The following is a 288358-nucleotide window of genomic DNA, read 5'->3' as shown; positions in this document are numbered from 1 at the left end:
TTTTATTATTGGTTAAGTCTGTACACTGCTAAGTGTGTTTTTAAATGTTACTGCTGTAACGAAAGAATTCCCCGGGGGGATCAATGAAGTACTTATTATTGTCTGTAGCAGAAAGTGACAATGACTAGATGCTTTTCTTTGGATTGAGGGGTGCTATTGCAGAGTTGCATACAATCATCAGGGTCAGAGATAAGGTAGGTGATGGTCATAGTCTTTTTCAAGGCTAGGGAGCCTAAAACTAGAATTCAAAAGTTTAAGGTGAAAGGGGAGGGTGCTGAGTTTCCCTTTTGTACTTGATGGTGATTTATTCTCACTCCACTGCAGCGAAACAACAAATGTCAGGACACACGCCGGCGATATTAAACCCGACTGCGCTCTCCCAGCAGCTCGGGTCGACGCCGGCTTCGGCTGCCAGTCAGCCAACGACAGCCAATGGGAAGGGCAGGAGGCGGGGCGGGGCGGAAGGCGGGAATCCTTATGGGGCGCGCGCTCGATAGCTCTGCATCCGGTGACGAGGTGGCCGAGTGGTTAAGGCGATGGACTGCTAATCCATTGTGCTCTGCACGCGTGGGTTCGAATCCCATCCTCGTCGTGGCCCCGCTGGGGCCTCCTTTTGGCGCCGGTCGCTCTCTTGCGGCTCGGGAAGAAATTCCTTCATTTTTTAAAAAGCAGCCGGCCTCCTTTGCATCTCCGCTCGCCTTGAGTTCCAGGGGACGCCACGCTCCCTGATGCAGGCCAGTGGTCAGTGTTGGACCGGTGTGTGAGGGTCAATGTGGGGTCATCAGTCTCAGTGTGAGGTGACCGTAGTCACTACGGTCAGTGTGGGCCGACTGGGGTCACAATGGTCAGTCTGGGGAGACCAAGGTGAATGTGCAAATCAAAGTCTAATGCAACAAAAAACCTTACTTGCCGCAACACCACATGCACATTGCGCCGTATAAGAAGCATTCACAAGCAAAATATAATTATACGCAATTTTTACAAGCAGACAAGCAGAACAAAAATGAGTCAATTTTAATAATAATAATAATTTATTTATAGAGTTTATACACGATGTGGTTCAAAGTGCTCTACCATGGGATAAAATGCAATCATGAAAATAAAAACAAAAACAAAAAGGCATTAGTTAAGAGCAAGATTTCAGTGCAAAGTGATTATTTTGTTGCTATATTCTAGTGATTAGGGTTTTGCCCCTTGAGTCAAGACCCAAATAGTTGCAGGGAAGTAGCTGTTCTCGAACCTGCAAGGAGTTTGCTGGGACCTAAAGACCTGAGGTACAGGGAAGGGTTAAATAGGTTAGGACTTTATCCCTAGAGTGAGGGGAGATTTGATAGAGGTACACACAATTATGAAGAGTGATTACAGGATAAATGCAAACAGACATTTTCCATAGAGGTTGGGTGAGACTACAACTAGAGGTCATAGTCTCTGTGGATGGAAGTTAGGAACAGGAAGGGGTCAATAACTCTACAGGGTGTTTTTTATAGACCACCCAATAGTAACAGAGACATCGGAGAGCAGATAGGGAAGCAGATTCTGGAAAGATGTAATAATAACAGAGCTGTTGTGGTGGGAGATTTTAATTTCCTCAATCTTGATTAGCATCTCCCTAGAGTGAGGGGTTTAGATGAGGTGGAGTTTGTTAGGTGTCTTCAGGAAGGTTTCTTGACACAATACGTAGATAGGCCTCCAAGAAGAGAGACTGCACTTGATCTGGTACAGTACTGGGAAATGAACCTGGTCAGGTGTCAGATCTCTCAGTGGGAGAGCAATTTTGGAGATAGTGATCACAATTCTATCTCCTTCACCATAGCATTGGAGAGGGATAGGAACAGACAAGTTAGGGAAACATTTAATTGGAGTAAGGGAACATATGAGGCTATCAGGCAGGAACTTGGAAGCGTAAATTGGAAACCGATGTTCTCAGGGAAAGGTACGGAAGAAATGTGGCAAATGTTCAGGGGATATTCGTGTGGGGTTCTGCATGGGTACATTCCAATGAGACAGGGAAAGGATGGTAGGGTACAGGAACCGTGGTGTACAAAGGCTGTTGGAAATCTAGTCAAAAAGAAAAGAAGAGCTTATGAAAGGTTTGAAAAAACTAGGTAATGATAGAGATCTAGAAGATTATAAGGCTAGCAGGAAGGAGCTTAAGAATGAAATTAGGAGAGCCAGAAGGGGCCATGAGAAGGCCTTGGCAGACAGGATTAAGGAAAACACCAAGGCATTCTACAAGTATGTGAAGAGCAAGAGGATAAGATGTGAGAGAATAGGACCAATCAAGTGTGACAGTGGAAAAGTGTGTATGGAACCGGGGAACCGGAGGAGATAGCAGAGGTACTTAATGAATACTTTACTTCAATATTCACTATGGAAAAGGATCTTGGCGATTGTATGGATGACTTGCAGCGGACTGAAAAGCTTGAGCATGTGGATGTTAAGGAAGAGGATGTGCTCGATCTTTTGGAAAGCATCAAGTTGGGGCTGTCATCAGGACTGGATGGGATGTACCCCAGGCTACTGTGAGAGGTGAGGAAGGAGATTGCTGAGCCTCTGGCGATGATCTTTGCATCATCAATGAGGATGGGAGAGGTTTCAGAGGATTGGAGGGTTGCGGATGTTATTCCTTTATTCAAGAAAGGGAGTAGAGATAGCCCAGGAAATTATAGACCAGTGGGTCTTATTTCAGTGGTTGGTAAGTTGATGGAAAAGATCCTGAGAGGCAGGATTTATGAACATTTGGAGAGGCATAATATGATTAAAATTAGTCAGCATGGCTTTGTCAAAGGCAGGTCATGCCTTACGAGCCTGATTGAATTTTTTGAGGATGTGACTAAACACATTGATGAAGGAAGAGCTGTAGATGTAGTGTATATGGATTTCAGCAAGGCATTTGATAAGGTACCCCATGCAAGGCTTATTGAGAAAGTAAGGAGGCATGGGATCCAAGGGGACATTGCTTTGTGGATCCAGAACTGGCTTGCCCACAGAAGGCAAAGAGTGGTTGTAGGCAGGTCATATTCTGCATGGAGGCTGGTGACCAGTGGTGTGCCTCAGGGATCTGTTCTGGGACCCCTACTCTTTGTGATTTTTACAAATGACCTGGTTGAGGAAGTGGAGGGATGGGTTAGTAAATTTGCTGATGACGCAAATGTAGGACGTGTTGTGGATAGTGTGGAAGGCTGTCAAAGGTTACAGCGGGACATTAATAGGATGCAAAACAGGACTGAGAAGTGGCAGATGGAGTTCAACCCAGATAAGTGTGAGGTGGTTCATTTTGGTAGGTCAAATATGATGGCAGAATATAGAATTAATGGCAAGATTCTTGGCAGTGTGGAGGATCAGAGGGATCTTGGGGTCTGTGTCCATAGGACACTCAAAGCTGCTCTGCAGGTTGACTCTGTGGTTAAGAAGGCATATGGTGCATTGGCCTTCATCAATCATGGGATTGAGTTTAAGAGCTGAGAGGTAATGTTGCAGCTATATAGGACCCCGGTCAGACCCCAGTTGGAGTATTGTGCTCAGTTCTGGTCACCTCACTACAGGAAGGATGTGGAAACGATAGAAAGGGTGCAGAGAAGATTTACAAGGGTGTTGCCTGGATTGGGGAGCATGCCTTATGAGAATAGGTTGAGTGAACTCGGCCTTTTCTCCTTGGAGTGACGGGGGACGAGAGGTGACCTGATAGAGGTGTACAAGATAATGAGAGGCATTGATCATGTGGATAGCCAGAGGCTTTTTCCCAGGGCTGAAATGCCCAGCACGAGAGGGCACAGTTTTAAGGTGCTTGAAAGTAGGTACAGAGAAGATGTTAGAGGTAAGTTTTTATACACAGAGAGTGGTGAGTGCGTAGAATGGGCTGCTGGCAGTTGTGGTGGAGGCGGATATGATAGGGTCTTTTAAGAGACTCCTGGAGACATGGAGCTCAGAAAAATAGAGGGCTATGGGTAACCCGAGGTAATTTCTAAGGTAAGTACATGTTCGGCACAACTTTGTGGGTTGAAGGGCCTGTATTGTGCTGTAGGTTTTCTATGTTTCTATGTAAAGGGTGAAAGGTGAAATATTTAAGATGCACATAAGGGTGAGCTTCAGTCAGAGGCTGGTGCGTGTGGAAGGAGCTGCCAGTGTGAACCTCAGTCAGAGGCTGGTGTGTGTGGAAGGAGCTGCCAGTGTGAACCTCAGTCAGAGGCTGGTGTGTGTGGAAGGAGCTGCCAGTGTGAACCTCAGTCAGAGGCTGGTGTGTGTGGAAGGAGCTGCCAGTGTGAACCTCAGTCAGAGGCTGGTGTGTGTGGAAGGAGCTGCCAGTGTGAACCTCAGTCAGAGGCTGGTGTGTGTGGAAGGAGCTGCCAGTGTGAACCTCAGTCAGAGGCTGGTGTGTGTGGAAGGAGCTGCCAGTGTGAACCTCAGTCAGAGGCTGGTGTGTGTGGAAGGAGCTGCCAGTGTGAACCTCAGTCAGAGGCTGGTGTGTGTGGAAGGAGCTGCCAGTGTGAACCTCAGTCAGAGGCTGGTGTGTGTGGAAGGAGCTGCCAGTGTGAACCTCAGTCAGAGGCTGGTGTGTGTGGAAGGAGCTGCCAGTGTGAACCTCAATCAGAGGCTGGTGTGTGTGGAAGGAGCTGCCAGTGTGAACCTCAATCAGAGGCTGGTGTGTGTGGAAGGAGCTGCCAGTGGAACTGCTGGATGCAGGTTCTGTTTCAACATTGAAGGAAAATTTGGGGAGGTACTTGGATGAGAGGGGTATGGAAGGCTAGGGTCTGGGTGCAGGTGGATGGGACTGGACAGAATAATAGTTGGCATTGAGTTGATGGGCCAAAGGAGGGATATTTGTGCTGTAGTGTTCCATTACTCTGTGAATCCACAAATGTGGATTCAGGCTTTTGTACCTGTTGCTGGATGGTAGCTACAGAAAAATGCAGGACCATGCTTAAAATGGTCAGCATCATTGATGATAGATTTTGCCTTTGTGAGGCATCACCTCCTGTGGGGGAGGGTGTACCTGTGTTTACTATCAAAGGGTTGTGTACCTGTAGTTTCTATCAATGTCAGGGGCTGCACCTGTGGGTTGTATCAATGGTGGTGTGTACCTGTGGACACTATCTATGGAGGGTGTGTACCTGTGGATATTATTAATGGGGGAGGTGTGTACCTGTGCATACTGTCAATGGGGCGGGGTGTACCTGTGGATACTATCAATAGTTGTGTGTACCTGTGGATACTATCAATGGGGAGGGGGTGTGTACCTGTGGATACAATCAATGGGGGTGTACCTGTGGATACTATCAATGAGGGTGTACCTGTTGATACTATCAATGGGGGGGGGTGTACATGTGGATACTATCAATGGGGGATGTACCTGTTGATACTATCAATGGGGAGGGGGTGTACCTGTGGATACTATCAATGGGGGGGGGTGTACATGTGGATACTATCAATGGGGGATGTACCTGTTGATACTATCAATGGGGAGGGGGTGTACCTGTGGATACTATCAATGGGGGGGGTGTACATGTGGATATTATCAATGGGGGTGTACCTGTGGATACTATCAATGGGTGGTGTGTACCTGTGGATACTATCAATGGGTGTGTATGTGTGGAAATTATCAATGGGGGTGTGTACCTGTGGATACTATTAATGGGGGTGTGTACCTGTGGATACTATCAATGGGGGGTGTGTACCTGTGGATACTATTAATGGTGGGGGATAACTGTCGATATTATTAATGAGGGGGTGTACCTGTGGATACTATCAATGGTGGGGGTAACTGCGGATATTATCAATGGTGGGTGTGTGTAACTTTGGATACTATCATTGGGGGAGGAGCGTGTACCTGTGGTGTATGGGCTGGGCCCTCTATTCTCCGCCGCTTCTAATGTTCCTGCACAATTAACTTTCTGTTCCCGACTGTGCAGCAACCAGTCAGGATACTTTGAATGGTGTGTCTGTCGAAGTTTGTTGGAGTGTTCCATGACATGCCAGAACTCCTGAGAGAGTTAGGATGCATACTTTACTTGCGACGTCATTTACATGCTGGGTGTTGGACAATGAATTTAAAAGTGCTCACTCCCCAATGTAGGCAAGCGCATATTTGCCATTCTTCCCATTCCGGATGACAACTATCAGCTCTTTTGTTTCTCTGATGCTGAGCAAGAGGTTGTTTCTGTTGCACCACCCAACCAGGTGATCTGTCTCAATCTGGTAAGGTGACTGATCACCCTCCGTGATTCTTCCCACAACCGTAGTGTCATTGGTGATCTTGAAGGTGGCATTGGAGCTGTGTTCAGCCATGCCATCTTGTGCACTTAAGATGTAGATCAGGGAACTAAGCACATAGCCTCGAGGTAGACCTGTGTTAGTGATCATTGAGGAGGAGATGTTGTTTCCAATCCTCACTGCTTGAGGTGTGTGGATGAGGAAGTCGAGTTTCAAGTTGCAGAGGGAGGTACAAAGACCCACATTTTGAAGTTTGATGTTGTGTTTAGATGGGATATTTGTGCTGAATGCCAAGCTGCAGTTGATGAACAGTAGTCTGATGCATCAGTTCTTGTTGTCCAGATGGCCTAGAGCTCAGTGAAGAGAGACAGATCTTTTGTTCACCCGTTGTGGTGGTAGGCAAACTGGAACAGTTGCAGGCTATCTCTGAGGCAGGGGTTGATTCATGCTATAACCAACCTTTCAAAGCACTTCACTGAGGTAGATGTGAGCTGCCACTGGACAGTAGTCATTGAGGCAGGTCATCACACTAGCCTAGGGAAATGGTATACTAGACACCTTTGTGAAACATGTGAGAACCTCATACCACAGAAGCGAGAGAGATTGAATATGTCCACAAATACTCCAGCTAGTGGGTCCGCACAGATCTTCAGTATTCAGCCATGGTCAAAGTTCAAACAAAATTTATTATCAAAGTATATATATGTCACTATATACAATCCTGAAATTTGTTTTCTTGTGGGCATACTCAGTAAATCTAATCACCATATTAACTATTGCTGAGCTACATTTACATCTACAGTGATGAAGTGTTTTGAGAGGTTGGTGTCGAAAACATCGGCTCCCATTTGAGAGACAACTTGGATCTGCTCCAGTTTGCATATCGGAGCAACAGGCAGGTCCACAGCAGGTGCCATCTCACTGGCTCGTCACAAAACCTCGGAACATCTGTATAGCAAAGGTGCATACATCAGGATGCTCTTTATCGATTACACCTCGGCATTCAATACCATCATCCCCTCAAAACTAATCTATAAGCTCCAAGACCTTGGCCTCGATATCTCATTGTCCAATTGGATCCTGGATTTTCTCACTTGTAGACCCAATCAGTTCAGATTGGCAACAGCATCTCCACAGTCTCCATCAGCACAGTGCACCACAAGGCTGTATGCTTAACCCCTTGTTTTACACTTATGACTCTGTGGCTAAGCACAGTTCCAATGCCATATACAAGTTTGTTGTAGGACAAACCAAAGATAGTGATGAATCAGCACGTAGGAGGGAGAATTTAAATCTGGCTGAGTGGTGCCATAACAACAGCCTTTTACTCAATGTTGGCAAGACCAAGGAACTGATTATAGAGTTTAGGAAGGGAAACTGGAGGTCCATGAGCTAGTCCTCATCAGAGGATCAGAGGTCAAGAGGGTCAGCAACTTTAAATTCCTAGGTGTTATTATTTCGGAGTAATTGCCCTGGGTCCAGCACGTAAGTGCATTTACGAAGAAAGCATGGCAGTGCCTCTACCTCCTTACGAGTTGGCGGAGATTCAGCATGACATCTAAAACTGTGGCAAACTTCTATAGATGTGTAGTGGTAAGTACATTGACTGGCTGCATCAAAATCTGGTATGGAAACACCAGTGCCCTTGAACGTAAAATTCTACAAAAGTAGTGGGCTCAGCCCAGACTATCATGTGTAAAGTTTTTCCAACCATTTTCCTCCTTTACTCCCTGTATACCCATGATTTTGTTGCCACCCACAGCTCCAATCTGCTAACTAAATTTGCTGACAACACTACACTGATTGGCCTAATCTCAAATAATAATGAGGCAGCCTACAGAGCAGAAGTCATCACCCTGACACAGTGGTGTTAAGAAAATAACCTCTCCCTCAATGTTGCAAAAACAAAGGAGCTGGTTGTGGGCTATAGGAGGAATGGAGACGGGCTAACCCCTATTGACATCAGTGGATCTGGGGTTGAGAGGGTGAACAGCTTTAAGTTCCTTGGCATAAACATCAGCGAGGATCTCACATGGTTTGAACATACCAGCTGTGTGGTGAAAAAGGCACAACAGTGCCTCTTTCACAAACAGTTGAAGTTTGGTGTGAGCCCCCAAATCCTAAGAATTGTCTACAGGGGCACAACTGAGAGCATCCTGACTGGCTGCATCACTGCCTGGTATGGGAACTGTACCTCCCTTAATCGCAGTACTCTGCAGAGAGTGGTGCGGACAGCCCAGTGCATCTGTAGATTCAGGACATTTACAATGACAGGTGTGAAAAATGGACCTGAAGGATCACTGGGGACCCAAGTCACCCCAACCACAAACTGTTCCAGCTGCTTCCATTCGGGAAACAGTACTGCAGCATAAAAGCCAGGACCAACAGGCTCGGGGACAGCGTCTTCCACCAGGCCACCAGACTGATTAACTCATGCTGACACAACTGTATTTCTATGTTATATTGACTGTCCTGTTGTACATACTATTTATTATAAATTACTATAAACTGCACATTGCACATTCAGACAGAGAGGTAACGTAAAGATTTTTACCCCTCATGAATATGAAGGATGTAAGTAATAAAGTCAATTCAAATTCATCTACATCAAATGTGGTAGGAGAGCAGCATCCATCATCAAGGTTCCCCACCACCCAGGTCTTCTCACTTCTGCCATCAAGAAAAAGGTACAGGAGCCTCAGGATTCGCACCACCAGGTTCAGGAAGAGTTACTACCCCTCAACTATTAGGTTGCTGAGCAAAGGGGATAACTTCCCTCAACTTCACCATCATTGAAATGTTCCTACAACCTATGGACTCACTTTCAAGGTATGACAGGGTCCTTGATTACCCCTATGAACTGTGCTTTTGCAAAGAGAGAAAAAGAGATATTTAACACTGACATCTTGTTTTTAAAAGAGAGAGAGGCAAAGACTGCTCACAGTATGTTTACATTTCCTAAGGACATTGCCTTCTTGTACATTCTTACACAGACAGAGAAGGGAGGAGATATTTGAGAGACAGTTGGTACTCAGTACGGTGAGATAAATAGGAGGTCAGATGACCTGACACACATGATTTTGGACACTGAATGAGCTTTGTTGTGCCCACAGAAAAAGTGGGTTTTGGAGGATCGACCAGGTGGATCAATCAGTGGTTCTTGCAGTGTGAACAGGACGTGACCGGTGGGGAATTATTCATGTGTGCGAACCCTCGCCTGGGTTGATAGTTCCACCACAGAAGAATGGTCCCCTTTGTTGTGGTCACAGTTGGTGATTTTTAAAGGATTTCAGAGGACAACGGGAAGATCGACGGCATCAGCTCACCTGAAGACTCAAATCTCTCCCTCTCTCTCTATCCATTACTACTCAACTCAATACCACGAACTGAACTGAACTTAACTCATCATCGTAAGACTGTATCTATTTACCCCTAGGCTTGATGAAGCTTGATTTTCATATATTTCCACACTTACTGATATACTTACTTATATATAATCATTGCTAATCTGTTTGATTTATCTGCATTTATATTACTGTATTGCGTAGTTACTAATAAATACCATTAGTTAATACCAATACTGGACTCCAAGGTGTTTTCTATCTCTGCTGATTCCTTAACCCATCACGGGGTATGTGACAAAGGATTCTCCTCATCTCATGTTCTCGTTATTTATTGCTATTTATTTCTACTTGTATTTAGAACATAGAACATAGAATAGTACAGCACAGTACAGGCCCTTCGGCCCACAATGTTGTGCCGACACTCAAACCCTGCCTCCCATATAATCCCCCACCTTAAATTCCTCCATATACCTGTCTAGTAGTCTCTTAAACTTCACTAGTGTATCTGCCTCCACCATTGACTCAGGCAGTGCATTCCATGCACCAACCACTCTCTGAGTAAAAAACCTCCCCCTAATATCCCCCTTGAACTTCCCACCCCTTACCTTAAAGCCATGTCCTCTTGTATTGAGCAGTGGTGCCCTGGAGAAGAGGCGCTGGCTATCCACTCTATCTATTCCTCTTATTATCTTGTACACCTCTATCATGTCTCATCTCATCCTCCTTCTCTCCAAAGAGTGAAAACCTAGCTCCCTTAATCTCTGATCATAATCCATACTCTCTAAACCAGGCAACATCCTGCTAAATCTCCTCTGTATCCTTTCCAATGGTTCCATATCCTTCCTATAGTGAGGTGACCAGAACTGGGCACAGTACTCCAAGTGTGGCCTAACCAGAGTTTTATAGAGCTGCATCATTACAAAGCGACTCTTAAACTCTATCCCTCAACTTATGAAAGCTAACACCCCATAAACTTTCTTAACTAACCCTATCCACCTGTGAGGCAACTTTCAGGGATCTGTGGACATGTACCCCCAGATCCCTCTGATCCTCCACACTATCAAGTATCCTGCCATTTACTTTGTACTCTGCCTTGGAGTTTGTCCTTCCAAAGTGTACCACCTCACACTTCTCTGGGTTGAACTCCATCTGCCACTTCTCAGCCCACTTCTGCATCCTATCAATGTCTCTCTGCAATCTTTGACAATCCTCTACACTATCTACAATACCACCAACCTTTGTGTCATCTGCAAACTTGCCAACCCACACTTCTACACCCACATCCAGGTCATTAATAAAAATCACGAAAAGTAGAGGTCCCAGAACAGATCCTTGTGGGATACCACTAGTCACAATCCTCCAATCTGAATGTACTCCCTCCACCATGACCCTCTGCCTTCTGCAGGCAAGCCAATTCTGAATCCACCTGGCCAAACTTCCCCAGATCCCACGCCTTCTGACTTTCTGAATAAGCCTATCATGTGGAACCTTGTCAAACGCCTTACTAAAATCCACTGCACTACCCTCATCTATATGCCTGGTCACCTCCTCAAAGAACTCTATCAGGCTTGTTAGACACGATCTGCCCTTCACAAAGCCATGCTGACTGTCCCTGATCAGACCATGATTCTCTAAATACCCAGAGATCCTATCTCTAAGAACCTTTTCCAACAGCTTTCCCACCACAGACATAAGGCTCACTGGTCTATAATTAACGGGACTATCCCTACTACCTTTTTTGAACAAGGGGACAACATTCGCCTCCCTCCAATCCTCCGGTACCATTCCCGTGGACAACGAGGACATAAAGATCCTAGCCAGAGGCTCAGTAATCTCTTCCCTCGCCTAGTGGAATATTTCGTCAGGCCCTGGGGACTTATCCGTCCTAATGTATTTTAACAACTCCAACACCTCCTCTCCCTTAATATCAACATGCTCCAGAACATCAACCTCACTCATATTGTCCTCACCATCATCAAGTTCCCTCTCAATGGTGAATACCGAAGAGAAGTATTCAGTGAGGACCTCGCTCACTTCCACAGCCTCCAGGCACATCTTCCCACCTTTATCTCTAATCGGTCCTACCTTCACTCCTGTCATCCTTTTTTTCTTCACATAATTGAAGAATGCCTTGGGGTTTTCCTTTACCCTACTTGCCAAGGCCTTCTCATGCCCCCTTTTGCTCTTCTCAGCCCCTTCTTAAGCTCCTTTCTTGCTTCCCTATATCCTCTATAGACCCATCTGATCCTTGCTTCCTAAACCTCATGTATGATGCCTTCTTCCATCTGATTAGATTTTCCACCTCACTTGTCACCCATGGTTCCTTCACCTTACCATTCTTTATCTTCCTCACCGGGACAAATTTATCCCTAACATCCTGCAAGAGATCTCTAAACATCGACCACATGTCCATAGTACATTTCCCTGCAAAAACATCATCCCAATTCACACCCGCAAGTTCTAGCCTTATAGCCTCATAATTTGCCCTTCCCCAATTAAAAATTTTCCTGTCCTCTCTGATTCTGTCCTTTTCCATGATAATGCTAAAGGCCAGGGAGCGGTGGTCACTGTCCCCCAGATGCTCACCCACTGAGAGATCTGTGACCTGACCCGGTTCATTACCTAGTAGTAGATCTAGTATGGCATTCCCCCTAGTCGGCCTGTCCACATACTGTGACAGGAATCCGTCCTGGACACACTTAACAAACTCTGCCCCATCTAAACCCTTGGAACTAATCAGGTGCCAATCAATATTAAGGAAGTTAAAGTCACCCAGGATAACAACCCTGTTATTTTTGCACTTTTCCAAAACTGCCTCCCAATCTGCTCCTCTGTATCTCTGCTGCTACCAGGGGGCCTATAGAATACCCCAGTAGGGTAACTGCTCCCTTCCTGTTCCTGACCTCCACCCATACTGACTCAAAAGAGGATCCTGCTACATTACTCACCCTTTCTGTAGCTGTAATAGTATCCCTGACCAGTAATGCCACCCCTCCTCCCCTTTTTCCGCCCTTTTAAAATATTTGCGTAGTTTCGTTGTCTTCTGCACTCTGGTTGGCCAGCCTTTCATTGATTCTGTTGTAAGACCATAAGTCATAGACTTTACTCTTTGGAGAGAAGGAGGATGAGAGGAGACATGATAGAGGTATACAAGATATTAAGAGGAATAGATGGAGTGGATAGCCAGCGCCTCTTCCCCAGGGCACCATTGCTCAATACAAGGGGACATGGCTTTAATGTAAGGGGTGGAAAGTTCAAGGGGGATATTAGAGGAAGGTTTTTTACTCAGAGAGTGGTTGGTGTGTGGAATACACTGCCTGAGTCAGTGGTGGAGGCAGATACACTGGTGAAGTTTAAGAGACTACTAGATAGGAATACGGAGAAATTTAAGGTGGGGGCTTATATGGGAGGCAGGGTTTGAGGGTCAGCACAACAATGTGGGCTGAAGGGCCTGTACTGTGCTGTAGTATTCTATGCTCTATGTTCTATGAACAGAATTAGTCCATTCAGCCCATCAAGTCTGCTCCGCCATTCCACCACGGCTGATCCTATTCAACTCCAAACACCTGCCTTTTCGCCATGTCCTTTGATGCCCTGACCATGGTTATTATTCTATAGATTTATTGAGTATGCCCACAAGAAAATTAATCTCCGAGTTGTATATCGTGACATATATGTATTTTGATAATAAAATTTACTTTGAACTTTGAACTTTAGAATCAATGAAAAACTTCACCCAATAGGGAAGACAACCAGTGTGCAAAAACAAAAGAAGAAAATAATAATAAATAAATTAGCAATAAACATTGAGAATATGAGATGAAAAGGCCTTGAAAGTGAGTCCATAGGTTGTGGGGACAGTTCTGTGATAGGGCAGTTATTCCCTCTGGTTTAAGATCCTGATGGTTGATGGGTTATTACTGTTCCTGAACCTGGTGGTTTGAGCCCTGAGGCTCTTGTACCTTCTTCCTGATGGCAGCAGTGAGAGGAGAGTGTGTTCTGGGTGGTAGTTGTTCCTGGTGGTATTTGCTGCTTTCATGTGACATTGCTCCATGTAAATGTACTCAATGGCGGAAAGGGCTTTACCTGTGATGGACTGGGCCACATCCACGAATTTTTGTAAGATCTCCATTCAAGCATATTGGTGTTTCTATATCAGGCTGTAATGTAGCCAGCCAATAAACTCTCCACCACACATCTACTGAAGTTTGTCTATAGGTCCACACTGATCTTTAGTACTCAACCATGTAAACCATCTGGACCAAATGTCTTTTGTGGATTCATTCTCTTGAAGGTTGCTTGGATGACATCTGCAGGGACTGAGATTATTGGAATTGGTTTATTATTGTTGTATGTACTGAGCTTGTTTTGATCACAGTGGATTGAGGTGGTGTAAGGTAAAACAGTAACAGAATTCGCAATAAAGTGTAATAGCTGCAGAGTAAATGCAATGCAAGCAGACAGTAAAGTGCAAGATTGTGAGGTCAAGAGTCCATCTTATTGTACCGGGGAACCATTGCCAGCTCATCTGGAGAAACAGGAGCTCATGTGGCTGTGTCATAGTTCTCCCTATCAAAGCTTGCTTTAAATGCACTGAGCTCATCTGGGAAGGATGGGTTGTTGCCAGTTATGCTGACCGATCAAGCCTGTGGGAAGTCATATTGTGCAAAATCTGCCACTGCTGACCAGTGTTTATCTGTGATTCCAACTTTAGTCCGGAATTACCTCTTCATTCTTGCAGTGGCCTTTCATCAGGGTTTTTGGTTGGGGAAGGCTCAGAATGTTTTTGTGGGTACACACTCATGCACACATGAAGTCGGTGATAAGACCATAAGATCACAAGATATAGGGGCAGAATTAAGCAATTTGGCCCATTGAGTCTGCTCCACCATTCAATCATGGCTGATCCAATTTTCCTCTCAGCCCCAAAACTCCTGCCTCTCCCTCCCACCCCGTATCCCGTCATGCCCTGACTAATCAAGAATCTATCAACCTCTGTCTTAAATATACATAAAAACTTGGCCTCTACAGCTGCCTGTGGCAAAGAATTCCACAGATTCACCACTCTTTGGCTGAAGAAATTCCTCTTCACCTCCGTTCTAGAAGGACACCCCTCTATGTTGAGGCTGTGTCCTCTGGTCTTGGACACTCCCACCAGGGGATGACTGTGGCATAGTCATGGTCAGTGTGGAGTGACTGTCGAGGGTCAATCTGAGGTGACCACAGTCTCTGTAAGGTGACGAATATCACTGTGGGTTTCAGGTGAGTTAACCAAGGTCACTGTGGGGTGACTAGGAACTGCGATTAAGCTGTCTGTGGGTCAGTGTGACATTAAAGGGGTTAAGCCCAGGCTGATTATGGTAGAGATTGTATGGTGACCGAAAACAGGCCCAGCCTTCTCCCTTTCCCAGACTGACCATGGGAGTTACTGGTTATTGTTTACAAATCAGGAACAATGGGCTTTGTAGCTGAACTACCACTGAAACAGACACTGATACTTTTTAATGTGCCCTGAAAACATTTATGAAGTCAGCTTGACATTAGCAGTCAACAAACAATGAGAAGAATTGGAATCAAATTGTTGTCTGAATGCAGGAAATGTTTATAATTTTCTGCTTTCCTTCCTGCATTTTATTTTTGGTATAGAGCTCTCCTCTATTACTGCATGTTGCCCTGTTTCCAGAGTTACAAGGCAGTGAGCAGCAGATGAAACAATGCCTGGGAATGTCCTACTGCAAATCTTTAAAATTAAACCCTTGCAAATCAGCTTTACAATATACCTGTCTTGTAGTGGCTTGAATCCGTGAAGTGACCCGAGTTTCATTTCTTGGAACACTCTGTTGGGCTCAGTACCTCTTTGTCTAAGGTTGCAATGTCATCCACTGGAATGATGAAGCATGCAGGCATTAATTAAAGAAGGTTTTAGTTCAGGTGTGGCACCCCTTGTTGTTGAATATCCTGGCTGTATACCTTTACAAATGCCAAATAGCCTTGGGGGAACGGGCTCTGGCATGCTGAAGTGAAGAGTGAGCAGATCTGACAGGAGAGATTCTGACCAACTCATTCACAAGTACGACAGCTCCAGCTGACTCACTGCATGGTTGAAGAAAAGGTAATACAGCTTGCAAAGAAACTCCTACTCATGGGCGAATCCGTTGCCAAGCCATCGCACCTGAGAGTAAGCTCCACTTGCTGAGTGTTTGAACAAGCAGAGACATGCTGCAAGCCAGCAAAGTGGGCCTTCCACACACACCCAGAGCACACTCTTATAACCTACTGTCAGGTGGTAAGTACACTTTCTCTTTCCTCTGAATTCCGTTGCAAATGAGAGAAAAATATTAGTGCTTGATTCCAAAGTTATGTGAGTGCAGTTTGGGGTTGTGGGAGGCTGGGCTTTAAGTTCCGGCCAAACTAAATACCTGTGCTGCAGTCTGCAGGAGATTTGCAAAACTCTGCTTGACTTGTTTGCTAAGGGTAAGACAATGCAGACAGAGGGAAAACCTCTGTAGCTGTTTCATGAGAGACTGCAGGGTTAGAACATGGCTGTGGGGAACGTCAGCAGTGAGGATGAGGCATGGGTTGTGGGGAGAATGTGGGAGTAACAAAGGGCAGGTTGGCAGGGGTTTTGCAGGGAACAAAGCCAGTAATACTGCAACTCTAGTCATCCATCAATTGTATTTTGAATTCAGCTATCAGCACATAGCTTTCTGGCATAGTACAGCACATTCACAGGCCCCTTGGCCCATGGTGCTGTTCCAGACTAGTTAAACTAGTAATTAGATACGTAACTGAACTAACCCATTCTGCTTGTGCAATGTCCATATCCCTCCATTGTCTGTACATCCGTGTGCTATCTAAGAGCCTTTTGAATGCCTCTATCATATTTACCCCCGCAACCACCCCAGGAGGCGAATTCCAGGCACCCACCAATCTCTGTGTAAAAAAACTTTCTTGCACATCTCCTTTGAACTTGTCCCACTCATCTTAAATGTATGTCCTCCAGTATTAGACATTTCAATCTTGGGTAAAAGGTACCAGTTGTCTGTCTATGCCTCTTGTAATTTTACATACTTCCTTCAAGTGTCCCCTCAGCCTCTACCACTTCAAAGAAAACAGCCCAAGTTTGTCGAGCATCTCCTTATAGCACATGCCCTCTAATCCAGGCAGCATCTTGGTAAACCTCTTCTGCACCCTCTCCAAAGCCCCTACATCCTTCGATAAAGAGGCGACCAGTTAACCATTCCTATAATGGGATGGTGTCTGTTTGTATAAGGGGTCCCTTGGATTGTGTCGGTGTCCAGGATGGACTCCTGGGTGTGTGTCTGTGTTAGAGGGGTGGAGGGCTCCCTAAGGGAGTGCCGGAATATTTGAGACTGGCAGATTTTATATAGTCATAGACCAGTGCAGCATGAATGCTGATTCTTCAGCTCAATCAGCCCATGCAAACCCAGCTAGTCCAAATTTCCTGCATTTGTCTCATTTCCCTCCACCCCTCAATGCACCAAACCTTCTTAAAGCCTACTATTGTACCCACCTCAGACACTTTCTCTGGCAGGTCATTCATCACACTCTGCGTGAAAAAATTGCCCTCAGGTCCCTTTTAAACCTATACCCCCTCATCTTGGACTTCTCTACCCTAGGTACCCTGCCTGTTAGTCCTGGCAACATCCTCATAAATCTTTACTGCATTCTTTCCAGCTTAACCACATCTTTTCCATAACAGGGTGACCAAAACTGTACGGTGAAACATAATGTCCATGACGTTGTGCTGAACCAATTAGTAATCAAATGGCCAAATAGACTAATCCCTCCTGCCTAATAATTATCATCTATAGTAATGACTCGGATGAGAATGTGGGGTGCATAGTTAGTAATTTTGTGGATGGCATTAAAATTTGTGGTATAGTGGACCGTGAATTAGATTACAATGGGATCTGTATCAACTTGGCAAATGGGCCAAGGAACGGCAGATGGAGTTTAATTCAGATAAATGCCAGGAGCTGCATTTTGGTAAGGCAAAGCAGGGTAGGAGATACACAGCAAATCACAGAGTGTGGGGCATGTGGAAGAACAGAGACACAAGGGTGCAGGTGCATAGTAGCTTGAAAGTGGCAATCCAGGTAGACAGGATGGTGAATAAGCCATTTGGCATGCTGGCCTACGTCAATCTGGACACTGAGTACAGGAGTCGGGATGCCATGTTACAATCACACAAACCTTGTAGCCACGTTTGAACTATTGTGTTCTGGTCACCCTGCTTCAGGAAGATGTCATTAAACTGGAAAGGATGCAGAAATGATTGATGAGGATGTTACTGGCACTGGAGGGTTCAAGTTATGAGAAGAGGCTGAAGGAGCTGGGACTTTTTCTCCTCTGGAGTATTGGAGACTGAAGTGCAACGTTATGGAGGTTTATAAAAACATTTGGGGGTGCGGATAAGGTGAATGGCCACAGTCTTTTCCCCCAGGGTAGTGGAGTCCAAACCTGGAGGGCATAGCTTAAAAATGAGAGGGGAAAGATTTAAAAGGGATTTGAGGGAAAACTTTTTCAGACAGTGAGTGGCGATTATATGGAGCGAGTTGCCAGAGGAAGTGATTGGTGGTGGGTACGATTATAATATTTAAAAGACGTTTGGACAGGGGATGTCATTGGAAAGGTTTTGAGGGAGTGGACTTGCTCAAGTAGGCAACTTAGTCAACGTGGATGGGTCAAGCCAGAGGGTTTGTTTTCCATGCTGTGTAACTGAATAATTATATCTGTCAATGCCTCTAGTGTGTCAGTATTTCTAGGATGGTGTTGTATTTATGGGGTTTTCCTGAGAGTTTACCAGCAGATTCAGGAGGTCCCTTGTAGTGTGTCACCTCTTCGGTCTAGCCCATTTGCAGCTTTGCAGTTTCTTCAGTTCAGAGCCTGAGTGCTGCTTGTCTGATTATTTGCGCTCTGACAGCCACCATTTGTTACAGAAAAGCAGCAGGTCCCTACAAGATCTTACCCTGTGCTCGTGTTTCCCATTGGCTGCAGTCAGATGTGAGGAATGTGATCACCTGAGCTTTCTGTCACGCTTCCCAGCCCCAGCTTGTCTCTGCCTCCAGACACATGGTTTTCTTTGCTTTCTTTCTCTCTGTCTCTCGTGGCAGGTGTGTTTCCCGAAGCTCTGCTTCATCAGCTCGAAATGTGGAAGAAACGGAAAGCCCGTCAACTGGAAATTTCAGCTCCCGTCAACTTCCAGCACAGGGTCCACACTTCCTTTGACCCACAATGCCACAAATTTATTGGGCTTCCCAAGCAGTGGCAGGGGCTTCTGGCAGATGGTGTGAAGCAGCCAAAACCTCTGGAAGATCGCTCCACAGTTATACCTGAGGATGTGGCACCATTAAAGGTAATCTTTGCTTGCAGTGTGTAGGGGGGAATTGGTCTCTGGGGACTATGGGTGAAAGGTATTGAGGCCGATGTCCATGGGTACTGAAGGTGAGAGCAGCCCATGCTGAAGGCAAGAACAACGAGATTCTTTGGATGTGGATGGAGCATTGTCTGGTTGAGTGGTATTGCAACAACATCCTTGCATTTAGTGATAGCAAGAGCAGGGAATTGATTGTGGACTTCAGGTGGGGGAGGTCGGGAGAACTAACACTGATCCACATTGAGGGGTCAACAGAGGAAAGGGTGAGCAGCTTCAAGTTTCTTGGGTCAACACCTCACAGGATCTCTCCTGGGCCCAGCAGTCATGAAGAAGGCACACCAGCAGCTCCATCAGAAGTTTGAGGAGAATTGGTTTGTCACCAGTGTAAGACCCTTACATATTTCTACAGATATACAGTGGAGAGTATTTTGAGTATTTGCATCTCAACCTGGTGTGGAGGCTCCAATGTATAGGATTGCAAGAGCAGCAGAGGGCTGTAGAATCAGCCACTGCTATTGTGGGCACAGCCTTTCCATCACCAAGGGCACCTTCAAAAAGTGCTGCCTGAAGTGGGATGGCATCCGTCACCAACGACCCTCACCAGCCGGGACATGCCCTGTTCTCATTACTACCATCACCAATGAGGTACTGTACTGCAGCTTAAAAACACTCACTCAATGATTCAAGAACACCTTCTTCCCTTTCACCTTTAGATTCATGAATAGTACATAAACACTTGCTTGTTATTCATAAACACAAGAAATTCTGCAGGTGCTGGAAGTCCAAAGCAACACAAGAAATTTGTTATTTATCAACAGCAGTGCAGGGCAAATCATAAAAATTACTGTAAGTTACAAGAAAGTAAACAGTGCTCAAGAGGGATAATGAGGGTCGTTCATGGACCATTCAGAAATCCGATGGCGGAGGGGAAGAAAGTGTCCCTAAGTCATGAGTGTTGGTCTTCAGCTCCTGTACCTCCTCCCTGATGGTAGTAATGAGAAGAGAGCATGTTCCAGATGGTGAGAGTCCTTAATGATGGATGCCACCTTCCTGAGGTAGTGCCTCGGGAAATTGCCCTCGATGGCGGGAGGATTGTGTCAGTGATGGATCTGGCTGACTCCACTCCCGCCTGCAGCTTCTTGTGACCCTGGGCACTGGAGTCTCCGTACCGGGCTGTGGTGTAGCTGTCAGAGTGCTCTCCATTGTACATCTGTTGTAGCTTGCATGAGTCTTTGGGGACGTATCAAATCTCCTCAAACTACTAATGAAAAACACAATCAGGTTCCTGGCATGCCTCCTTCATGTATCAATGTGTTGGGCCCAGGACAAATCCTCTCAGATGTTGGTGCCCAGGAACCTGAAGCTGCTCACCCTTTCTACTGCTAACCCCACAATGAGGACAGGTGTGACTTCTCCTAACTTCCCTTTTCTGAAGTCCACAATTAATTCCTTGGTCTTGCTGACATTGAGTATGAGGTTGTTACTGTGAAACCACTGAGCCAGCTGATCTGTCTGTCTCCTATATGCCTCCTCATTGCCATCTGACCAGGAAATTCAAGAGCTAGTTAACTGCAAATATACAACATCTCTGGACTAGAACTTCCCCATCTATCAGTGAATAGTAGCAGCTCTACAGCCACCTGAAGACTGAGCCTACTCAGACACACGCTCATATGGCAATCCAATGGTCATTGGTACTTATTACTTTGGATGGTAGGTAGAACGAGTGCAGAAGGTTCAACAACATGTTGTGCATTGTCAAAGCCACCTACAGCCTAAACATCCATGGCTCCACCCAACTGAGGGCCTAGAATGGAGGTGAACATCCAGGATTAAGGTCCAGTGAGTATTGGCTAGAAGGAACATGGACATCTTCAACTAAGACTCTGTCTTTGACATGAGCACCCTCGACTTCATCCCACAGCAGCCTAGGTACGTTTGTGTACAGGTTCCAAAGACCCCTGAAGGTGATAGCACAGACAAGACGGTGAAGTAGATGTAGGGGATGCTTGCCTTTATTAGCTGGGACGCAGAGCAGAATGTCCTGGTACAGCTATAGGAAACCTTGGTCAGAATGCAGCTAGAATATTGTGGTTACAATACTATAGGAAAGATGTTGATCGCCCTGGTGAGAGTACAGAAGAGATTCTCCGGGATGCTGCCTGGGATGGAGTGTTTCAGCTGTCAGTTTTCACTGGAGCAAACTAGACCGATGTGTGACCTAATAGGGATGTACAAAAATGATGAGAGGCATGGATAGGGTAGGTCATAAAAAGCCTTTCTGCATGGCAGGGGGTGGGGGATAGGTTTAAGATGTAACAGGTTTGAAGGAGATCTGAGGAAGGACTTTCTTTTTTCCTATTTAGAGTAAGGCTACAATCTGAAACACGCTGCCTGAGGAGATGATGAGAAGGAAGGTAAACTCACAGCATTTACGAAACATCTGGATTAGCACTTGGATTTTCAAGGCATTGAAGGCTATGGACTAAGTGCTGGTAAATGCTGGATGAGTCGATGAGCTGATGGTTTCCCCACTGTTGTTCTGAAATTCAGTGTTTGAGTGTGTTGCTTGTGTTGATTGTGTTAATAAGAGTTCTCCTTCCTTGGAAAAGTTTTTTTTCCCTTATTTGGAGCATCCTAAAAGTCTGCAGTGATTCATTTGGTTTCTTTTCCCTGTTTCATGCCTGTGGTGTGAAGATTAGGCAAGGACTGGAGAGATAGTGAAGTGCTGACACCTCATTACTCAGTGTGGATTATTAGTGTGTCCTGAGCTCGGTAATATAGCATTTACCGTAGTCCAGGAGGCAGACTGTGATTAAGGAGCATTGGTGAAGTAAGTGTCTCATTTTTATTCTGAAAGCAGTGTGTGACTGGGGGAGTGAGTGCAGAGCGGTCAGTGTTGGAGAATAGGTCACTAACAAGAGAAAATCTGCAGATGCTGGAAATCCGAGCAATGCTGGAGGAACTCAGCATCTATGGAAAATAAACTACAGTCGACATTTTGGGCCGAAACCCTCCGGCAGGACTCCTGAGTAAAGTTATAAGTTTGAAGAATGTGAATCAGGTATTAGAAGGTGTAGGTAAGTGTCAGTGCATGGAGAGCAGGTCTGATCTATTCTCGTCTGAAATCCTGTGTGCTTCTGCAATAAAAGCAGGAAGTGTTGGAATAACTCAGCAGGTCTGTGGGCTGAAGACCTTTCATTGGAATGGGGAAAGAGAGAAAACAAGTTAGTCTAGGTGGTAGCGGAGTGCTAAGAGTGAAACAGGTTATGTTTGTAAAATGATAATATAACGTAGCCATTAAATGAACAGTCTGTGTAATGTGTTGCTAATATTGTGAAGTCCATGCTGCGCCCCTCTGTAGGCTGCATAATCTCATTGATAGTCACCTGAATTCATCCAGACAAGTAAATGTAAAGCACAAGAAATAATATGCCAACTCAACATGTTCCTTTGCTGGACTACTGTACAGAGGCCACTCACTCTTGCTTGCTAATTAGCTATGGTCTTTAACTGTAAGTGGAATGCCTGTGTTTTGTCCAGACCCCGGTTGGTTATACTTGACAGGTAAATTAGATTGGTGTAGCTGTGCTTCCTCCTTCCAGCTCCAGTGATCCAGGTTTGAGCCTAACCTCTGGTGAACGTTCTGACTCTGCAGTAAGCAGTAGTGAGCAAACGGCCTGATGTAAGAAAATGTGTGAAATGCAAACTATATCATGCCCTTCGATCATACAGTGTATATTTCTATCCTTGTATTACTTGAATTGTCTGTTTTGTTGCACAGCCTATTGTCCGTGGAAGTGTACCTGGAATGAATAATTACCTCACAGGGCTGCTGTCCGATCTGAAGGAACTCTCGTTTACAGGATCCAGCTCTTTACGAAGAAATACCATTTGCTTTTCCCAAAGGAAAGAGTGGCCACTGAGGGGAATCAAGGAAGGTGGCACCCAAGAAATGCTGCAAAAGCATGCAAGTTATACGGGACGTTGGAGCAGTAATCTCTCCAGCGATCAGGAAAGACTTTGTAAAGGGGAGAATGGAAGTTTCATGGCTAGGCTCCATCTGCCAAAGACTTCACATTTGCAACAGAATGATGGTGGGATTCACAGGACCAAATTAACCCAGAACCTGACCATTCCCTCACTGGAATATGAACGACAGAGAACAGAGTCTTTCAATAATGTACAAAGCCTTGCACCACAACCAGGGAACTCTGTCAACCCACCAGACAGAAGTGCCTTTGGACCAGACTCTCCCCGGGGAACAAGACCAAGGAGAAAAAACAGTATTGGCTGGAGACCCATTACCTGCTTCTTCATTCAGTCCAGCCCAAAGCAGACAAGAGATCGGGCTTCATGCTCGGGTACCTCCCCTTGGGCTAATGGAACTAGAGGGAACCAGCTCAGTGCCTCTCCATCAGCAGACCTCTCACTGGATACTTCAGCAAGAGTCACATCAGCTAGCAAGAACCAGGTATGGGACTGCAAAATCCTTAGTACTTTGTATTTTGAGTCTCAGTGCAGCAATTTGCACTGTGGGGGCAATCCTTCTATTTGAGACAGGGATGTTCACACGCTGAAGTCTCTTACTTTCTATTTATTGGCCATTAACACAGGAATTGATTGTGATAGTTTAGTGGACGGAATCCTGGATAAGTAGTTAAGTAACTGTGAGTTTTAATCTGTTCCACAGCAAACTGAATACGAAGTATCTGCTAATCTTCAGAAAATTGAAGCATTATTTGAATCCTGAAAGGTTTATCAACCTGTTTGCTAAAGGACATTGTAGAGTTGCAGCACTGTACAGCACAAACGCAGACTCTTTAGCCCATGTTAATCATGATAGCTAGCGAGACTAATTCCATTTGCTCAAGTATCCTTCTACTTTTCTATCCACATGCCTTTCGAAACAGCTTTTAAACATTGTAATTGGCAGGGTGGAGATACGTCTCTACCAAAGGAGGTGTAAGGTGCTGCTTCCCTCTACTAACCTGCAAGGTCACCCTTGGACAAGGTGTAGCACTTGCTTAGCCCCTCAATCAGGGTCACGTGAAACCATGGGATCAGGTGGTGGATGTTTGTATGAGCTGTTGGACAGGCTCTTCAGCTGTAACCAATTGCTGCAGAGTGAAAAATACCTTCACCTTCAGAGATGCTGGCTAATGTGGGGTTGGCCACATTTGCAATTATTGCCAAATGAAGAGGGTGTGGCAACTTGTAGAATTCTGCCAGAGGGGATAGGTTTGTCAAGTCGGTAGTGAATGAGAGATTAAGTTGAATGCAGGGAATTATACTCTGTGGCATGAAATGTAACAAATACATTAAAAATGGTTAAAGATGTATGTAGGAAGCAGCGACTAGAAAAATATATCTCAGAGAGATATACTCCTAGTTGCTGTTTGCTCGATCCATCTTTGCCCATTTTTTATGTATTTGTTACATTTCTCTGAGATGAGTAGGGAAATAACCTAGCCTAGAAAAACTGAAGAGAATGTAGGCAAGTCGATGATGCTTGAAGCTGAAATGCGGAAACAGGAAATGATCAGGGCAACGGAGGGACAAGTTGCTGCAGGAAGTGACATACATGTTGGCAACAGGATGCTGTTGCAGCACATCTAATGCAGGAAATACGTCAAGGCATTTCTCGACAATGTAGTCACAAGGATGTTAGTACTAAGCAAAGGAATTTAATTTGGTACAGTACTGCGCAAAAGTCTCTATTGTGCACTGAGAGTGGGAAGGGGTCAGGGAGAGGGGAATCATGGTTGGGAAAAGGGAAAAGGAGAGGGGACAGAATGGAAAGCACAGAAAGACATTCTGTAATGATTAATACATCAAATGTTTGGAATCATATGACATTGCCTGGTGTCTCAGGGCTGGGTGTGTCTCTATCTATACCATCCACTGCCCCTGACTCCTTCTCTGCCACCCATCCCACACCCCTCCCATGGCACTCCACCCTCGCCATTCTCAGCATCCTTTGCTCCTGCTAGATTTACAAACTCGTGCTCTGCTCTACATTGACAAGTACAGTACTATGCAAAAGTCTTAGGCCCCCCCTAGCTACAGTATATACATGTGCCTAGGACTTTTGCACAGTACTGTAGGTTATGGAGTCATACAACCTCCCGAACAACTCATCCATGCTGACTAAGTGTCTGTCTGAGCTAATGCCATGTGCATGTGTTTGACCTATATCCCCCAAACCATGTCCCTGTCCAATTAGATGTTGTAATTGTACCTGTGTCCGCTGGCAACTCAATCCACATACCCCTAGCCATCTGTGTGGAAAAACTTGCCTCTCAGCCCCCCTTTAAAACTGCTTCTTCTTACCTTAAACTTGTGCATTCTAGTTTTAGACTCCTCTAACTTGGGAAAAAGTCTGTGACTGTTCACCTTGTCTATCCCCCTCATGATTTTGTAAAGCTTACAATGATGGGTACTTACAGTATTTAATAAACATTTTAAAATATATACTTCTTATTCTAATTCAGAGTTGCTATTATTATATATTACAATGTGCTGCTGCAAAACAACAAGTTTCCCGGCATTCTATATGCCAGTGATATTAAAACAGATTCTGGCAAACTTTCAATAAAGTGATGAACTTTATGAAATGAATAAAAAGGGGAGAGCGGCACAGGTTAAGGTTTAGGAAGGAAGTTCTGAGGTTTGCTGTCATTTTTGACATTGGGGTGGGGAATAAAAGTTGCACAGGAGATAGAAATTAAAGCAATGCAAAGGAATGTGAGAGGGTTGCAGGGCTGGAGGAGGCTGCAGAGACAGGGTGGGGCAAAGCTGGTGAGCACAATGATAAATCATTTTAAGCTTAAAGTGCCAGATGATTGGAAGCCAGTGCAGGGCAAGGAGTGAGTTAGGCCATGGAGAAAAGTGAGAGTGGACTGGTGAGAGGGAAAAAGGGTTGTAGAGGTGGTAGAAGAAGACGGGGCTGGACTAGAAATGGGATTGGTTGTTCAAACATTTACAATCACATATTGAATGGAATATTTAGGCTGGGAATTGGTCAGCACACTAAGGTCATGGCCAGGGTTTGGCACAGAATTGACAGCGAGGGAACAAATTGTTGTTCATCCAAAACTTTGTTCGAGAGATAATATGACTGAACGTTTGGGAGAGTTGACAGGAAGGTTGACCTGGATGTCTCTTCAGATGTTACTATTCCAGATAATCTGTTCACCAGCTGAGTGATGGAGGGATGTTGCAGGAGGATGGTATAATCAGCATTCAAAGGATAAGGATGGTTAGTTTTATGCAGTTGCAAGTACAAAGGATGCAAGACAACTTCAGTGGTGTTCCAGAGACAGAAATCTGATTGGATGGATCTTAGATACGAAAAAGGGAGGCAACAGCATCTTTGTGGAAGGGAAAGCAAAGTTGTAGATGGGGTGGGGGAATCTTTGAGCAGCGTTCGTATTGGTTTGAATGTGCCAAAACAATGGCTTTAGTGCTTGGAATTCTTCCCCATGGAAATCAGGCAGACAAAATGCTGACACGAGGAATTCTGCAGATGCTGGAAATTCAAGCAACACACATCAAAGTTGCTGGTGAACGCAGCAGGCCAGGCAGCATCTCTAGGAAGAGGTACAGTCGACGTTTCCGGCCGATACCCTTCGTCAGGACTAACTGAAGGAAGAGCTAGTAAGAGATTTGAAAGTGGAAGGGGGAGGGGGAGATCCAAAATGATAGGAGAAGACAGGAGGGGGAGGGATGGAGCCAAGAGCTGGACAGGTGATTGGCAAAGGGGATACGAGAGGATCATGGGACAGGAGGTCCGGGGAGAAGGAAAAGGGAGGGGGGGGAAAACCCAGAGGATGGGCAAGGGGTATAGTGAGAGGGACAGAGGGAGAAAAAGAATATGTGTATATAAATAAATAACGGATGGGGTACGAAGGGGAGGTGGGGCATTAGTGGAAGTTTGAGACGTCAATGTTCATGCCATCAGGTTGGAGGCTACCCAGACGGAATATAAGGTGTTGTTCCTCCAACCTGAGTGTGGCTTCATCAAAATGCTGATAGACTTCAGCAGATTTAGGTTAGATTAGATTAGATTCAACTTTATTGTCATTGTGCCGAGTACAGATACAAAGCCAATGAAATGCAGTTAGCACCTGACCAGAAATGCAAAGAATAGTGTTATTTACAAAATAACTGCAGATAAAAAGTCAGTGCTACAGCACACAAATATAAAAGTACTGAGACAGTACAATATGGGTGCAATACTGCTTAGCGCTGTGATGTGAGGTTCAGCAGGGAAGAAGCTCTTCCTGTGCCTGCTGGTGCAGGAGTGGAGGATCCTGTAGCGCCTACCGGATGGAAGGAGAGTAAAAAGTCCATGGTTAAGGTGAGATGCATCCTTGATAATGCTTTTTGCCCTGCCCGGGCAGCGTTTATGGTAGATGTTCTCAATGGTGGGCAATTGGGTGCCGATAATCCGCTGGGCAGTTTTCACCACACGCTGGAGTGCTTTGCGGTCTGATATGGGGCAATTGCCATAGCACACTGAGATGCAGTTAGTGAGTATGCTCTCAATGGTACAGTGGTAAAGGTCCGTCAGTATCCTGGGACAGAGGTGAGCTTTCTTGATGCTCTGCAGGAAATAAAGGCGCTTTTTGATCAGGATGGAGGAGTTCAGGGACCAGGTGAGATCCTCGGAAATGTGGACACCAAGGAATTTGAAGCTTGATACATGCTCCCTACAGCTCCGTTGATGTAGATGGGGATGTGAGTGTGGCTCCTAGCATGCCTGAAGTCCACAATGATCTCCTTGGTCTTCTAGGTGTTAAGGGCCAAGTTGTTGTTGGCACACCATGTGGTCAGGTGCTGGACCTCGTCCCTGTAGGCCATCTCGTCATCCCCTCTGATCAGACCAACCACTGTGGTGTCGTCTGCGAACTTGATTATGGAGTTAGATCCATGTACAGGAACGCAGTCATAGGTGAAAAGGGAGTACAGAAGAGGGCTCAGCACACAGCCTTGAGGCACACTAGTGTTCAGGGTGAGAGTGGAGGAGGAGAGGTTGTCTAACTTAACGATTGGGGTCTGTTAGTCAGAAAGTCCAAGGTTCAATTGCAGAGTGTAGAATTCAGCAGATACGAAGCTGGCGAAGTTTGATGATCAGCTTGGAGGGGATCACAGTATTGAATGCCGAACTAAAGTCAATGAACAGCATTCTGACGTAAGAGTTGGGGCTGTCCAGGTGGGTCAGGGCAGAGTGAAGTGCCGTGGAGATGGCGTCCTCTGTTGACCTGTTGGTGCGATAGGCAAATTGATGGGGGTCCAGCGTAATGGGCAGACAGGATGGTGCTTGGGATGGGAAACCATTTCAAAAGTTCAATGTACATATATGTCACCATATACAACCCTGAGATTCATTTTCTTGTTGGCATACTCAATAAATCCATAATAGAATAGTCACCATAATAGAATCAATGGAAGACCGCACCAACTTGGGTGTTCAACCAATGTGAAAAAGACAACAAACTGTGTAAACACAAAAAGAAGGAAATAATAATAATAAATAAATAGGCAATAAATATCAAGAACATGAGATGAAGTCTTTGAAAGTGAGTCCATAGGTTGTGGGAACATTTCAGTGACGGGTCAAGTGAAGTAGAGTGAAGCTGTCCACTTAACTATAACATTGCAGCTATGTTTAACCTCACAGTCCTAAATATGAAGTGAGTAGAGCAGGGAGCTAGGCGCATAGCCATGTGGTGCACTTGAGCTGATGGAGATGGTTCAGGCGATTTTGTTGCTAATCCAGACTGATTGGGGTCTGCAAGTGAGGAAATCAAGGATCATAACTGCTTTAGGGACTGGAAGGAACGAGCAAAAGATCATAAAATATAGGAGCAGAATTAGGTCATTTTGCCCATTAAGTCAGCTCTGCCATTCAAACATGGCTGCATTAGTTTTTAAACCCCCATTCTCCTGCCTTCTTCCCGTGGCCCTGACTGAGACTGTAAAGAGGTGTGAGGATGAGGTAAGGCAGAATCTAGCAACTGGTACATGGATTCAGGTGAGAATAGATGGATTGATTGGCCAGTGGCATCAGGTGAGGGTTGATTGATTGGCTGGTGGCATCAGGTGAGGGTGGGTTGATTGGTTGGTAGCATCAAGTGATGGTGGGTTGATTGGTTGGTGGCATCAGGTGAGGGTTGGTTGATTGGCCGGTGGCATCAGGTGAGGGTTGATTGATTGGCCGATGGCATCAGATGTGGGTGGGTTGATTGGCCGGTGGCATCAGGTGAGGGTGGATTGATTGGCCGGTGGCATCAGGTGAGGGTGGATTGATTGGCTGGTGGCATCAGGTGAGAATGCATTGATTGGCTGGTGGCATCAGCTGAGGGTGGATTGATTGGCCGGTGGCCTCAGGTGAGGATGGATTGATTGGCCAGTGGCATCTGGTGAGGATGGATTGATTGGCTGGTGGCATCAGGTGAGGGTTGATTGATTGATTGGCTGGTAGCATCAGGTGAGGGTGGATTGATTGGCCGGTGGCATCAGGTGAGGATGAATTGATTGGCTAGTAGCATCAGGTGAGAATGAATGGATTGATTGGCTGGTGGCATCAGGTGAGGATGGATTGATTGATTGGCCGGTGGCATCTGGTGAGGGTGGATTGATTGGCCGGTGGCATCAGCTGAGGGTGAATTGATTGATTGGCTGGTGGCATCAGGTGAGGGTGGATTGATTGGCTGGTGGCATCAGGTGAGGATGGATTGATTGATTGGCTGGTGGCATCTGGTGGGGGTGGATTGATTGGCCGGTGGCATCAGGTGAGGATGAATTGATTGGCTGGTAGCATCAGGTGAGAATGAATGGATTGATTGGCTGGTGGCATCAGGTGAGGATGGATTGATTGATTGGCCAGTGGCATCTGGTGAGGGTGGATTGATTGGCTGGTGGCATCAGGTGAGGGTTGATTGATTGGCCGGTGTCATCAGCTGAGGGTGGATTGATTCGCTGGTGGCATCAGGTGAGGGTGGATTGATTGATTGGCCGGTGGCATCAGGTGAGGGTGGATTGATTGGCCGGTGGCATCAGGTGAGGGTGGATTGATTGGCTGGTGGCATCAGGTGAGAATGCATTGATTGGCTGGTGGCATCAAGTGAGGGTTGATTGATTGGCCGGTGGCATCAGCTGAGGGTGGATTGATTGGCTGGTGGCATCAGCTGAGGGTGGATTGATTGGCCGGTGGCCTCAGGTGAGGATGGATTGATTGGCCAGTGGCATCTGGTGAGGATGGATTGATTGGCTGGTGGCATCAGGTGAGGGTTGATTGATTGATTGGCTGGTAGCATCAGGTGAGGGTGGATTTATTGGCCGGTGGCATCAGGTGAGGATGAATTGATTGGCTGGTAGCATCAGGTGAGAATGAATGGATTGATTGGCTGGTGGCATCAGGTGAGGATGGATTGATTGATTGGCCGGTGGCATCTGGTGAGGGTGGATTGATTGGCCGGTGGCATCAGGTGAGGGTTGATTGATTGGCCGGTGGCATCAGGTGAGGGTGGATTGATTGGCTGGTGGCATCAGGTGAGGGTTGATTGATTGGCCGGTGGCATCAGGTGAGGGTGGATTGATTGGCCGGTGGCATCAGGTGAGGATGGATTGATTAGCCAGTGGCATCTGGTGAGGATGGATTGATTGGCTGGTGGCATCAGGTGAGGGTGGATTGATTGATTGGCTGGTGGCATCAGGTGAGGGTGGATTGATTGGCTGGTGGCATCAGGTGAGGGTGGATTGATTGGCCGGTGGCATCTGGTGAGGATGGATTGATTGGCTGGTGGCATCAGGTGAGGGTGGATTGATTGGCCGGTGGCATCAGGTGAGGGTGGATTGATTGATTGGCTGGTGGTATCAGGTGAGGGTGGATTGATTGGCCGGTGGCATCAGGTGAGGGTTGATTGATTGGCCGGTGGCATCAGATGAGAATGGATGGATTGATTAGACGGTGGCATCAGGTGAGGATGGATTGATTGATTGGCTGGTGGCATCTGGTGAGGATGAATTGATTGGCTGGTAGCATCAGGTGAGAATGAATGGATTGATTGGCTGGTGGCATCAGGTGAGGATGGATTGATTGATTGGCCAGTGGCATCTTGTGAGGGTGGATTGATTGGCCGGTGGCATCAGGTGAGGGTTGATTGATTGGCCGGTGGCATCAGGTGGGGATGGATTGATTGGCCAGTGGCATCTGGTGAGGATGGATTGATTGGCTGGTGGCATCAGGTGAGGGTGGATTGATTGATTGGCTGGTGGCATCAGGTGAGGGTGGATTGATTGGCTGGTGGCATCAGGTGAGGGTGGATTGATTGGCCGGTGGCATCAGGTGAGGGTGGATTGATTGGCTGGTGGCATCAGATGAGAATGGATGGATTGATTGGACGGTTGCATCAGGTGAGGGTGGATTGATTGATTGGCTGGTAGCATCAGGTGAGGGTGGATTGATTGATTGGCTGGTGGCATCAGGTGAGGGTGGATTGATTGATTGGCCGGTGGCATCAGGTGAGGATGAATTGATTGGCTGGTAGCATCAGGTGGGAATGAATGGATTGATTGGCCGGTGGCATCAGGTGAGGGTTGATTGATTGGCCGGTGGCATCAGCTGAGGGTGGATTGATTGGCTGGTGGCATCAGGTGAGGGTGGATTGATTGATTGGCTGGTGGCATCAGGTGAGGGTGGATTGATTGATTGGCCGGTGGCATCAGGTGAGGATGAATTGATTGGCTGGTAGCATCAGGTGGGAATGAATGGATTGATTGGCTGGTGGCATCAGGTGAGGGTGGATTGATTGATTGGCTGGTGGCATCAGGTGAGGGTGGATTGATTGGCTGGTGGCATCAGGTGAGGGTGGATTGATTGATTGGCTGGTGGCATCAGGTGAGGGTGGATTGATTGGCTGGTGGCATCAGGTGAGGGTGAATTGATTGGCCGGTGGTATCAGGTGAGGGTGGATTGATTGATTGGCTGGTGGCATCAGGTGAGGGTGGATTGATTGGCCGGTGGCATCAGGTGAGGGTTGATTGATTGGCCGGTGGCATCAGATGAAAATGGATGGATTGATTGGACGGTGGCATCAGGTGAGGGTGGATTGATTGATTGGCTGGTGGCATCAGGTGAGGGTTGATTGATTGGCCAGTGGCATCAGATGAGAATGGATGGATTGATTGGCCAGTGGCATCAGGTGAGGGTTGATTGACTGGCTGGTGGCATCAGGTGAGGATGAAAATAGTGAAAGAGGCTAGGAGGCATCAAATGGCTGCAGATGAGGGAACCTGATGAGTGTAACTCGATAAGAGAGGGATGGTGGACAAATAGGAGAAAATATAGGGCACTCAGTGGGCTGGTTACGTGATAGAAATTTATCATAATATTTGCAATGTTGTTTGAAATGAGGATAAGTTGAGGGATGGAGGAAGTTAGATAGCCTGCTGGAGAGTCATGTATCAAAACCAAGGTGCCAGTGGCAGCTATTAACCCAGATTTTGAGTGGGACATATGGAGGAAGGTAGAGGCAAAAGAGGAGACATTCTGTAAAGGGGTAGGTGACATCTCTACACCCTTTAGCCACAATTTGTTTGTTCATTACGTGCCGTGTTGTATGACGTGGGCAATCATGGTCTTTCCATGACCATGGTTGTTCTTGGCAAAATTTTCTACTGAAGTGGTTTGCCATTGCCTTCTTCTGGTCAGTATCTTTACAAGACGGGTGGCCCTAGCCTTTGTTAATACTCTGCCTGTCGTCAGTGGTCGCAATACCAGGACTTGTGATATGCACCTGCTGCTCATATGGCCATCCCCCACCTGTTCCCAGGGCTTCACGGGACTCTGATTGGTGGGGGCTGATCAGGTGCTACACCTTGCCCAAGAGTGGCCAATAGGCTGGTGGAAGGAAGGAGCACCTTACATTTCCCTTGGTAGAGACGTATCTTCACCCCATCACCCAATTAGCCACAATATTGATGCTAAAACTCAAGCAAGTTGGGACCGTTAAGAACTTCATTCACAATGAAGAACTGCACGGAGAGGTGGAAGTAGACATTCAGTGGTATATATCACCAGAGTGTGTGCGATTGGAAAGTGGTTGGAAAGATTAACATGGGGACAGCACTGGCTGAGAAGATTGACATAAGAGGAGGACAAGGCAGTTAGGTATGCTAGCTTTGAAGCGACAACAACGGATGTTGAATAGGATCTTGAGAATGATTAAACAGTTAGCTCATCTAAGAGGGAGATGAGCCTAAGACTTCAGCCAGAGTGGTAGGGTTGAGAAGCACTGTAGGGCTGGAGAATGCTTGATAGAGTCTAGGTATTCAGGAGAGAAATGAGAAGAAGCATGATAAGGGCAAGAAGAAGAGGTGTATCCAACAGAAAGAAAATGTATTAAGGGGAAAAATAGTGGACTTGAATCAAGCACAGTAACAAAAATGCACTTTAATTACACAGGTTAGCAAACTATGCTCTGGCTACAGACCAAAGCTAGTGAGGGGAAGTTGAAGTTGTCACAGGTTTGTTTGTGGAATGAATTTGAAGGCTGTAGCAGATTCAGTGATGGATCCTGTATCCTAAGCAGACAAGATATACTGGCAGATAATGATGCACCGAGTACACAAGGTTACAGTAGCAAATCCAGCATCCTAAGGGAGCTCATGCACCTGCAGAGTCTGATGTGAGCTGCCAAGGAGGATCAGTGCAAGGACAATAGCTGCCATAAGAGGCAGTGAAGAGGGCAGGGGGCTGCAGAAATAGATGGGAGCAAACCTGGAAATAAGTAGGCTGAAGCCATAGTTCTGCAGGCATATTTGTGAAGCTGCAGTTGTGAAGGTGTATTTGTGAGAGTGTATTTGTGAAGGTGTTGTTGTGAAGGTATAGTTGTGAAGATGTAGTTGTGAAGGTATATTTGTGAATGTGCAGTTATGAAGGTGTGATTGTGAAGGTGTGTTTGTGAAGGTGTGTTTGTGAAGGTGAGTTGTGAAGGTGAGTTGTGAAGTTGAGTTTGTGAAGGTGAGTTTGTGAAGGTGAGGTTGTTAAGGCATTGTTGTGAAAGTGCAGTTGCGAAGGTGAGGTTGTGAATGTGTGAAGGTGGTTGTGAAGTTGTAGTTGTGAATACATATGTGTGAAGGAGAGGCTGTGAAGATGAGGTTGTGAAGGAGTGGTTGTGAAAGAGAGGCTGTGAAGATGAGGTTGTGAAGTTGTAACTGTGAAGGAGAGGCTGTGAAGATGAGGTTGTGAAGGAGAGGTTGTGAAGATGAAGTTGTGAAGTTGTAGTTGTGAATACATATGTGTGAAGGAGAGGCTGTGAAGATGAGGTTGTGAAGTTGTAACTGTGAAGGAGAGGCTGTGAAGGAGAGGCTGTGAAGTTTTGGTTGTGAAGGAGAGGCTGTGAAGGAGAGGCTGTGAAGATGAGGTTGTGAAGGAGAGGTTGTGAAGATGAAGTTGTGAAGTTGTAGTTGTGAATACATATGTGTGAAGGAGAGGCTGTGAAGATGAGGTTGTGAAGTTGTAACTGTGAAGGAGAGGCTGTGAAGATGAGGTTGTGAAGGAGAGGCTGTGAAGATGAAGTTGTGAAGTTGTAGTTGTGAATACATATGTGTGAAGGAGAGGCTGTGAAGATGAGGTTGTGAAGTTGTAACTGTGAAGGAGAGGCTGTGAAGTTTTGGTTGTGAAGGAGAGGTTGTGAAGGAGAGGCTGTGAAGATGAAGTTGTGAAGGAGAGGTTGTGAAGATGAAGTTGTGAAGTTGTAGTTGTGAATACATATGTGTGAAGGAGAGGCTGTGAAGATGAGGTTGTGAAGGAGTGGTTGTGAAGGTGAGTTGTGAAGTTGAGTTTGTGAAGGTGAGATTGTTAAGGCATTGTTGTGAAAGTGCAGTTGTGAAGGTGAGGTTGTGAATGTGTGAAGATGAAGTTGGGAAAATGAGGTTGTGAAGGAGTGGTTGTGAAGGTGTAGCACTGCTGTGGATGTGCTTGGGGTGAATGAATGGCACAGTACTGGTGGATGGTTTGCTGACATTCACATTCGTCAGTGTGGTCCTTACTAAGGAATGGAGCTGCTGGAACACTGATCGGGTTGGAGGCTTTTTCCAGGTCATCTGGTGGGTGTTATTTGCCTTCGGAGTGGAGCTGAGTGTCCTGACATTGTCTCTTCTGTGAAAGGCAAGCAACCAGCCCAGGAGCAATGGAGGAGTAATCCTGACCAGTGCTGGAAGTCCGGGGGAATCCGTAAAGAAGGGGAGCAGAACGAAGAATCCTGGAACTGTTTCAGCACCAAGTCGAGGCTCTCACCAGATGAGGGGGAGCGTATCCCAGGGGCAGGTGAGCCTAAGGGGGAGTGGCTCACACACACACTGCTCACCTCAGAACAGCCCCACTCTCCGAGAACATCCTCCAGCCACGGGAGCTGGCAGAGTTACCCATGAGCAGTTCAAGGCCGCCATAGCAACTGTGGTTGACCAGACTGATCCCAGGAAGCACCTGGAGTCCTTCAGTAAAATTGGGGAAGGGTCCACATGCATTGTGTGCGCAGCCACAGAGAAGCAAACGGGCCGCAGATTGGCGGTGAAGATGATGGACCTGCGGATGCAGCAGCGACGGGAGCTCCTGTTCAATGAGGTGAGGATGGGACTGCTTCCACTGAGGGAGGGTCAGTGGGTTCAGGGGTCCTGAGGGGATGGTCAGTGGATTCAGGGGTCCTGAGGAGAGGTTTGGTCGGTTCAGGGGTCACTGAGGTAAAATTCAATGAGTCCAGCAGCTGCTGGGTTCAGGGTTCACCGAGGGGAAGGACATTCGGTTCAGGAGTCACTGAAGGAAGGTCAGTGGGTTCAGAGCTCAGTGTTGATAGTGTCAATGGAGTCAGGGGTCATGAGGGGAGATTCAGAGAGTTCAAGGGTCAGTGATAGGTCAAGTAAGTTCAGGGGTCACTGAGCAGAACGTTGGCTGGTAGAGGGTCTATGATGGATGAATCAATGGGATTCAGGGGTCAGGGGTGGGAGGATTTGTATGTTTCAGGGAGTATGTACATTTTGGCATACAATGAGTTGGGGATCTGGGGGTTTGTGCAGTGCTAGAGGACTAGTAATCATTTCAGGGTACAGTCATCCTCCCTGGATAGAGTCAGTGAGGCAGCTGTGTGTCTTGCTTTGTCAGGTGGTGATTATGAAGGACTATCAGCACGAGCACATTGTGGAGATGTACAGCAGCCATCTGGTGGGTGACCAGCTGTGGGTTGTGATGGAGCTACTGCAGGGTGGAGCCCTCACCGACATCATTTTACAGACCAGGTAATCCCACACCATCATTTTACAGACTAGGTAATCCCCCACCATGATTTTACAGACCAGGTAATTCCACACCATCATTTTACAGACCAGGTAATCCCACACCATCGTTTTACAGACCAGGTAATCCCACACCATCATTTTACAGACCAGGTAATCCCACACAATCGTTTTACAGACCAAGTAATCCCCCACCATCATTCTACAGACTAGGTAATCCCCCACCATGATTTTACAGACCAGGTAATTCCACACCATCATCCTACAGACCAGGTAATTCCACACCATCGTTTTACAGACCAGGTAATCCCACACCATCATTTTACAGACCAGGTAATCCCCCACCATCATTTTACAGACCAGGTAATCCCACACCATCATTTTACAGACCAGGTAATCCCACACAATCGTTTTACAGACCAAGTAATCCCCCACCATCATTCTACAGACCAGGTAATTCCACACCATCGTTTTACAGACCAGGTAATCCCCTACCATCATCTTACAGACCAGGTAATTCCACACCATCATTTTACAGACCAGGTAATTCCACGCCATCGTCTTACAGACCAGGTAATCCCCCACCATCGTTTTACAGACCAGATAATCCCCCACCATCATTTTACAGACCAGGTAATTCCACACCATCATTTTACAGACCAGTTAATCTCCCACCATCATTTTACAGACCAGGTAATTCCACACCATCATTTTACAGAGCAGGTAATCCCCTACCATCATCTTACAGACCAGGTAATCCCCTACCATCATCTTACAGACCAGGTAATCCCCACCATCATCCTACAGACCAAGTAACCCCCCACCATCATTTTACAGACCAGGTAATTCCACACCATCATTTTACAGACCAGGTAATTCCCCCATCATCATTTTACAGACCAAGTAATTCCCCCACCATCATCCTACAGACGAGGTAATCCCCCACATTCATCCTACAGACCAGGTAATCCTGCACCATCATTTTACAAAACAAGTAATCCTGCACCATCATCTTTCAAACCAGGTAATCTCCCACCATCATTTTACAGACCAGGTAACCCCACACCATCATTTTACAGACCAGGTAATTCCGCACCATCATCTTACAGACCAGGTAATTCCGCACCATCATTTTACAGACCAGGTAATTCCACACCATCGTTTTACAAATCCAGTAATCCCGCACCATCATTTTACAGACCAGGTAATCCCAAACAATTCATCTTCTGAATGAAATGGGAGAGGTGTTTTGTCAGTCATGTGCAGAGATTATTTTCCCTTGTGGAGGAATCTAGAACCAGTAATTATGGTTTACAATTATATTGGTATTGGTATTAGTTTACTGTTTTATTATTGTGACATGTACTCAGATACAGTGAAGAGCTTGTCTTGCATACAGTTTATATATATCAAATCATTACACAGAGCATGAGCTAGAATATGGTAAAACAATAACAAGGCAGATATGGAAAAGGTGCAGTGCAGGTCAATGATAAGGTGCATGGCCATAACAAGGTATATTGTTGTTATGCTTTGTAACTCTGAAACATAAAACTAATTGAAAGGAAAACACAGAGCCAAGGATATGTGTGTATAATTCGTTTTTACCATAAGTGATAAGTGCACTTATGAAATGGGGGCGTAATGACGTATGCCACTTATGTTCTTCGAGCATATAACCCACAATGCATTATGTAAACACGAAAGCATGCTCAAACAATATATTTACAATGTTACTCAAATATCACTGAAATGTTAAATACATAACACTCCTCCCTATTTAGCTATAAAGTCCAACTCGATATGGAATGTGGAGGATTTCTTGCTCTTGTGGGATAATGCCTTTCCTGACAAGGGAGTCACTCTGCTTGGCAGGTGAGACTTGTGGCTGTGAAACAATCTCAGGTTCTGGGGCTTCCTCTGTGGAGGTTGTAGGAGTTGACTCTGGGACTACAGGAAGTGGTTCTGACAGTTTAGGACAACTGAGTGTGTTGGGATCCCGCACAGTGCATGACAAGTTGCTCAATCTCCTGATCCCTCCCAGGCCACCAGACAAAGCTTTGGGCCAACACTTCCATTTTGATCATGCTTAGATAACCGGCATGTAGCTCCTCCATCACTTTAGCCCTCAGCTTGGATGGTACAACAACTCTCTATCCCCACATAAGCAACCTTCATCAAGGGCAGGTTTATCCCAATGCTGGTAAAAATGGGGGAACTGGAATTTCTGCCGCACATTCCAGCCATTTTGAGTTGCCATGTAAGCCTGAGACAGCGTGAGGCCTTTTCTGGTTTCCCTTTGGATCACTTCTGCCGTAATAGGAAGAGTTTTGGTTTGCATTAGGGAGAATATGTAAAGAGGAGTATCCTTATTTGTAAATATTTCAAGAGTTTCCCTTTCCAAGGGTAAACAGAACACTCCATCTGCATTTCCATGATTAGCTGTTCTCTTGAATTCGACCTTGTAATTGTGTCTTCCAAGAAACAGAGCCCATCTCTGCATCTGTGCTGCCGCTGTTAGTGGAAGACCCTTCCATGGATTGAAAATGGACACCAGTGATTGACAATCAGTAATGAGGGTAAACCTCTCTTATACGAGTACTGGTTGATACGTTTTACACTCTAAAACATACTCAAGGCCTCTCTGTCAATCTGTGCATAATTTTTCTTTGCAGTGATAAAGGAATATGATGCAAAGGTTATGGGGTGTTCACTTCCATCACTCATAACATGTCACATCACTGCATCCATACCAGAAAGTGAAGCATCACAGGCAAGCTTCACTGGCCAATGTGGGTCATAATGTATGAGTACATCGCCATTTTCATTACCTTTTGGAAAGCCACGTCACACTGCTCTGTCCACGATCTGTAGTAATGAGTTCAAGGCATGGAGCACAGCAGCCAAGTTTGGCAGGTACATGTTATAGTAATTGACAAATCCTAAAAAGGACTGCAACTGTGAAAAGTCTTTTGTTCTTGGGGCATTCACCACTGCTTGAATTTTCTCAGCACAGTTTTGTAATTCTTGTGTGCCAATGGTATGACCACAGCAAGTGATGTTTGGTTTAAAAAATTCACACTTGTTGCATTGCACTCTGAATCATAATTCTTTAATCATTTTAACATTTTTGAGATGTTGTTCATCCTTACTGGTAACAATGATTTCATCCAGGGATCACTGAGAGCTTGGGCAGCCTTGCAGCTCCTGGTCCATAGATCTCTGCCAGAGCGCAGATGCAGATTCTACTCCAGAAACAAGCCTATGATATCAATAAAGCCCTTTGTGAGTGTTCATGGTGAGAAACACTTTGGACTCTTCTTCTATCTCCATCTGTATGTGGTTAAGTCCGCTATGCTGAAGTGTTTTCATCTAGAAAGATATTGTGAAGATATCCTCTATTCTGGGCAGAGGATATTGACCTACTTTCGGAGCTGGTTTGATGGTGACCTTAAAATCACCACAAGTATTGAGAGATCCATTCTTCATGGCTACTGGGACCACTGGCATTGCCCACTTAACCTTTCATGATGTCGGCAAAGCTCTTTTCGGACGGTGTCATGAAAACACTAACTAAGAACACCAGAGTGACTTCCAGTTTCACTTTTAGAGTTTATTAACATGATATCATGGAGAGTCTGCAGCAGTCTCCACCGCCACCAGAACTCTGAATTCTAGGTTATACAGCAAGACAAACAACTTCACATAACTTTGTTTGTCATCCCACGGTCAGTACAATATCAATTGCTTAAAAGACATGTCAATTATTCTCTCAGTGCGAGTCTAACAGTCCTCTTTGTTCCCTGTTATCGGGGCCCATAATTTACCCCCAGACGCATCCTCCCTCCTGGTTCCAGGGGCCTAGTATCTTATTAATTGGAGTTCCTGGTACTGTGCTTATCATCCAAGGTTATTCTCGACATGCATCAGCAGTCTTAAGCTCAGCTGTTCCAGAATGGTCAAGTATCCCATCATACACTAGTTTTAACCATTTTGACCACAGCTGGTTTGGTTGAAGCTGTCAAACTTCTAAGCAAACAGTATGCACTTCTTCCTATTACACTCAGCAAAACTGGTATTCGTTTCTCATTGGCTATATCATTTACTTCAAAATACTGTTAAATTTGTTCAGTATACATCAGTTAGTTATCCATTGTGCAATTGAAGCATCTATTTTTCCAATGTAGCCAGACATTTCTGAACTTTAAAAAAATTATTATTAGTATCACCCAGTTCTTAGTGGTTATGAACCCGTGAATTGTTACTTCTTTCCAATAGAATGTGGGGAAGGGAGGAGAATGTCCAGGGTGGATGGGGGCCTTTGATTATGTTGGCTGATTTACTGAGGAAGTGAGAAGTCTAGACAGAGACAACAGAGGAGAGTTCCAGCAGCATTTTGTGTGTTGCTGTGGGTTTCCAGCATCTGCAGAGTTTGTTGTGTTCACAGAGAGAAGGGCGGTTACTGTAATGGGTTGAGCTGGGTCCACAAGTCTCTGCATTTTCCTATGGTCATGTTATACCATTATACATCCAAACAAATGTTTTCTATGGTGCATCAATAAAAAGGCAAGAGTGGACAGAGATATGCCTAATTTCTTTAGCATCCTGAGGAAGTAAAGGCATTGGTATACTTTCTTTGCCATGACATCAATGTAGGACAGGCTATTAGTGATGTTCACACCTAGGAACCTGAAGCTCTCAAGCTCAGTACCATTGACGTAGACAGGAGCATGTGCACTGTCCCCCTTCCTGAAGCTGATGACCAGCTCTTTTGTTTTCTTGACATTGAAGGAAAGATTGTTGTCATTACATTATGTCACTAAGCTCTCTATCTCCTTGTCAGGACACTAGAGCAGGGATCCAATTGCAGACCCAGTACTGTACACACAGTGATAGTAATTGAATAACAAATCCCAAGGTGCAAACAAAGTTGGTGTCAAAGTTCAGGCAGAGATCAAAACATCTAGAGAAATCCAAAAACTGGAATCAGGAAACAGGCAGAGTCGATATTCAGATGGACAGACTACAGATACAAATGATGGAAAGGCTCAGGAAAATTCACTGGCACAATCTGGCAACAAATAGGTGAAAACACAGGACTGAAATACACTGAGCAATAAACAGAGAGGCAGATGATAGGTGGAGCACAATGAGACACAAGTGGCAGCAAAACAGGTAATAATGAGAAATGGATGAGAGATGGAGTACTAAGTAATACAGGGGCCGGAGTAGAGCAGGAGCGGGGACAGGAGCACGTGGCAATCCAAAACCACAGACTGACAGCTAGGGGGAAATACACAAGAAGACAGAGTTCAACTGGAGGTACTGACACTCCTTCCTGTACAATTAATGGGCTGTTACTTTAATGCAGAGTGGGAATTTTTTTTTTACCTCAGAGGGCAGTGAGGCTTTGAGACTGTTCTCAAAGGTTTGTGGAAATGGTCCAAATTGTTGAGCAAGAGGGGTAGATGGAACAGAGAGTTGAAGTTACAGTCAAATCAGCTGTGATCTTATTGGATGGTAGAGAACACATGAGCAACAGTGCTCTAAATGCTGCTCTAGTTTTATTTGTAATGAAGACTGTGTGAAAAACATGAGCTATAAGGAGAGACTGAACAGATGTGGGTTGTTTACTCTGCAGCAGTGGAGGTAAGGGGAAGCCGGTAGAAGTTTGTAAGATTATGAGAGGCCATAGATAGACAGCTGGCACCTTTCTCCTAGGAGCAAAATGTATAATACCGGAGGGAATGCATTTAAGGTGAGAGGGAGTAAATTCAAAGGAGATGTGTGCGGCAGGTTCTTTACATAGAATGGTAGGTGCCAATGATGCAGAGTCAGAGGTGGTAGTGAAGTGGAGGCAAATACGATAGAAAGGATTAAGATTAGTTAGGCATAAAATCATCGATCAAAGGACCAGTTTCTTTGCTGTAATTTTTTATCTATGTTTTAATGTGTCTAACATAGACAATAGTCTTAACCACTTGTGACCCAAAATTGCAACGTCTAAACAGAAACCAAACTTGACCAAACAAATAGTGTGTGTGTGTGTGTGTGTGTCTTGCTAGCAAATTGTGCCAACCATCTGTGGTAGAGGCAATAGGGAGCTGGAGAACTTTGGTTACAGGAAACTTCTTAGGATTGACTCCGATCTCCAAACAATAGCCTTGACAACATATGACCCAGACTCGTAATGAGTGATAATGTTGACCATTGTCTGAAATCACTGCTGAAACAATGTCCAGAGAACAGTCCAGTAACACGCGAGAATGATTTAATTGGAGAACCATTATGGAATGTCTTTCCTCACCTCAGCACAGATTCAATATTATAAATAGAAGAAGCTATTTTCCCAATCCATAATCAAGTCCTCATTCATTCCCACAGGTTTGCCCTGTGAGGTGAGATTGAATAGACAAGGCGAGGTTAGTGTATTGTCATTATACACCAGGCTGCAATGGAATTCCTTGCTCGCGAGAAGCTGATAATGTAAACCGTATACATGGTAATAATAATGCAACAGTAGATTTGTCAATGAGGGCAAAATGATGGTATGATGCGGAGTACAGTAGTACAAACCAGTGGAAAAAGAAACCCTAAGGTGACAATAATGGAAGAGGTAGAATGAAAGGTTCGAGAATGTGGCAGCAGCAGTGGGAAGGGGATGTGAAAGGAGGCTCGAAGTTTGACAGCAGTGAGGAAGGAACTGTTCAAGCCAACTCACCTGGGCTCTGAAATTCCTGTATCTTAAAGCAAAGATAGATCAATCTCTGGGTATTAAAGGAATCAAGAGACATAGGAGATGGTGCAGAAAAGTAAGGCTGAGATAAATTAGTCATAATCGTGAAGAAAGACCTCAAGGAGCCTGTTCCAAATTTGGAGTATTGGGTGCAGTTCTGGTCATTTACCTATAGGAAAGATACCAATAAGGTTGAAATAGTGTGGAGAAAATTTACAAGGTGTTGCCAGGACTTGAGGACCTGAGTTCTAGAGTAAGGTTGAAGAGGTTAAGTCTTTAATTCCCTGTAGTGTAGGAGAATGAGGGGAGATTTGACAGAGGTATACAAAGCTATGCGAGGTATAGATAGGGTTAATGCAAACAGGCTTTTTCCACTGAGGCTGGGTGAGACTAGAACTAGAGGTCATAGGTTATGGGTGAAAGGTGAAATACTTAAGGGGAGACTGAGGGAGAATTTCTTCCCTCAGAGGGTGGATTCAATTTCAACATTTAAGAGAAGTTTGGGTAAGATTGTTGATGGGAATGGTATGGAGCGCAATGGTCCAGGTGTGGGTTGATGGTATTAGGTAGAATAATAGTTCAGCACAGATTAGATTGTTTCTGTGCTGTGGACTCTATAACACTATAACTGCTCATCTCCCTATTTGTCAGTCAAATTAAAAATATCTTACTACAGGCCATAGACAAACTTTTTACTGCCTGGTTCTGGCCGATCCACTCCTGACTCTGATCTCTGTGGGCATTTTTGCAGCAGGTGCCCTGGGCGAAGAGTGCATTGACTCAGAGAATAGTAACAGTACTGAAGGAGGCCATTTGGCCCTTTGAGGCCTTGCTGGTTTTCTCAAAGGACAATGTACTTTCTTTTTACCCGCTTGTACTGATCCCAAACAGCTGAAAACAGTGATTGAATCTGCTTCCTCCAGTGTATGAGCAGGGTGTAAAGAACCACTGTACAAAACAGCATTGTCTCATGCTGCCTTTTGCTGGTTGCATCAAATCCAAATCACTTCGGGCCATATTATCCTTATATTTCAATGTTTTAACCACAAATTTATTCAGTTCCCTTTTGAATTTGCATCCATCATGTTTCTGCCGTTGTGTCCAGGTTTAAATTTTACCTGTTGTGTGAGCACAGAACAAAGCTCCTTTCCATCCTCTCCGACTCCACACCCAACAGGCAGTTGCCCCTCCCTCCACCTCCTCCTCTGACAGTGACTAGCTGACCTTTAAGGACAGGTTCACCTCCTCACTGTAAGCTTAGTGCTACTGTTTGTTATTTCCAAGTCTGCACATTTAACTTTTCTTTCTTTCTTTTTAAATCTTTTTATTGAATTAGTACACAAAAGGTAAACCGTATAGGCACTGATACACAGTTGCAATATAACTTTACAAGAGATATTAATACACAAAAAAAGTTAATACAAACAGTGCAGTTTAGATATAAAATAGCCAGGTAATATAATAGTATACTAATTTTCAAACATGTCAATAAGGAAAAGGAAAAAAAAACCAAAGAAAACCCAAAAAAAAACCCACTGTGCAACTAAACTAAAAAGCAAAGCAAAGCAATGGGCTAACTAGGTATCAAGTAGAGTTAAACAACTTAAAACAATCATGTCCTCAAACCCGACCTCCATTAAAAACAGTTAAAAAGCAAGAAGGGAATGTAGATAAGGCCAGAGAAAGAAAAAAAGTTACATTAAATGAAAATGTTGAATAAAAGATCTCCAAGTCTGTTCAAATTTAACTGAAGAATCATAAAGATTACTTCTAATTTTCTCCAGATTTAAACACAGTATCATCTGGGAAAACCAAAAGAATGTAGTTGGAGCATTAATCTCCTTCCAATGTTGTAAAATACATCTTTTCGCCATTAAAGTAAGAAATGCAATCAATCTACGGGCTGAAGGGGAAAGATTACTGGAAATTTTAGGTAATCCAAAGATAGCAGTAATAGGATGGGGAGAAATATCTATATTCAATACCTTTGAAATAATATTAAAAATATCTTTCCAAAAAGTTTCCAAAGAAGGACAGGCCCAAAACATATGAGTTAAGGAAGCTATCTCCCCATGACATCTGTCACACAAAGGGTTAATATGAGAATAAAAACAAGCTAGTTTATCTTTAGACATATGTGCTCTATGGACAACTTTAAATTGAATTAGGGAGTGTTTAGAACAGATGGAGGAAGTATTGACTAGTTGTAAAATATGCGCCCAGTCATCCACCGGAATAATAAGACCCAATTCCTTTTCCCAATCTGACCTAATCTTATCAAATGGAGCTTTCCTAAGTTTCATAATACTATTATAAATAATAGCCGTTACACCTTTCTGACATGGATTAAGGTTAATTATAGTGTCTAAAATATATGTAGGAGGTAGTGTCGGAAAGGAAGAGAGTGTAGTACTTAGGAAATTTCTAACTTGGAGATATCTAAAAAAATGTATTCTTGGTAAGTTATATTTGTTAGATAATTGCTCAAAAGACATAAGGGAACCATCTAAAAATAAATCCAAAAACCATGAAATACCATTAGTCTTCCAAATTTGAAAGGCACGGTCCATGGAAGAGGGAGGGAAGAATATGTTACCTAAAATAGGAATCGCAAGCCCAAATTGATTAAGATCGAAAAATTTTCGGAATTGAAACCAAATATGTAAGGTATATTTATCTATCAGGTTACAAACCAGTTTACAGCGTTTCAAATCAAAAGGAAGAGAAGAACCTAAAATGGAGCCAAGTGCATAACCTTGAGCAGATTGTAATTCCAATACTACCCATTTAGGAATGGATAGTGTATTTTGATCAAGTAACCAAAATTTCATATGTCGAATATTAATTGCCCAATAATAGAATCTAAAGTTAGGTAATGTGAAACCTCCATCTCTCTTTGCTTTCTGTAGATGTATTTTACCCAATCTCGGGTTTTTATTTTGCCAAATAAATGAAGAAAATTTAGAGTCAACTTTATCAAAAAAGGATTTGGGAACAAAAATCGGTAGTGCCTGAAATACATATAAAAATTTTGGAAGAATAAACATCTTAACAGCATTAATACGACCAATCAAAGTTAAATAAAATGGAGACCATTTAAATGAGAGTTGAGTAATGTGATCGATTAAGGGTAGGAAATTAGTTTTAAATAAATCTTTATATTTACAGGTAATTTTAATCCCAAGATATGAAAAATGATTATTAACCAATTTAAACGGAAGATTCTGATATAAGGGAACTTGCTTATTAATCGGAAAAAATTCACTCTTACCGAGATTTAACTTATAACCTGAAAAAAGACTAAATTGTGCTAATAAATCTAAAACAGCAGGGATAGATTTTTGAGGATTAGAAATATATAAAAGTAAGTCATCAGCATAGAGTGATACTTTATGGGACTTTAAACCCCGAGTTATCCCAATAATATTTGGAGATTCTCGAATGGCAATTGCAAGAGGTTCTAATGCAATATCAAATAATAAAGGACTAAGAGGACAACCTTGTCTGGTATCTCGAAAAAGAGGGAAAAAAGGTGAGCTTAAAGAGTTAGTATGAATGGAGGCCATAGGAGAATGATATAACAATTTGATCCAGGATATGAATTTCGGGCTGAAATTAAACATTTCAAGCACCTTAAATAAGTAAGGTCATTCAACTCTGTCAAAGGCTTTTTCAGCATCTTAGGAAATGACACACTCAGGATCATTTTGTAAGGAAATATAAACAATGTTTAACAGTGTGTGAATGTTATAAAAATTTTAGAGTAACGACCTTTAATAAAACCCGTTTGGTCTTCTGAAATAATATAAGGAAGTGCTTGCACATTTAACTTAATAGCTGGATCAGTTCATTAATCCAAGTGCTGAACAAGCAGCCAGAGTCTGTTCCTGTATTATAGGACATGGAACCCCACAGCAGAGTACAGGCTCTTTCACCCACAGTGTTGTGCTGGCCTCTTAACCAACTCTAAGATCAATCCAACCCATCCCTCCTAAATATCCCTCCATTTTCCATCATCCATGAGCCTACCTAAGAGTTTTTTAACTGTTTCTAATATATCTGCCTCTATCACCACCCCCAACAGGGCGCTCCATGAACCTTCCACCCTCTGTGTATAAAACTTCCTTCTGACATCTCCCACCTTATATTTTCCTCAAATCACCTTACAATTATTCTCCCTTGTATTAGCTATTTCTGCCTGAGGGGATTAATTTTGGTATTTATAAGTGCAAATGAAATAACCACACTTTGTGTGATGGAGAGGAGCAGATGGATTAAGCAACTCACATCAAAGTTGCTGGTGAACGCAGCAGGCCAGGCAGCATCTCTAGGAAGAGGTACAGTCGACGTTTTGGGCCGAGACCCTTCGTCAGGACTAACTGAAAGAAGAGCTAGTAAGAGATTTGAAAGTGGGAGGGGGAGGGGGAGATCCGAAATGATAGGAGAAGACAGGAGTGGGAGGGATGGAGCCAAGAGCTGGAAAGTTGATTGGCATTGGGATCCTAAGGCACCTGAAAGCTTGAGCTCAAATGGACAGGGACAAAAGCAATTGGATTGCAGTACTAGGCTTTCAGTAAGCATGATTGGATATACCATTTTATACTGATGAACATAAAAACCTGTAAGTGATCATAATGGCAATATTGTATGGTTTTGAATACTTCACTATATTCCACAGAACTGATAGAGTTTTGGACTATTGATAGTTTTCTAATGCAATTTAAGCTGATGAGTTGAGAGAGAGAGAGAGCAAGTTGGTGAGTAAACTTTATAAATTAATTGGAAACTAAGAATGGCACCGTAGCATAGCAGTTAGTGCAATGCTATTATAGCTCGGGTTCAGTCAGAGTTCGGAATTCAATCCTGGGGTCCCCTCTGAGGAGTTTGTATGTCCCCCCGCTGTGGAATGCGTGGGTTTTCTCTTGTTGTTCTGATTTATCCAAAGACGTACCAGTTACTAGGTTAATTGGTCTTTGAAAATTGTCCTGTGAGTAGGCTAGGTGATTTATCCAAAGACGTACCAGTTACTAGCTTAATTGGTCATTGAAAATTGTCTAGTGTTAAATCGGGGGGTGGGGGGGGGGTGTGCTGGAGGCGTGGCCTGAAGGACCGGAAGGGCCAATTCTGCACAGTTCCTCCAGATCAGGAGTTCCCAACCTGGGGTTCACAAACTCCTTGCTTAATAGTGTTGGTCCACAGCGTTAAAAAGATTGGGAACCCGGCTCTAAATACGTAACTAAAATGCAGATGCGACTGGCAGCTCGATATTCAGGAACTGAGAACCTCTGACTTCTTAGAAACTGAAATCCCTCCTGGTTTCTTTCAACCCTGTCTTTATTCAATAGAGAATGTAAAGATACAGTACTATGAATGATTGCCAGGGCTGACATGCACAATTTGCTTGCTGTGGCTTGAGCTGCTGCTGTGCTCCAGAAATGTTGCATCCTCAGCAGCTGAGCATGTTATTCTGCCAGCATTTCTTTGCCTTCTAGACATTTCTATAATCATCTCCGTGTCCCTAAGTTATCAGTACCTGAACAAGGCTGTTGTTCACCTGCACTTTCCACCCTTACAATAGCACAAAAAGTCAACCCTATCATTACAGCTAATGCTTTTCCACCATGTCATTCCCAGTGGTTAGGGTGCAGACTACAATGACGTAATGCAAATACTATAAAAACTAAGAAAAATCCAAACAACAGGAATTCTGCAGATGCTGGAAATTCAAGCAACACACATAAAAGTTGCTGGTGAACGCAGCAGGCCAGGCAGCATCTGTAGGAAGAGGCGCAGTTGACGTTTCAGGCCGAGACCCTTCGTCAGGACTAACTGAAGGAAGAGTGAGTAAGGGATTTGAAAGTTGGAGGGGGAGGGGGAGATCCAAAATGATAGGAGAAGACAGGAGGGGGAGGGATGGAGCCAAGAGCTGGACGGGTGATAGGCAAAAGAGGATACGAGAGGATCATGGGACAGGAGGTCCGGGAAGAAAGACAGGGGGGGAGGTGACCCAGAGGATGGGCAAGAGGTATATTCAGAGGGACAGAGGGAGAAAAAGGAGAGTGAGAGAAAGAATGTGTGTATAAAAATAAATAACAGGTGGGGCTCGAGGGGGAGGCGGGGCACCAGCGGAAGCCAGAGAAGTCGATGTTCATGCCATCAGGCCGGAGGCTACCCAGACGGAATACAAGGTGTTTTTCCTCCAACCTGAGTGTGGCCCCATCTTCACAGCAGAGGAGGCCGTGGATAGACACGTCAGAATGGGAATGGGATGCGGAATCAAAATGTGTGGCCACTGGGAGATCCTGCTTTCTCTGGCGGACAGAGCGCAGGTGTTCAGCAAAGCGGTCTCCCAGTCTGCGTCGGGTCTCGCCAATATATAAAAGGCCACATCGGGAGCACCGGACGCAGTATATCACCCCAGCCGACTTACAGGTGAAGTGTTGCCTCACCTGGAAGGACTGTTTGGGGCCCTGAATGGTGGTAAGGGAGGAAGTGTAAGGGCATGTGTAGCACTTGTTCCGCTTACACGGATAAGTGCCAGGAGGGAGATCAGTGGGGAGGGATGGGGGGGACGAATGGACAAGGGAGTCGCGTAGGGAGCGATCCCTGTGGCATGCAGAGAGAGGGGGGAGGGAAAGATGTGCTTAGTGGTGGGATCTCGTTGGAGGTGGCGGGAGTTACGGAGAATAATATGTTGGACCCGGAGGCTAGTGGGATGGTAGGTGAGGACCAGGGGAACCCTATTCCTAGTGGGGTGGTGGGAGGATGGAGTGAGAGCAGCTGTACGTGAAATGGGGGAGATGCGTTTAAGAGCAGAGTTGATAGTGGAGGAAGGGAAGCCCCTTTCTTTAAAAAAGGAAGACATCTCCCTCGTCCTAGAATGAAAAGCCTCATCCTGAGAGCAGATGCGGCGGAGACGGAGGAATTGCGAGAAGGGGATGGCGTTTTTCCAAGAGACAGGGTGAGAAGAGGAATAGTCCAGATAGCTGTGAGAGTCAGTAGGCTTATAGTAGACATCAGTGGATAAGCTGTCTCCAGAGACAGAGACAGAAAGATCTGGAAAGGGGAGGGAGGTGTCAGAAATGGACCAGGTAAACTTGATTGCAGGGTGAAAGTTGGAGGCAAAGTTAATAAAGTCAACGAGCTCTGCATGTGTGCAGGAAGCAGCGCCAATGCAGTCGTCGATGTAGCGAAGGAAAAGTGGGGGACATATACCAGAATAGACCCGGAACATAGATTGTTCCACAAAGCCAACAAAAAGGCAGGCATAGCTGGGACCCATACGGGTGCCCATAGCTACACCTTTAGTTTGGAGGAAGTGGGAGGAGCCAAAGGAGAAATTATTAAGAGTAAGGACTAATTCCGCTAGACGGAGCAGAGTGGTGGTAGAGGGGAACTGATTAGGTCTGGAATCCAAAAAGAAGCGTAGAGCTTTGAGACCTTCCTGAAGGGGGATGGAAGTATATAGGGACAGGACATCCATGGTGAAAATAAAGCGGTGGGGGCCAGGGAACTTCAAATCATCGAAAAGTTTAAGAGCGTGAGAAGTGTCACGAACATAGGTAGGAAGGGATTGAACAAGGGGGGATAAAACCGTGTCGAGGTATGCAGAAACGAGTTCGGTGGGGCAGGAGCAAGCTGAGACAATACAGGACAGGACAGGACAGGCCAGGACAGGCAGGTTTGTGGATCTTGGGTAGGAGGTAGAAACGGGAAGTGCGAGGTGTGGGAACTATAAGGTTGGTAGCAGTGGATGGGAGATCCCCTGAGCGGATAAAGTCGGTGATGGTGTGGGAGACAATGGCCTGGTGCTCCTTAGTGGGGTCACGATCGAGGGGTAAATAAGAGGAGGTATCCGCGAGAGGAGTCCCATGATCCTCTCGTATCCCTTTTGCCTATCACCCATCCAGCTCTTGGCTCCATCCCTCCCCCTCCTGTCTTCTCCTATCATTTTGGATCTCCCCCTCCCCCTCCAACTTTCAAATCCCTTACTCACTCTTCCTTCAGTTAGTCCTGACGAAGGGTCTCGGCCTGAAACGTCGACTGCACCTCTTCCTAGAGATGCTGCCTGGCCTGCTGCGTTCACCAGCAACTTTTATGTGTGTTGTAAGAAAAATCCAGTCTGTTTTCTTGGTTAAGAAGTGGTTTTGCAGATGTTTAAATTTATCAAGATGAAATTACTGGGGTGAAGTATAGAGTTTCCAGTAATTAAGGGCCAGGTCTGTAGGATTATGATGTTTGCTCATGTCAACACAAATATATTGAACATCTACGTAACTGGATGACACAACTATATCTCTGACCCAGGTGCACTCTCCCCTACAGACATCACTGCAACCCTGACACTAGTTAGGTACTGGTCTCACACTGGTTAGGTACTGGTCTCACACTAGTTAGGTACTGGTCTCACACTGGTTAGGTACCGGTCTCACACTAGTTAGGTACTGGTCTCACACTGGTTAGGTACTGGTCTCACACTGGTTATGTTCTGGTCTCACACTGTAACCTAATCACCTCGTTCATCCAAGAGTGTTACTGCAGTCCTCTCACTCTGACTCTGATGAGAGGTCATCAGTCTGAAACATTAACTGTGTACCTCTCTTCACAGATACTGTCTGACCTTCTGTTTTCACTCCAGGCTCACTGTCCCATGTAGATCTCTCTCTCTAGCGCTGACACTGCAAACCCATCACATTCCCCCTCTCACTGATCAGTAACTTTTCTGTATTAATTTGCTGGTGCAGGATGGATGAGCAGCAGATCGCCACTGTTTGCCTGTCAATCTTGAAGGCGCTGGCTTTCCTACACTCCCAGGGTGTGATCCACAGGGACATCAAGAGTGACTCTATTCTGCTGACACTTGATGGAAGGGTAAGGACCAGCTCTGGACAAAGCTTACCTGTAGTCGTTACTGCTTTAGTTGTAAGGTAAGGTGCAGAGTAGGAGCCCAGAAGCTCTAGCCTTAGTCTTTTGCATATTTAATGCCAGCAGGTAGAGGATGGTAATACTGTACAGTCTCCATTTTAACCAAATTCTCTTCATACTGCCTCATGAGGTGTCTCTCTCTAGCAGGGAGTTAATGAGCATCAAGCAGCAGCAGATTTGCAGTTCTTGCTGCCTGTGCAGTGTGGGTGCGATGCAATATAGTGGTCTCAGGTTCCATTCCTTTCCCCGTGATCATGCTGGTAACCTATCACAGGGAAAGGACCAGGTACACCTCATCCACACTACCGAGACCAGCTACACCTCATCCACACTGCCCAGACCAGCTACACCTCATCCACACTGCCCCAGACCAGTTACAACTCATCCACACTACCGAGACCAGTTACACCTCATCCACACTGCCCAGACCAGTTACAACTCATCCACACTACCGAGACCAGTTACACCTCATCCACACTGCCCAGACCAGCTACACCTCATCCACACTGCCCCAGACCAGTTACAACTCATCCACACTGCCCCAGACCAGTTACAACTCATCCACACTGCCCAGACCAGCTACACCTCATCCACACTGCCCCAGACCAGTTACAACTCATCCACACTACCGAGACCAGTTACAACTCATCCACACTGTCCAGACCAGCTACAACTCATACACACTGCCCAGACCAGTTACAACTCATCCACACTGCCCCAGACCAGTTACAACTCATCCACACTGTCCAGACCAGCTACAACTCATCCACACTGTCCAGACCAGCTACAACTCATCCACACTGCCCAGACCAGCTACAACTCATCCACACTGCCCAGACCAGGTACACCTCATCCACACTGCCCCAGACCAGTTACAACTCATCCACACTGCCCCAGACCAGTTACAACTCATCCACACTGCCCAGACCAGCTACACCTCATCCACACTGCCCCAGACCAGTTACAACTCATCCACACTGCCCCAGACCAGTTACAACTCATCCACACTGCCCAGACCAGCTACACCTCATCCACACTGCCCCAGACCAGTTACAACTCATCCACACTGCCCCAGACCAGTTACAACTCATCCACACTGCCCAGACCAGCTACACCTCATCCACACTGCCCCAGACCAGTTACAACTCATCCACACTGCCCAGACCAGCTACACCTCATCCACACTGCCCCAGACCAGTTACAACTCATCCACACTACCGAGACCAGTTACACCTCATCCACACTGCCCAGACCAGCTACACCTCATTCACACTGCCCCAGACCAGTTACAACTCATCCACACTGCCCCAGACCAGTTACAACTCATCCACACTGCCCAGACCAGCTACACCTCATCCACACTGCCCCAGACCAGTTACAACTCATCCACACTACCGAGACCAGTTGCACCTCATCCACACTGCCCCAGACCAGTTACACCTCATCCACACTGTCCTGACCAGCTACAACTCATCTGCACTGCCCAGACCAGCAACACCGCATCCACACTGCCCAGACCAGTTACACCTCATCCACACTGCCCAGACCAGTTGTTACACCTCATCCACACTGGATCCCAATGTGAAAACTTGCTATAAAGAGCCCTGAAAATGCAGTACAAGTTAAATTTTATCATTTTTGCAAACTTTGCATTTGTTAAAAGTTCATTTTCTGTATAATCTTGTCCTGGGTCAACTGAATCCTTTATGTTGCTTCAAGATGAAGAAAGAACATTGTTCTTCTATTCTTCATTAGACGTTGAATTATGTAGAGATGATGGGACTGAAACTATCCACTCAGCACATCTGGACTGTGCAAATGGCCATGCCACATGAGAGCCTATTGGCATCACTCTCCATGTGAGACTTCCATTGTAGTCTTCTTTCCCCTTTCCCTTCGCAGACTATTCAGACTACTCCATTCAATCTATCGATGCTAATTTCTGCTACTCCCTCAGGAAACAAAAAAAAATGAACTGCTGGAGGAACTTGGCTGGTCAGACAGCATCTGTGGAAGGAATTGGTGAAAAGGACGGCACGTAGAGTAGTTGGTAGCGTAGCAATTTACAAAGCTGGCTGTAAAATTGGGGTTCAGTTCTTCTTGCTGTCTGTAAGGAGTTTTGAAGTTCTACTCATGTCTGAGTTGTTTTCCTCCAGGTGTTTTGGTTTCCTTGGGCATTCCAGAGACAGGCAGTTAGAGTTAATAAGTTGTGGGCATGCAGTTGGAACTGGGACAGTAATTTTAACCCTGACTGGTTTGGAATTCAGTGTTTCAGGAAACCCCCTGAGTGATGAGAGGCAAGGTCCACTAATTTCCATAGGCTGCTCTCCGCAGAGGAGCAGGGATGCCTCTCCACTTTGACCAAGCTAATCTGCTTTCTACCATGATACCACCTTGATGCAAAGCATAATCGCTCTGCCAACCCACCCTTCACTGCACCCCCTCCCTCCCCTGCCAGATTCCCTGTCATTGGGGCTTGGGAATCTGATTTTGGTGGAGCTATGGGTGGAATGGCATGCTTTTCCACCAAGAGTGACCCAATGTTTCAGATATAATTAGTGACTCCAAATCGCATCTGAAGAGATCTGAGCTAAGCTGCTCTCTTTCTGCCAGCCTGTGAATCTGTTAGATTCAGCAGGTCCTCAGGGACCCAAGCAGGCCTCTCCTGCTTCCTCTTAGGCTCCCTGCGGGTCTGGGCTCACTTGTAAATTTGGCAAAGCAGGCAGCCCAGTGCGCACCTATGCAACATCGGTCTGGGTTTCGGCAAAGGGCATTCGAAGAGCCTCATGAGGGTAATGGGATAGGATTTCTGCTAACACATTAATTGCAGATTGACCTGTTTTTGTATAAACCCCTTTCTCTCTCCACCCCCTCTCTGTTACTGTCCCTGTCGTTTTTCTTTCTTGAATTCTCGATGAGTCCTTCTATTTCTGAATGTAAGTGTGTGTGTGTTGTGTTTGACTGTGAGAGACTGTGTGTGTGTGTGTGTGTGTGTGTGTGTGTGTGTGTGTGTGAGTGTGTGAGGGTGTGTCTCAATCTCCTAACTGTTTTCCTCTCACACCATCATCTCCACACAGTTTCTCACATTCTCTCTCTGCCTTGTTCTTGTTCAGGTTAAGCTGTCGGATTTTGGATTTTGTGCACAAGTGAACAGGGAGATTCCCAGGAGGAAATCCTTGGTCGGCACGCCCTATTGGATGGCTCCAGAAGTGATTGCCCGATTGCCTTATGGACCGGAGGTAAACCTTGTTGTGGGCAGCCTGTGGTTGGAGAGAGTTTGTGAGGTTGACAATTATGGCTGCTGATCCTGGACACGGGGTGGAGGGTGTATTTTGTGAGGGACAACTATTCTCTGGCCAAACAGCCAAATTTCAGGATCATAATCGGCTTGTCTGTGACAATGTAATGGATATCAGATTCCCATTTGAGAGGGGTGGGACTTTTTGTCGGAAAGTGCAGAGGGATTGAGGATTGCTGATCTGCATGGGGTGGGAGAGTTGAACGTGAAGGATTATGGTGAGGCTAAACCACCTGCCTATGTGTTTGGCAGGAAGCCAAAGGAGAGGGTGACTGCTTGAAGGGGAGGATTGAGAATACAAAGGGATACTCCACAATTCAAAGTGGAATTCAGGAGGGCCATATGGAGTGTCGATTGGCTGCAGAGGTGACATAACCATCGTGAAAGGCAATTGGACTGGGGGGCAGGAAGGAGGTGGGACATTGAGATCGCTCCACACTGGATGGAATAAATGGTTTCCGCTCTCCACTGGAAGTCAGCATGAAAACCTGGGCAAAGAGAGGCTTAAGGTTCTTCAAGCACAACAGAGGCTTGTTCTGGTCATAAGCAGAGAGCAGGGTGGTGACAATCTCACGTTTGTGGTGGGATGAAGCTGACGTGTAAACTGTATGGGATCAGCTTGATTGTCCTTGAAGCAGGCCTGGGAGCAGGGAGATGTGTATCACGGCAGCATGTCCGAGAGACCAGGAAAGGTCAGGGCTGGCAGCAGAGGCTGAATCCACTCTATCGTGTCACAGGTGGATATCTGGTCCCTCGGGATCATGGTCATGGAGATGGTGGATGGAGAACCTCCCTATTTCAACGAGAATCCTGTGGAAGCCATGAAAATGCTCCGAGACAATCCTGCTCCCGGACTGAAGCGGGAACACATGGTCAGTGCTTCATACCAACCAGCAGCGGGAGGGTCACAGAGACAGGTGGAGGTTCTTGTCTGTGCGTTCCAACCCAAAGGCCTTAGAACACAAAACAACACGGCTCAGGAAAATGCACCTCGGCCACTGTGATGTGCTGAATTAATTAAATTAGTAGTCAAATGCCCAACCAATCTAATTCCTTCTTAGTAATGTAAAACTCAACTTAACAAATCCCTTCTTCCTACATAATGTCACTTCTTATTTCCTGCACATTGGTTTTCCTGTCTAAGTGCCCCTTAAATGCATTCATTGTATTTGCCTCTACCCCTACCCCTGACAGCATACTTCAGGGTACCCACCACCCTCTGTGTAAAAAAAAAAAAAAAATTGCCCTACACATTCCCTTCACCTTACCCCCTTTTCCAGGGCTTTGGTGCACTGCAGGCCGCGGTCTCTGACTTGTACTGGGAAACCCCTGTAAATGTCAGGGCAGGCCAGGGGAGAGTACAGTTGCTGCCCTTCTCCATGCCCGAGGAATGATAGAACTTCAGGAAGGGCAAGTGTGCACTTCCGTCTTTAGCCCAGAGGTAACTCCCGAGCAGGTCCTGGGGTTGAAGATGTTCTGTGGAGAGCTACTTTCTCTAGCGGCTCGCTCTGTGTACCCACCACCCTTTGTGTGAGAGTGACCCTCAGGTCCTCTTTTGAAACTTTCCTCTCTCACCTCTATAAATTCCAGGCAAGGTGACCAGAAATGCACACGGTATTCTCGGTGTGGTCTCTCCAATATCTTGTACTCAGTGTCCCAATGATGAAGGCCAATGTGCCAAATGCATTCTTCAACACTCTATCTCTGTGAGAACACTATGTTCCTGTAGCCCTCAGACTCTCTGTCTTACAACATTCTCCAGGGTTTTTCACTGTGTGTCTCCTGCCCTGGTCTAACTTCTCAAAATGCAACACTTCACACTCGTCCCCTTGCCTCCTTTCTCAGTTGATCGAGCAGCAGTTTCCAGTAATTTCACTTCTTATACATGTCCTTGTAGAAATGAGCAGTTTTCTCTTCATTGTTGGAATTAGCATGATGAATGGAACAAGGGGTGACAGAACAAATCTCGAGTGTTCAGCACAGAATGATTTGGGACTGACCGTATGGAGTATTGACTGCTGTTTATCCTGCTGCAGGTATCCCCGATCCTTCGAGACTTCCTGAGCCGGATACTAATCCATGAAGTGCAGCAAAGAGCTAAGGCCGCTGAGCTCCTGGACCACCTCTTCCTTCTGCAGGCCGGGCTGCCCGACTGCATGGTGCCTTTGATCCAGCAGTGTAACCAGGGATGAGGTTACAGGAGAGTACATTTTTCCAAAATGCTGTGAGTAACACAGGGCAGAGAGTGATAGCATAGCTACCAATTCTGGGTTGGATTTCTGTCTGTCCAGGGTTCCTCATTCAGGTTGACTGAGCAGTAGAAGCTTGGCCCACAGGCCACCAGGGCTAGGGCAGATCTCCTAGTCCTTGCAGAGCTTAGTCTAGAAACAACAGATTAGTGTACAGCTTCTCCGCAGACACACAGTGCAAGAGGACGGAGCTTACAAGGTGACGGACTCCTACTGGGGGACACTTCCACACACCGCCTCTTGGAGCTGTGCCGACATTCACCCGAGAGCAGTTGCATAGCAGGCTACCTAGTCGCAAACAATGGCACAGATGTTCCCGGGCACAAAGTCCACAGGGACTGACTTTCACCATAGTTTAGTATAGTTACTGTCTTATTTTGGGGTAGAGATCAGCATCTTCATTTTCCTGAGACAGCATCCACTTGGACTTGTGCTTGCTGGCACAGGGATCTGCTGGCACCAATGCTCACTGGGCAAGATTCCACTGGCACCAATGCTCACTGGGCAGGGGTCCTCTGGCATGAATGCTCACTGGCACAGGGATCCACTGGCACCAATGCTCACTGGGCAGGGGTCCTCTGGCATCAATGCTCACTGGCACAGGGATCCACTGGCACCAATGCTCACTGGGCAAGATTCCACTGGCACCAATGCTGACTGGGCAGGGCTCCTCTGGCACCAGTGTTGGCTTGGGCAGGAGTCTATTGTCACCTCCTTTCCCTGAGTTCTGCAGACTTTCATTCACTGCTGAGTGGCTGTAAGTGAATTTTGTTCAAGTACCCGATGCCTTTCCTTTCAACTGCGGTCTGATAGCCGCACAGTAAAAGGTTAAGGATAATTGTTGCAACACACATAAAAGTTGCTGGTGAACGCAGCAGGCCAGGCAGCATCTCTAGGAAGAGGTGCAGTCGACGTTTCAGGCCGAGACCCTTCATCAAGACTAACTGAAGGAAGAGTGAGTAAGGGATTTGAAAGTTGGAGGGGGAAGGAGAGATCCAAAATGATAGGAGAAGACAGGAGGGGGAGGGATGGAGCCAAGAGCTGGACGGGTGATAGGCAAAAGAGGATACGAGAGGATCATGGGACAGGAGGTCCGGGAAGAAAGACAGGGGGGGAGGTGACCCAGAGGATGGGCAAGAGGTATATTCAGAGGGACAGAGGGAGAAAAAGGAGAGTGAGAGAAAGAATGTGTGTATAAAAATAAATAACAGGTGGGGCTCGAGGGGGAGGCGGGGCACCAGCGGAAGCCAGAGAAGTCGATGTTCATGCCATCAGGCCGGAGGCTACCCAGACGGAATACAAGGTGTTTTTCCTCCAACCTGAGTGTGGCCCCATCTTCACAGCAGAGGAGGCCGTGGATAGACACGTCAGAATGGGAATGGGATGCGGAATCAAAATGTGTGGCCACTGGGAGATCCTGCTTTCTCTGGTGGACAGAGCGTAGGTGTTCAGCAAAGCGGTCTCCCAGTCTGCGTCAGGTCTCACCAATATATAAAAGGCCACATCGGGAGCACCGGATGCAGTATATCACCCCAGCCGACTCACAGGTGAAGTGTTGCCTCACCTGGAAGGACTGTTTGGGGCCCTGAATGGTGGTAAGGGAGGAAATGTAAGGGCATGTGTAGCACTTGTTCCACTTACACGGATAAGTGCCAGGAGGGAGATCAGTGGGGAGGGATGGGGGGGACGAATGGACAAGGGAGTTGCGTAGGGAGCGATCCCTGCGGCATGCAGAGAGAGGGGGGAGGGAAAGATGTGTTTAGTGGTGGGATCCCGTTGGAGGTGGCGGAAGTTACGGAGAATAATATGTTGGACCCAGAGGCTGGTGGGGTGGTAAGTGAGGACTAGGGGAACCCTATTCCTAGTGGGGTGGCGGGAGGATGGAGTGAGAGCAGATGTACGTGAAATGGGGGAGATGCGTTTAAGAGCAGAGTTGATAGTGGAGGAAGGGAAGCCCCTTTCTTTAAAAAAGGAAGACATCTCCCTCGTCCTAGAATGAAAAGCCTCATCCTGAGAGCAGATGCGGCGGAGACGGAGGAATTGCGAGAAGGGGATGGCGTTTTTGCAAGAGACAGGGTGAGAAGAGGAATAGTCCAGATAGCTGTGAGAGTCAGTAGGCTTATAGTAGACATCAGTGGATAAGCTGTCTCCAGAGACAGAGACAGAAAGATCTAGAAAGGGGAGGAAGGTGTCAGAAATGGACCAGGTAAACTTGAGGGCAGGGTGAAAGTTGGAGGCAAAGTTAATAAAGTCAACGAGCTCTGCATGTGTGCAGGAAGCAGCGCCAATGCAGTCGTCGATGTAGCGAAGGAAAAGTGGGGGACATATACCAGAATAGACCCGGAACATAGATTGTTCCACAAAGCCAACAAAAAGGCAGGCATAGCTGGGACCCATACGGGTGCCCATAGCTACACCTTTAGTTTGGAGGAAGTGGGAGGAGCCAAAGGAGAAATTATTAAGAGTAAGGACTAATTCCGCTAGACGGAGCAGAGTGGTGGTAGAGGGGAACTGATTAGGTCTGGAATCCAAAAAGAAGCGTAGAGCTTTGAGACCTTCCTGATGGGGGATGGAAGTATATAGGGACAGGACATCTATGGTGAAAATAAAGCGGTGGGGGCCAGGGAACTTCAAATCATCGAAAAGTTTAAGAGCGTGAGAAGTGTCACGAACATAGGTAGGAAGGGATTGAACAAGGGGGGATAAAACCGTGTCGAGGTGTGCAGAAATAAGTTCGGTGGGGCAGGAGCAAGCTGAGACAATAGGTCGGCCAGGACAGGCAGGTTTGTGGATCTTGGGTAGGAGGTAGAAACGGGAAGTGTGGGGTGTGGGAACTATAAGGTTGGTAGCAGTGGATGGGAGATCCCCTGAGCGGATATAGTCGGTGATGGTGTGGGAGACAATGGCCTGGTGCTCCTTAGTGGGGTCACAGTCGAGGGGTAAATAAGAGGAGGTATCCGCGAGTTGTTGCTGTGCCTCGGCAAGGTAGAGGTCAGTACGCCAGACTACAACAGCACCCCCCTTATCGGCGGGTTTAATAGTAAGGTTAGGATTAGTGCGGAGGGAGTGGAGAGCAGAGCGTAAGAGGATAATTGTTGTGCCATTTCATCTCCACCAATGGAAGCAGTCACTCAGAGTCAAATTGTACTGCAGCAATAAATGACTCATTGTGTGGCACCTTGGAGTGCTCTCTGAGTGAAACCTGGCTCTAGCCCCTGAGCTGTGTGTAGTTCCTGCCCGATGAATTGGCACTCATACCAGCAGCTTAGTGGATTCTGACTTGTATTTGAGGACAGCCATCTCCCAATCTGCAGCCCCATGATATTCAAGAGAAAGGATGAATGGGAGCAACTCAAGCTTGGGAGGATGGTGGTTGGGCCTGGAGATGCTCAAGGACCATTGTCCTATAGGCTGTGCTAGTCAGTGTGTAAATCATAGGTGTAGTGTTCATCTGGTCAGCAAACTTGTGCTCCTGGATATTATTTGAGATATTTGCCTCAGATTTAATCTATTACTAATACCGAGTCATGTTTTAAGCCTCATGCATTTATAGAGGCTCTCACATAGGCACTGTGGACACTGTGTAGGCAGAAAGGATTAATTTAGTTAGGCATTTAATTACTGGTTTAATTAGTTTGGAAAAACATCCTGGCTGAAAAGGCCCGTTCCTGTGGTGATCTGTTCCATGTCCTATGTATTGATTAAAGAGCAGAAATAGCCTTTGGCTGCTGTTTTAATTTGCTGCCATTTCAAAGAGATAGATGTTGGTTTACCACAAATTTCTTGTTATACAATGGTACGGCTAGTAAGATCCGCTGCCTCACATTCAACCTCGCCAGTTACAACCCTGAGCTTGGGTGCTGTCTGTGTAGAGTTTGTAGGATCTCCTGTGTGGCTTTCCCCACAGTGCTCCGATTTCCTCCCACATCCCAAAGACCAGTGGGTTTGTAGATGTATTAGCCACTGTAAATTGCCCCTAGTGTGTGTAGAATCAGGAGGCTGACGGGAATGTGGGGAGAATGAAAATGAGATTTGTGTAAATGGGTGGAAAAAGTTGCCTCTTAGTCCCCCTTTAGATTTTTCCCTTCTCACCTTAAAGGCATGCCCTCTAGTTGTGGATTTCTCTGTCCTGGGAAAAAACAGTGACCCCCACCTTACTGAATAAGTCTGTAAGAAACAATCGATGAAAAGCTTCTTTGTTGGTAGAGGGGCCTGAATTAAAGTGTTTAGAAAGGAGGTAACTCAGCACGTTTGCAGTGTGCACCTGGTGTAAACACAGGGTCACTGCACTCCCTACCTAGTGGAGACGAGCACATTTCTAGTTCTGTACTTCTGCTGTGTGTCTTTCATGTCTGATACGTTTCCTAGCCTAAAGCATGATATGAGTGAAGTAACAAGATTTGGAAAAGACGTTGGGATAGACATTTTGAAGTATTTAGGACTATTTTCAAAACTTGATGCTTTTCTCACTAAATTTCAACGTGTGTGCATCTCAGGTAATGCAAATGGAGCAATAGGATGGCACAGTTGTGTAGTGGTTAGCACAACACACTACAGTACCAGTGACCCAGGTTCAATTCCCACCACCGTCTATAAGGAGTTTGTATATTCTCTTTGTGACCATATAGATTTCCTCTGGGTGTTCCGGTTTCCTCCCACAGTCCAAAGGTGCACCTGCTAGTAGGTTATTGTAAATTGTCTTGTGATTAGGCTCGGGTTGAACTGGGGATTGCTGGGTGGCACAACTTGAAGGACCAGAAGGGCCAATTCCACACTGTATCCCAATCAATCAATAAATAAATAAAAACAGCATTCCTTCCTGATGTTGACCAGCTGTCTCTCTCTCTCTCTCTGTCTCACTCTCTGTCTCACTCTCTGTATCTGTCTCTGCCTTGCTCTCTCTGTCTCTCTCTCTCAGTCTCTGTCCGTCTCTCTCTGACTCTCTCTGTCTCTCTCTGACTCTCTCGTCTCTGTCTGTCTCTCTCGTCTCTGTCTGTCTGTCTCTCTCTCTGACTCTCTCTGTCTGTCTCCCCCGTCTCTGTCTGTCTGTCTCCCTCTCTGACTCTCTCTGTCTGTCTCCCTGGTCTCTCTCTGTCTCTGTCTCGCTCTCTGTCTCACTCTCTGTCTGTCTCTGTCTTGCTCTCTCTGTCTCTCTCTCAGTCTCTGTCTGTCTCTCTCTCTCTCTCTCTCTCTGACTCTCTCTGTCTGTCTCCCTGGTCTCTCTCTGTCTCTGTCTGTCTGTCTCTCTCTCTGACTCTCTCTGTCTGTCTCCCTGGTCTCTCTCTGTCTCTGTCTCGCTCTCTGTCTCACTCTCTGTCTCTGTCTCTGTCTTGCTCTCTCTTTCTCTCTCAGTCTCTGTCTGTCTGTCTCTCTCTGACTCTCTCTGTCTGTCTCCCTGGTCTCTCTCTGTCTGTCTGTCTCTCTCTCTCTGACTCTCTCTGTCTATCTCCCTCGTCTCTGTCTGTCTCCCTCTCTCTCTGACTCTCTCTGTCTGTCTCCCTGGTCTCTCTCTGTCTGTCTGTCTCTCTCTCTGACTCTCTCTGTCTATCTCCCTCGTCTCTGTCTGTCTCCCTCTCTCTCTGACTCTCTCTGTCTGTCTCCCTGGTCTCTCTCTGTCTCTGTCTGTCTGTCTCTCTCTCTGACTCTCTCTCTCTGTCTCCCTGGTCTCTCTCTGTCTCTGTCTCGCTCTCTGTCTCACTCTCTGTCTCTGTCTCTGTCTTGCTCTCTCTGTCTCTCAGTCTCTGTCTGTCTATCTCTCTCTCTCTCTGACCTCTGTCTGTCTATCTCTCTCTCTCTCTCTGACTCTCTCGTCTCTGTCTGTCTCTGTCTGTCTCTCTCTCTCTGACTCTCTCTGTCTGTCTCTCTCGTCTCTGTCTCTGTCTGTCTCTCTCTTCCTGACTCTCTCTGTCTGTCTCCCTGGTCTCTGTCTGTCTCTGTCTGTGTCTCTCTCTCTCTCTCTCTCTCTCTCACTCTCTCTGTCTGTCTCTCTCGTCTCTGTCTGTCTGTCTCTCTCTCTGACTCTCTCTGTCTGTCTCCCTGGTCTCTCTCTGTCTCTGTCTCGCTCTCTGTCTCTGTCTGTCTATCTCTCTCTCTCTCTCTCTGTCTTTCTGACTCTCTCATCTCTGTCTGTCTCCCTGGTCTCTCTCTGTCTCTGTCTTGCTCTCTGTCTCACTCTCTGTCTCTGTCTTGCTCTCTGTGTCTCTCTCTCAGTCTCTGTCTGTCTATCTCTCTCTCTCTCTCTCTCTCTCTCTCTCTATCTCTGTCTCTCTGACTCTCTCATCTCTGTCTGTCTCTGTCTGTCTCTCTCTCTCTGACTCTCTCTGTCTGTCTCCCTCGTCTCTGTCTGTCTCTCTCTCTCTCTGACTCTCTCTGTCTGTCTCTCTCGTCTCTCTCTGACTCTCTCATCTCTGTCTGTCTCCCTGGTCTCTCTCTGTCTCTGTCTTGCTCTCTGTCTCACTCTCTGTCTCTGTCTTGCTCTCTCTGTCTCTCAGTCTCTGTCTGTCTATCTCTCTCTCTCTCTCTCGCTCTCTCTCTCGCTCTCTCTCTCTGTCTCTCTGACTCTCTCATCTCGGTCTGTCTCTGTCTGTCTCGCTCTCTCTGACTCTCTCTGTCTGTCTCTCTCGTCTCTGTCTGTCTGTCTCTCTCTCTCTCTGACTCTCTCTGTCTGTCTCTCTCGTCTCTCTCTGACTCTCTCGTCTCTCTATCTCAGGACCTGCAGGTACACACAATGGAGCCTCTGTTCTCAGTGCACCTCATATGCAAATGACTTTGAGTGTTTGCTGAGCTGTGATGTTTGTATTTCAATAGCAAATAGATTTATTCTGGAGGCACTGACAGGGTGTCAAAGCTGGAAACACGAGCAAGAACACTGAGTTAGCTAAGTCAGAGCAGAAGAGAGAGCAGCCCAAATCAATGATCCCATGGGTACTTACCTCATCAGCGATAGGGCACTTCAAAGACAAAACAAAAAAACTAAAAAAAATAATAGGACAGATAAATAAACAGCCAAGAGAGGGTGCTGAAAAGATTCTCAAGACTGTTGCCTGGACTGGAGGGCTTGGGTTATAAGGTGAGGCTATATAAACTGGTGAAAGGAGATTGAAGAGTTATATATTATATTATAAAGGTTTATAATATAAATAGTTTCAATATCAAATGTGCTGAGTAAGCTTCGAAACCTCCTTCCTAAACGCTTTAAGTCTGGCCTCTCTCCTCTTTTAATTCATCTTGTAAAATCTGTACAAGAGGCCTTTCAGAGCAGAGGTCTCAACAATTTTTATGCATGGACCAGTTTTTGCTGGGAATCCCTGTTTTAGGGTTTATAAAATTATGAAATCATCAAGGTGAATGGTTATGGGAGTAGGGGAGCACAGGTTTAAAGTGAGAGGGGAAAGGTTCAAAGGGGACCTGAGGAGCAGGTTTCCACACAGCAGGTGGAGGGCATATGGAACAGCTTGCCAGAGGAAGGGGTAGGGACAGGTACATTTAGAGACTTTAAAAGACAGTTTAGACAAGTATGGAGACAGAAAAAGTTTAGCAGGATATGGATCAAGCATCTTTGTCAACATGGAAGGGGGGGGGAGGTTGAAGGACCTGTTTTCATACTGTATAGCTCTATGAATGTAAGACAGAGGAGTAGTACAGAATGTGGACGGGGTGGTCACAGAGAGCAAACAGAATGGAAATTCACAGCAGGGTTCTTTCCAAGCAGTCTCTTATTTTACTTGTGTCAGTTGCTGCTGATTCAGATTTTTTCAAAGCAAACAGTGAAATGTTTGTAAACCCTGTGTATGCTGATCATAAAAGTTCATCCTGACTTGATGAGGTGGGCTGCAAAATTAATATTCCTACCACACATGGCCGCAGTCAGTATGTGGACTCGGGAAGGACTTGCTTCCCGGGTTGACTGCTTGACCAAGAGATGAGATGGCCAGGCCAGAGATGCTGGTGGTGAAACTTCAAGCTGCTCTGCAAACACTAAGAAAACTTTCAACCTCAAACCCTGTCTGGAGGCAGCTGAAGAAACAGACACGTGTGGAAAACTATATATATCCCATCCTGTGCCTGCATCGTCACTCGATGGCTGACTCGTTGAGTTCTCTCCTGGTGCTCGATTTGCAAGGTGGGCATTATGGTGATATGTACAGAAAGGCGGTGAGCAATCACAGAGGGATGTGATGTTGTGCCCTGTGGGCTGAGGCAGACAACACTCAGCTCCAACAGGGACCAAAGTGCTGGAGGAGCTGAGGCTCTGTAGCCGAGTATTTCAAATAAAACCTTCTGTTTAAAGTTTTAATATTCTGAAATAGTGTGGATTATCCCAGGAAGCCTCTGCACTAGTTACTTCATGGGGTGAATTTTATGCGTGTATGGCAGGCCATCTATGAATTTTTGGCAAGAGGATGATAATTGATGGTGGAAACCATCCAAAATGGGGTACACCTTCTCAGTTTCCAAGATTATGGTAGGAGATGTAGAAATTATCAGACCAACAGATCTCAAGCAATGCCAGAGAACATCTCTGATCAATTGCAATGCCACGGAGCATGGGAAGGGGGACCACAGGAGCACGATCTTTGGCCCACTGTGCCTGTGCTGACCATGGTGTCAGTTTAGAGTTGTGCCTGTCTGCACCTGGTCTACAATATGCAATCTACAATACAATTACTGATAAGCGCATCCATAGATCTCACAATCCCACTTTGTGGGGTTCATCAAGAGAATGATCACATTATAAACCAGGAATGAAGGCAACAATGTCTACAACTTCTAATTTCATCCAGTCTGGCAGTGTATATCTGATTAGCAGAATCAGAGGTGATCTCACTTGATGTATGAAATTCTAAGAGGCATTGACTGGGTAATTTACAAGAACTTATCAAGTTTCAGCATGGACTGTTGTCTGGATGAGGATCAGCTGTTGAGGACACAGATGAGGATACGTTATTTTTTGCAAAACATTGTGAATCCAAAGTTTTCTCCACCAGTGAATTGGGTAGCAGGCTTCTGTACAATCCTTATCTGTTTAAGGCTGAGATCAATTTATGGGTACTCTCACCGTGTTCACTGGCAACATTGGAACCCAAGTGCAGAGGAAAGACAGACTCTGATGCAGGGAGTTTATTCATAAAAATTCCAAAAAGAACATTGCTGGCTTGGCTGAGCGACACCGCAAGTAACATTCTCAGAACTAGGACCCTGCGATTAATGCTAATCAGGCATCCGCTTAAATAACACAAGCAACACGGAACCCCTGAGCCAATCAAAATAAGTTTAACAACTTAGACAGAAGGTACCAGGAGACCACATTACAAAATGCAAGTTGCTTGAGAAAAACACAAAGAACTCTCATTAAGTAACAATTAACCAATTCAGGTGATTTAAAAACCTCGGAACTCAATGCTCTCTGGTGCCCTACACAGGCCGGAAGAACTCATTACAGGTACGGATAGAACTGAGGGAATTAGGATCAGGTATGAGAGCGAATGAGCATACGAAAGGGTTACAGATGCTGGAAACTGAAGCAAAATACAAACTGCTGGATGAACTTTGGGGATGCATTTGTAGAACATGCAAATTCCTCACAGACACCAGCTGAAGTTGTGATAAGAAACAGCAGCAGCCCTTGAGCCTGCTCTGCTATTTATTAAGACCATTGCAGATCCTTATAATCCACCTGGGCAGTCTACAACAATGAACAATGAACTCTCCAGTTTCAGGTAATTGCCCCTTTTTCTCTCCTGCTGATCTACCGTGCTCCTCTTGCACAAACCCAAATACAACAACCGCGCCCCCCCCCCACTCCCCCACTCCCCCTCACACCCTGCTGTAATTCAGCCAACAGTTTGGGTCTAGATCCCTCATCTGGACTGAAGGAGTAGAAGGGAGATAGAAGTGACGGAAAGGGGTAAGGTAAGAGCTAGCAAGCAATAGGCGGATCCAAGTGAGGAGTGGGTTACTGAGAGGTGGGGGAAGGGAAGGGTGGAAATAGTGACAGAGGCTGGGATATGTGGAGGTGACAAAAGGCTCTGAAGACACAAGAGACTCAAGGAAATCTTGAGCAACACCCACAAAATGCTGGAGGAATTCAACAGACTTTTGGAACCATTCTAGAATCTAATGATTCTTCAAAGATCATTACTAATGACTCCACAATCTATTTGACCACCTTTTTCACAACCCTGGGGTGTACACCATCTGGTCCAGGTGACTTATCTACCTTCAGACCTTTCAGTTTTCCAAGAACCTTCTCCCTAGTAATGGCAACTTCACATACTTTTGCCACTTATACTCTTTCCACCATACTGCTCGTGTCTTCCACAGTGAAAAATACTTATTCAGTTTGTCTGCCATTTCATTGTCCCTTATTGCTAGCTCCCCAGCATTGAATTCCAGTGGTCCAATAGCCACTGGAATTTTTGGTATCCTCTTTAAAACTTTTGGTATCTTTTTTAATATAATTAGGAGGCCTACTTTCATATTCCATCTTTACCTTCTTAGTGGCTTTTTTAGTTGCCTTCTGTTGGTTTTTAAAAGCTTCCCAATCCCCTAACTTCCCACTGACTTTTGCTTTCTTATATGCTCTCTCTTTGGCTTTTTGTTGGCTTTAACTTCTCTTGCTGGTCACAATCACATAATCTTGCCTTTAGAGTACTTCTTCCTCTTTGGGATGTATCTATCCTGCACCTTCCCAATTGCTTCCAGAAATTCCAGCCATTGCTGCTCTGCTGTCATCCCTGCTAGTGTCCTTTTACAATCAGTTTTGGCCAGCTCCTCTCTCATGCCTCTGTAATTCCCTTTACTCCACTGTAATACTGATACATCTGACTTTAGTTTCCCTTTCTCAAACTGCAGGGTGAATTCTATTACATCATGATCACTTTCCCTTAAGGGTTTCTTTACCTTAAGCTCTCTAATCAATTCCAGTACATTGTTCAACACCCAAACCAGAATAGCTGATCCCCAGTGGACTCAACCACGAGCTGCTCTAAAAAGCTATCTTGTAGGCACTCTAGAAATTCTCCTTCTTGGGATCAAGCACCAACCTCTTTTCCCAATCTACCTGCATATTGAATTCCCCCATGACTATTGTAACATTGCCCTTTGGCATGCATTTTCTATCTCCTGTTGCAGTTTATAGACCACATCCTTACTACTGTTCGGAGGTCTGTATACAACTGCCATCAAGGTTTTTTTTCACCCATGCAGTTCCTTAGCTCTATCTGAAATGATTCACAAGATCAAAATCACAAGATCACAAGACAAAGGAGCAGAACTAGGCCATTCGGCCCATCGAGTCTGCTCCGCAGCTCCCCCATGAGCTAAACTATTCACCCATCTAATTCCAATTTCCGGCTTTTTCCCCATATCCCTTGATACCCTGACTAATTAGATACCTGTCAATCTCCTCCTTAAACACCCTCAATGATCGGGCCTCCACAACCATATGTGGCAACGAATTCCATAAATCCACGACCCTCTGGCTAAAAAAATTTCTCCTCATCTCTGTTTTAACTGGGTACCCTCTAATTCTAAGACTATGGCCTCTTGTCCTGGACTCACCCACCAAGGGAAACAACCTTTCCACATCTACTCTGTCCAACCCTTTCAACATCCGAAATGTTTCTATGAGATCCCCTCTCATTCTTCTATACTCTAATGAATACAATCCAAGAGCCGACAGACGCTCCTCATATGTTAGCCCCTGCATTCCAGGAATCATCCTCGTAAATCTTCTCTGAACTCTCTCCAACATCAGTATATCCTTTCTAAGATAGGGGGCCCAAAACTGCACACAGTATTCCAAAATTCAACACCTTCGGACCCTATATAACCTCTTTCTAATGACTTGATTTCATATTTTACCAACAGAGCCACACCACCCCCTCTTCCTACCTGCCTGTTCTTTGATTTAATGTGTATCCTTGGACATTAAGCTCCCAGCTATAATCTTCTTTCAGACGTGATTTAGTGGTGCCTACAACATTATGTATGCCAATCTGTAACTGTGCTACAAGTTTATCTACCTTATTCCGTATACTGCACACATTCAAATATAACACCGTCTGTCCTGTATTCACCCTTTTCAATTTTGTCTGCCTTTTACGTTGCAACTCATCCTGTTGACTGATATTTTGCCCCATCAACAGCCTCTCCTTGCTAGCAGTCGCACTACACACTGCCTCTGTTTGTAAACCAATTACTTCATTTTCAGCCCTAACACTCTGGTTCCAATCCCTCTGCTAAATTAGTTAAAGCCCTCCGGAACAAATCCAGCAAACCTGCCCACAAGGATATTGGTCCCCCCCGGACTCAGGTGTAATCCTTCCCTTTTGTCCAGGTCGTACCCCAAAGAGATGCCAATGATCCATAAATCTGAACCTGAGGGAGACCAATTTGTCACATATACAAACACTGAAACATCAAAACATGCAATAAACTGCATGGCTTTGAGCCAATGACCACATCGTCTAAGGACTGTGTTGAGGACAGCCCACAAGTGTCTCCATGCTTCTGGTGCCAACATAGAATGCCCACATCTCACCAACCCTAACTGTACATCTTTGTAATGTGGGAGGAAATTGGAGCCAGGGGAGGAAACCCAAGCAGTCATTGAGAGAACGCACAAACTCCTTATGAACAGTGGCGGAAATCAAACCCCGATCGGTGATTGGTGGCTCTGTAAAACAATTGTGCTAACTGCTACACTACCATGCAGCCCATTGTGCATTCCCCTCCATAGATGCTGCTTGTCTTGTTGAATTCCTCCAGCATTTTCCCACTCCACCCTTCAAAAAGGGAGAGAGGCAGAAGAAAGGAAATTTTAGGCCAATTAGCCTGACCTCAGTGATTGGGAAGATACTGGAGTCAATTGTTAAGGATGTGGTTTCAGCACATGATAAAATAGGCCAAAGTCAGCATGGTTACTCCAGGGAAAATCTTGCTTGACAAACCTGTTGGAATTCTTTGAAGAAATAACAAGCAGGATAGACAAGGGAGAATCGGTGGATGTTGTGTACTTGGATTTTCAGAAGGCCTTTGACAAGGTGCCACACATGAGGCTGCTTAATAGGTTAAGAGCCCATGGTAATACAGGAAAGATACTAGCATGGATAAAGCAGTGGCTGATTGGCAGGAGACAAAGAATGGGAATAAAGGGAACCTTTTTTGATTGGCTGCCAGTGAGTAACAGTGTTCCATAGGGATCTGCGATGGAACCACTCCTTTTTATGTTACTTGTCAATGTAACTTAATGTTATTTGGATGATAGAATTGATAGCTTTGTTGCAAAGTTTGCTGACAATACAAAGAGTGGTGGAGGGGCAGGTAGTTTTGAAGAAGTAGAGAGGCTACAGAAGGATTTAGACAGATTAGGAGACCGGACAAAGAAGTGGCAGATGGAATGCAGTGTCATAAGTGTATGGTCATGCACTTCGGTAGAAGAAATAGAAGGGCAAACTATCTTCTAAGTTGAGAAAATTCAAAATCTGAGGCACAAAAGGACTTGGGAGTCCTTGTGCAGGATACCCTAAAGGTTAATTTGCAGGTTGAATCTGGTGAGAAACGATTTCTCATGCGATTTTAGCATTCATCTCAAGAGGAATATAATATATAAAAGCAAGGATGTAATGTTTGGACGTTATAAAGCACTGGTGAGGCCACACTTGGAGTATTTGAGCAGTTTTGCGTCCCCTATCTAAGAAAGGTTGTGCTGAAACTGAAGAGGGTTCAAAGGAAGATCACGAAAATGATTCAGGGATTTAAAGGCTTGTCATTTGAAGAGTGTTTGATGGCTCTGGGCCTGCACTCTCTGGAATTCAGAAGAATGAGGAGTGACCTATTTGAAAGCTATCGAATATTGAAAGGCCCTGATAGAATGGGTGTGGAGAGGGTATTTCTTTGGTTGATCAAGATGGCACTGGTGCACATTGGCCTCAAACTGCAGGCTGCAGAAAATTATACCAGTTTTCCTCGTAAATATACTCCTTAGAACCATAGAACCTACAGCACAGAAACAGGCCTTTTGGCCCTTCTTGGCTGTGCCAAACCATTTTCTGCCTAGTCCCACTGACCTGCACACGGACCATATCCCTCCATACACCTCCCATCCATGTATCTGTCCAATTTATTCTTAAATGTTAAAAAAAGAACCCGCATTTACCACCTCGTCTGGCAGCTCATTCTACACTCCCACCACTCTCTGTATGAAGAAGCCCCCGCTAATGTTCCCTTTAAACTTTTCCCCCCTCACCCTAAACCCATGTCCTCTGGTTTTTTTCTCCCCTTGCCTCAGTGGAAAAAGCCTGCTTGCATTCACTCTATCTATACCCATCATAATTTTATATACCTCTATCAAATCTCCCCTCATTCTTCTACGCTCCAGGGAATAAAGTCCTAACCTATTCAACCTTTCTCTGTAACTGAGTTTCTCAAGTCCCGGCAACATCCTTGTAAACTTTCTCTGCACTCTTTCAACCTTATTTATATCGTTCCTGTAATTTGGTGACCAAAACTGAACACAATACTCCAGATTCGGCCTCACCAATGCCTAATACAACCTCATCATAACATTCCAACAACCTCATCATAATAATCCTTTTGAATTAATTTTGCAGCAATCTGCAGCATGTAAGTTTCCTCTTAATAACGGGCTACGAAATTACACCAATGATCTTAAGATCTCACGTTTGACGGTTAAATGCAGAGCAGAATCCTGAACTACTGCGGAGCAGTCAAGGGCGTCGCCTTTATAGGTCAATGATAATGATGTGCCGAGAATGGTGTGGGAGAGGCGGTATTCTAACCAGGTTGAAGAGACAAAGGGACGAGGCCTCCTCTCCCCAGCGTTTTATTGGTGAATGTGCAGTCACTTGAAAATAAGACTGACGATCTCAGGGCAAGGTTGCTGTATCAGAATCAGATCTCAATCATTTGTTGCATTGAGACTTGGTTAACAGCGAACACTCCGGATGTAGCTATGTGTCCGGAAGCTTTCACGATTTTCAGAATGGATCGAACTATGAACCAGTAAGGAAAAATATGGTGGCCTGTGCTTTTAGTTAATTCTCGTTGTGTCAGGGCGCTGGAGCAGGGATTCAATCACAGACCCAGTACTGTGCACACAGTGATATTTATTGAGTAACGAATCCTGAGGTGCAAACAAAGTCGGTGTCAAAGTTCAGGCAGAGATCAAAACATCCAGAGAAATCAAAAAACCAGAATCAGGAAACAGGCAGAGTCGATAGTTAGACGGACAGAGTACAGATACGAATGCTGGAAAGGCTCAGGAAAATTCACTGGCACAATCTGGCAACAAACAGGTGAAAACACAGGACTGAAATACACTGAGCAATAAACAGAGAGACAAAATGGGCACAGAATAGAGTACAATGAGACAGAAGTGGCAGCAGTACAGGTAATAATGAGGAACAGGAGATGAGAGGTAGAGTACTCAGTAATACAGGGGCCGGAGTAGAGCAGGAGCGGGGACAGGAGCACATGGGGCATGAAAACAAACAAGAGCACATGGTAATACAAAACCACAGACTGATGGCTAGGGGGAAAACAAAAAAAACCAAGTCTGCAGGTACTGACATGTTGGTGCATGGTCGTTGGGTTTATGTCAACTTCTAGTTCCTCTGATTTAGAACAACTAACAATTAAATGTAAACAATTCTATTTGCCTTAGGAGTTCTCATCTGTATTCCTGACCACAGTTACATACCACCAGTGGCTGATTATAAACAAGCACTCACGAAACTGCACAATGTCGTCTGTAAGCAAGAAACAACTCGTCCCGACGCATTTCAGATTGCAGTCAGTGACTTTAATCAGGCGTTTGTGAAGAAAACCCTTCCCCATTAACACCAGCACGTAACCTGTTGCACAAAAGGTCCCAACACACTAGACCACTGCTTTACTGCAATAATGAATACCTATTGTTACTTTTCAAGACTGCATTTTGGCAAGGCAGATCATTTGACTGTACTCCGGCTGCCTGAGACTGCATTTTAGCAAGTCGGACCATTTGACTGTACTCCTGCTACCTCCATACAGACAGAGCCTAAAGAACAAGGCTCCAGAGATCAAGACAGCCAAGAGGTGGACGCGGGAGGCTGAGGAACGGTTACACAGGACTGCCTTGAGTCAGTGGACTGGGCCGTGTTCAAGAACCCATCTGAGTGCTTCAGTGACTACACCAGGGTCATTACAGACTTTACTTAAACAGCTGTGGATGAGCATGTCCCCACAGAATCATTCAGGGTTTTCCCCAGTCAGTAGCCCTGATGAACAATGAAATCTGGAATCTGCTGACAGCCAGATCAGAGGCATTCAAAACTGGAGATCAAGAATGCTACAAGAGGTTCAGTTATGATCTCCAGAAAGCCATCTCATGGGTGAGGTGGAGATTCCAGACTAGACTGGAATCAATAAGGGATTCTCAACAGCTGTGGCAGGATTTGAATGCCATAAGCTCCTACAAAGTTAAATCGTGCGACATAGGGGACAGCAGAGCTTCGCTTCCAGATGAGCCTTCTCTGCTCACTTTGACCACCAGATCAGGGAAGAATTATTGCGCACCCCCACGTCTCCCGATGACCCTTTTGTCTCAGTAGCTGAAGATGACGTGGGGACTGCTTTTGACGGAGTGAATTCAAGGAAAGCATCTGGTCTAGAAGGAGTACCTGGCCGAGTACTGAAGAATCGTGCAAACTAACTGGCTGGTGAAGATCTTCAACTCTCACTCCGGCAGCATGTGGTACCCACCTGCTTCAAGCAGGCTTCAATCATACCTGTGCCCAAGAAGAGCGTGGTAATCTACCTCAATGACTATTGCCCAGTAGCACTTACATCCACAGTGATGAAGCATTTTGAGAGGCTGGTGTTAAAGGAGATCAACTCCTGCTGAAAGTAACAAGTCTACAGCAGATGCTATCTCCTTGGCTCTTCACACAACCCTGGAACACCTGGACAGCAAAGATGCATACACCAGGATGCTCTTTATTGATTACAGCTCAGCATTTAACACCATTATCTCATCAAAACTCCAAGACCTGGGCCTCAATACCCCTTGTGCAATTGGATCTTCGATTTTCTCACTTGTAGACTCCATTCAGTTCGGATTGGGAAAAACTCCATAATCTCCATCAGCCCAGGAGCACCCCAGGAATGTGAGCAACCCCTGCTCTACGTGCTTTACATCCATGACTGTGTGGCTAAGTACAGCTCCAACACCATATACAAATTTGCTGATGACACCACTGTTGAGGGCCATATGAAAGATGGTGATGAATCAGCATACAGGAGGATGGAGATTGAAAACTTGGATTAAGAGTAACATTAGCAAATTTGCAGATGACACAAAGCTGGGTGGCAGTGTGAAATGCGAGGAGGATGTTATGAGAATGCAGGGTGACTTGGACAGGCTGGGTGAGTGGGCAGATGCATGGCAGATGCAGTTTAATGTGGATAAATGTGAGGTTATCCACTTTGGTGGCAAGAACAGGAAGGCAGATGACTATCTGAATGGTGCCAAGTTAGGAAAAGGGGAAGTACAACGAGATCTAGGTGTCCTTGTTCATCAGTCACTGAAAATAAGCATGCAAGTACAGCAGGCAGTGAAGAAAGCTAATGTCATGTTGGCCTTCATAACAAAGGGAGTTGAGTATAGGAGCAAAGAGGTCCTTCTGCAGTTGTACAGGGCCCTGGTGAGACCACACTTGGAGTATTGTGTACAGCTTTGGTCTCCAGATTTGAGGAAGGACATTCTAACTACTGAGGGAGTGCAGCATAGGTTCACAAGGTCAATTCCTGGGATGGCAGAACTGTCATATGTTGAAAGTTTGGAGCGACTGGGGTTGTATACACTGGAATTTAGAAGGATGAGAGGGGATCTGATTGAAACATATAAGATTATTAAGGGATTGGACACACTAGAGGCAGGAAACATGTTCCTGATGTTGGGGGAGTCCAGAACCAGAGGCCACAGTTTAATAATAAGGGGTAGACAATTTAGAATGGAGTTGAGGAAAAACTTTTTCACACAGAGAGTTGTGGTTCTGTGGAATGCTCTGCCTCAGAAGGCAGTGGAGGCCAATTCTCTGGATTCTTTCAAGAAAGAGTTGGATAGAGCTCTTAAAGATAGCGGAGTGAAGGGATATGGGGAGAAGGCAGGAAAAGGGTACTGATTGTGGATGATCAGCCGTGATCATAGTGAATGGCGGTGCTGGCTCGAAGGGCTGAATAGCCTACTCCTCCATCTATTGTCTATTGACTGGTGTAATAACAATAACCTCTCACTCAGTGACCAAGGAATTGATTGTAGATGTAAGGAGAGGGAAACCAGAGGTTCATGAACCAGTAATCATCGGAGGACCAGAGGTGGAGAGGGTCAATAACTTTAAATTCCTGTGTGTCCTGGCCCCATCGTATAAATATTGTTGCGAAGAAAGCACGACAGCGCCTTTACTTCCTCAGGAGTCTGCGGAGGTTTGGCATGTCATCGAAAACCTTGGCAAACTTATATAGATGCGTCGTGGAAAGTGTGGTGACTGGCTGCATTACGGCCTGGTATGGGAACACCAATGCCTTTGAATGTAAAATCCGACAAAAGATAGTGGAGTTGACCCAGTACATCACGGGTAAAACCCTCCCAATCACTGAGCACACCTACATGAAACATTGCCGTAGAAAAGCAGCATCCATCATCCAAGGTCCTTACCACCCAGGCCATGCCCCTTTCTCACCGCTGTCATAAGGAAGAAGGTACAAGAGCCTCCGGACTCACACCACCAGGTTCAAGAACAGTTATTACCCCTCAACCATCAGGCTCTTGAACAAAAGGGGATAACTACACTCATTTAAGGACCCTTTTAGCTTGTTGTTTCATACTTGTTATTTATTGCTATTTATTTATATTTACATTTGCATAGTATTTCTGTCCATTGATCCTGTTTAGAGTTTCTGTTCTGTGATTTGCTAAGTATGCCTGCAGAAAAAGAATCTCAAGGTTACATGTATGTACTCTGATAATAAATTTTACTTTGAACTTTGAGCTTTAAGACCACAGGACAGAGCCTTTTAATAGAGGGACATCCTTTTAGAATACAAATGAGGAGGAATTTCTTGAGTCAGAGAATGGTGCCCTGTGGAATTCATTGCTACAGATGGCAGTGGAGGCCAAGTCCTTAGCTATATTCAAGACAGAGGTCGATAGTTTCTTGATTAGTCAGGGCATTAAGGAGTACAGGGAGAAGGCAGGAGATTGGGGCTGAGAGGGAAAATACATCAGTCAAGGTGAAATGGCAGAGCAGATTCGATTAGTCAAATAGCTTAATTCTGCTCCTATATCCTATGGTCTTGTAGTCTAAATAAAGCTGATCTTTAAGATCTTCAAGCAGTCAATGTGTCAGGCTGAGACCCTTTATCAGGACTGGAATCTGTTAGGAGAGGAAGGTGGAACATGGAACCAAGTAAGGGATAGGGGAATGCTGATGGGAACAGTAGGAAGTGTGTGTTGAGGGTGACCAGAATGAGTGGGGGAGAGGGGAACGAAACTGGGTTTCTGTCGGAGGAGTTGAGTAAATCAGGAGGAGTGAGGGAAGGAGGGGGAGCAGGTTACCACAAGATGGAGAATTCAGTGTTCATGCTGTTGGGTTGTAGTCCAGCCAGGTGGATTACAAGGTGATGTAGGATCTGCAATGGACTTATTCAATGGTAGAGAGTGCTCAGGCAGCAGTACTTCGCAATACCTAATGATAATTAATTTTATGTATTGCATTGTGCTGCTGCCGCATAACAACAAATTTCACGACATATGCCAGTGCTATTAAACCTGATTCTGATTCTGAGGGGCTGAACTACCCATTCCTGCCATTTCTTATCACAGCTCCAGCAGCTCAGGTTCAATCCTGGTCTTGGTTGATGCCTCTGTGGAGTTTGCACATCCTCCCTGTGATGGTTTGGTTTCCCCAGGTGCTCTGGTTTCCTCCCACATCCCAAAAATATGCTGATTATCTCCTGTATATGGGCCCTAATGCTGGGCTGGTGGGCATGTGTGAGGAAACGGGTAATGTGGGAATACGTGAGGGACTGGCACTGGTAGAGCTGTACTGAGAGCTGGCACAGACTCAGTTGGCTGAATAGACTCCCGTGAGATGTTCTTAAACCAACATTAAAGAGAAAGGCTACTTTTATCATTGTTACTATTGGTTCTAAATGATCAATCAATCCTCAACAACTTGGGTAACCTTTGGGAGAGATTGGATGGCGTAACCTCCAGTTTGCTGACTTATCAACATCACGATATCAACACCTTATCCAGTTAGGCAGTTAACAGATCAATCAGTTCATTGAAGTCAATGCTATAACCACCTTATAAACAAGATCAATGCTGAAATTCATTTATCAATATTCCAGTGAGATCAGCCCTTCTGAGCTGCTTTTCAAGGGCCTCTTTTATGGTCAATATTCCTTATTCTGCACTGTGAGGACACATCCTGTAAGGAGAAACAATTCCATGTTAATCATCATTGAAATGTTCCTCATATTTTTGATATTTATTACTTATTTATTAATTATTATTATTTCTTTCTTTTCATATTTGCACAGTTTGTTGTCTTTTGCACACTGAATGCCCAAGTTGGTGTGGTCTTTAATTGATTCGATTATGGTTATTATGGGTTGGCGGAATGGAGATGCGTCTCTACCAAAGGAGGTGTGAGGTGCTTCTTCCCTCCGCTAGCCTGCAGGTCACCCTTGGGCAAGGTGTAGCAGGGTCATGTGAAGCCGTGGGAGCGGGTGGTGGATGATGGTATGAGCAGCTGGTGCATATCACAAGTCCTGGTTATGTGACCACCGACGACAGGCAGACAATCCCTGAAGAATATTGATAATGGTCTTGCAAAGACACTGACCAGAAGAAGGCAATGACAAACCACTTCAGCAGAAACATTTGCCAAGAACAATCATGGTCATGGATAGAGAAAAGAATAAGCAGATCAAAGACAGGTGGAAGACCATAGTCACCCACATCATACAACACGACATGTAATGATGATTGTGGTTATTGTTCTATTATGGATTTATTGAGCATGCCAACAAGAAAATGAATCTCAGGGTTGTACATGGTGACATATATGTACTTAGATAATAAATTTACTTTGAACTTTGAACTGGGTTTTGTCGTACGTGTTCCCAGAGATAGGGATCAGGTGAACCAAGCACACCCACTGGGGTTGGTTGGAGTCATCTTCCATTCTGTTGGGTTGATCTTAAATTGTGAACACCATTGTTAAGGGCATCCTTGTGTTGAAACCCTGGAGCTTGGCTAGTTTCTCCTACCCAGGGTTACACAGACAGAAGGATTAATCCGAGACATCCCATGCTGCCAGGTAAGCTAGAGACAGAATCAAAATGATTGAATTGTTAAGTAGATGCTGTTTGAGGATATAATGCCTTCATTCTTCCCTTCATGTCTTCATGCTTATAGAGTAGATACTAAGGCAGTTGCTGGTGTAACTCGTGTACACTCACTGACTGGTCACCCATAATGTTAGTGCAGCACTGAGATAGGTTACAACTATGCTCCTGTTTAAGATGACCTAGTTTAATACAGTTCTCATTTTGATGATTTCATACAGTGAAGTGAATTTGCAAGGGTGTTTCAAAAACATACTTTAATATAAATCAGAGTTTATTTTCTTTAAAATATAAAAATGTGCCAAATTTTATAATTGGCATAGGTTGTATTTGCAAGTGCATATTAATTATTGTCATCACACTTCAATGGTTCAACTTAATATCAGAGAATGTATACAGTATACAACCTGAAATTCTTACTCTTCACAGACATCCACGAAACAGAAAGAAAAAACCCAAAGAATGAATGACAGAAAACATTAAAACCCCAAACCCCTCTCCCCTCTCCCCACTTGCTCCAGCAAAAGCCTCAACCCCACCATGCAAGCAGTAGCAAAGCGCCCAGAGACCACGATCTAGAGTCCATTAGAAACCACTATCCATCCCAACACTTTGACATCTCGGACAGGCTCTCTCTCTCACTAGCAAGGGAGAGAGAGAGATATCACTCCTGCCACACTGAGAGGGAAGGGCAACAGCTCACTGTTTCTGTTACAATCTTATGTGTCGCTCTCTGAGCTCCCCAGACTCTGGGACCAATAGACTCACTCACTCTCTCTCTCTCTCTCTCTCTCTCTCTCTCTCCAAATCGCTTGAGTGCAGGGGCCTTCCTTTCGACAGCAGTGTACACCGCCTGCCAGCTGTCTTGATATATTTTTTGCAGGATATTGAGGAATATAGAAGATATAGTCAACTCCACTTTGCTTCAGAATGAAGCAAGCTCTCTGGGTAGGTTGTAAGATCCTATACAATGCTTTAAAGATTTCACAGTCTTGTCAGTGGTTGTCACTTGTGAGGGAGGTGCTTCCAGCATTTTCAGTGGATGTCTATTCCATGAAAATGTGCACAGAAAATTCAACACCAGTGTCTTCCATGCAAGCGCCTTCTATGAGTGTATGTTCCATATATCTACATGAGGTGTTCCATGTCACCTGAAGTTCACAAAACCGTGCTTGACATATGTGTGATCGAAAGCTGTAGTCTCAGGACATTGGGCGTACAGATATGCTGATATCAAACAGACCCTCAGAGTTCTCTGTGGTCTTGTGCCTGTCACTCGGTCTACAGCTTTCAGGGATGCAGTGCCAGGTTGTCACTGGTAGATCATCCAGTAACTTTTTTCTGAACTTTGGGTGGCATGTGGAATTATGACCTTGATCTCCACAGTATATGGCCTTGGTTTCTGGGAATCTGGTCACTCTTATCAAAGAAAGGACTCTGTCACATGTCACACAAAGTTGGATCAGGAATAAGTTAAAGATACTTGAAAAGCCATGAGCCGTCTTTGTGTCTCTCATTGTCACTTGATGACACAGTTGAGTCCCCCATACACGGAAATGAGAAAAACTGCTACATCACCTTCACTTCCTGTGAGATTCCTGCACAGGGAAGATGAGTTAGTACACTGGCATCTGCATTGTAATAAAAGCATCTGTACTCAATTCTAAAATCATAGGCTGACATGCTGATTCTTGATACTGCAAGAGTTGACGTGCTGATTTTGGCCAAGGTATGGCCAAGAGAGCCTCGGGATCTGAGAGGAAGCTGAGATTTTCTGAATATTTGTGATCCCCAAAGATTATGCTGAATTTTATTTTTTTTATATACTGTACATAATCTCATGCACCTGGTGTCAGGGTTCTGGAAGTGCAAACGAGTAAATGTGCTATATCTGGAGAGCACACACCATCCCTCTGAGGGATCAGCTGTTGAAAGGATGAGCAGCTTCAAGTTCCTGGGCATCAACATCTCAGAGGATCTGTCCCAGGCCAACACATTAGTGATGAAGAAGGCCCACCAGCGTTTGAGGAATTTTAGTATTTGTCACCAAAGACTCTTGCAAATTTCTACTGATGTTCAATGGAGAATATTCTGATTGGCTGCACCACAGCCTGGTATGGAGACTTCAGTGCCCAGGGTCACAAGAGGCTGCAGAGGGTTGTGGAGTCAGCCAGCCCCATCACTGACACAATCCTCCTGCCATAGAGGGCATCTTCAAGAAATGGTGCCTCGAGAAGGTGACATCCATCATTAAAGATGCTCACCATCTGGGACATGCCCTCTTCATGTTACTGCCATCAGGAAGACTAAAGACCCACGCTCAACAATTTAGGAACAGCTTCTTCCCTGGATTTCTGAATAGTCCATTAACTCGTGAACACCACCCCATTACTTGTATTTGTACTATTTATTTAATTTGTGACTTGTAAGTTTTACGTCTGTGTCTACAAATTTCATGACAGTTTAGTACCAGTGTGAACTACAACCTCTGGGTGTATACCCTTGCACCTTAGACACTTGTGACATTCTTGACCCTGACACCCCATCCTGGAATCGTGTCTTTGTCCGCAGAAGTGTTTGTCCATTTTCTCTCTGCTGAGTCTCCCGTCCCTTAGATTCTTGCCCCCCCCCACCCTCCCACCACGTGACCTGGATAACCACTGGCACTGGGAACCACGCTCTGACTGCCCTTCCAGAGAAACATTCATCATCACCTTTTCCCACTATGGAAGAGCAGTTCAGCAAATGCAGTTTCAGGTTTCCCTCACCATCTCTTTGCCAGCCCTCCTCTGTGTGATGTTCATTCCTTCCCACCCCTGAATGTATTTAGAGCATCGAATTCTGAGTGCAGCATGGGAACAGGTCCTTCAGCTCACTGAACTAATTAAACCAGTAATTAAATGCCTAACTAAACTAATCCTTTCTACCTACATAATGTCCATATGCCTCCATTCTGTGCACCTTCATGTGCCCATTGGATAGCCTAGTAAATCCCATCAGGTAGCCTGGTAAATCCCATCAGGTAGCCTGTTAAATCCCATCGGATAGTCTGGAAAATCCCATTGGATAGCCTGGTAAATCCCAATGGATAGCCTAGTAAATCCCATCAGGTAGCCTGGTAAATCCCATCAGGTAGCCTGTTAAATCCCATCGGATAGTCTGGAAAATCCCATTGGATAGCCTGGTAAATCCCAATGGATAGCCTGGTAAATCCCATTGGATATCCCGGTAAATTCCATCAGATAGTCTGGTAAATCTCATCGGATAGCCTGGTAAATCCCATCGGATAGTCTGATAAATCTCATTGGATAGCCCGGTAAATTCCATCGGATACCATCGAATAGCCTGGTAAATCCCATCGGATAGCCTGGCCGCTGTTGCTTCCCCCCAGCAGTACTCAAAATGGAGTACTTATTATTGAGGGGGATGGCCACAGGGGTGCTTTCCACTATCTTATGTTTCCCCTTCCCTTGACAATTTATCTGTCTCCTGTAGCCTTGGGGTGACTACCTCCCTGTATCTCATCTATCACCTCCTCACTTTCCCTAACAAACCAAAGGTCATCGAGCTGGAGCTCCAATTCCCTAACATGGTCTCTAAGGAGCTGCTTCTGGATGCCCCTGGAGTAGATGTGGCCACTGGGGAGGCTGGAAGTCTCCTGGAAATCCCACACCTGAAAACCAGAACAGAACACTGGCCCTGCAGACATACCCCCTCTTTTCAAAGGTTTCAAAGGTACATTTAATGTCAGAGAAATGTATACAGTATACTATACATCCTGAAATGCTTTTTCTTCGCAACCATTCGCCAAAATAGAGCAGTGCCCCAAAGAATGAACGACAGTTGAATGTTAGAACCCCGAAGTCCCTCCCAGCCTCTCCCTCCTGCACGTAAGCGGCAGCGAGCAACAATCCCCCCTCCCCTCACCGGCAAAAAAGGCATCGTCACCTGCCACCGAGCACTCAAGTGTGGGCAAGGCAACAGTAAAGACACAGACTTGCAGTTACCCCAAAGACTACATTGTTCACCCGGCATTCGACATACCACAGTCTCTCTCTATCCCTAATAAGGGAGAAGGAGATGTCTCCGTTTCACAGCGAGAGGGGAGACATAACAAACAACTTGCTGGTTTATGATGTTGCGTCGCCTTTTCCGAACTCTGTGCCCAAAAATCTCGGGTCTCTGGGCACACAGCTAGGGATCTTCCGTTTCTAACGACACACCGATCTCCTGCAGAGGCACCGACTTCCAATTCCCTGTCTCCAGAGCCACGAGTTCCCAGGCCTCCGAAGGTCAGCGGAACCCTTAGGACAAGCCAGTTGTGAAACCCTGAGAACCGGTCCCATTCCCGCAAAGAACCAAAGTCAGCATATAACTCCAGGTCAGGGTCTTCAGAAGAATCCTGAAAGGGGAAAATAGAGATATTAAAGATGGAAATAGAGCTGTTTCCGAAGATGCATGCAAAGGAGTTGCTGTTAGGTGCCATTAACCCTCCTAAACTCTGGCTTTCCTCTACCTCCTTTCAAGAGTTAAATATGAAAAAGAAACAAGAAATAAACTTACCTACTTACCTCACCTCCACCTGTTCTCGTGAAGACTGTTTATACATCAGAGATTATACACAAGGGGTTATACGTGAGGGATTTTAGATGAGCAATGATAAATGAGGAATTATAGATGAGGAATTATACATCTGGGATTACATATGAGGGATTATGTATGAGGGGTATAATATGGAAGATTTTACATGAGGAGTTATACATGAGGAGTTTTAGATGAATATTCCTATATGAGGGTTTACACATGATGGGTTATACATGAGGGATACATGAGGGGTTTTAGATGAGTATTCCTAAATGAGGGTTTGCACATGAGGGATTATACACGAGGAATACATGAGGGATTATACATGAGGGGTTACACATGAGGGAACAGAAAGTTAGGAAAGCGTTTAATTGGAGTAAGGGGAAATATGAAACTATCAGGCAGGAACTTGGAAGCATAAATTGGGAACAGATGTTCTCAGGAAAATGTACAGCAGAAATGTGGCAAATGTTCAGGGGATATTTATGTGCTGTTCTGCATAGGTACGTTCAAATGAGACAGGGAAAGGATGGTAGGGGACAGGAACCGTGGTGTACAAAGGCTGTTGAAAACCTAGTCAAGAAGAAAAGAAAAGCTTATGAAAGGTTCAAAAACTAGGTAATGACAGAGATCTAGAAGATTATAAGTCTAGCAGGAAGGAGTTTAAGAATGAAATTAAGAGAGCCAGAAGGGGCCATGAGAAGGCCTTGGCGAGCAGGATTAAAGAAAATCCCAAGGCATTCTACAAGTGTGTGAAGAGCAAGTGGATAAGATGTGAGAGAATAGGACCAATCAAATGTGACAGTGGAAAAGTGTGTATGGAACCGGAGGAGATGGCAGAGGTACTGAATGAATACTCTGCTTCAATATTCACTGTGGAAAAGGATCTTGGTGATTGTTGGGATGACTTGCAGGGGACTGAAAAGCTTGAGCATGTAGACATTAAGAAAGAGGATGTGCTGGAGCTTTTGGAAAGCATCAAATTTGATAAGTCACCAGAACCAGACGGGAAGTACCCCAGGCTACTGTGGGAGGCAAGGGAGAAGATTGCTGAGCCTCTGGAGATGAACTTTGCATCATCAATGGGGTCAGGGGAGGTTCCGGAGGATTGGAGGGTTGCAGGAGTTGTTTAAGAAAGGGAGTAGAGATAGCCCAGGAACTTATAGACCAGTGAGTCTTACTTCAGTGGTCGGTAAGTTGATGGAGAAGATCCTGAGAGACAGGATTTATGAACATTTGGAGAGGCATAATATGATTAGGAATAGTCAGCATGGCTTTGTCAAAGGCAGGTCATGCCTTACGAGCCTGATTGAATATTTTGACGGTGTGATTAAACACAATGATGATGGTAGAGCCATAGATGTAGTGTATATGGATTTCAGCAAGGCATTTGATAAGGTACCCCATGCAAGGTTTATTGAGAAAGTAAGGAGGCATGGGATCCAAGGGGACATTGCTTTGTGGATCCAGAATTAGCTTGCTCACAGAAGGCAAAGAGTGGTTGTAGATGGGTCATATTCTGCATGGAGGCCGGTGACCAGTGGTGTGCCTCAGGGATCTGTTCTGGGACCCCTTCTCTTTGTGATTTTTATAAATGACCTGGATGAGGATGTGGAGGAATGGGTTAGTAAATTTGCTGATGACACAAAGGTTGGGGGTGTTGTGGATAGTGTGGAGGGCTGTCAGAGGTTACAGCGGGACATTGATGGGATGCAAAACTGGGCTGAGAAGTGGCAGAGTTCAACCCAGATAAGTTTGAGGTGGTACATTTTGGTAGGTCAAATATGATGGCAGAATCATATGGAGCTCAGAAAAATAGAGGGCTATGGGTAACCCTAGGTAATTTCTAAAGTAAATACATGTTCGGCACAGCATTGTGGACTGAAAGGGCCTGTATTATGCTGTAGTTTTTCTATGTTTCTCTGTTTCTATGAGGGATTACATATGAGGGATTACATATGAGGGGTTATGTATGATGTGTTATACATGAGGGGTTACACATGGGTGAATTTGCGTGGTTTATGGATGAGTGATTATATATGAGGGATTATACATGAACGATTATACAGAGGCATTATAAGACCATTAAACCATAAGACATAGGAGCAGAATTAGGCCATCTGGCCATCAGGTTTGCACCGCCATTCAATCATGGTTGATCCTTTTTTCCCCTCCTCAACCCACTCTTCGGCCTTCTCCCAGTAACCTTTTTTGCCATGTCCAGTCAAGAACTTATCAATTTCTGCCTGGCAGCCGATAGCCTGGCCTCCACAGCTTCCTGTGCTAACAAATTCCACAAATTCACCACCCTCTGGCTAATAACATTTCCCTGTATCTTTGTTTTAAATGAATGCCCCTCTATCCTGAGGCTATGGCCCCTTGTCCTAGACTCCCCCACCATTGGAAATATGCTTCCCAGATCTACTTTGTCTGGGTCTTTGAACTTTTGAAAGGTTTCAATAAGATCTCCCCTCATCCTTCTAAATTCTAGGGTGTACAGACCCAAAGTCATCAAACATTCTTTGTATAACCCTTTCACTCCTAGAATCATCCTTGTGAACCTCCTCTGAACCCTCTCCAATGCCACACATCTTTTCTTAGATGGGGAGCCCCAAACTGTCCACAATACTCAAGGTGAGGCCTCACCGGGGCCCTGTAAAGCTTCAGCATCACAGCCCTGCTCTTGAATTCAAGGCCTCTTGAAGCAGATGCTAACGGGGGTTCCGGTGACATCATCATCCAGAATGGCAGCTTAAATCAATAGCTCCTCTGGAAAAATGCATACATTGCCCCATTAATCCATCAAATATAAGATCTTTTGAAAATAACTGAATTGATAAGGGGGGCAAGAATGGGGAAAAATAATGGAGATAAAAAAGCATCACTGCGGAGCCTATGGACGAGAGAGGTGCAGCGCGAGGCTCTCCTACGCGTGCGTGTGCTAGCGAGGCTGACGATGGGCCTCGTTCAGGCGAAGCGGCAAATATGATAAAAATTCTGGAAGAGATAAGGGAAGTCCAAAAAGATATAAAACAGCAACTCAATGATATAAAGTCAGAGCTCGCCAACATCAATCAGAAAATAGATGTGGCAAAGACTCGAATTGAGAAGGTGGAAGATCGTGTGCAAAACATGGAACAGATATTAAAGATCACTCTGCAGTAAAGTGAATATTAAAGGAAGAAAAGATTAGATTCCAAACTCTGTACCCTGCTAAACTGCGGGTGTTTTATGAAGATGGTCTTTTTACCAGCCACCAGCAGTACATTCATTAAATATTTATATTTATCTCTTTTCAACCATTCTTGAGGTATATACCAAAAATATATGGTCTTACTCTCTAAGTGTATTTATCTGTTAGTATATCATTGAAATTTGCAGAATATAACTTAATCGATCTACTCCCTGAACAAATAAGAACCAAGAAAAGTGAATTAAAAAGAAAGGTAAGGAAGGTGTGGTTCCAAGGCTGGGGTCTCTAGATGACCAAGGGTTGAGCTAGAAGAAACATCTAGCTGTGGGGGATAGCCCCTCCTACCTGTGGGTTGAGGGCCCTGCTGCAGGACCTAAAGAAGTAAGTAAAGAAAAACTATGTCCATTACACAGAAATGATTTCCCTGTGTATTCCTCCCATGTATATATTCTCATTTAGGTGGGGAAAAAGGAATGAATAAATGAATTTTAAAAAGTTGAGTAATATAAAATCCACATTATAACACATATTTCTCGAGATAGGTATATCACCATCTATTTTTGCTTCCGTTTAGTTTATCAGCACTTTTAAAGTTAGCCATATCTTATGGCTCTTCTGGAGGAGGAGAGGGCTGTCTTCGGAGAGCTGACAGTCTCTTCCTAAATGAAAGAAGGAACACTGTTCAGTTTTGAAATGCTTAAAGAGAAACACTTATTAGAAAAACAGGACTTTTACCGGTATTTACAGATGTGACAGTATGTTAATAGGACAGTTAAAAATGTAATCAAGGCAAGTATATGTCTGATAGAGCTATTTAGAAAAGCATATAATTCAGATAACAGTAGTAGAATCATTCAAGCATGTATAAGGGTTTGTCAAATCTTAAGACACATTCGACTTCATACATTAAAACAAAAAGGGAGAAGGAAGGAGGGATAATAATATCTGAGGAAGACTGGACAATAATATGGAGGTATCAATGGAACTGTACCAGTTCACAGAAATGGAGGGAGTCGGGTGGAAAAACTTGATAAGATGTTTTATTACACCCTCTCAGAAATCCCGTTATGATAGTAACCTCCCTGTTTACTGGAGAAATTGTGGAAATCAAAATGCAAACTATTATCATATTTTCTGGGATTGTCCCATTATCAAGGACTGTTGGAGTGGGATACACAATGCCCTACAAGACATTTTTAAATGTGAAATACCCTTAGAAAGTAAGCCCAGATATTTTGGGTATATACCTCAAGAATGGTTGAAAAGAGATAAATATTTAATGAATATACTGCTGGTGGCTGGTAAAAAGACCCTTACTAGGAAATGGTTATCACAGGAGAGCCCAACTTTAAATGTATGGATGGAAATCACAATGGACATTTACAAAATGGAGAAGATAACAGCATCTGTTAATCATAAATTGGAACAATTTGATTCATACTGGGAAGAATGGTTCAACTACATAACACCTCATAGGCCTGATTTTATTCTCACAAATTAATGAATATGTTGTAAAAAAAAATCACTCCCTACTTGTACATAGTTTTCTCCTTTTGCTTGTTCTTTCTTTCCTCTCCTTTCTATAAGTGTATACATCAGATAAATATTATGTGGAGATTTGTGGCAAATATGATTATATGATATATATGTACAATATCTGAAATACATCTTATGGAAATGTTTGTTTGATGATGAACTTCAATAAAAAATAAATTACCAAAAAAAATGGATGCTAACATGGCAATTGCCTTCTTCACCACGGACTCAACCTGCAAGTTAACCTTTAAGGTGTTCTGCACAAGGACTCCAAGTCCCTTTGCTTCTCAGATTTTGGGATTTTTCCCCGTTTAGAAGATAGTCTGCACATTTATTTCTACTACCAAAGTGCGTGACCATGCATTTTCCAACATCTTATTTCACTTGCCACTTTCTTGTCTATTATCCTAATCTATCTAGTTCCTTCTGCAACCTACCTATTTCCTCAACACTACCTGCCCTCCACCAATCTTTGTATCATCTACAAACTTGGCATGGATGAGGTGTTATTTATGAGGTATTACACACGAGGGATAATCCATGAGGAATTGTACACTAGGGATTATACATGAGGGGATATATATGAGGGATTATACATGAAGAACTTTACATGAGATGTTATACAAGAGGGATTATGCTAGAGTGATTATAGATAAAGGATATATATGAGAGATTACACATGAGGGGTTACACATGAGGAATTATACATGAAGTGGTGTACATGAAGGACAAATGAGGAATTAAACATGAGGGGCTATCAATGAGGGATTATACATAATGGATTATGCATGAGGAATTGTGCATGCCAGTTATACATGAGAGATTGGACATTTGAGAATACACATGAAGAATTATACATGAAGTGTTATATGTGAGGGATTATTCATGAGCGTTGTAGACGAGGGGTTAGACGTGAGCGATTATACATGGCTGAGTGTACATGAATGGTAATTCATGAGGTATTGTACAAGGCATTTTACATGATAGATTCTATATGAGTGATTATACATGAGGGAATATATTTGAGGGGTTACAAACGAGACCTACACTTGAATGAATATACCTGAGCGATTACACACGAGGCACTAGATATGAGGGTTAATACATGAGTGTTATATATCAGCCATTATGCATGAGGGGTTAACATGGGGGATTATACAGGGGGAATTATACATGGGGGTTTATACTTGGAGAGTTATACATGAAGGATTATACATGAGGGATTATACATGGGGATTCATACATGGGGAATGATACATGAGGGATGATAGATGAGGGATTATACATGAGGGATTATACATGGGGGATTATACATGGGGATTATATGTGAGGGATTATACTTTGGGGATTTAATATGGGGGATAATACTTGGGGAATTATACATAAGGGATTATACATGAGAGATTATACTTGGGGGATTATAGATGGGGGATTATATGTGAGGGATTAAACATGGGGGATTAGATGGGAGGGATTATACATGGGGGATTATATGTGAGGGGTTATATTTGGTGGATTATACATGGGGAATTATACGTGAGGGATTATACCTGGGGGATTATATGGGAGGGGTTATATTTGGTAGATTATACATGAGGGATTATATGTGAAGGATTATACTTGGGGGATTAGACATGGCAATTATACATGGGGGATTATATGGGAGGGGTTATATTTGGTAGATTATACATGAGGGATTATATGTGAGGGATTATACTTGGGGGATTATACATGGCAGATTATATTTGGGGGATAATGCATGGGAGATTATACATGATGGATTATACATGGGGAATTATATTTGGGTGATTATACATGAGGGATTATACATGGGGATTGTATATGAGGGACTGTATGGGTGGGATTATACATGAGGGATTATACTTGGGGGATTATATTTGGGAGATTATACGTGGGGGGTTATACATGGGGATTATACATGGGGAATTATATGTGAGGTATTATACATGGGGTATTATACATGAGGGACTATACTTGGGGGATTATATGGGAGGGATTATGTTTGGGGGATTATATATGAGGGATGATATGTAAGGGATTATACTTGGGAATTATGCATGGGGATTATACATGAGGGATTATATTTGGGCAGTATACATGAGGGATCATATGTGCAGGATTATGCATGAGAGATTTTACATGAGGGATTATACATGAGGGTTTATATGTGAGGGATTATACATGAGGGATTTTACATGAGGGATTATAAATGAGGGATTATATGTGAGGGATTATGAGGGATTATATGTGAGGGATTATACATGAGGTATTATAAATGAGGAATTATACATGAGGGATTATATTGGGGGATTATACATGGAGGATTATACATGAGGAATTATACATGAGGGATTATATTTGGGGGATTATACATGAGGGATCGTATAGGATTATACATGAGGGTTATACATGGGCAGTTATACGGTGGATTATACATGCGGGATTATATGTGGATTATATGTGTAGGATTATGCAAGCGGGATTATACAAGAGGGATTATATATGAGGGATTTACTTGGGGATTATACATGGGGGATTATACATGGAGGATTATACATGTGAGATTATATTTGGGGTATTATAGAGGATTATATGTGAGGGATTATACATGGGGTGTTATATTTCGGGGATTATACATGAGGGATTATATTTGGGGGATTATATTTGGGAGATTATACATGGGAGATTATACATGAGGGATTATACATGAGTGACTCTACATGAGGGTTTGTACATGAGTTGTTATACATGAGTGATTATACATGAGGAATTATGCATAATGGATTATTCATGAGGGATTATACATGAGGGATTATACATGGATTGTACATGAGGGATTGTACATGTTATTATACATGAGTGATTATACATGAGGGATAATGCATAAGGGATTATTCATGAGGGATTATACATGACAGATTATACATGAGAGATTGTACATGAGGGATTATACATGACGGATTATACATGAGGGGTATAACGAGTACAGTGGATAGAGGGGAACAGATGGACTGTATCTATTTAGATTTCCAGAAGTCTTTCAACAAGGTGTCACAGAAAAGACTTTTCCATAAGATAAGGATGTATAGAGTTGTGGGTGATGTGTTAGCACTGATAGAGGATTGGTTAACCAATAGATAGCAGAGAGTTGGGATACATGGGTGTTTCTCTGGTTGGCGATCAGTAGTGAGTGGTGTGCTGCAGGGGTCAGTGCTGTTCACAATATACATTAGCGATCTGGAAGTGCGACCGAGTGTCCTGTATCTAAATTTCCTGATGACACTAAATTGACCGGAATAGCAAATTATGCAGAGAATACGGAGAGTCTGCAGAGAGATATAGATAGGTTAAGTGAGTGAGCAAATGTCTGGCAGATGGATTACAATGTTGGTAAATGCGAGGTCATCCACTTTGGAAGGAAAAATGGAAGAGCAGATTATTATTTAAATGGTAAAAGATTGCAGCATGCTGCTGTGCGGAGGGACTTGGGAGTGCTTGTGCATGAATCACAAAAGGTTAGTTTGCAGGTGCAGCAGGCTATCGAGAAGGCAAATGGAAGGTTAGCCTTCATTGCTAAAGAGATTAAAATTAAAAGCAGGGAGGTATTGCTGCAACTGTACAGGTGAGGCCACACCTGGAGTACTGTGTGCAGGTCTGTTTTCCTTACTTGAGGAAGGATATACTGGTTTTGGAGGTGGTGCAGAGGAGGTTCACCAGGTTGATTCCAGAGATGAGGAGGTTAGACTATGAGGAGAGATTGAGTAACCTGGGACTATACGTGCTGGAATTCAGAAGGATGAGAGGAGATCTTATAGAAACATATAACATTATGAAAGGGATAGATAAGTTAGAGGCTGGAAAGTTTTTTCACTGATAGGTGAGACTAGAACTAGGGGACATAGTCTCAAGATTTGAGGCAGTAAATTTAGGATGGAGATGAGGAGGAACTGCTTTTCCCAAAGAGTGGTGAATCTGTGGAATTCTGTGCCTAGTGAAGCAGTGGAGGCTACCTCAGTAAATATACAAACGTTTGTATTTAAGACAAGGTTGGATAGATTTTTGCATAGTAGGGGAATTAAGGATTATGGGGAAAAGACAGGTAGATGGAGATGAGTCCATAGTCTAATCAACCATGATCTTATTGAATGGTGGAGCAGGCTCAATGGGACAGATGGTCTACTCCTGCTCCTATTCCTTATGTTCTTCTGTTTTTATTGCAGATGAGGGAATATATATGAGGGATTTTACATAAGGGAATATAATGTACAGGTATATGTGTGCATGAGGCATTATACATCAGGGGTGTAACATGAAGGGTTATACATGAAGAATATTACATGAGGGGTTATACACGAGGCATCATCTATGAGATAATATACATGAGGGATTATAGATGATGCATTCTACATGAGGGATTATACTTGAGGGATTATAACTGAGGGATTATACACGAAGGGTTCTACATGTGCGGTTATACAATAGGGGTTATACACGACACGTTATACATGAGGGATTATAGCTGAGGGATTTTTTTATGTAGGCATCTGTTAGTCTCATGAGACCATGGATTTGTGCCTTGGTAAATTTCCAGGGAGCAGGCCTGGGCAAGATTGTATGGAAGACCAGCAGTTGCCCATGCTGCAAGTCTCCCCTCTCCACGCCACTGATGTTGTCCAAGGGAAGGGCATTAGGACCCACACAGCTTGGCACTGGTGTCGTCGCAGAGCAATGTGTGATTAAGTACCTTGCTCAAGGACACACACTGCCTCAGCCAAGGCTCGAATTTGCGACATTTACATCACTAGATGAATGCCTTGACCACTTGGCCACGCGCCAACACTGAGGGATTATACATGTGCAGTTACACATAAGGGGTTACACAAACAACAGGAATTCTGCAGATGCTGGAAATTCAAGCAACACACATAAAAGTTGCTGGTGAACGCAGCAGGCCAGGCAGCATCTCTAGGAAGAGGTTAACCATTTGGGATTATACATAAGGGGTTACACATTTGGGATTATACATAAGGGATGATACATTAGGTGTTAGGCATGAGTTATACAAGACAGTGAAGAGAGAGAAATGATGTAGAGAATGAGACCTGAGCAAGAAAGAAAAGGCAGTCAAAGACATGCACAAGAGTGTAAGATGTTTTCTGTTACTGAGGTATCACATCCAACAGACCGACTAAAGTGCAAAACAACGTAACAGTGGACCATAAACTGAGGAGGAACACTCAAAACACAGGAGGAACTCATCAGGTCAGGCAGCAACTATGGAGGAAAGTTTGGTCAACCAGAATGTGGACTGTCCACTTCCCTCCATGGATGCTGCCTGACCTGCTGGTCCTCCAGCACCCTTCTGTGATGTTTGAATTCATGTTTGTCTGTATGTCTTTTGTCCTTCAGTTTCTGTTTGCTTTCATTTGCATCCCACTTTACATGTTGCCAACTTTCATTTGACTCGGAGGTGTAACTTACATCTGTTTTTGTAAATTATTTTTCTGGTGTGATTGGCTGAGAGAGCCTCTCATCCCTTTCCAACACACTGTGAGGGGAAACTCAATCCACTTTGCTTGCTGGGAATGGCAAGAGCTGTAATCCCTGAGATTGAGGTGAAATCCTTTCTGGTCCATGGAGAGAAGTTCATTAAATGGGATGATGTAAGTGATTGACAGATGGTTAATGTTGTCTTCTATTGTTGTTGTGGTCTCGGTTAATGTTAAACAGAGTAAGATTTATGAGGTTACTGTCAGGACTTGAAGGACTGAGCTATGGAATGAGACTGAGCAGGTTGGAACTTTGTTTATTGGCGCATAGGGGAATGAGGGGTGAGATTATAGAGGTGTACGGAATTGGCAGGGTAATTATACACAGTCTTTTCCCTGGGATTGGAGAACTAAGAATAGAGGACATGTGCGGAAGGAAAGATGTAGTTGTTTTTTAGGTTTGTAGGGATGGCTTTGGGACACAGAGGGCAGTTAGAGCTCAGGTTAGGCTGGTGTTCTGGTTGGAGCACTCTGGGGTCAAAGGCCAATAATTACCATAGACGGAATTCGGGTCTGCAAGTGCCGTGGACAAAGACCAGTGAGGATGAGGTCTGGTAAACTGCCCTCCTCCTCCCCAGGTCAGTTGGTACCGGGATTGGAGGTCAGTGCAGGCAGGAGGCATAAGGGTCGGTGATCTGGCAAGTCTGGAGTTTGGGCTCTCATCATCAGTGGGTCCTGGAGTTGACAAAAGGCAGAGTCAGGAGTTCTCGGCTCCTTGGCTGAAGCCGTAAGTCTACGAGTCTGCTGGGAGAGTCGCAAATCCGATGACTGCGAATCCACAAGTTCACTAGAGGCTGGAGGTGCAGAGGCACCCTGCCCTGTTGTGAGTGGGAGGAAAGGGGCTTGTTGTGTTGTTGTTTAGACATTAAAATAACTCAACAGAAAACAAGAGAGCTGAGAGATGAGAGTCTTAACTTGTGTGTACTTCAAGCGAGGCGTGCATATATATCGTGGTAGTTTTATGATGTACATAATTCACTGACTTTCACATATAATCTGCGATTGGTTATTTAAATGAACAAGAATGCTTAATCAAACTATATATATTTACTGCAATACACACAGAATGCTGGAGGAACTCAGCAGGCCAGGCAGCATCTATGGAGAAGAGCACAGTTGACATTTCGTGCCAAAACCTGCATCTGCAGAGTTTCTCTTGTTTGTGATTGAATATATTTATTGCTTGTGTTGTTTTGCTGAACATGGTGGGCATGCGATGCTGGTGCTCGAATGAGTGACGACACCTGTGGACTGCGTCCAGCACAGTCTTAGGTTGTGTTGTATGTTTCGACGTATGTGTGATAATATCTAATAGGGACCCAAGGGACAACTTTCTTCCCCAGATGATGGAATGAGCTATCTGAACAAATGGTTGGGGCAGGTACATTAATGACATTTAAGAGGCACTTGTGCAGGTACCTGAATGGGAAAGGTATGAGTGATATGCGGGCAAACGGGTCTAGCTCGGAAGGGGATCTTGAGTTTATAAGCTGGGTACACTCTGCAGTATTGTGTCAGGAGATGAAGTGCAGGATAGTTAGATAGGGTGAAGAATGGCCAGAATAAGGAGCAGATAAAGAAGGTACAATACATTCAGATACACTGTAAGTAAAGAAGGGTGAGTCTCATGGTTAAGGGTGTGGACGATGAAGAAATGGTGAGGTAGAGGAAGGAACAGTGCTGTCAGCTGTTGCTGAGATAATAAGGATGGGTGAAGAAGGATATCGTTGATATCCAATCAGGCATGGTAGGATACGGTGCATGATGAGACCTTCATTAAACGTACTGATGCACAAAATGGTGTAGCCACATATGGTAAAATGCATTGATGTGGTGAAAGATAACATGAATGTTAAGATGCTTTGATGTGCACTGCGATAGAGATAGTGTGGCTTTTGATGGGACCATTTGCATGTCTCTAAATGCTCCTTGAGACGGTGGTAGTGAGTGACCTTTCTGATTCTCCAGTGTTTCGGGTGTTGGAGATACTCTCACAGTGGTGTTGGTAGTGAGTTCTGGGTTTTAGACCCAGCACCAACAAAGGAACAGTGATGCATTTTCAAGTCGAGGCGGTGAACTATAGGAGATGAAGCAATTCAGTTGGTTATGCTGCATGCTAAGGTACGGTAAGGAAAAATATCAGTGGATGTTATTTGTAAAGTTACAATAAGACAAGTTGCTGCATGGTGAATTTGAATTAAGGGAGGATCCAGTGTTACAATACGGTGATTATGATGTGGTGAATGAACCTATACTGATGTAATCTACACAGTGTAATGTTACATTGAGGTACAATGAAACGGGATGGGGAGGAGCATGGTCAAATTCAATCAGGTGATGGATTGTAAAATGCAGGGAGGTCTGGGAAAATGCCATGACGCAGGTGGGATATAGAGAAGACCAGTGATATGAGGGAAGATGCATTGGGATGGGCGTGCTTACTGGTGTGCGGTAAGATGCAAGACATGGTGGGATATGCAGCGAGGTATGGTGTGGTAACGTAATGGTGATAAACAGTCCTGGATAATGATTTTGGATGAAGCAAAACAGGCTGCTGTGAAGAATGGGTAACTTAGTCACGTTTTTTTTTCTGCCACTCAATCCTTCTCTTGGACAGGCTGTCTCTCGGCCTCAGTTCAATGAGGAGGTATTTTACTTGGATCTTATATGCTCTCTAGAGTGGATTTAAAAATCCCATGATGAACAGGAGAACTATTGCTGGTATCATAACCCCTCAATCAACATCACTTGAACTGAATTTTCTCTCTTGGTCTCACCTTGCACTTTTTGGCATCTTGCCTGTATACACAGCTTTGTTCATCAAAGCAGAAACTTCAAAGGTTCAAAGGTACAATTTAATGTCAGAGAGATGTATAAAATATACATCCTGAAATGCTTTTTCTTCTCAACCATCCATGAAAACAGAGGAGTGCCCCAAAGAATGAATGACAGTTAAATGTTAGAACCCCAAAGTCCCTCCCAGCTCCCTCCCTCCCACGTGTAAGCGGCAGCAAGCAACAACCCCACCTCCCCCCACCGCCAAAAAATAACGTGCACCCACTGCCAGCACTCAAGTGTGAGCTAAGCAATAGCAAAGACACAGACTTGCAGGTACCCCAAAGACTACATTGTTCACCCGATAATTCAACATGCTGCAGGCTCTCTCTCTCATTGAAACATAGAAAACCTACAGCACAATACAGGCCCTTTGGCCCACAATGCTGTGCCGAACATGTCCCTACCTGAGAAATTACTAGGCTTACCTATAGCCCTCTACTTTTCTAAGCTCCATGTACCTATCCAAAAGTCTCTTAAAAGACCCTATCGTATCCACCTCCACCACCGTTGCCGGCAACCCATTCCACGCACTCACCACTCTCTGAGTGAAAAACTTAACGTCTCCTCTGTACCTACTCCCCAGCACCTTAAACCTGTGTCCTCTTGTGGCAACCATTTCAACCCTGGGAAAAAGCCTCTGACTATCCACATGATCAATGCCTCTCATCATCTTGTACACCTCTATCAGGTCACCTCTCATCCTCCGTCGCTCCAAGGAGAAAAGGCCGAGTTCACTCAACCTATTCTCATAAGGCATGCTCCCCAATCCAGGCAACATCCTTGTAAATCTCCTCTACACCCTTTCTATGGTTTCCACATCCTTCCTGTAGTGAGGTGACCAGAACTGAACACAGTACTCCAAGTGTGGTCTGACTAGGGTCCTATTTAGCTGCAACATTACCTCTCGGCTCCTAAATTCAATTCCACGATTGATGAAGGCCAAAACACCATATGCCTTCTTAACCACAGAGTCAACTTGCACAGCTGCTTTGAGCGTCCTATGGACTCGGACCCCAAGATCCCTCTGATCCTCCACACTGCCAAGAGTCTTACCATTAATACGATATTCTGCCATCATATTTGACCTACCAAAATGAACCATTTCACTCTTATCTGGTTTGAACTCCATCTGCCACTTCTCAGCCCAGTTTTGTATCCTATCTATGTCCCGCTGTTACCTCTGACAGCCCTCCACACTATCCACAACACACCCAACATTTGTGTCATCAGCAAACTTACTAACCCATCCCTCCACTTCCTCATCCAGGTCATTTATAAAAATCACAAAGAGCAGGGGTCCCAGAACAGATCCCCGAGGCACACCACTGGTCACTGACATCCATGCAGAATATGACCCGTTTACAACCACTCTTTGCTTTCTGTGGGCAAGCCAGTTCTGGATCCACAAAGCAAGGTCCCCTTGAATGCCAAGCCTCCTTACTTTCTCAATAAGCCTTGCATGGGGTACCTTATCAAACGCCTTGCTGAAATCCATATACACTACATCTATGGCTCTACCTTCATCAATGTGTTTAGTCACATCCTCAAAAAATTCAATCAGGCTCGTAAGGCATGACCTACACTTGACAAAGCCATGCTGACTACTTCTAATCATATTATGCCTATCCAAATGTTCATAAATACTGCCACTCAGGATCTTTTCCATCAACTTACTAACCAATGAGGTAAGACTCACTGGTCTATAATTTCCTGGGTTATCTCTACTCCCTTTCTTGAATAAGGGAACAACATCTGTAACCCTGCAATCCTCTGGAACCTCTCCCGTCCCCATTGATGATGCAAAGATCATCGCCAGAGGCTCAGCAATCTCCTCCCTTGCCTCCCACAGTAGCCTGGGGTACATCTCATCTGGTCCCGGCGACTTATCCAACTTGATGCTTTCCAAAAGCTCCAGCATATCCTCTTTCTTAATATCTACATGCTCAAACTTTTCAGTCCGCTGTCAGTCAGTACTATAATCACCAAGATCCTTTTCCATAGTGAATACTGAAGTAAAGTATTCATTAAGTACCTCTGCTATTTCCTCCAGTTCCATACATACTTTCCCACTGTCACACTTGATAGGTCCTATTCTTTCACGTCTTATCCTCTTGCTCTTCAGATACTTGTAGAATGCCTTGGAGTTTTCCTTAATCCTGCCCATCAAGACCTTCTCATGGCCCCTTCTGGCTCTCCTAATTTCCTCTTTAAGCTCCTTCCTATTAGCTTTATAATCTTCTAGATCTCTCAGATTATCTAGCTCTCTGAACCTTTTGTAAGCTTTTATTTTCTTCTTGACTAGACTTATTACAGCCTTTGTACACCATGGGTCCTGTACCTTACCATAAATTCCCTATCTCATTGGAATGTACCTATGCAGAACTCCACACAAATATCACAAGATCACAAGATCACAAGACAAAGGAGCAGAAGTAGGCCATTCGGCCCATCGAGTCTGCTTCGCAGCTCCCACATGAGCTAAACTATTCACCCATCTAGTTCCAATTTCCGGCTTTTCCCCCATATCCCTTGATACCCTGACTAATTAGATACCTGTCAATCTCCTCCTTAAACACCCTCAATGATCGGGCCTCCACAGCCATATGTAGCAACGAATTCCACAAATCCACGATCCTCTGGCTAAAAAAATTTCTCCTCATCTCTGTTTTAACTGGGTACCCTCTAATTCTAAGACTATGGCCTCTTGTCCTGGACTCACCCACCAAAGGAAACAACCTTTCCACATCTACTCTGTCCAACCCTTTCAACATTCGAAACGTTTCTATGAGATCCCCTCTCATTCTTCTATACTCTAATGAATACAATCCAAGAGCCGACAGACGCTCCTCATATGTTCGCCCCTGCATTCCAGGAATCATCCTCGTAATCTTCTCTGAACTCTCTCCAACATCAGTATATCCTTTCTAAGATAGGGGGCCCAAAACTGCACACAGTATTCCAAATGAGGTCTCACTAATGCCCCATAGAGCCTCATCAACACCTCCTTACTCTTATACACTATTCCTCTTGAAATGAATGCCAACATAGCATTCGCTTTCCTTACTGCCAATCTAACTTGGTGGTTAACCTTTAGGGTATCTTGCACGAGGACCCCCAAATCCCTTTGCACTTCCGATTTTTGAATTTTCTCCCCATCTAAATAATAATCGACCCGATTATTTCTTCTTCCGAAATGTACAACCGTACATTTGTCAATGTTGTATCTCATCTGCCATTTCTTTGCCCACTCTCCTAAACTGACTAAGTCTCTCTGCAACCTTTCCGTTTCTTCAATATTTCCTGCTCCTCCACCTATCTTGGTGTCATCCGCAAACTTGGCCATAAAACCATTTAATCCATAATCCAAATCATCGATATACATCGTAAAAAGAAGCGGCCCCAACACCGACCCCTGCGGAACAACACTAGTAACCGGCAACCAATCAGAATAGGAGCCCTTTATTCCCACCCTTTGCTTTCTGCCTATCAGCCAATGCTCCACCCATTCCAATATCTTTCCTATAATTCCATGGGCTCTCATCTTATTAAGCAGCCTCATATGCGGCACCTTATCGAAGGCCTTTTGAAAATCCAAATACACAACATCCATAGCCTCTCCCTTGTCAATCTTATTTGAGATTACCTCAAAAAATTCCAATAAGTTGGTAAGGCAGGATCTTCCCTTCATGAAACCATGCTGGCTTCGGCCTATCTTGTCATGCACCTCGAGGTATTTCATAACTTCGTCCTTGAGGATTGACTCCAATAACTTTCCAACCACCGATGTCAGACTAATAGGTCTGTAATTTTCTTTTTGCTGCCTCCTTCCTTTCTTAAATAGCGGAACTACATTTGCGACCTTCCAGTCCTCCGGAACCATGCCAGAGTCTATTGATTCCTGAAAGATCATTTCCAATGCTTCCACAATCTCCAAAGCTACTTCCTTCAGAACCCTTGGGTGCACCTCATCCGGGCCGAGAGACTTATCTATTCTTAGTCCACTTAGCTTCCCAAGCACTTTCTCTCTAGTTATCTTGACTGTACCTAATTCTATTCCCTGATACCTCTGGCTATCAGGTATATTGCTCATGTCTTCCACTGTGAAGACTGATGCAAAATACTCATTCAGTTCCTCCGCCATCTCTTTGTTATCCATTATAATTACTCCAGCATCATTTTCAATCGGTCCCATATCTACCCTTGTCACTCTTTTACTCTTCATATATTTTAAAAAACTCTTAGTATCCTTTTTTATGTTAATCGCCAACTTCCTTTCATAATTCATCTTTTCTTTCCTAATGACTTTCTTAGTTTCTTTCTGTAAGTTTTTAAAGGTCTTCCAGTCCTCATTTTTCCCACTAATTTTTGCTTCCTTGTACGCCGTTTCTTTTGCTTTTATTTTTGCCTTAACCTCTCTTGTTAGCCACATTTGTGCCATTTTTCCATTCATGATTTTCTTTTTTCTTGGAATATATTTTTCCTGCATTTTCCTTATTTCTTGTAGGAATTTCATCCAATTCTGCTCTGCCGTCCCTCCATTTAGTTTACTTTTCCAATTGACTTGGGCCAGTTCCTCTCTCATACCACTGTAATTTCCCCTGTTCCACTGAAATATCGATACACCTGATACCAGCTTCTCCTTTTCAAATTTGAAACTGAACTCAATCATATTATGATCACTACTTCCAAGAGGTTCCTTTACCTCCAGCTCCCTAATCGCCTCAGGTTCATTACACAGCACCCAATCCAAAACAGCCGGTCCCCTGGTGGGCTTCTGGACAAGTTGCTCCAAAAAGCCATCCTATAGGCATTCTACAAACTCCCTCTCCTGAGATCCATTACCTTCCCGACTTTCCCAATCCACTTTCATATTAAAATCCCCCATAATTATCTTGACATTGTCCTTCTGACACGCTTTTTCTATTTCCAGCTGCAACTTGTAGTTATCCCCTGAATATTTGCACATTTCTTTTGTACTTTTCCCTGAGAACATCTGTTTCCAATTTAAGCTTCCAATTTCCTGCCGGATAGCCTCATAATTCCCCTTAATCCAATTAAATGCTTTTCTAACTTGTCTGTTCCTATCTCTCTCCAATGCTATTGTAAAGGAGATAGAATTATGATCACTATCTCCAAAATGCTCTCCCACTGAGAGAAATGACACCTGACCAGGTTCATTTCCCAATACCAGATCAAGTACAGCCTCTTCTCTTGGAGGTTTATCTACATATTGTGTCGAGAAACCTTCCTGAATACACCTAACAAACTCCACCCCATCTAAACCCCTTGCTCTAGGGAGATGCCAATTGATATTTTGGAAATTAAAATCTCCCATCACAACAATTCTGTTATTATTACACTTTTCCAGGATCTGTTTCCCTATCTGCTCCTCAATATCCCTGTTACTATTGGGCGGCCTATAAAAAACACCCAGTAAAGTTATTGACCCCCTTCCTGTTCCTAACCTCCACCCACAGAGACTTCGTAGAAAATCCCTCTATGGCGTCCACCTTTTCTGCAGCCGTGATACTATCTCTGATCAACAGTGCCACGCCCCCACCTCTTCTGCCTCCCTCCCTGTTCTTCCTGAAACATATAAAACCCGGCACCTGAAGTAACCATTCCTGTCCCTGAGCCACCCAAGTCTCTGTAATGGCCACCACATTATATCTCCAAGTACTGATCCACGCTCTAAGCTCATCTGCTTTGTTCACAACAGTCATTGCATTAAAATAGAAACATCTCAAACCGTCTGTCTGAGCGCGTCCCTTCTCTATCACCCGCCTATCCTCCCTCACACACTGTCTCCAAGCTTTCCCTATTTGTGAGCCAACCACCTCTTCCCCAGTCTCTTCAGTTCGGTTCCCACCCCCCAACAATTCTAGTTTAAACTCTCTCCGGTAGCCTTAGCAAACCTCCCCGCCAGGATATTATTTCCCCTGGGATTCAAGTGCAACCTGTTCTTTTTGTACAGGTCACACCTGCCCCAAAAGAGGTCCCAATGATCCAGAAATCTGAATCCCTGCCCCCTGCTCCAATCCCTCAGCCACACATTTATCCTCCACCTCATTCTATTCCTATTCTCACTGTCGCATGGCACAGGCAGTAATCCTGAGATTACTACCTTTGTGGTCTTGCTTCTCAACTTCCTTCCCAACTGCCTGTAGTCTTTTTTCAGGACTTCTTCCCTTTTCCTACCCATGTCATTGGTACCAATATGTACCACAACCTCTGGCTGTTCTTCCTCCCACTGCAGGATATCTTGGATGTGATCTGAAACATCCCGGACCCTGGCACCTGGGAGGCAAACTACCATCTGAGTTTCTTTCCTGCATCCACAGAATCGCCTGTCTGACCCCCTAATATAGAGTCCCCTATCACTGCTGCCATCCTCTTCCTTTCCCTACTGTTCTGAGCCACAGGGCCAGACTCTGTGCCAGAGACACGGCCACTGTCGCTTCCCCCAGGTAGGCTGTCTCCCCCAACAGTACTCAAACAGGAGTACTTATTGTCAAGGGGCACAGCCACTGGGGTACTCTCTCATACCTGACTCTTCCCCTTCCGTCTCCTGACTGTGACCCATTTGTCTGTCTCCCGTGGCCCCGGTGTGATTACCGGCCTATAACTCCTTTCTATCACCTCCTCGCTCTCCCTGATCATTGAGCTGCATCTCCAGTTCCCTAACTCAGTCTCTCAGGAGCTGCAGCTCGACACACCTGGTGCAGATATGGCCGTCCGGGAGGCTGGGAGACTCCAGGACCTCCCACATCTGACACCGAGCACAGAAAACTGGCCTCACACATATACTTCCTCCTTTCCGCAAATAACACTGGTAAACCTACTTCGCCTCGTCCCGTTACCGCCTAAGCTCGTTGAGCCAAAGCCCTATCACTCTGCTGCCTCTCACTCAGCTGGTCGCTGGATATGGCGGTCTTCTTTTTAAACCTTTCGCGCTCTACTGGCTGACGTCACGCGCCTGCGCAGTCTCACCTCTCTTTTACTCCGAGTAGTAAAAAACTCCCTTCGATCCGAAAAATCAGCCGTTCACTTGCAGCCTTCTTTCTCCAATTAAGGGAGAAAGAGGTGACTCCATTCTATTTTCCAGCAAGCGGGGAGACATAACAAATAAATCGCTGGATTACAATGTTGAAAGTCCGTTACGTCACTTTTTCCGAGCTCTGTGCCTGGAGATCACAAGGATCCTGGTTCCCCAGGCATGCAGTAGATGTTCCGACTCACCCAACGACACACGGTGTCTCCTGTGGTGACACCGACCTTTGATCCGCCTGTCTCCAGTTGCTCGAGATCCTAGGCTTCTGAAACCATGCCAAAATTTTAGGCCAAGACATTGGCATGCCGAATAACGGCCGATTGTGAAAACTTGAGAGTGGGTCCCATTCCCGCAAAGAACTGTAGTCAGCGTGTAACTCCAGGTCAGGGTCTTCAAAGGAACCCTGAAAGGGAAAAATAGAGATATTAAAGGTGGAAATAGAACTGTTTTCGAATATGGAAGCAAAGGAGTCGCCTTTGGGTGCCACTTCTGGAAGCACTCTTTAGGGCAGGCAGCATCTGTGAAGACAGCGTTTGTAATGTATGGATCTATCTGCTTTAAATTTAATTGACATATAGCACAGAGTAGGCCTTCCAGACAGCAATCACCCAGCCTAATCATGGACAATTTACAGTGACCATTTAACCTATCAGCCTTTGGAGTGTGGGAGGAAAGCAGAGCACCCAGGGGAAACCCTCACGGTCACAGAATGAACTTACACTCCTTACAGATAATGGTAGGAGTTGAACCCGGGTTGCTGGTACTGTTCAGCATTGTGCTAACCACTGTGCTTCTTTTAGAAAAATGATGCCCCCCCCCCAGCACTACGTATTGATTTGTTGTTTACGCATGTGCATTGTTCCCGTCTCTCTCGCTGCAATGTGAATACTCCAGTTAAAGCCATCTCCCGTGTGTGTGCTGTTATTTAATTGATACGTAGTTATGTACCGACACAATAAACCGGCGATGAGTACAAACCTGAATGTTAGAATTATCACAACCTGCACAGACAGTTAACGGCACGATTACAGGATGAAATGGCGAGAATTAAACAGTATGGAGAAGGCCATGACAGACACTGACGAAGGGATGCGTGTGTAACTGCCTGTATTGTACGCAGTGAAAAACGTGCCGAATTTAAAGTGAAAATATTGTGGTGATGGCATAAGTTGGGGAAGTTGACAAATTTGATAGTGCTAATGAAGGCTGGAGGTTGTATATCGAGAGGTTTGAACTGTATTGTAACGTGAACAATGTGGATGAGACAAAGAAAACCCCATGCTTCTTAGCTTAATGGGTTCTAGAACATACAGTCTCTTATACAACTTAGTAACGCCTGAAAAGCCACCAAGCAAGACATTCGGTGAAATTGTTACAATTTTACAAAATTGCTTGAGCCCTGAACCACTGGTAGTAGCTGAGAGATGTAGATTTTACAAAAGGAACCAGTCAAAGGATGAAAACCTTTCTGAATATATTGCAGAACTGCACAAACTCCTAGTACTGTGACTTTGGAGATGGACTTTCTGATGCGTTAAGGGGCAGGCTTGTATATGACGTGCATAGCCAAAGCAATTAAAAGTAGCTATTATCTGAAAGAGATCTAATCTTAGAATGGGCATTGACCTTTGCAATAACGTTAGAGACTGCAGCAAAGGATGTAGCAGAACTACAGAAAAGGAGGTTAGAATGTGAAAAGCACAAAATGTCCTGAATGATGGAAAAGGCCAAAAAATTATCATTGAGCCAAATGAGTGTTGGTTCAAAGAAAAAGTCCGCAGACAGGGTCATATAGAGAGACGGAAAACACAACTGAGTGAGAAGTTTCAAACACAACAGTTAAAACTTCATGTATTTAAAAGTGGAAGGCCAGCCCTTTTTGGATGTCTTCTTCTTTGGCTGTCCATCGATTTCGATGTTGACCGTGCTGAGAGTTTAGTCCCTGCAGGCACGTTTATGGGCCACAGACCAGCATTGGATCAGCACTGTATCCCACATCGGTTGCATTTGTGATTTGACTGGTCTAGCACCGAATGTCTGCGTTCATGACCTGCTTCATATTTCTTCTGCCTTTTCTCCTCGATAGCTGGGATTGACTTCTTGACAATGCAGTGCCAACTTCTTCTGTCCAAAGCATCTTTCTCCCGGGTGTTGACATTCATGTCAGTGTTCTTCATATGGCGCTTGAGCACATCTTTGTAGGGCAGCTTCTGACCACCGTGCTTCCTCTTTCCTGCATGTAGCTCGTCATAGAAAACAGCTTTGGGTAAACGATCATCGCTCATTCTTGTGACATGACCAGTCCAATGCAGCTGAGAAGCTGTAATGAGCGTTTCTACGCTGACTGTCCCAGCACGTTTTCCACATCTGCTACCCTCTCTTGCCACTTGATGTGTAATAGTCAGTGTAAATGCCTGTGTTGTATCTTGGTCAATTTCTTGATGTGCTTCTGATACAACATCATCGTTTCAGTTGAATAAAGCAGAGATGGCAAAACAGCTGTGTTATGTACTTTGACCTTGGTTGCCATTTTAATGTCGTGGCGAGACCAAAGTCGCTTCTGCAAAACACCAAAGACTTTTGTAACTGAATGAATTCTCCTCCTGATGAGTTGGTGTTGGTCACAGCGCTTCCTAAGTATATGAAAGAGTCAGGACATTTCAGCGCTACCCAATTGACTGATATGACCGATGGTTGGGTCTCACTGGGACTACACAGAGGAGGAGGCTGGTACAGAAGTTCGGTTTTGGGGACATAAATTCTTAGGCCTAAAAGAGTGGCAGCAAACGAGAAGCAGTCTACAATTTCTTGAATCATATTAACATCAGTAACAACCAGGGCTGAGTCGTCTGCATACAGAAGCTCTCTGACACATATCTCTCTTGATTTGGTTGAGGCTTTGAGTCTTGACAGGTTGAACAATTTTCCATCTGAATGAGTCCTAATGTACGCACCTTTGTCCAAATTATGGTCCATTATTCCCAAAACTGCAGCAAGAGATAGTGTGAACAAAGTTGGAGCAAGAACACATCCCTGTTTTACCCCGTGGTTGATGGTGAAGGTTTCGCTGATGTCTCCTCCAATAGATACTTTGCCAGACACTATTTAAAAGTGGAGGACCAGCATTTTTTGGACATAAATGGTTGAGAAAAATCTAATTAGACTGGCATTCACTCAAATCTCATATTGTGGATATGTCATTGACAAGCAGGGCTTACATAAGTCACAGGAGAAGACTGAAGCAGTGCTACAGGCACCCAAACCAGAAAATGTGTCACAACTCAAGTGTAAACCACTATCACCGGTTTCTCCCAAACATTGTTACAATGCTGCACCCATTGAACACACTGTTACAGACTGGAGCAAAGTGGGAATGGTCAGAAAGATGTGAAAGAGCATTCAAGGAAACAAAGAGACTAATAATAAGAGATGCACTGCTCACCCATTATGACCCATTCCTGCTCATCAGAGTCACATGCGATACGTCCCCTTGTGGCATTCGAACTGTTTTGTCACATATTTTGCAAGATGGATCTGAATGCCTGATTGTGTTTGCTTCAAGATCACTGATGAGCCCAGACACAACTACGCACAGATCAACCGAGAGGCCCTTAGTCTATTATGGGGAATAAAGAAATTCCACCACTACCTCTACGGACAAAAGTTTATGCTAGTGACAGATCACCAGCCCCTTGTGTCCATTTTCAATCCCAGGAAGGGAATTCCAGTGATGACTGCGACCCAGTTACAACATTGGGCACTATTCCTAGGAGCCCTCTCTTAGACATAGAGTTCAAGGGTACCAAACAACACAGCAACACTGATGACTTGTCATGTCTTCCACTGTTGGCAACTGAAGAAGAAAAGTCTTCATACTGTGACCCAGCAGAAGTGTTCCACACTGCATTCACGGACCAGTTGCCGGTAACAAATTGTGAAATACAAAAGGAAACAAGGAATGATCTGACATCGTCAAAAGTCTATGACATCACCATGCAGTCATGGTAACCCTATGTTTCCAGAGTTCTCGGTGAGACCAGACCAACAGTCAGTATGTCAAAGAATGCTGATATGTGGATCTCATGTTGTGGTTCCCTCTAATCTGTACACCGGAGTGTTAGAGAATCTGCATGAAGGACACCTGGGTACAGTCAAGATGCAGTCTCATCCAGAGCAACGTGTGGTGGCCAGGAATAGATAAACAGATTGGAGACTTGGCAAAAACCTCTTTGGGATGCCAAAAAGTTCAAAATGCACCCCCACTGGTACTGTTACACCCATGGGAGTGGCTGTTCCCATGGCAAAGAGTACATATTGACTTTGCTGGCTCATTCATGGACTCCATGTTCCTGATTGCTGTGGATGCTCTTTTGAAGTGGCCAGAGGTCATACCAATGAAGTCAACCACCTCAGCAAAGACTGTTTCTGCTCTGAGACCTACCTTCGCCAGAAATGACTTACCAGAACAAATTGTGAGTGACAACAGACCACAATGCACATCGGAAGAATTCCAACTGTTCATGCAGAAAAATGGCATCAAGCATTTCAAGTCAGCTCCTCACCACCCAGCAATGAATGGGTTTGCAGAAAGGTTTATCCAAACCTTCAAGAAGTCCATTAAAGTGGTGGACAAGGATGACATTTCTCAACAGCACAAGGTGGACAACTTCCTATTTGTGTATCAGAACTCTGTCCATGTGACAACAAATCAAACACCTGCAATGCTGCTCATGAGCAGAAGTCTGAGATCTCGCATAGACCTCCTGAATCCAGACCTCTGGAGGGAAGTGCAGGATAAACAGTTCAGTCAGTTGCCACATGAAGCAGCAAAAAGCTTTGAAATTGGACAGGAATTCCTAGCCCGTGATTACCGAGAAGACAAGTGGACACTGGGTAGGATAGCTACAAGAAATGGACCACTGACGTACACAGTGGATATTGGAGATCAGACATGGAGATGTCATGGGGACCAGATACTGGATGCTCAACCAAGGAACACACCTGAGTTGACTGCATCCAACAAGACGGACACATTACAGTCACGAACATATCTCTCAGTAATGATGTCACTTTCAGCAAAGTGACATGGGAAACTGAGAATGTTGTCTCAGACAAGACACCTACCAAATCTGATGCGACTCCACAGGTCCAGAGGCGCTATCCTGAAAGAAACAGAGCTTCACCCAAAAGACTGAACCTTTAGAAATGTGAAGTTAGTTATGGACTGCTATTGTGAAAGCATGTTTATTTGGATTTATATATGGGTTTATATGGGTTTATGAAAGGGAAATTGAATGTTTTGTACATATACAGTTTTATGGTGCATTAATGTAAAGGGGGAGGAAGTCTATGGATGGATCTATTTATTTTCGATCAATGACCCCCCCCACCCTTTGGCACTACGTATTGATCTGTTGTCTGTGCTTGTGCCGTTATCTATGCATGTGCATTGTTCTCTCTCTCTCGTTGCAATGTGAATACACCAGTTAAAACCATCTCCGGCATGCTTGCTTTATTTAATTGATACGTAGTTGTGCACAGACACAACAGAGTTAACATAAGATGAAATTGCATTGGAGAGTTTCTGATGGGAGGAAATCGCTCTGACACATTAACTTGGTTTCTCTCCCCACAGACACTACCTGATCTGCTGACTATTTCCAGCAATTTATGTTTTTAATTCAGGATTCTGGCATCTGCAGCTATTTTGGCCTTTGGTTGTGTGTTTCCAATGTTGTTACAACACTGTCTCCTCTTCAGCAGAACACTTCACAGCCTTTCAATCCAAATGAAGGGTCTCAAATGAAAATGCTGACTGTTTTTCTGCAGAGACGGCCTGACCTATTGCATTCCTCCAACAGCTGTTCTCACAGGTTGTAAAGTGCTTTGTAATGTTTTGGGAAGTTTAAGGGAGTTTTATGAATACAAGTATTTGGTCAGACATCTACATTATAATTTTTCTTATTGCATCTCTAACCCTCATCTTCACTGATAGATTCAACTAAAGCCAAAGAGAATGAAAAACCTTAACCATAGCATCAAGGGGCTTCAGCTTCAGACTGAAATGGTTAACACTGAAGCCAATGTTGTGTCATTTCCACCCTCAGGAAACTGGAGCTGGATTACCGGTAGTTATGCGCTTAGATTTGCAAGGGCACTATCTATACTGGACCTATCAAAATAAGGTAAGATGTTTCTGTACTTCCCTTCCATGTCTGTCCATTCTGGGGATAAAAGGGAAACTGTTCAAACCTTTGAACAAGTTAATGATTATGCTCTTCTATCTCCATCTTCCTGACCTCAGCATGCTTTACTCAGTCTTACACTTGAAAACTCAAACTTAGAGACACAAGTGACTTCAAATGCTGGAATTTAGGGTATAGCAATCAGCTGGAGGAACTCAGCAGGTCAGGCAGCATCTGTGGGAGGAAAGGAATTGATGGCAGTTTGGGTAGAAAGTCTGCATCAGGACCTATCTACATCTGTGTGGCTGTGTTTCCAAATTTTGTTCTAATCGCATGGTGATTTACACAGCTTCTCACTGAAGCAAATAGTTTCTACTGCATCATTTCTAACAATCTGATTTGATCACCTCTCCATCCCCTTATAAGCCATGGAGTTCCTGAGCCTCCTTGGGTCAAGGGTTTCAAAACTGCTGACTTTTGACTGTGTTAACCAGTGAGTTGATTGAGCAGAGATACAGTGATCTGATTAAATTGGGCAGCGTTAATGAGGAGGAATTGAGGGACATGGTAGGCGAGTGAATCTGAGGAATACAGCTGGGTGATCCGAGGGATTCTGTACGCTGCTGAGAGTCTCTGCCTTGTTCTTTCCTCATCACACATACACAATTGCTTTCTCCGAGTTTCTAATATTCACCGTGAACCATCCAGTGTAGCTATCTGGTAAGGAAGAAAACCCAGGAGAGGTAGGGCTTACTTATCCTTGATCTCGTTGGATCTCTCTGAGTATCGTTGCTAACTGCTCTGCCTGTCTCAGATCTTGTTATTTCTGGTCCTTGGTCTCCCTGCCCATCAACAGTGATGCCCGAGTTGATAAACATCTTTGCCATTGAAATGGTGGTTGTCCCACCTGCTGCCTTTCAGCATCGCTTCCCATTCAGCTGCTCCCATCAGCTCTCTGCAAACTCATCTTGTCCTTCAAAACCCAACTCCTGCTCCCTCTCTGAGCCTTGCTTTCACTTATACTTGCTCTTCAGATCTGCTGTCCTCACCCTCCACCTCAAATAAACTCCAATCCTTTAAGCTTGCAAACAGCCCCGTTTCTCTAACCACACTATAATTTAAAACCAATTTGTTTTCTTACTTTCCCAGTTCTCCACAGATGCTGCCTGGCCTGTTGAGTGTTTATACCATTTTCTTTTTTAACAATGAAGGAGGCAATTAAAGCAAATGGTAAAAGGCATGCCATGATGAGTTAGTGCAGAAAAAATAATTACAATGATAATGACATCTTTCATTGTATGAGATCTTTGGCAACATTGTATGAATAATAGGAGTAGAGATAGCCACTTGGCCCTTCACATCTCTCCTCCATTCTATATGATCTTGGCTGATCATTCACTTCAGCATCCTGTTCCCTCCTTTTCCCACTATCTCTTGAGGAATATATTGAATGACTTGACCTCCATTATTTCCTGTTGTAGAGAATACCACAGTTTCACCAATCTTTGGTGAAGAAATCACTCCAGGTCTCGTTTATATCATATACACTGAACTGCAGTTCTTGGTTTTGGAATCTCCTGCCAATGGGAACATCCTCTCTGTAGCTTGTTCATTTAGTTCCTGTAAGAATGTTCTCGGTTCCTGTGAGATCCATTCTCATTCTTTTAAACTATATGCCAAAACAAGCCAGACTGAAAGCAGGGAAAGACATACGCAGCGAAGAGCAGGGCCTGGGGAGTGTTGTTGAGTAGACACCTTGGAGTACATGTGTTTCATTCTCTGAAAGTGGAAACACAGATAGGATACTGGAGAAGGCGTTTGAAATGTTCGCCAAAAACTTTTGAGTGTAAGAGTTGGGTGGTCATGGTTCATCTGTACAAAATATTGTCCAGAGCACACAGCATACTTGTGCATTTCTGGTTACCACATTCGAGGATAGAAATGGTACAGAAAGGATTCACAAGGATTTTCCCTGGATTGGAATGCTCGAGTTATCGGGGAAATTGGATTGGCTGGGTCTCTTTTCCCTGGAGTTCCCCGGAGGCTGAGAGATTACACAAGTATAAATACATAATAAGAGACATAAATGGGAGCCTGTGTCTGTTTCCCAAGGTAGACGTGTCTAAAACTAGAGTGCATAGTTTTGAGATGAGAAGGAGGAGGTTTAAAGGGGATCTGAGGGGTTAATATTTCACACAAAGAGTAGCTAGTATCTGGAATGAGGTTATAGAAACATAGAAACATAGAAAGTAGGTGCAGGAGTAGGCCATTCGGCCCTTCGAGCCTGCACCGCTATTCAGTATGATCATGGCCGATCATCCAACTCAGAACCCCGCCCCAGCCTTCCCTCCATACCCCCTGATCCCTTTAGTCACAAAGGCCATATTTAACTCCCTCTTAAATATAGCCAATGAACTGGCCTCAACTGTTTCCTGTGACAGAGAATTCCACAGATTCACCACTCTCTGTGTGAAGAAGTTTTTCCTAATCTCGGTCCTAAAAGTCTTCCCCTTTATCCTCAAACTGTGACCCCTCGTTCTGGACTTCCCCAACATCGGGAACAATCTTCCTGAAAGAGGCAGGAAGAGTAATGACATCTGGACAGGTACTTGAACGAGAATGCAGGGATAGGCCAGTGGGATTGGTGTAGATTGGCATGATAGTCAGCATTAACAGAGTGGGCTGAAGGGCCTGGTTCTGTCCTATCCAGATCTGTGACTTGTGCACCAGTCATGTCTCTCCAGGAATTAGGTGAGCAAACATTGTTTGCACTCTCTCTATGCTACGAACATACTCTGAAAGATAGACACCATAATAGAAAAACCTCCAGTGTGGGCTCTCACAAGGCCTTGGAGAGCTGTGGCATGCCATCATCACTCCTCTTTACAAGGAAGGTCATTATATAATTTGTTTTCTTCATTGAAGCAATCTATGATCTTCAGCGTTTACAGCGTTTGATCACATAGATCAAACTGCTCTGGTGTACAATTTCCCACTGAACCAACTTGTCCAAATCACATCTGAGGCTCTTTCCATCCTCCTCAATGATCACAGTCCATCCCGATCCTACCCTAATGGCACGTCATCTTTAATTCCCTGATCCAAACTACCATGGCGATAAGGGGGCTCAGCTTGTCACTGGAAATAGATCTGCTTGGTCCTTCACGTACTGCTAATAAGAGATGGCTATGCTTTAGGATTGGGGTCATTGCCTGGAACTCTGCCTTCCACCTCCCACACTGAACTTCTCTGTGTATATGGTTAAACACAATGAAATAATGTACCTTGTCTTCTACAAAATTGATCGGTGCTTCATGTTGTTTCTTTCTGTAGCAAATCGAGAGCCTGGCATTAACAGATATCCGTGACACAAGAGTTGGCAAGTATGCCAGAGCCCCCAAGGTAAGATCTGAGATTTTGACCCAGGGCACTACAGATGTAGAAAGTCACAGCTAGATAGACTGATGAACAAAATGGCATCTACACGGAGTGGTTTACATGGAGGACAGATGGCAGGAAAGGTACTTCAGACTGGAAACTAGAAGGGCTTTGGTATCGTAGTCTTCTTCTGAGGACCTGACGCCTTCCAGCTATAACCTGGAATCTAATGAAGAGCATCAGATAATTTATATATCGAACAACAATGACCATGTACGGAAATGAAGATAATCAGGAATGAAATACAAGCTCCAGTCTAATCACAAGTTTTTTTTTGGGGTGGTGGGGGGGAAGTGTTTGGGAGGGAGTTTATATTCAGAACCGTTGCTGTCAAACACTTCGTCCCAGGTGACATTCAAGTGAAGTTCGGCACTCTCTCCAGATTGGAATCCAGCTGATAGGTTTGGGTGCTTCACATAGAGTGGCCTAAACCCACAGGAGAAATGTAACTGGTTGAGTTGCAGTCTGCAGACTAAGTAATTGGGTTGGAGACTTATTAAATACCAAACAGATCTATGCAAGCTATTGCTGAGATGAAAATTATTGAGGGTTTCAAAGGTTTCTATATATAATCATGGAGGAGTGGAAAGAGACAGATTAAGATGTTTGAGGTTAGGGACATACATATTTATTTAGTAGCACTTATCCAGAAGTGAGTTCCAACCTGCAACTGAATTGTCCAATTCTGAGTTGGTAATGGGTAGCCAAGTATAACAATAGTTTGGTGATACGACACTGCAGATGCTGGAATCTGGAGTAACATGCAAAGCACTGAAAGTATTGAACGGGTCAGGCAGTATCAATGTTGGGAAGTAGACAGCCAACGTTTCAGGTCGAGATATGCTATTGCTATAGTACTTTGGAGGTATTTGATGGTTATGGGGAGTTTATATTCAGAGCAGATATCAGGGAGGGTTTCATGTTTTATGAGACGTAATTAAAGAGTTCTGGGTGTGATTAAGCTAGGAAAAGTGCAGCAAAGATTCAAAAGGATGTTACCAGGACATTGAATAATGAGGAAGGACAGGATAGGCTGGAGCTGTTTTCGACCGAGCTGAAGACATAAGACCATTAGACATATGAGCAGAATTAGGCCATTCAGCCCATTGAGTCTGCTCCACCATTCCATCATGGCTGATCCCGGATCCCACTCAACCCCATACACCTACCTTCTCACCATATCCTTTGATGCCCTGACTGATCAGGAAACGATCAACTTCCACTTTAAATATACACTTGGCCTCCACCGCAGTCTGTAGCAGAGCATTCCACAGATTTGCTACTCTCTGGCTGAAAACAATCCCTCCTTACCTCTGTTCTAAAGGGTTGCCCCTCAGATTTGAGGCTGTGCTCTCTTGGTCTGGATATCCCCACCATAGGAAACATCCTCTCCACATCCACCTAGTCTACATCTAGTCCTTTCAACATTTGGGAAGTTTCAATGAGATCCCCCCACATTATTCTAAATTCCAGTGAATACAGACTCAAAGCTACCAAATGCTCCTCATATGTTAACCCCTTCATTCTCGGAATCATCCTCGTGAACCTCCTCTGGACTCTCTCCAATGATAACACATCCTTTTTGAGAAATGGGGCCCAGAACTGTTGACAATACTCCCAGTGCGGCCTGACTAGTGTCTTAGAAAGGCTCAGCATTATCTCCTTGCTCTTATATTCTATTCCCCTTGAAACAAATGCCAGCACTGCGTTTGCCTTCTTTACCACAGACTCAACTGGTGGATTAACCTTCTAGGAGCCTTGCACAAGGACTCCTAAGTCCCTCTGCACTCTGATGTTTGAACCTTCTCCCCATTTAGATAATGCAGGTAAATAGGGCTATTTCAAGAAGGAACCTTGGTCAGCTTGTTTGACTTGGGCTGAAGGGCCTGTTCCTGTGCTGTGTACAGCAACTCTTGGAGTTCACACAGCAGCTTGCAAGTTGGAAAGTAATTGAGCAGTTTATGTAGGTTATGGGTCATCCTGGACAGATTTGGGTGACGTTATGTGTATATGTCATTATCTCAGTTTGATAGTGGAAATCTGTAGAGGGGGAGGAGGAGTAGGGGAGAGAGAGAGAGAAAGGGAGACACTGTTATATCTGTTCCATCATTCCATATGTTAATTTTTAATCCCAACAGCACTTTCTTGCACTAACCCTATAGACAAGTTAACATGATGGTATTACAGCCCAGGCGTTGCAATTCAGATTTCAATTCCAACGTTCTCTGTAAGAAAGTTTGTATGTTCTTCCTGTGAGGACGTGGGTCTTCACTAGGAGCTCCAGTTCCTCCCACGGTCCAAAGACATACCGGTTATTGGGTTAATCGGTCTTTGTAAGTTGTCTGGTGATTAGGCCAGGGTTAAATAGATAGGATGCTGGGTGGTGCAGCTCATTGGCTGGAAAGGCCAGTTCCATGCAGAATCTCTAAATAAAGAAATAAATAAATGCATTTAGTATGTAAAAAGTGATGGGCGTGCTTTGATTGCACTCAGTGAATGAACCTCAATGATCTGCTTAAGTAGGGAATTCTAAAGATTTGCCATTTCTTCTCATCTCTGTCTAGAATGCCTTACCCTTAGAGTCACTCAGCACAGAAACAAGGCCCTTGGCCCACCAAGTCTATGCAATCCGTTAATTTACCATCTACACCAACTCCACTTACCAGCACTCACTCTGTAGCCTTCGATGTTTAGGTGATTCAAGTGTTCATCTTGATGCGTTTCAAACATTGAGTACCTGCCTCGATCAGTTCTTAGATAGAGTGTATGAGATTAAAACCTCTCTCAGATCTATTTTGAACCTCTTATCACTGACCCTAAACCAATGCTGTCAATGCTTTTGTTATGATGAAAAGTTTCCTGTTATCTGCTCTATCTTTACTTCTCATATGTTTTGTACACCTCTCTCAGGCCGTTCCACTCCAGCAAAAACAAACCTTACTCATAAAACAACACACATAAAAAGTTGCTGGTGAATGCAGCAGGCCAGGCAGCATCTATAGAAAGAGGTACAGTCGACGTTTCGGGCCAAGACCCTTCGTCAGGACTGTCTTTGGAGGTCTCTGGCCCTTGGAGCCACACCTCCTCACAACCCTGATTTCACCCTAACCCAGTCAGTTTAAAATGATCCCTTAGGCTTTGGGCTTTGGGAGGAAACCAGAGGAGCTGGAGAAAACCCACGCGTTCCATGGGGAGGACACTGGGATTGAACTCCAAACTCCGAACTCTGTGATAGTGTCACACTAACAGCCCAATGTTCACTCTTGGACTTGTATACTGAGGGCTCTCTGTTTCCTGGGGCTTCACTATTCACACTGCATGCCCTCATTCATTCTCCCAAAGTGTATCCCCCTCACACTTATCGGGACGAAACCCCATCTGCCAGCAGTGTCTCCATTTTACCAGTCGATCACTATAATCCCATAGCCTACAATTATTCTCCTCACTACCAGTAATGCTACCAGTTTTTGTGTCATCTATAAACCTCCTCCCCGCACATCCAAATCGTTACAGTATATAACAAATGGTAAGGACCCCGGCATCAATCCTTGTGGTAAATTGCTGGTCACAAACTACCAGTTACAAAAACAACCCTTCACTAGCGCAATCTGCCTCCCTATTACCAAGCCAACTCTGTATCCAATTTTCCAGCTTGCCCTGGTCTCCAACCTTTTGGATCCACTTTTCCATGTGGGAACTTGACAAAGGTGACACCAGCTCACTAACTCACCAGTACATTTTATTTCTGAACTCCTTTTGAGACCGTGACCGATGGATCTAGATACCCTAGTCACGGGAAATGTTAATTCCGCATCTACCCTCCTAACCCGAGAAGAATTTTGTACATTTCATCTAGGTCACCCCTCATTCTAGGCTCAGTCTGCGTAACCTCTCCTCACACGACAAACCCCCCCACCCAGGTGTCAGCCTGGGAGACCTCATGTCTGCGAGTAGTTTCTTCCTCAGGGAGAGAGCAGACTCAGATGTTGGTGTGTGACCAGGCTTCAGGTAAAATTTAGCTCATGTCAGACACCTGAGTGTTTCTGCACTGCCTCCGAGCTCCTGGCCTCCAGTCCTGTCTCTGAGAGTTTGTGTGTTCTCCCTCTGGCAGTCTCACTCCTCCCAGGGATTCTAGTCTTCTCTGACATCCCAAGCAAGTACCGGGGGGTTGCTGTAGGTTATCCTGAGTGTGCCAGTGACTGGTAGAGTCTGAGGAGAATTGATGGCAATGTGAGGAGAGTAAAATGTGACTAGTGTTGATGATCAGTGTGAACTCGATTTCCAGCATCTGAGGTCTTTAATTTATTTTCAACTCTCTATATTTGTTTGAATCTATGAAATTATCTTTGAGGGTTTTGGAGGCTTAGTTATTGAATATATTCAAGAGAATGGTGGATTAACACTAAGGGAAGTGGTGCTCGGGTAAAAGGTCAGCCGTGGAGTGACTGTTAGCGGCATGAGTTGTCGGGGGTGAATGGCCTGCTCCCGCTTCTCGTTCCATTAGGTGCACAAAATGGCTGGAGCCTTCAACCATAGGATCTTCAGATCAGCGGAAGAATTGAAGGCATTTATAATGGGAAACATGTGAACTTTCTCCACACAAGTTAACGACTGAGATATTAACTATGACAGACATTTGAGATTGAATTGGATGTATGTTCTAAGAAACATTGAGTTATAGCAAACATTATGGAAAAAAATTTTGTCACTGGGAGGAAAAGGGAGTTAGGAGCTATGACATTTTAAACTTACAATAGCAATTATTTCTCCTGCAAAAAATTTCAGCAATAAAGGTGCTTTGTTTTGTTACCACAAGCTAATAATACTTAGGGCTGTGCATGACATTTGTATCATTGAATAATTGTCAATAGGAGCAATTGCCTTGTCAGTTTCCAAAGCAATGTTCTTAAGTAGACTCTCGTGGTGAAATTGTTAGCTGGTGTCTGTTACAGTGGGGCTAATTCTTGATCCAAATCACATTATTACTAATTCAGTCAGGGTCAGGTATTCTTTAATTAATCAAACCCACTATATGCATTACAACAGAACAACCTGTAAGATACTTAATGTACGTGCGATCATTTGCCTTCCTCAGTGAGGACTATTTCACATAACAGGGGGTGTGTTGCCCTGTAGACATTTCTATATTTTGTGCTCATTAGAATTGGCCATCCTCGTAAAAGCATTGAGGCTCCCCAGGAACACAATGTTAAGCACAATACCATAACAGAGGGTGGCACGGTAGTGTAGTGGTTAGCTACCCGCAACCCAGGTTCAACTCCCTCTGCTGCCTGCTAGGAGTTTGCACGTTCTCCCCATGACCGCATGGGTTTCCTCCGGGTACTCTGGTTTCCTCTCACAGTCCAAAGGCAGCTCATTGTAAATTGTCCACAGGGTTAAGTTGGGGGATGCTGGGTGGCTGGGAGGCTGGGTGGCTGGGAGGCTGGGAGGCTGGGAGGCATGACTTGAAGCCCCAGAAGGGCCTATTCTGCACTGTATTTCTATACACAAATAAACAGGAAATGTGAGCTTTCCTCTCTCTGACACTCAACATCACATCAGTCAGCACCATCTTGCTTGAACACAATGCAAGGCAGCATCACCCTAAAGATGTGAACTGCTTCACTAGTGGATGGAGAAGATCCTGAGAGGCAGGATTTACGAACATTTGGAGAGGTATAATATGATTAGGAATAGTCAGCATGGCTTTCTGAAAGGCAGGTCGTGCTTTACGAGCCTGATTGAATTTTTTGAGAATGTGACTAAACACATTAATGAAGGTAGAGCAGTAGATGTAGTGTATATGGATTTCAGCAAGGCATTTGATAAGGTACCCCATGCAAGGCTTATTGAGAAAGTAAGGAAGCATGGGATCCAGGGGGACATTGCTTTGTGGATCCAGAACTGGCTTGCTCACAGAAGGCAAAGAGTGGTTGTAGACAGGTCTTATTCTGCATGGAGGTTGGTGACCAGTGGTGTGCCTCAGGGATCTGTTCTGGGACCCCTACTCTCTGTGATTTTTATAAATGACCTGGATGAGGAAGTGGAGGGATGGGTTAGTAAATTTGCTGATGACACAAAGGTTGGGGGTGTTGTGGATAGTGTGGAGGGCTGTCAGAGGTTACAACAGGACATTGATAGGATGCAAAACTGGGCTGAGAAGTGGCAGATGGAGTTCAACCCAGATAAGTGTGAAGTGGTTCATTTTGGTAGGTCAAATATGATGGTGTAGCGGTGTGCTACACACAGCGCTAGAATAACCACATGGAGTCGGTGAGTTGGAGTTGCGATAAACAGATTTATTCAAACTTCGCGGCCTGCTTTAAAGCCTTCCCATTCCCGCCCTCCCTGGGGCGGGACTGCTGTGGGGAATGCATATTCCCAGACCCTTTCCGCGCGTGGGATTTTCCCCTGCTGGTGAAGATGGCCTGGCGCCCTTTTTGGGGCCGGCCCTCTGCCTGCGCGTGCTGTTTCGTGAGCCGGGTTGTGGGTGCTAGAAAGTGGGTCGCCACATAACCCCTCCCTCAGAACCGGCGATACCTCCCCCAATGTCCACAGTCTGGATCGGCCTCTGTTTGGGGGTCTGCCCCTGTGCCGCGGTGCCTGAGCCCAGACCGGCTGCGCCAAAACACATGGGCCGGTTTGAGTCGGTCCACCGTGAAAACCTCCTCTCTCCCCCCAATGTCCAGCACGAACGTGGACCCATTGTTCCTGATCACCTTAAACGGCCCCTCGTAGGGCCGCTGTAGCGGTGCCCGGTGTCCGCCCCGTCATACAAAAAGAAACTTACAGTTCTGCAGGTCTTTGGGTACGCAGGACGGGCTTTGTCCGTGCTGTGAAATGGGTATGGGGGCCAGGTTACCGAGCCTCTCCCGTAGTCTGTCCAGGACTGCTGTGGGTTCTTCCTCTTGCCCCCTTGGGGCTGGTATGAACTCTCCTGGGACGACCAGGGGTGCGCTGTACACCAACTCGGCCGACGAGGTGTGCAGATCTTCCTTGGGCGCCGTGCGGATTCCGAGCAGGACCCAGGGAAGCTCGTCAACCCAGTTAGGCCCCTCCAGGCGGGCCATGAGAGCCGACTTCAGGTGATGGTGGAAACGCTCCACTAGTCTGTTCGACTGTGGGTGGTAGGCAGTTGTGTGGTGTAGCTGCGATCCTAAAAGGCTGGCCATAGCTGACCACAGGCTGGAGGTGAACTGGGCGCCCCTGTCAGAGGTAATGTGGGCCGGTACCCCAAAGCGTGCTACCCAGGTTGCGATCAGTGCTCGGGCGCAGGAATCGGAGGTGGTGTCGGTGAGCGGGACTGCCTCTGGCCATCTGGTGAACCGGTCTATCATAGTTAGGAAGTACTGCGCTCCTCGCGACACTGGCAGGGGCCCCACAATATCCACATGGATGTGGTCGAACCTCCGGCGGGTGGGTTCGAACCGCTGCGGTGGAGCCTTGGTGTGCCACTGCACCTTGGCCGTTTGGCACTGCATGCACGTTTTGGCCCATTCACTGACCTGTTTACGAAGTCCATGCCACACGAACCTGTTGGAGACCAGCCGGACGGTTGTCCTGATGGAGGGGTGCGCTAAGTTGTGAATGGATTCGAACACCCGCCGGCGCCAGGCTGCTGGGACGATGGGGCGGGGTTGGCCAGTAGCTACGTCACATAGTAGGGTCCTCTCACCTGGGCCTACGGGGAGGTCTTGGAACTGCAAACCGGAGACTGCAGTCCTGTAACTGGGGATCTCCGCGTCTGCCTGCTGTGCCTCTGCCAGCGCTGCATAGTCCACCCCCTGGGACAGGGCCTGTATGGTGGGTCTGGAAAGTGCGTCTGCCATGACATTGTTCTTTCCAGAGACATGCCGGATGTCCGTCGTGTACTCGGAGATGTAGGACAGATGTCGCTGCTGGCGGGACGACCAGGGGTCGGACACCTTAGTGAACGCAAAGGGAAGCGGTTTGTGGTCTGTGAACGCGGTGAAGGGCCTACCTTCTAAGAAGTACCTGAAATGCCGGATTGCCAGGTATAGTGCCAATAGCTCCCGGTCGAAAGCACTGTATTTGAGTTCGGGTGGTCGTAGGTGTTTGCTGAAGAACGCCAGGGGTTGCCAGCGACCCTTGATGAGTTGTTCCAGCACTCCACCGACTGCTGTGTTGGATGCGTCCACCGTGAGGGCAGTAGGAACGCCCGCTCTGGGGTGCACTAGCATCGCGGCGTTTGCCAAGGCTTCTTTGGTTTTAACGAAAGCGGTTGCGGCCTCTTCGTTCCAGGTAATGTCCTTGCCCTTACCCGACATTAGAGTGAACAAGGGGCGCATGGTTCGGGCTGCTGAGGGGAGGAAACGGAGGTAGAAATTCACCATACCCACGAATTCCTGCAGGCCTTTGATTGTGTTGGGTCGGGGGAAGTGGCGGACCGCGTCTACCTTGGCGGGCAGCGGGGTTGCCCCGTCTTTAGTAATCCTGTGGCCCAGGAAGTCGATGGTGTCGAGTCCGAACTGGCATTTGGCTGGGTTGATTGTAAGGCCGAATTCACCCAGGCGGGAGTAGAGCTGGCGGAGGTGGGACAGATGCTCCTGCCGACTACTGCTGGCTATGAGGATGTCATCCAAATAGATGAATGCAAAGTCCAGGTCGCGTCCCACCGCGTCCATTAGCCGCTGGAAAGTCTGTGCGGCATTCTTTAGACCAAACGGTATTCGGAGGAATTCAAAAAGTCCAAACAGGGTGATGAGTGCTGTTTTGGGGAATCTTCCGGATGTACCGGGATTTGATGGTATCCCCGGACGAGGTCTATCTTGGAAAAGATCCTTGCGCCGTGTAGGTTTGCTGTGAAGTCTCGAATGTGCGGCACAGGGTAGCGGTGTGGCGTTGTAGCCTCGTTCAGTCTGCGGTAGTCACCGCATGGTCTCCAGCCCCCCGTTGCCTTGGGCACCATGTGAAGGGGGGAGGCCCATGGGCTGTCGGACCGTCGTATGATCCCCAATTCCTCCATCTTCTTGAACTCCTCCTTCGCCAGTCGGAGCTTGTCCGGGGGAAGCCTTCGAGCACGGGCCTGGAGGGGTGGTCCCTGGGTCGGGATGTGGTGCTGTACTCCGTGACTGGGCATGGCTGCCGTGAACTGCGGTGTCAGTACTGATGGGAAATCCACCAGGACCCTGGTGAATTCATCGTCGGACAGCGTGATGGAGTCCAGGTGTGGCGCTGGCAACTGTGCTTCACCCAGGGAGAACGTTTGAAAAGTCTTGGTGTGGACTAATCGCTTCCCTGCAAGTCGACCAGCAGGCTGTGGGCTCACAGAAAATCCGGCCCCAGGAGTGGTTGGGCCACGGCGGCCAGTGTGAAGTCCCACGTGAACCGGCTGGAGCTGAACTGTAGCCGCACCGTGCGGGTGCCGTAGGTTCGTATTGTGTTGCCATTAGCGGCCCTCAGGATGGGTCCCGGTTCTCTGTTGCGGGTGTCGTAACTCGTTGGAGGTAAGACGCTGATCTCCGCTCCGGTATCGACCAAAAAGCGGCGTCCCGACTGCTTGTCCCAGACGTACAGGAGGCTGTCCTGATGGCCAGCCGCCGTAGCCATCAGCGGCAGCTGGCTCTGGCATTTCCCAGGAAATTTGCAGGGTGGTCTGCAGTGGCGGGCCTCTGTGCCCCACCGCTGGTGGTAGAAACACCATTGTTCGTTGGGCTCCTCACTCCCGTCGCCGGGTTTTGTAGGCTCTGCTGCCGGGCCTGGTCTGGTCTGTCGTTGGGCACGCGGCTTGGTGATCTGTGCAACGGATGCCCCTCTCTCTTTCCTGGCATTCCACAGCACATCTGCTCGGGCCGCCACCTCCCGGGGGTTGCTGAAATCTGCGTCGGACAGCAGCAGGCATATGTCCTCGGGCAGTTGCTCTAGGAACGCCTGCTCAAACATGAGGCAGGGTTTGTGTCCTTCAGCCAGGGCCAGCATCTCGTTCATTAATGCTGACGGCGGCCTGTCTCCCAAACCATCCAGGTGCATTAAGCGGCGTGCTCGTTCGCACCGTGAGAGTCCGAAAGTCCTTATGAGCAGGGCTTTGAATGCTGTGTATTTGCCGTCCTCCGGGGGCGACTGAATAAACTCCTCAACTTGTGCAGCTGTCTCCTGGTCGAGGGAGCTCAGCACGTAATAGTAGCGAGTGGACTCCGAGGTTATCTGCCGAATGTGGAATTGAGCTTCTGCTTGTTCGAACCAGAAATGGGGTCGCAGCGTCCAGAAGCTTGGCAATTTTAACGAAACTGCGTGAACAGATGCAGCGTCGGTCATCTCTGGTCCAAATATCGTTTGGGTCGTCGGGGTCAACAATTGTAGCGGTGTGCTACACACAGCGCTAAAATAACCACACGTAGTCGGTGAGTTAGAGTTGCGATAATGAGATTTATTCAAACTTCGCGGCCTGCTTTAAAGCCTTTCCGTTCCCGCCCTCCCTGGGGCGGGACTGCTGTGGGGAATGCATATTCCCAGACCCTTTCCACGAGCGGGATTTTCCCCCTGCTGGTGAAGATGGCCTGGCGCCCTTTTTGGGGCCAGCCCTCTGCCTGCGCACGCTGTTTCATGAGCCGGTTCGTGGGTGCTAGAAAATGGGTCGCCACAATGGCAGAATATAGCATTAATAGTAAGACTCTTGGCAGTGTGGAGGATCAGAGGGATCTTGGGGTCCGAGTCCATGGGACACTCAAAGCTGCTGCGCAGGTTGACTCTGTGGTTAAGAAGGCATACGGTGCATTGGCCTTCATCAATCATGGGATTGAGTTTAAGAGCTGAGAGGTAATGTTACAGCTATATAGGACCCTGGTCAGACCCCACTTGGAGTACTGTTCTCAATTCTGGTCGCCTCACTACAGGAAGGACGTGGAAACCACAGAAAGGGTGCAGAGGAGATTTACAAGGATGTTGCCTGGATTGGGGAGCATGCCTTATAAGAATAGGTTGAGTGAACTCGGCCTTTTCTCCTTGGAGTGACAGAGGATGAGAGGTGACCTGATAGGGGTGTATAAGATGATGAGAGGCATTGATTGTGTGGATAGTCAGAGGCTTTTTCCCAAGGTTGAAATGGCTTGCATGAGAGGGCATAGTTTTAAGGTGCTTGGAAGTAGGTACAGAGGCGATGTCAGGGGTAAGTTTTTTACACAGAGAGTGGTGTGTGTATGCAATGGGCTGCTGGAGGTGATGGTAGATGCGGAAACGACAGGGTCTTTTAAGAGACTCCTGGATGGCTACATGGAGCTTGGAAAAATAGAGGGCTATGGGTAAAGCCTAGGTAGTTCTAAGGCAAGGACATGTTTGGCACAGCTTTGTGGGCAAAAGGCCTGTATTGTGCTGCATAGAACATAGTACAGCACAGTACAGGCCCTTCAGCCCACAATGTTGTTCCAACTCTTAAACCCTACCTCCTATATATCCCCCCACCTTAAATTCCTCCATATACCTGTCTAGCAGTCTCTTAAGACTGCTAGCAGTCTAGCAGTATGTTTTCTATGTAAGAACAACAAGCAATTACTGTACCTCAAATTGCCTCACTGGCCTGGCCAACAGTGAGAGAGGATAGGGGAGTTAACACCCTCTACACCACCCATCTGACTCAGAAGTTCAATTTCGAGCATCGGGAGAAGTAGCCATTCAAGAGAAAGGGTTTCTGGTGAGATCTTGCAGGATATTGGCATAAAAAGGGATGAGGTCCTGCAGAGTGAATAAAGAGAGCTAGGAGAGAAGTTAAAAGCAGGAGGTCAAAAGTATCGATCTCTGGATTACTCCCAATGCCGTGTGCGTGGGGACAGAAGTAGACGGAAAGTCAGACAGGCAGCTGGTGCTGGGGGCACAGAGTCACCTTTGTGGGTCATTGGGATCTCTTGTGTGGTGGAGGTGAACTGTACACCCGAACTGGAGGGAGACCAGTATCCTGGCGAGGGAGGGGTGGACATGAGGGTAATGACTAGTGAATAATCAATGAGAAACTGACTGGACACTTGATTGGTTATGATCCGCAGGGCGGTTGGGGTGGGGTGGCACTCTGCACACAGTGGGCATTCCCTCTGTCTGTGTGCGGGGAGAGGGCAGGGTGGGGGATGTGTCTGTGTACGGGGAGGCTGCTCTCCCCATGGTGAGTCTTTCCCAGTATATGGGCCGGTTAATTCTTCGCGTCCATCGACATCGAGCCGCAAATCACTTGTGATGGAGCTGAACGGAGAATCTGGTGGGTAGCCCCTGGGCAGGCAGGGCGAGGTGATGCCTGAATGAGCATGATTGACACGGTTTGCATTTGCATAAGTAAGTGGATGTTCCCAGTGTGTGGACACAGCTGGAGCTTGCAGGAAAATAAGTTTCCTCAGCTAGCTGGCCCTGGGTGGGGATGTTGTGTCCCTGCTCTGCACGTATGTTATCTCTTCCTGCCTGTTGCCAGTTCGCCTCTGCTACCACCTGAGCAGAGACTGGCACGTTCCTCATCCAGCCAATGCCCAGCCCACACCTGCTTCAGGACGTACAACCCCAGGGCCCATTCTAGTTTGAATGACCCATCCTTATCCCATTTTTGTTTCTTCTCCACCGCCCCCCCACCACTCACAGAATCCTAAAATCCGTGAACTTTTCGACGTGGATAATCCCAACTCGAACTTCTACACTAAGTGCCTGACCGTGGTGTCTGGCCAGGATTTTCAGAGCTTGGTTTTTGAAAATTTTGTTGCTTTCAAGGCGAACGTGGTGAAGGTAAGTGTCTGCAGATTCACTGGGTGGGTGCTGGTTGGGCAGAGATCGCCCGCCACCTGCTCGACCCTGCACCCTCACTCTACTGGGGAAGGCGGTGGGAGCCAAGGTCAGAGCAACGGCCTTTGTTGGGGCGGGGGAGCGATGGAGGGGGCGAGGGGTAATGGAGGTGAGGGTACGGTGATGGAGAGGCTGGGGTTAATAGAGTGACAGGAAGGTGTGTGGGTGTTGGTGGGTGGGGTTGTGACAGTGCGGCTGGGGCTGAGGGAGGGCTTGACTGAGAGATGGATGGATGGATGAGGGGTGATGGAGGCAGGTGAGGGGGAGAGGGCTGTGAGTGAGTGAGGGTGACGGAGGAGGTAGGTTGATAAGGGTGTGACCGTGAGTGGGGTGGGGCTCTGACGGTAGGACAAGGGGTGACAGTGGAGTAGTGAGAGTGAGGGGGTGGGGATGATGGAGTGATGGAGGCAGGGTGACTGAGAGGGGTGGGGATTGTGAATGAAGGGGTGTGCTGATGGAGTCGAATTGATGAGCTGCCATTTCAGTTCCCACTCCCCAAGGGGAGGGTATTTTGATAAACTGTGCCTACAACTGGGAAGCAAACACAATGGCTACTTCACATCTCCTGGCTTGTGTCTGATTATGGACGACCGGGGTTAGTGTGTAGAGGGGTGTAGCACTGGCTACCGGCTCTCCAGAGCTCCACCTGATCTTTCTTGTCCTGTTTAGGACTGGGCAGCGGAAATCCTGAAAATCGCTATCCATCCTCTGACCCACAATGCCTCGAGATTATCCACAATCAACAAAATGTGAGTGTGACTCCAGAGCTGGTGCAGAGGTTGGATTCCTTCTGTTCCTAGTCAGTACGGTGTGGGTCATGGAGGGGAGCCTGCGGGTAGTGGCATTGCCCTGCCTTCTCGGAGGTGGTGGTCAGAGGTTTGGGAGGGTCTGTTGGTGTAGCCTGGGTGAGTAGCTGTAGTGTAGCCAGTTCTCACCGCAGACATTGTGCACCAGCGGTAGACGGGGTGCCAGTTGAACTCCTGCTTTGTGCTGAATGGTGTCGTTTGTTGAGAGTTGCTGGAACTGCAACTCCAAGTGGACCCTGAGACCTACAGACTCACTTTCAAGGACTCTACAATCCTTGTTCTCAGTATTATTATTTTTTATTTGGACAGTTTGTCTTCTTTTGCACATTTGTTGTTTGTCAATCTTTGTCTGTTTACGTGTATTTTTGTGAAATTCTGTTGTCTTCCTCTTCTGTAAATGCCTACAAGAAAATGAATCTCAAAGTTGTATTTCAAGCCATCAGAGCATGAGACACAGGAGCAGAACTAAGCCATCTGGCTCATTCAATCTGCTCTGTCATTTCATCATGGCTGATTTATTTTCTCTCAATCCCATAAGCTTTGACACCCTTACCTATCAACCTCCACTGTAAACATACCCAGTGACTTAACCTCCACAGCCGTATGTGGCAATGAATTTCACAGATTCACCACCCTCTGGCTAAAGCAAATTCCTCTGTTCTAAAGGGACATCCTTCTATTCTGAGATTGTCCCGCCCGAGAATAGGCACTCCTACCACTGGGAGCATCCTCTGCGCATCGACTTTGTCCAGCCCTTCCAATATTCGGTACATTTCAATGAGATCTCTCTTCATTCTTCTAAACTCCAGCAAGTACTGGCCCAGATCCATCAAATGCTCCTCATATGTTAACCCTTTTATTTTCAGAATCATTCTCATAAACTTACTTTGGAGCCTGTCCAATGCTAGCACATTCCTTCTTGGGCAAGGGACCCAAAATTGCTCACAATGTGGTCTGACCAATGCTTTACAAAGCCTCATCATTACATTCTTGCTTTTATATTCTAGTCCTCTCAAAATAAATGCTAAAATTGCATCTGCCTCTCTTACTACTGTCTCAATGGGCAAGTTAACCTTTAGGGAATCCTGCAGTTGGACTCCCAAGTCCCTTTGCAACTCTGATCGCTGAATTTTCTCCCCATTTAGAAAACAGTTTGCTCCTTTATTCCTTCAGCCAAAGTGCACAACCACACACTTCCCTACACTGTATTCCATCTGCCCTTTCTTTGCCCATTCTCCAAAGCTGTCCAAGTCCTTCTGCAGACTCCCTGTTTCCTCAGCACTTCCTGCCCCTCCATCTCTGTATTATCTGCAAACTTGGCTACAAAGTCAACAATTCCAATATCTGGATCATTTTCATTCCATGTGAAAAGCGCAGGAGCAAAGAACGACCACGGTGGGAGACCACCTGTTACTGGCAGCCAATGGGAGAATGTGGTTATATATATATGTACTTTGGTGATAAATTTAATTTTAACTGTTAAGCTTTGAAATGGAGAGTGTTCAGTCACACTCCTAACTTGTGCCTTGAGGATGGAAGAGCCTTGGGATGTCAGGAGCTGATAAACTCCCACAGGAGAGCCAGCCTCTGATGTGCTCTCACATCCCCAACACCTGCGTGGCAGGTCCGCTCAGCTTCAGGTTAGTGGCAACCCAGAATGTTGAGTCTGACGTGGAATGATAAGCGTTTGTGAGGTTCAGTGACGGTACCTATTGCAAGCTCCTAACTCTCAATCAACATTTGCGGCCAGCTAGCACAACCATCCAACTCAACCCAGGCTCCAACTCTGCGTTCTGTGTCCAGTCATCAACTTCCAGTCCATTTCCTTCGTGCACCAGGGAAAGGGTGTAATCGCATTACAGTCAAGGTGGACTTTACTCAATAAAACCAATCACACCAACTTGGGTGCACCACAGTTCCTAACTTTTGAAACTACTCTTTCAAACCCTTTCACCAATGCTTTTGTAGGAAATGCATTGCAGTTTGTGACCTTCATAAAGGGTGTGAGATGCAAATGAAATGCCTGATGTGATTTGTATGCGATCCAGTCCCAGATAAATGGATGATTTGCTTATATCAATCTACTCTGCAGGTACACAAGGATAAAAATATTTGTCAATGAAGAGAGAAGAATCCCAGTTAAAAAGTACGGTAACAAAACAAAAAGAAAACATTATGGGCTGGCACAGCTGCAAACAGTGGTGTAGGATTAGGGGACAGGACAGTGGTGTAGAGTTAGGGGACAGTACAATGGTGTAGGGTTAGGGGACAGTACAATGGTGTAGGATTAGGGGACAGGACAGTGGTGTAGAGTTAGGGGACAGTACAATGGTGTAGGGTTAGGGGATGCTGATGATACAAAGATTGGAGGTGTAGTGGACAGTGAGGAAGGTTTTCAGAGTCTGCAGAGGGACTTGGACCAGCTGGAAAAATGGGCTGAAAAATGGCAGATGGAGTTTAATACAGACAAGTGTGAGGTATTGCACGTTGGAAGGACACACCAAGGTAGAACATACAGGGTAAATGGTAAGGCACTGAGCAGTGCAGTAGAACAGAGGTATCTGGGAATACAGATACAAAATTCCCTAAAAGTGTCATCACAGGTAGATAGGGTCGTAAAGAGAGCTTTTGGTACATTGGCCTTTATTAATCAAAGTATTGAGTATAAGAGCTGGAATGTTATGATGAGGTTGTATAAGGCATTGGTGAGGCCGAATCTGGAGTATTGTGTGCAGTTTTGGTCACCAAATTACAGGAAGGATATTAATAAGGTTGAAAGAGTGCAGAGAAGGTTTACAAGGATGTTGCCGGGACTTGAGAAACTGAGTTACAGAGAAAGGTTGAATAGGTTAGGACTTTATTCCCTGGAGCGTAGAAGAATGAGGGGTGATTTGATAGAGGTATATAAAATTATGATGGGTATAGATAGAGTGAATGCAAGCAGGCTTTTTCCACTGAGGCAAGGGGAGAAAAAAACCAGAGGACATGGGTTAAGGGTGAGGGGGGAGAAGTTTAAAGGGAACATTGGGGGGGCTTCGTCACACAGAGCGTGGTGGGAGTATGGAATGAGCCGCCAGACGAGGTGGTAAATGCGGGTTCTTTTTAACATTTAAGAATAAATTGGACAGATACATGGATGGGAGGTGTATGGAGGGATATGGTCCGTGTGCAGGTCAGTGGGACGAGGCAGAAAAAGGTTCAGCACAGCCAAGAAGGGCCAAAAGGCCTGTTTCTGTGCTGTAGTTTTTCTATGGTTTCTATGGACAATACAGTGGCGTAGGGTTAGGGGACAGGACAGTGGTGTAGAGTTAGGGGACAGTACAATGGTGTAGGGTTGGGGACAATATAGTGGTGTAGGGTTAGGGGACAGTACATTCGTGTCGGGTTAGGGGACAGGACTGTGGTGTATATTTCGGGGAATACACGGAGGTGTAGCTGTTTGGGGGACACGACAGTAGCCTCGTCGATGTTATAATGCTATTTTAGTGCCAGAAACTCAGGTTTAATTCCACTGGGGTTTGTATGTTATCCCTGTCAGAGCACAGGTTTTCTGTGTGTGCTCTGGTTTCTTGCGAGATTTTAAGATGTATGGGTTAGTCACATTGTGTAATTGGGTGGTGTGGGGTCATTGGGCCATACTGTGCCTCTAAAATACAAAAAAAGATATAAATATGCATGCATCTCTGTAAAGGTGTAAAAGAGTGCATTACCCATCTCGTAAGATGCCATTTTCCAGAAACAATGCACTCACTGTCCCAACTACTTCAGCTGATGCTCGTATCACACATGATATCTGAATATTTCAACTTACCCAATTTCCCTCGGGATCAATAAAGTATATCTATCTATCTATTTAACATTGATTCACTGCAACACCGACGTTAAATAATTCTGCAGAACTCTGATGCCCCTGTAATACAGCACAATACTGTACTTTTAACAGAATCTTCATGGGTGAACAACTGAGCAGTTGTAAGTTTCCTCTGCGTATGTATTTGCTGTAGCTGGAGTTAGCACATTCAGAAAATGCACCAAAACAGAAAATGCTGGAAATTCATGGCAAGTGGGGCCAGGGGTCGCCTGCCGCAGCCGCCTGGGGAAGGAGATGCCGGAGCCGGTGTGGGAGAGAGCTTTAGGTCTGTGCTGAGTTGGGGGACTGCCCTCCAGTATTCACTCAGCTGAACACAAGTTGGATTGTGTTTGTCTGTGGCTGCATTAGAGTGTGATGAAGTGTATTTGCCCCAGGATAACAGCCCATGCACCCTCACACTGCAGGCCATGACACTCAGGGGCTTGGGCTATTTTGTTTGTGACTGCATAGATTTCTGCTATTGTAACAAAGTGTGCTGTGTACTGTGTGCTGTTTACTGTGTAGTGTGTACTCTGTACGGTGTGCTGTGTACTCTGTACGGTGTGCTGTGTGTGGTGTGCTGTGTGCTGTGTGCTGTGTGCTGTGTGCTGTGAGCTGTGTGCTGTGTGCTGTGTACTGTGTACGCTGTACTCTGTACGGTGTGCTGTGTGCTGTGTACTGTGTAATGTGTACTCTGTACGGTGTACTGTGTGCATTATGCTGTGAGCTGTGTACTGTGTGCGTTGCGCTGTGTGGTGTGTTGTGTGCTGTGTGCTGTGTGCGGTGTGCTGTGTGCTGTGTACTGTGTACTGTGTGTGGTGTGCTGTGTACTGTGTACTATGTGTGGTGTGCTGTGTGCTGTGTGATGTGCGGTGTGCTGTGTACTGTGCACTGTCTGCTGTGTACTGTGTGGTGTGGTGTGCGGTGTGCTGTGTAATGTGTGCTGTGTGTTGTGTACTGTGTACTGTGTGCTGTGTGCTGTGTACTGTGTACTGTGTGCTGTGTGTTGTGTGCTGTGTGCTGTGAGCTGTGTGCTGTGTGCTGTGTACTGTGTACTGTGTACTCTGTACTCTGTACGGTGCGCTGTGTGCTGTGTACTGTGTACTGTTTACGGTGTACTGTGTACTGTGTACTGTGTACTGTGTGCGTTGCTCTGTGTGCTGTGTGCTGTGTACGGTGTGTGGTGTGCGGTGTGCAGTGTACTGTGTGCTGTGTGCTGTGTGCTGTGTACTGTGTGCTGTGTACTGTGTACTGTGTGTGGTGTGCTGTGTGCTGTGTGGTGTGCGGTGTGCTGTGTACTGTGTACTGTGTACTGTGTGGTGTGGTGTGCGGTGTGCTGTGTAATGTGTACTGTGTGCTGTGTACTGTGTGCTGTGTGGTGTGTGCTGTGTACTGTGTACTGTGTGCTGTGTACTGTGTGCTGTGTACTGTGTGCTGTGTGCTGTGTGCTGTGTACAGTGTACTGTGTGCTGTGGGCTGTGTGCTGTGTACTGTGTGCTGTGTGGTGTGTGCTGTGTACTGTGTACTGTGTGCTGTGTCCTGTGAGCTGTGTGCAGTGTGCTGTGGGCTGTGTGCTGTGTACTGTGTACTCTGTGCTGGGTACTGTGTACTGTGTGCTGTGTACTGTGTACTGTGTACTGCGTGCTGTGTGCGGTGTACTGTGTACTGTGTGCTGTGTACTGTGTGCGGTGTACTGTGTGCTGTGTACTGTTTACTGTGTATTGTGTGTGTTGTGCTGTGTACTGTGTACTGTGTGCTGTGTGCTGTGTACTGTGTAGTGGGTGATGTGTGCTGTGTGCTGTGCACTGTGTACTGTGTACTCTGCACGGTGTACTATGTGCATTATGCTGTGAGCTGTGTACTGTGTGCTGTGTACTGTGTGCGTTGCGCTGTGTGGTGTGTTGTGTGCTGTGTGCTGTGTGCGGTGTGCTGTGTGCTGTGTACTGTGTGCTGTGTGCTGTGTGATGTGTGCTGTGTGCTGTGTACTGTGTACTGTGTACTGTGTGCTGTGTGTGGTGTACTGTGTACTGTGTGCTGTGTACTGTATACTGTGTACTGTGTGCTGTGTGCAGTGTACTATGTGCTGTGTGCGGTGTGCTGTGTACTGTGTGCTGAGTGCTTTGTACTGTGTACTGTGTGCTGTGTACTGTGTGCTGTGTACTGTGTACTGTGTGCTGTGTACTGTGTAATGTGCACTGTGTACTGTGTGCTGTGTGTGTTGCGCTGTGTGCTGTGTGGTGTGGTGTGTACTGTGTGCTGTGTGTGTTGCGCTGTTTGGTGTGTACTGTGTACTGTGTGCTGTGTGCTGTGTGCTGTGTACTGTGTGCTGTGTGTGTTGCGCTGTGTGGTGTGTACTGTGTACTGTGTGCGTTGCGCTGTGTACTGTGTACTGTGTACTGTGTGCTGTGTACTGTGTAATGTGCACTGTGTACTGTGTGCTGTGTGTGGTGCGCTGTGTGGTGTGTACTGTGTACTGTGTGCATTGCGCTGTGTAATGTGCACTGTGTACTGTGTGCTGTGTGTTGTGTACTGTGTACTGTGTGCTGTGTACTGTGTACTGTGTACTGTGTGCGGTGTACTGTGTACTGGGTGCTGTGTGCTGTGTACTGTGTACTGTGTGCTGTGTGGTGTGCTGTGTACTGTGTACTGTGTACTGTGTGCGTTGCGCTGTGTGCTGTGTACTGTGTACTATGTGCTGTGTGCGTTGCGCTGTGTGGTGTGTACTGTGTACTGTGTGCTGTGTACTGTGTACTGTGTGCGTTGCGCTGTGTGCTGTGTACTGTGTACTGTGTGCTGTGTGGTGTGCTGTGTGCTGTGTATTGTGTACTGTGTGCTGTGTGCTGTGTGATGTGTACTGTGTGCTGTGTGCGGTGTACTGTGTGCTGTGTACTGTGTACTGTAAACTGTGTGCTGTGTGCGGTGTACTGTGTACTGTGAACTGTGTGCTGTGCACTGTGTACTGTGTACTGTGTGCTGTGTGCTGTGTACTGTGTGCTGTGTACTGTGTGCTGTGTGCTGTGTGGTGTGCTGTGTGCTGTGTGCTGTGTACTGTGTATTGTGTACTGTGTGCTGTGTACTGTGTGCTGTGTACTGTGTGCTGTGTGCGGTGTACTGTGTGCTGTGTACTGTGTACTGTGTACTGTGTGCTGTGCGCGGTGTACTGTGTACTGTGAACTGTGTGCTGTGTACTGTGTGCTGTGTACTGTGTACTGTGTGCTGTGTGCGGTGTACTGTGTGCTGTGTGCTGTGTACTGTGTGCTGTGTACTGTGTGCTGTGTACTGTGTACTGTGTACTGTGTGCTGTGTACTGTGTGCTGTGTGCTGTGTACTTTTTGTAACAAAATTCTTTATTACAAATGTCGGTGCTATGTATTACTCTGTACGGTGTACTGTGTGCATTATGCTGTGAGCTGTGTACTGTGTGCTGTGTACTGTGTGCGTTGCGCTGTGTGGTGTGTTGTGTGCTGTGTACTGTGTACTATGTGTGGTGTGCTGTGTGCTGTGTGGTGTGTGGTGTGCTGTGTACTGTGTGCTGTGTACTGTGTGGTGTGGTGTGCGGTGTGCTGTGTAATGTGTGCTGTGTACTGTGTACTGTGTGCTGTGTGCTGTGTACTGTGTGCTGTGTACTGTGTGCTGTGTGCTGTGTACTGTGTGCTGTGTACTGTGTGCTGTGTGCTGTGTGCTGTGTGCTGTGTACTGTGTACTGTGTGCTGTGTGCGGTGTACTGCGCACTGTGTGCTGTGTACTGTGTGCTGTTTACTGTATACTGTGTACTGTGTGCTGTGTGCGGTGTACTGTGTGCGGTGTGCTGTGTACCGTGTGCTGTGTACTGTGTGCTGAGTGCTTTGTACTGTGTACTGTGTGCTGTGTACTGTGTACTGTGTGCTGTGTACTGTGTAATGTGCACTGTGTACTGTGTGCTGTGTGTGTTGCGCTGTGTGCTGTGTGGTGTGGTGTGTACTGTGTACTGTGTGTGGTGTGCTGTGTACTGTGTACTATGTGTGGTGTGCTGTGTGCTGTGTGGTGTGTGGTGTGCTGTGTACTGTGTGCTGTGGTGTGCGGTGTGCTGTGTAATGTGTGCTGTGTACTGTGTACTGTGTGCTGTGTGCTGTGTACTGTGTACTGTGTGCTGTGTACTGTGTGCTGTGTACTGTGTGCTGTGTGCTGTGTACTGTGTGCTGTGTACTGTGTGCTGTGTGCTGTGTGCTGTGTACTGTGTGCTGTGTGCGGTGTACTGCGTACTGTGTGCTGTGTACTGTGTGCTGTGTACTGTATACTGTGTACTGTGTGCTGTGTGCGGTGTACTGTGCGCGGTGTGCTGTGTACCGTGTGCTGTGTACTGTGTGCTGAGTGCTTTGTACTGTGTGCTGTGTGCTGTGTACTGTGTACTGTGTGCTGTGTGCTGTGTACTGTGTACTGTGTGCTGTGTACTGTGTAATGTGCACTGTGTACTGTGTGCTGTGTGTGTTGCACTGTGTGCTGTGTGGTGTGGTGTGTACTGTGTGCTGTGTACTGTGTGCTGTGTGTGTTGCGCTGTGTGGTGTGTACTGTGTACTGTGTGCTGTGTGCTGTGTACTGTGTACTGTGTGCTGTGTGTGTTGCGCTGTGTGGTGTGTACTGTGTACTGTGTGCGTTGCGCTGTGTACTGTGTACTGTGTGCGGTGTGCGGTGTGCTGTGTGCTGTGTGGTGTGCTGCGCGCTGTGTACTGTGTACTGTGTACTGTGTGCTGTGTACTGTGTAATGTGCACTGTGTACTGTGTGCTGTGTGGTGTGTACTGTGTACTGTGTGCTGTGTACTGGGTACTGTGTGCATTGCGCTGTGTACTGTGTGCGGTGTGCGGTGTGCTGTGTGCTGTGTAGTGTGCTGCGTGCTGTGTACTGTGTACTGTGTACTGTGTGCTGTGTGGTGTGGTGTGTACTGTGTGCTGTGTATTGTGTGCTGTGTACTGTGTACTGTGTAATGTGTGCGTTGTGCTGTGTGCCGTGTACTGTGTACTGTGTACTGTGTGCTGTGTGCTGTGTACTGTGTGCTGTGTACTGTGTGCTGTGTGATGTGTACAGTGTGCTGTGTACAGTGTACTGCGTACTGTGTGCTGTGTACAGTGTACTGCGTACTGTGTGCTGTGTACTGTGTACTGTGTGGTGTGTACTTTGTGCTGTGTGCTGTGTACTGCGTACTGTGTGCTGTGTGCTGTGTACTGTGTGCTGTGTACTGTGTGCTGTGTACTGTGTACTGTGTGCTGTGTGCGGTGTACTGTGTGCTGTGTACTGTGTACTGTGTACTGTGTGCTGTGTGCGGTGTACTGTGTACTGTGTACTGTGTGCTGTGTACTGTGTGCTGTGTGCTGTGTACTGTGTGCTGTGTACTGTGTGCTGTGTGCTGTGTGCTGTGTGCTGTGTACTGTGTACTGTGTGCTGTGTGCGGTGTACTGCGTACTGTGTGCTGTGTACTGTATACTGTGTACTGTGTGCTGTGTGCGGTGTACTGTGTGCGGTGTGCTGTGTACTGTGTGCTGAGTGCTTTGTACTGTGTACTTTTTTTTTACAAAATTCTTTATTACAAATGTCGGTGCTATACAATATTTACAAACCCAGTGACTAACATATTTACTACACTACAAACAGACAATACATCTTAAACCAATATATTGCCATCCTCATCAATGATGGCATTTACACCCCGCGGAGCCCAACGGTCCCGGAACACCTCTACGGTCGCCGTGGACTGTGCGTATTCCTTTTCAATGTTCACCCGGGCACGAACATACCCCCTAAACATAGCCAGGCAGTCCGCCCGGGGAGAACCTCCTGCCACCCTTTTCCAGGAGCCACGGATGGCAATTTTCGCCAGCCCCAGGAGCAAGTTGACAAGGACATCCTCATCCCTCTGTGCCCCCCTCCTTACTGGATGACCATATATGAATAGGGTGGGACTGAAATGCAACCAGAAGGCGAGAAGCAGCCCACGCAAATACGCGAAAAGAGGCTGCAACCTCACACACTCCACGTACATATGGTACACAGTCTCCTCCAACCCGCAGAAGTGACACGCGGCTGGGAGATCCGTGTACAGACTAAAGAACTTATTGCAGGGCACCACTTTATGCAGCACCCTCCAGCCGAGATCCCCGAGGTGCATGGGAAGGACTCCCTTGTAAAGGGACTTCCATTGGGGACCCCCCTCACCTCCAGGTGGGAAGACCGACCGCCATGGCGTGTCGGGACGGTGGACAAGGGCTAGGAAGTGGAGGGTGTGGAGCAATAGCCCATAAAGGTACCTCCTGCCTGCATCCCTGAATGAGAGACGGCTCAAGTTGTGTGGATTCGTCTCTCGGGTAAGGCTGCGGGGCCTGGGCCCGACGAGCAGTTCAGCTTGAGTCGATCCACACACCTGAGCCGCACCGACATCCGCTGAGGCAGGGCAAGGGTCGGCCAGGACCCCGCCCTCTGCCAGAGGAGGGGATTCCCGGCCTGAGGCAACCATGTTCCAGACTCTCAGTAGGTCCTGATAGAAGCCTGGCAGCCTCTGCAAAGCAGCACGGCTGACACCCGCCGGCGGTAGCTGAATATCTTCGGCAAGACAGCAGCCCCTCCGGAGGAAGAAAGTCGCCAACACGTGCCACCTGGGAGGGTGCTCGGCATACAGGAATCTCTGCAGAGTCCTGAGGCGGAGAGCCGCCAGTCGTGTGCGTACACACACCAGCGACTGTCCGCCCTCTCCTACTGGGAGACTCAGAACCGCTGCAGAGACCCAGTGTTTCCTGTTTCCCCAGAAGAAGTCCACTAGCTTCCTCTGCATTCTCGCAACAAAAGGGGCGGGGGGGGGGGTGCCAAGGTGACCATCCGGTACCACAACATGGAGGCCACCAGCTGGTTTATGACCACCACCCTGCCTCGATAGGAAAGCACCCTGAGAAGGCCTGACCAGCGCCCTAGCCGGGCCATGACCTTTGTCTCCAGGTTCTGCCAGTTCGCCAGCCAGGTCTCCCCAGAAGGATTCAGGCAGACTCCCAGATAGAGAAGACGTCTGGTGCTCCACTCAAAAGCTCTCATCTCCTCCGGCAGGGAGTCTACCTGCCACTGGCCTACTAAGAGTCCGGAACATTTCGCCCAGTTGATCCTGGCGGAGGATGCCGCCGAGAAAACATCTTGGCACTCGCGCATCCTCCACAGGTCACAGGGGTCTGTCATCATGAGGAGTACATCATCGGCGTAGGCCGAGAGGACGACCCCCATGTCCGGTTCGCGCAGAACCAGACCTGTCAGCCTTCACCGAAGAAGGCTGAGGAATGGCTCGACACAGATCGCATACAGTTGACTGGACATGGGGCACCCTTGACGCACTCCTCTTCGGAAGTGGATAGGTCCTGTCAATGATCCGTTAATCTTAACTAGGCACTCTGCAGCAGAGTACAGAGGAGCCGAACTCGGGCCACAAAGTGTGGTCCGAGCCCAAAAGCCTGCAGGGTGCCCAGCAGGAAACTGTGGTCCACCCGGTCAAACGCCTTCTCCTGGTCAAGAGAAAGAAACGCTGCCGGGGTCCCAGTCTCCTGGAGTAAGTGGATCAGGTCCCGTACTAGGTGGACATTGTCCTGGATGGAGCGGCCCGGGACTGTGTAAGATTGGTCAGGATGGACCACCTGTCCAATTACCGAACCCAGACGGTTGGCCATTGCCCGGGCGAAGATCTTGTAGTCCTTGTTGATCTTGTAGGTCTTGTGCTGTGTACTGTGTGCTGTGTACGGTGTGCTGTGTGTTGTGTACTGTGTACTGTGTGCTGTGTACTGTGTGTTGTGTGATGTGTACAGTGTGCTGTGTACTGTGTACTGTGTAATGTGTGCGTTGTGCTGTGTGCCGTGTACTGTGTACTGTGTACTGTGTGCTGTGTGCTGTGTACTGTGTACTGTGTGCTGTGTACTGTGTGTTGTGTGATGTGTACAGTGTGCTGTGTACTGTGTACTGTGTGGTGTGTACTTTGTGCTGTGTGCTGTGTACTGTGTACTGTGTGCTGTGTACTGTGTGCTGTGTGCTGTGTGCTGTGTACTGTGTGCTGTGTACTGTGTACTGTGTGCTGTGTACTGTGTGCTGTGTACTGTGTACTGTGTGCTGTGTGCGGTGTACTGTGTGCTGTGTACTGTGTACTGTGTACTGTGTGCTGTGCGCGGTGTACTGTGTACTGTGAACTGTGTGCTGTGTACTTTGTGCTGTGTACTGTGTACTGTGTGCTGTGTGCGGTGTACTGTGTGCTGTGTGCTGTGTACTGTGTACTGTGTGCTGTGTACTGTGTGCTGTGTACTGTGTACTGTGTACTGTGTGCTGTGTACTGTGTGCTGTGTGCTGTGTACTTTTTGTAACAAAATTCTTTATTACAAATGTCGGTGCTATGTATTACTCTGTACGGTGTACTGTGTGCATTATGCTGTGAGCTGTGTACTGTGTGCTGTGTACTGTGTGCGTTGCGCTGTGTGGTGTGTTGTGTGCTGTGTACTGTGTACTATGTGTGGTGTGCTGTGTGCTGTGTGGTGTGTGGTGTGCTGTGTACTGTGTGCTGTGTACTGTGTGGTGTGGTGTGCGGTGTGCTGTGTAATGTGTGCTGTGTACTGTGTACTGTGTGCTGTGTGCTGTGTACTGTGTGCTGTGTACTGTGTGCTGTGTGCTGTGTACTGTGTGCTGTGTACTGTGTGCTGTGTGCTGTGTGCTGTGTGCTGTGTACTGTGTACTGTGTGCTGTGTGCGGTGTACTGCGCACTGTGTGCTGTGTACTGTGTGCTGTTTACTGTATACTGTGTACTGTGTGCTGTGTGCGGTGTACTGTGTGCGGTGTGCTGTGTACCGTGTGCTGTGTACTGTGTGCTGAGTGCTTTGTACTGTGTACTGTGTGCTGTGTACTGTGTACTGTGTGCTGTGTACTGTGTAATGTGCACTGTGTACTGTGTGCTGTGTGTGTTGCGCTGTGTGCTGTGTGGTGTGGTGTGTACTGTGTACTGTGTGTGGTGTGCTGTGTACTGTGTACTATGTGTGGTGTGCTGTGTGCTGTGTGGTGTGTGGTGTGCTGTGTACTGTGTGCTGTGGTGTGCGGTGTGCTGTGTAATGTGTGCTGTGTACTGTGTACTGTGTGCTGTATGCTGTGTACTGTGTACTGTGTGCTGTGTACTGTGTGCTGTGTGCTGTGTACTGTGTGCTGTGTACTGTGTGCTGTGTGCTGTGTGCTGTGTACTGTGTGCTGTGTGCGGTGTACTGCGTACTGTGTGCTGTGTACTGTGTGCTGTGTACTGTATACTGTGTACTGTGTGCTGTGTGCGGTGTACTGTGCGCGGTGTGCTGTGTACCGTGTGCTGTGTACTGTGTGCTGAGTGCTTTGTACTGTGTGCTGTGTGCTGTGTACTGTGTACTGTGTGCTGTGTGCTGTGTACTGTGTACTGTGTGCTGTGTACTGTGTAATGTGCACTGTGTACTGTGTGCTGTGTGTGTTGCACTGTGTGCTGTGTGGTGTGGTGTGTACTGTGTGCTGTGTACTGTGTGCTGTGTGTGTTGCGCTGTGTGGTGTGTACTGTGTACTGTGTGCTGTGTGCTGTGTGCTGTGTACTGTGTACTGTGTGCTGTGTGTGTTGCGCTGTGTGGTGTGTACTGTGTACTGTGTGCGTTGCGCTGTGTACTGTGTACTGTGTGCGGTGTGCGGTGTGCTGTGTGCTGTGTGGTGTGCTGCGCGCTGTGTACTGTGTACTGTGTACTGTGTGCTGTGTACTGTGTAATGTGCACTGTGTACTGTGTGCTGTGTGGTGTGTACTGTGTACTGTGTGCTGTGTACTGGGTACTGTGTGCATTGCGCTGTGTACTGTGTGCGGTGTGCGGTGTGCTGTGTGCTGTGTGGTGTGCTGCGTGCTGTGTACTGTGTACTGTGTGCTGTGTGGTGTGGTGTGTACTGTGTGCTGTGTATTGTGTGCTGTGTACTGTGTACTGTGTAATGTGTGCGTTGTGCTGTGTGCCGTGTACTGTGTACTGTGTACTGTGTGCTGTGTGCTGTGTACTGTGTACTGTGTGCTGTGTACTGTGTGCTGTGTGATGTGTACAGTGTGCTGTGTACAGTGTACTGCGTACTGTGTGCTGTGTACAGTGTACTGCGTACTGTGTGCTGTGTACTGTGTACTGTGTGGTGTGTACTTTGTGCTGTGTGCTGTGTACTGCGTACTGTGTGCTGTGTGCTGTGTACTGTGTGCTGTGTACTGTGTGCTGTGTACTGTGTACTGTGTGCTGTGTGCGGTGTACTGTGTGCTGTGTACTGTGTACTGTGTACTGTGTGCTGTGTGCGGTGTACTGTGTACTGTGTACTGTGTGCTGTGTACTGTGTGCTGTGTGCTGTGTACTGTGTGCTGTGTACTGTGTGCTGTGTGCTGTGTGCTGTGTGCTGTGTACTGTGTACTGTGTGCTGTGTGCGGTGTACTGCGTACTGTGTGCTGTGTACTGTATACTGTGTACTGTGTGCTGTGTGCGGTGTACTGTGTGCGGTGTGCTGTGTACTGTGTGCTGAGTGCTTTGTACTGTGTACTTTTTTTTTACAAAATTCTTTATTACAAATGTCGGTGCTATACAATATTTACAAACCCAGTGACTAACATATTTACTACACTACAAACAGACAATACATCTTAAACCAATATATTGCCATCCTCATCAATGATGGCATTTACACCCCGCGGAGCCCAACGGTCCCGGAACACCTCTACGGTCGCCGTGGACTGTGCGTATTCCTTTTCAATGTTCACCCGGGCACGAACATACCCCCTAAACATAGCCAGGCAGTCCGCCCGGGGAGAACCTCCTGCCACCCTTTTCCAGGAGCCACGGATGGCAATTTTCGCCAGCCCCAGGAGCAAGTTGACAAGGACATCCTCATCCCTCTGTGCCCCCCTCCTTACTGGATGACCATATATGAATAGGGTGGGACTGAAATGCAACCAGAAGGCGAGAAGCAGCCCACGCAAATACGCGAAAAGAGGCTGCAACCTCACACACTCCACGTACATATGGTACACAGTCTCCTCCAACCCGCAGAAGTGACACGCGGCTGGGAGATCCGTGTACAGACTAAAGAACTTATTGCAGGGCACCGCTTTATGCAGCACCCTCCAGCCGAGATCCCCGAGGTGCATGGGGAGGACTCCCTTGTAAAGGGACTTCCACTGGGGACCCCCCTCACCTCCAGGTGGAAAGACCGACCGCCATGGCGTGTCGGGACGGTGGACAAGGGCTAGGAAGTGGAGGGTGTGGAGCAGCAGCCCATAAAGGTACCTCCTGCCTGCATCCCTGAATGGGATTGTGGGTGTCGATGAAAGACGGCTCAAGTTGTGTGGATTCGTCTCTCGGGTAAGGCTGCAGGGCCTGGGCCCGACGAGCAGCTTAGCTTGAGTCGATCCACACACCTGAGCCGCACCGACATCCGTTGAGGCAGGGCAAGGGTCGGCCAGGACCCCGCCCTCTGTCAGAGGAGGGGATTCCCGGCCTGAGGCAACCATGTTCCAGACATGTGTCTGGACATACTGTGTGCTGAGTGCTTTGTATTGTGTACTGTGTGCTGTGTGCTGTGTACTGTGTACTGTGTGCTGTGTGTGTTGCGCTGTGTGGTGTGTACTGTGTACTGTGTGCGTTGCGCTGTGTACTGTGTGCGTTGTGCGGTGTGCTGTGTGCTGTGTGGTGTGCTGCGCGCTGTGTACTGTGTACTGTGTACTGTGTACTGTGTGCTGTGTACTGTGTACTGTGTGCATTGCGCTGTGTACTGTGTGCGGTGTGCGGTGTGCTGTGTGCTGTGTGGTGTGCTGCGTGCTGTGTACTGTGTACTGTGTACTGTGTGCTGTGTGGTGTGGTGTGTACTGTGTGCTGTGTGCTGTGTATTGTGTGCTGTGTACTGTGTAATGTGTGCGTTGTGCTGTGTGCCGTGTACTGTGTACTGTGTACTGTGTGCTGTGTGCTGTGTACTGTGTACTGTGTGCTGTGTACTGTGTGTTGTGTGATGTGTACAGTGTGCTGTGTACTGTGTACTGTGTGGTGTGTACTTTGTGCTGTGTGCTGTGTACTGTGTACTGTGTGCTGTGTACTGTGTGCTGTGTGCTGTGTGCTGTGTACTGTGTGCTGTGTACTGTGTGCTGTGTGCTGTGTACTGTGTGCTGTGTACTGTGTACTGTGTGCTGTGTGCTGTGTACTGTGTGCTGTGTGCTGTGTACTGTGTGGTGTGGTGTGCGGTGTGCTGTGTACTGTGTACTGTGTGCGTTGCGCTCTGTGCTGTGTACTGTGTACTGTGTGCTGTGTACTGTGTGCTGTGTGCTGTGTACTGTGTGGTGTGGTGTGCGGTGTGCTGTGTACTGAGTACTGTGTACTGTGTACTGTGTACTGTGTACTGTGTGCTGTGTGCTGTGTACTTTTTTTTTAAACAAAATTCTTTATTACAAATGTCGGTGCTATACAATATTTACAAAACCAGTGACTAACATATTTACTACACTACAAACAGACAATACATCTTAAACCAATATATTGCCATCCTCATCAATGATGGCATTTACACCCCGCGGAGCCCAACGGTCCGGGAACACCTCTACGGTCGCCGTGGACTGTGCGTATTCCTTTTCAATGTTCACCCGGGCACGAACATACCCCCTAAACATAGCCAGGCAGTCCGCCCTGAGAGAACCTCCTGCCACCCTTTTCCAGGAGCCACGGATGGCAATTTTCGCCAGCCCCAGGAGCAAGTTGACAAGGACATCCTCATCCCTCTGTGCCCCCCTCCTTACTGGATGACCATATATGAATAGGGTGGGACTGAAATGCAACCAGAAGGCGAGAAGCAGCCCACGCAAATACGCGAAAAGAGGCTGCAACCTCACACACTCCACGTACATATGGTACACAGTCTCCTCCAACCCGCAGAAGTGACACGCGGCTGGGAGATCCGTGTACAGACTAAAGAACTTATTGCAGGGCACCACTTTATGCAGCACCCTCCAGCCGAGATCCCCGAGGTGCATGGGAAGGACTCCCTTGTAAAGGGACTTCCATTGGGGACCCCCCTCACCTCCAGGTGGGAAGACCGACCGCCATGGCGTGTCGGGACGGTGGACAAGGGCTAGGAAGTGGAGGGTGTGGAGCAATAGCCCATAAAGGTACCTCCTGCCTGCATCCCTGAATGAGAGACGGCTCAAGTTGTGTGGATTCGTCTCTCGGGTAAGGCTGCGGGGCCTGGGCCCGACGAGCAGTTCAGCTTGAGTCGATCCACACACCTGAGCCGCACCGACATCCGCTGAGGCAGGGCAAGGGTCGGCCAGGACCCCGCCCTCTGCCAGAGGAGGGGATTCCCGGCCTGAGGCAACCATGTTCCAGACTCTCAGTAGGTCCTGATAGAAGCCTGGCAGCCTCTGCAAAGCAGCACGGCTGACACCCGCCGGCGGTAGCTGAATATCTTCGGCAAGACAGCAGCCCCTCCGGAGGAAGAAAGTCGCCAACACGTGCCACCTGGGAGGGTGCTCGGCATACAGGAATCTCTGCAGAGTCCTGAGGCGGAGAGCCGCCAGTCGTGTGCGTACACACACCAGCGACTGTCCGCCCTCTCCTACTGGGAGACTCAGAACCGCTGCAGAGACCCAGTGTTTCCTGTTTCCCCAGAAGAAGTCCACTAGCTTCCTCTGCATTCTCGCAACAAAAGGGGCGGGGGGGGGGTGCCAAGGTGACCATCCGGTACCACAACATGGAGGCCACCAGCTGGTTTATGACCACCACCCTGCCTCGATAGGAAAGCACCCTGAGAAGGCCTGACCAGCGCCCTAGCCGGGCCATGACCTTTGTCTCCAGGTTCTGCCAGTTCGCCAGCCAGGTCTCCCCAGAAGGATTCAGGCAGACTCCCAGATAGAGAAGACGTCTGGTGCTCCACTCAAAAGCTCTCATCTCCTCCGGCAGGGAGTCTACCTGCCACTGGCCTACTAAGAGTCCGGAACATTTCGCCCAGTTGATCCTGGCGGAGGATGCCGCCGAGAAAACATCTTGGCACTCGCGCATCCTCCACAGGTCACAGGGGTCTGTCATCATGAGGAGTACATCATCGGCGTAGGCCGAGAGGACGACCCCCATGTCCGGTTCGCGCAGAACCAGACCTGTCAGCCTTCGCCGAAGAAGGCTGAGGAATGGCTCGACACAGATCGCATACAGTTGACTGGACATGGGGCACCCTTGACGCACTCCTCTTCGGAAGTGGATAGGTCCTGTCAATGATCCGTTAATCTTAACTAGGCACTCTGCAGCAGAGTACAGGAGCCGAACTCGGGCCACAAAGTGTGGTCCGAGCCCAAAAGCCTGCAGGGTGCCCAGCAGGAAACTGTGGTCCACCCGGTCAAACGCCTTCTCCTGGTCAAGAGAAAGAAACGCTGCCGGGGTCCCAGTCTCCTGGAGTAAGTGGATCAGGTCCCGTACTAGGTGGACATTGTCCTGGATGGAGCGGCCCGGGACTGTGTAAGATTGGTCAGGATGGACCACCTGTCCAATTACCGAACCCAGACGGTTGGCCATTGCCCGGGCGAAGATCTTGTAGTCCTTGTTGATCTTGTAGGTCTTGTGCTGTGTACTGTGTGCTGTGTACGGTGTGCTGTGTGTTGTGTACTGTGTGCTGTGTGCTGTGTGCTGTGTACGGTGTGTCGTGTGTGGTGTGCTGTGTGCTGTGTGCTGTGTGCTGTGTACTGTGTACTGTGTGCGTTGCTCTGTGTGCTGTGTGCTGTGTACGGTGTGTGGTGTGCGGTGTGCTGTGTAATGTGTACTGTGTGCTGTGTACTGTGTGCTGTGTGCTGTGTACTGTGTGCTGTGTGCTGTGTACTGTGTGCTGTGTGCTGTGTGCAGTTTGGCCCTGGAGGAATGTTTGGCTTTATTCACAGTTAGGGTTTAGATTATGAGAACACTCAGTCCTCTTTTATTGTCATTTAGAAATGCAGACATGCATTAGGAAATGATACAATGTTTCTCCGGTGTGATATCCGCAGAAAACAAGACAGACCAAAGACTAACACTGACAAAACCACATAATTATACCATATAGTTACAGCAGTGCAAAGCAATACCAGAATTTGAAGAAGAACAGACCATGGGCACAGTAAAAAAAAATAGTCTCAAAGTCCCCGAGTTGATCAACTCCGAGTCCCCGATAGCAGGCGGCAAAAGGGAGAAACTCCCTGCCATATACCTCCAGGCACCGTCAACTTGCCGATGCCTTGGAAGCAGCCGACCACAGCCGACACTGAGTCCATCCGTCTGAAAACTTCGAGCTTCCGACCAGCCCTCCGATACAGCCACCCGAGCGCCTTTGACCTCTTCCCGTCCGCTGAAACACGCAAGGCCGAGGATTTTGAGGCCTACAGCACCAGAGATTCTGGTTACCACACAGTAGCAGTGGTAGCAAAGCAGACGTTTCAGAAGTTTTCCAGATGTTCCACTATGCACTCACGTCTGTCTCCATCAAATCAGGAATTGTGCACAGTCCCGTACTTGACAGATAACAGATATTCATCACCGGAGAGGCCGCGCGCGCTGCCGTCGCGCCGCCATCTTCTCCCCCAATTGTTGAATGACAATTAGACTTCAAGTTGAACTTGAACATATCTATGGGAAGAGGGTCAGAGTCAATATTTCAGGTTAAAGCCTTTCATCAGGGCCTCCTTTTTTCACGAATTCCCTTCTATATCTGCAGTATTTACCAGATGTTCGCAGCTGACAGGAAGCGGGTAGAGGCTGCATTGAGTGCCTGTAATCTTCCAACTCAGAAGGTGAGCAATTGACTTGTCGTCTACTCCTGATATGGGTCTGTTTCTGGGTCTGATGGGGACCGACATTTGAGTGCAAAGTGGTGTGATCAGACTGATAGAAATCTCCCTTGGAGCAAAGACTCAGAATGATAGATAGATAAATAAATACTTCATTGATCCCAAAGGAAATTGCAGTCTCACAGTAGTGCTACAAGTGGACAGATACACAAATATACAAATATTAGAAGAGTAGAAGGAATTAAAAATAAGTTGCCACAAATAGTCTTACAGGAGAGGGTCATCACTTCTCCAGTTATAGGTTTACTCGTTATGGAGTCTAATGGCCGAGGGCAAGAATAACCTCATTTAGAGCTCTTAGCAGCACAGATGTCTTAGTCTGTTACTAAAAGTGCTTTTCTGTTCAGCCAAGGTGGCATGCAGAGGGTGAGAAACATTGTTTGGAATTGCCAGGATTTTCCGGAGGGTCCTTTGTTCTGCCACAGCCTCCACTGTGTCCAATTTTACTCCTATAACAGAGCCAGCCTTTCTAATCAGTTTATTGAGCCTGTTGGTATTACCCATGTTGATGCCATTGCCCCAGCACACCACAACATAGAAATTGTACTGGTGACAACAGACTGGTAGAACATGTCAAGGAGAGGCCTGCATCCTCCAAAGGACCTTGGTCTCCTCAGGAATTAGAGGGGTCTCTGGCCAGGGTCCTGTATTCATCCCCCTGTCCTCCCTTTGCACACCCAACTGTTGCTGAGTCATCAGATTTCTGCAGATGACATGACTCAGTGTTATATCTAAAGTCCAACGTATACAGGGTAAACAAGAAGGGAACCAATACAGTTCCCTGTGGGGCCGCAGTGCTGCTTATAGCCATGTTTGACACACACCTCTGAGGCTGCACAAACTGTGGTCCGTCATCAGGTAGTCCTTCCAGGATACAATGGAAGTGTCAACCTCCATTGAACAAAGCTTTTCCCCCAGCAATGAGGGGTGTGTGGTATTGAAGATACTCGAGAAATCGAAAAACATGACCCTCACAGTGCTGCCCTGCTTATCCAAACGTGAGTAGACTTTGTTCAGCAGGTAGATGTTCAGTTCTGAGGAGAATGACTCTGATAGTGATAGAAAAAATGTCAGATATACAAATGGGTGTTTGCCAGCGATCCCAGCACTGTGCTTAATCAAGATCTTCTGTTGTCATCTTATCTGTTGGGAAGGAAGTAACACGTTCATTAACAAAAACAGAAAATTTGCCAAGTCACTGCACATGAGTGGGAACCAGTTGGGATGATGTTTGCTGCCGCAGAGCCATTGACAGCAACATCCATGATGTGTAACTGGGCCAGCTGGACTTCCAAAGGCCCGACAGGTGGCTGGGCGGTGCATGTGAGTGGCCTCTGGTCAATTCCTAGGCAGACTTTGGAAGAGATGGTGTTGATGTCAGACGGTTCAAGTACTCAAAAGTATTAATAAACCCCCTTGATGTGGTTTGGAAGGGCACCTGATTGGAGGAGGGAGAAGAGGAAAGATTCAGCAATCTACGTGAGAGTGAGAAAGATAACATCACACCCACTCCTATGTCTGAGGATAGGTGTCCTCTGACTACAGTCAGCACAGGGGGAGACACAGACACCGGACTGAGATGAGGGGGATGATGAGTACAGACACACAGGACGGAGATGAGGGGTAGAACTGCTGATGTCAGGAGGACATCTGGATTGAACGAGCTTCGATGAGGATGAGGAGTGGGTGTGGTTTTGTTCCTGGTCCTGATTAAAAGTTACAGGAACAGACGGCTTACATTTTCCAAGTAATGCTATTACAGGTCAGGGTGAGCGGCTAGTAAGATGCTATTACAGGCCAGGGTGTGCAGCTAGTGAGATGCTATTACAGGCCAGGGTGAGCGGCTGGTGAGATGTTATTACAGGTCAGGGTGAGCGGCTGGTGAGATGCTATTACAGGTCGGGTGAGCGGCTAGTAAGATGCTATTACAGGTCGAGTGTGCGGCTAGTGAGGTGCTATTACAGGCCAGGGTGAGCAGCTAGTGAGATGCTATTACAGGTCAGGGCGAGCAGCTAATGCCATGCTATTACAGGTCAGGGTGTCAGAGTTCGGAGTTGAAATCCAGTGTCCTCTGTAAGGAGTTTGTTCCTTCTCCCCGTGACTGCCAGTTAGTAGGCTAATTGGTCTTTGTAAGTTGTCCCCTGGTTAGGCTGGGGTTAAATAGGTGGGTTGCTGGGTGGTGCGGCTGCTCTGTTCTGTATCTCTAAATAAATAAAATTTAAAAATAAATATATTAATTACCTTCGAGGCTGGACAAACTTAGATTGTTTTCTCTAGAGTTTCAGAGGCGAGGGGAGACCTTTTAGATATTTATAACATTATGAGCAGTACAGATCACATAAGTAGGCAGAAATACCAACTCCTAGAATGCATATTTTTAAGGTGAGAGGGGGAATGTTAACAAGGGATTTGCAAGGTAAGTTTTATTTTACACAGGGGTAAGTTCCTGGAAAATCCTGCCAGGCGAGGCAATGGAAGCAGATACGAACATGGACGTTTAAGTATATATACAGCTTTATGAATAGTCAGGGGATGACAGATTGTGGATCAGGAGCAGGTAGATGGAATTAGGGTTAAACTGGTGTCATGGTTGACACAGGCATTGCAGGTCACAGGACCTGTTTCTGTGCTTTACTGTTCTGGTTCAAGTTTGACATCTCCTCTTTACCATCACGCACACTTCTTCAATTTCCAGTTTAATTCTTAATGTTTGGCTTATTTTCTGCTTTAACTGTTAGATTGGCTCACACCTCTCTGTGTGTCTCAATTAAGACTGGGGAAAAGGTCCTGTTTCAGACTTTTTATTACACCTTGACAGCTAGGTTTTGTATTAAATGTTTTAGATCTATTCTTTTATCATCAGCATTTCATTCTTTGTTCATTTTCTGTTTCATTAGCATTTAATAATTTTATACACTTCCAAATGTACAAAAACTACTGATCACCTTATGCCCCGCGGACTATTACTCTCTCTGCCCTGGAGGAGAAAAGTGACCCGATGAAAACCAAGGATAATTTGGGAAAGTTCTCTTCTATGTCCAGACATGATCAAAATTACAGCAGGAGAATTTACTGACTCCTGACAGTTGAACGCAGCAGATTCCTTTAGTAGCAGATGTTACCTAAAAGCCGAAACTAGTGCTTCCGCTGTGCTCTGTGACTGCAATGTTCCATCACCAAGTTTGCCTTTGTGCCTGTAGCCAGCTTTACTTTCTCTCATGCCCTGATACTGTGCACTGTACCCCAGCCCAGGTATGACTTAGCACATTTCACAAACCTTTCATCAGGAGATATCCTGGGCAGGAAAGACTCCTGACTGGGTGAAGTGTAGATAGTCAGAACAAAGATCGGGCTTGATGAGTGGGCAAGCAGACTTCCAGCTCAGGCAAGGCTGCTGGGGACAGGATGGGATGACACCAAAGAGGAGGCCTCACTCTGAAATTATGACACTGAGTTGCAGACCCTTTCCAGCCTCCTGTGCTTTCTGCAAGTTTTTTTAGAAAGAGGAGGCTGTGCATAGCTATGAATGAATGGATCATTACTGAAAGATGTGCTTTTTCCCCCCACCTGCTCCCTTGCAGAATGACACAATCAATCCTGAAGATTTCACAGAATCGGTCTTCAAGCAATTTATAACACAGCTGTGTCCTCGGCCCGAGATTGACCAGATCTTTGAATTAATGTGAGACACTTTAGTAAACTGTCCCCTTCTGATTCTGCATGAACGAAGAAGCAGTACATGTACTGGTGTGTCTATCTGTGATAAGGGTTGCTTACAGACCTCCCACTATTACACTGGCTCTATAAGGACAGGCTGAACAGAGTAGGGTTGTTTTCTCTGGGTAGTGGAGGCTGAGGATTGACTTGATAGAGGTTTATAAGATTGTGAGAGGCACTGATAGGGTAGGCAGGGTGGAAATGTCTACAACTAGAGGGCATGCATTTGTTGAGAAGGGGGTAGGTGCAATGGAGGTGTGTGGAGCAAGTTTCTTTACACAGAGAGCGGTGGGTGCCTGGGATGAGCTCACAGGGGTGGTGGTGGGGGCAAATACAATAGAGGCATTTAACAGGCTGTTAAGTAGGCACATGAATGTGCCCGGAATGGAGGGATATAGACATTGTAAACACAACATACTCTGCTGATGCTGGGGTCAAAGCAACACTCACAACACACTGGAGAAACTCAGCAGGTCAGGCAGCATCCGTGGAAACGATCAGTCAATGTTTCAGGCCGGAACCCTTCATCAGGACTGAAGAGGGAAGGGGCAGAGGCCCTATAAAGAAGGTGGGGGGAGGGTGGGAAGGAGAAGGCTGGTAGGTTCCAGGTGAAAAACCAGTAAGGGGAAAGATAAAGGGGTGGGGGTGGTGATAGGCAGGAAAGGTGAAGAAGGAATAGGGGAAAACACAATGGGTAGTAGAAGGAGGCGGAACCGTGAGGGAGGTGATAGGCAGCTGGGGGAGGGGGCAGAGTGAAATTGGGATAGGGGAAGGGAGGGGGAAGGAATTACTGGAAGCTGGAGAATTCTATATTCATACCAAGGGGCTGGAGACTACTTAGATGGTATATGAGGTGTTGCTCCTCCAACCTGAGTTTAGCCTCATCATGGCAGTAGAGGAGGCCATGTATGGACATATCCGAATGGGAATGAGAAGCAGAGTTGAAGTGGGTGGCTACTGGGAGATCCTGTCTGTTCTGGTGGATTGAGTGGAGGTGCTCGACAAAGCGGTCCCCCAATCTGCGTCGGGTCTCACCGATGTAGAGGAGGCTGCACCGGGAGCACCGGATGCAATAGATGACCCCAACGGACTCACAAGTGAAGTGTTGCCTCACCTGGAAGGACTGTTTGGGGCCCTGAATGGTGGCAAGAGAGGAGGTGTAGGGTCAGGTGTAGTACTTACGCTTACAGGGATAAGTGCCAGGTGAGAGATCCATGGGGAGGGACGTGTGGACCAGGGAGTCATGGAGGGACCGATCCCTGCGGAAAGCGGAGAGGGGTAGAGAGGGAAAGATGTGCTTAGTGGTGGGGTCCTGTTGAAGGTGGTGGAAGTTGCGGAGGATAATGTGCTGGATCCAGAGGCTGGTGGGGTGATGGGTGAGGACAAGGGGAACTCTGTCCCTGTTGTGGTGACGGGAGGATGGGGTGAGGGCCGAAGTGCGGGAAATAGAGGAGATGCGGGTGAGGGCATAATTGATGACGGCAGAAGGGAAACTACGATCTTTAAAGAAAGAGGACATTTGAGATGTCCTGGAATGGAAAGCCTCATCCTGGGAGCAGATGTCCTCAGTCCTGACGAAGGATTCCGGCCCGAAATGTTGACTGATGGTTTCCACGGATGCTGCCCAACCTGCTGAGTTCCTCCAGCGTGTTGTGAGTGTTGCATATAAACATTGTGTAGCTAGAAGAGAGGAGTTTAGTTAGGCATTAATTCATTTATTTATTTTGACACAACATTGTGGGCTCCGGGGCCCGCACAGTTTGATGAATGCTGACCCAGGGATGTGTTGTGTTCCCGAGGTTCTTGCCCAGAAGTACATGCTCTCAGTAAAAGTGACTAGCCTGGTATTCAGACAGCCCTTGCATCCATGAGGTTTGGAGCTGAGTATTCCTTTTCAGAAAGTTTAGCGGGAGGGTTAAATTAGAAAGTTCAGGTGCTAGCTGTGCTGATTTGCTTCCAACTTTGAGTGAAAGTTGTTGCCCCGTGTGGCCCATACAAGCTGGGTGAGTGTACGTTGTGTTGGCAAACCGGATGGGTGAGGGGGGTGTGGATGGCACCTATCGTGCTGTGACCCCGTTGGTCTTGCCAGGGCTGGCGTTAATATACCACTAACATGTTCAGTGTGGGAAAGCTGGGCCTCAGAGGCAGGAATTCCACTCCAGTGCTTCTTGGAGGCACCATCAATAAATTGTTTGTTGGGGTATAGCCGGAGAGAATCCAGTTTGTTTGTTAAAGTCTGTGATCCACATCAGTAAATGCCCCAGGTGAGGTTTCTTGTACGGCACACCCTGTGGACTGCACGGCAGGCACGGGGGCTTTAGTCACTGTGTCATTGGGAGTTGGGAGTGGAGGAAAGGAAGACGGGGAGGATGTAATCTGGTGTATACATGCACTTTGTGTGGGTGGGGGGAGATGAATGTGGGGGTTAGTCCATACAGGGCAGCGTGTGCATAGACTCTGGGAGTTCACTGAATACAGGGGGTCGGTCCTTGTAGGATAATGTGCATGTGCATATTAAAGGGAATTGAATCCTGGGTTCATTCACACAGGGCAAAGTGTGAAGCCTATTGAGGGAAGTGTGCTAACATTATTGAGCAAGATAGCTGGGAGACACTGGTCTTTTTCAGGCTTTAATGGTGTAGATAGTGGAGTGCCCCAAGGATCAGTGGTTGGTCCTCGGATCACAAACCAGAAAATCTGCAGATGCTGCAAATCCAAGCAACACACACAAAGTGCTGGAGGAGCTCAGCATCCATGGAAAAAAGTACAGTCGACGTTTCGGGACCTGCTGAAAGGTTTCGGACGGAAACGTCGACTGTACTTTTTTCCATAGATGCTGCCTGGCCTGCTGAGTTCCTCCAGCATTTGCTGTGTGTTTCTTGGTCTTCAGGTATTCAGTGCCCTGGTAGAGGGGCAGAGCATCAGGTTTCTGGATTTGCCAATGATAGGTGGAAGGCAGTGTGAACAAGACGATACTTGGACTGTATGTAGATAGACTGAGTGATTGGACAAAATCTTGGCAAAGGGAGTGCAGTGTGGGGAAGGGTGAGGTCGCACTCTCTGGTAAGAGCAATCAAAAGGCAGCTCATTATCAAAGTGCAGGCAGACTAGGTGAGTGGCATTCAGAGGGATGAAGGTGTTCTGCTGTGTGAATCACAAGAAGTTCGCAGATAGGTACACTGAGTAACTAAGAAGGCAAATGGCACGTTAGCTTTTTTGTTCAGGGGTCAGAATTTTAAAAGTAGTTAGCAACACACACAAAATACTGGAGAAACTCAGCAGGCCAGGCAGCATCTATGGAAAAGAGTAAACAGTCGACGTTTTGGGCCGAGACCCTTCATCTGCTGAGTTCCTCCTGCATTTTGTGTGTGTTACTTGGATTTCCAGCATCTGCAGATTTTCTCTTGTTTTTAAAAAGGAATTAAGTGTTAGCACAGTTGTGCTGTCTATTGAGGTCACTGTTGGAGTTCTCAGAACAGTCTTGTTTCCCTTATTTAAGAAAAGACGCTGTAGCACTGGAAACAGCCCAAAGGATTTGGTTCCTGGGGTAAGAGGTTATCCAAAAGAAAAGGTGTTATCTGTATTCTTTGACAAAAGGGGCCATTTCTGTGTTGTGTGACTTTTACACTCCAATGATGGATTGACCTTGTTGAATCATCTGAGGGAGTATGACAAGTGGGAGAGCCCTGAATGAGGGACAGAGTTACAAGATGAGGGGCAGTCATTTAAAATGGCAGTTCACAGGAATTTCCTACAGAGGGTGCTGAACCTCAGCAAAGTACTATCTCTGAAGGCTTTGGAGGCTGGGTCACTGTTGGTATTGGAAATGGAAGCAACACATGCAAAATGCTGGAGGAATGCAGCAGGCCAGGCAGCATTTATAGAAAAAAGTACAGTTGACACTTGGGGCTGAAACCTCCAGTCCTGCCGAAGGGTTTTGGCCCAAAACATCGACTGTACTATTTTCCATAGATGCTGCCTGGCCTGCTGAGTTCCTTCAGCATTTTGTGTCTGTTGCATGGGTTTCCAGCATCTGCAGATTTTCTCTAGTTTGTGATCGGAAGCGTAGCCGGATAGCTTTGAAAGTTGAGCTGGTGGCTACTTTCTCCTGTGCGTTCTCTTTTAGTGGACTGTGGAAGGGGATTGAATACTGGGGCTTGGTCGACGTAAGATGACGTGTCTGTCAACTGTGAGAGCACATTATATACCTGCTAAGGGATGTGCTTGTGTACACTGTTCCCTCTAAGCTATGCAGTTGCACAGCCGTGCAGTAACTGAAATGCTCCCGTGCACATAGCCTTCATTGCCATGCAGCTGGTATTGGAAGCAGCTACAACAAGTTTATGAAACATGAAAGATTTTATTTTTTGTATTATAATTCATTGCACCCTTCAATTAAATAAAATCAAAAGTATGTGGTTTTTAAATTTTCAATCTAAATATTCATAGTATGCACATTACAAAAAAGAACATTTAACACACCAACAACAGGAATTCTGCAGATGGTGGAAATTCAAGCAACACACATCAAAGTTGCTGGTGAACGCAGCAGGCCAGGCAGCATCTCTAGGAAGAGGTACAGTCGACGTTTCAGGCCGACGGCCTTCCTTCAGTTAGTCCTGACGAAGGGTCTCGGCCTGAAACGTCGACTGTACCTCTTCCTAGAGATGCTGCCTGGCCTGCTGCGTTCACCAGCAACTTTGATGTTTGTTGATTTAACACACCGTGGAGTTTTCAGGCCGTATAAACATTTCCTGCTCAGAGCAATGCTTGGTCTGTACAACTGTAAAAAGAGTTAGAAGAAACATTGTTTGTGTATGCGGAGTGTAAGAAGATAAGACAGAGTGTGTGCTTGTGGGCTGTGTGGTGATTCAATTCCATGATAAGGTTGTCTACCTGGGCCTTGTGTACACGCGATAAAATGAAATGTATACATGCTGGGAAGAACTGAGTTTACAGACCAGGTGTTGAGTTCACTGTTTTCTTTTTTACAGGGACGTAATGGTAAAGCCGTACTTGACTCGGCAGCAGGTGTCTACGTTTATAAACCAGATACAGAGAGATGCCCGTCTGAATAATTTTCTTTTTCCATTAATACAACCGGAACAAACCCAGAAGCTGATAGAGAAGTATGAGCTGAACAAATCAAATGCAAATAAGGGTCAGTGTTCTTGTATTTCCCAATGTTCTCAGGTGAAAAAAAACACTCCTGTTTATGTATCCATAGAGATCCAAGGTCAAAGGTCAGTTCTATTCGACAATTTAGTGAATCAGAGGGTTAGATACTTCATAATATGTCCAATTCCCCCTCCTGGCAGTCCACTTGAAGTGATGCAACACTAAGTGTGTTGCGATATCTATCCAGGCTGTGCTTGAGTACTCAGGGGATTTCTTAGATGATGGAAGAGGTATTTCCACCATCGCCATCGAGCCACAAACTTCATTAGCCTGGCAACGGACTCGGTGGTCTCAGCCTGGCTGCCAGTGTGACTCACATGAAGTACGATGACACACCGAGGTCTGCATCTGAGATGGCAATGCCCGCCCCTGAAAGGCTGCATGCCCTACACCAACTGATCTGTCCCCTCACTTCAAAGTTTCCGCACTGATTAAAGGGCAGGTTAGGTCCCTGATGGAATACACTCAACTTGCCTGGGCCAGTGAAGAACATCGAGGAGAGGGCTGAGGGAGTGTCCTGAAGTGCAAGGGTACAGTGAACAGTGAGAGTCTTTGACCACATAGCAGAGGCCTCTATGACCAGAGGCGTCTATGGCCAGAGGTGTCTATGGCCAGAGGCGTCTACGGCCAGAGGTGTCTATGGCCAGAGGTTTCTATGACTAGAGGCCTCTATGACCAGAGGTTTCTATGACCAGAGGCCTCTATGACCAGAGGCCTCTATGACCAGAGGTGTCTATGACCAGAGGTGTCTATGGCCAGAGGCGTCTATGACCAGAGGCGTCTATGGCCAGAGGTTTCTATGGCCAGAGGCGTCTATGGCCAGAGGCGTCTGTGGTCAGAGGTGTCTGTTGCCAGAGTCGTTTGTGGCCAGAGGCATCTATGACCAGAGGCGTCTATGACCAGAGGCCTCTATGACCAGAGGGGTCTATGACCAGAGGCGTCAATGGCCAGAGGCGTCTATGGCCAGAGGTGTCTATGGCCAGAGGCGTCTACGGCCAGAGGTGTCTATGGCCAGAGGTTTCTATGACTAGAGGCCTCTATGACCAGAGGTTTCTATGACCAGAGGCCTCTATGACCAGAGGCCTCTATGACCAGAGGTGTCTATGACCAGAGGTGTCTATGGCCAGAGGCGTCTATGACCAGAGGCATCTATGGCCAGAAGTGTCTATGGCCAGATGTTTCTATGACTAGAGGTTTCTATGACCAGAGGCGTCTATGGCCAGAGGTTTCTATGGCCAGAGGCTTCTATGGCCAGAGGCGTCTATGGCCAGAGGCGTCTGTGGCCAGAGGTGTCTGTTGCCAGAGTCGTTTGTGGCCAGAGGCATCTATGACCAGAGGCGTCTATGACCAGAAGCCTCTATGACCAGAGGCCTCTATGACCAGAGGGGTCTATGACCAGAGGCGTCAATGGCCAGAGGTGTCTATGGCCAGAGGTGTCTGTGACCAGAGGTTTCTATGACCAGAGGTGTCTATGACCAGAGGGGTCTATGACCAGAGGCCTCTATGACCAGAGGTCTCTATGACCAGAGGCCTCTATGACCAGAGGCGTCAATGGCCAGAGGTGTCAATGGCCAGAGGCCTCTATGACCAGAGGTTTCTATGACCAGAGGTTTCTATGACCAGAGGCGTCTACGACCAGAGGTTTCTATGACCAGAGGGCAAACAGGTCAGGTAAAAGGTAGACATTTAGAGGGGATTGCGGGGGAGTTTCTTTTCAGCCAGAGGGTGTCAAGCTTCAAGAAAGCACTGCCTGAGGGGGTGGTGGAGACAGAGACTGTCACAAAACTCAGGAAGTATTTAGATGAGTATCTGAACTGCTGAGGCACCGGAAGCTGCAGGCTGAGCCCGGGGAAATGGGGTTAGTGTTGATAATTACGTTGTGACCGGCCAAGTGAGCCAGCTCCGTGCTACATGACTCTAGTGCTCAATGTCTTTGACCAAGCTGAAATGTAAACTCTGTTCCTCTCCCCACAGTTACTTGTACTGAGTATGAGATTACAGGACTGCCAGAGAGTGAGGAACCGAGTGGAGGAGAGGGAAGGAGTGGGGCGGCGAGAGAGAGAGTAGGGGTAGTGAGGAGGAGAGAGTGCATGTGGATGAGGGAGAGTGTTGGGGGTGAAGGAGTGAGAGGTAGAGTGCAGGGTGAGAGAGAGGGTTAGAGAGGTGAGGCAGTGTGGGGTGTGAGTGGAGATGAGAGGAACAGAGTGCAGGGTGAGAGAGAGGGTTAGAGAGTAAATGTAGAGGATGGAGTGGGAGTGAGAAGGAGTGAGGGATGGAGGGATGGGTATGAGAGAAGTGTAGTGAACGAGAAGGTGTGAGGGGTAGACTGAGAACTGAGAATGGTTAAGTGGAATACAATGATTCCCTGTAGAGGTTACACAGTTCTGTGGTTCTGAGATCTGTAAGCTCCTGCTTAGTGCCCATTGATGGGAATTGGAACGGGGGATAAATATTTCAGTAAACAGCACTGGGCAGCTTGCGATCCACATCAGCACGTTGAGGTCAGATGCTGACCTTGTCTTCTTTTATTTCCCTCACAGGTCACTTGTCACTGGAGGGGTTATGCTGGTATCTGTCTGGCCCAGAAAACAGCCTTATATTCCCCGAAAGGCTGACCGTTTATCAGGACATGACGCAGCCTCTGTCAAGTTACTCCATCAATTCATCCCATAACACCTACCTCACTGGTAAAAGCACTGGCTTTTGAATCACTCAAATAAAGGGGTGGGAGGCTAGGGGACAGGTCTTTGACAAAATTCATCCAGAGCTCATTATGTTTTAAGACAGTTATGAGTAAGGTCATGACTGGATCTTGCAACAAGTTGCTAGATTGGGGAGGGTGGATAATGACAGGATAAGCCAGAGGCGAGTGATGTTCACTGGGAGCTGCTGCTATCAGACATGTCTATGTCTGACTTGTGGGAGTTGTTTAAAGACCAGCTGATCAGAGTACAGGATTAACATGTTCCGGTAAGGAGTAAGGACAAGGATGGTAAAGAAAGGGAACCTTAGATGACCAGAGAAGTCCTGAATTTAGTCAGGATGGAAAAGGAAGCATGGGTAAGGGTTAGGAAGCTAAAATCAGAGTAGGTCCTTGGGGACTACAGAGATAGCAGGAAAGTGTTTGAGCAGACGATTAGGAAGGCCAGAAGGGCCTATGAAATGTCCTTGGTGAGCAGGACCAAAGAGAATCCCAAAGCATTTTATACTTGCACCAAGAAAAAGAGAGTAACTAAGGAGAGGTAGGTCGACTGAAGGATAAAGGAAGGAGTTTGTGCTTGGAGTCAGGGCAATGGCGGAGGTACTAGATGAGTAACTGGTGTTGGTATTTTACCACGGAGAAGGATTTGGAGGACTGTGTAGGCAGAATGGGGCATGTTAATGTGCTGGGACAATTTGAGATTAAGAGGTAGTGCTGGATCTTCTGAAAAGCATTAAGGTGGATAAGTCCCCAGAGTCTGATGGCACACACATTCCTGAATATTGAAAGAAGCAGGTGAGGAGATGGTTGGGTGTGTCTCAGATCTTTGTGTCCTCACTAGCAACAGGCTCTCCAGAGGACTGGAGAGGAACTAATATTGTGCCTTAGCTCAAGAATGGATAAAGGGATAATTCAAATAATTGTAGGCCAGTGAGCCTCATGGCCACGGGAGGGAAGTCATTGAGGAGATTATGGAGGGATATGGAGAGATATGCATTTGGAGGGCATGGCCTCCATAGGGCAGTCAGCGTATCTTTCTGTGGGGTAGATAATGCCTTATAAATTTGATTCGTTTTTTTAAAGAGGTGACAAAGTGGGTAAGGCAGTGGACTTTATCTAGACCAGGAGTTTCCAAACTGAGGTCCACAGACCCCTCAGTTAATGGCAGGGGTCCATGGCATAAAAAGGTTGGGAGCCCCTGATCTAGATGATTCAGAAGATAAGGATGCACGAGATCCAGATTGAATTTCAGGTTTGGACACAGAACTGACTTAGGAGGCAGAAGGCAGGGATGGAGGGATGTGGTTCTGGTCAGAGCTCTGTGACCAGCAGTGTCCCACAAGGATTAGGGTCCGTGCTGAGATCTCTTGTTTATAAACAATTTATCAATGGTTCAGATGAAAGTGTAGGTGGGCTGATTTGCAAATGACATCAAGATTGGTGGAGTTAAGGACAACATAAAGGACTATCAAAAAGACACATCAGGATTTAGATCAGTTACAGATATGGACAGAGAAGTAGCAGATGAAGTTTAGTCCAGGCATGTGTGAGATGTTGGGAGGTCAAGTGAAAGGAGAATGCATACAGTTAGTAGTTAGGCCACTTAATAGCATTGAAGTACAGAGAGATCTTGGGGTCCAGGTCCATTGTTTGCTGAAAGTATCTATGCAAGTGTATAATGTGGTGAGAAATGTGTATGGAATGCTTGCCTTCATTGGTTGAGTATAAGATTAAGGAAGTCATGCTGCAGTTGTATAAAACTTCAGTGAAACTCAACTTGGAGTACTGTGTGCAGTTCTAATCACCCCATTATAGGCAGGATGTGAGGACACTTTGTGAGTTCTGATGAAGGGTCTCAGCCCAAAAGGTCAACTGTACTCTTTTCTGTAGATGCTGCCTGGCCTGCTGAGTTCCTCCAACACTTTGTGCATGTTGCTCGGATTTCCAGCACCTGCAGATTTCCTCTTGTTTGTGATCATCTATGCCTTTATTACCACTAAACTTGACTATTCCAATGGCCTCCTCTGAAATCCTTCAAGCCTGTGCTGTCCTTGTCCTGACTTGCTCCTATCCCCTTGTTTGCTGGCCTACTTTAGCTCCTGGTTAAAAACAAATTTTGATCTTAAATAGCTCAATACTTAAATAGCCCTTTCCTTTTCATGCAATCTCCTCCAGCCTACAACCCCTGTGTCATCTCCGTCCTCCCATAATATATGAATCAGAAGTATGAGCAGGTTACTCCACCCTTCAGGCCAATTCCACCATTTAGGAAGATCCAGGACAATATGGCTGTAACCTCAGCTTTGAAATCCTGTCACCAGCTATACTCTTGCTTCAAGAATCAATTTACCTCCCAAATATATATTGCTTTATGGAAGAGAATGTCAAAGTTTCACACCCCTCTGAGAGAGATATAAAAAAATCACCTCATCTCAGTTTTAAATGAACATCATTTTATCTTTAAATAGTGGCCTCTCATTCTAGATTCTTTCACATCCACTTTATTAAGACCCCCAGGTTCCTATATCAGTTGAATCCTCTCACTCTCTCCTAAACTCTAGTTCTATCCTGTCCTCTTGAAAACAACCAGTCCATTCCAGCTATTTGTCGTCAACTTTCTCTGAAAGGCTATCAGAGTTTTAGCACACTTTCTTACATAAGAGAATCAATAATATGCATTGTATGGTCTCTTGTTGATATAGGAACTAACCGTACGCCTAACGGTAGACAGTACCTGTAGCTCCTGCTGCAACAAGCTCAGGAATTCCACTCTCAAACCACTCAATTCCCACCTCGCTCCTCTCCTTTACGCTGCTGTTTTTGGCCAACTGTTTTAGCCAAACTTTTGGTTAACTGGCTTAATGGTCTAGTGATTGCTTTGTGCAACTTGTTTCGAAAATCAGCCAAACGCTGTTGAGAGCATAATACAAAGAGCTAGATCTTCAGGTTGACAGAAATGCTTGGTTGTGTTTACCCTGAATCACTGTGCTGACTGGAATCCCAATCTGTTTAACTCTTCTAGCAGGACAATCCTGGTGAAGTCTGAACCGTATCTTAAAGAGAGGAATCAAAACCATTTACATTACTCCAGATGTGGTCTTCCTGAATGCCGTGAATAGCTACACAAAGGGAAATGGTCCCTGACCGATTTATTAAGTTTTTTGGAGGAAGTTTCACTATTGTGGATGGAGTGAACCAGGAGATGTACTGAGTTTGGATTTCCAGACAACAATTAACTGGATTCCTCACTTGAGGTGGAGTCACAAGCACCTGTGGTGTTGGGTCTGACATGTTGGCATGGATAAAGGATTCACCAACAGATAGGAAGCAGATAGTAGGGGAAAAGGAGATTATTATCAAAGGAAATTATTATCAGGGAAATGTATACAATATACTTCCTGAAATGCTTTTTGTTCGCAACCATCCATGAAAACAGAGGTGTGCCCCAAAGAATGAATGACAGGTAAATGTTAGAATGTCAAAGTTCCCCCAGCAACCCTCTCTCCTGCGCGTAAGCGGCAGCAAGCAACAATTCCCCCCACCGCCACCGGCAAAAAAAAGCATTGGCACTCACCACCGAGCACTCAAGCGTGCAGCAAAGCAACAGCAAAGACACAGACCTGCAGTACTCCAAAGACTACTCATTCACCCGGTGCTCGACATACCACAGGCTCACTCTCCTGTTAATAAGGGAAAAAGAGGTGTCTCCGTTTCACAGGTTGCTAATCTGTTGGGATACCACTGCAAACAGTTCTGGTGTTGCAACCATTTACTAGATTCCTAGGAAGGTTATGAACATGCATTTTCAGATTTGCAGACAAAAATATGTGTAAAGGCAAGTTCTGAAGAAGATATAAATAATTCACAGAGAGATAATAATAGGTTAGGTAGGTAGCTGAGCAAAAATCAAATAGGTCAAGCATAAGGTGGGAAAATGTGAGTCGTTCACTTTGGGAAGAAACACGGAAGGAGAGCTATTTAAGAGGCAAAAAACTGCAAAAAGCTGCATATGGAAGAAATGTGGGAGCCCAGGTGCTTGAAACACGAACATAACCACACAAAAACACTAATAGAACGCTGTTCCTTATTTCATGGGGGTTGGAGTATGAAAGCAGGAAAGTCCTGCTGATCAGTATAGAGAATATTAGGCTTTAGCCATTATTTTCCCAAGTACTGGTTCTCTACTCTCGGAAATTGCTTTTAATTCTTCCCTAGCATTATTCATTATTAATGGGATGTTCGTAATATTGTCTACCATAAAAACCTGTTTAACTGCTCTGCCATTTTCTTGTTCCCAACAACTATTTCCCCGACATTTTTCTCTAAGGGGCTATGTTCACATGGACCACGTTCTCCTTTTTACACATTTAAAGAAAATCATTTCCATTTATCTATCCCTTGCTAGTTTTCCCATGAGGTCATGTCAGTTGTTGATGACAGCCACCTCCCATGCTGACTCCATAGTATATTGGTGTTTGGATGTATCTTCAATGCACTCTGGAATTAGTTCTCAGAGCTACCATTTCCAACTTGATCAACTCAATCTACATAAGTATTGAATTCTGTCATAATCAGTGCACTGCTCTTTTTACATGTTGTCATTAATTATTGATTTTTCCCAGTGCAGCCTCTGGTTACAGACCCATGCACTACTCCTACCAGTGCCTTCTTTCCCTTGCTGTTTTTAACATCTACCCAAATGGATAAAACATCTCTAGCCCAGGTTTTTTCTCCCAATCATCCGACATTTTTTGTGCTGTGCCTCTATTTGCCTCGACCTTCATTTCCCTATCTTCATATCCTGCTGTTTCTTTCCTTTCACTCATCCTTACTTCTCTCTCCCTAGTCACTATGCACTTTATCCCATTTTAGAAACCTTCTCCAAAAGTACTAACAAACACCCCTTGCTTGTCCAGGTCCCACCTTCTCCAGAACTGGTTCTAGTGTCTCAGCAATCTATATCCCTCCGGTCTACTGCATCAGAAGTGCTGCTTGTGTGGTTGGACTGTCTCGTTGATTCTTGAGGTTGCAGTTGCATGGTCAAATGCAGTCACGTTTGAAGATGCACACCAAACTGGCATGTTAAAAAACAGCTTTAGCATCCTGCAAAACACTGTTTTAGCTCCCCCAATGCAAAGCAAAGAAGGCCTTGTGTCCATATTGATCGTGTGTGTGCAGAACACGTGTGGCACATCTGAACATGTATTCATTAATGGAAACTTGTACTGAGTAGATGTGTAGTAGTAGGGAAGACAAATGCAGCAGTAGTATTGACTTCGAGAGGACTAGAATATAAAAACAAAATGCACTGCTGAGGGTTTATAAGGTGTTCAGACCGTATTTGGAATATGGTGTGCAATTTGAGGCCCTGTATCTATGGAAAAATGTGCCACCTCTGGAGGAGTTTCACCTGGAATGAAAAACTTAATATATGAGGAGTTCTTGATGGTTCTCTCCTTGACAGACTTCAGAAGATGAAGTGGGGGGGGGGGGGGAATCTCCTAGTGGATACCGAAAGGCCTGGTGGATAGTATGGCCATGGTTAGGATATTTCCAGTAGTCGGAGAGTCTAGGATCTGAGGGCATAAAGGCATGTTCCTTTCAAACTGAAATGGGGAGGAATTTCTCCCAGCCAGAGTGCAATCTGTTGCCACAGAAGGTTGTGTAGGTCAAGTCATTTGGTATGATTAAAGCAGAGATTGATAAGTTCTTGACAGAGAAAGAGTTGGAGTTGAAAACAAAATCAGCAGTGATTGAGTAGGAGAGCAGACTTGCTGGGCTGAATGGCCGAATTCTGGTCCTGTATTCCATGGTGTGTGCAGATCTTGTGTAGAACTGCTGAACAAACACTCAGTGATGAATCACGTTCTTCTTGAGTATTCTCTGTTCAGCCAAAGAGTCCGTGAGTGTTCCTCCCTTTAATGTTGATCTTCTCTGCTGTCCACACAGCCGGGCAGTTCTCTGGGCTTTCATCCCCGGAGATGTATCGGCAGGTCCTCCTTGCTGGGTGTCGCTGTCTGGAGCTTGACTGTTGGAAAGGCAAGCCACCCGAGGAGGAGCCCATCATCACACACGGTTACACCATGACAACAGAAATCCTGTTCAAGGTAACTTCACAAATTCTCCCTAAGAATATCACACGGTCTAGGAGACAGTCTTATTTAAGTGATGGCTCAAACCTTTGATTTTTGAAATAAAATAGAGAATGCTGGTAATATTCAAGAGGTCAGGCAGCATCTGTGGAGAGATAAACAGAGATAATGTTTCAGTTGTTGAACTTTCATTGCAATATAGAAAAGATAGAAATCAAACATTTTCAGTTGCAGAGAAAGGGGAGGCTGTAGACAGAACAGAGGAAGATCTGTGATGTTGGAGAGTAACGAGAAACTGAATGATATAAGTGGATAAGAAATGGTATGGAGGCTTGTCTGACCCTTCCTGGACCTTCAAAGGACCTTCCTGACGAAGGGTTTCGGCCTGAAACGTCGACTGTACCTCTTCCTAGAGATGCTGCCTGGCCTGCTGCGTTCACCAGCAACTTTGATGTGTGTTGCTACAATTAAATGGGAGCTCAGTGACACTGTATATGGAATATACTATGTGTGGGGTCAATTTCCCCACCAAGGGAAGAATATACTTGTGATAGTTCACCAGATAGGTTCCTTGGATCAAATGTTTTCATAAGAGGAGACATTGGGTAGATTGAGTTTCAAAGAATGAGAGATAATGTACAAGATTCTTACAGGTTTTGACAGAATAAACATGGATTAGTCTCTCTGAGTGAAAAGTCTGGGTCAAGGTCACTATCTCAAAATTAAAAAGTCTACCATTCAGGACAGAGATGAAAAAAGATCCTTCAGCAGAGAGTGGTAGCTCTCAGGAGTTCTCTACCGAGGGAAGTGTGGAGGATTGGTTGCCGTGTGTGCTTAAGACTGAGTATGGTAGAGGAATTGAGGGGTGTGGGGCTAACGCAGCTAGGTGGTGCTGTGGTAAAACATTGAGTCAGAAGAGACTAAATGGCCTACGCCTGCTTCTAATTCCCATATCGTCATTCAGAGACGCTATCACACTGGTGAGGAAATCCACAAGGGAGCAGGACAAAATTAGGGCTAGGCTGAATACAGGGTGGCAGGGTGGGGATACGTCGCTACCAAAGGAGGTGTAAGGCTCTCCTTCCTCCGCTAGCCTGCAGGTCACCCTTAGGCAAGTTGTAGCACCTGCTTATCAGCCCGATCAGGGTCACGTGAAGCGCTGGAAGCAGGCGATAGATGGGGTATATCACAAATCACAAGTCCTGGTTATTTGACCACTGATGCCAGGCAGACAATCTCTGAAGAGTACTGGTAATTGATGGGGTCACCCGACTTGTAAAGACACTGCCCAGAAGAAAGCAATGGCAAACCAGTTCTGTAGAAAAATTTACCCAGAATAATCATGGTCATGAATAGAAGAGCATGATGGCTCACGTCATATGACACAGCACATAACGACGATGATGGTGTGGTGATGATCATGAAGCACAACATTCAAGAGTTTCAAGATGTCAGAATCAAAGTCGGGTTCATTGCCATCTGCACAAGTGTATGTCTGAAAAACTTACTTGCAGCAGTGTCACAGGTAAATAGCATTAGATAAACAATTAAGCGAGGTTCTAGAGGAAAATCAAGCTTAGGCAGGTAAATGAAATTCAGCAGAGTATCCGTGATCTTGATAAATAGTAGTGCCAGCACGACGGGCAGAATGGTCTTCTCATGAAGGCCTGTAGTTCAATGCCTGAGTGTAACCAACTGAATATAACAGTCAACATTTATTGGAAATGAAATTGTTATGAATATTTCTTGTGACAGGATGTGATCGAGGCCATAGCAGAGAGCGCTTTCAAAACCTCCCAGTACCCAGTCATCCTGTCCTTTGAGAATCACATTGACTCGTAAGTAAATTTGACTCTTTGATTTGAGTTTTTAACGGGAAGATAATGGATTCAGAAAGAGAGCAGTGGGGTTTAAAAGTTGGGTGTTGAAACTGTGAACAACAACCCATTCACTGTATAGCTGAGCTTTTGATAAACCTGGCCTTACCACCCCAAATCACAGAGCTCATAGAACTTAGAGGAGTACAGCACAGGAACAGGCCCTTCAGCCCATCATGTTGTGCTGAACCAGCTAAAAAGTAAATCAACGCCCCCCCAAAAAACTAATTCCTTCTCCCTACAATGTCTATATCCCTCCATCTTCCTCATATTCATGTACCTATCTAAATGTCCCTTGAGAGCCTCTAATTTTGCCTCTATCATATACAGGCAATGTATTCCAGGCATCCACCACTCTCCGAGTAAAAAACTTACCCCTCACATCCTCTTTGAACTTACCCTCTCTCACCTTCTATGCATACCCTCTGGTTTCTCCTCAGCCTCCATGGCTCCAGAGAAAACAGCCCAAGTTTGTCCAGCTTCTCATGACAGAACATGTCCTCTAGACCAGACAGCATCCTGGTAAGCCTCTTCTGCACCATCTCCAAAGCCTCAACATCCTTCCTATAGTTGGGTGAGCAGAACTGTACACAATACTTCAGATGTGGCCTAAACAGAGTTTATAAAGTTGCAACATAAGGGCTTTTTCTTTTGAACTCAATGTCTCGACTGATAAAACCATTATCCTCCTTAACCACCCTATCGCCCTGTGTAGCCACCTACACGAACCTCAAGATCTTTCTGCTCAGCAACACTGTGAAGGGTCTTGCCCTGAACACCGTACTGTCTCCTTGTATTTGCCCTACCTCACATTTATCTGGATTAAACTGCATCTGCCATATCTCTGCCCATATCGTCAACTGATCTATATCATGTTACATTCTCTGCCAGTCTTGTACACTATCTACAACTCCACCAATCTTGGTTTCACCCGCAAACTTACTGATCCACACATCTACATTTTCATCCAGGTCATTTATATACTGTACATCACAAATAGCAGCGATCCCAGCACAGATCCCTGCAGAACACCACTAATTACAGACCTCCATCTTGAATAGGTCCCTTCAACCACTACCCTCTATCTTCTACGCACAAGCTGGTTCTGAATTCAAACAGCCAATTCACCACGGACCCCGTGCATCTTAATCTTTTGGCTTGAGGGACCTTGTCAAGTGCTTTACTAAAATCCATACAGACAGCATCCACTGCCCTACCTTTATCAGTCCCTCTTGCCACTTTGTCAAAATATTCAATCAAGTTGGTAAGACACAACCTGCATCACACAAAGCCATGCTGACTCTTCCTTAATAAGCCATGGGATTCCAAATATATCCTATATCCTACCCCTAAAAATTTTCTCCAGCAATTTCCCTATGTCTGACATGACATTCACTGGTCTATAGTTCCCGGAATTTTCCCTTCTTCCCTTCTTAAATAGAGGTACAGCATTAGCCACTCACTAGTCCTCCGGGACCTCGACTATGGCTAGAGAGGACACACAGATACTGGTCAAGGGACCAGCAATCTTGTCTCTTGCCTCCTTCAATAACCTGGGGTAAATCCCATTAGGCCCTGGGGACTTATCCACCTTAATAGTCATTAGGAGACCCAACACTTCCTTCTCCTTGATCTCTAAACACCCTAATGTATTTATACACTCAGCACTGATCTCCACGTCTCCATGACCTTTTCTTTAATAAATACTGAAGCAAAATACTCATTAAGTACCTCAATTGTATTCTCCACATCCAAGCAAATGTTCCCCCCCGCTTTATCCTTGAATGGTCCCACCCTCTCCCTAGTTATCCTCTTACTCTTGATGTATATATAGAATGCCTTTGGATTCACCCTAATCCTACTTGCAAGGACTTCTCATGGCCCCTCCTGGATTTCCTAATTCCCTTATTTAGTTCTTTTCTGGCTTCTTTATAATCCTCATGTTTTCTGTTTGATCCTAAGTTCCGAAGCTTCACATACTTTCCCCTTCTCCTCTTGACTAGATTCATGACCTCTCTGGACATCCAAGGTTCTCTCATCTTTCCATCCCCGTCCTTCCTTCGAACAGGAGCACACCTTTCCTGTACTCTGTGCAATTGATCTTTAAACACCCTCCAGATGTCTGATGTGGACTTGCCAGAGAAAAGATGTTCCCAATGAACTCTTCTTAGTTCCTGCCTAATAATTTCCCCTACTCCAGTTTAAAACTCTCCCACAAGGACCGTACCTATCCTTATCTGTAGCTATTCTGAATGTTAAGGATTTGTGGTCACTGTTCACCCACTGAAAAATCAGTCACTTAGCCAGACTTATTGCACAACACAAGGTCCAGTACAGCCCCTCCACTCATTGGACCGTCTACATATTGATTTAAGAAACTCTTTTGGATATACTTAACAAATTCTGCCCATTCTAAACATCTTGCATTAAGAAGGTCCCAGTTTATATATATTGAAGAAGAAAGCCCTTAACTCCGAGTGGAGTCATTGGGACGCCATCATGACGGTGTTTTTTTAAGCAGGCTTTCTTATTTTTATGAGACCGAGTTGCTAGCTTGACGCTCAACCCAGCCTGGATGGAAAGCGTGCAAGCGAGCCGGCTGGATTCAAACTTGGGAGCCTTCGCTCTGAAGTCCGGCGCTGATGCCACTACGCCACCAACCGGCCTAGTTTATATATTAGTGAAGTTGAAATCCCCCACGTCAACAACCCTATCATTTTTACACATTTTCTTAACCTGTTTATATATCTGCCCCTCAATATTTTGGTGGCTACTGGGGAGCCTGTAGTACAATCCTGTTAGTGTGATGGCACCTTTCTATTCTTGGGTAGGTCAAAGGGATTAGTTTAGTTAGGCATTTGAGAACTAGTTTAGATAGTTAGGTATAGCATAGTGGGCCAAGGGTCTTGTCCCTGTGCTGTACCATAAGAGACAGTAAGAAGATCACTGGTACAGTATTAGAAATCCATTGGCACCCTATCAGCTTTCTAGAGTGGTGCTGTGGTAATTAAGGCCAACTTGAATCTGAGGCCCTATGGACACTGAAGATCTCATTCTAATACCTTGGGGAAGTTGTCCTTCCTCAGCCAACAGTGAAACATACTATTTGTGTGTGGCAGTTTGCTGTGCATTAGCAGCTCGTCTCACGCCCTGCATCATAAAAAGAACCGGATGTCCAAAGCGTTTTGAGGACTCCATTCCACTGGTGGCAAAGTCCTTTGGACAGAAGTGTGAAAAGACCCATATTAGTACAAGTCTTTTTGCTCAATTTCCTCTGTCCTCCCAGTGATGGCCAAAATTTGACTGTGAATTCTGCTTTACTCTGTATCTTCTGTAGACCCCAGAAAAAACAGGCAGAGTTGCCTTGGGAATATATTCCAAGAACAAGATGTTTCCACCAGTGTGATACCGAAATCCACCTTTCACTGGGTTATGGGATAATAATGACTCAACAAATGATTCTGATGCTCACTAAATCAGTTGTTCTCCAGTGCAGAAACAATATGGACAAAGTTATATGGAAGTAAAGTGGTTAGCGCCCTTTGCCAATGTCTTCCTTATTGTCCTTCATGGTGATCTCTTACTACTACAGGATATAATTCTTTGTGCCCATTTTCTCTCCAGGAATGCCTACCACTTCCTCCCTCTCCAGTACCTCAGTGTGCTTGTCCTACCCTCCATATCAACCCCTCTTTCCTACTCCCTTCCCTCTGAAATTCTGTATCTCTCCTCACCCTTCAGTTTCCTCTCCCCACCGCTCTCCCCTACCCTCTCTCCTCGTCCAACACCTGTTCACCTCTCTATCACATCCCACTGTGCCACCTCCCACACGCTCCCCTTTGGCCCCTCCCCTCTCTTATTCCTACCCCACTACCTCTTCAGTACCCTAAACTGAGTACCCACTCTTCCTTTTTCCTTTTTCTCTCTTTCAATCACTTTTTCTCTGTCTCCCCTTTCTTCTATCTCCCTCCTTCCTCTCTCCCTCTCTTTTTCTCTCTCCCTTTCTCTTTCTCATTCTTGCTCTCTTTTCTCACTCTCTCTCTTGCCCTCTTTCTCTATCTCTCTTTCCCTTTCTCTCAATTGCCTCCTTCTTCCTCTCTTTCCTCAATACGTATCTGATCGGTTTTCTTCACTTTCTGACAGCCCTAAGCAGCAAGCCAAGATGGCAGACTACTGCCGAACCATATTTGGAGATATGCTACTAACAGAGCCTTTGGAAAAATATCCAGTAAGTATGGTCTGGAGGGTGTGGGCTTATACGGAGGGTGTGCAATGCTGGTGATGTTATGGTGCGGGGCTCTCTGCATTATGGTGGCTTTTCACTTGATGGACACAGAATGCTATGCAAGGCCTGCACTAGAACTTCAGCTTCTGATCAAGTCCTGGTGTTCTGTATCCGAAACTTTTAATTATGCACACGCTGGTTAAAGAAAGCAGGCGGTTTGGCTTTCTGCAGCTTCTCCCATTCACAAAAAGCCTCTCTGTAAGGGAGACTGCTCTCCAAATAATTGACTTCACTGGCATTTGCAGTATTGGTGCCATTTACTGGGGGAGCTCAAAGTCACAGCTTTCACTTTCGACAGAACTTTGCACTCACTGGAAAATATAAACCAGTTGTCAAACTTGTGAGGCCCATCATTTAACAGGGTTATGAATTTCAATAGCTCTCCTAACATCATTTTCATATTACCTTTAAAACCATGCTGTACGATAATTTCCATATTTCTCCATTATCCAATGCACGTCATACACGCCTGACCTTTTGAGACTGACTCTGATTACACATATGCTAATTGATTAGACTAAATATTAAAATTCACCCAACAAAGACAAATATTATTGTAATGTGAAATGTGAACTTTATAGTTTCAACAGTACTGGCTACACATAATGCAGAGACCCCTTGACAACAGGAAATGCCCTACTCCCTGCACCTATACCCCACCAGGAGGCGTGGAGGCAAACTGGTGCCCAGGGGTGGGGAATGACTGAGGTCGAGTGGTGGAAGCTGTGACTTTGAACCCACATTTGAAGCGCGTCATCTGCCAAGTCTGTTTACACATTGCGCAAAGCTGTTAGGTTGGTATCATTTGAAGGAGCTTGCCTTTCAACATTTAAGTGACAAACTGTAGGTGCTGAAAAACACAAAATGTTGAGAAAACTCAGCAGGTCAGGCAGTTTTGGTGGAAATAGAAATGGTCAATATTTTGGGTCTGGGATTCTTTATCAGAACTGGGAAAGAGAGAGGTTAATTTTCAGTAGGAGAGAAGGGGGGAGAGAAGTGTATTAAACCAAGAAGTGTCTCTGTAGGGTGTAACAATAGGTGGCATTACCAGCACATATCATCTACATGTCCCTGTCTGCCAACCTCACCCTGTCTCCATTCTTCCTTCACCCATCCTCAGTCCACCAATCACCTACTGGCCCCTTGTCTCACCACTTCCCCTCTCTGGTTTATACTGGCTATCTTCACTCACTACCCCCAGTCCTGATGCGGGGTCTGGATCAAAAACATCGGCAATTACTTCCTCCCTCCACCCCCCACACAACGCACCCCACAGTTGCTACTCAACCCCCTGAGTTACTTGTAGATTGTTTGTTGCTCCGGATTCCAGTACCTGCGTTCTCTTGTGTCTAGATTAAGCTTCTTGGCACGTGTAATGTATGGTAAATGTTCAAGCTGCAGGACGTGCCCAGCAGGGCTGACTTATACTGTTAGAATACAAAAACGAAGCAAAATCATATTAAATGTGCATGTCTTGTCTGTGGCAGCTGAAGCCTAGAGTTCCTACCCCCAGTCCGCAGGAACTGTTGGGCAAAATCCTCATTAAGAACAGGAAGAATCAGGTTTTCGGTAACAGAAGCCAAGAAACAAAGAGAAGGAAGAACTCGTATCCAGCACCTGATCAGGCAGCATCTGGTGAAACAGTGAATATAGGTACAGTTTTCCCTTCCAACACTGCCCATTGATGAAGTGTTCATTGTAAAGTGACCTTGGGGGTTGCAACATTAGTGGTAAAGCTTTATACTTAAACAGATTATACTATTTATATAGCAGAATGTTTTGGAAGTGTGGTGTGTGGGAGCTGATGAAAAGCATTGCAATTCATGACAACTTCAGCTGCCGTAAGTGTCTGCATCTCAAGAGGTTTTAGCTCAGATGAGCTGAAGGCTGAGATTTGGAAAATGTGATACAACAGGGAGGGGCAGGTGCCTTCCATTCTTTGTTCCAGGAATCAGTCACATCCCTTTGATTAACTAAGATACTTGATCAGTCAAGAGGAACAGGAGATCGTGACTGCAAGTGAGGTGGGCATGGGGACTCAGAGGATGGAGTAGAGAAGCCTCAGCCTCTACCTTTGTCCAGTGGTTTGTAACTTGCAGCCTGGGTGAATGAGAACAGAGTGCAGGGGATGAGAAAGTTGACCATCGCACCATATACACAGGTCATTCAAGCGATAGGTGTCAGTAATTAGGAGGACAGATACTGTTTTCTGTTCTGTCACTGCATATGGGGCTGTTAGGTAGTTACGTGACTATAGCAGATATTAATTCACACAAGAACCAGTCTTCAGTTCTAAGTGTTGTGACAGTAATCGAAGTCACCAAAGAGACACAGAAGCTGGTGATATAGAAGTCTATTCATCACAATAAACAGGTATTCTCATGGAGATACTCTCAGTAGAGGCTCTCAAACCTAAAAGTACATCACATTTTTATACCTTTAAGATCAATGGTTTCAGCAGGTGATTCAATACTGATTCAATAGTTCTTGATACCATTGTTACTTCAATACTTTGGGTTGACAACTGGTTCCTTTGAGGTACATATATTTACAGTGGAAGCACATTGTAGCTGACAAGACACCTCTGAAGGTTTAATCAACTTTCTTGGGAGAAAATAATTAGTATGGACATTCTAAAAACTTCTGACAATAGAGAGCCGGACGCCCAAAATTAATGTTGTGCCTCTGAGTACACAAATATACTGAGTGCACAAAAACTATAGATTGCCTATACCTGTGACCATGTTTGGTATGCTAAGTGACAGCATCAGTCTGGCCTACCAGAATCTCAGGGTTGTATATGGTGATATAAATGTTCTTTGCTAATAAATTTACTTTGAACTTTGAACTCAAGTCACAATGGTGCAAATAACTTAGCCCATGTTGCCTGGTTTGATGCAGGCCCATTAGCACAACCCATTGTCTGAATGTTTGGTATGTGCATACGCAAACACCTCATGGTCACCATTTTGCAAACCATACCTCTTAGTCTATGGGCTTTTAACTTCAATTTACTCAACCCGTTGTCTAGTTTACAATAAAAATAGAAGACTACTTCTTGCTTGAATTAATAGCTGCTATATTGAGAATACTCCCTAACATACCCTCCTGACGTGACCCCAGACAGAAATTGCTCCCAGGAAGTGCAAACTTGATCGAATAAAGTAAGGCAGCAAAAAATGACCTTCACTTTGGTTCCCTTCTCCAATTACTAACCAGTCATGTCACTATGTGTATCTACACCTATACTGTCATCCCTAACTGGCTATCCACAAGCCTAAGCAAAGATGGCAATAAGAAGTTCCGGAAATTCGATCACATCCTCTCCTTGGAAACTTTTGTCCTCTCAATATCACCCAGTCTTTAAAATGCAACTTTGTCAATCATGTGCTCGTTGCTTCTTCCCTGCTGGCCCATTGCGGTTTACATATCTTTATCTTCACCCCTTCAATATCTGAGAGACAAGTCTATCAGTAGTGGCTATCAGTATTTACTCAATGGGCAGGGTCCCAGCAAAGTAACTTTGTTTCAGATTCATAGGCAGCAGTTCACATTCCATGCCATGACACAAGATTATCGAATGATCTTCTCAACCGGTCTTTTTGATCGATCTACAGGAGGGTTTGGGGTGGTCTCTATTCAAACAGATGCAAGGACCTTGCCCTGGTGTCACCCACTCCCGGATGGCTGGCCCAACCACTGAAAGAGCTCAGGCCTTTTGTGTGCGCTCCACATTCAGGCTGGGCTGACTGCCTTCAGACACTGTGCGCCATTTCTTCTTTTTCTCAGTTTGTCTTGCCATTGAGGGTGGGGAATGAATGAGGGGCGGAAACTGATGCCTCTGCCATAACTTGGATCTTTTCCATCTAGTTTCCCAATATATTTCTGTTCTGATCGATATCTCATCGTCTACTTTCAAGGTCCAGCATCCATGACAGAATATAGTTATAATTAACGCTTTATCCACGGGTTGCTGCCTCACTCTCTGTGTCTTCTTCATTCATGTTTCTCCTCTCTTTCATCTGTGGGTCTACCTCCATCACGTGTGGTCAGAGGTAGCTCAGAAGGCTGGTGTTCATCACTTAGATTCTCTGTAATGACACTGTTAATGGGTGGACTTGATCCCTTCTTCTGTCTGTGAGGACGACAAGAAGATGAGACATACTGTTAACCCAAGTCCAGTGTTTGCACTGGCTGCCCTGTAGAGTCTGCACACGAACAAAAGTGTCATTTGTGTCAGAAGCATCACCTGTGGTCCCATCTACCTTGGAGCAAACTCTGCCTAGTCACACAGTTCCCTTCATTGCATGAGTTGGCCAGCGGCTGTGGGAAAACTACCTTCTTTCCCTCAGGCTCTCTCTGATCAGCACCATGTTGCTGCTGCTTTGCTCTGTGTTAACCTGTTACAATGGTCCTTCACATCTCCGTATGATCTTACTAGATTGGTTCCAGTAGTTTCTTCTTCCTCCCTCGACCTGTGTTCCTTTTTTCTCTCTGCCCCATGCTCTGTGCATTCATTCCTTTCTGCTCCTTTCCCTCCCCTTTCTGGTGTATCTTTATTTTAATTGCTGTTACCTCTGCAGTCAGCTGCACCACTTCCAACAGTTCCTGACTGAATTTGAGCTTTGGGGCCTCCTGACATGATTTCCAACATTGCCCTGTGTCCTGCCCCTGCTTGGGGCTACTGTCCCTCCATGGGCCACGTTGTCTGCTCTGGAGATCATACGTGTTCGCCGTTCCTGACGAGTCCACGTGACTCCTTCTGTCCCTGAATCCACGATCACACCTCCTTACGCAGTGCGTCTTTCCCCAGGACAGTTCCCTCATTGTTTGGGCACTCCCAAAAATCCACAGGAAGCGGCTCTCCCTCAATCTCAAGTACCTGAGGTTCACTCCTCATTGTTTCGCCTCCTGCACTGGTAACTCTCCAGCTGTGGATAAGGGTAGATCAGTTATCGATACTGCTGGCCCTGTGCCCACTAACGCGTCACATTGTCGGCCCCCTAATAAACTTTTAGTACACTCATGGCTGACCCCGACTGCAGTGAAGGTTGCTGTCAGTCATTTCTCTGACCAGTTGCTGTCCTCACCAGCTCTATAATCTGGTCGGCAATCAAATTGAACAGAGAAGGTGTTGCTGTCATTTGGTGGGTGACTTTTGCACCTTTCTCTGGGAGGCCATAGCTGCAACGAATCATCTCATTCATCTCACTGTGTTTGTTCTGGCGCTCTGTTTCTTGATGCCATGGTTACTGGGACACAAAGCAAGTGCTCTGTGATATGACAGAGGCTACATTCACCACAGTCACTTTATGACTTCTCTTCCTCCTCTGATATATTTCCCCAGCCCATGATGGGCAGGGGAATGAACCTGCTCTGGTGTCAGCTCTCTCAGTGGGAGATCGTTCTGAAGATAGTGATCACAATGCTATCTCCTTTACCATAGCATTGGAGAGGGATAGGAACAGACACGTTAGGAAAGCGTTTAATTGGAGTAAGGGGAAATATGAGGCTATCAGGCAGGAACTTGGAAGCATAACCTGGAAACAGATGTTCTCAGGGAAATGTATGGATTCTGCATGGGTACGTTCCAATGAGACAGGGAAAAGGTGGTAGGGTACAAGAACTGTGGTGTACTAAGACTGTTGTAAATCTAGTCAAAAAGAAAAGAAGAGCTTACGAAAGGTTTGAAAAAACTAGGTAATGATAGAGATCTAGAAGGTTATAAGGCTTGCAGGAAGGAGACTAAGAATGAAATTAGGAGAGCCAGAAGGGGCCATGAGAAGGCCTTAGCGGACAGGATTAAGGAAAACCCCAAGGCATTCTACAAGTCTGTGAAGAGCAAGAGGATAAGATGTGAGAGAATAGGATCGATCAAGTGTGACAGTGGAAAAGTGTGTACGGAACCGGAGGAGATAGCAGAGGTACTTTGCTTAATATTCACTATGGAAAAGGATCCTGGCGATTGTAGGGATAACTTGCAGCGGAGTGAAAAGCTTGAGCATGTAGATATTAAGGAAGAGGAGCTTTTAGGAAGCATCAAGTTGGATAAGTCACCAGGACCGGATGGGATGTACCTCAGGCTACTGTGGGAAGCGAGGGTGTCATACGAGGTCGCTGGTGGCGGACCCAGATGCAAGACACAGACACTGAAGTACTAGGAACAGGACTAGGTGTGAAAAGACAGCAAGGGAAGTGGGGAAGAAATGATGCTGGACAAGACACAGGCCTTGGACAAGACTAGGATACAGGACCTGGGTTAGGACTAGACTAGGAAAGTGGGACCTGGATGAGGAACAAGGAACTTGGAACCTGGACAAGGACTCCGAGCCAGAGACTGGACAGGGACCCGGAACCTGGGTCTTGACTCGGGCTCGGACCCCAGAACACAGAGCCTCGGTCTTGGGAGACAGGAACACAGAACACAGAACCTTGGTCTTGAGAGACAGGAACATGGAACACAGAGCCGGGACCCCTCCTCGGGAACAGGACGTAGGGCCGGGACTCATACACAGAACACAGAGAGACAGTTCTCAGCACAAGGTAGCAGCAAATGGCCTGACTTACCTAGCGAAGGCGTGGACACAGAGACGGTTCTCAACACAAGGTAGCGGCAAATGGCCGGACCTACGTAGCGAAGGCATGGACACAGTTGCAAACAACGATAGACAGTTCCTTATCTAGACACAAGTAGAGCCGTAGATGCAGTGTGTATGGATTTCAGCAAGGCATTTGATAAGGTACGCCGTGCAAAGCTTATTGAGAAAGTAAGGAGACATGGGATCCAAGGGGACATTGCTTTATGGATCCAGAAATGGCTTGCCCACAGAAGGCAAAGAGTGGTTATAAATGGGTCATATTCTTCATGGAGGTTGGCGACCAGTGGTGTGCCTCAGGGATCTGTTCTGGGACCCCTACTCTTCGAGATTTTTATAAATGACCTGGATGAGGAAGTGGAGGGATGGGTTAGTAAATTTGCTGATGACACAAAGGTCGGGGGTGTTGTGGATAGTGTGGAGGGCTGTCAGAGGTTACAGCGGGACATTGATAGGATGCAAAACTGGGCTGAGAAATGGCAGATGGAGTTCAACCCAGATAAGTGTGAAGTGGTTCATTTTGGTAGGTCAAATATGATGGCAGAACATAGCATTAATGGTAAGACTCTTGGCAGTATTGAGGATCAGAGGGATCTTGGGGTCCGAGTCCATAGGACACTCAAAGCTGCTGCGCAGGTTGACTCTGTGGTTAAGGCGGCATACGGTGCATTGGCCTTCATCAACCATGGGATTGAGTTTAAGAGCCAAGAGGTAATGTTACAGCTTATATAGGACCCTGGTCAGACCCCACTTGGAGTACTGTGCTCAGTTCTGGTTGCCTCACTACAGGAAGGATGTGGAAACCATAGAAAGGGTGCCGAGAAGATTTACGAGGATGTTGCCTGGATTGGGGAGCATGTCTTATGAGAGTAGGTTGAGTGAACTCGGCCTTTTCTCCTTGGAGCGACGGAGGATGAGAGGTGACCTGATAGAGGTCTATAAGATGATGAGAGGCATTGATTGTGTGGATAGTCAGAGGCTTTTTCCCAGGGCTGAAATGACTAGCACGAGAGGGCACAGTTTTAAGGTGCTTGGAAGTAGGTACAGAGGAGACGTCAGGGGTAAGTTTTCTATGCAGTGAGTGCATGGAATGGGCTGCTGACGGCGGTGGTGGAGGCAGAAACAATAAGGGCTTTTAAGAGACTCCTGGATGGGTACATGGAGCTTAGAAAAACAGAGGGTTATAGGTAAGGCTAGGTAGTTCTAAGGTAAGGAAATGTTCGGCACAGCTTTGTGGGCCGAAGGGCCTGTATTGCGCTGTATATTTTCTATGTTTCTGTTTCTTGATGCTATCAATATCCTACTGCTATCCTCAAACCTAAAACTTCCTAGTGGGCTGAGCTCAGGTCTTCCTTCAGCATTTTCAGGAGTACTGGATCATCGCTCACTCGATTGTCCAGCCTTGAGTATTGCCCATATTCTCAATACTTACACACGACATAATCCTTGGCAGGCTCATCGGATCTCTGAACTACTGACATGATCATTCCCCAGTTACTTTCATGTCCCCAAGCCGCTGCCTCACTTCCCCCTTTAAGCAGTGATGTCTTTGTCCATGTACCATCCCATACTCCCTGGGCCACACCATCCCATAACCTCTTCAGGCATTTCACTTCTACCACCACGTGTATATCTTTTGGGTACATTTAGCGAATTTCAATCACTTCTTCTGGCTTGCGTCAGAATTCTCGATTCCCACAAGCCACACTAAGTGAGGCAGCCCAGACAAAACGCTCTGCTTCCCCCTGGGGGTGAAGAGCTTGTGAGTGGTTGTAATCAGGGCCAAGGCCTGTCGAGCCTGGTCATTGTCTGACTTTAACAGGTGCCATCGTAACAGATATACCTGGATATAACGTCTCTCTCAAATATCTCCACACTGATTCCCATAGGTAAAAACTAAACTGTACATACTTGAAATCACTCTGCAATCTTCCACTTCTGTGTCGCTGAACTCACGATGTCCATTGTATTCCCATTCATAGAAAAGGTCCGTTACAAGATTTCAAACTTATTCTTAAAACACACAAGCATGCTCACAAACAAGTGCACTGTACCACTGTACAGTTTCTCAAACACACACCCCTCTGGTGTCCTAAACAGTCACCTTTCACAACTGGTGGCCCTGTCTCTCCAAAATGTTCAAAATGTCTGGTTCCTTCTTTGAGGCTCTCCGTTGGTAGGGTCAACCATGGATGTTGTGTTCTAGCTGTCTACGTGATACGCAAGCCAGGGCAGTACGATATAGAGAGCAGGCTGTTGCCATGTAACGGGCTCCCCCTTTCCACGCAGCTGATGCACCCAAAGGGATGGCAGAGACTGATACAGTTTGGTACCAGCAGCATCTTAGGAGTAGCCAGTCAGCATTGAGCACAATGTCTGACTGTCCTGTGGCCTCCAGCTCTGGAATTTTCTCCTCGGGGTTTACTCCCGAACCTTCCCCATGCGTGGGTATAGCCGCAAGGCAGCGGAGGTTTGATTTCAGAATTCTCCTTCTCCTAGATGAGCTGCCAACCACGGCTGACGAGCCCCATCTGCCTGAAGCAACTGGTTTCAAGGAGCCAATAACCTCTCTTTGCCCCTTCTCTTGTCAGTAGAAACGGTTCTGCTGTGCTTAGTAGCTGAACCACACGTGAAGGTCAGGAGGCCGTATGAGACGCATGCCATTGGGGGCATTTAATAGGTCGTGGGAGCTTGTCCCCACCATCAGGCCAGCTATAACAACCTTAAGGAACCACAATACTTTTATGTCCAACAGCTCAGCTCTCCACACTCTGTGATCCCATGTTCATTGACCAAACAGATCTAAGTGTGAGAACTACTCTTAAAAATACTCACCTCCTCAGACTGGTTAAGTCACTGGCCACACAATAGGTTACAAACGTATGCTTGACGAGCTCCCAAATGTTGTGACTGTGACTGAGGCCACGGGCGAGACATTGAAGCTGGTGATCTAGAGGTCTTCATTCATCACAGCAAGCAGGCATTCTCTTGAGACTCTACCCATGCATCACATTTTTATACCCTAAGGTTGTGGTCAACAGTAGGTAATTCAATATTGATTATCTATATCTGTGACTATGTTTGAACAACAGTGACAATTTCCATCTGGTTTGCCAGCCTGAACCCAAGTCACGGTGGTGCAAATAACTTCGCCCATGTTGCCTGCTTTGATGCAAAACAACCCCATTGTCTTCACGTTCGACACACGCATATTGCAAACAATATCTCGTAGTCTGTGGGCTTTTAACTTCAGTTTACAATAACAACTGAAAACTGCTTCTTGCATGGATTAATATCTGACTCCAGAATATTCTTTAACAGTGGTCCATTCTAGTGTGTCGCACCAGACAGTCAGCCATTCTTGTCTGGCTCGTGGTGTCAGGTTTGGTCTCCTTTTGGATTAACCGGGTCACGATATGAACGATCCAGACTCGACCCTTGTTTTTTTTTTGACGAGGCTGAGTGGCTAGCTTGACGCTCAACCCGGCATGGATGGAAAGCGTGCTCGGGGGGTGGCCTGACTTGGATTCAAACTCGGGGCCCTTTGCTCTGAAACTGGCGCTGAAGCCATTGCTCCACCAGCCGGCCTATATTTAAAAGTTTAAAAATAGCACAAGGTTTTCCAGCAGCTCCCAGATAGTGTTCACTCCAACCTGAGGTGTGAGTTGTGACGGCTGTGTTGGCTGACAGGTACCAGGATTAAGAACAGCTACTCATAGCTAGACAGTAAGGACCCAGTTGCTGAGATGCATGAGAGAATCAGTAACACGGGTAGAGCAAACAAGGTGGTATAGTACTGCCCTCACTGACATACTGATAAACACACCAACACACTGGTATACCCAACTCCTCACTGAAACACCACACCCTTCAGTGATATATCCCACACTTCTCACTCTATCATGCTGATACACCCCACACTGTAATCCACTGGTGTATCCCACACCCCTCACTGTAAACCACTGATATCATTCACACTGTAATACACTGGTGTATCCCACACCCGTCACTGTAATAAACTGGAGTACCCCACACCCCCCACTGTAATCCAAAGGAGTACCCCACATCCCTCACTGTAAACCACTGATATAATCCACACTGTAATCCACTGGGGTACCCCACACCCCTCACTGTAAACCACTGATATAATCCACACCGTAATAAACTGACGTACCCCACACTCCTCACTGTAAACCACTGATATAATCCACACTGGAGTATCCCACACCCCTCACTGTAAACCACTGATATCATTCACACTGTAATACACAGGTGTATCCCACACCCCTCACTGTAATAAACTGGAGTACCTCACGCCCATCACTGTAATAAACTGGAGTACCCCACAGCCCTGACTGTAACACTCTGGTGTACCCCACAGCCCTCACTGTAATAAACTGGAGTTCCCCACACCCCTCACTGTAATCCAAAGGAGTACCCCACATCCCTCACTGTAATAAACTGGAGTACCTCACGCCCATCACTGTAACACTCTTGTGTACCCCACACCCCTCATTGTAATAAACTGGAGTACCCCACGCCTCTCACTGTAACACTCTGTAACACACTCCTCACTGTAATAAACTGGAGTAACCCACGTCCATCACTGTAATAAACTGGACTACCCCACACTCCTCACTGTAATAAACTGGAGTAACCCACGTCCATCACTGTAATAAACTGGAGTACCCCACACTCCTCACTGTAATAAACTGGAGTACCCCACGCCCATCACTGTAATAAACTGGAGTACCCCACACCCCTCACTGTAATCCAATCGAGTACCCCACACCCCTCACTGTAATAAACTGGAGTACCCCACACCTCTCACTGTAATAAACTGGAGTATCCCACTCCCCTCACTGTAAACCACTGATATAATCCACACTGTAATACACTGGAGTATCCCACACCCCTCACTGTAAACCACTGATATCATTCACACTGTAATACACAGGTGTATCCCACACCCTTCACTGTAATAAACTGGAGTACCTCACGCCCATCACTGTAATAAACTGGAGTACCCCACAGCCCTGACTGTAACACTCTGGTGTACCCCACAGCCCTCACTGTAATAAACTGGAGTTCCCCACACCCCTCACTGTAATCCAAAGGAGTACCCCACATCCCTCACTGTAATAAACTGGAGTACCCCACAGCCCTCACTGTAACACTCTTGTGTACCCCACACCCCTCATTGTAATAAACTGGAGTACCCCACGCCTCTCACTGTAACACTCTGTAACACACTCCTCACTGTAATAAACTGGAGTAACCCACGTCCATCACTGTAATAAACTGGACTACCCCACACTCCTCACTGTAATAAACTGGAGTAACCCACGTCCATCACTGTAATAAACTGGAGTACCCCACACTCCTCACTGTAATAAACTGGAGTACCCCACGCCCATCACTGTAATAAACTGGAGTACCCCACACCCCTCACTGTAATCCAATCGAGTACCCCACACCCCTCACTGTAATAAACTGGAGTACCCCACACCTCTCACTGTAATAAACTGGAGTATCCCACTCCCCTCACTGTAAACCACTGATATAATCCACACTGTAATACACTGGAGTATCCCACACCTCTCACTGTAACACTCTAGCGTACTCCACAGCCCTCAGCGTAATAAACTGGAGTTCCCCACACCCCTCACTGTAACACTCTGGAGTACCCCACATCCCTCACTGTAAACCACTGATATAATCCACACCGTAATAAACTGACGTACCCCACACTCCTCACTGTAAACCACTGATATAATCCACACTGGAGTATCCCACACCCCTCACTGTAAACCACTGATATCATTCACACTGTAATACACAGGTGTATCCCACACCCCTCACTGTAATAAACTGGAGTACCTCACGCCCATCACTGTAATAAACTGGAGTACCCCACAGCCCTGACTGTAACACTCTGGTGTACCCCACAGCCCTCACTGTAATAAACTGGAGTTCCCCACACCCCTCACTGTAATCCAAAGGAGTACCCCACATCCCTCACTGTAATAAACTGGAGTACCTCACGCCCATCACTGTAACACTCTTGTGTACCCCACACCCCTCATTGTAATAAACTGGAGTACCCCACGCCTCTCACTGTAACACTCTGTAACACACTCCTCACTGTAATAAACTGGAGTAACCCACGTCCATCACTGTAATAAACTGGACTACCCCACACTCCTCACTGTAATAAACTGGAGTAACCCACGTCCATCACTGTAATAAACTGGAGTACCCCACACTCCTCACTGTAATAAACTGGAGTACCCCACGCCCATCACTGTAATAAACTGGAGTACCCCACACCCCTCACTGTAATCCAATCGAGTACCCCACACCCCTCACTGTAATAAACTGGAGTACCCCACACCTCTCACTGTAATAAACTGGAGTATCCCACTCCCCTCACTGTAAACCACTGATATAATCCACACTGTAATACACTGGAGTATCCCACACCCCTCACTGTAAACCACTGATATCATTCACACTGTAATACACAGGTGTATCCCACACCCTTCACTGTAATAAACTGGAGTACCTCACGCCCATCACTGTAATAAACTGGAGTACCCCACAGCCCTGACTGTAACACTCTGGTGTACCCCACAGCCCTCACTGTAATAAACTGGAGTTCCCCACACCCCTCACTGTAATCCAAAGGAGTACCCCACATCCCTCACTGTAATAAACTGGAGTACCCCACAGCCCTCACTGTAACACTCTTGTGTACCCCACACCCCTCATTGTAATAAACTGGAGTACCCCACGCCTCTCACTGTAACACTCTGTAACACACTCCTCACTGTAATAAACTGGAGTAACCCACGTCCATCACTGTAATAAACTGGACTACCCCACACTCCTCACTGTAATAAACTGGAGTAACCCACGTCCATCACTGTAATAAACTGGAGTACCCCACACTCCTCACTGTAATAAACTGGAGTACCCCACGCCCATCACTGTAATAAACTGGAGTACCCCACACCCCTCACTGTAATCCAATCGAGTACCCCACACCCCTCACTGTAATAAACTGGAGTACCCCACACCTCTCACTGTAATAAACTGGAGTATCCCACTCCCCTCACTGTAAACCACTGATATAATCCACACTGTAATACACTGGAGTATCCCACACCTCTCACTGTAACACTCTAGCGTACTCCACAGCCCTCAGCGTAATAAACTGGAGTTCCCCACACCCCTCACTGTAACACTCTGGAGTACCCCACATCCCTCACTGTAATAAACTGGAGTACCTCACACCCCTCACTGTAATAAACTGCAGTACCTCACGCCCATCACTGTAATAAACTGGAGTACCTCACGCCCATCACTGTAATAAACTGGAGTACCCCACAGCCCTGACTGTAACACTCTGGTGTACCCTACAGCCATCACTGTAATAAACTGGAGTTCCCCACACCCCTCACTGTAATCCAAAGGAGTACCCCACATCCCTCACTGTAATAAACTAGAGTACCCCACACCCTTCACTGTAATAAACTGGAGTACCTCACGCCCATCACTGTAATAAACTGGAGTACCCCACACCCTTCACTGTAATAAACTGGAGTACCCCACACCCTTCACTGTAATAAACTGGAGTACCTCACGCCTGTCACTGTAATAAACTGGAGTACCCCACAGCCCTGACTGCAACACTCTGGTGTACCCCACAGCCATCACTGTAATAAACTGGAGTTCCCCACACCCCTCACTGTAATCCAAAGGAGTACCCCACATCCCTCACTGTAATAAACTAGAGTACCCCACACCCTTCACTGTAATAAACGGGAGTACCTCATGCCCATCACTGTAATAAACTGGAGTACCCCACACCCTTCACTGTAATAAACTGGAGTACCCCACACCCTTCACTGTAATAAACTGGAGTACCTCATGCCCATCACTGTAATAAACTGGAGTACCCCACACCCTTCACTGTAATAAACTGGAGTACCTCACGCCCGTCACTGTAATAAACTGGAGTACCCCACAGCCCTCACTGTAACACTCTTGTGTAGCCCACAACCCTCATTGTAATAAACTGGAGTACCCCACGCCTCTCACTGTAACACTCTGTAACACACTCCTCACTGTAATAAACTGGAGTAACCCACGTCCATCACTGTAATAAACTGGAGTACCCCACACTCCTCACTGTAATAAACTGGAGTAACCCACACCCCTCACTGTAATCCAAAGGAGTACCCCACATCCCTCACTGTAATAAACTGGAGTACCCCACAGCCCTCACTGTAACACTCTTGTGTACCCCACACCCCTCACTGTAATAAACTGGAGTACCCCACGCCTCTCACTGTAACACTCTGTAACACACTCCTCACTGTAATAAACTGGAGTACCCCACACTCCTCACTGTAATAAACTGGAGTAACCCACGTCCATCACTGTAATAAACTGGAGTACCCCACACTCCTCACTGTAATAAACTGGAGTACCCCACAGCCATCACTGTAATAAACTGGAGTTCCCCACACCCCTCACTGTAATCCAATGGAGTACCCCACATCCCTCACTGTAATAAACTAGAGTACCCCACACCCTTCATTGTAATAAACGGGAGTACCTCACGCCCATCACTGTAATAAACTGGAGTACCCCACACCCTTCACTGTAATAAACTGGAGTACCCCACACCCTTCACTGTAATAAACTGGAGTACCCCACACCCTTCACTGTAATAAACTGGAGTACCTCATGCCCATCACTGTAATAAACTGGAGTACCCCACAGCCCTCACTGTAACACTCTTGTGTAGCCCACAACCCTCATTGTAATAAACTGGAGTACCCCACGCCTCTCACTGTAACACTCTGGGGTACCCCACACTCCTCACTGTAATAAACTGGAGTAACCCACACCCATCACTGTAATAAACTGGAGTACCCCACACTCCTCACTGTAATAAACTGGAGTACCCCATGCCCATCACTGTAATAAACTGGAGTACCTCATGCCCATCACTGTAATAAACTGGAGTACCCCACACCCCTCACTGTAATCCACTCGAGTACCCCACACCCCTCACTGTAATAAATTGGAGTACCCCACACCCCTCACTGTAATAAACTGGAGTATCCCACCCCCCTCACTGTAAACCACTGATATAATCCACACTGTAATACACTGGAGTATCCCACACCCCTCACTGTAACACTCTAGCGTACCCCACAGCCCTCAGCGTAATAAACTGGAGTATCCCACACCCCTCACTGTAAACCACTGATATAATCCACACTATAATCCACTGTAGTATCCCACACCCCTCACTGTAACACTCTAGCGTACCCCACAGCCCTCAGCGTAATAAACTGGAGTTCCCCACACCCCTCACTGTAATAAACTGGAGTACCTCACACCCCTCACTGTAATAAACTGGAGTACCTCACACCCATCATTGTAATAAACTGGAGTACCCCACAGCCCTGACTGTAACACTCTGGTGTACCCCACAGCCCTCACTGTAATAAACTGGAGTTCCCCACACCCCTCACTGTAATCCAAAGGAGTACCCCACATCCCTCACTGTAATAAACTGGAGTACCTCACGCCCATCACTGTAATAAACTGGAGTACCCCACAGCCCTCACTGTAATAAACTGGAGTACCCCACGCCTCTCACTGTAAACCACTGATATAATCCACACTGTAATCCACTGGTGTATCCCACACCCCTCACTGTAATAAACTGGGGTACCCCACACCCCTCTCTGTAACACTCAGGTGTACCCCACACCCCTCACTGTAATCCACTGATATAATCCACACAGTAATCCACTGGAGTATCCAACACGCCTCACTGTAAACCACTGATATAATCCACACTGTAATCCACTGGAGTATCCCACACCCCTCACTGTAATAAACTGGAGTATCCAACACCCCTCACTGTAAACCACTGATATAATCCACACTGCAATACACTGGAGTATCCCACACCCCTCACTGTAAACCACTGATATAATCCACACTGTAATCCACTGGAGTATCCCACACCCCTCACTGTAATAAACTGGAGTACCTCACACCCCTCACTGTAATAAACTGGAGTACCCCACGCCCATCACTGTAATAAACTGGAGTACCCCACAGCCCTCACTGTAATAAACTGGAGTACCCTGCACCCCTCACTGTAACACTCTGGAGTAGCCCAGACCCCTCACTGTAATAAACTGGTGAACCCCACACCCCTCACTGTAACACTCTGGTGTACCCCACACCCCTCTCTGAAATAAACTGGGGTACCCCATACCCGTCACTGTAACTCTCTGGTGTACCCCACATCTCTCACTGTAATAAACTGGAGTACCCCGTGCCCATCACTGTAAACCATTGGAGTACCCCTCACTCCTCACTGTAATAAACTGGAGTGCCCCACACCCCTCACTGTAACACTCTGGAGTAGCCCAGACCCCTCACTGTAATAAACTGGTGAACCCCTCACCCCTCAGTGTAATAAACTGGTGTACCCCACACCCCTCACTGTAATATAATGGAGTACCCCACACCCCTCACTGTAATATAATGGAGTACCCCACACCCCTCACTATAACACTCTGGATTAGCCCAGACCCCTCAGTGTAATAAACTGGTGAACCCCACACCCTTCACTGAAATAAACTGGTGAACCCAACACCACTCACTGTAATCCACTGATATAATCTACACTGCAATAAATTGGAGTACCCCACACGCATTACTGTAATAAAAGGAGTACCCCACACCCATCACTGTAAACCATTGGAGTACCCCTCACCCCTCACTGTAATAAACTGGAGTGCTCCACACCCCTCACTGTAATAAACTGGAGTACCCCTCACCCCTCACTGTAACACTCTGGAGTAGCCCAGATCCCTCACTGTAATAAACTGGTGAACCCCACACCCCTCACTGATATAAACTGGGGTACCCCACACCCGTCACTGTAACACTCTGGAGTAGCCCAGACCCCTCACTGTAATAAACTGGTGAACCCCACACCCCTCACTGTAATATAATGGAGTACCCCACACCCCTCACTGTAATAAGCTGGTGTACCCCACACCCCTCACTGTAACACTCTGGAGTAGCCCAGACCCCTCACTGTAATAAACTGGTGAACCCCAGACCCCTCAGTGTAATAAACTGGTGAACTCCACACCCCTCACTGAAATAAACTGGTGAACCCCACACCCCTCACTGAAATAAACTGGGGTACCCCACACCCCTCACTGAAATAAACTGGGGTACCCCATACCCGTCACTGTAACTCTCTGGTGTACCCCACTGCCCTCACTGTAATAAACTGGTGTACCCCACTGCCCTCACTGTAATAAACTGGGGTACCCCACACTCCTCACTGTAATAAACTGGATTGCCCCACACCCCTCACTGTAATATAATGGAGTACCCCACACCCCTCACTGTAACACTCTGGAGTAGCCCACACCACTCACTGTAATAAACTGGTGAACCCCACACCCCTCAGTGTAATAAACTGGTGAACCCCACACCCCTCACTGAAATAAACTGGGGTATCCCACACCACTCAGTGTAATATAATGGAGTACCCCACACCCCTCACTGTAACACTCTGGTGTACCCCACACCCCTCTCTGAAATAAACTGGGGTACCCCATACCCATCACTGTAACTCTCTGGTGTACCCCACTCCCCTCACTGTAATAAACTGGTGAACCCCACATCCCTCACTGTAATAAACTGGAGTACCCCACACCCCTCACTGTAACACTCTGGAGTAGCCCAGACCCCTCACTGTAATAAACTGGTGAACCCCTCACCCCTCAGTGTAATAAACTGGTGAACCCCTCACCCCTCAGTGTAATAAACTGGTGAACCCCACACGCCTCACTGAAATAAACTGGGGTACCCCACACCCCTCACTGTAACACTCTGGATTAGCCCAGACCCCTCACTGAAATAAACTGGTGAACCCCACACCACTCACTGTAATCCACTGATATAATCCACACTGTAATCCATTTGGGTATCCCACAGCCCTCACCGTAAACCACTGATATAATCCACACTGTAACGCACTGGAGTACCCCACACCCCTCACTGTAAACCACTGTTATAATCTACACTGCAATAAATTGGAGTACCCCACACGCATTACTGTAATAAAAGGAGTACCCCACACCCATCACTGTAAACCATTGGAGTACCCCTCACCCCTCACTGTAATAAACTGGAGTGCCCCACACCCCTCACTGTAATAAACTGGAGTACCCCTCACCCCTCACTGTAACACTCTGGAGTAGCCCAGATCCCTCACTGTAATAAACTGGTGAACCCCACACCCCTCACTGATATAAACTGGGGTACCCCACACCCGTCACTGTAACACTCTGGAGTAGCCCAGACCCCTCACTGTAATAAACTGGTGAACCCCAGACCCCTCAGTGTAATAAACTGGTGAACCCCACACCCCTCACTGAAATAAACTGGGGTACCCCACACCCCTCACTGTAACACGTTGGTGTACCCCACACCCCTCACTGAAATAAACTGGGGTACCCCATACCCGTCACTGTAATATAATGGAGTACCCCACACCCCTCACTATAACACTCTGGATTAGCCCAGACCCCTCAGTGTAATAAACTGGTGAACCCCACACCCCTCACTGAAATAAACTGGGGTACCCCATACCCGTCACTGTAATATAATGGAGTACCCCACACCCCTCACTATAACACTCTGGATTAGCCCAGACCCCTCAGTGTAATAAACTGGTGAACCCCACACCCCTCACTGAAATAAACTGGGGTACCCCACACCACTCACTGTAATAAACTGGTGAACCCCACACCCCTCACTGAAATAAACTGGGGTACCCCATACCCGTCACTGTAACTCTCTGGTGTACCCCACTCCCCTCACTGTAATAAACTGGTGTACCCCACACCACTCACTGAAATAAACTGGGGTATCTCACACCACTCAGTGTAATATAATGGAGTACCCTACACCCCTCACTGTAACACTCTGGAGTAGCCCAGACCCCTCACTGTAATAAACTGGTGAACCCCACACCTCACAGTGTAATAAACTGGTGAACCCCACACCCCTCAGTGTAATAAACTGGTGAACCCCACAACCCTCACTGAAATAAACTGGTGTACCCCACACCACTCACTGTAACACTCTGGTGTACCCCACACCCCTCACTGAAATAAACTGGGGTACCCCATACCCGTCACTGTAACTCTCTGGTGTACCCCACTCCCCTCACTGTAATAAACTGGTGTACCCCACTCCCCTCACTGTAATAAACTGGTGTACCTCACATCCTTCACTGTAATAAACTGGGGTACCCCACACCCCTCACTGTAATAAACTGGAGTACCCCACACCCCTCACTGTAACACTCTGGAGTAGCCCAGACCCCTCACTGTAATAAACTGGTAAACCCCACACCTCTCAGTGTAATAAACTGGTGAACCCCACACCCCTCACTGAAATAAACTGGTGAACCCCACACCCCTCACTGAAATAAACTGGGGTACCCCACACCCCTCACTGTAATAAACTGGAGTAGCCCACACCCCTCACTGTAACACTCTGGAGTAGCCCAGACCCCTCACTGTAATAAACTGGTAAACCCCACACCCCTCACTGTAACCCTGATACACTATAGTGAACTATAATGCACTACAGCAGCCTTCACTGCTGCTCCCAGCCCTTCATTGTGATCGTTTTTGTCCTTGGATTCCTCCAGGGGAAGCTGACGAAGAGCAGTGTGAAAATGAGGAGGAGCAGGACAACATTGACCAGGAGGATGATGAAGAACAGAAGAAGCAGGAATCTGATGAGGCATGAGTACTTAAGTCTCACAATTTATCTATTGATCTATCTATCTACTAATGAATGAATAAATTATTCATCTATTTATTTACTTACCCATCGACTGACTGATGAAGATACAGTGTAGAGTCTGCCTTTCCAGCTGTTCAAGTTGTGCCGCCCAGGAATCCCCCCATGTTTTCCTGGCTAATCGCAGGACAATTTACAATGACCGGTTACCCGGTACTTTGGACAATGGGATGAAACGGGAGCAACATTAAGAAACACATGCAGTCACGGGGAGAACATACAGACTCCTTTCAGACAGTGGTGGAAATTGAACCTTGGGCGGTGGTGGTAAGCTTTAGTAGGGAACTTTTCCCTCTGTGCTCTTCGATCGGTGTTTCCACTGGGCTGCTGAAGTTATACCCTGAAGGCTGCTGGACACTTGTAAAATCTAGAAAGTTCAGCATATATTTCAGGAATTGGGGCAGGTGCACTGATCTAGTAGAGGATCACGAGAATGATCCCGGGAAGGAAAGGGTTACTGTATGAGGAGCCTTTCACGGCTCTGGGCCTGTACTCACCGGAGACTAAAAGAATGAGGGGGGATCCAATTGAAACCTATCGAATATTGGAAAACTCTGACAGTGTGGACGTACAGGTGGTGTATCCCATAGTGAGTGAGTGCAGGACCAGAGGGCACAGGCTCAAAATAGAAGGATGTCTCTTCACAATGGAGATGAGGATGAGTTTCTTTACCCAGAGGCTGGTGAATCTATAAAGTTCATTGCCAAAGAAGGCTGTGGAGGTCAAGCCATTCGGTATATTTAGATCAGAGGTTGATTAGTAAGGGCATCGGATGTTACAGGGGGAAGGCAGGAGAATGGGGTTGAGAGGGATAATACATCAGCCATGACACAGTGGCAGAGCAGGGTCAAACATAGAAACATAGAAAATAGGTGCAGGAGTAGGCCATTCGGCCCTTCGAGCCTGCACCGCCATTCAGTATGATCATGGCCGATCATCCAACTCAGAACCCTGTACCAGCCTTCCCTCCATACCCCCTGATCCCTTTAGCATCAAGGGCCATATCTAACTCCCTCTTAAATATAGCCAATGAACTGGCCTCAACTGTTTCCTGTGGCAGAGAATTCCACAGATTCACCACTCTCTATGTGAAGAAGCTTTTCCTAATCTCGGTCCTAAAAGGCTTCCCCTTTATCCTCAAACTGTGACCCCTTGTTCTGGACTTCCCCAACATTGGGAACAATCTTCCTGCATCTAGCCTGTCCAATTCCTTTAGGATTTTATACGTTTCAATAAGATCCCCCCCTCAATCTTCTAAATTCCAATGAGTATAAGCCTAGTTGATCCAGTCTTTCATCATATGAAAGTCCTGCCATCCCAGGAATCAATCTGGTGAACATTCTTTGTACTCCCTCTATGGCAAGGATGTCTTTCCTCAGATTAGGGGACCAAAACTGCACACAATACTCCAGGTGTGGTCTCACCAAGGCCTTGTACAACTGCAGTAGTACCTCCCTGCTCCTGTACTCGAATCCTCTTGCTATGAATGCCAGCATACCATTCGCCTTTTTCACTACCTGCTGTACCTGCATGCCCACTTTCAATGACCGGTGTATAATGACACCCAGGTCTCGTTGCACCTCCCCTTTTCCTAATCGGCAGATAGTAATCTGTTTTCCTGTTCTTGCCACCAAAGTGGATAACTTCACATCTATCCACATTAAATTGCATCTGCCATGAATTTGCCCACTCACCCAACCTATCCAAGTCACCCTGCATCCTCTTAGCATCCTCCTCACAGCTAACACTGCCGCCCAGATTCGTGTCATCTGCAAACTTGGAGATGCTGCATTTAATTCCCTCATCTAAGTCATTAATATATATTATAAACAACTGGGGTCCCAGCACTGAGCCTTGCAGTACCCCACTAGTCACTGCCTGCAATTCTGAAAAGGTCCCGTTTATTCCCACTCTTTGCTTCCTGTCTGCCAATCAATTCTCTATCCACATCAATACCTTACCCCCAATACCATGTGCTTTAAGTTTGCACGCTAATCTCCTGTGTGGGACCTTGTCAAAAGCCTTTTGAAAATCCAAATATATCACACCCACTGGTTCTCCCCTATCAACTCTATTAGTTACATCCACAAAAAATTCTATGAGATTCGTCAGACATGATTTTCCTTTCACAAATCCATGCTGACTTTGTCCGATGATTTCACCGCTTTCCAAATGTGCTGTTATCACATCTTTGATAACTGACTCTACTATTTTCCCCACCACCGAAGTTAGGCTAACCGGTCTATAATTCCCCGGTTTCTCTCTCCCTCCTTTTTAAAAAAGCGGGGTTACATTAGCAACCCTCCAATCCTCAGGAACTAGTCCAGAATCTAAAGAGTTTTGAAAAATTATCACTAATGCATCCGCTATTTCTTGGGCTACCTCCTTAAGCACTCTGGGATGCAGACCATCTGGCCCCGGGGATTTATCTGCCTTTAATCCCTTCAATTTACCGAACACCACTTCCCTACTAACATGTATTTCCCTCAGTTCCTCCATCTCACTAGACCCTCTGTCCCCTACTATTTCCGGAAGATTATTTATGTCCTCCTTAGTGAAGACAGAAGGAAGATAAAGAATGGTAGGGTGAAGGAACCATGGGTGACAAGTGAGGTGGAAAATCTAGTCAGGTGGAAGAGGGCAGCATACATGAGGTTTAGGAAGCAAGGATCAGATGGGTCTATTGAGGAATATAGGGAAGCAAGAAAGGAGCTTAAGAAGGGGCTGAGAAGAGCAAAAGGGGGCATGAGAAGGCCTTGGCGAGTAGGGTAAAGGAAAACCCCAAGGCATTCTTCAATTATGTGAAGAAAAAAAGGATGACAGGAGTGAAGGTAGGACCGATTATAGATAAAGGTGGGAAGATGTGCCTGGAGGCTGTGGAAGTGAGCGAGGTCCTCAATGAATACTTCTCTTCGGTATTCACCAATGAGAGGGAACTTGATGATGGTGAGGACAATATGAGTGAGGTTGATGTTCTGGAGCATGTAGATATTAAGGGAGAGGAGGTATTGGAGTTGTTAAAATACATTAGGACGGATAAGTCCCCGGGGCCTGACGGAATATTCCCCAGGCTTCTCCACGAGGCGAGAGAAGAGATTGCTGAGCCTCTGGCTAGGATCTTTATGTCCTTGTTGTCCACGGGAATGGTACCGGAGGATTGGAGGGAGCCGAATGTTGTTCCCTTGTTCAAAAAAGGTAATAGGGATAGTCCCGGTAATTATAGACCAGTGAGCCTTACGTCTGTGGTGGGAAAGCTGTTGGAAAAGATTCTTAGAGATAGGACCTATAGGCATTTAGAGAATCATGGTCTGATCAGGGACAGTCAGCATGGCTTTGTGAAGGGCAGATCGTGTCTAACAAGCCTGATAGAGTTCTTTGAGGAGGTGACCAGGCATATAGATGAGGGTAGTGCAGTGGATGTGATTTATATGGATTTCAGTAAGGCATTTGACAAGGTTCCACACGGTAGGCTTATTCAGAAAGTTAGAAGGCATGGGATCCAGGGATGTTTGGCCAGGTGGATTCAGAATTGGCTTGCCTGCAGAAGGCAGAGGGTGCTAGTGGAGGGAGTACATTCAGATTGGAGCATTGTGACTAGTGGTGTCCCACAAGGATTGGTTCTGGGACCTCTACTTTTCATGATTTTTATTAACGACCTGGATGTGGGGGTAGAAGGGTGGGTTGGCAAGTTTGCAGACGACACAAAGGTTGGTGGTGTTGTAGATAGTGTAGAGGGTTGTCAAAGATTGCAGAGAGACATTGATAGGATGCAGAAGTGGGCTGAGAAGTGGCAGATGAAGTTCAACCCGGAGAAGTGTGAGGTGGTACACTTTGGAAGGACAAACTCCAAGGCAGAGTACAAAGTAAATGGCAGGATACTTGGTAGTGTGGAGGAACAGAGGGATCTCGGGGTACGTGTCCACAGATCCCTGAAAGTTGCCTCACAGGTGGATAGGGTAGTTAAGAAAGCTTATGGGGTGTAAGCTTTCATAAGTCGAGGGACAGAGTTTAAGAGTCGCGATGTAATGATGCAGCTCTATAAAACTCTGGTTAGGCCACACTTGGAGTATTGTGTCCAGTTCTGGTCACATCACTATCGGAAGGATGTGGAAGCATTGGAAAGGGTACAGAGGAGATTTACCAGGATGCTGCCTGGTTCAGAAAGCATGCATTATGATCAGAGATTAAGGGAGCTAGGGCTTTACTCTTTGGAGAGAAGGAGGATGAGAGGAGACATGATAGAGGTGTACAAGATAATAAGAAGAATAGATAGTGGATAGCCAGCGCCTCTTCCCCAGGGCACCACTGCTCAATACAAGAGGACATGGCTTTAAGGTAAGGGGTGGGAAGTTCAAGGGGGATATTAGAGGATAGTTTTTTACTCAGAGAGTGGTTGGTGCGTGGAATACACTGCCTGAGTCAGTGGTGGAGGCAGATACACTAGTGAAGTTTAAGAGACTACTAGACAGGTATATGGAGGAATCTAAGGTGGGGGCTTATATGGGAGGCAGGGTTTGAGGGTCGGCACAACATTGTGGGCCGAAGGGCCTGTACTGTGCTGTACTATTCTATGTTCTATCTTCTATGTTCAAAGTAGTTATTCAATTGGTCTGCCGTATCCTTGTTCCCCATAATCAATTCATCTGTTTCTGCCTGTAGGGGACCTACATTTGTCTTAACCAATCTTCTTCTTTTCACATATCTGTAAAAGCTTTTACAGTCAGTTTTTATGTTCCCCGCCAGTTTTCTCTCATAATCTTTTTTCCCCTTCCTAATTAAGCACTTTGTCCTCCTCTGATGAACTCTGAATTTCTCCCAGTCCTCAGGTGAGCCACTTTCTCTGGCTAATTTGTATGCTTCTTTTTTGGAATTGATACTATCCCTAATTTCCCTTGTCAGCCACGGGTGCACTACCTTCCCTGATTTATTCTTTTGCCAAACTGGGACGAACAATTGTTGTAGTTCATCCATGCGATCTTTAAATGCTTGCCATTGCATATCCACTGTCAACCCTTTCAGTATCATTTGCCAGTCTATCTTAGCTAATTCACTTCTCATAGCTTCAAAGTTACCCTTCTTTAAGTTCAGAACCTTTGTTTCTGAATTAACTATGTCACTCTCCATCTTAACGAAGAATTCCACCATATTATGGTCACTCTTACCCAAGGGGCCTCTCATGACAAGATTGCTAATTAACCCTTCCTCATTGCTCAATACCCAGTCTAGAATAGCCTGCTCTCTAGTTGGTTCCTCGACATGTTGGTTCAAAAAACCATCCCGCATACATTCCAAGAAATCCTCTTCCTCAGCACCTTTACCAATTTGGTTCACCCAATCTATATGTAGATTGAAGTCACCCATTATAACTGCTGTTCCTTTATTGCACGCATTTCTAATTTCCTGTCTAATGCCATCTCCAACCTCACTACTACTGTTAGGTGGCCTGTACACAACTCCCACCAGTGTTTTCTGCCCCTTAGTGTTATGCAGCTCTACCCATATCGATTCCACATCTTCCCGGCTTATGTCCTTCCTTTCTATTGTGTTAATCTCCTCTTTAACCAGCAACGCCACCCCACCTCCTTTTCTTTCATGTCTATCCCTCCTGAATATTGAATATCCCTGAATGTTGAGCTCCCATCCTTGGTCACCCTGGAGCCATGTCTCTGTGATCCCAACTATATCATATTCATTAATAACTATCTGCACTTTCAATTCATCCACCTTGTTACGAATACTCCTGGCATTGACACACAAAGCCTTCAGGCTTGCTTTTACAACACTCTTAGCCCTTATACAACTATGTTGAAAAGTGGCCCTTTTTGATTTTTGCCCCGGATTTGCCGGCCTGCCACTTTTACTTTTCACCTTACTACTTTTTGCTTTTACCCTCACTTTACACCCCTCTGTCTCTCTGCACTTGTTCCCATCCCTCTGTTGTGAACTAACCTCCTCTCTCCTAGTCTCTTTAATTTGATTCCCACCCCCAACCATTCTAGTTTAAAGTCACCTCAGTAGCCCTCGCAATTCTCCCTGCCAGGATATTGGTCCCCCTAGGATTCAAGTGTAACCCATCCTTTTTGTACATGTCACACCTGCGCCAAAAGAGGTCCCAATGATCCAAAAACTTGAATCCCTGCACCCTGCTCCAATCCCTCAGCCACGCATTTATCCTCCACCTCATCGCATTCCTACTCTCACTGTCGTGTAGCACAGGCAGTAATCCCGAGATTATTACCTTTGCAGTCCTTTTTCTCAACTCCTTTCCTAACTCCCTATATTCTCCTTTCAGGACCTCTTCCCTTTTCCTATCTATGTCATTGGTACCTATATGTACCACGACCTCTGGCTCCTCACCCTCGATGGGCTGGACGGCCTAAACCTGTCTTAGGGTGGGACGGCAGATATAGTGGAGCTCTGACCCCACTGGTCATTCACGTTCGATGTGTTCCTCAACTGGTACGGTATCGATTCCTAATCGTGTACAGAAATTGATTTGTAAGTGCTACCTGTGGAAGAGTGATGGCGTTGAATTCTTTGGGAGTGTTTTGAAGGTAACACTTCCATAATCTGACAGCCCCGGGACTGTCGCAGTGCCTCAGGGGTGGAATTTCTGAACTGTAGGATGTTGGTGATATTCCAACACTCTTTTCATTCAGTATATTATTTCAGGATAGAATAATACATTTTTCAATGACCCCGATATGTTTCAAGGGAACAGTGTGAATTCAAACCGAGTGTTGAGTGAACGGGGAGTGTGGGAACTGGAATCTCAGGCAGTGTGTGGAGTGGTGCAGTGGCATGTACGTGGGAAGTGCATTTTTAGATCTTTGATAAGGAACTGATTCACTGATGGCTACTTTTTAAAATTTAAACTTTATTGGCATATCAAAGTAAGGAGGGTTAGTGGTGGGATTAGACCATGGGGCATGTCTGCAACCATCACCTCCGAGCCTGGACCAGGGCAGGTACAACACTCCATCTGTTGGACACTCACAGGCTGTGCATCTCTTCCCATTGGCCCAGCGTTGCTACAAGATGGGGAACCATTGCTTTGAATGATCACACAATCCAACTCAGGTTGAGTGCCAATTTGACCCAGAGGCCCGTGACAGAATGATGACATGGCAATTGGAAATTTAAATTCAAGCAATTAACTGCTTTCCAAAATGAAAGGATGTGGCGGCTTGCCCACGCGGCAAGCGAATCGGCTCCAGCAGCCGCGGGCGAACCCACAGCCAGCGGCAACCGAGGGGGCTCTGAGTGCGGGGCAGACCTCGGCCCGGAAGCCGACGTCACTTCCGCCCCGCAAAGAGCGGGGGATGCTGGGAACGGGCACTTAATCGCAGGATTGAAACAGTAAATAGTTCAACAAAGACCCTGCTCGACTCAGTGTGTTGCTTTCACTCATTGCGTATCAGCGCGACCACATTGGTGACCCTGGCAGTCCAACGGCATTTGGACCCAGCATGAGTGACTTGGCTCTGCAGAATGCAGTTTCCCTTAAACTGCCAACCTTCTGGACCACTCAACCCCTGGTCTGGTTTGAGCAAGTGGAGGCCCAGTTCCAGATCAGGCAAATTGTCTCAGACGCCACCAGGTATTACTACGTGGTGGGTGCCCTCGACCAAGAGACAGCGGGCCGCGTTATCGACTTTCTGCCTTAGCCCCAGCAACACACAGGTACGAGGCACTCAAGGCCCTGTTAATCCGTACATCTGGCCTCTCCCGCTGTGAACGGGCTGCGCGGTTACTGCATATGGACGGCCTGGGCGACCGCGCGCCATCAGCCCTGATGAGCGACATGCCAGCACTGGCAGACGTCCGTAAGCCTTGCCTGCTGTTTGAACAGATCTTTTTGGAGCAAATGCCAGAAGACATCCGCCTCCTGCTAGCAGATGAAGACTTCAGAGACCGGCACGGAGTGGCTGCCCACGCGGACGTGCTTTGGCGTGCCAAACAAAATGGTGGAACCACCATCAAAATTAGTGCTGCGGCACGGCCGAAGGCCCAGCCCTCCCACACCCCAGCAGCGGAGCACGTAACACCCACACCAAGGGACAGCACCACTTCTGAGTCTTGGTGTTTTTATCATCAAAGGTGGGGTTCTGGGGCCCGCCGCTGCCGATTGCCATGTTCATTCCAGGGAAACACCAGGACCAGCCGTCGCTGATGGCTATGGCGGCTGGTCACCGTGATAGCCTCCTCTACGTTTGGAACAAGCTCTCTGGGCGAAGATTCCTGGTGGACATTGGGGCGGAAATCAGTGTCCTACCCCCCTCAAGCCACGATACCCGAACTAGAAGAACAGGACCGGAACTTACGGCAGCCAACAGCAGCACCATCCGCACCTACGGCACAAGAACCATCCCCTTGCAGTTCGGTTCCAGTCGCTTTACATGGACACTTACGCTGTCTGCAGTGTCACAGCCATTGCCGGGTGCGGACTTCCTCCGCGCGCACTGCCTGCCCGTGGATTTGAAGGGACGATGAGTGGTCGATGCGAAGACGTTCCAGTCTTTCTCCCTCGGTGAGGCCAGGTTACCGGCCCCGCACCTGGACTCCGTCACTTATTCCGACAACGAGTTCGCCAGAGTGTTATCGGAGTTCCCAGCTATCATCACGCCGCAGTTTTCCTCAACAAACCCCAAGCACGGCGTGATGCACCACATCCCCACACAGGGACCTTCCCTTCATGCCCGGGCCCGCAGGCTGCCGCCCGACAAGCTCCACCTCGCGAAGGAGGAATTCAAGAAGATGGAGGAGATGGGGATTGTGCAGTGTTCTGACAGCCCGTGGGCCTCCCTACTCCATATGGTGTCCAAGTCCACGGGAGGGTGGAGACCGTGCGGCGACTGTCGGAGGCTGAATGATGCCGCCACGTCCGATCGCTATCCGGTACCACACATCCAGGACTTTACGGCCAACCTGCACGGGGCGCGCATCTTTTTGAAGATTGACCTGGTCCGAGGGTATCATCAGATCCCAGTCCACCCAGATGATGTACCCAAGACGGCCCTCATTACTCCATTGGCCTGTTCAAGTTCCTCAGGATGCCGCTCGGGCTCAAAAACACGGTGCAGGTGTTCCAGCGCCTGATGGATGCAGTAAGGCGAGGTCTGGGCTTTCTGTTCATCTACCTGGATGACATACTTATCCCCAGCCGCTCCCACCAGGAACATCTAGCACATCTACACCTGCTCTGCTGCTGCCTAAGCGACCACGGCCTGGCTATCAACCCCGCCAAGTGCCAGTTCGGCCTATCCGCCATCGACTTCTTGGGACACCAGATCGACCGCCATGGAGCTGTTCCTCTACCGGCGAAAGTTGAAGCCATCCGCCAATTTGCCAGGCCCAGCACTGTTAAAGGCCTGCAGGAATTTGTTGGGATGGTTAACTTTTATCACCGTTTCCTGCCCTCAGCGGCCCGGATCATGCTGCTCCTTTTTAGCTTGATGTCTGGCAAGGTCAAAGAGGTCACCTGGACAGAGGAGGCGAAGGCGGCTTTCGGACAAGCCAAGAACGCGCTAGCAAACGCCATGCTCCTAGTCCACCCCCGGGTCGACGTCCCCACTGCCCTCACTGTGGATGCCTCCAATGCGGCAGTTGGCGGCGTGCTCGAGCAGTTCATTGAAGGCCAGTGGAAGCCGCTCGCTTTTTTCAGCCAGCATCTACGACCCCTGGAACTTAAGTACAGCACTTTCGACAGGGAACTGCTGGCCCTGTACCTTGCCATCTGGCACTTCAGGTATTTCCTGGAAGGGAGGGAATTCACGGCCTTCACAGACCCCAAGCCCCTCACTTTCGTGTTTGCCAAGGTGTTGGACCCGTGGTCGGGCCGCCAGCAACGCCATCTGTCGTACATTTTGGAGTTTACCACCACGATCAAGCACATCTCCGGGAAGAACAATGTGGCAGACGCGCTGTCACGAACCTCCGTCCAATCAGTGTACTCTCTGTCTCCGGGGGTGGATTATGCGGCGTTAGCTGAGGCGCAACAGCTGGACGGAGAGATGCTGGCGTACTAAACTGCAGTCTCAGGACTCCACCTCGAAGACATACCCATTGGGCCTGAAGGTAAGAAGCTCCTTTGCGATGTGTCCACCAGGCAACCTCGGCCCATTGTTCTGACCGCCTGGAGGTGCCGCGTTTTCGACGCCTTGCACGGTTTAGCCCACTCTTCCATCTGGGCGACCATCCGGTTGATTGCAGACAGGTTTGTGTGGCACGGCCTACGCAAGGAGGTCGGGCACTGGGCCAGGACATACACGCTCTGCCAAACCTCCAAAATCCAGAGGCACGTGAGGGCCCCACTGCAACCCTTCCAGCCGACACATAGGAGGTTTGAACATGTCCATGTGGACATCGTCAGCCACTGCCAGTTTCGAGAGGAGCGAGATACCTGTTCACCATGGTGGACAGGTTCATGAGGTGGCCGGAAGCTGTCCCACTTGCTGACACGGCCACGGAGACGTGCACCAGAGCCCTGATTACCACCTGGGTGACACGGTTCGGACCCCCAGCCCACGTCACTTCAGACAGGGGTTCGCAGTTCACATCGGCTTTGTGGTCTGCACTGGCACAACTCCTCAGAACCCAGCTCCACCGAACGACTGCTTACCACCCGCAGTCTAACGGCCTGGTGGAATGTTTCCACAGGCACTTGAAGTCGGCCCTGATGGCACGCCTCTGAGGGCCAGACTAGGTGGACGAACTCCCCTGGGTGCTGCTTGGTATCCACACGGCATCATCGGCCGAACTTGTTTACGGTGCCCCGCTCACAGTTCCCAGTGAGTCTGTGCCAGCATCCCGTGGCCAGGAGGACACACCTGCTAGGGTCCTAACTAAACTCCAGGAGCGGCTTGGAACACTTGCTCCAGTTCCGACGTCCCACCACAGAACAACACCCTCTTTCGTGCCCAGGGACCTACAACAGAGCGAGTATGTTTTTGTTCACCGAGGCGCGCACGGACCACCCCTGCAGTGACCATATGAGGGACCCTACAAGGTGATGCGCCATAATGGGCCGACCTGTGTTCTCGACATCGGTGGTCGTGAAGAGACTTTTACTATTGACCGTCTCAAACCAGCGCATCAAGCCCTTGAATGCTCGGTTGCAGTACCATCCCCACGACAATGAGGCCGGCCACCTAAAAGAACTGAGAGTGTGCAGGCTGTGGGCTCTGCACCTCCTATCGCCGGTTCTGGGGGAGGGGGGGGGTCATGTGGCAGCTCACCCACACGGCAAGCAAACCGGCTCCAGCAGTGGCGGGCGAGCCTGCAGCCAGCAGCAACCGAGAGTACGGGGCAGACCTCGGCCCGGAAGCCGACGTCACTTCCACCCTGCAAAGTGTGGGGGATGCTGGGAACGGGCACTTAAACGCGCATGGATTGAAACAGTAAACAGTTCAACCAGACCCTGCTCAACTCAGTGTGTTGCTTTCACTCATTGCGTATCAGTCTCAGGAATGTTAACCAGAACTCTGTTAGAAAGCCACTAGGTCAAGCACTCCCATTAAGAGATTCTTCTACCGTACGCCATATGGGAAGCACCAGGCTCACTGTGGAGGATCCTGTCCCCATGGGAGTTCATTTTCTGTCAATGGCTCTGGTTCACCATTGGAAGTTTAGCCCTCATTCCTTGCATCGTGTTTGGTATGACTGGTTGAAATGATGCAGTGATGGACAGTGCAAGATATAAGAGCTTGTGATGTTGAGGGTGATAGATTAGCATGGCCAACTAACCAATCATGGAGCATCAGGATGGATGGACCATTTTCGGATTGGCGAACAGTAACTAGTACTGCAGAGGCCAATACCAGCATATCCCTTATTTTCACAAAGAGACCGTGTGTATTGTTTGTATCTAAAATCAGATACAGGGATTTGCAATCAGATTTAGTGAGTGGACAAACCATGGCAACATTTGGGGAAAGTGCAGTGTGCTGTCGGCGATGTGTTTTGCACCTCGGCCCAGGAGAAATGCTGTTTTGTTTGACTATATTCATGTACAGTGAATAATAATTAAACTTGACTTGTAAGAAGAGAAAGGCAGAGTTTTATCTCTCTATTTAAGTAAAGACATCCTTGCCTTGGAAGCAGTTGAGAGAAGATAAAAAGAGAATAGATTATTAGGGAAGGTTGTACAGTCTTGTGACATGAATGAGGGATGGTCTTGTTGAAACAAAAATATTCTGACGGGAGATGCAAAGAGAGTGCTTCCTCTTAAGGGGCAATCTAGAAGCTGAGGGGGAGATGAGGAGAAAAAACACCTTTCACAGAATTGTTAACCTTTGGAGCTCTTTAATCCCAGAAAGTGGCATCGATCATTAAGGACCCCTGCCATTCAGGGCATGCCGTCTTCTCATTGCCACCATCAGAGAGGAGGTACGGGAGCCAAAGACATACACTCCATGTTTTATGTACAGCTTCTGTCTCTCTGCCGTCAGATTTCTGAAAGGGCACTGAGTCCATGAACACTGCCTCACTCTTTTAACTCTCTTTTTGCATTATATATATATATTCCTGGTCCATGCCCTTCCTGTTGCTAGGTATTTGGAAATTACTTATATATGCAGGACTTAGACCCAAAGTAATGAGGTGTGCCCAGCACTAAGCACCACCACCGGGATTATAGGAGTTTGAGGAAGTGATTCCCCACCGCATTCTCAAGGGGAGGAAGATAGTGATAGCCTTCCTGCTCATGTCTAGATAAGCTAGCACTGTCCTGTACAATCCGGCCTTTTCACCTGCCTTCTACCCAGGGACAAAACTGGGACATGCCCATAGTTTACAGTGATTGACCCCTCAGCACAGTTTATTTATTTATTTTATTGTGACTTACAGTATTTCTTCTACAGTGCCAGAAAACAATACATTTCATGATATATATCAGTGATAATAAAACTGGTACTGATTCAGAAGCTGGACTGAATGGGTCCGGTTTTGACTGGTACTGTTCTTAGCTGAGATAAATTGTGTGCTTGTTGCTGTATCCATTTCTGATAGGGGACTGCTGGCCAGGAAGTGAGAGCATATGAGGAGATGTCCAGTCTCGTCAACTACATTCAGCCCGTGAAGTTTGTCTCCTTCGATTTCTCCAAGGGTAAGATGTCCTATGTTTCTGGCAGTGGTCAATTCCGTTTACTGCTTCCCACCACACTATGGCTGTACAACAAGAAAACAGAACAACACAAATTCTTTTGAAGTGCAAATTATTGTAATGACAGAACTGAGAGATTTTGTCCATCAGAAAAGAATGAATTAGTTAGGGCTCTTTTCCCTGAGGCAGGGAAGAGTGAGGAGCATCTTAACATCAGTCCTTAAAACTATAGAAATGTTAGATGAAGTAAATAGAGAGGAAGTGATCCCATTTATGGAGGAGACTACAATGAGAGGATATGGCTGGATAATGAATACATCCAATAATAAATTTCAGAGTAACTTCTTTAACCAATGATTAACATATGGAACTCAAACCAATATAGTTAGAACAGAGGTTCACAACCAACTTTATGCCACAGTCCAATACCACTAACATGTGGAACTCAGACAGATACAGTTAGAGCAGGCGTTCACAGCCATCTGTATGCCACAGTCCAATATCATTAAGCAAGGGGTCCGTGGGCCACGGGGTGGGAACCCCTGGTTTCAAGGGAGGATAAACATAGCAAGGAGGATGTGTTGATGAGTATGAGAAAAGAGGGCAGATTCCCTGTCTGGAGGAATGTCTGGGTTAGAGTAACGAGGGAAGATTCTCTGACTCGAGGTATGTCTGGGTCAGAGTAACGAGGGAAGATTCCTTGTCTGGAGGAATGTCTGGGTCAGAGTAACGAGGGTACATTCCCTGTCTGGAGGGATGTCTGGGTCAGAGTATCGAAGGGAGATTCTCTGACTCCAGGAATGTCTGGGTCAGAGTATCGAGGGGAGATTCTCCGTGGATGAGATGGTTTTTTACAATCTTGGAGTCTGATGCAGGTAACTTGAGGCCGAGAAAAGAATTTATCACTGTTGTCCCTGCAAAATCTTCCAGATTCACTGAAAGCAAAAGAGTAAGATAAGATTAAGATTCATTTTATTTGCCACGTGGACATCAAAACATTGAAACATACAGTGAAATAAGCCATTTTGTGTCAACGACCACGATACGTTCCGAGGATCGTGCTGGGGGGCAGCCCACAAGTATTTCCAGTGCCATGCTTCCAGTGCCAACATAGCGTGCCCACAACTTGCTGACCCTAAACAGACTGTATGTCTTTGGAAGGTGGAAGGAAACCAGAGCACCCTCTGACATGGGCAGAATGTACAAACTCCTTATGGACAGCGGTGGGATTGATCCCGGATCACTGGCACTGGAAAGTGATCGTGCTACCATGGCACCATCACACCAACATCAGCATCTTCTCCCAGGACCACACCTCACACGGAGGTGCTTGTTACACTCAGCTGCTTGCCTTGGGCAGGCCATGTTGTCTGTCAGTCTCACATCAAACTGCGACAGTATTTCATGCTCGCTCATTGGTTTGAAGAACTCAAAGATTGAAAGGTGTACCCGAAGCTCTGAGAAGAAATGCAATATACAGTACCTAATGATGCTTGGAAATCATTGGCCCATGACCTGACCAAGTGTGGAAAGAGCACTTTATTAAGTCCAAGCATCAGGAACGTATGGAAGATTTGCCTGAATTACGGAAGGAGCATACCACCTCACAAAATATCCTATCTGCCCACTACATTAGGTAGCTCGCGTTCTGCGTATGGGAGAGCATGTAGTTCTTTCATTGTTTTCATCTGTCACCTCAGAAACCAGAATGGATGCAAGTCATTCTCGAACCCAAGGGAAGCTATCGGTAGGTTTTGATTTTTCTTCAAGTTTCAGACTAGTAATCAAATCATAGTGGAATTAGAATGCAGGAGCCTCCTCCACCATTTAATAAGATCCTGGGTGATGCAATCTGAATTCATCTTTTCCATTCTCCTCCCAGTGCTCCTGATCCCATTGTAATTTCACTGTTGGTCGTTCTCCTCCGTGAATATATTCAATGACTCCAGCAGAGGCAGAGGGATACACAGATTCATCATCCTCCAAGAGAAGAAATTCATTCTCATCTCTGTCAGAAACCAGAGCCCCTGGTTTTAACACATACACCAATAGGAACATCCTCTCAGCAACACTCTGTCATTCCCCTCAGAGTCTTGGGTTTCACTAACACTAAACTCCAATGCCTTTAGACCCAAACAGTAGTCAATGAAGCAACCCAGTGAACTTCCATTGTGCTGGGTTCAAAGCAAAGTCCTGTTTTCTCTGACACGGAGACCAAAGCTATGCAGTACTTCAGCAGCGACAGTCACCGGCTGCCTGTAATATTTCACAGTGACAGTCACCGGCTCCCTGTGATATTTCACAGTGACAGTCACCGGCTCCCTGTGATATTTCACAGTGACAGTCACTGGTTGCCTGTAATATTTCAGCAGTGACAGTCACTGGCTGCCTGTAATATTTCACAGTGACAGTCACCGGCTCCCTGTAATATTTCAGCAGTGACAGTCACTGGCTGCCTGTAATATTTCACAGTGACAGTCACCGGCTCCCTGTAATATTTCAGCAGTGACAGTCACTGGCTGCCTGTAATATTTCACAGTGACAGTCACCGGTTCCCTGTAATATTTCACAGTGACAGTCACCGGCTCTCTGTAATACTTCACAGTGACATTCACCGGCTCCCTGTAATATTTCACAGTGACAGTCACCAGCTCCCTATAATGTTTCACAGTGACAGTCACCGGCTGCCTGTGATATTTCACAGTGCGAGTCACTGGTTGCCTGTAATATTTCAGCATTGACAGTCACCGGCTCCCTGTAATATTTCACAGTGACAGTCACCGGCTCCCTGTGATATTTCACAGTGACAGTCACTGACTGCCTGTAATATTTCAGCAGTGACAGTCACTGGCTGCCTGTAATATTTCACAGTGACAGTCACCGGTTCCCTGTAATATTTCACAGTGACAGTCACCGGCTCTCTGTAATACTTCACAGTGACATTCGCCGGCTCCCTGTAATATTTCACAGTGACAGTCACCGGCTGCCTGTGATATTTCACAGTGACCGTCACTGGCTACCTGTAATATTTCACAGTGACAGTCACCGGCTCCCTGTAATATTTCACAGTGACAGTCACCAGCTCCCTATAATGTTTCACAGTGACAGCCACAGGCTGCCTGTAATATTTCACAGTGACAGTCACCGGCTCCCTGTAATATTTCACAGTGACAGTCACCGGCTGCCTGTGATATTTCACAGTGACCGTCACTGGCTCCTTGTAATATTTCACAGTGACAGTTACCAGCTCCCTATAATGTTTCACAGTGACAGCCACAGGCTGCCTGTAATATTTCACAGTGACAGTCACCGGCTCCCTGTGATATTTCACAGTGACAGTCACCGGCTCCCTGTGATATTTCACAGTGACAGTCACTGGCTGCCTGTAATATTTCACAGTGACAGTCACCGGCTCCCTGTAATATTTCACAGTGACAGTCACTGGCTGCCTGTAATATTTCACAGTGACAGTCACCGGCTCCCTGTAATATTTCACAGTGACAGTCACCGGCTCCCTGTAATATTTCACAGTGACAGTCACTGGCTGCCTGTAATATTTCACAGTGACAGTCACCGGCTCCCTGTAATATTTCACAGTGACAGTCACCAGTTCCCTGTAATATTTCACAGTGACAGTCACCGGCTCCCTGTAATATTTCACAGTGACAGTCACCAGCTCCCTATAATGTTTCACAGTGACAGTCACTGGCTGCTTGTAATATTGCTGATGACATATTTCCCATTTCAGGTCAGCATCCTGTTGGTAACATGACATTGAGCCGCAGTAGAACCTACTATTACTGTGTTATTCCATTTTGTTTGATGTGCATCTCGTGATCCACACTGATGCTGTGATTTTCTGCTCTGTTATGTAGAATGTATGCACAGGCTCGAGCTCTTCTCTCGCATCAGAGATGGACACCAGAATGCCCGAATGTCAGAAAGCTTCAGGGTGATCTGTTGATAGAGTCATCCATAATGCAGAATATCCCCTTATCCCAGTAAAACTATAGTAGTGTTCTTACTAACGTTGGCTTCTTTATTTACAGAAAGAAATCTATCCCACATAGTCTCATCTTTCACGGAGACCAAAGCTCTGGATCTGCTCATGAAATTCGCCGTGGATTTTGTGGAGTATCTTTTCAAAAGTTCCATGCTAAATGGTGTGGTTTCATACCTGGTTGTAGGTGTGAATAGAAATTTCTGTGACACAGAAACATCGGCAGCAACACAGCACAGCACAGCGAGGCAGAAGGAGCCCGTCTCTCAAGGGGGAATTAGAGAGTGAAATCTATTTGAATTGTCTCGGCAATCCAAGTAATAATTGCCACTCATCCCACAATTTAAATTGGGAGGTTTGGATAGTTTGTGTATTAGATACCTGTGTCTGAGATGGAATCTAATCAAAGAAACTGTGGTATTTATGGATGACAGAACAGATAACTAGGATTGACTTCGTATTGGAATCTAATCAGGGAATCTGAATAGCTTTTCTATGGAATAACAATTACGAAGGAGTGAGTTATGTGCTGCAATCTAATTGAGGAGTTCAAATAGTGTCGAATAGAATTACAAATATGTATCGAATTATACAAAATAGAATATGTAATGGAACAAGCACCTCCTGTCTTTTCTAATCTTATTTGTATTGTCTTCTAATTTTTTCTTCCTCAATTGCCTGTGGAGCCCTTCCTTAAGAACACCTATTGTTTCTTCCTCAATCCATAATAACGAGTCTCTGGATAAAGATGTCCTTGTTTGATTTCTTGATGACTTGTTTACATGGATGGTTTACAGGTTTGCTCACCCTTCCCCCTCAGGTGTTCCAGCAAAAACCCATCAGAATTCTATTCACCTTCTATTTTGGTAATGTCTAAGCCTTTTCTCTTCCAAAAATATTGACCCAGCTTGTACAATCCTTCCTGAAAAAGATCTCTGGATCTGTCTTGAAAATGTATTTTCACATCTCCCCTATCATCTCTCTTCCTTTCTATTGTTATGGAGACCGAGCAGTCTGCCATTCTCCAAGGTTCAATCCAAAGATCATTGCAACTTTTCTTTCACTTTTCAGCTTTATTCCTTTGGAAATAAACTTTGGAATTACATTTGATATTTATGTCCTTGTCACTTGTTTCACTATTTTTATTTGCTTCTCTACAGTCCAATCATTTTGCTGCTCCAAGCCTTTTAGATGCACCATTCTGACCACCCATCGGTATCTCATGCACACTTGAGTCACCAGGGCATAGAAGGCTACTGACCAAGGCAGTGATAAATAAGATGAGTGTGGATGAATACTTGAATGACAGCAGGGCATAATGGGCTGAAGGGCATGTGTGATCTGTGCCTCTGTAACTCCATGATTTATGTTGACATTTACCTGTTAATACTGAGCTCATTCAGCAAGCTTATCAATGTACTGTAGTCCTCTTCAGTAACACCCATTTTCCCAATAATTTGTAAATTGAACCCTTTTTTTAATTGCAAGATTTAAGCCTTCAACACACGTGAACAGCTGCAGACCTGACTCCGACTTGATCTTTGCTGGAGACCCATTCTCCACACTCTGCCACTCAATAGCCATGCTTTACTGCAACTTTCACCTTCCTGTCTTCAGCCTTACTGGTGATGACCCCTTCTGTTCCTTACTGCTGACCCTATGCTCTGTTATTCTTTAGCTATTGTGTCTGGAGAAACTACATCTTTCACATTACCTCATTTTTTCATTCCCGCATCTTGTGGTACATTGGGCGCTTCCTTAGCATTTTTGTCTGTTTTTTTACAAGACTGAGTTGCTAGCTTGATTTTCACCCAGCGCGGATGGAACGCATGTAAGCAACTGGCCAGATCTGAACTGGGGACCACTCACCTTGACGTCCAGTGCAGATGCTACTACACCAGATTACTTCAAGTCATTTGTTGAGCTACATTTAAGCAAGATTTCATTTTGTAATTCGTGCTGACTACCCATTATGTTTTTGGTTCCAGATTTATTTTCTATTCTCCTCCTTAAGTGGTTATTGTTTCTCTTACCACCAAATCAAAGCTGATGCTTTAAAGCTTCCTGCACTGGCTTCCTCTCTTCATTCTGATACATTTGCAGTATCATCTAACATTCCCTGGCATGTCATCTGTTTTTAAATAACATCACTAAATTGATGAAATAGTTCTTCTGCCATCTCTTCTAGATTCTGTAAACTGTGAAGGTGTGATCTGTCTGCACTGGGGTCTATCCTCTTTGAGTTGATGAGTTAATTTACTATTTCTTTTTGCTTTAGTTTACGGTGGTATTATGTTATTTTTAATCTCATTTTATGGTATCACATCTCTCTGAAAGGACTCCTGGTAATCAGTGAGGCAAAATAATATTTTAACTGTCTGTTTTCCCTCCACCTGCTACTCAGAATCCCAGTGCCCTGGTCCAAAGTTAAGTCAGATTTTCAAGCTAATTTTGCCTTTACACCCTCTCCCTTTCCTGATCCTTCCTGCTCTTTCAACCCCTCCTCCTCTGTCCATGTTCTCCCTCCTCCTCCTCCCTACTTATTTCCTGTTGTCCCACCCCTCCTCACTCTCCTCTGACAGCTCCTGTTACCTTGCTGTGCCTACCCTGACTATTCCCCTCCCTCTCGTCCGCCCACCCACCTTTACCACTCATCCTCACCCCGTTTTAGCTCATTTTGAAGACTGAATCTCTCCAATTAGAGAATGGTGAAAACTGGCTCCAAATTCCCCTGCTCATTACGCCCTTTGTTTAGAACTGGTCTGTTTCTCAGAACAAGCCTCTTGTCTTCTTCCTAACATAGTACTGTACAACACAGGAACAAGCCCTTCAGCTTAAGATTCTGCATCAAGCATGGCGCCAAATTAAACTGAACTTGTCTGCCTGCACATGATCCATATCCCTTCGTCCCTGCATATTCATGGACCTATCTAAACGTCTCTCCAACTTGCTGTCGTATCCGATTCCACCTCTTCCCTCTGACCTAATCTTCATGAGTCTGTAGAATTTGTTACATATTTGGATTTTCAAAAGGCTTTTGACAAGGTCCCACATAGGAGATTAGTGTGCAAACTTAAAGCACACGGTATTGGGGGTAAGGTATTGGTGTGGGTGGAGAATTGGTTAGCAGACAGGAAGCAAAGAGTGGGAATAAATGGGACCTTTTCAGAATGGCAGGCGGTGACTAGTGGGGTACCGCAAGGCTCAGTGCTGGGACCCCAGTTGTTTACAATATATATTAATGACTTGGATGAGGGAATTAAATGCAGCATCTCCAAGTTTGCGGATGACACGAAGCTGGGTGGCAGTGTTAGCAGTGAGGAGGATGCTAAGAGGATGCAGGGTGACTTGGATAGGTTGGGTGAGTGGGCAAACTCATGGCAGATGCAATTTAATGTGGATAAATGTGAAGTTATCCACTTTGGTGGCAAAAATAGGAAAACAGATTATTATCTGAATGGTGGCCGATTAGGAAAAGGGGAGGTGCAACGAGACCTGGGTGTCATTATACACCAGTCATTGAAAGTGGGCATGCAGGTACAGCAGGCGGTGAAAAAGGCGAACGGTATGCTGGCATTTATAGCGAGAGGATTCGAGTACAGGAGCAGGGAGGTACTACTGCAGTTGTACAAGGCCTTGGTGAGACCACACCTGGAGTATTGTGTGCAGTTTTGGTCCCCTAATCTGAGGAAAGACATCTTTGCCATAGAGGGAGTACAAAGAAGGTTCACCAGATTGATTCCTGGGATGGCAGGTCTTTCATATGAAGAAAGACTGGATGAACTGGGCTTGTACTCGTTGGAATTTAGAAGATTGAGGGGGGATCTGATTGAAACGTATAAGATCCTAAAGGGATTGGACAGGCTAGATGCAGGAAGATTGTTCCCGATGTTGGGGAGGTCTAGAACGAGGGGTCACAGTTTGAGGATAGAGGGGAAGCCTTTTAGGACCGAGGTTAGGAAAAACTTCTTCACACAGAGAGTGGTGAATCTGTGGAATTCTCTGCCACAGCAAACTGTTGAGGCCAGTTCATTAGCTATGTTTAAAAGGAAGTTAGATATGGCCCTTGTGGCTACAGGGGTCAGGGGGTATGGAGGGAAGGCTGGGTTCTGAGTTGGATGATCAGCCATGATCATAATAAATGGCGGTGCAGGCTCGAAGGGCCGAATGGCCTACTCCTGCACCTATTTTCTATGTTTCTATGTTTCTATGTTTCTATGGTTCGCGTGCCATCCTCCCATCTTGAGAGGGACTGGCTAATATCTCAAAGGTTTCTCAGTTCCTATACACTCACACAGATACAACAAGAGACAAATGAGTCGCATTTACCCCAAAGGGTCGAGAATGGATTCCTCAAACTACCTACCTAATGTCTTCTGGAACACTGGCTGTCAGATGGTTGCTCTCAACTTTCAGACGGCAGGTGAGTGGCAGAGCAGAGACGGGATTCAGGGCTCATTGTGCCTTTTGCTTTCACATTCACTCAGGGACTGTGGGTTTCTCAGGCTGAGCCAACATTTAGCTTCTCCTCCCTAACTGGCTCTGGTGGTGGTGAGCTGCCTTCTAGAACCACTCAGACCTCGTGATGTGGGTATATCCACAATGCTGACAGGGAGGGAGTTATAGGATTTTATAGGATCCCAATGATGTAAAAGGAACAGAGACAATTTCCAAGTCAGCATGGTGCGTGGCTTGAGGATGACTTGCAAAGGCTGGTGTATCCCTCCTTTCATTGCCCTTGTCTGTCTAGCTGGTAGGTGGGTTTGGAGGGTGCTCCCGAAGGGATCTTGGTTGAGTTGTGTAGATGGTACAGATTGTGCTACTGTGCGGCAGTGGTGCACTGAGTGAATGGTTGTAGATGGGGTGCCTATCAGACAGGTTGCTATGTCCTGTATGGTGCTGAGCTTCCTGAGTGTTGTTGAAACCAGGTCAATAAAAGAGTAATCATAGAGTTGAGGGCAAGATTTATGTCACATGCTTAACAGGGTAAAACTCATCATTTTTTATTTGATAAAATCTCTGACATTGAACCATAAATTGGAGCATATGGCAAAAAGTTTGTCTAGATTGGTATGTTCTATAACGTTCTTTAAAGGAGGAGGGAATAGTGAAGAGATTTAGGAAGGGAAGTATGGAGACTGATGAAAGTACAGACAAAAGGTAATGGAGATTGGAACTGAGACGCCTATAGGGCAGTAAGAGTAATAATCAAATTTAAACTATGAATGAAGTAGATTAAGGAGCAAATTAATCAGATCAATGAAGATAAAGATCAACTAGAGAAGCAATGAGATTAATATAGGATAATGATCACAAGAGAGTTAAGTATGCCACCAGAGATTGTAAAAGGCATAATGGGTTAACTTGAAGACTTTCAGAGAGAAGTAGGCAATGGATTAAATAGAGTTAGCAATATAGACCACAGAAGATTACAGCACAGCAAAGGCCTTTTGGCTCATGATATTGTGTTGACCTTTTAACCTACTCTAAGATCATTCTATCCCTTCCCTCCTATATAGCCCTTCATTTTTTTATTATCCATGTACCCACCTAAGGGTTTCTTCAATGTCCCTAATGTCTCTTCCTTTACCAGTACCCTGGCAGTGCACTGCATGTACCCACAACTCTCAGTGTAAAAAACACCCACCTCTGACATCCGCACACCCTCCCATACTTCTCTCTAATCACCTTTAAATTACGTCCGCTCGTATCCACTCTGGGAAAAAGTTTCTGGCTGTCCACTTGGTGAATGAAGTCCTCTTATCATCTTGTACACCTCACTCATCAAATCACCACTCATCCTCCCTCGAGAAAGGTCCTAGCTTGTTCAACCTATTCTCATAAGACTTGCATCCTGGTAAATCTCCTCTGCACCCTCTCTAAAGTTTCCACATGAGGTGACCAGAAATGAACATAATATTCCAAGTGTGCTCTAACCAGGGTTTTATAGAGCTGCAACATTTCCTCACGGCTCTTGAATTCATTCCCTTGACTGATGAAGACTAACACACCATACTCCTTCATAACAACCCTACCAACTTGAGATGCAACTTTGAGAGATCTATGGACGAGGACCCCAAAGATCCCTCTTGTTTCTCCACACTGCTAACAATCCCGCCATTAGCCCTGTATTCTGCCTTCAAATTGAACCTTCAAAAAAAGAATCACTTCACTTTTCCAGACTGAACTCTATCTGCCACTTCTCAGCCCAGCTCTGCATCCTGTCAATGTCTCATTGTATTATGCAATAACTTTTTTCACTATCCCCAAATCCACCCACCTCGTGTCACCTGCAAACTTACTAACCCACCCTTCCACTTCCTCATGCAAGTCATTTATAAAAATTGCAAAGAGCAAGGGTCCCAGAACTGATCCCTGTGGAACACCATTGGTTACCGACCTCCTGGCAGAATAGGCTCCATCTACAACCACCCTCTGCCTTCCGTGAGCAAGTTGGCTCTGAATCCAATATGTTGGTATAAAAGATCACTGAAATGACCACTCAAAAATGAGGAAAGGACCACTGTGTGATAAACTGGTTTGGATAACAAAAGTTTCAATTAACTCAAATTTGCACTTTGTAGTCTTTTGTGTCTTAAATTAACAAAACAAGTGGAATACAGTTTCTAGAATAATGTTTGAAGAAGGGCTCCCTTTTGCATTGAGTATTTTGAAGATGGTTATTATTTTTGAAGTGACACAGAATGCTGGAGGAACACAGCAGGTCAGTCTGCATCTGTGGAGGGGAATGGAGGGAGAGATAATGTTTTGGGTCAAGACCCTTCATTGGGATACTGTGTTACTCCAGATTTCCAGCTTTTCTCAGGTCAGCATTTCACAAAAGAGCTGGTACATGAATCCCAATCCTGATAACTTTAATGCTGTCTCAGTATCTGTTGATTGTGATCTGAAGATCTCAGAAACTGACTGAGCATCCTGATTGTGATTTTGGGCCTTTGTTACTCACCTTATGATGCTGAACCTACACCCTGGACTGTGATCTCTGACACAGAATCCTGGGGACTAGTTATCGACCCTATAGTTCTAAAACTAATTATGTTCTTCAGGTTGACTAGCTAACCCCAGGGACTATTTTCTGATTTATCATTGATAATTTTCTCTCCTTTCTTTCTTTTAGATATCCCCATGCAGCTGAACAATTCATGCTTTGAGTTCAACGGGCGGTGTGGCTATATTCTGAAGCATAAGCTGCTGCGTTGTCAGGATAAGAAGTTTGATCCTTTCACTGCTGATCAGATAGATGTTGTTGCACCAAGCTCATTGTCCATTTTGGTAAAGTTTGGATTTTATTCAACTTCAAGAGTTAATGATTTCATCAACATCCCACAAGTAAACAAGGGTCCCTTCTGCAAGCACGATTTATTTTAAATACTTTCCTTGTTGTTGTCAGAGTATGGGTTAAGACATTGAGCACTGAGGTGAAGAGAAACCTCCTTGAAGAAGAGGTTAGGGTCTCAATCCAAATCATCAACTATCCCTTTACCATCACAGATGCTGCTTGACCTGCTGTGCTCCTCCAGTAGTTTGGCTTTTCCCGGAGGATAAACATTTTCCTCAGGGACTGCCTTACCAAAGAAGTCTGTAGTGGCCATGAAGCTGAACACATTTAAGAAAAAGATAGAGTTTTAGGCACAAAAGGCACAACATGGTATTGGGATAGAATTGCAGAGTAGGTTCAGTGGGCTTGCTGCTGTTTTAATGTATCTAGTAATGTCATAATTTGGATTATCAAGTCAACCAGTGCTTGGCTGATTAATGAATGTGGAGTCTCTTTCTTCATGGAGCAATTGTTTGTGATTGTGTCCTTCAGCTCTTGTAGTAAAGATGCAAAGGCTTCAATTTGTCCGTTCCTATTTAGTTGTCTGCAAACTATATCCCTATCCCAGCTGTTAATGTTTGTTCTATCTGGCACTTTGCCCTGAATACTCTGAACTTGGTCTTGTCTATAAATATATTATGCTCCTAAGCCTCTAACAAAGGTGATGTTAGGGTAACTAAAAGATGTGTGTTCACAAATGTCTTAAAGATCAGAAAAGTAGTAGTGAAACAGATTTTATTTTGGATGGGGGAAGGGGTGTTGCTGGATGGGTTGTGGATACTGGAGTTCAAGGGGAAAATGGAACCGGTGGAACACAGGCATCTTGAAGAAAATAAAACAAAATGCCATCTTGGAAACCTGAAATAGAAACAGGAAATGTGGTATTCCTGAAGGCTTATCAGGACAATGGAAACAGAATTGAGAGGCAAGACCCTGAAACGTTTTAGAGACAGGTGCTGTCTTTGTCCCCTGCTGTGGATGCAGGGAATTGTGTCCAGCATCTCATCACGTGCAGATTATTGGATTCTGTTTAATAACAATTAGGACATCAATGGTACTGAAATTATGATGCTCCATTTAGATTTGCAGTGGCTACTGCAGATCAAGTCAAGTCAAGTCACTTTTTATTGTCATTTCGACCATAACTGTTGGTACAGTACACAGTAAAATGAGACAACGTTTTTCAGGACCATGGTGCTACATGAGACAATACACTAAACTACATAAAACAACACAAAAACTACACTAGACTACAGACCTATCCAGGTCTGCATAAAGTGCACAAAACAGTGCAGGCATTACCATAAATAATAAACAATAAACAAGACAATAAGCAAAGAAGTATTCAAGCTACAAAGTAAGTTAATAGCCAAGAGCTAGAAGGAAGAATTAGGCTGAATAAGTCTTTCCTGCTGGTACAGACACAATAAATTTGCATGTTTTGTGGATTTTGATGATTCCACGTGCCTCTCAATGTTGAATAACTGGGAGGGTGTGCATGCTTTGAATATGGGTATGATGCTAAAAACTTGAGGTGAACTAAGTAGACATTGGATATTTGCCCTAATTGATAGAGTTGTTGATAGGTAAGTGATGAGGATATCAATATTGAAGTTAATAATGCAGCTGCTGGATAACGGTATTAGAGAATACATACAGTACATCATCTTTGAGCACAGGGAGGCTGTGGAAGGACTTAGACAGATTAGGAAAGGGGGCAAAGACGTGGAAAATGGAATACAGTGTCGGGAAGTGTAGAGTCATGCACTTTGGGACTAAAAGCATAGACTATTTTCTAAGTGGGGAGAAAACTAAACAAAATCCAAGGTGCAAAAGGACCTGAGAGTCCTTGTGCAGGTTGAGTCGGTGGTGAGGAAGGCAAATGCAATGTTAGCATTCATTTTGAGAGGACTAGAATAGAAAAGATTGATGGCTCTGGGCCTTAACCCGTTGGAATTTAGAAGAATGAGGGCGATCTCGTTGTGACTTATCAAATGTTGAAAGGCCTAGATAGAATGGATGTGAGGAGTCTAGGTTCAGAGGTCATAGGCTCAGAAAAGAGGAATGTTGTTTTAGAATGAAGATGAGGAAGAATTTCTTTAGCCAGAGAGTGGTGAATCTGTGAATTCAACGCCACAGGCGGCTGTGGAAGCCAAGTCAGTTAATAAGTTCTTGATAAGAAGGGTTTCAAAGGTTACAGGGAGAAGGCAGAAGAACGGGGTTGAGAGGGAAGCTGAGATGGTGGAGAAGGCTCGATGGACCAAATAGCCTAATTCTGTTCCCTTTTTTTGGTCTTGTGGTCTTTCCGGTACTGCGAGTTTATCCTTGCAGCTTCATCCCAGGCATTGACCTGCCTGGCTGTCAACCTCATGACTGCATAAGAAGCTGAATGACCACCAGAAGACCATGCAGCCTTAAGATAAATCCTCTGTGCTCCTAGTCCTCTTTCATCACTAGGCAACACTGAATTACTGCTACCACCCACAGTGTACCTTGCCTTTAAGGTAGTTTTGAATAGAACAGATCATGTACTGTGATCTTTAACTCCTGGTATTTCCTATTGCAGATTATATCTGGGCAGTTTCTGTCAGATCGCAACTCAAGATTCTATGTTGAAGTGGAATTATTTGGACTCCCCAATGATCCTAAGCAGAAGTTCAGAACAAAATTGTCCCTTGAGCAAAATTCCATCAACCCTCAGTGGAGGGACAAGGAACCCTTCCTTTTTGAAAAGGTACAGTGTTGAAGACGGTGTATCGACAACACAAACATGGTGTCCCCTCCTGCAGATACAGCCTAGTCCCATTAATGATTAATTCTCCAGCTTCACTTACACATGAGCCAGACATATGGGACCCCAGCCTCCAAGAAGTACAAGCTCATTACAGTATATGCAGCCTTCATCCTAGCCAGGATCGTTAAGCCCGGCTGTCCATATGAACTTGTTAGGAGATTCCAGATCCAATTGCCATGTAAGCTGGGCTCACTGGATGTATGAGACTAACTTCACCCCATCCCCATGCTAACAGACTCATCAGACACCAGTCCCCACAATAACCAGACATAAGACAAAACTCTCTGAGCTATTTTTGGGAGGATGTTGCCTCAGAGACAACTATTAAAGCCTTGCTCTCTTTCCAGGTGAGCCAGCTCATTAGACAGGTGAATGGTAGTCTATATTGCCTTGCTTGGACCCCAGTCCTCTTGCTGGAACGTGAGTTGGATGAAGCCCCACTCGTCCTCCTGTGCTTGGCCTGCCAGTTGACAAGGTTATAGCTAATCCACACATAGCCTCAACACTACTTTCTACTCTCTCCCGTAACTCTGCTCCCTCGAGATTCAATGCCTCTTGATCTAATCAATGACTCTGAAGTGTTATGATCCTCGGAGAAGAATTTTTCTTTATCTTCATCTTAAATGAGCCATACTTTCCTCTGAAATTAAGTCTCCTTGTTCTAGATACACCTGCAAGAGAAAACATACCCTCAGCACCCAGCCTCGTCAATTCCCCTTAAAACTTTGTTTCAATAAAGTCATCTTACATTCTTCTAAACTCCAATGATATAAGCCCAATCTGCTCAACCTTTCTGCATATGGTGCCATGTTGTATTAAATCTCTCTTACATACTGTATATACTCCTTGCAATAAGAGCCAATATTTCATTTTCCTTCCTAACTGCCTGCTGTACCCTACATACTAATTTTGTTCTTCATGCAATTATTGTTCTAATTGGGTTCTATTGTAAACATTGCATATAATTCATGTTTTTCTTGTGAATACTGCTTATGTGCCTGCTGCAAGTACATTTTTCATTGCACCTGTCGATGTACTTAAGCATATGAAAGTAAGCTCAACTTTTATTAGAACGCTCTGATCCCCTCACACCACAATGTTTGTACTCACACTCCACTGAAATTGTTCTTTTCATTCTTAATTCCGAAGTCTTAATCTCACCCTTTCCCACATCATAATCTACCTGCCAACTTCTTTCCTACTCCGTTAATCTCTGCAATCCCTCTGGAGATTCTTTGTGGCCTTTTCCCAATTTGCTCTCCCACCTGATTTTGTGTCCTTAGCAAATGTGCCTACAGTTTGCCCTTCATCTAGGTCACTACTAGAGATTAGAAATAGTTGAGGCCTGAGTAGTGATCCCTGTGGCACCACAGTATTTTCTCATCTAATTCTGTTTTCTGTTTATGAACCACACTAACTACATCCATCTCAAAAACAAAAAGATCCTTGTGCAGTGACCTTTGATGTGGCACCTTGTGGAATGGCTTCTGGGAATCCAAATATAATGGTTCTCATTTTATCCCCCCTCAAGGACCACTTTGACCACCTTGCACAAAAATCAACGTATTTGTTTTCTTGTAAAAGTTGAATGTAAGTTATAATTACTTTGTTTTTTTTCTTGTGAATGCTGCTTACATGATGCTATATGGCTGTGACGTTGTTGCAAGTAAGCTTTTCATTGCACCTACTTGGGCATATGCCAATAAACTTGACTTCCAGATAACCAAACAGAATCAGACTCCGAGTCAGGTTGATTATCACCGGCACGTATTGTGAAATTTGTTATCTTAGCAGCAGCAGTTCAATGCAATACATAGTATAGAAAGAAAATAAAAACAGTCCTGTGAAGTAGTTCCCATCCCCATCCCATAGTCAGCCTGTCAGAATGTTCTCCATGGCACATCTATTAACTTTTTGATTGTTTTAGATAATGAATCAAATCTCTTCAAACTCCTAATGAAATATAGCCACTTTCTTGCCTTCTTTATGGCTGCATCGATACGTTAGGACCAGGTTAGATCCTCAGAGATTTTGACACCCAGGAACTTGAAACTGCTCACTCTCTCCACTTCTGATTCCCCTGTGAGGACTGGTGTGTGTTCCCTCGTCTTACCCTTCCTGAAGCCCACAATCAGCTCTTTTGTCCTACTGACACTGAGTGCAAGGTTGTTGCTGTGACACCACTCAACTAGCTGGTATATCTCGCTCCTGTACGCCCTCTCATCACCATCTGAGATTCTGCCAACAATGGTTGTATCATCAGCAAATTTATAGATGGTATTTGAGCCATGCCTAGTCATATAGTCATGGGCGTAAAGAGAGTAGAGCAGTGGGCTAAGCACACATCCTTGAGGTACATGCAAGAGTTGATGTAGTATTGTGAAAGAAAAACACATTTTCTCTTTCATAATGCTATATCAACTCTTGAACATGTTACAATTTTCCAAATGCCCTGGAATCTCTTTAGTAATGGATTCCAGTGTTCTCCCAGCTCAGTGTTTCAGTGCCATTGTGAACATGGCTCATCAGACACCCTCCCTGAGATCATCTTGCTCATTGGAGCCAGGCCCTCATTTGTCCCGGGACCCATGTAAACATGTTCATAGGACCCTAAGCCTAGGCCTCAAGGAAGACCGATTCACTAGTCATCAATTTCAGTATGTATAATGTATACATTTCTCTGACATTAGATGTACCTACTGACCTACTGAATTTCAATGTGGATATGAGTAAATATAGTAGACCCAAGTCCCCACGTGAGCTGCGATTAATAGATGTCAGTCACCTTGTTCTGCAGAATCATGAGATCCCCACTTTTATTGGTATTTGAGCCTGTTCATTAGGCCCCAGTGCCAGTATTAGCTAGGTTCACAAGATGCCAGGACCTTGGTGACCTAGTTTAAGCACCGTACGTGTTGAGATCCTTGATTGAACCCCAGCCACTATGTCAGCCGGTTTCTAAGTAGACACAATGCCCTGTGTACACTCCGGGTCAAACTCACCATGTGAGACAGGCTCCCAGGATACAGACTCACCAGATCCCAGTATTTCAGACAACAGCCCCAGTGCCCCTGTACCTAAGCACCATGTGAACCAGCGTTTTGGACCCCAGACCCATCTGAGAAGGCTCATTTGACCTCAGCCTTCCTGTTTGTTGCTGTTCTGTTTACCAGCCCATTCTTTTTGTCCACGGATTCACTACGCTAGAGAAAGCAGACTGGTGCAGCTAGTAAAAATGCTGTCTCAAAGACCCAGTTTAATCCCAACTTCTTGTCCACCTTCATTGAGTGCTCTGGTTTTCTCCAGCATTGCAAAGGTCTACAGGTCAGTTGGTTAATTGCCCCCTGTATCTGTAGGTGGCTGGTAGGATCTGTGGGAGTTGATGGAAGTGACAGGAGAATAAAGAATTACTGTATGTGGGTGATTACTGTTTGGCATGAACTCGGTGGGCCATAGGGCATTCTTCTATGCTGTAGAATTCCATGAAGTTCTTCATGAGCTTTTTAGCCCTGGGTCTTTGGGTGTGATCCCAGAACCCCATCTCAGTGTGAGCTGGGCTGATTGGGTCTCTATCTCATTTACTGTGTGTCCAGAGAAACTGGGAACTTGGGACTTGGGACATTGTGAGATCCCGATTCAAGATGGAGGGCCAGCTTGCTCAAGTCTCCCCATCAGGAAGACCTCAGTCTGGGCTGGCATGGTGAAAGCAGTGGCTAAAATGGGCAGTGGGCTGGTCGAGGACAATCTGGCCACCCTCTATAAGTTCAGACCTCTCACTCTGCTGGTTCACTGCCCAACTCCATCAATACGGTCTCTGAGTTGATTTAGCTGCCTGTTTGGGAATTACTCTTTAGCTACTGTCTAATAAGAAACTTCCTGACTTGCAGATCCTTGTGCCAGAATTGGCTTTTGTAAGAATTGCCACGTATGAAGAAAGTGGGAAGTTCATTGGACAGAGGATTCTATCAGTTACTGCTGTCCAAACAGGTACTTAAAGCATAGATGCTTCCCATCATTATACAGACTGATCTACTATTTATTATTTATGAACATTCTCCACATTTTCACATGTCACACAGCCACAACTACATGCACCCAGATTTATGTAAAGGTATATAGAGGCACAGAGACTGCAGATGGAAACTGGAGCCAACACCCAAAGTACTAAGGAACTCCATGGATCAGGCAGTATCTAAGGAATGAAATGGACAGTCAGTGCTTTGCGTTGAGACCATTAATCTGGACCAAAAAGAACGTAGGGGAGATAGTTAATATAAAAAGGTGGAGGGAAAGGGTGGAGCAACCTGGTAGGTATAGGTGGGTCCAGGAGCGGATGATTTCATTATGAGAGCAGATTTGAAAGAGAAGCTGGGAAAATAAATTGGAGTCCATACAGGAAGCAGAGTGGGAGATATCCATAAGGCAGCTGTGGGACTTTGTGATCCAGATCCCACCAACATGGTTGACTCTTGACTGCCTTCCTAGTTCAGGGGCAATTAAGGATGGAAAATAAATTCTGACATTGCCAGCAATGTTCACATTCAATGTAATAAAAATGACTCAGATTCCCAGTGACACGCCTGAACTCCATTTCACAGATACTACTATGCAACTCCATCATGGTTTATGTGAACAATATATAATGCACGAACCGATGGAAATAGTCATCAAGTTACACAGCACCTGTGAAGAAATGTTTGAAGTTAGAATTGAAAGGTCACTGACCTGAAATGTTAACTCCTTTTCTTCCTTCACAGAAGTGTTTTCTGATTTTATTTCACATTTCCTTTCCTTTCCCACATTATTTATCTTCTCCTAATACCCTCTCCCTTGGTCATGCTGAACCTTCTGCTAGGTAATGTACCTAAAAGGGGTGCCCTTCTCTCCACAGGATATCATCATATTGGCCTGCGGAATGAGACTAACCATCTGCTCCCCATGGCAACGCTATTTGCTTATATTGAAGTGAAGGACTATGTGCCTCACACCTGGGCAGGTGAGGTGGATCATCGCATTGCAAGCTCACATCTACTGTAGTTCCACACTTTCTTAATGTTATTGCAACAGGTGTAGAGTAAGCTCCATATTCAGCCACACGTGCCCTTAAAATCTGCTCTGGTATAAACCTGGCCTTGTCTTCGTATCGCCTTACCTGAGCTGGAGGCATTGAAACCCTTGCCAGATAAATGTACTTGCAGCCCGGGTTGTGGTTCTTCATCCATGGGCTATCAGCAGAAGTGATTGTCTGACTACACAACTAAGGCAAACATGAAGCCGGCTCCCAGTAAAGCATTGTGCAATGTTTGCTTTCACTTCCCTATGGGCTCAAACTTGACACCCAAACATCAGCCTTCCAGCCAGGTCAAGCACTTTCACTGCATCCTGCCAACACAATTGTTAGCCATCAACAAGACTTAATCTGATCTGGATAACGTGAACACTGAACCAGTGTTACATGACACGAGTATCTTGGTGGAACATGCACGCATGTATCAGCGGATGGAGTCAGGCTCAGGTTGGGTAGCTGAACTATACCTGCCCGAGGTAAGGAAATGGATGGAAGTGCTCAGGGAACTGGTTTCACATTCAACACACATAAAAATTGCTGGTGAACACAGCAGGCCAGGCAGCATCTATAGGAAGAGGTACAGTCGACGTTTCGGGCCGAGACCCTTTGTCAGGACTAACTGAAAGAAGAGCTAGTAAGAGATTGGAAAGTGGGAGGGGGAGGGGGAGATCCGAAATGATAGGAGAAGACAGGAGGGGGAGGAATGGAGCCAAGAGCTGGACAGTTGATTGGCAAAAGGGATATGAGAGGATCATGGGACAGGAGGCATAGGGAGAAAGAAAAGGGGATCCCATGATCCTCCCATATCCCCTTTGCCAATCAACTGTCCAGCTCTTGGCTCCATCCCTCCCCCTCCCACTTTCAAATCTCTTACTATCTCTTCTTTCAGATAGTCCTGACGAAGGGTCTCGGCCCAAAACATCGACTGTACCTCTTCCTAGAGATGCTTCCTAGCCTGCTGCGTTCACCAGCAACTTATGTGTGTTGCTTGAAATTCCAGCAACTGCAGATTTCCTCGTGTTTGTGGTTTCACATTCAGTGGTTATACAGTCAAGCAGCAACTTCAGCCCACAGGGAATGAATGAGAGACTTCAAATCAGGCTGGGAGGACCTTTCTCACTATGGATGTCAATTCTGACTCTGTGTTAGTGGCTGGCTGCAATAATCTCCAGATGTCTCTGGGTTGGGTAAGGAAAGTATTTACTCCTGCACCAGTCCGTGATAGTTTAGCGGAGACTCACTCTGTATTAAACTTGGCTGTGCCCAGCTTGGGTGCTAAAGGCTACTGATACAGTTTTAACTCCATGTCAAACAGCTATGATTGCTCACTGGGAGTGTTTGAAGAGGTAGAAGGGAACATTATCCAATATTTAATATAATAGGCCTGCTGTGAAGTGCTTGATGTGCCAGTATGGAGGGAACTTGACCAAGGATGTGAGATACTGCTGTAGGAGTGTTTGATGGGAGAATATAGAGGAGGCCTTAATCCATATATAAATTGTGCTGCGTCTCTGCTTGTTGGAGTTCTTGATGGGGCATTATGGAGGAAACTTTACTTTGAATCAAACTTTAAGGTGCGTTTAAGAATATGACAAGAAGGGTTAATGAAGTCCATTTAGATTTCCAAAGCAGTTCAATAAGGTGACACATATAGATTATTGCAATATATGGTGTTGGAAGTGATACTGTATTTTAACATTGATAGGGGATCACTTAGCAACATAAAACAGAGGCAGTATAAATGGTATTTTTCAGCTGTAAGTGATGAGTTTACAAAGGGATCAGTGCAGGGCTCTCAGTGATTTATAAGTCTTATTAATGACAGGTGAATGGGAAACCTTTATCTGCTCTCATTATAATCCTGGAAAAGAGAGTTGTGAAGAGAACATAAAGATTACAGATATTTGAGTGGACAAAGGTATCTCAAAGTATACTGTGTGGAAATATTTTCCTGGAAGAATGGATAAGCAGAATGTTGTTTGAATGTATAGATTCTATAGAATTCTGGCATCTAGAAGCATTTGATTGTTCTTGCACTTGACGCAAAGTTAGTATGCAGGTATGACAAATCAGAAAGGGAGGCCAACGGAATGTTGATTATAGTCCAAAGAAAATGAAGTGTAAATGTGAGGAAGTCGTGCCACAACTGTACTGAGACCACATCTGGACATTTGCATGCTGCTTTAATTTCCTTATTTAAAGATAATTACAGATACCTTGGCAACATATCAGAGAGGATTTATTGGGTTGATTCTCAGGATTAAGGGGATGCTTTATTAAGGAAAGCATGCTTTATGCTTTATTTGTGTTGGGCACGTGGCCAAGTGGTCAAGGCGTTCGTCTAGTTACCTCAAGGTCGCAAGTTCGAGCCTCAGCTGTGGCAGCGTGTTTGTGCCCTTGAGCAAGGCACTTAATCACACATTGCTCTAGTCTGTGCGAGGAGTGGTGCCCCACATAGACTTCCAATCTGCGCCTTGTAAGGCGTGAATATGCCCGATGCAGGTCTCTCATGGTCTGAGTCGACGTTCCCTCCCCTTATTAAGGAAAGGTTATGTTGGTTGGACCAAATACATCAGAGTTTAGAAGAATGAGAGGTGATCTTATTGAAACCCAGATGATAGTCTTGGGATGGGTCTTGGCAGAATCAGAATCCATTGATGAAGTGTCCATTATTAAACAAACTTTGGAGATATGGGGGCAGTGGTGAAGCTTTATATTTAAAAGCTGAAACAAATTCTACTACTTACTCCTAATATTTATGAATTAAGGTGATGTGGAAGTGCGCATGCGAGAGCTGATGAAAACCATTGTTTCATGACAACAGAATCAGAATCGGCGTCAAAATTAGGTTTGGTATCACTGGCATATGCTGTGAAATTTGTTGTTTTACAGTAACAGTACATTGCAATACATAAAACTCCATAAATGACAGTAAGAAATATATGTATATAAATTCAATTAAATGAGTAGTGCAAAAAGAGAGGGAAAAATATGTTGATGGATTTATTGTCCATTCAGAAATCTGATGGGGAAGGGGAAGAAAATGTTCCTAAAACACTCAGGTGTGTGTCTTCAGGCTCCCGTAGCTCCTCGCTAACGGTAGCAACGAGAAGAGGGTGCATCCTGTGTGATGGGAACACTTAATGATGGACACTGCCTTTCGAGGCATCGCCTTTTGAAGATGTCCTCCATGCTGGGGATGCTAGTGCCCATGATGGAGCTGGTCGAGTCTGCAACTTCCTACAGCTTTTTCCGATCTTCTGCAGTGGCCCCTCCATACCTTACGGTGATACAACCGATTAGAATGCTCTCCATGGCAGATCTGTAGAAATTTGCTATCTTCTTTGGTGATATATCAAATTTCATAGCGATGGACAGGAAAGGCAGTGAGAAGATGCTTCCCTCTGTAAGGGAATCCAGAACTAGGGGCATCCATTTTAAGAAGGAGCTGAGGAATTTCTTCCCTGTGATGGCTGTGACGGTTTGGAATCTCTACCAGAAAGTTGTGTGCAGTATGTCCTGTCATTAAATATATTTATTGAAAGTTGAGATAGAGTTTTGGACTACAGATAAATATGTTAAGACAGGAAAACTGGCCAAGATCAGATCAACCATTACCTTACTAGATCTTACCAGGTATTTTTGATAGGGCAGAGAAAAGGAAGTTTTATTCTGAGTTCTGCATGCTGTTTTTTTTGCTCAATGGGGTGTTATGGAGGGACCTCTATTTTGTGTCAAACCTATTTTGAACTTGTACCAATTGTGTTTGATAGTCAGCATAAAGGGAACTTCACACTGTATCCAACAAATGTCTGTAGATGCTCTTGAGACCTTTTGGGTCCTTGTACACTTGAATGGAAATAAGATGGTGAGTAGATTGTTGGGTAAGGGATACTATCTTCTGGAAGGGGCAGAACTTTTCACACACTTGCTCCTTTCTGCACAATCGTGGATTAGAACTATCACCACTGTTTCTCTTGGCAGATTTAACAAAGGCATTGGCTGACCCAATAAACTTCATCCGCAGGCTGAGCATACAGTCGGAGGTGGATTCATCAGCAGTTTCTGGAAAGGTAATTGGCAGGAGAGCAGAGATGTACGTGAGATTGTGTGTGTTGGTTTTAGAGTTTGGGTGTACATGGGATTGAGTGTATTGCTTTGGGCTGGATATCTGCAAGTGTGAGAATATTGCTGTGATACTTCATTTCAATCATTATTATGATGTACAGGTGATAAAAGATGCCATTACGTCCACTTCATTTTCTAAAGAAAAAGCCTCCTTAAATTTCAAAGTTCAAAGTAAAATTTATTATCAGAGTACACACATGCCACCACATACAACGCTGAGATTCTTTTTCTGTGGGCATACTTAGTAAATCTATAGAACAGTAACTGTAAACAGGATCCATAAGCCGTAAACATCAGGAACAGTAAATTGTAAACAAACCCTGCAAACGCAGATAATAAAGAAATAGGGATAAATAATGAGCATGAAATAACAAGATAAGAGTCCTTAAATGAGTGTAGTTATCCCCTTTTGTTCAAGACCCTGATGGTTGAAGGGTAGTACCTGTTCTTGAACCTGGTGGTGTGAGTCCGGAGGCTCTTGTACCTTCTACCTGATGGCAGCAGTGAGAAAAGGCCCGGGTGGTGGGGATCTCTGATGCTGGATGCTGCTTTTCTACAGCAACATTTCATGTAGATGTGCTCAATGGTTGGGAGGGTTTTACCCGTGATGTACTGGGACAAATCTACTACCTTTGGTAGGATTTTCCACTCGCAGGCATTGGTGTTCCCATAACGACCGTAATGCAGCCACTCTCCACCACACATTTGGGAGGCTGACATTGATTGATGGATATTTTGGTAGGCACTGAAAGATCTCTCTTGTGCATTGCTTGCAGGATGTCACAGAAGATGAAGCGCAAATGCAGGAGAGTGACAGTGGAACAACGGACACCAATGAAGCATGCAGTAAATCATTCCTTTTCAAAGTATTACAATTTGATATAAATGACAAGAGAACATAAGGTTCGGTTCACAGGGGATGAAAGAATTTAGTCATAGAAAGTTACGGCACAGAACCAGACCCTGTGGCCCATCTAGTCCGTGCCAAACCATTTACCTTGCCCACTCCCATCAACCTGCACCAGGACCATTACCCTCCAAACCCCTACCATCCGTGTACCGACCCAAACTTCTCTTAAATGCTGAAATTGAGCTCACATGTACCACTTGCGCTGACAGCCATTCCACACTCTCACTACCTCCGAGTGAAGAGGTTTCCCCACGTGTTCCTCTCAAAAATTTACAAATTTATCCTTAACCCATGACCTCTGTTTGTAGTCCCACACAGCCTCAGTGGAAGAAGCCTGCTTGCATTTACCCTATCTATACCACTCGTAATGGTGTATACCTCCAGCAAATCTCCTCTCAATCTTCTGTATTCCAAGGAATGAAGTGCTAACCTACCAATCTTTCCTTATAACTCAGGTCCTCCAGTCCCAGCAATATCTTTGTAAATTTTCTCCATACTCTTTCAAACTTATTTACATCTTTCCTGTAGGTAGGTAACCAAAACTGCACAGAATACTCCAAATTACGCCTCACCAATGTCTTATACAACTTCAACATAACATTCCATCTCCTGTATTCATTACTTTGATTTATGCAGGTCAATGAGCCAAAAGCTCTCTTTATGAACTTATCTACCTGTGCTCATCTACTTATCTACTTTCAATGAACTGTGGACCTGTATTTGTTCTACCACACTCCTCAGTGCCCAGCCATTCACTGTGTAAGACCTACCCTGGTCGGTCCTACCGAAGTGCAACATCTCACGCTTGTCTACATTAAAGTCCATCTACCATTTTTCAGCCCATTTTTCCAGCTGGTCAAGATCCCGTTTTGATGGTTTTCCTCGCTGTCTACTACACCCCTGATCTTGGTGTCACCTACAAATTTGCAGATCCAGTTAACCACATTATCATCCAGATCACTGACAATGGACGCAGCACTAATCTTTGTGGCACTCTACTAGCCACAGGCTTCTAGTCAGAGAGGCAACCATTGCCCACAAAGCCAATGTCTAATCCAATTTACTTTCAATTTACATTTGAGTGCCTCTCTACAATTGACAAACTGGAAGAATGCCAGATTTTAGGGCTTACAGTTGTGGACCTGTGCTGTGGTTTAGCTTACTGAAGATGTGGGTAGGAAGAAGCTGTGAGAGGTATAGAAGTAGTGACAATCTCTGGTTAATCCAGAATGTTTTAAGTCCCAGAAGAATATTTGACATAGTGATAATGTAGGAAGTGTCAAGTTGCTCGTTGCAATATCCCACAAACAGTGAAGTGATATGACCACATAAACAGTTTTCAGGTTAAATGTTGGTGCAGACACCATTGAAGACTTTGCTGGGCTATTTATGACAACACTGTGGGACCTTTTATGTTTCATCTTAAAGAGCAAAAAAGACTATGGTCTATTTCTTCTTTAAACAGCACCTCTCACAGTGTAGAATTCCCTCAGTATTGCACAAGAACATCAATGGTCTGATATCTATAGTGGGATGTGAACCAAGAACGTCTAATCCTTAAGTCAGGAGTGCTACAAAATGAACCACTGCTGAATCTTTCATTTTCTGGGGAGTTACCTGACTGATGTAAGACCATCAGCTTTCAGGCACACTCAGCGGGAACAGAAGAGAAAAGGCACTAGCAATGGGTCCAGGATAACCAAACTACATTTCTTCCAGGTCCTTCTAATCCTACCTGCTCTGGCCTTGAGGAATCTTCCAAGGATGCTCTGGGTAAGTCAATGATCTCAGTCCTTTTGGGATTCCCAAATTCGAACAGTTTTGATATATTCTAACTTTTTAACAGACTCATCGTGGGTCAGGTGAGTGAGGCCATGAGCAGTATTTGGCAGTAATCACTGAGTCTGACTGGGGGGAAAATGCATGGCAAACTTGGAAACATTGCTCTGTCTGGTGCACAGGTTGTGTGTTTAATGCCTGCTCCTTCTTGCCTTCTTTCACATACCACTAAAATACTCGGTGTGTATCCAAAAGAAATTCTGCCAACTTGAAGTCATGCAATCCAGATAAAAGATTTCAGACACTAAGCCTGTTAAAACTAGAAAGGGACTGGTTTGAGGAGAGGAGATGAATTATTTTGCAATTTTTAAACCATCTACTTGAACCAACACCATCATATGCTGGGGTCAAAAGTACTCTCACCCTGACTAGCAGGGGTTTGATGTTATGTTTCTAGATTAGTTTTGATGGCTTCACATTGCTGAAGAGTTGAAGGAGTCTTTATAATATCTTTGGCCTTGTTCTGCCTGGTGCTCATGTCTGGTTCATGTAGACAATGAGCAGCGAAAGATAAAATGGAGCCAGACAATAATTAGTCAAACTAATCACACACAAAAGAAAATTCCTTCCAGGCATGCTACTGCTCATGTCCAGACACTATGTCCCATACACATTACACCCGACCTAAATTCTGTTCACAACCCAATTCCCCACACAAATCAGATTTTCACATATGTTGGGATGCATGCTAACCCACCTTTCCCAAGGAGATAGAATGCAAGTAATAAGAGATAATAATTCATCTGAAATGATGTTGTCACAGGAGGCAGTGACATATTTGGAGACAAACCTATCCATCAATAAACATCTAAAAGAAAATGAGACCAAGGACCAGGGATTAGCACAGGCCAGACTTGGAGGAATGCAGATATCTTGGCAGGCGAGAGAGATAGGAAGAATAAGAGAAGTAAATAGGTTTATTTTTGTCAACATGTACTGAGATACAGTGGAAAAACTTTTCTTTTGCATGCTATCCATAGAGATCATTTCATTACAACAGTTTATTGAGGTAAAACAGAATTCAGAGTAAGTGTCACAGAAAAAGTGCAAAGCAGGCGCACTATAAGGTGCAAGGCAAGAGTGAGGTCAAGAGTTCATTTTATCATACTAAGGGACCACTCAATAGTCTTGTAACAATGGGAGAGAAGCTATGCTTGAGCCTGGTGCTTTCAGGCTTTTGATTTTCTGCACAATGGGAGCAAGAAGAAGATAGAATGCCCAGCCGGGGTGGATAAAGTCTTCGATAATGCTGGCTGCTTCACTGATGCAATACATGCAGACAGAATACATGGGAGGCTGGTTTCCATAATGTGCTGAGCAGTGTCCATAACTCTGCAGTTTTGTATTGTCAGAATACCAAGCCGTGAGATATTCATATAGGAACCTTTCTGTGGTTCTTATTGTCAGAATACCAAGCCGTGAGATATTCATATAGGAACCTTTCTGTGGTTCTTTTTGTCAGAATGCCAAGCTGTGAGATATTCATATAGGAACCTTTCTGTGGTTCTTATTGTCAGAATACCAAGCCGTGAGATATTCATATAGGAACATTTCTGTGGTTCTTACTGTTAGAATGCCAAGCCGTGAGGTATCCATATAGGAACCTTTCTGTGGTTCTTATTGTCAGAATGCCAAGCCGTGAGGTATCCATATAGGAACATTTCTGTGGTTCTTATTGTCAGAATGCCAAGCCGTGAGGTATCCATATAGGAACCTTTCTGTGGTTCTTATTGTCAGAATGCCAAGCCGTGAGGTATCCATATAGGAACCTTTCTGTGGTGCATCAATAAAAAGAGAGGGTTGAAGGCACCATGCCAAATTTCTTTAACCTCCTGAGGAAGTAGAGGTGCTGGTGAGCTTTCCTGGCCTTGACATCTTTATGATTGATCCAGGACTAGCACTGGTGATGTCCACACTCAATAACTGGAAGCTGTTAATCCCGTTGACCTCAGCACCATTAATGTAAACAGGAGCAACAGCACCAACCCCCTTCTTGAAGTCAATGACCACCTCTTCTACTTTCCTTACATTGAGGGAAAGGTTGTTGTCATGACACCATGGCACTGGCCTCTCTATTGCTTTCATATACACTGACTCAGCATTATTTGAAATACTACTACTACTACTGTGGTGTCATGTACTTCATAGATGGAGATAGAGCAAGCTCTGGTCACCAAGTCGTGAGTGTACAGAGAGTAGAATAAGGGGCTGAGGATGCAGCCTTGTGGGAGTGTTGAGAATAATTGTGATGACAGTGTTGCTGCTTATCCTTGCTGATTGCAGTCTGCTGGTCAGGAAATCAAGAGTCCAGCTACAAAAAGAGCTGTTGGCTCCAGGGTCTAGGAGTGTGGAGACGAGTTTTCTTGGAATTATAGTACAGAAGCTGGAAGAGTAGACAATAAACAATGAACTTTGCTGAACACGTGATGTGTCCCAGAGATGGGTGTTAGGGCATGAAGATGGTGTCTGCATACAGAATTGTTTTGGAAATAGGCAAACTGCAGTGGTCATGGTTGTCTGGGAGGCTACAGTTAATGTGTGCCAAGACCTGCCTCTTCATGATGGTGGATGTCAGAGACACTGAGTGGTAGTCATTAATCCACCCAAGGGGAATGGCAATGGAAATTTGAAAGTTGAGGCAGTGTTTGGCTCCCTTTGTTCTAGATTGATTCTGAGATTAGTTCAATGATTATAATTGAAGTGGATATCTCGGATTGGTCTGTGTGATGTGATCTCTTGTTGGTCTAAGCCAGAAAACGTGGTCACTAGTTTGTGAGTCTTACTTCAGCGGTGGGCAAGTTGTTGGAGATTCTGAGAGGCAGGATTTATGAGCATTTGGAGAGACATAATCTGATTAGGGATAGTCAGCATGGTTTTGTCAAGGGCGGGTCATGCCTTATGAAACTGACTGAATTCTTTGAGGATGTAACAAAACACATCGATGAAGGTAGAGCAATGGATGTAGTGTATATGGATTTCAGAAAAGGCATTTGATAAGGTTCCCCATGTGAGGCTCATTCAGAAAGTAATGAGGCATAGGACTCAAGGAGACCTTGATTTGTGGATCCAGAATTGGCTTGACCACAGAAGGCAAGGAGTGGTTGTAGACAGGTCATACTCTGCATGGAGGTCGGTGACCAGTAGTGTTCTGCAGGGATCTGTTCTGGGACCCCTCCTCTTTGTGATTTTTATAAACGACATGGATGAGAAAGCAGAAGGTGGGTTAGTAAATTTGCTGATGATACAAAGGTTGAGGATGTTGTGGATAATCTGGAGGATTGTCAGAGGTTACAGCAGGACATTGACAGGATGCAGAACTGGGCTGAGAAGTAGCAGATGGGGTTCAACCCAAATAAGTGTGAAGTAGTTCATTTTGGCAGGTCAAATTTGAAGGCAGAATATAATATTAATGGTAAGGCTCTTGGCAGTGTGGAGGATCAGTGAGATCTTGGGGTCCATGTCCACAGGACACTCAAAGCTGCTGCACATGTTGATAGTTTAGAAGGCGTATGGTGTGTTGGCCTTCATCAACCGTGGCATTGAGTTCAAGAGCCGTGAGGTAATGTTACAGCTGTATAAGACCTTAGTTAGACCCCACTTGGAGTACTGTGTTCAGTTCTGGTCACCTCACTACAGGAAGAATGTGGATACTATAGAGAGTGCGGAGGAGATTTACAAGAACATTGCCTGGATTGGAGAGCATGCCTTATGAGAATAGGTTGAGTGAACTTGGCCTTTTCTCCTTGGAGTGACAGAAGATGAGAGGTGAACAGATAGAAGTGTATAAAATAATGAGCGCCATTGATAGTGTGGATAGCCAGAGGCTTTTTCCTCAGGGCTGAAATGGCTGACATGAGGGGACATAGTTTTAGGGTGCTTGGAAGTAGATACAGAGGAGATGTCAGAGTTAAGTTTTTCACATAGAGAGTGGTGGGTGTGGGGAGTGCACTCCCAGGGAAGGTGGCAGAGGTGGATACAATAGGCTCTTTTAAGAGACTCTTAGATAGGTACATGGAGCTTAGAAAAATAGAGGGTTATGTGGTAAATTAATTCTAGGCAGTCTCTAGAGTAGATTACATGGTCGGCACAACATTGTGGGCCGAAGGGCCTGTAATGTGCTGCAGATTTCTATGTTCTATGTTTTATAACTACATAAGTTCCACTGTTCCTTTGGGAAGCTGCTGTGATCCATTAAAATGATCTTCTTTAATCCAACAATAGAGCTATTTACTACAGAGGAACTGAAGATGCAGAAGGCACATATCAAAATGCAGAAAAAGCATGAGAAAGAATTGAAGGAGTTGGAGAGGAAGATTCAGAAGAAGAGAAATGAAGTGATCCAGAAATATACCAGCAGCTTTGCAGAACAGTGCAAGAAAAAGCAATCACTTAACAAATCGTACAAGAAGAAATGGTAAATGTGACATCTTAACCCTCCTTTGTTATGGGGCATGTAGAGAACACCAGAAGACAACGCTCACTGATAATTACACCAGAATAAGCAGCACAGAGTTTACAAGCAGTAAGACTACAAATTTTATGTTAATGAAACTTCATGAAGCTTTTCTTATTTTCAGCATAGATATTTCTGTGCTGCCGAGTCTTAGATAGTCAGCCAGTCGCGTATTACATACAGTATCAGTTCTCATGGGGTATTCCTCATTTACCTCATTTCCTTGGACCTCCACGTAATGGCCCTTCCTCATATATCATTTCCCCCATTGCTCTTCTCCCTTCACCACACATTCCTTTCCTCTCCACCCACTCCTTCCACTGTCACTAATTTCCTTGCATCATTGCAATGCACTACAGTGCTAAAATATAATTCTTTTGTGTTCTCAGCACATGGTGAAGTAAGGCTGTATTAGATTTGAATAAGCAGCACAGGATATATTTACATCCTGGTGTATAAAGTGTCATAGGGTCCTCCAACTAGAGGACAGTCCTTTACTGACAATCTCATTTTGGTCCTGCTCAAATGTCAGGCTTTGTACTGCTTTGTAACCTATTCTGTGTGAGAATATAAGGATCGTTTTGTTGGTGTGTGGAGCTTTAGAACTGTAGATTCAGCTGGCAAAATTTCTTTCTTTAGTGAGGAGATACAGTGTAAATTGATGTAGTTCCAAAACCAAATTAGGTGACAAGTATTAGATTGGAGTCACCAGCAGTGATATTCCTCTCTATTGTAGGAGCTTCAGTAGTACTCCTGAGAGTGGTCTCCAGGAAGTTTTGAGCATGGGGCCAGAGGCTGAAAAATGGAGTGAACTCAAGGACAACATGGAGGCAGAATTAATGCAAGTTTATGCAGAGCACTATGAACTCATCAGGAACAAGAAAGAGCAGCACATCACTGAGGTAATGAGCCAGAATTGGCATTTGTTTGTGGTGTAGTGGGTCTATCCATTTCCTGTAGCATGAAGTAATGCTGTGCCTCATTCTATCTGCAGGCTGTGGGATTTTCTGTAAACCATGCTAATGATCTGCTCAGATCTGGGGATTCACTACAACTCATGATGTTCCATCCCCTCCAGCAAATGAGTGCTCCCAGTTTCAGTCACTCAGTCACTCACCCTTGGTCTTTGTAATGATGTTGATTCAGTACTCTTAATGTCTGATCTTAGTAGCACAAATGCCCGGGGGAGTTGCTTTCCCTGGATGCTACATGTGGCTCACAAAAGCTGAAAATCCTTCCTTGATGATTCCCCATTTTTGAGTGTGAGCATTTTACTCTATCTAGACATCCCATTAATCTGGAAAAGTATTAACTTGGCAGGGAAATTCATGACCCTATCTTCATCCACACCTCTTGACCTACTCACCAGGTCCTTGTCCTACACTGGTTAATTCTTAAGAATGCCCCAAGACTCCGGTCTTAATGTGATACTCCTAGAACTTCAAATGATCAGATGTCTTGGAGAAAACAAAAATCAGTCCCTGGCCTTCTGATTATATTAAAGGCCCCATACATTCCATCCTCGCTTCTGGGAGGCAATTGGGATTATATATAAGTGAACAGTACAAGTGAACGTTGATCCCTGGAGAATGATGTTGATGAACAAGAAAATGGCAGGGTACTTTGCATCCATTTCACAGTCACTAGAGAATTAGTGTTAGGCAGATTAACGGGGTGAATCTTCCATGAATTGTGAGATTCAGGAGGAACTGGTAAATTGTTAATATAACAACCCTATTCAAAAAGGGAGATGAAAAAGCATGCAACTATGGTCTGGTTATCTAACATCAACTGTTGGGGAAAAATATTAGAATCAATTATTAAGGTGGCATTTTTGGAAAACTCTGATCAAGCCCAGCCAGCATGTGAAGTTATTCACTTTGGAAGGGAGAATAACAAAGAGTATTATTTAAATGGGGGAAAAAACTATAGAAAGCTATGATAGAAAGACATTCAGGGTTCATTGTACATGAAACTAAGAAAGCCTGCACATGTGGCTGGTAATGGCGGAATCTGATGGAACATTAGTCCTTATTTCACGGAGGTGTAAAAGCAAAGAAGTCATATGGGTGGCAAAGTGGTTACCGTGACACTATTTCAGCTGGGGGCATTGGAGTTCAGAGTTGAATTTCAATGCTATTGGAGTACTGCACAGACGCAACAGGAACATTCCCATGCACGTCCGTCAAAGAGCTTGAAAAAGCAGCAAGTATTTTGATGGGAGTCATTTATTGGAGTACTCTGCAGATGCAACAGGTATGTTCCCACACAGGTTGGACGAAGACTTTTGATGGGAAGCCCAGTCTCTATAAAAGAGAGGTGCCACCTAGCGGAGCGGTTATCGTGGGAGCGATCGTCATCAGAGTAGTCTCAGGCAGAGTAGGAAGGCTTTGGCTCAACAGGGTTTTGGCAGGAACAGGCAGAGTGTAGGTAAGTTCAGTCCTTATCTCTTATTCAACCCTAGAGAGAATAGGGGGCATGTCTACAGAGCCAGTGTTCTGTTCTGGGTGCCAGATGTGGGGTTTCCAGGAGACTCTCAGCCTCCCCGATGGCCACATCTACACCAGGTGCATCAATAAGCAGCTCCTTAGAGACCCGTGACAGGGAACAGGAGCTCCAGCTCGATGACCTTCGGCTTGTTAGGGAAAGTGAGGAGGTGATAGACGAGATACAGGGAGATAGTCACCCCAAGGCTACAAGAGACAGATAAATGGGTGATTGTCAAGAGAGGGAAGGGGAACATTAGATAATGGAGAGCACCCATGGCTGTCCCCTCAACAATAAGTACTCCATTTTGAGTGCTGTTGGGGCGGATGATCTACCCGGGGGAAGCAATAGTGGCTATGCCTCTGGCACTGACTCTGGCCCTGTGGCTCAGAAGGGTAGGGTACTGAAGAAGATAGCAGCAGTAATAGGGGACTCTATAGTCAGGGGGACAGATAGGTGATTCTGTGGACGTAAAAATGAAACATGGATGGTAGGTTGCCTCCCAGGTGCCAGGGTCCGAGATGTTTCTGGACGCATTTATGGTATCCTGATAAGGGAGGGTGAGCAGCCAGAAGTCGTGGTACATATTGGTACCAATGACATAGGAAGAGAGAGGAAGGAGGTCCTGAAAATAGAATACAGGGAGTTAGGAAGGAAGCTGAGAATCAGGACCTCAAATGTAATGTTCTCGGGATTGCTGTCTGTGCCACATGACAGTGAGGATAGGAATAGAATGAGGTGGCAGATAAAGGCGTGGGTGAAGAATTGAAGCAGGGGGCTGGGATTCAGATTTCTGGATAATTGGGACCTCTTCTGGGACTGGTGTGACCTGTACAAAAGAGACGGTTTTCACTTAAATCCAAGGGGAACCAATAGTCTTGTGGGCAGGCTTGATAGAACTGTTGGAAGTGGTTTAAATTAATATGGCAGGGGGATGGGAACCAGTACGATAGAGCTGAGGATGAGCCAGCAGGTTTACAAGTAGATGATGGGTGTAACATGAATGTAAGGAAAAACAAGCCAATGATTGGCTACAAATGCAGACAGAGTAAAGAGTTAAATTGTACCACAGAGGCAAAATTCAAAAGGGCAAAGAATGCAGGACTGAAGGTGTATGTAACTGCGCGCAGCATTCAGAATAAGGTGGATGAACTCGTGGCGCAATTACAGACTGGTCAGTATGGCATTGTGGGCATCACTGTGTTGTGGCTGAAAGAAGGTCTTAGTGGGAGCTTCACATCAAAGGAAATACTTTGTATCAAAAGGACAGGCAGGAAGGCTTAGGCAGTGGTGTGGCTCTGTTGGTAAGAGATGGAATTACATCTTTAGAAAGAGGTGACATAGGGTCAGAGAATGTCAAATCTTTGTGGGTGGAATTAAGAAATTGCAAGGGTTAAAAAAAACCATTATGGGAACCATAAATAGGCCTCCAAATAGTAGCCAAGATGTGGGGCTGAGATTGCAAAGGGTGCTGGAAAAGGCATGTAATAAGGGTAATGACAATTGTAATGGGGGACTTCAATATGCAAGGGGATTGGTAAAATCAGGTTGGTGACAGATCGCAGAAGGATTTTGTTGAAGGCCTATGAGATGGATTTTTAGAGAAGCTCATGTTTGAGCCTACTCAGGGAAAGGCTGTCTTAGGTTGGGTGTGTAATAATCCAGATCTTATTAGGAAGCTTAACATAAAGGAACCTTTAGGAGGCAGTGATCATAATATGATTGAATTCATACTGCAATTTGAGAGGGAGAAGCATAACTCACATGTATCAGTCACAATGGAATAAAGGGAATTACAGAGACATGAGAGAGGAGCTTGCCCAGGTGGATTGGAGGAGGATATTGGCAGGGATGACGGCAGGGCAGAGCGGCAAAAGTTTTTGGGACTAGTTCACAAGGCACAGGATAGATAGATTCCACAGAGGAACAAGTTCTCAAATGGCAGGGGTAGGCAACTGTGGCTGACAATGGAAGTTAAGGACTGCATAAAAGCCAAGGAAAGGACATATAAGGTAGCAAAAGTGAGTGGAAAGTTGGATGATTCGGAAGCTTTTAAAATCCAACAAAAGGCAACTAATAAAGCTGTAAGAAGGGAAAAAATAAAATAATAGGGCAGACTAGCCAATAATATAAAGCAGAAAACCAAAAGTTTTGCAGTTATATTAAGAGTAAAAGGGAGGTGAGAGCTGATATTGGACCACTGAAAATTCTGCTGGTGAGGTAGTAATGGGGGACAAAGAAATGGCAGATGAACTTAATGGGTACTTTGCATCAGTCTTCACCGTGAAAGACACTAACAGTGTGCCAGAGTCCATGAGAGTCAGGGAACAGGAGTGAGTGCCATTGCTATTACAAAGGAAAAAGTGCTAGGCAAACTCAAAGTTCTTAAGGTGGATAAGTCACCTGGACCAAGTGGACTACATCCCAGAATCCTGAGAGAGGTTACTGAAGAGATAACAGATGCATTGGTCATGATCTTTGAAGAATCATTTGATTCTGGCATGGTCCCGGAGGACTGGAAAATTGCAAATGTCTCTCCACTCTTTAAGAAGGGAGGAAGGCAGAAGAAAGGAAATTACAGGTTAGTTATCTTAACTTTAGTGATTGGGAAATTGTTGGTGTGTGGCGACCCACTTTCTAGCACCCACGAACTGGCTCACAACAGCGCGCGCAGAAAGGGTCTGGGAATAGGCATTCCCCACAGCAGTCCCGCCCCAGGGAGGGCAGGAACGGGAAGGCTTTAAAGCAGGCCGCGAAGTTTGAATAAACCTCTTTCATTGCAACTCCAATTCACTGACTCCATGTGGTTATTCTAGCGCTGTGTGTAGCACACCGCTACAATTGGTGACCCCGACGGCCCAAACGATATTTGGACCAGAGATGACCGACGCTGCATCTGTTCACGCAGTTTCGTTAAAATTGCCAAGCTTCTGGACGCTGTGACCCCATTTATGGTTCGAACAGGCAGAAGCTCAATTCCACATTCGGCAGATAACCTCGGAGTCCACTCGCTACTACTACGTGCTGAGCTCCCTCGACCAGGAGACAGCTGCACAAGTTGAGGAGTTTATACAGTCGCCCCCGGAGGACGGCAAATACACAGCATTCAAAGCCCTGCTCATAAGGACTTTCGGACTCTCACGGTGCGAACGAGCACGCCGCTTAATGCACCTGGATGGTTTGGGAGACAGGCCGCCGTCAGCATTAATGAACGAGATGCTGGCCCTGGCTGAAGGACACAAACCCTGCCTCATGTTTGAGCAGGCGTTCCTAGAGCAACTGCCCGAGGACATATGCCTGCTGCTGTCCGACGCAGATTTCAGCAACCCCCGGGAGGTGGCGGCCCGAGCAGATGTGTTGTGGAATGCCAGGAAAGAGAGAGGGGCATCCGTCGCACAGATCACCAAGCCGCGTGCCCAACGACAGACCAGACCAGGCCCGGCAGCAGAGCCTACAAAACCCGGCGACGGGAGTGAGCAGCCCAGCGAACAATGGTGTTTCTACCACCAGCGGTGGGGCACAGAGGCCCGCCACTGCAGACCACCCTGCAAATTTCCTGGAAATGCCAGGGCCAGCCGCCGCTGATGGCTACGGCGGCTGGCCATCAGGACAGCCTCCTGTACGTCTGGGACAAGCAGTCGGGACGCCGCTTTTTGGTCGACACCGGAGCGGAGATCAGCGTCTTACCTCCAACGAGTTACGACACCCGCAACAGAGAACCGGGACCCACCCTGAGGGCTGCAAATGGCAGCACAATACGAACCTACGGCACCCGCACGGTGCGGCTACAGTTCAGCTCCAGCCGGTTCACGTGGGACTTCACACTGGCCGCCGTGGCCCAACCACTCCTGGGGCCGGATTTTCTGTGAGCCCACAGCCTGCTGGTCGACTTGCAAGGGAAGCGATTAGTCCACGCCAAGACTTTTCAAACGTTCTCCCTGGGTGAAGCACAGTTGCCAGCGCCACACCTGGACTCCATCACGCTGTCCGACGATGAATTCACCAGGGTCCTGGCGGATCTCCCATCAGTACTGACACCGCAGTTCACGGCAGCCATGCCCAGACACGGAGTACAGCACCACATCCCGACCCAGGGACCACCCCTCCACGCCCGTGCTCGAAGGCTTCCCCCGGACAAGCTCCGACTGGCGAAGGAGGAGTTCAAGAAGATGGAGGAATTGGGGATCATACGACGGTCCGACAGCCCATGGGCCTCCCCCCTGCACATGGTGCCCAAGGCAACGGGGGGCTGGAGACCATGCGGTGACTACCGCAGGCTGAACGAGGCTACAACGCCAGACCGCTACCCTGTGCCGCACATACAAGACTTCGCAGCAAACCTACACGGCGCAAGGATCTTTTCCAAGGTAGACCTCGTCCGGGGATACCATCAAATCCCTGTACATCCGGACGACATCCCCAAAACAGCACTTATCACCCCGTTCGGACTTTTCGAATTCCTCCGAATGCCGTTTGGTCTAAAGAATGCCGCGCAGACTTTCCAGCGGCTAATGGACGCGGTGGGACGCGACGGGACGCGACCTGGACTTTGCATTCATCTATTTGGACGACATCCTCATAGCCAGCAGTAGTCGGCAGGAGCATCTGTCCCACCTCCGCCAGCTCTACTCCCGCCTGAGCGAATTCGGCCTTACAATCAACCCAGCCAAATGCCAGTTCGGACTCGATACCATCGACTTCCTGGGCCACAGGATTACTAAAGACGGGGCAACCCCGCTGCCCGCCAAGGTAGACGCGGTCCGCCACTTCCCCCGACCCAACACAATCAAAGGCCTGCAGGAATTCGTGGGTATGGTGAATTTCTACCTCCGTTTCCTCCCCTCAGCAGCCCGAATCATGCGCCCCCTGTTCACTCTGATGTCGGGTAAGGGCAAGGACATTACCTGGAACGAAGAGGCCGCAATCGCTTTCGTTAAAACCAAAGAAGCCTTGGCAAACGCCGCGATGCTAGTGCACCCCAGAACGGACGTTCCTACTGCCCTCACGGTGGACGCATCCAACACAGCGGTCGGTGGAGTGCGGGAACAACTCATCGAGGGTCGCTGGCAACCCCTGGCGTTCTTCAGCAAACACCTACGACCACCCGAACTCAAATACAGTGCTTTCAACCGGAAGCTATTGGCACTATACCTGGCAATCCGGCATTTCAGGTACTTCTTAGAAGGTAGGCCCTTCACCGCGTTCACAGACCACAAACCGCTTCCCTTTGCGTTCATGAAGGTGTCCGACCCCTGGTCGTCCCGCCAGCAGCGACCTCTGTCCTACATCTCCGAGTACACGACGGACATCCGGCATGTCTCGGGAAAGGACAACGTCATGGCGGACGCACTACCCCGACCGACCATACAGGCCCTGTCCCAGGGGGTGGACTATGCAGCGCTGGCAGAGGCACAGCAGGCAGACGCGGAGATCCCCAGTTACAGGACTGCAGTCTCCGGTTTGCAGTTCCAAGACCTCCCTGTAGGCCCAGGTGAGAGGACCCTACTATGTGACGTAGCTACTGGCCAACCCCGCCCCGTCGTCCCAGCAGCCTGGCGCCGGCGGGTGTTCGAATCCATTCACAACTTAGCGCACCCCTCCATCAGGACAACTGTCCGGCTGGTCTCCAACAGGTTCGTGTGGCATGGACTTCGTAAGCAGGTCAGTGAATGGGCCAAAACGTGCATGCAGTGCCAAACGGCCAAGGTGCAGTGGCACACCAAGGCTCCGACGCAGCGGTTCGAACCCACCCACCGGAGGTTCGACCACATTCATGTGGATATCGTGGGGCCCCTGCCAGTGTCGTGAGGAGCGCAGTACCTCCTAACTATGATAGACCGGTTCACCAGATGGCCAGAGGCAGTCCCGCTCACCGACACCACCTCCGATTCCTGCGCCCGAGCACTGATCGCAACCTGGGTAGCACGCTTTAGGGTACCGGCCCACATTACCTCCGACAGGGGTGCCCAGTTCACCTCCAGCCTGTTTTCGGCTATGGCCAGACTTTTAGGAACACAGCTACACCACACAACTGCCTACCACCCACAGTCGAACGGACTAGTGGAGCGCTTCCACCGTCATCTGAAATCGGCTCTCATGGCCCACCTGGAGGGGCCTAACTCGGTTGACGAGCTTCCCTGGGTCCTGCTCGGAATCCGCACAGCGCACAAAGAGGATCTGCACACCTCGTCGGCCGAGTTGGTGTACGGTGCACCTCTGGTAGTCCCAGGAGAGTTCATACGGACCCCAAGGGGGCAAGAGGAAGAACCCACAGCTGTCCTGGACAGACTACGGGAGAGGCTCGGTAATCTGGCCCCCATACCCATTTCACAGCACGGACAAAGCCCGACCTGCGTACCCAAAGACCTGCAGAACTGTAAGTTTCTTTTTGTACGACGGGGCGGACACCGGGCACCGCTACAGCGGCCCTACAAGGGGCCATTTAAGGTGATCAGGAACAACGGGTCCACGTTCGTGCTGGACATTGGGGGGAGAGAGGAGGTTTTCACGGTGGACCGACTCAAACCGGCCCATGTGGACTTGGCGCAGCCGGTCCGGGCTCAGGCACCGCGGCACAGGGGCAGACCTCCCAAACAGAGGCCGATCCAGACTGTGGACATTGGGGGAGGTATCGCCGGTTCTGGGGGGAGGTTATGTGGCGACCCACTTTCTAGCACCCACAAACCGGCTCACGAAACAGCGCACGCAGAAAGGGTCTGGGAATAGGCATTCCCCACAGCAGTCCCGCCCCAGGGAGGGCGGGAACGGGAAGGCTTTAAAGCAGGCCGCGAAGTTTGAATAAACCTCTTTCATCGCAACTCCAACTCACCGACTCCATGTGGTTATTCTAGCGCTGTGCGTAGCACACCGCTACAGGAGTCTATAATTAGATTATGAGGACACTCAGTCCTCGTTTATTGTCATTTAGAAATGCGTGCATTAAAAATGATACAATGTTCCTCCAGAATGATATCACAGAAACACAGGACAAACCAAGACTTAAACTGACAAAACCACATAATTATAACATATAGTTACAACAGTGCAAAGCAATGCCATAATTTGATAAAGAGCAGACCACGGGCACAGTAAAAAAAAGTCTCAAAGTCCCGATTGACTCATCATCCCATGCAGGCGGCACGAGGGAGGAACTCTCCCTGCCATGAACCTCCAAGCGCCGCCAACTTGCCGATGCAGCACCATTGGAAGCATCCGACCGCAGCGGACTCTGAGTCCGCCTGAAAACTTCGAGCCTCCGACACAGCCTCTCCGAGCACCATCCTCTGCCAAGCACTTTGACCCCTCCCCGGCCGCCGAGCAACAAGCAAAGCTGAGGACTCGGGGCCTTCTCCGGAGATTCTGGATCACACAGTAGCAGCAGCAGCGAAGCAGGCATTTCAGAAGTTTCACCAGATATTCCTCCGTGCTCACACATCTGTCTCCATCAAATCAGGATTGTGCATGGCACCCTACTTGACAGATAACAGACATCACCACCAGAGTGGCTGCTGGGAGCTGCGTTGCGCCGCACCGCCATCTTCCCACCAGGGGATGAGGCTTCGATGTATTTGGAGGCTAGTGACAAAATAAGTCAAAGTCAGCATGGTTTCTGTAAAGGAAGTCTTGCCTGACCAATCTGTTAGAGTTCTTTGAGGAAGTAACAAGCAGGGTGGACAAAGGAGAGGCAGTGAATATTACTTACTTGGATTTTTAAAAGGCGTTTGATAAAGTATCACCTTTTCAGAAGGCATTTGATAAGGCTGCTTAACAAAATAAAATCCTATGTACAGGAAAGATACTGGCATGGATAGCGGAATGGCTGACAGGCAGGAGGCAGTGAGTGGGAATAAAAGGTGCCTTTTCTGGCTACCGGTGACTAGTGATGTTCCTCAGCGGTCAGTATTGGGACTGCTGCTTTTCACATTGTTCGTCAATGATTTAGATAATGGAATTGATGGCTTTGTGGTAAAGTTTGTGGATGATCTGAAGATAGGTGGAGTGGTAGGTAGTGCTGAGGAAGCAACGTGATTGCAGCAGGACTTAGACAAATTGGAAGAATGGGCAAAAAAAAAGTGGCAGATGGAACACCGTGCTGGGAAATGTATGATAATGCATTTTGGTGAAAGGAACAATAGTGCGGACTATTATCTAAATGGGGAGTAAGTTCAAACATCAGGGGTGCAGAGGGAGTTAGGAGACCTCATGCAAGACTCCCAGAAGATTAATTTACAGGTTGAGTCTGTGGTAAAGAAGGCAAACGCAGTGGTGGCATTTATTTCAAGGGGAATAGAATATAAAAGCAAGGAGATAATGTTGAGCCTTTATAAGACACTAGTCAAGCCTCATTTGGAGTATTGTCAACAGTTTGGGCCCCATATCGCAGAAGGGACATGCTGTCATTGGAGAGCATCCAGAGGAGGTTCACGAGGATGATTCCAGCAATGAAGGAGTTAAATTATGAGGAGTGTTTGGCAGCTTTGGGCCTGTTCTCATTGGAATTTAGAAGAACACGGGGGGATCTCATTGAAACCTACGAATGTTGAAAGGACTAGACAGGGTGGATGTGGAGAGGATGTTTCCTATGGTGGGGATATCCAGAACTAGAGGGCACAGTCTCAAAATTGAGGGGTGACCTTTTAGAACAGAGGTAAGGAGGAATTTCTTTAGCCAGAGAGTAGTAAATGTGTGTAAATGTTGCACTGCAAGGACAGATTGGGCTGTATTTATTGGAGTTTCGAAGAATGAGGGACAACCTTAATGAAACATGCAAGATTCTTAGGGGGTTAATTCAGCATTATTCTGTTGAATGGTGGACAGGCTTGAGGGACAGATTCGAATAATCCTATACGAGATTTTATTATACTGTATGGACCTGGAGCATGAGGTGGTTATTCTCCTCAGCAGACCGTTAATATACACATACACATATAATGGATGAACAATGAAGGATACGTCAAGCATTTCGACAGGATGGATAATGGGAGGTGGGGGGAGTTATTTGGCTGCTAAAAGTAACCCAAAACCCCAAGAATGGAGTGGTTTGGGACATTGTTCTACAGTATAAACTGAAACTTGCAATGTTACTGAGAGAAACTAAAGAAGGGATTTTGGTTTAGTCGTGGAGCCAGTCTTTGCAATCTTTGCAGACTTTGCTGTGCCTTTTCAATACCCCATCGTTTATCACTTCCTTACTCTTGTATTGCAAAGATGACAGACTATTGCAGGCAACAATCCAAATAATAATTTTATCTTTCTACTTACAGCAAATGGCCAAACTAGTGGAGCTAGCAAAAGAAAAACAAGCAATTGAACTGAAGAATTTGAAAGATGCAGGAGAGAGGTGAGGAGTTAAACAATAATTTTAGTAGACTGTGGATTTCTATTTCTGATCCAGTGGAATAGTGAGGAAATTCCCAGCAGGAAATGGATGCATTACCATGAGGAATTCAAGAGATTCATGAGAGTTAGAAGGAAATTCTCTCAAGATGATACATATCTACCAAAAGGGTATGTTGTTCTTGTGCATACTGCTTATATGATGCTATATGCCTGTGATGCTGCTGCAAGTCAATTTTTCATTGCACTTGTGTGTAGATAGTTGTATATATGACAATAAACTCGACTTTGAATACTGGACAGGAATACTTCAGCAAAAATTACAAGTTCAAAGTAAATTTATTAACAAAGTATATCACCAGAAACAAAACTGAGATCCTTTTTCTTGCGGGCATATTCAATAAATTCATAATAGAATAATAACCATAATAGAACCAATGAAAGACTGCATCAACTTGGACATTCAATTAGTGCGCAAAAGACAACAAATTGTGTAAATACAAAAATAAATAAATAAAAATAATAAATAAATAAGCAATAAATATCGAGAACATGAGATGAACTGTCCTTGAATGTTCCACTGGGAACATTTCAATGATGCCTCAAGTGAAGTTATCCCCCCTTGTTTCAAGAGCCTCATGGCTGAGGGTAATAACTACTCATGAATCTCTGATGTGAGTCCTGAGGCTCCTCTACCTTCTTCCCAATGGCAGCAGCAAGCAGAGGGCATGTCCTGGGTGGTGGGGGTCTCTGATGATGGATGCTGCTTCCCTCTGACAATGCTTCATGTAGATGTTCTCAGTGGTGGGGAGGGATTTACCCGTGTTGGACCATTACTTTTTGTAGGGTTTTCCATTCAAGAGCGTTGGTGTTTCCATACCAGTCAATATACTCTCCACCATAGATGTTTGTCAAAGTTTTAGATGTCATGCAGAATCTTCAAACTCCCAAGGAACTTAGAAGATTTCAGTATTCCAGGCTCCCTGAGGTAAAATAACAATAACCTTTCTCTATACTTATCCATTAAGTGGTACTGATGTCTATAATAGAGTTAGTCCTTCAGACGTCCTAAATTCAACCCCTTGAAAAGATAAATGGAATGCTAATGGACATGAATTGTATTTGCAGAAATTGCAACACAATGAATAATAGTCAAAATAAATGGATTTCAATGCTGAAACAAGCATTTATGTCAGCATTTGGGTGAAAGTCTCATCAGGGTGGGTATTCTGTGTCAGGTGAGATGGCATCTTCCTAGTTTCTGGCTCAATTTGGAAACCACAATCTGAATGCAAGATCTATCAAATGTGGGCATGTAATTATTTACATATTTCTGTATTTTTGCTATTTTCAGTAAAAGAAATTAAATATTTTTGATGGTGAAGGGGCAGCTAATTCCTAAAAGTGATGATTAAAGACATCAAGCATTCTCATCTCCTGTTTTAAAGGAAAATGCAAATCAACTTCATCTTGTCAAGCAAACTTGCTCTCTATACAATCACTTTTATTTTCTCTACTATCTGTCATCATCCCAAAGGGTTAGTAACTATGACTTCAAATTGAAAATTGCAGAGACATCCAAAATGCACCACAGGTAGTGTCCTGTCTTTAATATTCCTGGTCTGTGAAAGTGTTTCATGGATACAAGTGATTCCAGACATGGAAACTCCAATCTTTTTATCACTTTAGTGCCAGTGTTTGGGATGGCTATGATGCTATAGAGCTCTCTGTAATCAAGGCTTTGTTGTTTACTTGGTAGTGAAATGAAGGAGGTAAAGAAAAGGTTGGAGCAGAAGCGACAGGAGAAGATTGAGGTGATGATGAAAAGCACAGCAGACAGGATTGTCCGGGAGAGGTCGGTGATCAGTACATCCCTTCTTTTTAATAAAGACGTAGTAGAGTCTGATAACCAGCATTAAATTAATTATGTGACAGCAATGTGCTAAATTTGTCACATTGCCTACTCTTGCGTGTACTGGGTAAATATGTTGTAGAAAGGATCAACTTGAGAATCGACCTTATTCACCATATACTGTACATACATCTATTAGGAATTTACTGGGGTGTGCTGGTGTGAAATGCAACAAAAACTATTCAAAAACTTTCAGTTGCACCCCCCCCCCCACACATGCTCAATGGTTATGCGATGTTATGTCATGTTTAAATTTAGAGAAGATTCGTTGTTCGATTTCTGATTCTAATCAAGATTTTCAAACGTTTGGGGACCCTTTCTGAACTATTTTGAATATCTTTGAATTGTTGTTATTAAAATATAGATCTGGGCTATTATTATAAAACACTATATGGTAAAGTACTCTTTTTTTGTTTTTTTTTACTAACTAGCTTTGTCTTGGTAGTGGGTACAGATTTTTTTAATAATATAATTAACCATATTATTGTATTTCATAATTCAATTTATTTTATTTGATTGATCATGAATATGGGATACCGTGATTGTATCAGTGTGATTTATATATAGTGCATTATGTGCCACCTTAATTTGATCTTTAATAAGTATCCTATGAATTCTGTATTTATGTATATGAAATTTAATAAATTTAATAAAAATATTGGAAAAAGAAAGAAAAACATTCAGCAGTTATAAAGAACTAAAATTAGAGATTAAAGTACAGATATGGAATGACCACCTGGACCCGGCCAGCGAGGCCCACTACGTTCCCGGAGACCCGCGGTCTGCTACCGTGCCAGATCGCTTGGAGACACGGCCCTTTCTGACCAGCACCTCTCCGGAGCAGACGACCGCACAGAAGTGACGGCAGAGATCTCAAGGTGCCCCAGATGCTTCCCTGGAGCGATCATCGTAAAGCCCCGTTGGTGGCCATCCACAGCTGCCGGAAGTGAGGCCTCTGCCGCCGACCTCGGAAATCGAGCCCAAGGCTCGGCTGGAGCGGAGGCCTCCGCAACTGTGACTCGGCTTAAGGACTTGTTTCAGCCAGGAGCCCAGCCATCTGGGATTAAGTGTCAGCTTCGGGGCCCAACCCAATCGACAGCCCAGGCCCCCGACAGCTGTAAGTGGCAGCGGAGCCTCCCCCATTACTCGGCCCAATCCGGAGCGTCCATAGACGCAACCCGCCGATCGATCCCCGCAGGGTGCGTCCACCAACCTCAAAGAGCTGACAACAACACACTGCATCGATGGAAACCTGGAAAGATGCACTATTTACCAAGGAAGCGTGGGAAAAGAGCTGGGCTGCTGGTCAGATTGAAGCTGAGGGGCTTTGGGGTCCCTATGCCCACCATCCTACTAGCTAATGTGCAAGCCATAGAGAACAAAGTGGATGATCTTAAAGGGAGACTCAACTACTGCAGGGAGATGCAGAACTGCTATGTATTCTGTTTCACCGAGACCTGGCTCTCCCCTGCCACCCCCAACTGTGCCATCCAACTAGAGGGATTTTCGATCCATCGGATGGACCACACGGCGTCTTCGGGCAAGACATGGGGAGGTGGTGTCTGTCTACTGATCAACACTGCGTGGTGCTCGGACACAGTGGCACTGACAAGCTCCTGCAACCTGGACCTGGAACACCTGTCGGTGAAGTGTCGTCCCTACTATCTGCCACGGGAATTCACCTCGGTCATACTGACAGCGGTCTACACTCCCCCCCAGGCGGACGTGGAGTGTGCTCTGAACATACTGTATGCCAACATCAGTGAACTTGAGACTAGGTATCCGGAGGCTTTGCTCATTACAGCCGGGGACTTTAACCAGGCCAACCTCAGAAAAGTGCTGCCAAAGTTATACCAACATGTCTCCTGCCCCACTAGAGGCCTGAATATACTTGACCACTGCTACACAGCAGTCAAGGATGCCTACCATTCCGTCCCACGACCTCACTTCAGAAAATCAGACCATCAGGCCGTACTCTGCCTCCCGGTTTACAGACAGAAACTGAAGCGGGAGGTCGCGGTGTCAAAAGTAGTGTCGCGTTGGACAGAGGAAACGGATGAGGTCCTCCGTGACTGCTTTGAATCGGTGGACTGGTTAGTATTCAAGGACTCAGCAGCTAACCTCGATGAATATGCCTCAGCTGTCACGGACTTTATTTGGAAATGCATGGAGGACTGTGTGTCTCACAAGACAATCCAGGTATTCCCTAACCGGAAACCTTGGATGAATTATGAGGTCAGGTCCCTTTTAAAAGCTAGAGCTGTGGCTTTTAGGTCCGGGGATACTAGTTGCTACACGGAATCCAGACGGGAACTACGGAAAGCCATTAAGGGCACCAAGAGGCAATATCGAGCCAAGTTGGAAGCCCAGGCTAACCAGAGGGATGCCAGTAGACTATGGTAGGGTCTAAATGGGACTACTGGGCGCAAAGAAAAGGCTGGGAATATCAATAACTGTGGCACTTCTCTTCCTGACGAACTTAACGTATTCTACGCAAGATTCGAACAGAAGAGGAACGTCCCACTCCCTCCGGATGAACTGGACCTGGTGGCATTGAGATTCATTGTCACCGAAGAGGACGTTAGAAGGGCCTTCCTGAAGATAAATCCAAGGAAGGCAATGAGCCCAGAGGCGTCCCAGGACGGGTTCTCTGGGCCTGTGCAAGCGAGCTAGCTGGAGTGTTTGCTGACACCTTCAACTGCTCCTTGCTTCAGTCTAAGATCCCCTCGTGTTTTAAGAAGGCAACGATAATCCCAGTGCCGAAGAAGAGCAAGGTGGCATGCCTGAATGACTATCGACCTGGGGCTCTGACATCAATTGCTGTGAAGTGCTTTGAGCGATTGGTTATGGCACACATCAACCACAGCCTACCGGTCAATCTCGACGCTTTGCAATTCGTCTACCGGAGCAACAGGTCAACGGCAGATGCCATCTCTCTGGCCCTACATTCCTCCTTAGAACACCTGGAGAATAAAGACACATACGTAAGGCTCCTTTTCATTGACTACAGCTCTGCCTTTAATACCATCATTCCAATAAACTGATTCCGAAGCTCCGGAACCTGGGCCTTAGCACTCAGATCTGCAGCTGGATCTTCAACTTCCTCACAGACAGGACCCAGGCTGTAAAAATAGGGGACAAGTTCTCCTCTACAATCACTCTGAGCACCGGTGCCCCACAAGGCTGTGTACTCAGCCCCCTGCTGTACTCACTGTACACCCATGATTGTGTAGCAAAGTTTCCATCAAATTCAATATATAAGTTTGCTGATGACACAACAATTGTAGGCCATATCTCGGGTAGTGATGAGTTTGAGTATAGAGAGGAAATTAAGAACCTGGTGGCATGGTACGAAGACAATAATCTATTCCTCAACGTCAGCAAGACGAAGGAATTGGTTGTTGACTTCAGAAGGAGTAGCGTACCGCACGACCCAATTTGCATCGGTGGTGCGCAAGTGGAACAGGTCAAAAGCTTTAAGTTCCTCAGGGTCAATATCAGAAATGACCTGACTTGGTCTAACCAAGCAGAGTCCACTGCCAAGAAGGCCCACCAGCGCCTTTACTTCCTGAGAAAACTAAAGAAATTTGGCCTGTCCCTTAAAACCCTCACTAATTTTTATAGATGCACCATAGAAAGCATTCTTCTAGGGTGCATCACAACCTGGTATGGAAGTTGTCCTGTCCAAGACCGAAAGAAGCTGCAGAAGATCGTGAACATGGCGCAGCACATCACACAAACCAATCTTCCGTCCGTGGACTCACTTTACACCGCACGCTGTCGGAGCAGTGCTGCCAGGATAATCAAGGACACGACCCACCCAGCCAACACACTTTTGTCCCTCTTCCCTCCAGAAGAAGGCTCAGGAGCTTGAAGACTCATACGGCCAGATTTGGGAACAGCTTCTTTCCAACTGTGATAAGACTGCTGAACGGATCCTGACCCGGATCTGGGCCGTACCCTCCAAATATCCGGACCTGCCTCTCAGTTTTTTTTTGGACTACCTTACTTTCCATTTTTCGATTTTCTATTTATGATTTATAATTTAAATTTTTAATATTTACTAATTTTTACTATTTTTAATATTTAATACTTGTAATCCAGGCACTGGGAAGCGCAGAATCAAATATCGCTGTGATGATTGTACATTCTAGTATCAATTGTTTGGCGACAATAAAGGATAAAGTATAAAGTAAATGTGCGTAAATACACAAATGGCAGCATGTGTTTACAAAGTAAACATCGTTACAAAAAGGTTCAAAGTGTTTACAGTGCACTGCAGTGATAGGGGTAATAGATAGAGGGGACTGGGACGGACCTAACCAGAGTGGTAGATTGGGGAAGAAACTTTTAAGATGGCATGAAGTTTTGTTTTACTAGCCCTATAAACAACACATCCAGAAGATCCAGCCCACCATTTACCCAATGGAGCTGCAGCTCGGTGGTGCAATGGCTTCATGTTAGTGGGTCCCACACTCAGTTGCACTGATTTGGGAAGCACAAGGTATTAGCTGTGTGTGTGTGGTTAGGAATAACACTACAGCATTGTGTTAGAAGAGTGATGATGTGAGGACATGACCTTTTGCTATCTTCAGCACTAGTTGCATATTTCATGAATTCTTTCAACTTGTGCAAGTTTCTGGTAAGGTAGGTGTCACCTGTTGTAAATAGTAGATTCTTCAGGAAACTATAGACAAGAGTGATCATCCAGACTAGATTTGTTTAACTGGATGCAAACAAGGTTACAGGAGCTCACGGGCTGCTCCACAAACATTGTCAAGAATCATTTCAGTATCTCCCATCTGTCGAGTAAGCCTAACATGGATGGATGACACCTGACCAGGCCAGCGTAGGTCCTTTCACCACCAGATTGGGGAGATGCTTTTGGGGAGGGAAGATGCTAACATCCCAACAGCTTGAGAAGAGGCCTGAGCAGTTTTACAATACTGTGGTCTTGCGGGTACATGAGGAAGAGGCAGAATACGATTTGCACAGAATGATCCTGGCATCATGAATGTGCAGAAGTAGCAACTATGGGGCATTGTTCTCCCACCCCCAACCAAGCCCCTGCTATAATCACCCAGATACAATGTTCACACCTTGGGTTTATGACTATGGGGCACTGTTCTCCCACCCCCAACCAAGCCCCTGCTATAATCACCCAGATACAACGTTCACACCTTGGGTTTATGACTATGGGGCACTGTTCTCCCACCCCCAACCAAGCCCCTGCTATAATCACCCAGATACAATGTTCACACCTTGGGTTTATGACTATGGGGCACTGTTCTCCCACCCCCCAACCAAGCCCCTGCTATAATCACCCAGATACAATGTTCACACCTTGGGTTTATGACTATGGGGCACTGTTCTCCCACCCCCAACCAAGCCCCTGCTATAATCACCCAGATACAACGTTCACACCTTGGGTTTATGACTATGGGGCACTGTTCTCCCACCCCCAACCAAGCCCCTGCTATAATCACCCAGATACAATGTTCACACCTTGGGTTTATGCGTGTAAGGGCACACTTTTACCCTCTAACATTGAGCTCAGGTGTATATATGCCAATTTCAGTGGGAAAGTGCCTGTTGGAAGGAGAGGTTGGAACTCTGAGCAGTTGCCACCCTGGGGTTTTGGTTCCCTTGCACAGGTTATGAGGGAAAGCAGTGCAGCATGGAATTAATTTGTTCTGTACTCGTGGATATTCAACTGTGCTCCCTGTTCACAGGCGCAAGAAAGAGATCGCTGAGCACCACATTCAAGTGTCGGTGAAAGAATTCAAGCAGGTGTGTGGCAGAATTAGAAATAAAAGTGTAGATGCTGGAGGGTGGAAATGCTGGAAACACTTGGCAGATCAGGCAGTGTCTATGGAATGAGAAACGGTCAATGTTACAGGTCAAAGACATTGTCGAAAATGGGAGAGATAATAAAGGTAATCTTAATTTAAAGAGGTGGCAAGAGGAATTAATAGTACAAAGGGATACCTGTGACAAGTGAGACCTGGTCAAAACAGATAATAGAGACATAGAGCACTACAACACAGAAATGGGTCCTTCAGCCCATCTACTCCATGCCGAACCTGGTTCTATCAGTTTGCACCTGGACCATAGCCCTCCACACTCCTCCCATCTTTGTCGTTATCCAAACTTCCCTTCAATGCTAATATCTAACCCACACCCACCACTTCCACTTGCAGCTCATTTCACACTCCCACCACCCTCTGAGTGAAAAAGATCCCCCTCATTTTCCTCTTGAAGATTTCACCTTTCACCCGTAACTTACTGGATGACTTTTGGTAATCGTCTCACCCAACTTCAGTGGAAAAAGTCTGCTTGCATTTACTCTATCTATACTCCTCATAATTTTGTATATGTCCCTCCATCAAATCTCCCCTCATTCTCCTATGCTTCAGAGAATAAAGGCCTAACTAATTCAGCCTTTCCCTATAACTTGGGCATGTATGATGATTTATCTGTCATGTGTTCCTAATAGAACTGTGAGACTTGCCTGTTACATGCTCTTAATAGCAGAATTGTGAGACTTGTGAGGCTGTCCTAATGGAGATAGAAAATCTGAGCGGCAGAAATACCCAGTTCTGACATAGAAAGGGTATGGTCCACAAAGGGAGTGGATTCAGTGAAGTCCATACAGCTACAACGTGTCCAGATGGAAGATGATCTATTGTTCCTCAGGTTTACACTGGATCTCGATGTAACAATTCAGGAAGTCACAGACAGAGGTCAGAGTGGGAGTTGGAAGGAAACTGGAAACTCGGGGCTATTCCTTACCTAATTTATCTCCCTTTCTGATGAACGATTCCATAGCTGCTGCCTGAACTATTAAATGGTTCCAGCATTTTGTTTTTTCTTTATGTGCGGGACTGTAGTTTGTTCCAAGCACTCAGAGTCAATAATAAAAGTCCATCTGTATGTTCAGCCTATTGTAGAATCAATCTCTCTACACATTAACGTGAGAGTAAGAGTTCAGCACGGACTAGAAGGGCTGAGATGGACTGTTTCCGTGCTGTAATTGTTATATGGTTATATGGTTAACAGATGCCCTAACACCTCTAGACCTCAATCAAAAATACCATTCCATTAACAGATCCCATTCTACAACAAATTGCTCTAGTCTCCTCATAGCAACGGCACCACTCTCCAACAAACTGGTCCCACCCTCAACGGACCAGCCCACACCATAAAATCATTCCCTAATCACTGCCAACACCTCCACCAACTATTCCAATCCATAGTGTTGTAAAAATTACCTCTTACAGCAATGATTAGTGAGGCACAGAGAGATCTGTATTTACTGATAAGTACCTTTATTGTTTACACTAACAAGTACGTGAACTCATACACTAAATACCTTGTGTACACACCTGCTAAGTATCCCTGACTCTCCTGAACAGTCAAAGAATAGCAAAGGTATTACCTGGACAAAGGAGTCTACGCTGGCCAGGCGTTCCTCGTTGTCCCAATTCATTCGCCACGTGTTTCACGCAGGGTAGCTCATGCTTGTATCTGTGATGGTTATTTTTCGAAGTTACCGCTGCCAGCACACACGAAGCATCCACTTTTATATCCATCCCTTATCAATTCAAATATCGCATTCCAGTGTCATTGGCTGCAGGTCATGTGTCTGTCCTTTAACACCTTGTTATTGGCTCTGCTCCAGGCCAGCATCCATTTATTGCCCTCTTCCCATCAAGTAACAGTCGATAATTTATGGCTCTTCGTTCTCAATCAGCAACAAGCTTGAATCACCCCAGGAAGGCACCAATCCCAACATTCACAAACCTGAATATTACATCCAACCAAAGAACACCTAACAAATAACTTCTTATTTGGGAATGATCTCCAGTCCAGCAGATTACCTGAAGACTCATTGTGTCTTCTTTAAAACATTGATCAAGCCAAGCATGTCAAGCTCACAAAATGGAGAATGGATTGTCTTCACAAAATGGCAGCCTCCATCGCCAAGCATGCAGCAAGAACAAAGCCAATTAGTCTGTCTGATTTCACTGCCCTTGATTCATTTGAATTCACTGATTTGTAAACTTTCGTTCTTTCTGACCAACAATAGTTAAGAGTCCACTCCACACCCATCACTTTCCACTACCCAACCAGCCACTGCAAACCTCTGATTCCTCATCCAGCTGAGCATCTAATTCTCTGAACTACCCATCTCACCATGTCTCCCCAGCCTTTCTATACTACATCCTTTGCCTGTATCTTTTATTAATTATGTCACTGTATTATTGCAGACTTTAATGAATCAGTCAAAGCTAGAAAGCAAACTCCAGGAAAAGCATGCAGCTGATTTTGAAGAGATTAAGGAAAAGGAAAAAGAGGTAACTGCATAGGAATAACTTTGTTTTGTATATGAAAGCTTGGAGAATTGGATGGTTTTCCTGAATCTTCGTATGAAATGGTGTGGAAATCAATGGGATACAACTGAGAGATGGGAACCTCTTTAGGATACTTTATCTATGTGAAAGATTGGAAGAGGATTTCTGGGAGCTATATGCATTCTTCATCAGGTTCTGATTCTATCTCATTCTTGTTTGTAATGGTCAAGAAATTTTCAGGCTATAGATTAACTAACAATAGTGCATTTTGAGAGGAGGACTCATTCTCGACTGCTAACTAAAACAAAGTAAAAATGTATTGAATTTTGGAGAAAGCATATAGTTTAACAGGGTGGCAGGTGAGAAGATTGATCAGAACAAAAATAGAGTCATGGCTGATAAAAAGATGTCTAGATTTGATCAGAAGAGATTCTGCAGATGCTGGAAATCTTGAACAACACACACAAACTGCTGGAGGAACTTAGCAGGCCAGGATGCTGTTAACGGCAACTGTTCATTTCCCTTCATAGATGCTGCCTGACCTTCTGAGTTATCTTGTGTGTGTTGTACTTGATTTGGTCACATGTAATGAAGCAGGATCAAAGACGCTGTGGTTAAGAATTCGCCTGCAGGGAGTAATGATGGCAAAATGATAGAATTTTGTATACGATTGAGGGATCCGTAACAAACACCCTCAACATAAGTAAGGGGAATTACAATGGTATAGAGATAAGAGTCATCTATGAAAATGGGTTAAGGAATAGATCAGTGGCAGATATTTAAGCAGCTAGTTCATGACTCTCAGCAGAAACATCCCAATTAGAAAAATATACCCCAGGAGAAAGGTGAATCATCTGTGACTAACAAAGGAAATCATGTAAAATACTAAAGCAAATAAAACAGGAAGGGCTAATGATACACTAGAGAACTGGGGTTTTCACAAGAATCAGCTGTGAGTTACTAAGGATAGGAGGGAAGAAACTGATAATGAGAGAAAACTTGGAAATAATATCGAAACAGCAAGGGATTCAATGGATATATATAAACAGAAGAGGGTAGCTGAGGTAAGTATGGGGCCCCTAGAGAGGAAGACTGGGGAATTAATAACAGGAACAGAGGAAATGACAGATGTTAAATCAATACTTTACACCATTCTTCACAAGGTGGACACCGCAAGAATCCTAAGATTTCTGATAGACTAGTTTCAAAGAAAACAGATGACCTGTAGCAATCATAATCTTGAGGGACAAAATATTGTAAAAATTAACAGGGCTAAAGGCAGACAACCACCAGGTCTGAAATGGCTTGCACAGTAAAGGAAGTGGCAGCAGTGGGGAGGTTTTTCAAAACTAATTTGACTTGTGGGAAAAAAGCTGCTGACTAAATAACAAATGTGACTAATTTCTTTAGCCAGAGAGTGGTGGATCTGTGGAATTCATTACACAGACAGCTGTGGCGGCTACGTCACTGGGTATATTTAAAGCAGAGGCTGATAAGTTCTTGATTAGTAAAGGCATCAAAGATTACTGGGAAAAGGCAGGAGAATGGGGTTGAGAGGGATAATAAATCAGCCATGATGGGCCAAATGGCCTAATTCTGTTCCTATGTCTAATGAAGAATGAATTGTCTTTGATAAATTGACCTTACCTCTGAGGATGTAACACACAGATTTGATAAAGGGGAACCTGTAGATGTACAGAATTTGGATTTTCATAAAGTATTTAATAAGCCATTAATGAAAGGTTAGTGCAGAAGAGAAAAGCTCTTGGAGTTAGAGAAATGTGCTCGTGTGGTTTTAAAGATTGTTTATCACAGAAAAAACAAGGTCAAAGTAAATGGTCCTTTTTCAAGCTGGAAGGATGTAATCAGTGGAGTGCCCCAAGGGTTGTACTTTGGCTCTCATAGAAACATAGAAAATCTACAGCACAATACGGGCCCTTCGGCCCACAAAGCTGTGCCGAACACATCCTTACCTTAGCCCTCTGTTTTTCTGAGCTCCAGGTACCTGTCCAGGAGTATCTTAAAAGACCCAGTCGTTTCTGCCTCCACCACCACCGCCAGCAGCCCATTCCACACACTCACCACTCTCTGCGTAAAAAAACTTAGGCCTGATATCTCCTCTGTACTTACTTCCAAGCACCTTAAAACTGTGCCCTCTCATGCTAGCCATTTCAGCCCTGGGAAAAAGCCTCTGACTATCCACACGATCAATGCCTCTCATCATCTTATAGACCTCTATCAGTTCACATCTCATTCTCCGTCGCTCCAAGGAGAAAAGGCCGAGTTCACTCAACCTATTCGCATAAGGCATGCTCCCCAATCCAGGTAACATCCTTGTAAATCTCCTCTGCACCCTTTCTATGGTTTCCACATCCTTCCTGTAGTGAGGCAACCAGAACTGAGCACAGTACTGCAAGTGGGGTCTGACCAGGGTCCTATATAGCTGTGACATTACCTCTCGGCTCCTAAACTCAATCCTACGATTGATGAAAGCCAATGCACCGTATGCTTTCTCAACCACACAGTCAACCTGCGCAGCAGCTTTGAGTGTCTGATGGACTCGGACCCCAAGATCCCTCTGATCTTCCACACTGCCAAGAGTCTGACCATTAATATTATATTCTGCTATCATATTTGACCTACCAAAATGAACCACCTCACACTTATCTGGGTTGAACTCCATCTGCCATTTCTCAGCCCAGTTTTGCATCCTATCAATGTCCTGCTGTAACCTCTGACAGCCCTCCACATTATCCACAACACTCACTATCTTTGTGTCATCAACAAATTTACTAACCCATCCCTCCACTTCCTCATCCAGGTCATTTATAAAAATCACAAAGAGTAAGGGCCCCAGAACAGATCCCTGAGGCACACCACTGGTCACTGGTCTCCATGCAGAATATGACCCGTCTACAACCACTCTTTGCCTTCTGTGGGCAAGCCAGTTCTGGATCCACAAAACAATGTCCCCTTGGATCCCATGCCTCCTTACTTTCTCAATAAGCCTTGCATGGGGTACCTTGTCAAATGCCTTGCTGAAATCCATATACACTATATCTACTGCTCTACCTTCATCAATGTGTTTAGTCACATCCTCAAAAAATTAAATCAGGCTTGTAAGGTATGACCTGCCTTTGACAAAGCCATGCTGACTATTCTTAATCATATTATGCCCCTTCAAAAGTTCATAAATCCTGCCTCTCATGATCATCTCCATCAACTTACCAACCACTGAAGTAAGACCCACTGGACAATAATTTCCCAGGCTATCCCAACTCCTTTTCTTGAAAAAGGGAACAACATCTGCAACCCTCCAATCCTTTGGAACCTCTCCCATCCCCACTTAGGATACAAAGATCATCATCAGAGGCTCAGCAATCTCCTCCCTTGCCTCCCACAGTAGCCTGGGGTACATCTTGTTCTGTCCTGGTGACTTATCCAATTTGATGCTTTCCAAAAGCTCCAGCACATCCTCTTTCTTAATGTCTACATCCTCAAGCTTTTCAGTCTGCTCTAAGTCATCCCTGCAATTGCCAAGATCCTTTTCCATAGTGAATACTGAAACAAAGTAATCATTAAGTACCTCTGCTATCTCCTCTAGTTCCATACACACTTTTCCACTGTGACACTTGATTGGTCCTATTCTCTCATGTCTTATCCTCTTGCTCTTCACATACTTGTCGAATGTCTTGGGGTTTTCCTTAATCCTGTCTGCCAAGGCTTTCTCATGGCCCCTTCTGGCTCTCTCAATTTCTTTCTTAAGTTCCTTCCGGCTAGCCTTATCATCTTCTAGATCTCTATCACTACCTCGTTTTTTTTAACCTTTCGTAAGCTCTTCTTTTCTTCTTGACTAGATTTACAACAGCCTTTGCATACCACAGTTCCTGTACCTTACCATCCCTTCCCTATCTCATTGGAATGTACCTGTGCAGAACTCCATGCAAATATCCCCTGAACGTTTGCCACATTTCTTCCGTACATTTCCCTGAGAGCATCTGTTCCCAATTTATGCTTCCACGTTTCTGCCTGATAGCCTCATAATTCCCCTTACTCCAATTAAACGCTTTCCTAACTTGTCTGTTCCTATCCCTCTCCAATATTATGGTAAAGGATATAGAATTGTGATCACTATCTCCAAAATCTTCTCCCACTGAGAGATCTGACACCTGACCAGGTTCATTTCCCATTACTAGATCAAATACAGTCTCTCCTCTTGTAGGCTTATCTACATATTTTGTCAAGAAACCTTCTCGAACACACCTAACAAACTCCACCCCATCTAAGCCCCTTGCTCTAGGGACATGCCAATCAATATTTGGGAAATTAAAATCTCCCACCACTACAACCCCGTTATTATTACATCTTTCCAGAATCTGTCTCCCTGTCTGCTCCTCTATGTGCCTGTTACTATTAGGTGGTTTATAAAAAAACACCCAGTGGAGTTATTGACCCTTCCTGTTTCTGATTTCCACCCACAGAGACTCTGTAGACAATCCCTCCATGTCTTCCTCCTTTTCTGCGGCCAGGATACTATCTCTGATCAACAGTGCCACGCCCCCAACTCTTTTGCCTCCCTCCCTGTCCTTTCTGAAACATTTAAATCCTGGCACTCGAAGTAACCATTCCTGCCCCTGAGCCATCCAAGTCTCTGTAATGGCCACAACATCATAGCTCCAAGTACTGATCCACGCTCTAAGCTCATCCGCTTTGTTCATAATACTCCTTGCATTAAAATAGACACATTTCAAACCAATGGTCTGAGTGCGTCCCTTCTCTATCACCTGCCTATCCTCCCTCTCGCACTGTCTCCAAGCTTTCTCTATTTGTGAGCCAACCACCTCTTCCCCAGTCTCTTCGCTTTGGTTCCCACCCCCCAGCAATTCTAGATTAAACTCTCCCCAGTAGCCTTTGCAAACCTCCCTGCCAGGATATTGGTCCCCCGGGATTCAAGTGCAACAAGTCCTTTTTGTACAGGTCACTCCTGTTCCAAAAGAGGTCCTAATGATCCAGAAATCTGAATCCTTGCCCCCTGCTTCAATCTCTCAGCCACACATTTATCCTCCACCTCACTCTATTCCTATACTCACTGTCACGTGACACAGGCAGTAATCCCAAGTTTACTACCTTTGAGGACCTGCTTCTCATCTTCCTTCCTAACTCCCTATAGTCTGCTTTCAGGACCTCCTCCCTTTTCCTGCCTATGTTGTTGGTACCAATATGTACCACGACCTCTGGCTGTTCTCCTTCCCACTTCATGATATCGTGGACGCAATCAGAAACATCCCGGACCCTGACACCTGGGAGGCAAACTACCATCTGTGTTTCTTTTCTGCATCCACAGACTTTCCTGTCTGACTGTCTAACTATAGAGTCCTCTATCAATGCTGCCATCCTTTTCCTTTCCCTACCCTTCTGAGCCACGGGGCCAGACTCTGTGCCAGAGGCACGACCACTGTTGCTTCCCCCAGGTAGACCATCTCCCCCAACAGTACTCAAGCAGGAGCACTTATTGTTAAGGGGGTACAGCCACTGAGGTACTCTCTAGCCTCTGACTCCTGCCCTTCCCTCTCATGACTGTTACCCACTTATCTGTCTCCTGAGGCACCGGAGTGACTACCTGCCTATAGCTCCTCTCTATCACCCCCTCACTCTCCCTGACCAGACGAAGGTCATCGAGCTGCATCTCCAGTTCCCTAATGTGGTCCCCAAGGAGCTGCAGCTGGAAGCACCTGGCACAGATGTGGTCGTCCGGGAGGCTGGGAGTCTCCCAGATTTCCCACATCTGACACCCAGCACAGAACATTGGCCTCACACACATACTTCCTGTCTGTATTCTACACAGGCAACCTACCTCACTTCGACCTGTTAACGCTGAAGCCCCGTTGAGCCAAAGTCTTCCTATTCTGTCTCCCTCTACTCCTCCGATGCCTGCTCTCAATTCATTATGATTTATATATTTATATTAATGATGTGTGGGGGGCCGGGAGAGGTTGGACTCTCAGGATCTAGATGTGCGAGGGCATATTGTGATGAGGATATAAGGACAATTGGATGGGATCAGTTTTGGTTTATTATTGTCACATGTACCGAGATACAGTGGAAAGGTTGCCTTGCATATTGTTCATACAGAACAAATCTTTACACAGTGCATTGAGCTAAAAATAAGGTAAAACAATAACAATGCAGAATAAAGTGTAAAAGCTACCAAAAGAAGTGCTGTGCGTGTAAACGATAAAGATCATACCTAGGTACTGTAGATATTGAGGCCAAGAGTCTATCTTATTGCACAAAGTGCATGTTCAAGAGTCTGACAGCAGTGAGAGAGAGGATAAGTGAACCCCCCTTTTACTGGGCGTCTGTGGAAATGCAGCTCATTAGGCCCTCACTAACAGCCACTGGATTCCACAGCAAGAAACCCACCTTTCTCTGGCTTCGTATGTCGAGGGAGTATACAACTTTGGTCCTGCCAGATCCATGGCATTGGGAAGTCTCGCTCACCCAGACGCCGGTTTGTGTGAATGTTGTGTGATTTACGGCCCTGCAATAGCCAGTCAGCATGAAATAACAGATCACACACTGCATACAACTATAAAGGAGTGTATTTGTGAGCGTCAACAACCAGAGAGTTAGTGAAGAAAAAAAACAAAAGGGCCCATTATAGTTAAGCAGTCAAATGTGCACAGGCTGGAGCTCAAACCTTCCAAAAGTCATACTCACCGATCCTCAGCAGACCTCCGCACCTGGGCTCCATCGAACCACGTTTTCCCACTGGATCGAATCTTATGACTGGTTCTCTTCAGCATTTTCTCTCTTCATCTCCCGCCGAACAAAGACCCACCACCAGTTGTCTCTCACAAAACCAGTCCCCCAGCGTGTTCTAGAATGTTCTCCCCATTCCACTCTGCTGATTGGATGGCCCACTTTCCTAAGCATCCCTTATCTCCAACAGTAACCCAAACACGGCTTCTACAGAAACACCGTTACATGAAATACCCTGCCACAGTAGCAGTAAAACCTTTGCCAGGGCCTTACATAAGCCTAGTGGTATGGTGGTATGTGCTTTCAGGTTTTTATACATTCTGCTTGATGGAATGGGGAGAAGAGAGAATGCCTGGGTTGGGTGGGGTCTTTGATTATGTTGGCTGCTTCACTGAGGCAGAGAGAAGCATAGACAAAGTCCATAGAGCAGAGGCTAGTTCCAGTGATGTGTTAAGAGATATCCAGAACTCTCTGCAGTTTCTTACGGCCACATGCAGAGCAAGTCATACCAAGTTGCCATACTAAGTCAGAATTCTTTCTATGGTGCATTGATAAAAGTTGGTAAGGGTCAATGGAAACATGTGGAATTTCTTTAGCCCCTGAGGAACTAGAAATTAGTGAGCTTTCTTGGCCATGACATCAACGTGGTTGGACCAGAACAGAGTATTGGAGATGTTCATACTTAGGAACTTGTAGCTCTCAACCTCAACACCATTGATGTAGACAGCATGTTGTACACCGACCTCCTTTCTGAACTCAATGACATTGCTGACATTGAGGGAAAGGTTGTGGTCATGAAACCACGCCAGTAAGTTCTCTATCTCCTTCTTGTAATCTGACTTACATTATTTAATGTGCGACTCACTGCAAACTTGGAGATAGTTAGAGCACAGTCAGAGAATCAGGTTTAATATCACTGGCATGTCATAAAATTTGTTAACAGCAGCAGCAGTTCAATGTAATACATGATGATAGAGAGAAAAAGAAACTGAATTACAGTAAGTATATATATATAAAATTGTCAAATTAAATAAGTAGTGCCAAAAAAAAAGGAAATAAAAGAGTGGTGAGGTAGTGTTCATGGGTTTAATGTTCATTTAGAAATCGTATAGCAGAGGGGAAAAAGCTGTTCCTGAATCGTAGAGTGTGTGCCTTTAGGCTTCTGTACCTCCTCCCTGTTTGTAGCAATGAGAAGAGGGCATGTCCTGGGTGGTTGGGGTTTTTAATGAAGGACACTGCCTTTCTGAGGCACTGCTCCTTGAAGGTAGCCTGGATAACAACCCTCTGCAGCTTACTTTCATCCTCCGCAGTAGCCCCCTGTCACGCCCCACCCCATACCAGGCGATGATGTAGCCAGTTACAATGCTCTCCACGGAGTGTACAGGGAGTAGAGCTGGGGGCTGAGGATGCAGCCTTGTGGAGCAACAGTGATTAGAAAAATCATGGCAGAGGTATTGCTGCCTATCCTTATTGATTGTGGTCTATTGGACAGAAAGTCAAGAGTCCATAAAATCATAAATTATAGGAACAGAAGTAGGCCATTTGGCCCATCGAGTCTATTCCACATTTCATCATGGCTGATCCAATTTTCCTCTCTGCCCTATTTCCTGCCTTCCCCTGTATCCCTTCAAGCCCTGACCAATCAAGAATCTATCAACCTCTGCCCTAAAGACTTGGCCTCCACAGCCGCCTATGGCAATGAATTCCACAGATCCAGTTGCAGAGGAAGGTGACAGCGCTTCCAGGATCCAGGATTTGGTGATGAGTTTGCTTGGAATAGTAGTATTGAAAGCAGACTCTAGTCAATAACCTGATAATAGCCTGATGTAGATGTCTTCACTGTTCAAGTGCTCCAGAGATGAGTGTAAGGCCGAGGAGATGGTATCTGCCATAGACCTGTTTAGATACAGAAGTACTAGGTGAAACATGGAATTTAATATGGCAAAGTGAAAGGTTATGTGCATCAGTAAGAGGAATTGAAAAGCAGACTAACATCTAAATGGAGAAATATTGCAAGTGAATGAAGTTTAGAGGGATCTACATGTTCTTGTATGTGAATTACAAAAGAAAAAATAGTAAGCAGCTGAAGCAAGTGGCCTGTTGACCTTTACTGCAGGAAGACTGAAGTTTAGAAATAGAGTAGTATTGTTGTGATTGTACAGGATATTGCTGAAGCTACACCCACATTACTGTGCGCAGTTTTAAGCCCATTACTTAAGAGAAAATATACCAACATTGAAAGCAGTTCCAAAAAAGTTTCATTTGGCTAGTTCCTGGGATGAGAAGGTTGTCTGAACACAAGGAGCTTAAGAAATTAATCTATATTCCTTGGAGTTTAGAAGTATAAAAGGTATTCCTGTAAAAACATTTTTGAGATTCTTATGGAATATGACAGGGTAAATATTAAGATGTTTCCATCAGTGGAAGCATCTCAAACAAGGGAACACATTTACAAGTTTGGGGCAGTCATTTTAAAACTGAAGTGCTCTGAGCACTGAATCTCTAATTATTTACCCTGGAGAGTTGTGGAGTCCAGATGATTAGGTATATTTAAAGAGCGAGGAAAGATCAACCGTAATCATATTGCGTGGTGGAGTAGGATTGAGGGCTGAGTGGCCTTCTCCTGTTCTCTTCTAATCTAAAAAATGAATAAGGAAAGGTAAAACAGAATACAGGAAAAGCAAGCAAGAAATGTAATAAAATGAGCACTGGGTTGACAAAAAATGAATATTTAATAATGGAAAATAAGGAAAAAGCAGATGAAGCAACAGATTTTTGCCTTAGTCTTCATTTTTGAGAATTCAAGAATACTCCAGAGATACTGTAAATACAAATTTGGAATTGGACTCAATAATTGGGAGCAATGGGCTAATATGTCTCATGTTCCTGATGGACTTCAATTCTGGATTGTTAAGATAAACGACCATTGAGACAGATAATGCTTTGGTTTTAATGTCCTTAAACTCCTTAGATTTGAAGACTGTTCCATTTCAAAAGGGGAACAGACCTACAGACCAATTAGCTTAATGACTCAGAGGGAAAATGTCAGAAGCTATTATTATGGAGCAGGTCACAATGAAAAACTCATAGTAATCAAGAAGGGTCAACATGGTTTTGGGAAAGGAAATTAAGTTTGACCAGCTTAGTGGAGTTATTTGAGTAAGTAATGAATAAACAGGAACTACACTGATTTTTGGAAGACATTTGGTTATTGCAGAAAACAGAATTTAAGGTATTGGCAAAGACAGAGGGCTAGAAAAACAGAAAACAGGCTTAAATTTCTTGTCTTCCAGTTGGCAAGATTAGCAAGTGGTGCGCCATAGGGAAAGATACTGGGTCCTCAACATTTTACAATTTATGTAAATGATTCGGATGAAGGTGGGTGCCAAGATATAATTTCTGAGACTGTTGATGACACAAAGGTAGATAGGAAACTAACTTCTGAGGAGGATATAAAGTGACCACAAAGAGATAAATGAGGTTAAATGAGGGGGCAAAATATCTGGCCGATAGAGTACAATGTGGAAAATGTGAAATTATTAATTTTAGCAGGAAAAGTTCTTCTTCTTCTTGGGCCCTTAGCTCCCAGTGAAGCATAGGCCATTTACGTCCTCCCCTCTCCATCGTCCAAAGTCAATGGTATGGCTAGAGTTCATCAATGTTTCTGTCATCCGTTGTGTCCACTGTACAGGGGATTGGCCTATACAATTTCACCAGAGCCCTGTTGGCTAGCCTTACTCATTTCCACCTCTCACACGGGGACATAGGGTTGGACTTTGAGAGGCAGCAGGAGAAATTTTTAACTAATAATAATAATAATATTTTAATGGTGCGATTAGAGCTCAGAAATATAAAGGAATGTGAGTGTCTTAGAGCATACTTTGCAGAAGACTTGTTTGCAAGTACCACAAATAATTAGGAAAGCTATCAATATTATCATTTATTGTTAGGTGGAAGAAGAAATTGCCTTTCAACTCACGAGAGAGCATAGGCCATCAACTTCTGCTGTTGATGTTTCTGTAGCAGGCAATTTCTTTTTTACAATGTTGAGTTGTTAGCTCGACGCTCAACCCAGCACAGATGCAAAGCATGCACGGGAGCCGGCTGGATTCGAACTCGGGAACTCCCGCCCCAAAGTCCAGCGCTGTTGCCACTATACCAGCCAGCATTGTTAGGTGGATTAAACACAAAATTGGGAAGGTTACACTTCAGAGTCATTTGGTATTGGTGAGACCACATCCGGATATTGCATGCAGAACTAATTTTTACTTAAGGAAAGCTTTTAGTATGTTGGAAGTGGTTCAAAGAAAGCAGATATACCTGCACATCAGTGAGTTGTCTCATGAGAAAAGTTTGAACAGGTTAGACTTGCGTCAGCTCCTTTAGGAGAAGGACGAGAGGATTATCCTTTCGAGAGAGGCTAAACAGGTGAGTTACTAGTCTTTGTTTAAAACAGAGGTTCCCAACCTTTTTTAATGCTATGAACTCTTACCATTAACCAGGAATGAGGGATGGTCTCGTTGAAATATTTAAGATCCCAAGGGACCATGACAGGATAAATGTCAAGATGTTTTTACTAGTGAGTGGCTAGTCACTTAAAACTATATACTGTACATACTGAGATACCACTTTTTGAAGCCTTCTCACCATCGAGGACATTTTCAGAAGGCAGCAGTCATTATGAAGGACCCTCACTATCTGGGACATGCCCTCTTCTTATTACTACCATCATGGAGGAGATACAGGAGCCTGAAGATCAACACTCAGTATTTTAGGAACAATTTCTTCTCCTCTGCCATCAGATTTCTGAGCGGTCCATAAACCCATGAACACTACCTCACTATTCCTCCTTTGCACTGCTTACTGCATGTCTATTGTAACTTTTTTTATTGTCTGCTGCCACCATAAAATAACAAATTTCATGACTTGTGCCGGTGACAATAATTCTGAAATTTCTTCTTGCAGAGGGCAATAAATCTCTGTAGTTCTTTACTCAAAAGAGTTGTGGAGGCTGACACCCTGGAAGTGTTTAAAATGGAGGGAGATTGGGAGGTTGAGAACTTATGGGGATCTTGCACGGAGGAGTTGAAGCCTCGGGCAGATCAGCCATCATCATGAATGGTGGGGAAGTCTTCATTAGCCTTCTCCTGCTTGACATTATGTTGTTCTTGAATGAAGGGAAACTTGATTGAGACTTGTAAGATACCGAAGAGTCTTGATAGAAGTGGAGAAAATGTTGCACTTTCTTTAATGTGACAATGAGATGATATTTTTCTGAGTGTCAAGCAATACACATCAAAGTTGCTGGTGAAGGTAGCAGGCCAGGCAGCATCTGTAGGAAGAGGTGCAGTCGACGTTTCAGGCCGAGACCCTAGAAGGGTCTTGAATTTCCAGCATCTGCAGAATTCCTGTTGTTTTTCTGAGTGTGGTATCTTTGGAGGAAGCAGGATCTTGGAATATTGTTAAGCCAAAGGGGTGTATAGATTGTTGATAAGTAAGGATGTGAAATGTCACTATTGGATTGGTAGGAACCTAGAATTAAGTTTACAATCAAATCAGTGATTGAAAGCTGGAACAGACTCAATGGGCTGAGTGGCCTGTTCATATTACTGCATAATGCTTCCATATCTACCTACATCATAATCCAAGTAACACACATCAAAGTTGCTGGTGAACGCAGCAGGCCAAGCAGCATCTATAGGAAGAGGCGCAGTCGACGTTTCAGCCTGAAACGTCGACTGCGCCTCTTCCTATAGATGCTGCTTGGCCTGCTGCGTTCACCAGCAACTTTGATGTGTGTTGCTTGAATTTCCAGCATCTGCAGAATTCCTGTTGTTTGCGTCATAATCCAAGTGGTGGATTTCACAACAGCCTAATATCCAGTGGAAAATATTTCAGATTAATAAGTTTTAATGGTTCTGAGTGAGAAAGATGAGGGTTCAAGCTAAACAGAAGAGTACAGCACAATACAGGACCTTTGGCTCACAATGTTGTGCCAACCTTATAACCTATTCTAAAATCAATCTAACTCTTCCCTCCCACATAGCCTTCCGGTTTTCTTTTATACATGTACTGTATGCGCCTCAGTTTTTTAAATGTCATTGTTATGTACCTCTGCTATTGCCCCGGCAGCATATTCCATGGACCTGCCATTCTCTTTGTGAATAAAGAAACCTAACTCCGACATTCCCTTCCCCCCTATTCTTTCCTCTAATCAATTTAAAATTATGATTCCTTGCATCAGTAATTTTCACCCCAGGAAGTCACTGGCTGTCCACTCTATCTATGGCTCTTATCACCTTATACACTTCTATCAAGTCACCTCTCATCCTCCAGAAAGAAAAGCCCTAGCTCACTCAACCTATCCTCCTGAGACAAGCCCTCTAATCCATGCAGCCTCCTGGTAGTTTTTCTCTGCACCCTCTCTAAAACTTCCACATCCTTCCTATAATTAGGGGGCCAGAACTAAACACAATGTTCTGTGTGGTCTAACTAGAGCTTTATAGAGCTGCAACATTACCTGATGGCTCTCAGACTCAGTCCCCGGCTAATGAAAGCCAACACACCGTACACATTCTTAACTACCCTACCAAATTGCGTGGCAACTTTAAGGGATTCATGTACTTTGACCCAAAAATCCCTCTGTTCCACCAAACTGCTATAGAATCCTGCCATTAAAGCTGTATTCTGTCTTGAAGTTCGACATTTCAAAATGAATCACTTCACTTTTCCAGATTGAACTCCACCTGCCATTTCTCATCCCAGCTCTGCATCCTGTCAATGTCCTGTTGTAACCCACGGCAACATTCTACACTATCTATGCCACTACCATCCTTTGTGTCATCTGCAAACTTTCTAACCCACCCTTCCACTTCCTCATGTAAGTCATTTATAAAAAAAACACAAAGAGCAGGGGTCCCAGGACAGATCCCTGCAGAACACCACTGGCCACCGGTCTCCAGGCAGAATATGCTCCATCTACCTCTACCCTCTGCCTTCAGTGAACAAGCCAATTCTGAATCCATGCAACCAAGTTTCCCTGGATCGCATACCTCTGGATTTTCTGAATGAACCTATCATAGGTAGCTTACCAAAAATCTACATACCCCACATACACTATAGCTTCATCAATTTGTTTTGTTACCTCCTCAAAGAATTTAATCAGGCTTGTGAGGCATGACCTGCTCCTTAAAAGCCATGTTAACAGTCCCTAATCAGTCTAGTCTTCTGAAAATACTCATAAACCCTGTCTCTAAGAATCCTGTCCAATAGTTTGCCCACCACAGACAAAAGACTCACCAGTCTATAATTCCCAGGGTTATCCCAACAAACTTACTTGAATAAAGAAATAACACTTGCCACCCTCCAACCTTCTGGTACTATTCTTGTGACTAATGAGGACACAAAGATCATCACCAGAGGTACAGTAAACTCTCCTCACTTCCAGAAGTAACCTGGCCTATATCCCATCCAACCCCAGGGACTAAGTTTCAGCACATTCTCTTTCATAAATTTGACATGCTCTAGCATATCAGCCTGTTTTATACTGTCCTCACATTCATCAAGATCCCTCTCATAGGTGAATTCTGAAGCAAAATATTCATTAAGGGCATCCCCTATCTTCTGACTCCTAGCACATTTCCCCTTTTATCCCTGATCATATAAAAATAGAAATTTACAGCACATTACAGGCCCTTCGGCCCACAATGTTGTGCTGACCATGTAACCTTCTCTAGAAACTGCCTATAATTTCCCTACCGCATAGCCCTCTGTTTTTCTAAGCTCCATGTACCTGCCTAAGAGACTCTTAAACGACCCTATTGTCTCTGCTGGCGATGCATTCCACACACTCACCACTCTCTGTGTCAAAAACTTACCTCTGACATCCCCCTTGTATCTACTTCCAAGCACCTTAAAACTATGCCCTCTTGTGTTAACTATTTCAGCCCCGGGAAAAAGCCTCTGACTACCTACACGATCAACGTCTCTCATCATCTTATACACCTCTATCAGGTCACCTCTATCCTCCATCGCTCCAAGGAGAAAAGACCAAGTTCACTCAACCTATTCTCATAAGACATGCACCCCAATCCAGGCAACATTCTTGTAAATCTCCTCTGCACTCTCTCTATAGTACCACATCCTTCCTGTAATGAGGTGACCAGAACTGAGCACAGTACTTCAAGTGGGGTCTAACTAAGGTTTAATATAGCTGTAACATTACAGCTCTTGAACTCACAAGCTGATACTCACAAACACAATATGCCTTCTTAACAACACTGTCAACCTACGCAGTAGCTTTGAGTGTACTGTGCATATGAACCTCAAGATCTTTCAGATCCTTCACACTGCCAAGAGTCTTACCATTAATATTATATTCTGTCTTCAAATTTGACCTACCAAAATGAACTACTTCACATTTATTTGGATTGAGCTCCATCTGCCATTTCTCAGTCCAGTTCTGTGTCCTATTAATGTCCCACTGTATCATAGAAACATAGAAACATAGAAAATAGGTGCAGGAGTAGGCCATTCGGCCCTTCGAGCCTGCACCGCCATTTATTATGATCATGGCTGATCATCCAACTCAGAACCCCGCTCCAGCCTTCTCTCCATACCCCCTGATCCCTGTAGCCACAAGGGCCATATCTAACTCCCTCTTAAATATAGCCAATGAACTGGCCTCAACTGTTTCCTATGGCAGAGAATTCCACAGATTCACCACTCTCTGTGTGAAGAAGTTTTTCCTAATCTCAGTCTTAAAAGGCTTCCCCTTTATGCTCAAACTGTGACCCCTTGTTCTGGACTTCCCCAACATCGGGAACAATCTTCCTGCATCTAGCCTGTCCAATCCCTTTAGGATTTTATACGTTTCAATCAGATCCCCCCTCAATCTTCTAAATTCCAACGAGTACAAGCCCAATTCATCCAGTCTTTCTTCATATGAAAGTCCTGCCATCCCAGGAATCAATCTGGTGAACCTTCTTCGTACTCCCTCTATGGCAAGGATGTCTTTCCTCAGATTAGGGGACCAAAACTGCACACAATACTCCAGGTGTGGTCTCACCAAGGCCTTATACAACTGCAGTAGTACCTCCCTGCTCCTGTACTCGAATCCTCTCACTATAAATGCCAGCATACCATTAGCCTTTTTCACCGCCTGCTGTACCTGCATGCCCACTTTCAATGACTGGTGTATAATGACACCCAGGTCTCGTTGCACCTCCCCTTTTCCTAATCGGCCACCATTCAGATAATAATCTGTTTTCCTATTTTTGCCACCAAAGTGGATAACTTCACATTTATCCACATTAAATTGCATCTGCCATGAATTTGCCCACTCACCCAACCTATCCAAGTCACTCTGCATCCTCTTAGCATCCTCCTCACAGCTAACACTGCCACCCAGCTTTGTGTCATCCACAAACTTGAAGATGCTGCATTTAATTCCCTCATCCAAGTCATTAATATATATTGTAAACAACTGGGGTCCCAGCACTGAGCCTTGCAGTACCCCACTAGTCACCGCCTGCCATTCTGAAAAGGTCCCGTTTATTCCCACTCTTTGCTTCCTGTCTGCTAACCAATTTTCCATCCACATCAATACCTTACCCCCAATACCGTGTGCTTTAAGTTTGCACACTAATCTCCTGTGTGGGACCTTGTCAAAAGCCTTTTGAAAATCCAAATATACCACATCCACTGGTTCTCCCCTATCCACTCTACTGGTTACATCCTCAAAAAATTCTATGAGATTCGTCAGACATGATTTTCCTTTCACAAATCCATGCTGACTTTGTCCGATGATTTCACCGCTTTCCAAATGTGCTGTTATCACATCTTTGATAACTGACTCCAGCAGTTTCCCCACCACCAACGTTAGGCTAACCGGTCTATAAATCCCCGGCTTCTCTCTCCCTCCTTTTTTAAAAAGTGGGGTTACATTAGCCACCCTCCAATCCTCAGGAACTAGTCCAGAATCTAATGAGTTTTGAAAAATTATCACTAATGCATCCACTATTTCTTGGGCTACTTCCTTAAGCACTCTAGGATGCAGACCATCTGGCCCTGGGGATTTATCTGCCTTCAATCCCTTCAATTTACCTTACACCACTTCCCTACTAACAAGTATTTCGCTCAGTTCCTCCATCTCACTGGACCCTCTGTCCCTTACTATTTCTGGAAGATTATTTATGTCCTTCTTAGTGAAGACAGAACCAAAGTAATTATTCAATTGGTCTGCCATGTCCTTGTTCCCCATAATCAATTCACCTGTTTCTGTCTGTAGGGGACCTACATTTGTCTTTACCAGTCTTTTCCTTTTTACATATCGATAAAAGCTTTTACAGTCAGTTTTTATGTTCCCTGCCAGTTTTCTCTCATAATCTTTTTTTCCCCTTCCTAATTAAGCCCTTTGTCCTCCTCTGCTGAACTCTGAATTTCTCCCAGTCCTCAGGTGAGCCACTTACTCTGGCTAATTTGTATGCTTCTTCTTTGGAATTGATACTATCCCTAATTTCTCTTGTCAGCCACAGGTGCACTACCTTCCTTGATTTATTCTTTTGCCAAACTGGGATGAACAATTGTTGTAGTTCATCCATGCGATCTTGAAATGCTTGCCATTGCATATCCACCGTCAATCCTTTAAGTGTCATTTGCCAGTCTATCTTAGCTAATTCATGTCTCATACCTTCAAAGTTACCCCTCTTTAAGTTCATAATCATAATTCAAATTCATAATCCATTATGGTAAAGGTCGGAGGTAGAGTTGTGATCACTATCTCCAAAATGCTCTCCACTGAGAGATCTGACACCTGACCAGGTTCATTTCCCAATACCAGATCAAGTACAGCCTCTCCTCTTGTAGGCTTATCTACATATTGTGTCAGGAAACCTTCTTGAACACACCTAACAAACACACCTTCAGTATCCTCTGAAAATCTCCTCCCTCACTTTCCACAGTAGCCTGGGGTATATCTTCTCTGGTCCCAGTGACTTATCTAACTTAATATCTTGCAAAAGCTCCAGCACATCCTCTTTCTTAATGTCTATACACTCAAGCATATCAGTCCATTGTAAGTCATCCCCACAATCACCAATGTCCTTTTCACTGGTGAATACTGAAGCAAAGTATTCACTAAGTATCTCCGCTACCTCCTCCGGCTCCATGCACATGTTTCCTCTCTCATTTCTGAGTGGTCCTAATCTCACATGGCTCATCCTCTTGCTCTTCACATACTTGTAGAATGCCTTGGGGTTTTCCTTAAATCTGCTCGCCAAGGCCTTCTCATGGCCCCTTCTAGTTCCCCTAATCTCATTCATGAGCTCCTTCCTGGCACCCTTGTAATTTTCTAGAGCTCTAACAGTACCTAGTTTCTTGAACTTTTCATAAGTTTTTCTTTTCTTCTTAACTAGATTTTCTACATCCATGTATACCATGGTTCTTTTACTCTACCATCCTTTCCCTGCCTCAATGGAACATACCTATGCAGAATTCCATGCAAATGTTCCCTGAACATTTGCCACATTTCAGCCGTGCATTTCCCTGAGAACATCTGCTCCCAATTTATGTTCCCAAGTTCCTGCCTAATAGCATCATATTTCTCCCTACCCCAATTAAATATTTTCCCAAATTGTCTGCTCCTATCCCTCTCCAGCATTATGGTAAAGGTCGGAGGTAGAGTTGTGATCATTATCTCCAAAATGCTCTCCACTGAGAGATCTGACACCTGACCAGGTTAATTTCCCAATACCAGATCAAGTACAGCCTCTCTTCTTGTAGGCTTATCTACATATTGTGTCAGGAAACCTTCTTGAACACACCTATCAAACTCCACCCGATCTAAACCCTTCGCTCTTGGGACATGCCAATCATTCTTTGGGAAATTAAAATCTCCCACCATGACAACCCCGTTATTATTACACCTTTCCAGAATCTGTCTCCCTACCTGCTCCTTGATGTGCCTGTTACTATTAGGTGGTCTATAAAAAACACCCAATGGAGTTATTGACCCTTCCTGTTTCTGATTTCCACCCACAGCCATTCCTGCCCCCGAGACATCCAAGTGTCTATAATGGCCACAACATCATAGTTCCGTGTATTGATCCACGCTTTAAGCTCATCCGCCTTGCTTATGATACCCTTTGCATTAAAATAGAACATCTCAAACCATCTGGTTGAGTGTTTCTTTGCTCTATCATCTGCCCATCCATCCTCATAAACTCCCTGAAAGCTGCCACTACTTATGCACCAACTGCCCCATCCTTTGCATTTTCACTTCAGTTCCCACACCCCTGAAAATCTAGGTCAGTCCTATCCTCACTCTATTCATCTTTTTCTTCGCATACATGTACAATACCTCAGTGTTTTTCTTAATCCTTCTCATCAAGACCATCTCATGACCCTTCTATCCCTCCTAAATCCATTCTTAAACTCTTTGCTGGCTAACTTGTAACTCTCTAGGGCCTGTCTGATCCTTGCTTCCTAAACCCTAAGTAACCTATATCTCAGACAAGAGTAAAATCTGCAGATGCTGGAAATCCAAGCAACACACATAAAATGCTGGAGGAACTCAGCAGGCCAAGCAGCATCTATGAAAAAGAGTAAAGACGATATCTTGGCTGAGACCCTTCATCAGGACTGCTAGCATTGGAGTCAGCAGGGGTATATAATATTTAGGTTACAATCATGAAGAGCACATGTGACAATAAAACAAATAAGTAGCAAGCATGTATTGATGTGGGCAACGAAGGAACTTGGTAAAGGTCATTTTGTCAGCCTGACCAGTTATAGAAGCTCTGCTCTAATTACCATTGACCCAGCAAGGATGGTGGGATTTAAGTTGTTCCTTGTCTGTACTGTGAATCAGCAAAATGCTTCAAATGAGGAATTACTTTCTAGATATTCAGCTCCATTAAGGAAGAGGAATTATAGTACAATAATTTTAATATTTAAAAAGGGACTAAAATGTTGGCAAAAATCCAATTAGAAAAGTCACTTAACCTAAATCTCATGGTAGCCTGTGCAGACACTTGAAAGTGTAGGACTGAAAGCTTGAGACTCCTGCTTTGAGATTTCTAAAATCTCTTTTCTTCCAAGGATACACTTTAATTTCTGAATAGTTCACAGTCAATGAAATACTTTTGCAATGTACCCACTCCCATAGAGTTTTGACTAATGACTTTCCTAGGTACTGCAATCTTTTCTGGAGACTTTGGTGGATGAATTAAAAGTGCAGATTGTTATTAATGAATATGATATAGTTGGAATCACAGAGACATGGCTCCAGGGTGACCAAGGATGGGAGCTCAACATTCAGGGATATTAATATTAAGGAGGGATAGACATGAAAGAAAAGGAGGTGGGGTGGCGTTGCTGGTTAGAGAGGAAATTAACGCAATAGAAAGGAAGGACATAAGCCGGGAGGATGTGGAATCGATATGGGTAGAGCTGCATAACACTAAGGGGCAGAAAACGCTGGTGGGAGTTGTGTACAGGCCACCTATCAGTAGTAGTGAGGTTGGGGATGGTATTAAACAGGAAATTAGAAATGTGTGCAATAAAGGAACAGCAGTTATAATGGGTGACTTCAATCTACATGTAGATTGGGTGAACCAAATTGGTATGGGTGCTGAGGAAGAGGATTTCTTGGAATGTATGCGGGATGGTTTTTTGAACCAACATGTCGAGGAACCAACTAGAGAGCAGGCTATTCTAGACTGGGTATTGAGCAATGAGGAAGGGTTAATTAGCAATCTTGTCGTGAGAGGCCCCTTGGGTAAGAGTGACCATAATATGGTGGAATTCTTCATTAAGATGGAGAGTGACATAGTTAATTCAGAAACAAAGGTTCTGAACTTAAAGAAGGGTAACTTTGAAGGTATGAGACGTGAATTAGCTAAGATAGACTGGCAAATGACACTTAAAGGGTTGACGGTGGATATGCAATGGCAAGCATTTCAAGATCGCATGGATGAACTACAACAATTGTTCATCCCAGTTTGGCAAAAGAATAAATCAAGGAAGGTAGTGCACCCGTGGCTGACAAGGGAAATTAGGGATAGTATCAATTCCAAAGAAGAAGCATACAAATTAGCCAGAAAAAGTGGCTCACCTGAGGACTGGGAGAAATTCAGAGTTCAGCAGAGGAAGACAAAGGGCTTAATTAGGAAGGGGAAAAAAGATTATGAGAGAAAACTGGCAGGGAACATAAAAACTGACTGTAAAAGCTTTTATAGATATGTGAAAAGAAAAAGATTGGTTAAGACAAATGTAGATCCCCTACAGACAGAAACAGGTGAATTGATTATGGGGAACAAGGACATGGCAGACCAATTGAATAATTACTTTGGTTCTGTCTTCACTAAGGAGGACATAAATAATCTTCCGGAAATAGTAGGGGACAGAGGGTCCAGTGAGATGGAGGAACTGAGGGAAATACATGTTAGTAGGGAAGTGGTAATTCAATTAGGTAAATTGAAGGGATTAAAGGCGAATAAATCCCCAGGGCCAGATGGTCTGCATCCCAGAGTGCTTAAGGAAGTAGCCCAAGAAATAGTGGATGCATTAGTGATAATTTTTCAAACTCTTTAGATTCTGGACTAGTTCCTGAGGATTGGAGGGTGGCTAATGTAACCCCACTTTTTAAAAAAGGAGGGAGAGCAAAACCAGGGAATTATAGACTGGTTAGCCTAACATCGGTGGTGGGGAAACTGCTAGAGTCAGTTATCAAAGATGTGATAACAGCACATTTGGAAAGCGGTGAAATCATCGGACAAAGTTAGCACGGATTTGTGAAAGGAAAATCATGTCTGACGAATCTCATAGAATTTTTTGAGGATGTAACCAGTAGAGTGGATAGGGGAGAACCAGTGGATGTGGTATATTTGGATTTTCAAAAGGCTTTTGACAAGGTCCCACACAGGAGATTAGTGTGCAAACTTAAAGCACATGGTATTGGGTGTAAGGTATTGATGTGGATAGAGAATTGGTTGGCAGACAGGAAGCAAAGAGTGGGAATAAACGGGACCTTTTCAGAATGGCAGGCAGTGACTAGTGGGGTACCGCAAGGCTCAGTGCTGGGACCTCAGTTGTTTACAATATATATTAATGACTTGGATGAGGGAATTAAATGCAGCATCTCCAAGTTTGCGGATGACACGAAGCTGGGCGGCAGTGTTAGCTGTGAGGAGGATGCTAAGAGGATGCAGAGTGACTTGGATAGGTTGGGTGAGTGGGCAAATTCATGGCAGATGCAATTTAATGTGGATAAATGTGAAGTTATCCACTTTGGTGGCAAAAATAGGAAAACAGATTATTATCTGAATGGTGGCCGATTAGGAAAAGGGGAAGTGCAACGAGACACCTGGGTGTCATTATACACCAGTCATTGGAAGTGGGCATGCAGGTACAGCAGGCGGTGAAAAAGGCGAATGGTATGCTGGCATTTATAGCAAGAGGATTCGAGGACAGGAGCAGGGAGGTACTACTGCAGTTGTAAAAAGCCTTGGTGAGACCACACCTGGAGTATTGTGTGCAGTTTTGGTCCCCTAATCTGAGGAAAGACACCCTTACCATAGAGGGAGTACAAAGAAGGTTCACCAGATTGATTCCTGGGATGGCAGGACTTCCATATGATGAAAGACTGGATGAACTAGGCTTATACTCGTTGGAATTTAGAAGATTGAGGGGGGATCTGATTGAAATGTATAAAATCCTAAAGGGATTGGACAGGCTAGATGCAGGAAGATTGTTCCCGATGTTGGGGAAGTCCAGAATGAGGGGTCACAGTTTGAGGATAAAGGGGAAGCCTTTTAGGACTGAGATTAGGAAAAACTTCTTCACACAGAATGGTGAATCTGTGGAATTCTCTGCCACAGGAAACAGTTGAGGCCAGTTCATTGGCTATATTTAAGAGGGAGTTAGATATGGCCCTTGTGGCTAAAGGGATCAGAGGGTATGGGGGGAAGGCGGGTACAGGGTTCTGAGTTGGATGATCAGCCATGATCGTACTGAATGGCGGTGCAGGCTTGAAGGGCTGAATGGCCTACTCCTGCACCTATTTTCTATGTTTCTGAAAGATCATATGGACTATGCCAACAATGTGATATCTTCTCTTCTTTAAGTAAGACTATGGAATCTAATGCATCCATGAGCGTGCAGGCAAGGGCTTAATTTCACATGTCATCTGAAAGATAACATCTTTAATAATCGAGCATTCCCCCTATAAAAAGCAGGGCGGCACTGCCCAATATGAGATGACCACTAAGTTCAGAAGATGAGGAGTTAAACATAAAGTATGTTACAGATAAGACAGAAAGCCTATTTCCTCTGGTAGCTCAGCCACTCAGAGCAACACACAAAACACTGGAGGAACTCAGTAGGGCGGGCAGCATCTATGGAGAGGAATAAACAGTCAACAGTTCATGTAGAGACCTTTCACTTTAAGCATAATTAATGTTTCACCCAATCTGTAATCAACATGATGTACAAAAAAATCCCATTTCAGCATCCCATTTAACTGTTTCTCTCTTGTTGTTTTCTAAATTTAGTACCAGCTGGAGGCTCAGAACGAGTATGAAGCAAAAATGAAGGCCTTGCCTCAGGAGATATCGGAACTGATCTTGAATACTAAGTTCACCCAAGAGCGGGAGAAATTGCATTGTGAAGGTGCAGTGTGCACTCCAACAGAAACAAGAGTATGCGAATTGTCACCCACACTGCCTGACGAGGTGACAGAGGACCCAGTTCCTGGGCTAACTCAACAGGCTATGGATGGCCTTCAGGAAGTCACTTTATTATAACTTAATACTGAGCTTTCAATGATATCTGGTCAGATATAATTCATGTATGCAGTGTTAGCACTAGATTGCCTAACAGGGAGATCAGCTGAGCAGCTGTTTTCAGTCTGCTTTACTGGTGCAACGTCGCACCTGCTCATCAGTCTTGTGTATTAGTTTAAAGAGGTTGCATACCCAGTTTGTTGGGGAATATATGTTCCAGTAGAGATTGATACAGCTCAATGCAGGGTTGGAAAACAGTGTGACCTAATTCTATCCAATTCATAACATTTCTTTTCAATATTTACATATTTTTTCACCATTTGGTAAACAGCTTCATATCCTGGTGAACTAAGTCCTTCTTTTACCCTTTAATTCTAGAGATCTTACAGCAATGTCACACAAATTAATAAAGACATAGCTTTATTACATTATTGATGTTACAAAACGTATTTTAAAAATAAATAATTTAGGATATTAGGGCAAAAATGTCTGCTATGTCTGTCAAAGCAAATGATGGACTGAACAGGAAAAGGCATAAAAAAGGATAATAGGTGAGTGTTCTTTTGGAGAGAAGGCATAGGGTAAAGGAAAAACCTTCACCCTTTTGTGTTCTAAAATTCTGAGACTCATCTTGAATGCAGGTGTCACAGGTACTTTGGGTTTTTTTAATCAGTTTTTAAAATCTTATAAATGAAACCACTTCCACTTACTGAACGTGTTTTCATTTTTCATGTCTAGATCGAAGAGTAGGTTTTCAAACAAAATAGGTAAAAATTATTTACTGATCACCGCAGGCAGTGTCCACTGATTATAAGAGGATAGGACTGTGATGTTCACTCCTGCAGGCAGATATCTTTATTAAAGAAACATGTTTACTAGAAAAACTGGACTACACAAAAGCTAGGGCAGATATTATGGCATCACCGACTATGAATATAGAACAGACACTTACTTTCAAATTTGTTTGATGTGACTCTGTAAGCATATAGTTGATTTTCTTTGGAGTTTGACTGAATCCTACATGTAGATGCTTCTGACAATAAATGTTATTACTCAAGTGTGTATGAAAATTTTAAATTTATTGACCATTGTAGCCTCAACTGGGCCCATTTAATATGAACTCAGATTTTTAGTCATTAAGTCCACTAAGCTGAAGATTGGGGTGTGGCACTAACTGATTTACTTGGTTCATAAGATGGACGTTGGTGGGTAAGGGGGGGCATGAGTCGTGGTTTAAGGGGTATATGATATTCAGGTTACAATCATGAAGAGCACATGACAATAAAATGAGTAAGTGGCAAACATGTATTAATGTGGGCAACAAAGAAACTTGGTAAAGGTCATTTTGTCAGCCTGATCAGCTAAAGAAGCTCTCCTTTAATTACCATTGACCTAGCCAGGATGGTGGGATTTAAGTTGTTCTTTACCAGAGCTGTGAATCAGCAAAACATTTCAAATGAGGGATTATTTTGTTGATATTCAACTCTACTAAGGAAGAGGAAATATATTACAGCAATCTTAATATCTAAAAAGGGACTAAAATGTTGACAAAACTCCAATCAGAAAACAACAGGAATTCTGCAGATGCTGAAAATTCAAGCAACACACATCAAAGTTGCTGGTGAACGCAGCAGGCCAGGCAGCATCTCTAGGAAGAGGTACAGTCGACGTTTCAGGCCGAGACCCTTCGTCAGGACTAACTGAAGGAAGAGTGAGTAAGAGATTTGAAAGTGGGAGGGGGAGGGGGAGATCCAAAATGATAGGAGAAGACAGGAGGGGGAGGGATGGAGCCAAGAGCTGGACAGGTGATAGGCAAAAGGGATACGAGAGGATCATGGGACAGGAGGTCCGGGAAGAAAGACAAGGGGGGGGGGTCCCAGAGGATGGGCAGGGGGTATATTCAGAGGGACAGAGGGAGAAAAAGGAGAGTGAGAGAAAGAATGTGTGTATAAAAATAAATAACGGATGGGGTACGAGGGGGAGGTGGGGCATTAGCGGAAGTTAGAGAAGTTGATATTCATGCCATCAGGTTGGAGGCTACCCAGACAGAATATAAGGTGTTGTTCCTCCAACCTGAGTGTGGCTTCATCTTTACAGTAGAGGAGGCCGTGGATAGACATGTCAGAATGGGAATGGGATGTGGAATTAAAATGTGTGGCCACTGGGAGATCCTGCTTTCTTTGGCGGACAGAGCATAGGTGTTCAGCAAAGCGGTCTCCCAGTCTGCGTCGGGTCTCGCCAATATATAAAAGGCCACATCGGGAGCACCGGACGCAGTATATCACCCCAGCCGACTCACAGGTGAAGTGTCGCCTCACCTGGAAGGACTGTTTGGGGCCCTGAATGGTGGTAAGGGAGGAAGTGTAAGGGCATGTGTAGCACTTGTTCCGCTTATAAGGATAAGTGCCAGGAGGGAGATCAGTGGGGAGGGATGGGGGGGACGAATGGACAAGGGAGTCACGTAGGGAGCGATCCCTGCGGAAAGCAGAGAGAGTGGGGGAGGGAAAGATGTGCTTAGTGGTGGGATCCCGTTGGAGGTGGCAGAAGTTACGGAGAATAATATGTTGGACCCGGAGGCTGGTGGGGTGGTAGGTGAGGACCAGGGGAACCCTATTCCTAGTGGGGTGGCAGGAGGATGGAGTGAGAGCAGATGTACGTGAAATGGGGGAGATGCGTTTAAGAACAGAGTTGATAGTGGAGGAAGGGAAGCCCCTTTCTTTAAAAAAGGAGGACATCTCCCTCGTCCTAGAATGAAAAGCCTCACCCTGAGAGCAGATGCGGCGGAGACGGAGGAATTGCGAGAAGGGGATGGCGTTTTTGCAAGAGACAGGGTGAGAAGAGGAATAGTCCAGATAGCTGTGAGAGTCAGTAGGCTTATAGTAGACATCAGTGGATAAGCTGTCTCCAGAGACAGAGACAGAAAGATCTAGAAAGGGGAGGGAGGTGTCGGAAATGGACCAGGTAAACTTGAGGGTAGGGTGAAAGTTGGAGGCAAAGTTAATAAAGTCGACGAGCTCTGCATGTGTGCAGGAAGCAGCGCCAATGCAGTCGTCGATGTAGCGAAGGAAAAGTGGGGGACAGATACCAGAATAGGCATGGAACATAGATTGTTCCACAAAGCCAACAAAAAGGCAAGCATAGCTAGGACCCATACAGGTGCCCATAGCTACAGCTTTAGTTTGGAGGAAGTGGGAGGAGCCAAAGGAGAAATTATTAAGAGTAAGGACTAATTCCGCTAGATGGAGCAGAGTGGTGGTAGAGGGGAACTAATTAGGTCTGGAATCCAAAAAGAAGCGGAGAGCTTTGAGACCTTCCTGATGGGGGATGGAAGTATATAGGGACTGGACATCCATGGTGAAAATAAAGCGGTGGGGGCCGGGAAACTTAAAATCATCGAAAAGTTTAAGAGCGTGAGAAGTGTCACGAACATAGGTCAGAAGGGATTGAACAAGGGGTGATAAAACCGTGTCGAGGTATGCAGAAACGAGTTCGGTGGGGCAGGAGCAAGCTGAGACAATAAGTCGGCCAGGACAGGCAGGTTTGTGGATCTTGGGTAGGAGGTAGAAACGGGAAGTGCAGGGTGTGGGAACTATAAGGATGGTAGCAGTGGACGGGAGATCCCCTGAGCGGATAAAGTTGGTGATGGTGTAGGAGACAATGGCCTGGTTCTCCTTAGTGGGGTCACGATCGAGGGGTAAATAAGAGGAGGTATCCGCGAGTTGTCGCTATGCCTCGGCAAGGTAGAGGTCAGTGTGCCAGACTACAACAGCACCCCCCTTATCGGCGGGTTTAATAATAAGGTTAGGATTAGTGCGGAGGGAGTGGAGAGCAGAGCATTCTGAAGGAGTGAGGTTGGAATGGGGACAAGGTGCGGTGAAGTCGAGACGGTTGATGTCCTGTCGGCAGTTAGCAATAAAGAGATCCAGAGCAGGCAGAAGACCAGAGCGGGGTGTCCATGAAGAAGAGGAGGGTTGAAGACAGGAGAAGGGGTCATCGGTGGGGGTGGAAGAGTCCTTGCCGAAGAAGTAGGCACAGAGACGGCGGAAGAAGAGTTCCGCATCGTGGCGAACACGGAACTCGCTGAGGTGTGGGCGAAGGGGGACAAAGGTGAGGCCCTTACTGAGGACAGAGCGTTCTGCCTCCGACAGTTGAAGGTCAGAGGGGATGGTAAAGACCCGGCACGGATGAGAGCTGGGATCAGAGGGGGGAGGGGGGAGGCTGAGGGTGTCAATGGAGAAGGGAGGGTTGGGGTGAGAGGAAGATGGAGCCTCTGAGGGCCCAGGAGCTGATGATGGGATCTGAAGGAGATGGGATTGCAGAGTATTGGTGCGGGAAGGGGAGACAGGAGTCACAACAGCAGCACATAAAGACCCAGCCTGGAGTTCAAGGCTGGAGTCGCAGTTGGTGGTTGCGCAATCACTTTGAATGTGTCCATGCTCGTTGCTGGAGTCCGGGTTTTGAATATGCCCTGAGGTGTTGGAGCCAGCGAGATCAACGGCAGAGGCAATCTGAAGTTCATGCCTGCTAGTTTCATGGCCAGCAGGCTCTGGAGTCCATAGATGTAGGATCTTGCAAACTTTGCCTAACATGACAAAGTCAAAAAAACGGCGATTGCATGCGTGAATCCGACGGAGGATGAAATAACGGGTAGGACCATTACAGACGGCGAAGGAAGTGTTCCGAAGGTGTGGAAGGGTCTGGGATAGAAAAGTCACTTAACTGCAAGGGAAATTACCTGCTGAAGACAACAAAGGAAATTGTAAGAGTTGTGTCCATGATGTAAGTAAACTGTGGTTAAATGGGTTGGTGCTAATCTCAAATGGCTGTGGATTTCAATGAGCACTTAAATCTAACCTAACACTCCAGTGCATCACTGTTGAATGTGGTGCAGAGTTAGCACTAGATTGCCTAATAGGGAAATGTTGAAATAAAGCATTCAATTAAAGTCCTGTATGTCTTTGCACTTGGACATAAAAGATAACAGCTCTATTTTGAAGATGAGCAAGTTATCCAAGCTATGCCTGCCTTTTTGTTGGGTTTGTGGAACAATCTATGTTCCGTGCCTATTCTGGTATCTGTCCCCCACTTTTCCTTCGCTACATCGACGACTGCATTGGCGCTGCTTCCTGCACACATGCAGAACTCGTTGACTTTATTAACTTTGCCTCCAACTTTCACCCTGCCCTCAAGTTTACCTGGTCCATTTCCGACACCTCCCTCCCCTTTCTAGATCTTTCTGTCTCTGTCTCTGGAGACAGCTTATCCACTGATGTCTACTATAAGCCTACTGACTCTCACAGCTATCTGGACTATTCCTCTTCTCACCCTGTCTCTTGCAAAAACGCCATCCCCTTCTCGCAATTCCTCCGTCTCCGCCGCATCTGCTCTCAGGATGAGGCTTTTCATTCTAGGACGAGGGAGATGTCTTCATTTTTTAAAGAAAGGGGCTTCCCTTCCTCCACTATCAACTCTGCTCTTAAACGCATCTCCCCCATTTCACGTACATCTGCTCTCACTCCATCCTCCCACCACCCCACTAGGAATAGGGTTCCCCTGGTCCTCACCTACCACCCCACCAGCCTCCGGGTCCAACATATTATTCTCCGTAACTTCCGCCACCTCCAATGGGATCCCACCACTAAGCATATCTTTCCCTCCCCCACTCTCTCTGCATTCCGCAGGGATCGCTCCCTACACAACTCCCTTGTCCATTCGTCCCCCCAATCCCTCCCCACTGATCTCCCTCCTGGCACTTTTCCGTGTAAGCGGAACAAGTGCTACACATGCCCTTACACTTCCTCCCTTACCACCATTCAGGGCCCCAAACAGTCCTTCCAGGTGAGGCATCACTTCACCTGTGAGTCGACTGGGGTGATATACTGCGTCCGGTGCTCCCGAGGTGGCCTTTTATATATTGGTGAGACCCGACGCAGACTGGGAGACCGCTTTGCTGAACATCTACGCTCTGTCCGCCAGAGAAAGCAGGATCTCCCAGTGGCCACACATTTTAATTCCACATCCCATTCCCATTCTGACATGTCTATCCACGGCCTCCTCTACTGTAAAGATGAAGCCACACTCAGGTTGGAGGAACAACACCTTATATTCCGTATGGGTAGCCTCCAACCTGATGGCATGAACATTGACTTCTCTAACTTCCGCTAGGCCCCACCTCCCCCTCGTACCCCATCTGTTACTCTTTTTTATGCACATATTCTTTCTCTCACTCTCCTTTTTCTCCCTCTGTCCCTCTGAATATACCTCTTGCCCATCCTCTGGGTCACCCCCCCCCGTCTTTCTTCCCGGACCTCCTGTCCCATGATCCTCTCGTATCCCCTTCTGCCTATCACCTGTCCAGCTCTCGGCTCCATCCCTCCCCCTCCTGTCTTCTCCTATCATTTTGCATCTCCCCCTCCCCCTCCAGCTTTCAAATCCCTTACTCACTCTTCCTTCAGTTAGTCCTGACGAAGGGTCTCGGCCTGAAACGTCGACTGCGCCTCTTCCTATAGATGCTGCCTGGCCTGCTGCGTTCACCAGCAACTTTGATGTATGTTGCTTGAATTTCCAGCATCTGCAGAATTCCTGTTGTTTAAGTTATCCAAGATGTTGTGGTCAATATTTATTCCACAATGTCCACCATTTAGAAAAACAATTATTTTGCTCATTAACACATACTGATTGAGGAATCTTGCTATGTGTATAATGACTACTTTTTTCTAAAATGAAATAGTAACAACAATTCAAAACTAGTCAACAGAGTCATAGAAAAGTACAGGCCCTTCACCTATCTAGTGTATACCGAAACCACTTAAACTGCCTCGTCCCACCAACCTGCACCCAGACCATAGCCCTCCATACGCTTATCCAAATTTCTCTTAAACGTAAAAATCAATATTGCGTGCACCACTTGTGCTGGCAGCTTGTGCCACACTCTCACGACCCTCTGAGTGAAGAAGTTTCTCCTCATGTTCCCCTTAAATATTTCACCTTTCACCCTTAACGCATGACCTCTAGTTGTAGTCTCACCTAACTTCAGTGGAAAAAGCCTGCTTGCATTTACCTGATCTATAACTCTCAGAATTTTGTATACCTCTATCAAATCTCCTCTCATTCTCCTATGTTTCAAGGAATAAAGTCCTAACCAATTCAATCTTTCCTTATAACTCAGGCCCTCCAGTCCTGGCAACATCCTCGTAAATTTTCTCTGTACTCTTTCAACCTTATTTACATCTTTCCTGTAGGTAGGTGATCAAAACTACACACAATATGCCAAATTAGGCCTCACCAACATCGCAATAATATCCGATCTTCTGTACTCCATACTTTGATTTATGAAGGCCAATGTGCCAAAAGCTTTCTTTGCTGCCACTTTCAATGAATAATGGACTGGTATTCCCAGATCCCTTTGTTCTACCACACTCCTTCACTGTGTAAGATCTACCCTGGTTGGTCCTACTGAAGTGCAGCACTTTACACTAGTCTGCATTAATTTCCATCTGCCATTTATCAGCCTATTTTTCCAGCTGGTCCAGATCCCACTGGAAGCTTTGATAGTCTTCCTCAACATTCACTACACCCCAATCCTTGTGTCATGCGCAAATTTGCTGATCTAGTTAATCACATTATCATCCAGATCATTGATATATAGATGACAATCAACAACAGACCCAGTACCGATCCTTGTGGCATTCCACTAGTCACAGGCCTCCAGTCAGAGAGGCAACCATCTACTACCACTCTCTGGCTTCTCCCACAAAGCCAATGTCTAATCCAATTTACTACCTCATCTTGAATGCCAAGCAACTAAACCTTCTTGACTAACCACCCATGCAGGACCTTGTCAAATGCCTTGCTAAAGCCCATGTAGATATGGGTGCAGCTCAAAAATGTATGCTTAGCCCACTGCTCTACTCTTGCTACACTGACTGTGTCATGAGGCACAACTCAAATGATATCTGCAAATCTGCTGATGACACTACTGTTACTGGCAGAATTTCAGATTCTGCCGAAAGGAGATGCAGAAGGTTGTAAATCTAGTCAGCTCCATCTTGGGCACTAGCCTACAAAGTATCAAGGATATCTTTAGGGAGCGGTGCCTTAAAAAGGCAGCGTCCATTATTAAGGGCCTCCAGCACCCAGGGCATGCCCTTTTCTCA

At 45.7% G+C, this 288358-nt stretch overlaps 2 protein-coding genes, 1 long non-coding RNA gene and 1 other non-coding gene across 4 annotated transcripts; all 4 read left to right on the top strand.

The window, feature by feature from the left end:
* The first annotated feature begins 510 nt into the window (after positions 1-510).
* On the top strand, positions 511-592 carry trnas-gcu (transfer RNA serine (anticodon GCU)). Its single transcript has one exon. It is a non-coding gene; the product is annotated as a tRNA-Ser (tRNA).
* Positions 593-15286: 14694 nt separating this feature from the next.
* Positions 15287-73167, top strand: LOC134337073 (serine/threonine-protein kinase PAK 4-like). Its single transcript, XM_063031921.1, has 10 exons — positions 15287-15840; positions 18692-18933; positions 22739-23428; positions 35135-35590; positions 36125-36258; positions 51736-51862; positions 55030-55155; positions 55952-56086; positions 57251-57438; positions 73152-73167. The coding sequence occupies exons 1-9, from the start codon at positions 15771-15773 to the stop codon at positions 57404-57406; spliced, it is 2136 nt and encodes a 711-aa protein (XP_062887991.1). The 5' UTR covers positions 15287-15770; the 3' UTR covers positions 57407-57438; positions 73152-73167.
* A 20648-nt stretch (positions 73168-93815) lies between these two features.
* On the top strand, positions 93816-280308 carry LOC134340389 (1-phosphatidylinositol 4,5-bisphosphate phosphodiesterase beta-2-like). The gene is made up of 31 exons (XM_063037964.1): positions 93816-93880; positions 109763-109840; positions 113174-113242; positions 125852-125992; positions 126719-126798; positions 128948-129001; positions 146424-146499; positions 150138-150238; positions 155268-155434; positions 157992-158138; positions 164102-164259; positions 166000-166082; positions 170265-170349; positions 171894-172059; positions 190783-190877; positions 203946-204042; positions 208089-208173; positions 212338-212462; positions 215178-215332; positions 217945-218112; positions 222060-222159; positions 223064-223168; positions 227225-227313; positions 228145-228214; positions 234339-234531; positions 235307-235472; positions 246321-246397; positions 248153-248248; positions 254038-254095; positions 256576-256662; positions 279972-280308. Exons 2-31 carry the CDS (start codon positions 109790-109792, stop codon positions 280221-280223), a joined length of 3396 nt encoding a protein of 1131 aa, XP_062894034.1. The 5' UTR covers positions 93816-93880; positions 109763-109789; the 3' UTR covers positions 280224-280308.
* On the top strand, positions 227299-234349 carry LOC134337030 (uncharacterized). The gene is made up of 4 exons (XR_010015926.1): positions 227299-227313; positions 228145-228214; positions 229998-230051; positions 234339-234349. It is a non-coding gene; the product is annotated as an uncharacterized LOC134337030 (long non-coding RNA).
* Positions 280309-288358: the final 8050 nt, after the last annotated feature.

Source organism: Mobula hypostoma, chromosome 1 (assembly GCF_963921235.1).
Source record: "Mobula hypostoma chromosome 1, sMobHyp1.1, whole genome shotgun sequence".
Classification (NCBI taxonomy): domain Eukaryota; kingdom Metazoa; phylum Chordata; class Chondrichthyes; order Myliobatiformes; family Myliobatidae; genus Mobula; species Mobula hypostoma.
The sequence above is the reverse complement of the archived record's forward strand: the minus strand, read 5'-3'. Positions and strand labels throughout refer to the sequence as shown.

Bases quoted from the DNA above. Each gene is read 5' to 3' on its own strand.
- LOC134340389 (XM_063037964.1), top strand. From the start codon at position 109,790: ATGCGCTTAGATTTGCAAGGGCACTATCTATACTGGACCTATCAAAAT. The intron at 129,002-146,423 runs GTACGGTAACAA...CTATATCTGCAG, and splicing joins AGAAGAATCCCAGTTAAAAA to TATTTACCAGATGTTCGCAG. The intron at 223,169-227,224 runs GTGAGGTGGATC...TTCTCTTGGCAG, and splicing joins TGTGCCTCACACCTGGGCAG to ATTTAACAAAGGCATTGGCT.
- LOC134337073 (XM_063031921.1), top strand. From the start codon at position 15,771: ATGCTGCAAGCCAGCAAAGTGGGCCTTCCACACACACCCAGAGCACAC. The intron at 18,934-22,738 runs GTAATCTTTGCT...TTTGTTGCACAG, and splicing joins AGGATGTGGCACCATTAAAG to CCTATTGTCCGTGGAAGTGT. The intron at 56,087-57,250 runs GTCAGTGCTTCA...ATCCTGCTGCAG, and splicing joins GACTGAAGCGGGAACACATG to GTATCCCCGATCCTTCGAGA.